The 288,358-nt window shown below is 36.7% G+C and overlaps 1 protein-coding gene and 1 long non-coding RNA gene across 2 annotated transcripts; one reads left to right on the top strand and one right to left on the bottom strand.

Moving 5' to 3' along the window:
* The first annotated feature begins 5,379 nt into the window (after positions 1-5,379).
* LOC134430481 (uncharacterized) lies at positions 5,380-18,270 on the top strand. The gene is made up of 4 exons (XR_010030836.1): positions 5,380-5,438; positions 13,253-13,360; positions 15,503-15,596; positions 18,206-18,270. It is a non-coding gene; the product is annotated as an uncharacterized LOC134430481 (long non-coding RNA).
* A 52,551-nt stretch (positions 18,271-70,821) lies between these two features.
* Positions 70,822-224,692, bottom strand: ANGPT1 (angiopoietin 1). The gene is made up of 9 exons (XM_063171028.1): positions 224,005-224,692; positions 155,516-155,671; positions 154,509-154,630; positions 146,098-146,330; positions 128,772-128,899; positions 123,340-123,441; positions 107,907-108,073; positions 82,058-82,188; positions 70,822-73,113 (listed from the first exon to the last, which is right to left on the bottom strand). The coding sequence occupies exons 1-9, from the start codon at positions 224,299-224,301 to the stop codon at positions 72,953-72,955; spliced, it is 1,497 nt and encodes a 498-aa protein (XP_063027098.1). The 5' UTR covers positions 224,302-224,692; the 3' UTR covers positions 70,822-72,952.
* Positions 224,693-288,358: the final 63,666 nt, after the last annotated feature.

Below are 288,358 nucleotides of genomic sequence, written 5' to 3'. Positions count from 1 at the left end.
GATCCAATTATCACTGGATTCTGTTGAAATAAAGCCAAACCGCTAGAAAGCACACTACACTGATGAGATTAGTCCAGTGTCAAGGTTTTTGCATAAAACTACACAAAATATCAGAACAGTGTGGTGCTGATGTGATAGTATTGCTATTATTGTTAGTGTCATATGGATGTTTTATAGCACCAATACTGTCATGGTCTTAAAATATGAAGGTTTCATTAACATGTTCCTTGAATCTGTAACTTTATCTTTTAGGGATTGTCTTTCACTCACTGGGAGACTTTTTCTTCCATATATGTCTGATTTCTTTCAATATTTATTTTAATTAAGATTGTCTTGAAAATGAAAATGAGAAAATATTTCTGTCCATAATTATAAGAAATGTTTACTTGACACTTTGTCGGAAGGGAAATATTTTATAGTAACATAGATTTTGTCACTATTGCTAAAAAATTAATTTTACAATGGCCATGTAGGTTTTCACCTTTTGTCTCTAAGTGGCAGTATGCTGGGTAATGCTCCTGTTTCTTATAAGTTGATCAAGGAAATTATGAACAGCTGGAGAAGTTGCTAAGACTTTCCATATTTCCAGATTAGCCACTATAAAAATTAAATCACACAGAATTATGGGAAGAGTTTTGAACTTGTATTTCTTGTGCTTTAGCAATATTGACACTGAGAAGATTTCACTTCCAAATTAGATTAAAAATAGAATTTATATTTGCTTTGTAAACTGCTGGAGATATGCATCACCCTGTAACACCCAGCACAACGATGCTCTTGTTCTTGTGGACTCCTATTTCACAAAACAAATAATCTCTATTGTATCAAATTCCTTAGGGCAACATATATTAGCACATATTAGCAAAACCTAGTGTTTTGATTGTTTCCTTCTTCCCTGTCCTCTTTGATTTGTTTTCTTCTTTTCCTTCTACAGAAATCCCACAGCCAGCCCAGATCTTCTAACAGAGAGTTAAGTATTTATTGTTCTTTGTCAGTTTACATTTCTATGTTTTGTGATTTCATTGCATAATATTTAAGGAACAAGATTGAAGACTTCTGCTAAAGTAGATGCACAAAAATAAAACATCACTATAATACTGTATTCTCTACATTAGCTTCTCCCAATCTGCCCCCCACAAATGGCACATACCTCTGATGTTGCAAGTCAGCCTTCATTTTGCTTTCCACTATATGCTTTCCCAAGTGGAATAGGAAAACAAAAAATTTTACTTTCTTCACAAAATTGCTGCCTGGAAATGGCAATGGTCCCTTGGTAAGTGGAAGTTTATTAATGGTTATAACATTTGAGGGGAAAAGAGAGGAGGATATGTCTGTGATGTAGAGAGGAAGGTATATTTGGGATTTGAATTTATTTTCATTTTTTCAGACTGATGATCTTCCTCTGCATTGCCCTTCAAATGAATTCTCATGGAACCACTACAGGGTGGAAAACCTCTAAAGAAACAGTTCAAAGAATTCTATAGATTTACATGTAACAGTCTACTATATTAATAGTATGATTTACATTGACCCAAATGGGCTAAATGACATCATTGTTTTACTGTGGGAGAAAGAAGTTAAGTTTAAGTTGGAAATAATATTGTTCAGAATCTTATCAGTAATATTTATGAAAGTATTAATATTACATCAGGGAAAAAATTGAGCTGAAATCCTGAAGAATGTGTTTTATATTATAAACTTCCATAAACCATTGACACAGAGCAGCTTTAGCATTTGGCACAACTGTTTTCTCTCTGAAATTCTATATATGGCAAAGGAACAAAAAATAATTTGTCATGTTTTCTTCTTGTTCTCAGATTTCTTTAGTATTGATTGATATATTTATGGCATATGAATACAGAATGTGCAGATGTATGTGTGAATAACTACAGAGAAAATTAGTTAATTCAATATTTTAATCTTTTAGATCATTGATGTTTGAGAAAAACAATCCAGATAGGAAAGGAAAAAGTTACTGTTGTACGATTTATTCTTTTTGGAAAAAAAAAGGGTATTGAAACAAAATGGGGATATTTTCAGCAATAACTTGTCTTCTGAAATATGTACAATTTTTCTTCAAGAATGAATATTATGTCCAATTATTGAGACACTAATGGCAGAATTATATATATTGAAAAAATATAAGAGCAAAATTACTTTGGATATTCATACCTATTTTTTCAATTATATTTGTCATTAGAAACAGATTGATGGTACATGCTAAGGTATTTAATTCTATTTTGGTCATATCTTTAATATGGAGGTGCACTTAAACTGCTGAAGATAAGTTTTGCTGTTCTTTTATGAACAGATGTCAAGATTTTATAATAAATTTGGGAAAAATAAACTTTCAATGAGGAAAAAGTAGAAAACACTCTTTTGAAGACAGCCATTGGAGAATAGATATAAAATTTTTAAATTGGAACAGTATAATGATGACAAAAAGCAACATAATGATATCTCTCTAGTGTTATACACTTCAAAATTTCCTAAATGATACATTTTTTCATAATATAAAATATTTTTAATATCATGAGTGGAAGTTGAATAACATAATTCCAGTAAACATAGTTTTATAGTAAAATTTTGTTATTCTTTTTGCCTAAGAATCTTCCTCGTTGTTTTGTTAAAATCCATTGCCCTTACTTTACCAGGTTTTCAATATCAAGCCTTAGCAAAACAAAAGGCAAAACTAAGAGAAAATATGGAAAAGAAACATAATTTATGGAAGATGTTCCTTTAAAAAAATAGACACCTTCAAATCAGCCAGGTGTATAACTGACAAAGCAGTGAGCTAGAAATGCAAAATTAGGTGATTTAGATGCAATTGATGGGAAATTATATTCCCCTCTCCATTTCAGGTACAAATGTGTGTGCACACTAAGAGTTCACATGTGTTCTGTGGCTTTGGTTATCTCTGTTCAGAACTGCAAATGGCTGTTGGCTTTTAGGTGACTGCCAGCTCCTGTGAGAAGATGCTTATCAGTTCCTAACTCAGTGCCGAAAAAAGTCCATGTGCACTGATACTGGGCTTTATACTGCCTTACTCTTCTGTGCCTTGCTCTTCTTGCTCAGAGCTTTTTATTTGCCTTAGCTTTTCATTCTATTTCCTGCAGTGGAAGTGTCTATTCATCTGCCCTTGAAATGGTATCTGATATGAGCAGACAATAATTCTTGGGCCAGTTTCTGAATATATTTCTGTTGGAGACAGTTATTACCCTCTAATGGAGAGATGTTTTCAGTGATGACAGAAGATCTTAGGCACAATTTGTTTCTATGAATTTTTCTTTCCTCTGAATTGAAAACTATCTATTAAGTCAATAAACTCATTAGTCCTCACATTACTGTAACAATGAAACGGAACACAGAAGTTCTGGGAATCAAGTTTAAAAGGAAATGTGAAAAATAAAAATCTTCACTGCTTTCTTACCAGCAGTTCAGATGGAATTATGAACTGCCATTTGTGATAACCATGGCACATTCTATGGAAAATAAAAAATGAGTTTGGATTTCTGTACAGTATATCTTGATATACACATTGAATGATTCAAAATTCAGAATAACTTCTGCAAAATTCTATACACAAGCTAGATGGAAAGTTAAAATGTGCTTCTCTCACCACACTACTTCAACAAGTTTACTAATGAAGTAAACAACTATACACAGAAGGCACATTGAACTTTTGTGCATCAAAACATCCAACTCTGAGCCCAGTACAACTAGGATATAATATACACACAATTCCTTCTGAAAGGGTTGCTAATGGCTCCAGTCATTGAAATATCTGTCAAATCAAGAGAGCCAGAGAGAGCAGAGGCTGTTCAGCCCTGACTTGGGGAGGCTCAGGGAGGAGTGAAGAAGAGGGAAGCAGACTCTTCTCAGTGGTGCCCAGTGACAGAACAGGAGGCAATGGGCAAAAATTGAAATACAGGAAATTCCATTTAAATGTTAGAGGAAGCTTTTGTGCTATGAGGGTCATCAAACATTGGAACAGGTTGCTGAGAGAGGTTGTGGAGTCTCCATCCTTGCAGATATTCAAAACATGACTGGACAGGAGCAGCCATATCTGGCTGACCCTGCTCAAGTGGAGTTGGACTGGACTGGACAAGCTCCAGAGGTTCTCTGAGGGGGATGAAGGTGCTCCAGCCTCAGCCACACTGCAGCTCCCTCTGTTGATACTGAAGAATCCTCATAATAACAACTTGCTAAAGTTTACCTGAGATTAAAATTGCATAACAAAAATTTTTCACCTTAAATTTTGGATTAAGAACACCTATTGCTGATGTAAAGGTTGTATGATCCCCTTGCTTAGTATATTTCTTATAAGTGCTTGACATATATCTCACAGTTCCTGCTTTACATTCTAAATGTAGCAGTAAGTGTTTAATATCTATTCTTAAAAATCTCTTTAAGTAACAATCTTGTTTGGTGTAAATTTAAAAAGGCTTTTTCTGACATGAATGAAGAACAGTAGCATGCTTCTTTTCCTAAGAACAGTGTAAGGATAGAACATAACTGGACTGAGGAATTAAAACCTTAAGAATTACTTGAAAATACGCACTTAATGTTTGTAAAACCATTACAAAATTTTACTTCATGGAAAAAAGTATGGTTTATAAAAATATGTAAGATTGGCAAGTGAACATAATGGAGATTGCGCTATACTTAGAAGTTCCTCCTAAAACTTCCCATCTTAAAAACTCATTTATCAAGCATGAATCAAATTAATATCTTATATTTAAAAGGTCAGAATGAACTTTCATATTTTGAGGGCTTGTTTCCATACCCAGATTAAAAATTAATGTATAAGAGAGGTTATGTAGCTTTTGGCTACAGTTCCCTTACAATATATTAATTTTAGATGTGCTAGAAGAGTGTTACAGAAGGATATTTCAAGATAATAGATTTACCAGATAATGAAAATAAAACTGCTGTTAGTTCATACCAGCATACAGAAAAAACAGAGCAGGCCAAATATATTCTAAAAGGAGATGGTAACTTCGTGCTTAAAATAGAAAATATTTTGATGATATGTTTGCCTTTTGATGAAAGTGTAAATGATGAAAAGTACTTTAACTTGCAATATTTGGTTCCTCTCCTCTCCTCTCCTCTCCTCTCCTCTCCTCTCCTCTCCTCTCCTCTCCTCTCCTCTCCTCTCCTCTCCTCTCCTCTCCTCTCCTCTCCTCTCCTCTCCTCTCCTCTCCTCTCCTCTCCTCTCCTCTCCTCTCCTCTCCTCTCCTCTCCTCTCCTCTCCTCTCCTCTCCTCTCCTCTCCTCTCCTCTCCTCTCCTCTCCCATTATTTATACCTCTCCAAAGAGCCTTGCAGGTCTCTCCCACATCACACCCTCCAGACCCAGAAAAGCTCTGTGTCTGCCCAACATTTTTATTATCCCTGGTCACTGACTTTGGACAGCTGCAAAGCATGTGCTGTGTGCAAGGTATTTCCTTCCCTACATCATTCTTTAACAAGATAGAGCCTTCAGAAGATGTTATTTTGAATGCTAAAAATTGGTTTGAGCTGTTGTAGAAACCTTCTGTTAAAACTATGCAGTACTGGGGAGTATTCCCTTCTTCCCATTTTTTAGGCCATATTAAAGTGTACAGGAAGTATAAAATTGCACCGAGGCCCTTGATTCTGGTGATCATCTATAAAGAAGTATTAGTAAGGAAAAGATCCTTAAGAGATCCACACGCAGACAGGCAGTCGCATATGCCTTTCATTGTTCCTCCATTTTATCTTATGAAAACTCTACTGGTGTTGGTCACAAATTTAATCGCAGAAGCCACATACATCATGACTGATCTCATTGATGGGAGATGTAGTCTCACATTTGAATTTACATTCTTACTACTGACCCTATTGTCAGCTGAGAATCCATTCTCTTGATTTGACTAATGTTTTCTTTAATTTTAGCTAATGTATGTCACAGCTTGCATATTGAGTTATATGCTGGCATGCTCTTGTAGGAGCCAGCACTGCTGTTACCCTGTCAACACCAGGTTTCAGAAGGAATTCCTTCAGTCAGTCTGCCTTCAGTGCTGTGCCCTTCAAATTTGAAGTTCGTCCCTGCAGAGGGTTGTCTTGCTGGTTCAATATCTTTTTCAGTTGTTTTCATAATGCCTTCCACTTACTGGATTACTGTTTTCTTTAGGGAGTGCCTTAAAAGGCCATTTAAAAATATGTATTTTAATAAATACATATGTGGGGGGAGCAAGAGAGAGGCAGAAACCCTCTACAGGTATCTAAACTATTTTTTCTTGTGCTACACTACCTTTGAAGATGAAAGACATTTTGTGAATTATTTCTCTATGTTGTATATTTCAAACTTAAACAACCAAGAAACAAGCATTTTAGGAAGACCAGTACTATCTCCTTAAATAATATTACAATATACTTGGAATTGTTCAAGCTATATTGAGCAAAAATACTTTCACTGCTCTAAATGAGCATTTATGGTATATTTTGGACCTGCTACAAGAACAGCTAAAGTGAGAAGATTTTGGGGTGACCTGAATAATTTGATTGAATTACTCTTGTGTAATCTCATTAACTCACACAAGTGCCAACACAGCCTTCACGTCAATCCTCAGCACACTATCAAGTAATTTTTCACTGCCTCATCTAACCCAGCTTTCAGCACCTATTCCAAAGCCAAGCTGCCACGATGAGAGTCTCAAGGCTGGAGAAAAAGGCATTGAAAGTCATTTAAGCCCGAGGGTATTTGGGCACAAAGGTGGTACCAGAGATCTTTGTGAGGAGTTAATTGACAGTGCAGGGCATATAGAAGGGACTGGAACAAATTCTTCCTCATGTAACAATGAATCCATGCTATAACTGGTAGGTTTCTTTGTGTAAATGAGAGGAGACTTTGGCTGAGCATTTATCTAATAGGTTGAACATAAATAGAGTCCAGAAGAGAACTGCATTTTCCACACTAGTCTGAGTTGCTGCTGGGAGTTAAACTATGTGTGTCCCTTTCTTATATTAAAGAAAATGAGTAGGAGAAATACAATCTAATCACTTGCTGATATTTCATAGGGACGGAGGTAGGAAGAGGCTTTAAGTTTCTTCAACTGTTTATTCTTCTTTACTTTATTTTTCTTCTGAACATGAATCTCTCTTCTCAGGAAAACTGCTGTTTCGGATGCAGTCTCACTGAACCTCTGCCCAGTGCTTAAACCAAACTGAATCTGAGCCTTTTCCAGGAAGACTGGGAGGAGATGTGAAAACTGTTTAGAGCTGATTAAAAAAATAAATGTGGTGTCTCAGCACTGCTGCTTTCACTTGGGATACAAACTCAGGTCAGATGGGCCATCCTTACCACAATTCCTGAGAGCACCCAGCCAGGAAAAGTTCATTCTTCTTAGGCTGTCAGAGGTGATGCAGGCATTTTACAAGTGACCCTGGTGCCAGATTTGTAGATCTTGTTTCCTTTAGAGACAGACTTGGAAGGAGCACTGAGTATGGTAAGAAAGGAGGAGGAGAACTCTGGCCAGGCAACTTCCTGCCCTGTAGGAGAAGCTGGACCCCTGGCTGGCGTTTCTAGCAAGAAGGGCTTTTTGATCAGCTCAAAGAGAACCCCAAAGCAGAAACATCTTTTTCACTTGCATGAGAGTTAGGAGGTATGTGAAGACTCACTAACAATTCATGTGTCAGGAAACAGATTCAACTAGAACGGACTAATGAAGTAGGTGTTGGAAAATTTCACAGAACTGACCTATAACTACAAACTCATTTTGCACAGTACCAGCTTGTGAAATTGCCACATTAGTGCATTTTTTTACTGCTTACTGGTTTATTTGATATTTCAGCTTTGATTTGCAGGGGTTAAATGAAACTAATCTGTGTTCTTTTTGTATATAACCATCAAAGAGATGGTTTGCTAATAACAGAAACTATTCACAAATCTTTACGAATAACACATTGATTGTCACCAAGAAAGAGCACTTCGAGCCTACCTTGTAAACTTTATTTTAATTTTCATTTACACTGCCTATATAAATATAGGAGGATTGAAGGCAGAGACACTACGGCAGGATTGGACCTATGAAATAAAGTTTATTTACAGTGAAATAGAATCATTTTGATATTCCTTGGTGTATCTTCAGTGCTGAATTTTTTCTGTACCTCCTCAGCCTCTAATGTTGGTGCATGTAATTTTTTAGTCCTGGTTGCTGTGACAAAAGAAAAATATCTCTCCAGCTACCACAAAGCCACATGGCTTCTCTCAAGGGACAAAGAAATGGTGAAAGGAGGAGGAAAGGGAATGGGAGGTGAATTTTCTGATGGTGTAATTCCATTACTATTTATTTGATAGAGTAAGCCCACAGGTGTTTGTTGGATGTTTCACAGGGGGAAGAATGTAAGCTCTCTTTCTGTTCTTTTAGAAATGCTTTCCAAAGCTCCCTAATCCATTAATCTATTTTTGTACTTTTTCTCAGTTTCTGAGGAAATAGACACAGAGCCCCTCTGAACAAGGTTGTACAGTTAGAAGTTTAAGAAACTTAGATCTGACTATGGATTGATAAGTCCGTTACAGATAGCAGGAGTGATTTATAAAACATTCTGGCTAATATCTAAAACTAACTAATGAACCTGAAGATACCATTAAAATGTTTAAGTGTAGCAGTTGTCTCTGCACTCCCTACTTGTTATCCTTTTAATGCCTTCCTACACTTCAGCTAAATTAGTGAGTTACAAGACATTGTCATTCATTTGTTAATTGTCAATGCAGAATGATACCTTTTTACTAGCTTATATGCCTCAGTGTGTCTGAGTCACATTTGAATCTGTTTAGTGTCTCAGTAAAGATCATGCTTATCCACAATTTTACTTGTTAACACAGACCACTAAATATGTTTTTGGTGTTTTCAGCAGTTTTAAAAGTCTGTTTAAGAAGAGTTTCCAGCTTCAGAAAGGAGATTTATGTTTCTAAAGAACCAGAACACAACCCCTTCTGATCCCAGCCTGATCCCTTTCTATCTTCTTCCCTGCCCATTTCTGCAGAGAAGAATCTGCAGGCGTTCAGAGGAATGTCTCTGCATTTCTGTACTGATTCCCTTTCTGGCTGCTTCTGCAGATTACATAAAGCAAATAATTAGAATTCAGGATAACTTCAACCATATTACCTCCTACCTCTACCTGATTTCCATATCTTGGACTAAGTCCTTAATGCAAGTGAGCTAATGCATTCAAGAAGAAAAACTTAACACCAATTGGTTTTAGTTTTTGTTTTGCAATTAAGGTACCTTTTAAATTGTCCCGTAAGTCAAAGTTCCTTTTTTTGACTGCAAATTATCAAAAAGACGAACAATACTACTAGATCTACTTTAACTACAAAAGGGTTATGGTATCAGAAAGTCACTGGAAACATTCAGATTTGGAGGACTTCGCACAAAAGTGGGTTAAACCATGTGAAAAACAGTTCTAGCGCCAAAGAGTTATCTCTTGACCTATGACTGTGAAAGTAACAACACTGCCAAAATAAAAAGCAGTACCTTAGCACTAGGTATTAGGGTACACTGTGGATTTCAGAGTTAACCTCAGCTGGAACTGGTTTATATAAAATGCACTAAAGAAGCTTAATATAGAAAGAAAATTATTATTTTCTTATATTTTCAGTGGCTTTTCACCAAAGGGAGATTGGTTTTAAATCTAAATGAAGGTTGCTCAAGGTTGCCCAAGTTCTTGGTGAATTTTCATGTTCATCAGTTGCCACACCAATGCAAATTCTTGGTACATTCATCTCTTCAAAGCAGTTCTGTCTCTTCCATGCTGTTGGCTAAAGTAATTTTCCACATTCACAAAAGAGTTTTCTTTACTTTATATCTGATTTTAATATGTACACTTAGAGTAATTTTAATATATAACTTCCTTAAAAGTCAGTATAAATATGTAACCTTCTTTTTGTCTTCATTTTTTTGATTGTAGATATCTGTAGACATTTCACTTCCTTCAGCTGAATAAACTATTGATCCCTGGTTTGGAACTTATGCTATCCAATAGGGGCTTGTAATTTTATCCATAATGGGCAAAAGAGAATGAAAAAAGGGTAATGTTTCTCATTTTCTATATATTAGGGTCTGGAAGTTCAAGTTGTATGAATATTGCTCATAACTGTAGATTCATACATATGGTACTATTCAAATTCTATTAATGATGAAGACTCTTTCAAATTTTATTGATTTTTTTTTAATGAGTTCTCCTCTATCTCTACATGATATTGAAATCTCTATAAGAACCAGACCAAGCTTCCCCTCTTTCCCAGATCTAGCTCACTTCAGATGAGATAACCAATTAATGCTTTCTTCTAGAAGGACAAAGTGTTCATATTACAATGTAGTTAATTATTTTTCATGCCATAATTTTATCTTGCTTTGAGTGAGGAGTGATTTTTCCTGATTTGCTATTAAAAAGCAGTAAGACTCTTAATTTCATATTCAATTAAAACAACACTTTTCTGTTTCATACCAATATATGGGGACCTATTATCATGTGCAGACTGCCAAGCAAAGCACAATATTTGGAAAAAAAGTTTTCAGAGGAAATACTTTACTTATGAATGGTCTGTTTCCAAAGTACAAAGGTGTAAAGTGAGACAGGCAGAAATACTTGTGTTCGGAGTATACGTTGAACAGGCAATGAACAGAGCATCAGTATGCCACTGTAAACTCTAGGAAGTGCAAGTGTCCTGCCTGCTCTGCACAGGCCTTGCCCCCCATCTCAGGAAAGATCCAAGACTGGAACAGGAAGAGAGGACATCTGAAAGGTGAAAGGCTTTCTGTACAAAGAACATCTTATGTGGGCTGTGACTTGGCAAGCTGAAAAAAGAATGTCTGAGGGGATCCAGCAGAAGCTTGTAAAAGTGTGAGAAGAAGAGACTGGAAGTCATCATTTTATCATTTATAGTGCAGAGCCAAATGAATGTAGCAATTAACAGGCTAAAACATCACAAAACTAGACATTTTGTATATCAAGTAGTCAAACTAAAAGCTACTCACCAAAAGTTATCACAGACATCCCACTAATGACTGAATCTCATATGGCAGGTGAGATATACATTGAGTGGTATAGAAGTTAGTTCCAATTTATTAAATTCTAGTTGTAGTGACACTGTTCCTGTGGAGATATTTGCCTGCACCTGGAAATCAGCACATGTTTAACATAATTGTCTGATACCAGGAACTTGGCTTAACTAGTTTCTGCCCATATGCTTATCTGGCTTTGATAGTGGTATTTAGTTCCTGAGAGCTCTGGATAATAAAATTAAAAATTGTCTAATTAAACACCTTTTTTTTCCCCTTCTACTTCTATTAATTATCTCATTTGATTAAAATATTGCATAAAATGAAGATTTGTAATAAAATCATTATTTAATCTTGTATATCAGCACAAAAATAGCAATGGTACAGAACCTATGTCCAATTCTTAATCAGAATATTTCTTTTAAAACTTTCATTCATCTTATGGCATTGCTTTATCAACTTATGTCTAAGAGTCACTACTTCTGCATAGATGTAAGAGAATCTCTCTTGCTGACACAAGACCTTCATTCCTTGCTGGTGAGATAAACTCCTCCCCGGAATGCAGTAAGGATGAAGGTGGCATATTATTCTTGGTGGTTTTTGTTTTGTTTTTCCCCACTGGAATTCTCTCTCCTTTACAATTGAGATAGTTCCCTTAAGGTCTTCCATTTAAATTGAAGGTAAGGATTTGCATACGCAGTAGTCAATGAAAACCACTGGAACAGATTTTATGATTCGTTACATTCATGCACAATAGCAATTTTACTAAATTAAACAGACTCAACTTTGCACCAATAGCACAAAACTGCCTTTTGCCTCTGCTCTCAATTTTACATATTTTGATATACTATCATATAATTATAGCAAACCAGACATTGTGGAAACCTTTCCACATCATTAAGTAGTCTTGGTATCCTAAAACCATACTTTGAAACTGTAGTTGCACTTGTAAATCCTTTTTTGTCTGTTAAAGGGCTTTGTAATCAAAAGACAAATACCAGATTCTCTATGGTAGAAGTTCCCTCCAGAGTTTTCAAGTTTTTGGATGAACTTGAATTTCTATGAGCAGCTCTTATTTCGTGTGAAAATGAGAGAAGAAGTGGGATTTTCTCTATTCAAACAAAATCTCCACCACACCAAAAATCAGTTAAAAATCCCTCCTGAGTGTTGCTTTCTGATGAACTTTATCAAAGCTTCACAGGAAAAATGGGTGCAAATACATGAGTTAGGATTTATAAATCTATGGCAATTATGAAAACATTGCTTCTAACATAGAGATTAAATACTGCCATTAGCAGACAGAATATTAAAGCAATGCTGCACATCTCCTTTTTGCACTGACATAAGTTTGAGAGAAGTTGCTTAGAGAGGCATGTGATGAACAAGCCAAGAATTCCCTCCTACTTCAGGATCTGTTTCTTCCCACTGAAAATTTGATTTCCTTGGTGCCTGCCATTCAGAAGCTAGAGCACCTCCCTAGGCCATTTCTCTTGCAACCTGAAGTTGTAGTTGCCAAATTGTATGTTCACAAAAGTATTTTTTTTGAAACATAATTAGAACACAAGGTAGGGCTTAGTTTGAAGTTAACTGCATTTAATTTTTATACTTTCTGAACTATTTAAAACTATTAATTGATGCTGTCAGTAATTCTAGTGGAGAGTAATGATGATTAGACTGTAACATTCCAAGCCTGTTTTCAGCTTTTAGGGTATTTTCCAGCTTGCAATGGTGTATTGCAAAGAAAAACAGTACAATAAAAATAGATAGTCATTGTAGCCAGCATCAACAAGTAAGCTTCCAATATTTCTGGATGTGTCTATTTAATTTTATCCTTGCCAAATTAATTGCTCCTTCAATCTCCAGATTCTGAGAAATACAAAGAACTACATGAGAATGAGCTCACACTGATAATGTACATTATCAGGAGAGCTGGCGTAGAGTGAGAAAAGTCTGAGCATATGAAAAAAACATAGCCCAAGTCCAGGACTGAAAGTCTTAGTAAGAAAACATTTTCATTAGAAATAAAAATATATTCTCATTATCTATTTCTCCACTGAAAAATCTGGCCGGTATCTAATTTTAGTGATATCAGTCCATCTTCTTATTGCTGTAAATTTGTTGGTATGTCTAAACATTAAATCCAGATCAGGATTTAGTTGCATACCCTGTTCTCTTCAAATGCTCAGAAATTACTTGTGTGTAATAATCCTCACTTCTTACATTTCAGAACTTCGGTGAATTTAGTGCTCAGAAAAGCAGAATCAAAACCAGCTCTGGCTCATATTTAAGGCTGGTGCAGGTGTCACGCAAACTTTACCTCTGAGCTGCCCCAACTGTGAGTTGCATTCATCTACTAGCTCAAAATAAATGCCAACAAATTAAAAGGATAATTTGAAATGCTGGCAGTAGCTAAAGACAATGATGATTCCATTGCATATTATGACATTATTTACTGCTTTTTGGTAGAAAGGTAAGATAAATGTTTCCAGCTAGATATAAAATGCTTACTGCTCAAGCTGTACCCTCCCTCAGAGAATGTCTCTTCTCCATTGCTGAGATTCGAGGTTGGGGCATAGTGCCAGTCATACCAAGGCTGTGGGTCCAATCTCCCCATAAGCCACTCACTTAAGAGGGGACTTGATGACCCTTGTGGGTCCCTTCCAACTCTAAATAAATATTGAATATAACAGACCCCCCACCCAAATTGGTTGATCCACTTGCTCCTAAGTAGCTCTTAGGAATATACAGGTTTCCTTAGTAAAAGTAAATTATTTTGAATTGTAAACAAGGCCTTCAAAAATAAATATCTGTTTCCAGAAAGATCATATCAAAATAGGAGTCTGTAAAACAATTTCTATTGACAGTAGCAGGCTTATACACTAATTTCGGAAAAACCTTATACTGTGAGTACTCTATTAAATCAGTTAAACTAAATGTATCATTGTTACTTCAATGTGTTTATCATATTACAATAAACAATAACAGTATGAGATCATGAACCATTAAAATTGCAACTCTAGAAGTCCAGAACATGTTTACATAGCTGTAGTTGTGAATTTGAGTTGAAAGCAATGAGGCAGCTTTCAGCTATGCAATATGATTTGTTAACATACTCTGGAATGTAGACAGGTAGCCCCACTGATGACTATAAAGAGAAAGCAGGAAATTTATTTTCCTTGTCAAGGAGTGTTTCAAAAGTACAGGGGCAAATGAGTGTTTCAGATGTTGCAGACATAAACCTTTTGCAAAAGAAAATATTTAGATACCACTCCCATATGCTCAGGAAAGCCAAGAGAGATAATGCACTTTTTTGACTGCCTCTAATACATATTTAATCTCTTTAATGACTACATATGACTATAGGATTTTTGAATATCTCCACCCCATGAGTTTATTAAGAAGCTGAATAATGAAATGACTGGAAGAGCTGCTCCTTGTAGTCAGAATTAAAACCAGACAGAAGGGGAGAGGTCTCATACAGGAGAAAGTTAATTCCAAAAAATTTGAGTCACTTGTCTGCAAATGAGGGTGATGATATAAAGTATAAATCTAATTTTAGTTTTCTGTGATTGCAACTCAGAAATAATGAGTACCTTCTAAGTAAGCTACAGACATTCTCAATTGTGAATTAGTAAAAGAACAACAGTTTGGATTTCCATTGAATTTTAATTTGCTGAGATTTTTCCTTACTGCTTTCAGCTGTTTTTTCCTAAATTTTTGTGCATCATATTGTTTTAATATATGTGTAAATTAGAAAACATCAGAAACCACAAATAGCTCCTTAAAACAAAGATATGCTAATAGGGAAAGGATCCAAAATTTCCTTCTGCAGTCAAACAGAACCGGTGCTGTTTATGTGGGTTTGGGAATATGCCTTCCCATTCCCTTGCTGGAGAGCCCATTACACTGTTTCCTTATGAAAATAAAAAAATTGATCACCTTTAAATCTAGTGCCATCCTGCTTCTTTGGCAGCCTTAATGGAGTGGCCAGAGAGTGGTCTTATCCCTCCCCACCCAAAAAAGCCAATTAGTTATTTCTCATCTCACCAGATCTGACTCTCTGGGTTAGGTCTGCACGTTTCCTGCTGCCATGGGTTGTACCAAGGGACTTTCCTTTAGACCAAGTGCCTGCGGGTTATCCCAGTCATCTAGCCCTTACTCCATCCAATTGAGGCCCAAGTCATTTCCACCTCAGTACTGAGCCTTAAGATTCCAGGAGCTCTGCTTGATTCCATCATCCCAAAGAGTAGCTTAGATTTCCTCTAAATGTAAATCAGAATAATGATGGAAACTTAGGTAAGCAGGTGCCATTATTGCAGGGAAAAGCTTTTTTTTTTTTTACCCTAAAGATAGGCAACTTTCTGGTAACACTACAGGTAGATTACAAAAACCTTAAGAAAATAAGGCTTTTACTTATTTTTAAGTCAAATGCAAAAAAGCAAAACACTTTCTTTTTTGGCTTTCATTGTTCTTTCAGCTCTCCCCTCAAGCTGTTTGATGGATGAGATTCTTCATCAGCAGTAATACCTGATCACTCAACTGAACTCTTTGACCACTTGTATCTGCCCCAGGTCAGAGATTCCATTTCTGATGTCCTAACACAGTTCATGCTGTCAAAACGGAAATCAACTGGCTATTACCTTTTTGATTTTGTTTTAAATAGAGGGAAGAGGATTTTTAGTTATCTTTCTGATAGTAAAGTTTAAGCCAGGGAAAATACATTGGATACTTTGTTACTTCTGAGAGAAATGTGTACTGGCTTGATGTCAAAATGAGATTCTCATTTCATTGAGTGCTTCTTTTAGTTTGGTTTCCTGGCTATGTTTTACTAGTAATACAAAATCAAGTGTTGTTTTTATTTTCAGTTGAACCAGTTTTACCTCAAGTACATATTACTGACACTAGGAAATTTTTGGAAGACTTTCATAGGTCTTCTGATGAGTATCACAAGCCTGGAGATTAGAAAACAAAATTAACAAAAAGAGAAATTGCTATTAGAACTTAAAATACTTGCTATGTCATGAAAATTAAGCAAATAATATAATTTTTTCCACTTTCTAGCAGGGTTTTCATAGGCTAGAACAAAAATAAATACAGGCTAACACTTTAACTCAGAGCTCAGTTGCTGCAGGATTTTCATTACAATCTTGAAATGCTTCAGTGTAGCAGAAGCAAAAATACTCTGAGCCTTTGAAAGCTGGGGGCCATTCCCTCAGATGAGGTGACAGTAATAAATCCATGTCTGGCTTTCAACCCTGCCTCAAATAATGAGCAAAATCGAGCAATATGTCTCCTCAAATGTTTTCCAGAACTAACCCGTGGAGATATGTTGTAAACTTGCAGCAAATGTAGAAAATTTTAGCTTTATTACTAATGACAGTTTATAAAATGGCATAGTATTGTTATAATAGTACAGTATAATAGTTCATGGTTGAAAGATTGAAAGCAATATCTTTTCCCCTCATTTTTACAGTATCACCTAATTCCATTAGAAGCAGATCTATGAGGTTATTTTTTTTTTTTGCTGATAACTGCAAAATCAGCTTTTTTTTTGTTGACAAGTCTTTTTGAAATTCATAATTAAAATAAAATGCTTTTGAATGACTTTTAAGTATGTGCATGCAGTTAAATTCACATTCAGATATTTTGGGGAGATTTACAGATTCAGATAGTTACTGTCAGAAATTTAGATTTTTAAGAATGTCTATAGTATATGTAAATGTATAATGTCCTCATGGTTTCACAGGCTTTCTCAAAGCCAGTCAAACAAAAAAAAAAAAAAAAGGCTACATCTTCCTAAAAATTGTCAGTTTTGCTTTTTATCATATGTTCAAGAAAGCTGTGCTGCTCATCGGAAACAATTCCATGCAGAAAACTGAAAATCTTATGGTATTTTCATTCAGTTTGAGTTAGATCTGTAAATACTGAAGATTGACAAGTAGCTGAATGCCATGGGTTCTTAAGCATCCATAATTTTCTGTGTAGTAAGGAACAATGAAAGCAATACCTGTTGATTTTGCTTAAGAAAACTCAGCTTGACTGCAATATCATTCTTGACTCAGTAACATTTTCCACAATTTTTGTGGTTTAGAAATTGTTTCCCTCAATTTAGTACTTCTACTAAAAAGGCCATCAGCTACTCCTCTCCCTCCTGAATGGAAGGCATAAAAGACAAAGATCACTTTGATCTTTGATTAAAGTTAAGATAAGAACCCCTTTCTGGAAAAAAGGACTGACTTGATGCCTTATGTTACAATGTAAGCTGTACCAAAAGTATGTATTCTATCATCATCTTCATAAGCTGTTCAATACTGCCCACGTGGGGCAGTGTTCTTTATCTCTTCCAAGACCCATCCTCCCTCCAGGGGGATATCCTCTGTTAATGGGACATTGAGCCTCACTGCATGGCTGAAAAAATCACTGCAATCTCACAAAGTGAGATGCTCTGCCCAGGGGGAGGAACCAAGCATTCCTACCTGGATAGAATCTGAGGCTTGGAACACTGCAGGCAGCCTTATCCACTGAATTCCCAGAGGACAAGAGCTACACAAACAGATCTTCAGAGGAAGACCAGACCCTTCTACAGGACCACTGCTTCAACAGAACCATATCTGTCACTCCAGGAGGACTGCAGCACCATGTAATCAAACTATACCAACACTCTGACCAACAGGGTCTCAGGCTGAATTCTGGCTCTGTCAGTGTTTCTGTATTATTGCATTTATTTTAATTTTCCTATTAAACTGTATTTCTGACTTGGGATCTCCCACTGGTTTGCTTTCAAACTAGTACACATAAGAAAAGAGTAAGAACAATATTAATAACAAAAGGCATAAGACAAAGAAATTATTTACATACAAAATGAAATAATACCAGACTGTTTTGCCTGACTCACTTTCTCTGCCCAGAAGGAAGGCCCTTCCCAACAGAAGAGGGGCTCTCTTTGCCCTGCCCCAACAATGACATGGGCTGGCATCAAATATCATTTGGGTCTTGGCCACAACCTCTCCCACTGACCTGGGTGCCAAAACCAGGGCAGTAACATTTTTTAATATACTAGTCAGATGGGAATTGTATGTAAAATATCCTTAGATATTTTAAAGTAAGGCAGAATATGTACTGCAAATTACTTACAGAAAAATACTTAAGATCTTGAACTCAATCCTTTTTTTCTTAACAGAAATATGTGTCTTCCAAAGTCTGGCAATGCTAGTGACATGAAGATGGGAAAGAGGCTGTCAAGCTCAGTGAGCAAAATGTAAATTTTGCTGCAACTATACCAGTGGCTTTTCACAGTCATTTGAAAAGCATATTCAAAGGTAACTATGGATTAAAAGGAGGGAAATACTGTGAGACAAAATAGTACGTAAGTAGTTTACATAAAAAATGTGCCTCATAAGAAAAAAACCCCAACAATTTGAAGGACTACCATTTTTTGTATGGTTTCAATACTATTTCCCACTGATCACTCTATGAAACACCCATAAAATCAAAACAGAAAACTGACCTAGCACTACTAAAAATAGTGCATAATGAGCTGTTAAACATCAAAGTAAAACTGGAGCTACACAGGAAGATAGCATGTTCTTTCTTATCTCCATTATTTTAACCTTATGTTTTGGAGAACTTTGGACAGTATTCAAGTGAGTAAATACTGAAATAAATTTTTATTTCTTATTCAATGCTTTTACAGTCCTGTTTTAAATGATGAACTGGTTGGGAAAATCTGTTTGGATTCTATTTTCTGTGGTATGTTTTTCAAGCATATTTTGACATTTTTACAGTTGCTGTCCTTATAAATTTTAGGACTGATCAATATACACTGTTGAACTGAAAGACAAAAACAAAAATAAAATAATTCTCAGTACATGAGTTTAAATGCTTGTGATGAAGAAATGTCTAAGATAGTACATACAAAGTATTTTACACAAGTGAAGATATTTGCCACAGAATTTTAAAATGGTGGACCAGTTCAAGATGTTTTATTTGAAAATTCAATTTCTATCCACTGTTTCAATCCATTTCAAAAACATGAAAGATGAATTGTAAAATATTAAAATATTAAACCATGCTTAAAAAACAAGGTTTGAGTGTAATTCTTTTGTGAAGGCTTTCTAAGGACTTGTTCACTAAAGAGTAAATGCCAACAAAAATGATTTCGCCTTATCTAGTTGAAAATAACTACTTAATATAGAGTATGCATTTTAGTCAGATAAAGCACAAGCAAGGGAATAGTATGAAATAATTCTTCTTCTTAAAAAAAACAACCCTTCAGTTAAGATTTTGGCCCTAATCCTAGCCTCATTAAAAGCAGTGGCAAATATCCTGTTGTTTTTAATATAAAAATACTAAGAGCTTTATGACATTCTGATGATACTGGAAAAAAAAATAGTTATCTCCTTAGAATCTCTCTGACTGATAGTATGGAAGACACAGGCATAGAACCTGTTTAAGGATGCTCAAAAATATTCTTGGTTCTCAGTGAAAAAAAATAAATTCATATCTGGTATGGGCTGAAAGCCCAGTATTTTTCCAGCAGTGGAATGAGGACCCAGAGAAGATGAGAGATTCTGGGGACCTTTTTATCCAAGTGAAATCAAACTAACTATCCAGTAACAAAAGTAACCTACATAATCAAAGACTGGGTGTCAATAAGGTGCTTTTGATGTCAAACAGCAGAAAATTTCTGGGTTTTTAACTTTCTTCTAAAATATCCTAAAATGTGTCAATATACCTAAAAATCCTGAAATTCAAAGACAGAAGGATGTAGGCCAAAGCACTGCTCTCTTTTATTTCCTGCTGAATGAGGATGAGCGTGGCTGAGCTTGTGCCCACCCTCTCTCTGCTAACCTGACCCAGGCCAGCCCTGCCCAGGAAGCCATCCAGCAGTGTCTGACTGTTCTGTTTCCAGTCTTTCAGCTGGAAAATCTGAATTGGATTTAACAGTCCATTTATGCGACCTCTGGGTTTTTAGCAGACAGCTGGGTCACATCTGGGTAATGCTGACCATGGTCACACTGACTGCTGCCCACCTGAGCAGGGCATGCCCTTTGCTTCCCATGTAGCTGGAACAAATTTAATAATTTTTAGATTTATGAATAAAACAAAAAAATGGAAAGAGTAAGAAAGGAAACAAACCATTGGCTTTTGGTTTTCCCTTGGACCATGGATGATCTTAGCCAAAAACCTTGACTCATATAACTAAGGTGTAATGTAAAGACATGGTTTTGGAACCATTTCTTGTGAAGATAAAGTATTTTAATTTCAATTTTTTGATGAGTTTACATTCAAAATATGCCATTAGGAATAGGAAACATTTCCTACTCTGTTTTGAAGTGTTAATGAGTTATTGCTTAGATACAGATGAGACAAAATCCTTCGGACTACTTTGAGGATAACTTTGGATCATATTTGGGATACTCTTGAAAACTGCTTTTATTATACAGCAAAACTTGTGAAAATATTTCACCTTGGCCACTTCTCCATGAAAATGAGAATGTCTAGCTAAATCTACACTTCTGGCCAAGGAAGAGGATGTTATAAATGAGCTCTGCCAATGTGAAAACTGAAATGTCCAGACATGAATCCGTACATGTTGTTTAATCTCTGAGTTTATAGCATTAGTCTTAGCTGGCAATAAAAAGTTGTCTAATGTCCTTCTTGACTGATGTAGTCCTTGTGGTAAATAACACAGATATGAGGTTATGCACAAAATCTTCTCAGAGTCATCATAAATCAACTACACTGAAATGGGTTGGGAAGTAGGTAACATGAGCCTTTTTACTGCCACTTAATTCTGATTATATTTAATTCAGAAGTCCTACATGTCTAGAACAGGCTTAATAAAAGATGCTGATCTCTGTGATAATTTGAGATAATTTTATTTTTATTGTGTATAGAGAACCTAATGAAACAAATAGAAAAGTAAATGGAAGGAGGGACTTTTACCGAGAAGCTTATTTAAGGAATTTATTTTAAATATTTAGCTGAAATAAATGTAATTCTAAAAAAACTGAGCTGTTTGTCAGAGCTGGATGACGTGATCCTGTCAGTTTAAAAAGTATACAGCTATTGTAAAGCTGTTGCTTACGAAATTCTAAAAAATGTAAACAGATGTTTCCTTTTAAATGAAAACAAACTTTTTTAGTGAAATATTTATCTTTTTTACATGGAATATTTTTAGATATTGAAACACATTTTTGCTGTTCTCTTGGTACTTTCTGGTTTGTATTCACAGTTTTGGGATATGGTGTTACACATAGGAAATTGTCAGCATGAGCCACCCATATCACAGTTGACAGAAACTCCCTAAAGCCCATTAATCCACTTTGATAACCACTGATGTTTAACTTACTACTATTATATCACATTCAGCTTGTTCACATGAGGAAATCAAGCAGGTTTTAATCACCCCATGGAAATTACTTGGTGTCTCTGACAGAATCACTTCTGTACAGTAAATGTTTTAGGGTAATTTTTTTCAGTGTGCCAGAGATTTCCAGTAAAGACAGAGGAAAAGAGGCCACTGAAGTCAATAAACCCTGAATTAGAGCCTTTGAATTTGGTTAATCTCTTATCCCAAGGGTAAAATAAGAGTACTTCAAAATAAATATGTGAAAGCCATCTTTTAAAATAGAATAAAGAGTCAGAACAAGTTATCTTTAGTTCTCCTGTAATGAGTATAAAGTTTGTTTGAAATTCTACCCTAGGAATAAAGATTAACAAGTAAAAATTCTGCCTTGCTTAATATACAAGTAAATGTGTGTAGCCATTGTGATCTCCATGCCAGCTCTTTCTGCCGAAGTAGTCCAAAATTTCTTGGTCTTACAACAGAACTTTTGAATCTATGCAGGCAAAAGAAAAAGGGACACCAAAAATGCAAATGCAAAATCTGGAATGACCTTATATTTTCTTAGTTCTGTTGCTGTCCAGAAAAATATTGCTCTTTTCTTAAGAAAATAATTAAAGCTCTAAGAGTGAGGGAAATAAGAAACAAACAAAAAAAAATATAATAATTTGCCTGCATATTAGTCATCTTCTCTTGTCTGCCACTATATACAAAGTATAATTCAAGTGTGCAAAGTGTGGTGAGAGCAGATCCAGCCTGGATGGTGAATGGGAGCATGTTCTCCTGCTCTCTCCTTCAGTGCAGGCAGGTCTGTGTACAGCTGCAAAAACTGCAGCAGGCTCTCCGTGCCAGCCTCCGCCTGGGGTACTGCAGAGGAAGGATGGTTCCTCAGACTTCCTTCCCCAGCGGTCCCCTTCAGCCTCTGGAGGATAAGGAAGCCCTTATGTCCACATCAACTCAGCACAAGCATTTCCAGGGTGTTTGGGCTGATTGTGGAGCTGAGATGTATGTGGAAGCACAAACGCCTTGCTCTGGGGAGGCGGATATCTCATACCAGAGATGTGGAAAATCAGCCTGGGCAGTGTTGTGAGCAGCAGAGGCAGTATCTCAAGGGTTTGGACGTGGGTTTGGAAAGGGGGATGCAGATCTGGGGCAGTGCAGACTCGGGGGACACTTTGTGCCTTGAAGAGCAAGACTTGAGCCTGACATGTAGTTGCACATGAGTATGCTGGTAGGGTCGAACTGTGGGAGGGGCACCTAAGTGGCAAACTCCATTTGCAGTGCCCTTCTGTACACAGAAATAGCTTGAGACAATTCTTGTAACTCAGCCTTTCTCATGCATTTTCTCTACTTTTGCCTGCACAGCTCAAAGCCTGACAGAAGTGACTGCCATACTGTCAGTAGCCTCAAATAGAAAAATTTAATTTATATGGACATCTTAAAACCATAGAAGGCTTTTAAATTAAAAAATTAAATCCAGCTGCATTAAGCATGCCAGGAAAAAATTGCATGGGGCTTAAGGTCAATGTGGATTTCTAGTATATGAGCAGTCTTAACGACAGAAAGAGTGACTTCAACAAGAGTTCAAAAAATCATGACTTCCTATTTATACAGGCATCCTCGTAATTAACATGAGAAGTAACTTGTGTAACTTCAGAGAATATTTGGAAACATATATTTGAAATTTTTCTCCCAAAAAATCTTTATGAGAGAGGGATTGAATCTTGAATGCTTTTTGCTATTCCTCTCAGAACACTTGATCTTCATTATCTTTTGAGGCCTTGGACTTTACATTAATTGTCTGATGCTTGTGTGTTTAACCAGAGAATTGAGAAATCTTAAACTGAATATTCAGATGGAAGAGAAAGGGGTCCATATGCTGCTTAAGACGCCAGTCCTGAATAACTTCTCTGTCTCTCATATCCTTTGTCCAATGCCATGATGACTGAGCTCTCATCCAATAGAAATGCCTTGTTTGGTCCTTAAATCAAGCACTCTAGAAGTGAAAATAAAAACCTAAATTCTTGTATTTTAGCAAATGGGGTTTATTCTATTCACATCAATTTTTGTGTGAAATATGTGTCCAGATACAACATTTCTCTTCTGGCTGAACATGATTTTCAGTATTCTGTATTAGACATACTCATTTGTTATGTCTTACATGTGTATACATATTTATGTATACTTCTGTATCTTTATTGATAAACTCTACTTGACTGTCACATGAATACGATTCCCTGATTCTGTTCTGTTGTCTGTGTAGTTTTTGATGAAAATGGTACCAGTTATTTTGCTCTCTGCAAATTTCCCATGTGATTTTTATACCAGCCTTGATTTCTTGGTTTCTAGATAGCCCATGTTGACCAATATGTATTTAACTTTATTAAAGCAGAACATGTAAGAAGACTCTGAGTCAGAACTGATCCAGATAACTAAGTTCACTCCTCAGCCCTAAAACTTCTGAGTCTCTAACTGCTCTGGGAAATGTCCTATAAATTCTTGTTTTTTCAATGGCTTTATTTTTTTCTGCACCCATACAGATTAGAAGCTCCTCTCTTGAAAATGGAAGATGGGATAATTATGTAAAAATGTAAAATAACTATAATGTTTTCAGCACTTTACTTGTGTTTACCCCAATTCTTGGACAACATTGCTTTACTCCCAGGGAACCAACAAAAAAGAGACTGTATAGTCATATATTGCAGCTTGTGTTTCCTGAAGGAGTTCAAGGGAACAGATTGAGGAGAAGGGCACTTGCTATGAACCACATTGCTAAAAGATATAGGAAGTTATATTAGATAATTGTAAGGCTCAATTAAAAGTGGATTTTTTTCTCCTATCTGGCTATAGTACAAGCATAGCAAGTTATGGAGAACAACCACAAACAAAACTCCTTGAATCCAAATAACCTCTTTAAATCCAGAACTTGTCTTGGCTGAAGATTAAAAATTACTGATGAATAGGTGTCACAAAATCAAATAATACCACTGCTTTAGTGAACAATATTGATGGGGGAAGAATTAGGATAACAGTTCCAGAAAATGGTAAAAAATGCTTCAGAAGCATAGAATTACATTCAAAGTAAAATAGTACATTTTGCTGTAGACACTTCTGTTAAAATTCAGAGGCTATGATGAGGATCTGGCTTCTGACCATCATCAGACAGCAGTACAAAAACTGTGTGTTTGAGAAGTGGTGTCTGGTCTCTCAACATCTGTGAAAAAAAAAAGCTTTTGGAAGTGTTAAAAATTTTAACCACTGATTTCTTCACAGGAGTGTTTTTCTCTATCTTTTTTTTTTCCTATTTAATGTCTTTTCTGAAAACATTCAATTTAATTACAATTTTTTCCTGGTGGTGGAGTGGACAAGCCACTCCATGATATTGGAAAAGTCATGGCAACCAGTGAAGTTCCAGGCGACTGAAAAATGGGAAACATTGTACCCATCTTTAAAAAAAAAAACATTAGAAAGAGTGACCCTGGGAACTACTGACCTGTCAACCTCACCTCTGTGCCTGGGAACATCATGGAACAGATCCTTCTAGAAGCTTTGCTAAGGCATATGGAGGACAGCGCTGTGATTCAAGGCAGCCCGCATGGCTTTGCCAAGATATTTGAGTTTGTTGGTCAGAGGGTGAAGAAGTTTCATTAGGTGAGAAAATTATGTGGTTCCATTTAATGTATCACATTTTTCCCCTTCATTTTCAATGTAATTAGAGGGCACTAAGGGGTCAGAAAACATGCACAATATGAGAAACACTTACTTTGTCTGGTAATTCATTAATTTGACAGGGTATTTTTTTTTCCTGCTTTTTCATTGCAATGATTCTTCTTCCTTGTTGATTAAAAAACCCCATAACTTTCTATTTTAGTGGTACTGAAGATGATTATACTCTAGCAGAAGGAGTGTTAGGAGTAAAAGCCTTTGGCTGATGTGGCAAATACGTCACTGGTAAAAAATTCTAAGCGGAGGTGCTGATACATATGTCAGTGTTTGGCCTTCTTTCCAACACCTGTCCAGAGATTAGGTAGAATGCAGTTTGTGCTTCGTCACTTACACTACAGATGACTTTGGCCTTCAAGTGTAACTCAATAACCTTAAAATACACAGTAGATAAACCCTAAATACCAGGCTATCAGCAATTTTATTCCTAAACGTATTACTAGATGACAGGATGCCAATATGATAATGAAGCCATCACTAAGGCTGGTTGTTTTATTTCCAAAGTAACAACTGGATGCAATTAAAAGCTATGATTTTCTCTTCTGTCATGTCTGTTCAATTTTTCAGGTCTCAGTTGAGTAATAGTGCTTCTCGCACCTCATCTCCTAGGTAGCTATTAGAAGTATGCCACTTCCAATTGCCAGATGTTCCTGTCATCAGCCTGACCCTTCAAGAAAATTTAAACCAAAAGCTGTCTCTTGTGATTTCTTCATTTTCCTGTACAGTAGAAATGAGAGAGGGAGTGATGAGTGGTTTATGGTCAGAACATATGAAGGATGTCAATTTACAACTACCACTTTCATTTGAAATTTGTAGCCTGTCCTGGAGTTGTTTGGTATGCCTTAATAATTTCCCAAACCTATGCACAGATAAATCTAATTCTGCTTCACCTCAGTCTCTGTTGGAAGGGTTTATGTTTTAGCACAGACATCCAGCCCAGGGTCCTTTGTTTGTGTTCAGGGCTCTTTATTCTGTCACAAAAGGAGGTAAGTGCAGTTTCAGAGCGCTCCAGTCAGCAGCCCAACATACTGCTCCTATTAAGAGCTGTTTTGGACCACCAACCTTTGCATTACAAACTTTTATCAGTGGACTAGGCTGCCCATGTGAGTGATAGAATCACAGTCCCTGGAAGTTTTCAAAAGGTGTTTGGAGGTAGCTGCTGGGTATATGGTTTAGTGGGAACACAGTGCTGAGTTAATGGGTGGATTAGATAATCTCAGGTGCCTTTTCCAACCTTAATAATGACCCCAGGAGTCTAAGATGTGTAGAATTGACTGAGGTTAAAATCTAGCCCAATTTTCTGTTTAGCTGATGTTAATAAGATAAAAAATAAAAAAACCCCAATCAGTGATAACCTTAAAATTCATTTATGTTGTCCATAGCCTCCCTGTTTCCCTCTCCCTTTTTCTAGCTACAATCTAATGTCCCTGCATGTGTAGGTAAATGCTTTATAAATCTATGTATGTATATTTGTGTGCATGCATGAATTGCTATTTCCATAGTTTTAGTAGCTGGTGTCCCTTCCCATGGCCAGGAGGTTGGAAATAGATATTTAAGGTCTTTCCAACCCAAGCCATCTCTGATTGTCATGAACAGTGTGTCTAGGCTCTTTGAAATCAGCAGCCAGCCTGTCCTTAACTGTGATATGTGTTTGGTCAGAATTCACTTGGAGCATTCTCATTGTTCTAAATAAGGAAATATTTCATTTCAGATATCCTGATTCAGTAATGGTTTCTAGGGTTGCTTGCACCAAACTGACACATTGCATTTCTTTCCAGAGGGATTTCTGTGAGGATGTTATGAGATTTGCAATACTTTTTCTTGTCTAACACTGAATAAATTAGCAGCTTTGGTTCACTAGACACTCTGGTGGTTCAGTTCTGCTTCCTTCATACTGACTGTAGCTTTCAGACATGTTAATACCTCACATGATTAAGGTAGTTACTTCACTGCAAATTACAGTTGATGGAGCTCTCACAGCAGAACATGTATTTTAAAATATAGGTATGAAAACAAGTATTTTAAAATATAATTATAAAAAAATCCCTTTAGCTGCTCAGAGGCATAAAATAAGTCTGAAAAAATATTTGGAAAAGAGGAATTTTAAAGGGTGACTTAATTTGTGACATTTATACTGGAGTCTAGTTTCAAGAAGTTAGCTTATCTCATGGAGTAGCATAGACCAGGGCTGGATATAGCCCAGAGGTCTGGCCAGCCTCCATAGCTGTCAGAAATCTTATGACATTTCTAGGGGAAGTTACAAGAAAAGAGATTATGCCTGCTTTTAGTTACATGGTTTCACTCTTTGCAATACAGCTGAATACATATACAGACACACATACAGACATTTTGATTTCAGAACATCTTAGCGATAGAAAAAGCACTTCCATCGAAATGTATTGCAAACCTTTAGACATAATATTGATTTTAAACATTTTATAGGCAAGAATAATTATGCTGGACTCAGAAACAAACCTTCATTGAAATATGGATCTTAATACAGATTTCATAATCACAAGATATACATGGTGCTCAAAATAGCAAACTATCCATTGTCTTTTACTTTTAATTTTCTGCTACAACAACAAACAATAATGAAAATATTTGTAATCCAGCATGTGATTTAGAAGAAGTCACATCAAAGATAATAGAAGTCCTCCAGGTAATATGTTTCAGTAGCCTCAGGATTCAACATGTGATTTTCTGTATTCTCAATTCTAAAATTAAGTACAGCCTAAAGAGAAGCTTTGTATGATAATTTTACTTGCAAAGAAATGCAGCTACATGGTTTGTTTAGCCCACTAAGTACAAAGTCACATAAAACTATTCCCTGTCTGGAAGAACTAAGTAATCTTAAGTGAGGAATTATGTTTTTAGGTTTGAAAATACTCCTGCTTGTTCTTGAAATGAAAATAAGAAAGGAAGGTTGTAGGTCTAATGCTGAAATGCTTGTGAGGGATGGATTCCAAGACATTTGGCTAGATCTACCACCACCACTTCTCTGTACCTACACTTATGATGGATTTGATAATGGTAAAATATGTATAGCAGCTGTAGGTTGCTTTGTGTGACATTCCTGCATCTAGGTATATAAAATTATAGACATATATACAAACCCTGAGTGTATTTTATGTCCTTGAATTAGAGGTCTGGAAGAATCAACAAACATTGAAACACCTTATAACAGGTATGCACTTGTGATGTAGAGATAAAGGCATGTTTTATATCCCAGCAGTTCAGGTTATCTTGGTTATTATGATTGTTTGCATGCTCAAAGTCTAGAAAGATTTTCAGCATAAAAGCTTGAAAAGTTTCCTATAAATGTCTAGAACTGTCACCAACATTGAACATGCACATTTAAAAATATTTGCTTATGTGTGTCAGTGCTTAAGAAATGAACAGAAATGAACAGACTATTTGTCAACTCATTGCAAGAGTTCCCGTATTTGTGTGAGAGTGCCTATATTCCTTCCATAAAGAGAGCAAAAAAGGCTTTTTGGGTATTTTTTAGCAATGGGCAAAGGGTGAATTGAGCAGGTGTTCAAACAGAGCAGTGGCGAGATTCAGAGTATTAACTCCTCAGGGAGCACAGTAGACACAAGAAAGGATTTGGGCTGTAGAAAGGATAGTGGATATTGTGTTGTGTGTAGGATTTTATTATTTTCTTTCCTCACTCTCGTATTTATTTACTATCTGATTATTGCCTGCAGGGCACCTAGCATATTGTGCATAAATAAGAGCATGTGGAATTTTTTGGAATTAATTTATATAAATATAAAAAGTGCTCAAGACTGCAAAATTGGGCATTTTTCTTGCCTCAGAAAGGGACCTCCATAAAACCTCACAAACCATAAAAAGCAGTCAGCTTTCCTGGCATCCACAGTCCTTTTCCCCAGACAAAGACACTTCTTTCTAGTATGTAAATCTTCAGCACAAAACTGGCTTAATATCTGCTAAATTTCTACCATCAAGTAACATATTGCTTTTCTTTTTGCAGTGGCTACTGCCAGATTGACAAGTAATTTCTTTTCTGCTGCAGATGTGCTGTTCTGGCTGGTTTCTACAATGATTTCCATTTGTTTTGGCACCTGCAAACTCATGACTCTCAATCTGGCCGTTTCTTAGCACATATGTTCTACAATTGAATAATGCATTAGTATAGATTTAGCTGACAATTACGTTTTTGCTTCCTTTCTAAATTTAAGTGCAACATTATCAGTTTGGGATTTTTATTCAAATGTTTTAAAGCATGTGACTGCAATTTATAATGTCCTCTGAACATCTTCAGTTCAGGTTATCATCTTCTTTTACTATGATTTTGTACAGATAAAACACAGATAAATATAGCTGATCATGCGATTAAGCATACAGATTTTATATATTGCCATCGTTGCTTTTGTAGCTATTTGATTTTAATCCTGCCCCTAATCCTCCATTTATCTGGCTTTTTATTATTACTATTTGATGTTTTCCATGCGTAACCACTTAAGGAAAGATTTTCTTTTAAAAACAGTACTTTCCACAAGTGTAAGAACATAAATATAAGTACTGCTACATTGTTGTAAAACTCAAGAAAATGTAAGAAATGCCTTTTCATACCCAGGTTTTCATTAGCAAAGAAATATGGTTGTGCCATCTACTACCAATGTGTATTACCAACTGGCTACAAACTACACAACACGCTAAAAAAAATTAGCCAGCTGAGGAAAAGGAGCTGAGTTACTTTCCTGCTCTCAGTTGCTGCAGAGGCTGATCCAGACAATAGTATGACTGCTTCTGTTGATGAAGTGCTGTGACTTCTGGCATTTGTGCTTTCTCTGAGCCGTGCATTCTTACCTTGGAGGGTGCACCTCCACGGCACTGGGAGAGCTCTCCCAGCCTGTGGCACGCCCGGCTCCTGGAGCAGGAGGCAGCTCTAACCCTGCTCTGTCCTGTGTGCACAGCATGCATCTGCCACCACACAAACCACCACGCAGGCAGAGCCTGAACACTCCACAGTGCAGGGTAAGGACGTGCCAGAGGTGTGATGGGGGCGCTTAGGGTGGTTATACAACTGCAAAGCATCTCCCTGACACACCCCTGCTCTCCTTTCCAGACTCCTTTTAAGTAGCAATTACACAACAGAGATCCTTTCAGGTATTTTAAAACCATTAAAACTGACAGAAAATGTATTTTCTGCACATTAAAACATGATGTTATATTCCAGAGTCACATTTTGAGTCAGCGTTTTATGGCAAAACTTCCATCACATAAATGACATTGTGTCCCTCTTTCTTGCACTGCGAGTCACTGCCTAGCAGAGGTTGAAATCTGCAGTGATTTTTGTAGTTATGAAACTGGTCACTACAGCTGGACATGTTTCTCCTAACACAATGCCTTACACTAAGACAATATTGAAGAACAGTTGTCACATGTGAAAGGAAGAGAGTGCTAGAAATTTCCACTGGCAAACAAGGTTTAGCCAGCCTATTTTAAAGGAGAGGGCCTCAGTATGACATAAAAAAAGCCCTGCATGGGTCTGTCATAGGAACTGTCACTCGCTGCCAGTTACAGTTATTTTCAGGGTTGTGCAAGTGTTGATCCTGAAAATACATCATGAGGAGTAAAGGTGTCAACAGCTTCTCATGTTTGGTCCTAGATATCCCATGGACTATCCCATGGATATTGCTTCTCTCCTTCAAGTACTGATGATTGCTTATATCTACATGCCCAGCAAGACAAGTCAGGTCCCAAAAAGGAAAGGACCATGACTGTATACTTCAGAAATACTTTAGCTGTTCAGAGATGCTAAGCAGTGATAGTGGCTGTATAATCCAAAATACAACAAAGTGATTCAATGGCTCTTGAGATTGCTCACACCCTAACTAGTGTAATCTGTCACATCCTTAAGGACTTTATCAGGATTTTTTGGCATTTGTCTCCTTATTTTTCCAATTATCTAGAATCATCCTAATGCCTAAAGACTCAGTCAGGATTAAGTCTGTAATGGGTTTTACATTCTGTACAGACACTGAACAATCTGTGTATCTGACAATTTACACAGTGTTAATGCTTCTTCATGAAGACTTCCCCAAATCCTGACATGGAGCACTTTCCTTATTTCCAAAGTAAATATGAAATCCTAAGTAAATGTAACATCCTAGGCCTTCTAATGTAAAACATTTACGTTTCAAAATTTTGAAATTGTAAGATTGTATTGTGTGTATTGTATTTTAAATCCTGGGAGTCTATTTTATATGCCCCACTTTGTATGTTTTCTCTTACCTACTTTGCTTCTAGAACAAAGATTTTAGGGTTATTTATGGTGGTTTTTTAACATTTCAGATCATGTAAAATCTTATTTTTATTTTGTCAACATAGTGACTGTTGAATGAAGATTAAAGACCTGTTTGTAGAATGTATATAATGTCCTCCTTTTCTCCTAGGCCAAGGAGAGGTATTCAAAGAAAAGGAAGTAGGCAGGAGGATGTCATCCTTGCTGCAGAGGGATCTATAGGCCTCATATCCTCTTAAGAAGTTGGCCAGGGTGAAGAATAAAAGCAACCTGATGTGTGGCTTCTGGGGGCTGTCATCTCAAATTAACATGGAGAGGTGGTATCTTAAAACTGTAAAGCATCAGAAAAGGCCATGCTGGCACTGAGGTGTAGCAGAGTAGGACAGAACCTGACAGAGAGCACCACAATCAAAGTTTGGCATCATGACTGGTAAAAGAAGCAAGGCATTTCCTACAGACACAAACTTCAATTTGAAATTCCATTTGTTACCTGCCTTCATGTGAAGTAATGCTGCAGGACCTGATTGCAGAGCATATCTCCATGCATGAGAGGGTGCAGATAGATGTTGCTGGAATCACAAGGGCTGGAGATGGTTCTTTATATGGATCAGCTGAGGCCCAGAATTTGACAAGCAGCATTGTCCCTTTCAGTGAGATGATCTTCAAGAGTTCCAATGGACTACATATGCCACCATGTTATTGAAAAATGGCAAACTAAATCACCAGCAAGTTCATTTATTTGCATTTTTTCCAAAACCAAATCAGGTTCATTTATTTATTTACAATTTCATTATATTTTTTCTTTGCCTTTCTTACATACACAGCTATTATTTATTGCCTTTCAACTTTAAAATAAAGAAGTATTTTCTTGATTACATTTAAGTCTCCATTTATCAATAAAGCATAAATATGTTCTTGACATTTTAATTTTATTTTTAGTGGGATATAGTTTATAGGTTTTAAAATTTATTCTTCTTGATCTTCATCCTTCAGCAACATGGTTTCAGAGTGAATTTCAGAGTCTCTATTGTGCATAGCTTTTAATGTGTTTGATTTTTCACATTTGTTATCTGTTATTTCTTTGCTTCTCAAATGTTTTATAGGCACTACACGAATGCTGATCCTCTGTTTGTGTTGGCTTAGAAGTTCCATGTAATTTAAAATCCCATTGGTAGATCTCTGGGAGAAGACTTGGACTTTCACATCCAAGAAATGTAATCCACGCTGTCTTTATGCAGGTCTGCTATCTCAATGATGTATGGCATCTGACAGATATTCTTTGAAGAGCTGCTGAGAAATTTCTTGGATTTGGATACATGATGTAATTATAGCTTTGATTCACACGTGTGTCAGCATTTTTTCTTTTCATTCTGCCTCCAGTAGCTCAGACATCTTACCTGAAGCCTCCATCCATTGCTTGATTTGGCGCCAGTCCATCGGTGTGCGGGGTCACTCGAAGGCCCAGACTCAGCCTGGGTTTTCCCAGAGCGCGAGTGAGCAAAGTGCACTGCTCAGAGAAGCTCACTGAAGCTGTGAATCTTTTATTTTCCCAGAATCCAGAAGTCTTGTCAAGTCTAGGAGTGTCTAGCTGTTTCTTTGCTTGATACATTATAGTTAAACAACAAAAAGGGAGCTGTTAATCACTGTTATGCTCCCGGCCTGCCTTGAGCCATTTTCCATTGAATGGCCTGAAATGCAAACATAACCTTTTTATAGAGCACTTGCAAATGTGCATTTCTGGGGTGTTCAGTGTTCCATCTTGTTGTCCATCCAGGACAGCAAAGTGCCTCTGCAAGTGCATGCATACAGATAAAATGCCTAAAACCTACTGCCAGTCTAAAACATTTGATTTTAAAATATTTTGGATATTTTATCTTCAGAAGTCTATGAGTAAAGCAGATGACCACTACCTCTGAAAACCAGCCATGTAATTTCAGATTTGTATCACTGATGTTTAGAAGACATTAAATCCTTAATTTTGCTAGAAATTTATATAAATATGTGTTGAATAATTAATACTTATTATATTTTTTGTCTGCTGGGCTCTCAGTTCACTCTGCTGGGATCTATTGTCTTACTTTTCTTGCAGAATAAGAGTTAAAATTGTTTGGGCTACAAAAAAAGACCTCTGTAAAAACCTAAATCAGCAAATTAGCAAATGCCTTTCTAGTTTGATTTTTTGAGAACAACAAAAATGTTGAGAACATTTTTTGTACTGTCTCACCACATTCTTCCTATTATTCCCCATTAACTGACATAAAAAATAGTTTTCTCATTTCTCTTTCTGTAAATAATTTTCACATAAATATGTGCTTGGTATACAAACCATGAAGAGGATATATCTTTCCTAGTTTTGATGGTGTTCTAGACATTGTTGCAGCCCAGGAGCAGTTCTTGGGACTACATCTTTCCCAGTGAAAAGAATGTTTCCAAACACTGCCCCCTGACCCTGAAACTCCATCATCCATACCAATAAATTGCTGGACTGGTCTCCAGAACAGTCACAGCCATGACCAACAAGTTCCAGGCATAAATAAGGACTCAGCACAGAACAGGAACTATTCTCAGTGGGCATTTTCAATATGGCCAACAATGTTTTGAAGGGAAACAGAATTAAGTATGGACAAGGGTTAATCCTTGCCAAGTACCAGGACATATTAGAGGTTATTTCTAATGAAAACCAGCCTTTTTCCCGAGATGTAATTTTTATTGCTATTTCAAGATATTAATATTTTGCAAATGCTTCTCCCTATTCTCTGATATCTGATCTATGATCTATGCTGTGTCATGATGGTGCAATTGTCTGCAAGTCAACAAATAAAGAGCACATATTCTTACATGCATGTCTCAGGTAACATATTTTGAATAGCATCATTGCAAATAATCCTTGAATGCAAACCAGCATGTGAACATGTTTGCTTCAGAAACATCTATTAAATGGGGAGCAGTATCTTTTGCAGAAGAAGGGGTATTTGTGTTGCATGAGGCATGAAATACAGATTCTCATCTGTAGCACAGGACTTAATCTGCATGCTCACCCTACATCTGTAATGGCTATTGAGAAAGCAGAGAACCCAAGGAAGAGCAAATAGTGGTGTCCTTCATGTTCTGTGATATCACTGCTATTTCTGTTCCATGAAAAATAAAAATATGGTGTCTGATTACTTGTCTTGATTTTCATTTATCTTAATCTGGCACCCAAATAAGGAGTGACTAATAAATAAATAAATACATATTTCATATAAATAAATACATATTTCATGGAAATTAAGGGGAAAATTGAAACATTGCATATGATGTGGCATGAAGGAATTGCTAGAACAAGGCATTAAATTTACAGCCCTAGCTAGGATTCATACCAAAGGTGAAACTTTTCTATATGTTATTTTCTACTCATCTTTTTGTATCAGTGATTTATGCATTGTCACCCCTCTCTTACTTTCATCAGTAGAGCTGCAGCTGATACCAGATCAAGCACAAGGGTCACCATTTTTGCCTGTTACAATGCCAGAATCCTGTGGTCAGGCATCAGAGATAACATTTACAGCAAAATCCATTTGTGCTGTGATAACTGCTCCTGCCAACAGTTCTCATCTGAAAAAGAAGTAAAAAAATATTATTTGACAACAGGTCACATTTCACCTTGTTAGAAAGGGAAATCTTTATGATAAAGAGAAACATGGTACAAGGGAGATTCCCCAGGATTTATCTTTGAGGTAATGAGGAAATTGAATTCTGAACAGACATTTAGAAGTTAGTTATAAATGGGTAAGCTGGGAGGTGAACAGTCAAAACTCTTTACTGCTCAGTTCCTCTAAATCTGCAGAGCTAATACCATAGACCAGTTCCAAAGCTGATTGCTGAATTACTGACCAGGAAAGGAAGAACAAAATAACTCTATGTGCTGGAATATAAATGCATACACTGCCAACACAACCTGGGCCAATACACGTGAATGCAAACCCAAGAGCCAAACACAAAATGGAAAAAAACCAAATAAAATAAAAACCTCACCCCAAACAGAAAATAATAAACAAAAGACCTCAGTGTTTAGAAATGTTAAGTGCGGCTCATCAGGAGAATCTAAAGACCTATAATTCTGCAGAAAGGGGAATCGGAGTTAAGTTTCAAGACAGGCAGTGAGAAGCTGCTGTACAGACTGGTTAAGTAATGATCTGGTTCACCAAACGTAGATTGGAATAATTTTGAGACACAACAATGAAAACATTTACCTCATCTTCTGTATTACAAGTCACCCAGAAGGAGATTTGGTTTAAAAGATCTGACAAAGTACCATGCAAGGGGATTGGCAGTTGTTTTACAGAACACAGGATATTCATCCTAAACATTTTAATCCTAGCCATAGTTGCCTGTCCCCTTATCACAGACAAGAGGTTTCATATTTCAAATCAGAAGAGTTTTGCTAACATGGGCAATGTGTATGAGTATTTGTGCTCAACAGTAGAGGACATTGATGATATTTCATTGCGTTTAACACTAAGGTTTCCTGCTTCTGGACGTATGAGGCATCTCAGTGAGTATTGTTGCCTGCTGTTGTACTGCCTTCTGTTACATTCCCTTATTTCTTTGCAGGATGGACTTGAATTTCATTTCTTAACTGCACAGGACCACACTTTCTCAGCTGTTCTAGCTTCATGTTTCTACTGGACATGATGGAGGGAAAGGGAATTTTCTGTTCTCTCCTACTCCCCAGCAGATATTTTGTTTTTGCTTCTCTTCCTGTGGTAGTAAAATGAGGAAAGAAGTCTGTGGCATTTTCTGGCTGTGCAATGCAAATATATCATGAAAGATCATTACTTCATTGCTCCTCGAGAGCTTTCTTTAGCCATAACTTTGTAATAAGCTCCCATATGTACACCTGCAAGTAAAATTAGTTTCATGTACTAGTTATTTCTGTTCTATTTCTATATTTCATCATTTCTAACACTCATATTGTAACAACAAGAGACCAATTTTAGGCAATGACATAAATACATCCTTAAATATTTTAATGGAATGAAAAAACAGACTTTTTAGTATGCCCAGCTGCATTATAAAGGAATTAGAAAGTTTTAAATAGTTACTTTATTGAAAACACACTTAAGAAGAGAAACCCCTTGGATTCTGACCATTGAAAGCTAAATGATTTAGAAATTTTACTTTAACACAAGAGTGTATTCAGAACCCAGAGTTTATCACCTAATACTGTTTCTCTGGAACATGTCAGGTTGAGGACAATTTTACCTTGTAATAACAAAATTTCTGAAATACTTATCTAGCTTTAACAACTAGAAAATAAAACCATGTTCAGCTCTGCTTGTGTACTAGGTAGCATTTTAGTTTTCGATTTCTTGTCTCTAAATTGTCTGGCACTTATCTGAATTCAACAACAAAAAAAGGATTCTTAATCCCAATGAAGACACCAGAATATATATCAGTAATTTTATTGCCATACAAAGATTAAAATAAAACAAGATGTCTTTTCCTAGTTTCCAGATTTCCTGTTGTGCCTTCTTATTTTATCCTCAGTAGAAATGGCAGGGTCTTTGCTAATGTATCATACAGACTCATTTAGTTTGATTCCTTCTCCAACAATTTTTGCCCATACAGCCTCTTCTCCACCTTCATTCTTTCTCCTATGCTGTATTAACCTTGTCCTTTTGACTTCTACACTAAAGCAATACATAACCTCGTATTTCAAAATGTTCTGAGATATCCTACCTCTGTTTGTACTTAACTTCAAGATTCTGCACACTTAATGCAATAATGGCCCAGCATGGATTCAAAGCTGCTCCCAAGTTCTTCAGTGCTCTGAACCTTTCCCATGTCTGAAATATTATTTTCAAATTCTGATTGACAAGAGATTCTTTTACATCCTGATAAACAGTAACTTGTATTTGAGTATATATACTTTGTTACTTCCACACTTGACCAACCAATACAACCCCAGTAATTCTACTACTTAAAAAGGCTTGGGGTGTAAAAGTATGCACAGGGGAGTAAGAGTTTCTCTCTTACATGCTGTAGAGGGGATGTAGGTGTAAACGATAACTGTGAGACTTTTTAAATAGGAAAGAGGTGGTTTGCAAAAGAGCCAAATACAATAAATGTTGAGGCACCAATGTTGAGGTACAAAATTAATGTAATAGAAAAAGGTATTTGGAAGTTATTGTGGTTGAAGACCTTTAGGGAAAGACAGACAGTTTTGTCCTCCAAGCTTCTCAGAGGAAATCCTGACAAATATTTCAAATGAAACTTTTAACATAGACTGCAGCTATTCCCCTAAGTCTTGTATAAGCCTTACTAGGTTAGGTAAAGAATTAAGACTTATTTAACTGTTGCCAGTTATCATCTTAGGATAATTAATTCAATGTGCAAAGTTCCTATCTCACCTTATCAATAGCTGAAGTTAATTCCAAGCTGTTTGGCCTTTCATGTGTCTCAAACACACAATCATTTATTAGCTCCTACAACAGTTATCCATTAGTGCACAACTGTTTTATCCTAAGTAACAGAGATTATGGAAAAGATGCTGTTCATGAGAAAGTGAATTTTTAAGGCACATCAGCTTTCAGCTTTTTGGAAAGAAGATGAGAATTGGTAAAGCAGCTGGAATTTTTTGTAAAGGTAGATCTCTTGCAAAATGTAAGAAAAACTATGTTCATGGATTTTTTTTTATTTACAAATAATTTAATATTGTAATATTAATTTAATCTCACAATATCCTTCACCTGCTGAAGTTGCTTACTATGAACAGTAATAGAGAAGAACACAATTTCAAAATGATAAATATTTAAAAAAGAAGTTGACTTACAAATGCATGTATTTATATTTGACATATAGTGGCTGTAAAATGTCACCTATATATATAAGAAAAAACAGACAGTAACAGACATTTCACATATTTTTTTTCCTAGTTTCATTATGTGTGATGTGGATAACGCTTGCTATTTTGGAAATAAATTTCATATCTCTTTTGAGATGAATCTGGAACAAGCTGCTAATTATTTTGAGATTTTAAAATCTGAAGTGGGCTTAAAAATATTTTCTCCTGCTGTATGACATTCTACATCTGTTTGTTTTTAGGTTTTTGTCCAAACTAATTTCAGGACTTCATGTTAGAAAAAATGCATTAGTAATAATGTGTCTATAACTAAATCTAGTGCTATTTATTTTTCTGGGTTTTGCTTTACTAATTTTTTTAATAACCCCCTCCACCCTCATTTGTGTAAAATCAGTATTCTGTCAGCTCTTATAATTCAGACCTGCAAATAGTTCTACACAGCAATAGATACCTATTCTGGTTAGCATGGACTTCAGATGACCACAAATATGATGGACTTCTAATATTCCATAAAACAGTGATAACACTCGTACTTACTTCAGAAGAACTAAACCTTAGGCAATAGTTACATTTTCTATATGTAATTGCATTTGGTCAGTTGATATCTGTGTCATGGTGCTTGCTCTAGAAAGCTGAAGATGCTCAAGAAGAATATATTTTGTGGTCAAGGAAACAGGTTGTTTCTATTTAAATCAAACAGTTCCTTTATAACTGAACCCTTTTAAGTGAATAGCACATCAGTGGCAAGACTTTGCATTTTAATCTGGAGTGGTTTCTGGAATCTAGATGTTTTCACTGTCATCTGGGATCCAGGTGATCTGGATCTGTCCCAGGATGCCACAAGCATCCTCTGTGACATCACGCGGTTCAATCTTTCTGTGGCTCACTTCTCAACCTATAAATGTAATCAATGAAGATATTTCCATCTATTTTCTCTGCTGTCTGTTAATTCTGAAAATCAAGGGTGAGGCCTGGGTGGGGAAGCTTGCTTTTTTTCCTTTTTCTTTTCATCTATTCCTCATTTTACTTAGGTACATTGTAAAGACTAATGTAGCACTATTGTAGATTGATGCCTTTATATACTGCTCTCCTCCATAATGCTAACATCAAAATGAATATTTTGCTAGGTTTTCTTTAGAATGCTGTTCTTCCTAAGGTATAAAAGTTAGTTTATTACTCAGACCAGGTGTGATTCAAAGATCTTCATGGTAAGGGCCCACAGGCTAGCAGAAAGATAGCTGTGACCAAGAAGAAAAAAAGGAACAAAAATCTCTTAGCCTGTGTTTTTAAGAAACCCCAGGAAAACATTTTTTTCCCCCTCAAAAAGGGTCACAATTGAGTTTTATTCTTTAGTTAAAAAAAATACAGCTCTGTAAAAAACATGCATTCTCATTTTACAAAACTCTCACAAACAGTGATTTTCACATAAGAACAATGGAATTCTCCACAGCATTCTATGCGTTAGTCTCTTTGGTTCTACGTACATAAAATTTCTGGAATGAAGCATATGTATATATATATAGCACGCTGGTTGACATTTTCCATCCTTTGGAAACGAATTGAACTCTGTGGAAGCATTCAGGAAGTCTATAAGTCAAATCCTGCTGATCTAAACACTGGACATCCTTGAAAATTTCAGACAGAATTCATAGAAGATAAGCAGCAAGGCAAGAAAGAAGAGAGAGAAAGGAACTAACATCTTTATGATAGAAATGCTGGATGCCTAACAAAGCGTCTCCTGATCACCAACTTTAGATGTAGACAAGTCAGTCCAAAGGATTAATGGTTTCCATATGGAATTTTCTGTCTTCCAGTGACTAGAATTTCCCATCTGTACTTAAATTTGGAAATAGTTATCTAGTAATTGTTCATGCTTTGCATGAAGACATTACTGGGTAGTAAAATCTTTATAAACATCACTTATTCAACCACAATAACTTCCAAATAACTTCTTCTATTACATTAATTTTGTAATTAAAACCCATAAAACAGAACAATGACCTAAGGCTGTAATTTACATTTTAAATCTAAAAATTTGAACAATAGATAGTTTTTTCTTTAGCACATGTTTTTCTTGGGTGGGCAGGTGGGGTCCAGTCTTATTAAACCAAAAATACTGTACCTTTGGGTTTACTCAATGAGCAAAGCAGAACAGAGTATTAAGGACTGATTGATGAAAGTATTTGACATGAGCTCATGCAGTATAACTACTGCTTTTATCTCAGGACTGTGCTCCTCTGCAAAGGAAAGGCATTATGTGAGTGAAGTTATAAATTGGGCACGAAATGATGCATTGGTTTTGCACTGGCTGCCTGCGCATGGGTGAATGTTTAACACACCCAAAGTGGGTTAAGCTTACTGCCCGCGTTGCATTTGGTGAGGGATGTAGGAGCTGATGCTGGAGAGCCATTTCCTTCTCAGTGCCTCACACTCTAGAGGAGCTCTTCTTGCTTCCCTTCCTCTCCCATCATCTCAACAAGAGGTTCCTGCCTCTAACTTTTGCCCCTCCTGTACGTACACAAAGAAAGACACTCTCATTATGATTAGGAAGAAGAATAGCAAACTATTCTAACATTCTATTTATACAGTGTTAATAGCAAACTATTAACACTCTACTGAAAGTTTCCTTTCAACCTTTCTGCATTCCTCTTTCCCAAAGATCCCCATCTCTTTCTCTTTTTAAAAATTAGTATTGTTACTACAGCTACTACTACTACTACTACTACTACTACTACTACTACTACTACTACTACTACTACTACTACTACTATATGGAGGGAGCGAAAGGAAGTGACTAATAAGGGAAATATTTGTTTTCCTAAATGTCAGATCACCTGAAACACTGACTGTAAGCAGGGGCAAGTTAAAGTGCCTCTCATATTTTCAGAGTTTTGATTCTGAAAGAAAGGACACATAATTCACCATTAAATGGGGAATTTCTCCAGCATCAAAATGTGTGTGTGTTAGGGAAGATGCAAGACCTGTTTAAGAACTTAAATTTCCCATGTGTTGAGGTTTTTTCATTGTCAAACCAAAGTGCTTTAGCAGGGAAGAGGTAGTTCTATGTATCCATGCACAATATAGATAGAGATGTAATGTTTCCTTTGGAAGAACATCTTAAAATATTTAATTTCAGAAAAATTGGGACTGAATTTTTCAAAACTATCTCACTGGAGATTAATAAACCCTCAAAGTGCAGAATTTCAACAGATAAAAGCAGCTTAGGGTATCTTAAGAACTTCAACCTTCAAAGTTGTGGGAAAAGCAGATGATTTTCAATTCTTCCTTCATAGTCCAGTGGAATTCATATATTCCTCTTCCAACATATTTTTTCACAGCAATGTCCTCAATTGTAAATGCAAGAATTTAGAGCAAGTGAAGTACACTCCAGTCATCTTTTTCATAGTCAGAATCCTCCCAGATTTTGATATTCTTAAAATAGATTTAACTCCACAAATAAATTCTCTTATGCCCACATCTTTGTCTTCTTCCCTTGTTTTTCTGTATATCAGAAAAAAACCTGGCATAAATTGACTCCTTGTGTATTTTAAATTAAAATTATTTGCTATCAGTTTAACAACAGTAAGAAAAACAATATCATTTAGAACCTATCACCCCCTAGCAGTTCAGTGCTGCATTTTTGTGTTGGAGTTCACAGTTTGAAAAAGCAGAATCTTATTGTGAAGTATTGGCTCAGTCTTTACACTTTTTTTAAAAAAATACTTAGTGCTTAATTAACTTATTCCTTTGCATGACAGTAGCATCTGGAGAGTTTTTTCTGTTTGTTAAGTACCAGGATGACTAGCTTTCCACTTCTGGAAAATGTTACTTTCAGGAGGGTAAAGAATTTACAATTAGGGAAAGAAAAAATCAAAAATTACAGTACTGTGAGCGTGACATCTCTGTCTGAGAGTCCTAATTTCCAGACAGAGAAATGCTGGTTTGCAGACCACATAAAAAAAAAAAAAAGGGAAAATATCATTAAATATAGGTTTGGAACCCTTGTTTTCCTCTTTAATGTTGCATATTTTTGCAAACCTCACAATGTTAGGATGTCACAGATTGTAAGCAGAAATTGCTAGAGGAGGAGCAGGTGGGTATAAATTCAAAAGAAAAACAAGAATTCCTTTGCCTAACTCAATCTGTATGAATTTAGCAAATGCTAAGGGAAAGAAGAAATAATGAGAAGAAAAATGCAATAAAATCTCGGTCTGCTGAATGTTTATTTTCTAGCCCTGGACCCAGGCCCACTAGGACATGATCTCTGCAGGCTGGGGCACACAGCTATAAGGTCCTTATCTCCTCTTTGGAATGTTTCTGGATTTTATCCAACCATTTTTAATACCAAATTTGTAAAAAAAAAATCAGGAAATTTTAGCCATGAATTTCTGAACAATATATATTGTCATTAAACATTAAGTGGCTGGCCCTGGGCAAATGGGAAGATAAATGTATGAATGAAATCCAATGATCTGGGCTGCAGCAACATGGCATACTGCAAGCCTGGCGTTTTTGCTGTACAAGATATTTAGGAATTGAAAGAAAAACAAAAAAAAAATTAGAAGCAAATGCTGAAGTTACTTTAGAGGCATAGAACCTAAAAAATAATAATAAAGTGATAAGAGGAATGTTACAGTGTAAATTTCTCCACTTTCCTGCAAAAAACAGGTCAACCTACTTCTACAGACATCCTCTGCCATGTAGAAACCTTTATAGAAATAAAATCCTGAAATAAATGTCTCCCCCTCCCCTAAGTGTGTGTGTGGAGGTGTTCTCTTGCTCTCTTAGGCTGTGGTTCTGTTACTCAGGTTACTCAGGTTGTTATCCATGCAACACACACATGGAGCTAAAAAACCTCACCTGCCTGAAGGAGAGAGCAGAGGCCCCTCAGATACAGACACATCAGATGTCATTCTGTCTCACACATCAGATGTCATTCTGTCCCTCTGTTTAGGCAACTAAGCTTCACAGAGGGAAGCAGATCTAGATGAATAACCTTGGGCATGCATGTGTGTGTTGTGCACTCAGATTTATGGTCTGTGGATGTCAAGTCAATAGATCAGCAGAGGGAGATGCTCTGCTGATCAGCCAGGGCTTTCTGACTCACAGTGCCTTGACTTGCTCAGGACTCTGCTTGTTCATCCTCTTTGCAATCACCTGTCTCTTGTGGAACTGCCTATATGTAAACACCTGAAGATGACATCCCTCAGTTTTGAACAGGAACTACCCTGCTTTTCAGACCCCATTGGATTCCTTATTTACTGTCTTTCATGCAAACTTTCAAGATTTGTGTGCAGTCATGTAGCTGGTGAGATTCTCAGCAATGGGCTGCTTTCAACTTTACCCTTGCCAAGACAGAATGAGCACAATGTTGCCAGAGTTGGAGGAAAAAGGATCTGACTGCTCAATAGTAAAACTCTTCTATTGTGCATATTGCTAAAGGGCCCTGCTGCTGTCATGCTGCAGACAGTGGATTAGCTATTGAGACTGCCTGTGAGAGCAAAGAGCTGGTTCTCAACACACAGCTAGTTTTATAGTCTGTGGACAATAAATGTTACACTTATTCTAGCATGGTTTCCCAGAAAACACAACCACAAATTACAAATGGGCTCTCTAATTTCATTACTTACTAATAAAATCTGGTAAAACAGTTCACCTCCTTTTCCTAGACAATGACTTTCAGTAGCTGAAAAGGCCCTGAAAAACCAAATTAGAGGTTGTATATGAATTATAAAGGTGAGATCAGGACTGAACAGTGTAATCTGAATCTCTTGCCAATGTCTTTTCACACACTTTTCGTTGAGAATGACCATCTTGTGGCTGCACAGGCTGGTTCAGTAATTCTGCTGTCCTGAGTACAATCCTAAAATAAACACAAGAGACTAAAGGAGTCAGTGAGAGGATGAAGTTGCCAGCTGGAAGCCTTAGCAAAATGATATTCAGTGACATTAAGAACCATTCAGTACAATTGAACCCTGTCTATACTTGGCAAAATATTCACAATAAATGTAATTGACTGCTCCTCTCTGAACTTTGGGACTATATGGAGCTGATCTGTCCATGAAGATTAGATGTTAAGTAATGTCTTTGCTTATGTGAGGTCTTCATTACTCTGTGGCTAGAGTGTAGGCTGCAGTATACTTTAGAAATATTTTGCATATTTTGTTATCAAGATTTTAGCTTGTATGGCTTGTGGTGACATTCTCTCTCTCTATCCCCTCTTTTTTTTCTCCTTGTTCTTCTAAATGGCTTTTTTATGCACATGCCTTTAATAGCAGATTTTTTCTTTGTGGTGTTTTAAGTCCTTGTCCTTTTTTTTTTTAATGTGTATGTTCTGAGGTAAATTGGATGTACTTTGCTGTTGTTGACTTTAAAATGCACAGTTCACTCCGTCTAGAAAAAAGGTTATTTTTCAAGTTTGCTTTGGAATAAGGCATTTTCAAAGGAGACATTAGGTGATAGACAAAAGGAACAAAAAATGTAAAGCTTTCTGCATATAATCCATTTCTACTTATTGCAAAATATACACAATAATATTCCACATAAGAATCCTAAAGATCAAACTAACAAAGTCCATTTTCCTTCAGGTCTTGGATACCTTCCTGTTAGCAAGCAGAGTAAACTGATAGCATGACTGATGGTTATGTCTACATAGAGAAAAAGTCTCTCAGCAAATTTTAGTGGAAAGTTTCCCTGTCCATGGCAGGAGGGGTAGCATTATCTGATCTTTAATGTTCATTATAACAAAAAAAAATTTATTATTCTAGGATATATTACTTTATAGTCGTGTTTGTACATAAACACAGGAAAAAGTGACAGTCTACGTCTAGCCTCTAGTCTTAGTATTATATGTGACAGTTCATCAATATATTCCTGAAGGTTTTCAACTAAAGTTCTATCAAACCCTGCATGGGGATGCAATTCTAATTTATAGTGTAACTCAGAATCTTAGTAACATCTAAAAGAAACTCTGGAGAATTATCAATAAGATAAGTTACAATAATTTTTAATGCATTAAAGATGGACACCTGATTATTTATATAAGCCAAAAAATTCAGTATCAGTACTTGCCTCCATACCCAGGAGCTCCCTCCATCCCATGAGCAGTGAAACAAATCTTACTATATTTAATTTTGATAAAAATCCATTTTTTTTTTTTTGGCTTTCCAAAGAGTAAAATGAACTTTAATACAGTAATTTTCTAGACAAGGAATAAAGTTCAGGAAAGTGACTGAGGTGTGCCTCCTAAGAAGCAAAATGGCACAGACACCACAGTCACACTTAGGCCTGAGCTCATCTCACCAACAGCATGGCCTCGACCCAGTGTCCCAAACAGGCATCACACAGACCCACAGGATTTTACTGAACTTATGAGAAGATGGAGTTCGTCTCTGGAGACTGCTCAGATGGTGTGTGGGCTGCAAGCACAAATCAAAGAGTTTGTGACTGATGAGAGTGAGGAGGAGAACTTCTCCTGCATCTGCACCCGCCGCAACTTTCCCAGGGCTGATGCTTCCCACTTTCCGTAAATTTCATTGCTGTAACCAAAATGGAACATGGTGAAGAAATGAGTTATCATTGTTGGCCTTGAATCAGAGAAGACCAGATGCTATCCTAAAGGCAGTGGAAGATAGTAGCAAGCATTTATTGCAAACTCTAAAACACAAGAACATTATCAGTCATAAATCATCAACACTACTTCTCAGCACTTTGTCAGCTAAATGTCTACAAAGTAGGTCACGCAAATCCAAAGAAAATTCAGATTAATCAATTATCTAGCTAGTATCTTATTGACTTGTTTCTAAAACTTGTTCCCAAGAGTTTACTGAAACTGAGATGTTTATATTCATTTTTTTTCAATTTAATAAGAGAATTTCCCAGAACTTTTATCTTCCATCTTTTTCATGAAAAAATTGCTCTAGTACCCCAAAATTATTTTTAACTTCAACTGAATATAAAGTACTAATGCTATGATGAGTTAGGGTCTTCATTTCAGAGCTAGAGATATCAAAATATATGTTCATTTTTTGAGCTTTTCCATACTCTGATGCCTTACTACTTATAAATGTGTTAGCATTCATCCTCCTTTCAGCTGCCTAAAAGGAGGAGGTAAATCACACACACAACCTAACTTCCAGCTCTTGCTCCACAGCAACACAGTTCATCTGGTAGGATGTTTCCTCTTTCCCCAGTGATACCTTGTCAGGTACCCTTGGACATTTCAACTGGCACCAGGAGCCTTTGTTTGGGGAACTGTATTGAGTCCTTCCTGATACACTCATAGTGCATCAGAAAGTAAGACATTTTTTAACTCTTGAAATAACTTTTGAAAATTAACATTTTTAGATGAGATTTCATTTTTCTCTGGTGATGTATCCTCTGGTAAGGCCATGCAACATTTGAGAATCACTGCCTTGATGAGAATTCATTTTCTACTTAAAAGCAAAAGGAAAATACTTGAAAGCAAAAAAAAAAATTGCTCGTATTTAATAACAACTGTATTGAAGTAGTAAAGAGAAGTCTCACATTCAGGCATGAGAAATGCTACTGATTATGTGGATGATTATGATTATATTTATTGCTAATACAGTATCTAAATATCATCAGTGCAGTATAGAATATAAGCAGGTCTAAAGTATTATGATAAGCAGGTCCAACTAGAGGCATACAGGTTTAAAGTCTTTGGCCTTACAGAGTGAACAATTGCAAAGCAACAAAACACCTATGTAGCTACTTCAGGGTTTTATCTCTGCATGTGACCAGATCTTAGCATTTTCACTCACCTCTCCAAAGGTGAGTGTTCCCTGTCTTTGTGCTGGATGTTCCCTGCAGACAGCCCTGCCAGGGCAAGGATCAACCCAGAAGCTTCCTACAACCTTAGGAGACCAGTTTGCCCAGCTGCCCCAGGCTCCAGCAGAATTTTATACCCCTTTTCAAGACTATTTGTATCAAATTTAATCCAATCATCACAACGCCCCTAATGCATTCATTATGGGAGAAATCCAGACACTTCCTCCTGAAATTCCTACCTGGTGTTCTGATCTTTGGACAGATCATATTGCCTGTCAGAGACAACAGCAAGCAATGATCTGATTTGCAAAGCACTAAGGACTAGGACAGTCTTTCAGAGAGATTTTTTAGTACTGATCTTCAATTGACCAACATATGACTTGTTTGAAAATGGCAGAACATGAGACTTGCTTTGTCTCAAGTAACCTGCATGAGGTTATATACAGCAGAGATATTGAAGCATGTTGGTATTGGGACTGACTCCAGTTGTTTTCACATTATTTAAAAGAGTGTAAAGTCTTTAAAGTAGACCCCAGATGTAAGCTGTCCTTTTAGGTTAGTGTAATTCCAATTATGTCAATGGAGCTGCCCCAACTCCTGCATTATGCACTCACTTCCCCCAAATGGGGTTGTTGGTGATTGTGTCTACATTCCAGATCATTTCCAGCTACTGTATTACATTTTTTCTAAACTCTTTTTTTTTTTATTTTAGGGCTTTTAAATTTAATGTATTTTACAAATCTTAAAAATCCCTTCAAAACTCTGAAGATTTCAAGAAAGCTTAGACAGGATAGCTAGTCAGAGTTGCTTCCTTGTTTGTGTTGAATTTGAAATGGCAGGTGTCTTACTGATTCCCTATTTACTCCATTACAGCCTTATTCCATTACAGGAGATCGGTACATGAAAAATCTGGAGATGATGCTCTAATATAACAAAGTAACAATGATGGTATAATTTAATTTAAAATATATGTGATTTTTTTTCTAGTTATTCTTTAAACTTTTTCTTGCTATATTCTGTCTGCATTTTTGGTAAAGATACAAATAGGTTCTTGTAAATCTATTCATATAATTTAATCTATCTGCACTTGAGAGTCCAAAAAATTATTTGGCTCTTGTATCAGTTGAACATCTTGGTCCTAATGATGAGGATATTCTCAGGACTCTTCAACTCTCCCAGCTGATGTCAGCCAACAGGCACATAGGTCAGCCAGAAAGCTGTTTGGGGGTGTACAAAAAAAAAAGCAAAAATGGGGAAAAAAGTAAACACAAAGAACACCATGGGTCATATGCCTTTCAGTTAAAGGAAGTTTTTTCCCCTATGAGGGAAAAAAAATTAAGTACTAAAATAATGGTACAGTCGCTTTAGAGACCTCTTTCATAGCAACAAATGTAACAAAGAGCTGTTGTGACATTGGATTAAAATGCTTTTTTTACCAAAGTAGTGGTTACCTCAACCAGTTCAAGCAATTATCCCAGTTTAGCCAGTGGAGACAAGAAAGAGATCATTTGAAATGCTTTTACTTACAGCAACCTGTTTACAACTCTTGCAGCTTCAGTACTGAGAAAGATTTAAAGAGAAGGAATATCAAGAGGCCTTCTTCAGTGTGTTGGTTATTGCCTTGCCAAATCAGCTGTCTGTGTACTGAGCCAGTCTCTGTCACTTGTGGCCTCTCCTTGGCTCCTGGTCAGAGAGCTTAGGAACTGTTTGTTGTTTAATAGAGCCCTCAGAGATTGTTCTTGGAGAGGGTTTTTCTGTAAACCAGAATACATTGACGGAAAATTCTTTTCCACAGCCTTGCAATAGGAGCAATTGGATGTACTCTTTCCCTACTAAATATTCACTGGGAAACAGAAGACAGAATTTGAGGTCCACACCCCCCATTTTTTGCTTCTTATTCATCAATTTTCCACACTCAGGGACAGTGTCTGGTGTCTATGCAAAGGCTTTTGAAGTGAATCAGTGCTGTCATCACAAAATGAAGGTTGCTCCCTGTTTTGCAGAATTAGGTCAATGCTAGGGAGTAAATTTCTGTGTCAAAAACAGTAGCACTGGCAACTTAACAAGAATTTGTTTGAGACACTACAAGAATATACATATAAACATAAGTATTTAAAATTGCCATATATTTGTCTGGAAGTCAAACATTAGATATTTTTTCTTTTCTGTCTATGTAAGAAAAAGATTTAGAGGAAATAACTTTAATAACCTTAAAATGTAGAGCAATTTTTTTTATTTGTTTCTTGCTTGAAAACCAAAAAAACCCTCAAAACCTGAAATAGGTTATTTAGAACAGGAAAAATAAACTATTTGAGCTGTTTGAACCAAACTTAAACACATTTGCTTTATCTTTGGGATACAATTTTTAAAGAATTACAATTTTCAAAATGAAAATTCTTAAAAAAATTAATGAATTAATGCCTTCCCAAATATCAATGTGAAATTTTCCAAAGTTTCCCCTTCTCTGACTGAATTTATTCTCCCAGAATTAAAGAATAATTTCCATCTTTTAAATGTCATCTTTATAAGAAGCAACTTTTGTGCTGAAGAAAATATTAAATGTCAGCATTGCTAATGTCAATCCACTGAATGAGTAGCAGAACTTTTTTTTTTTTACTCTCAAAGAATAAATGCAGGCAAACTATAGGTATGACATTAATATTCATATTTATATCAATAATTTCACTATTGAAATATTATTAATTCTTGGCTCTTTAGTGAGCTGACATCTTGAGAAAGAGCCACATCTCTGTGTCTCCAGCAGGACATAGCTCCAGAGCTGACCCTGAGAAAATCAGCCAGATATTGAAAATTGCTGCATTAATTATTTAGTCCTCCTCACCTCCAAGTGTCTGAGGTACTACTGCAGTACCACAGACACAACCAGCACCCAAAATAGAGTTTTTCAAAATGCTGGTCAATTATTTCTCACTGTGAAGATGTCAGAAAACTGCCTATAAGTCAAATGTTGCAGTCCTCAGCTTTACCTTTTGTGGATTCACCCACTAAGTTGTCACAATAATTTGTCTTATAGTTATGGCAAATTGTCCTAGTGAGTCCAGGGCAAGTTATGGTGGAGACAACTGAGTGTGTAAAATTATCAGAGCTCTTGTAAAGAATCAGAGCGATGGATAAAGGAGAGATTTTGTGTTCTTTATCCCAAGATGTTTGGATACACATGGATGAATGAAACATAACTTAGCAAAAGCATTGACAGCAGAATTAAAACTTCTAAAATTAGTCAAAAATTATGAATCAAAACATATTTCAGTAGATCAGTTTTGTATGAACTCACATACCAGGAAATATTTTTAAAATTTAGGTATAATTCAGGGGTTTTGATGATTTTAGCAGAAATTGAATAGTCACAGATAAAAATGAATATCAAGTATTCTTTTTAGAAAACATATTCATCAAATCCATGGTCCATAGATCTTTAATGGAACAATTTCCATCAATTGAATTTCAGCAATCAAATTTCAGAAGTTCAAAAGTACATCCTCTGTATCTAATGAGGTTGTATTTTCACCTCTTATTTACATTCTTAGACACTTACTGGTCACTCTCAAATATCCCCAAAACACACTTTGATCACAGCCTTCTCTTGTGAATGCAAATCCAAGATATACTGCAATATCGGGCAGGACTTTTTGAGTGTGCTTGATTCTCAACTTAATTAATAAAGCTTTAGAATTCTGCATGTCTTGCTGATTCATTCTATTTCTTTTTCTAAAATACATGGCAAGAAATATTAATTTTAATTATTTGACCCAGCCTGAATTTGTCTTGAGTCCTGGAAAATGTTCAGCTGAAGCTACCAGAAAGCCACAGAATGTACTGGAAAAAGAAAGTTTCCTTTCCCATAAATGTTAGCAAAGATGTTTCAGAATAACAAAAATAAAATTTGCACATTCTCGGTCTTGTGTCTTCATATCACTCAAAAGATGCTTTGGTTGCTTTGTTTATGAAAATATACTGAAACCACTGTGAAAATAGGCATAAATACCTTCACAGGGCATGGAACAGAGGGAGTGATCCTGGGTCAAAGGCATGTGAATATTTTCCTCAATTTCTCATCACCTGAGACTCTTTAATTTTCAAGGATACTTCCATTCTTTGGGCCTGGTATTGATTTCTTCTCCTTACTGTTTGGGGACACACAGGATGTATTTTTAATACTGTAGACGTTTTTAATACTGTAGACATAGCTGTAAAATCCAGGATTTAATATCATCTTGGTGGGGACTGGATCTGGCAGCAGCTGAAAAGCCAAACAATGTGAAGAAGAAGCCCGAGTGCTTAAAATGAGTGGTTAGGTCACTACAGCTAAAAATCCAACAGATCTTCTTTGGAAAGCAAAGGAACATGAAACCGCTGAGGGGTAAAAGAAGCTGGAGTACCTGGAGAGAGCTACACTTCTATTGCTTTGTCTCTTTTTGCCTCTGAATCTTGTGGCCTCTTTGGTCAAGACAGAGGGTATGAAAGTTGGAGAGGAACCTATCTGAGCTATGGGTTATCTGGCCAACAGACCTTTTCCATGCTCAAGCCTGAATCACTGAGAATTGCCTAATATGGCAATTGCCACCTGAAGTCTGCCATGTCCTCATCATTGCTGTCTACCATGTGTTCTACAGCGAGAAACACAGTAGCCTTGTTGGTGGCAAATGCTGAATAAACACAATCCTCTGCCAAGATATACATTCCAAGTTCTCTTACTTCATGGGACCCACCTTCTTTCAGCACCAGCAGTTCCTATTGCCTCACTGGTGCAAGAATGCTTTTTGTGCCATCTCAAACTAATTTTTCCCACAGGTCACTTAGGTGGAACTCCCAGAAGAGCTAAAACTAACACCTTGTTCACATAGATCGCAACATAAACCCTGAATTAGGCCGTACCTCCATGGCTACAGTGTAGTGTAAATACATTCTAATGATATATCATGTTGGACTTGATTATCCTTGTGGGTGCCTTCCAACTCGGCTCATTCTGTGACTCTCTGATTCTGTATTTGCTTTTCCATTTCATACAAATAAAGCTGAACATTTGGGAACCACACTCTGTCAATGTTAATATAAAATCCAGATGTCTGTTTTGTCAGCCTAGTGCCTTATACTGGATGTTTGAATGTTCTAGTTTTCTGCCCACTGGTGAGTTATTGAAAGGAACAATATGTGTGAGCATAAGAGTGTGTACAACACTGCAGCTGCTACAGCTGCTGCAGGTTCAAGATATGCACAGATGAATGATTCCAAGTCTCAAGAATAAAAGGTGACCAGCCATTGGCATTGGTATTTAACAGAACTGTGAACATATCAACTTATATGATGCAAACAGGTGATCATACATGAAATGCCACTGTTATTTGTTTTAGCACCCTGTATGGGGCTTTACCTTTACCTTGTTTCAGGAAGCGCTGCTGCACTGAGATAAAGAAGTGTAGTCTTTGCAAGCTTTGCCTTTTTGCCAGCCATCTCCAGGCCTTGGGGCACATGTTGGCAACAGGATTAAAGTTTCCTCAGATTTTCACATAACCTACATTAGACCATTTCAAGCAAGAATGGAATTTGGTCCAAGTGTCCTGTGTCAGTGCTAAGTTGTATATTTTGTGAGTAAATTGCTAATAACTTTTCATGCCATAGTCAAGTTCTGACAACATTTATTTGGAGAGGCTATCACTGTTGATGGTTCAAAAGACAATTTTTCCACTGAATAATTATGAACGATTCCTCCTCAAGAATGAGGAATTGCTCTCAAGGGTGATGCTTCATAGTAGGCACCAAGACCCATGTCAGTAAGCACAACATCTCTACTGACTTGAAGGACCCTGGCAAATTAAAATTAACTTTGCATTGCAGTTTATAAGGGGATTGTTCTGATATGCTGTTCTTGACACAAACATATGTCCTTCAAACAGAATGTGCTAAGGAAAAGCTGGATACTGCAGTCAAATATTCCTCCACTGCTATTTGGAAGGGATGTTGAAGGAACTTGATTTTGGTCTCAGAGAAAATATTTATTCAGCAGTACACCATACAAAGAAAGTTATGCAATATCTTATATCTTAGGATATATTTTCAACACTCTGCCAAATTCTGATCTTAGATATGTGTGGAAAAACTCATATTTCATCAACTGAATTAGTCAAAACTAATTAAGAGAAAAGACAGTAGGCTTTAGCCCATTAATGCCAAATAGATTTGCTCATATACATCTGAAGAGAGGAATGAATTTGCAAATACAAGGCCAGATTGAAGATTTCCCACTGATTTTTCTGGGCTTTGCTTCACACTTTAAATTAATTTTAGGAGAAAATGACAGGTACTCAGCAATGACTGTGCAGTGAAGAATATATTCACTGTTATGTGCCTTTTTTCAAAAGTAGTTAATATTATTTTTCCTCTTGTCACATTAAAATGTTTTCCTGAACTGACTTTGCCAAAGTGCTACATAAATCCAAAGTTATATCCATTCCCATTAAGCCAATAGTGTTATGCTGGATTTCAGTCAGTGCTAGTGAGTGCACATCATGCCTTAAAAAGGCTATTCACATGAGTAAAAGGAGTGGAAGTTTTCTTTTCTTTCGACATGGAATTGAAACTTTGATTTTAAGAAGAAAGTAGCTTTCAGTAAAATTTTAATTTAAAATATTCCATAATCCATCTAAAATAATCACAAGAAGAGATTATAAATTTTGTTTCTAATATAATAAAAATATTGCTACTGATTTTTTAATGGCTTTGCAAATGTGTACTTAATTTTCTGACAATCAGCATTTGAAAACATCTGCTCTGTGACTGGATCTGCTATTTTTTAGTGCATATGCAAGAGTGGGAGAGAGCTGCATTAGAGAGGCTTAGCATTTACCTTGTTATCTAATCAGCTCATTATTCAGCAGTAGTCAGAAAAGTAGCTCATATGTTGGAAAGGAGCAGAGAAGAAAACAAAATAGGAATTATAAAACTTCTGCCACTGTACAATGCTATGGAGCTCTTGGAACTTGAATTATTACTGCATTTATGATGCTTACATCAAAAAGAGAAAACAATAGCAGTGGAAAGAGGAGGAGGACAAGAAGAATGAATAAAGCTTTGGAATAGCTTCTATGAAAGAAATTAAGAAGGATCCTCTACTAAGCAAGACATGAAGCAAGGAATATATTAAAATAGTAGGTGTGTAGAGCAGAGAATGATTGTTCCTGTCTTTGTCTTTACTCCACAAGCAGATGTTTTCATTAGCCTGGAGCTCTGGAAATATTACAAATTGAAATGGCTTAAAATATGTAATCTGAAAAAAATATTGGGAAAAATCTACCCTCGTTAGATAATAACATTGTCTCTGAACAAAGAAGTTCCTGATCAATATTTATGGAAAATCTTCCCTACATTCTGAAACTGCATCTATCCTTTTTCTCAGACCTGTCATATATGGATTCTTCTATAGAAAAACAGAATATAGGAAAAATTTTGATTTTTGCCTGATACAAGATTTCCTATGTTCTAATTTGAAAACTGCTATCCAGTTGAAGCTGTGGCCTGCAAATATTAGTTGTCCAGAGGAGGCAGAAAGACTGCAGAGAAATGGCAAAGGGCTAGACCACCACTGCAGTGTCAGTTTAGTTTAAAATGAAAAGTTAAAAGCACAAAAGACAGACAAGAATAAAATAGCACAGAAGGCTTGATAAGACCAGAAGGCTTGATTTGACAAACAAATCTTTATTTAAAAACTAGTATTTTAAAGGATAAAACGTTATCGTGTTACTCCTCATTTTTCAGGCTCTGCAACAGGACTAAACAGTACATGTGGGATTATTGCATGTTTTACTCATAATTCATGAAGCAATAATGCTATGTCCCAAGATTGCAATGCTTGCTGATTTCAGGAAAGATTACTTGTTTTAAAGACTGTCTGTTCAATGTTTTGGTCAGTGTGCCTGGATGCCTTCTGTGCTGAGAGCACATAAACCACAAGCAAGGTACCACCCACAGCTGCTTATAAATGCTTTTTAGCGAACCTCATGGGCTGTAGGCCTTTGATTGAGCCCTCAGTGCCCTGAGCAGGACAGCTGCCAGCACTTGAGTGGAAATTCATGTGGGATTTAAACAGCCATGGTTTTCACAGCAGAGGCTTTAAGTGTCCATCCCTTGCTGGGATGGTCTCAGAGGCCTGGAGATTGCTCCAGCTCCTGCAGGAGTGTGTGCAGTGGTGCTGTGCATCATCTGGGGCGGTGTGTGTGAGCAATGCATCTAATGAAGCAGGATGGCTGCCAGTCTGCCAGGTCTGACCCTTCTAATATCTGGGTGCTCACACATCTCAGCAAAAAACATTGTAAAGCATTGGTTGAGATACATTTGCAAAAACAGTTATTCAGTTTTTCCAACTATAGAGGTTCAAAGTACCACGAGAAAAATTAAAGCATGATTTTTGAGACAATCAACAACTAATATTTTTTTAGATTATTCCTTAAGTTTCCAAGTTAAATAATTCCTTTCATATTCCGGTGTAACAGCTCTTGTGTCACTGTGATATCTACTAAGAAAAATTGTTCTCACAATTTTGATTAAAAAATAGTGGTTAGTGATTTTTTTCTCATCCCTTCATTGGTTATAAACTCAGTATAGATTTAACCTTTTGACTCCAATTAGAGCTTTGAGATTTCTTGGGAACAGATGACATATTTACTACTCAATATGTTATTTTCATCCATCTGTTCTCTTCTGGCAGGTTGTAAATTATTAGGACACATGCTGATTTGTGTATATCTTTCATGCACAGAAATGAGCTGTGTGGGTAGGGTTTCCTGCTCTAATTGGTATTTAGGTTATTCCATGGTGTGAAAGCTATACAGTAGTAATCTATGGATAGCTTTTTGATCTTCCCTAAACACACTAATTTCTGTCCTCACTGAGGGTCACCTCAGCAGTGGAGAGTCACAGTAAAAAGGAGACAAGCATGTCAGACTGGAGCAATGTCAGACAGTGTTGGACTCAGAAAATCAGCAGGTCCCAAACAGCTCTAAAAGTAGAAGAAAGTAAACAAGGAGCCTGTTTAGTCATTAAATGCATTTAGTGACAGTGATATCTTCAGTAAATGATTCAGTGAGAAAATTGAATTGTTTAGCTTGTTACAAGTATTTCCAATCACAAACTCATTCTCTATAGGAATAGCCATCAAGCCAAAAAATATATCTTTTTCATCAAACCAAAATTTGTTTCATTCCAACATGTGTCACTGAACAGTTGTAGTTTATGTGAACACACTGCTGGAATGAATTTTCTTTGAGAATTCTCCATTTATCAAGTTTCTTTTGCAAACTACAGTTACATGTCTGTCTCTGGTGGTGTGGACAGTCTGAATTTGAAAAGCAAACAATAGGGAATAGAAAAGGTGTAGAATGACTGTGCTGCAAATGCTGCTTCAACTGTGAAGTCTGAGAAGGCTAAATTAGCAATGCAGGTTTTCTGGAAATCAAACAAAAAGTTAAAGACTGTATTAACCGTACTAGAAAGATTATTAAGGAGTCAAGGGATGATATTGTTGACAAGGCATCAAGCCAAAAAATATTTGTCCATAGCTGATAAAGGAAGAGGGTTAGAAATTGGAGAAGCCTAAGCAGGTATTGACAAAATTTTTGCTCAGTACAAACAAGATGTCCAAGGACTGGGCCATGGTTATCATAACCCTATTATTAAAAAAATGATCTAACAATTTACTTAGAAAATGTATATCAATGCATTTAGCCTCATAAGGGACAGAAGTGTTTCATGAGATCAAAAAAATATACCCTTGGAAAAAATTGACAGCCTGAGAGCAGCCACATGTTCTCAGGAAGTGGAGATCATGCTTCAGCTGGTTGGAATTCCTGGAGGATACTATTACTACAGAGGTGCGGGTTGATTTGCTGAAGTAGCAAACAAAAAACTCAGAGTTTGCACTGTGGTTGTTCAGGTATTTCGATCATGTAAACATCCTAGAACTTAAAACTGGTGAGATTAATGTTCTCTGATTCAAGAACAAATGAAACTGATTAATGAAATCCAAGTTGTTTCTTAAATTCCTTTGGATTAATGTTTTAAAACCATTTTCAGACTTAAACTTCGCATTTAGAATTTCTCAGATGTTGTAGGATTGGACGCAATGAAAAAAATACTCCTGAATACTCCCATTTCTGTAGTATTAAGACTAAGAGAAATGCAAAAGAAACAGGAAGCAAAAGGAACTTAGAAACATTTTAGAGTTTCTCTAAACTGTATTCTGCCACCTGAGAGGCTCAGCAGAGCACTGTGTGTCTCAAATCCACTACAGAAATGGAACTTAAATTTGGTTTGGTTAGTTTGTGGACATGGACTGTGCTTAGTACAGGCTTAGCAATTCTTTGCAAAGCTCATGTATAAGTATGTTTAAAGTTAGAGTCACTTTAACATTAATGGTTTTGCTTTTGGTTTAGTGCACCAAATTACAGCAGATCTACCAGGATCGACTGATTTCTTTTTGACTGCCAGTGGTGAAATATATATTCAGGAGGGATTATCAGATGAGCACACTGAGAGAAGCCATCTTCAGAGAATACTGAAGTTACTGTTCCAAGAAGAATTACTTCAGGAACTGTAAACTTTGCAACTTGGATGACTGTTGAGATTTCATGATCACCATAAAATTCCCAGATTGCATGGATTAGACAGAAGAGTCAGTTAACAAAATGAACAGATGTCAAATGAAAGCTTTCCAACAGACCTTAAGGAAAGAACATTTACAATCAAATCAGATCAAGACTAAATTATTGTGAATGACATGGGATTATAATAAGTCAAAGTAATAGCTAAATTCTCAAAATAAATATATCCCAAGTTATTCATTAAACTTCAAGAGCCCTGTATGTGTTGAAAATACCAGAGATTGTTACTGTAGGAGTGACAAATATATGTGATAGGACATTAATATCTGATACAGATATTAATCTGTACACTTAAAAAACTTCAGGTTTGAAACTAAAAAGAAATAGAAAAGGACATCTACAAATAGTGGTTGCATATTCAGTATTTTTTAAATTTCTGCAATGAAACCTCTGCTCATAAGAGAAAATTAGGCCTACTGTTTCCACGTAAAGAAAATTGGGCAACACATAACAAAATCCCCCTTGCATTTACATAAAAAATGAAATTTGTGTTATAGCATAAAATCAAAGATTTAAGAAGAAGATGATGATTTCTTTTTCTCCTCCTTTAACTGCTGACAAGACATAACCATGAAAATTAATCCTAGATCTGTCTCACAGGCTTTTGGGCTTCTTTGCATAAAGTGTCTCCCAAGCGTCTCTGTCAAATGAGTACACATCTTACCAGGAGGAGCAGGTGAGAAGCAAAGGAGTATTTTTGCTCCCCGACGGCGCAGACTGGGTTTGGTGTGTGCCAGCAGGGCTGGATGGGAGCTGCACCATCCCCAAGGCTTCCCTGGGGGTCCCAGGTGAGCCCTGCAGCTGCTGTGCAAGTTGTCCTACTCAGCACCAATCTCACTCCCACAGATAAAGGCAAAAAATCGAGCAGTACATTCCCATGTTCAATGGCTGTTTTTTAAGTTTGAGTATTGACGTTGTGACTGCTAATCATTCTCATTTCCAACTGAGACATTGAAATGTTCCCCAGATTTTTGATTTATCACTAGACTTGTTTTTTTGGCTTTGGATATCTTGAAATATCTAAGCTTGTTAGAAGTAGATGTTAGTCCAGATGGAATTGAAACCAGATTTCTGAGGCAAGGAGTCTAAAGGAACAAATTATTGACACATTTTATTACTTCTACTGCAGTCTAAAGTACTGGAGAAATCACTAATAAAAATTCACAGTTTAGATAGCTTTTGGAATAAAGGCAGGCCATGAATTCTTTACAGTCAAACATGATATCTAATCACTCAAGTAACAGCACTTTGCTTAAAACTGCAGATGTCATTTTTGGATTAGATTTTATATTAGGGGATTTTTTGATGACCAAAATTTGGATTGTTCCTTTGTTATATGAATTATCCTGTGTTACAATCTGACATCTATTGCTGTGGGGTGGGAATCTACAGAAAACTTGGCTTCAGTCACACTGCTCTAATGGCTTAATTGTTATTTAGGGCAGAAGTTGTCAATGTTGACAGATCAAAGCCTTCTCAAAACTAAAATGAATTCCTTGGATACTCCAGAGGTTTGTATCCACATTGGATCATATTATCTACAAGTCTTGCAATAATCATTTTATGCCTGTCTATAAACACAGAGCAGATGCAGGTTTCTCCTTCTCTCAATGTCCTTGTGTATGCAGCATGGGGAGAGGCTGGCTTAGCTGTGCAGTCCATTCACATTACTCCCAATGCCCAGCAGATTTCACTGCTCTCCATTCACCCATCCAAAGGCTGACCTTATGTTTGACCAAAACTGGTAAGAATTTCAGAGAGCTATCTAGACCGCACAGAATTCCACAACTCTGTTTTGTGGAATGGATCTCCTTTTCTCATTGAATGAAGGAGCAGATTTTTGTGCGGCTATAGTGAAATTTGCGCTTTCCTAACAATGAAAACTTTTATTTTTATGTGGACTGCTTGATTGAAGGTGAGTTTGGAATCAAGACAGAGGAAAAAAAAAGGAGACATATGGAAAGAACAATTTCTTGTACCACCTGGAAGTGGAAAAGGATTCCTGCTACTACTTATATTTTGCCATGTCATTTTGAGAATTTCAGCATGATGAGAAGGAAGTTGACCGCCAGTTTATGGCTTACATAAATTTGGATGGCTTTCAAGTCCTGTGTTATCTTTGGAGGTCCTTAAGACAAACAGTGTTTTTCCTTTGGATGTTACTGGAAAACATTAATAATGAAAAAATACTCAATTTTTCCATTAAATTCTGTACAAGACACTTGGTCACACTTGAAGTAAGGGATACTTCCTATTTTGAACTTACCATTTATTTCCTTATACAATTGTGTTTCTAGAAGAGTTGAAATAGTCATGCTTGTACTACACAGGAAGTAATTAGGAAAATGCTTTCAGATGTTTAGTCATGCTTTTATACTACCTAAAATAGAGAGAGAAGGGGCAGAAATTTCAAATTTTCCCACAATTTCCTTCCCAGAAAACCAATAATTATTGTTTCTTATTTACATTTAACCGTTGATTTCCTTAGGGAGCTTTGGGGGTGGAAAGGGAGGAGTCTATAAAAAAGTAGAATTTTTCCACCATAATACCAAAATATGTGGATCTTTCATTGGAAACCCACACCCCTTATTTTGAGGTTTTCAGTGGAGCCACAAATATTTCTACGAAGAAATTCCCCTTCCCTGAATATTTCTTTTTAATAGTAAATCTTCTGTGAAAAAAACAAATTTTGTAGAAATAGGTCAGCATATTTTTGATATTTGGTTGTAGTGGAAAGCTTTTGGGGTTTAAATTTTTAAATTTTCATTTTAAAACATGTCAGTTAATGACATTGTTCACCTTTTTAGTCTTGGAAATCATACCAAAAAATCTAGAATAAGTGTCGAATACATCAAGCCTTTATAGGTTAATATACTTCATTGTATCATAGAAATTTTATGTATAATTAACCAAGCTCTGTAAAGTAAGAAAATATAAATTTCATCAAAAGGAATAACATTCACATTCCAGGTGTTAAAATCAACCAAACTGAACAACAATAAAGTTACCATATCAAGGAACAAAGGAGATATTTTTCAAAACTTCATACAAATCTCCATATGAACACAAAGAATAGCCATGGATTCTGCAGCCATACTATTCTTTTCACAGAAATTATTTGCACTACTATGTACTAGGAATGGAAAAAAATAACATAGAAGTTTCAACTGCAGGATATGAATTTCTGTTTTATGTCCAAGTGTATGTATATTTGCTGAGTATTGCCAAACCAATAAACTATCAGTTCATAGAAGATTAATTCCTGTATTTTTCTATAAGTAATATGCTGTGCAGGAAAAACATAAGAAAACACAGCTTTACAAAATTATTGAAATTCTGCTGATATGAGTTCTGACACTCAAGAGTTAAAGAAAGTTTATTGCTATTACTACATTTTATGCCGTTTAATAGAAAATAATTTTAGAGAAGTCACAACCAAAAAAATAAATTTATTCAGCTAAGAGATGAAGAAGTTAAGAAATAATGTAAGTTAGAAATATTTTGCACTGCCTTGAGAGAGAGTCTGTATATTCTGTCACATGTATTTTCTGTACAGAGACATGCACGGGAAATATTTTTGCATGTAGGAGAGTGCAGCCTGAGTATGGAATTACTTATTGTAGGCCACCCACAACACCATTGCACTGAAGTAACTCTTCTACCAGCAGTGATTCAGTTAACCTTTGATTAAACACAGGAATTTAAACTATGGAAAGGTCTGAAACCTGACACAGTCCTTTGACACCTCCATGTCTGTCATTAAAGATAATCCTGCGTTAGGTACTGATTTTTGAAAATAGAATTAAACTACTTCGGTTTTCAATCCTAACCCTTCCATATTGCAAATGTAACCCTGCTGTGTTAAGAGACTTTCTGAATTACTGCTTCTCCTTTCAAGTCTCTGTGTTTGTGAGGGAGATTTAAAGGGAGCACGGGGGCCAGGGAACACAAACTGGGCAGCTCCGTCACCAGCAAATGAAGTGCCTGTCCAGGCTGCAGTAATCAGTGGACCACAAAACTGACCAGGACTTCAGAGTCTGATCGTGCCCCATTCCTCCTTCACTTTTTCACACCTTAGTGAGACAGTTACCCTAAGATTAAGACAAACAACATGTTAGTAATTTTTTAATCTTTTCTTTGACTGAGCATCACCAATGCCATACCTCTATTTTTAACTTTGGGGTGATCTTACTCCATCTTTTCCCACTGTTTCTAGTAGGTTGTGTGATGGAAGCTCTGTGATGACCTGAGAGGCCTGCAATCTTGACATACTTTTATGCTTTTTTAATTGCTACATTTTCTCCTCTTCCTCTACTGTGTTTATCCAGGTTACTAAGAATATCCCAGTAGGAATCTCCCAATATTTCCTCAGCCTGCTGGGGTTTTTTTTCCTTTTTCCAACATTAGACACAGGCAGGTTCTCATTTTTCAGCTTTTGCGTCTCACCTGGATATAAAAGTAAAATAAAGAAGTCTAAAATAAAACTAGGATGGAGCACAATTCAGCAGAAAATGGTGTATGGTGTTCCAAAGTTGATAGGCTGTGAAATACAAGAAAGTCTTTGGATTTATACTGTTTTTGAGAAATTGCCCATCAGTTTTTTGGATAGGTCATGTACTGCAGCCAAAATGGAATAAGCAAGGTCCTGGCTGAGAATAGCCCAGGCACTGGCTGTTCTGCAAAGACAGCTCTTACACCTTTAGTCACCAGCAATGCTGTTGGTGACAGGACATCACCTCACGAAGGGCCTGATCTTGGAATTATGGCAGTAGTCCAACTTGAGCAAAGCAAAAACTGGCTGACACCAGAAGACTTCTCTTGAAGGTATGCAAGAATCCTGACCAGACTGCACAGGCAACAAATGCCCTCCTCAGCCATCCTCAAGCAACCCAGATGCCCCTGGATGCTGAAGTGTCCACCAGTCTCTCCAAATCACTGAAAACTAGTTACATGACTTTTAGAGAGAGAATGTTTAATTTCTTTCTTTTTCCCCAGAAGAAGCCTTTCAATCTGCTTTATCTGCCTATACCCTCTTGCCAGTGCACATAGGATGTTCCTAGAGCACAGCCACTCACAGCAAACTGAAAAAAGCAAAGAAGAGGCCTTGTTTTGTTTTCTTTTAGCTCAATGATATACAGGCATGATGCCTATACATCCTTGATCAGTTGTCAAGGACAATTCAGTCCTTGACAAGGCTTCGAGTGGCATCTACTTCACTGTCCCAGTAGTGCAACTGCAGTTTACATGGATCTAGCCAAATTTCTGGTCCCTCTTCATAGGTGTCGTATGAAGGAACAGTAAAAAGATTTCAAAATTATTAATTGCAACAGGGCTGTTGGAAGGTTCTGTATGAATGGAGGCATTTTAGAAACATGCCTATGTTAATACTTAAAAGCATTTCATCCGCACCTTATAGAAAGAAGGAAAAAAAAGAAAAAAGAAGGGCAACCTAGGGAAGCTTCAGTTCAAAGCTGAGCAATGCAGACAAGGAAAGACGACAAGAGTAGAAAAGACTCCTTTGGGGATTTGGCCTTTATGGAAGAAGGAAGGTGAAATCTTACCCTTGTCAGTGAAGCTCATTTTACAGTACCAAAGAGGGCATTTCATTTTGGCAGAGTCCTGCTGTCTGCTTATTGGAGCCACTTATTGTGCAATCATTTCTGATTACAATGTGCAGAGCACTGTCTGGAGACAAATACTTTGGGATGCACAGAGTAACCTGGTATTTCCTGGTGGAATACCAAGCTTATCGCTTCCATGACACTAATCTCATAATTCACTCACCGAGCAATAAAGATTTCTCTTACAAATTAAATCTGTTTGATAATCCATTCTGTGTTTTGACATGCTTGGTATGCTGCTACTCATGTTCTTTCCTGAATAGCAGTTTAATATGGTGATTTGTGATGCCAGCAGGAGGCTCAGACAGGTGCATGGATAGATAAAGTTTCTTCATGTTTCTATTGGCAATGAAGAAATCTCATGGACTGCAAAATCTCTGCCTTGCTATTTTGTGTAAATCCTTGTTGAGTGTTGTTTCTAAAAAAGTGAATACAGAAAGAAAGAATACTAGCTAGCATTTCCTGACTTCATTTTTGTGAAAAAAGAAGAATGTTTTATTCTGTTTCGGTTTTGTTTTATTTATATTATGTTCCAGACTAAAGGCCACAAATTCAGGCCTCACAAATTCATTTTGATAGGTCCTGAATCTGTCCCAAATTTCTAGAAGCTAAAGACATCAAGAGACACAGTACAAAATTCTGAAGAAAAGGTATGGCCAGGAGGCAGTTCTGAACCCATTAAAGTAGTTTGGTTGCGCATGCACTGCACAAGTGTTAGTACTTTAAAAAGTACAGTGACTTTATTTTCTAGCTTGCCTTTCATTTAGTAGGAATAGCACTACTTGTCATGAAAACGTTCATTTTCTCTTATTCACTAGGTGTGACATGCTCTGAAAGTCCTGGTTCCTGGACGTGCTCCCATTTAATAAATCTGTGGCATTAAGTAAAAATGGGCTCTCCACAACTGAGTATCAGTGAGGTTTGTTATGTGTCAACAAACTGATCTGTTAGAACCACATCTGCAAAACATTTCAGTGTCTAACTCATAAGTGAAAATGGCTGTCTAGAAGAATGTAAAATAATGATGCTGATTTGGGCCCCTTCAGAGTGTGTTATAGTGATAACGCTGGGAAAGGTTGTTTTTGTTAGCATGGGATGTGGTATCTGAGCTCCTTTGTGGCCAGCTTCATCTGACCCAAAAAAGATGGCAGGAAGGATATTGGACTCATCTTCCATGAGCCTCCAAGCTTCCAAGTCATCTGCAGAGCAGGTGAGAACTGAACCAGAGGCCCAAGCCCAGCTGCTGTGAAAAATGGCCTTTCAGCCACTAAACCACCATTCAAAATGCTGCTTTTCTAAGGGTATCTATTCCATAATCCTATGATTCTTAACAGCCAAGGTTGTGAGGTTGAAATTTCTCTGCTTGTGTAACACAGTGCCAGCTCCTTCATGCTGCTCCTCAGGCACCATCAAACCTGCCTGTGGAGCTGGAACACTTCTGGGACAGCCATGGAATGGTTGTCTGTCTGTCGTGCTTGAGTCCAGTGGGTAACCAAATTGCTTCTGCTTTTCTTTCATGTGCATTCATTTTTATTTGTTCAGAGATGCTAAATTGGTTGCCTTTGAAACTCAAAGAGGACAAGCGCACGCAAACAAATGGGTTTCTCCAGCTTTCTAAATATTGGTTTACTCATGGTTTCTGTAAGAAATGACATGAAATCCTGCTAATATCTAAGGTTATCTGTGGCCTTGTGACCTGTGAATCCTAACCTCAGTGTGACTCTGGTTGGAACACTAGAAAGTGAAAGGTCAGTGAAATGAGATAGTTTATGTATGGCAACAGGATGAGCAGTTTGGGCTGCTCTGAAGATATTAATTTGGACCATCCCGTGGTAAATATTACTCAGGTGCACTAAAGGGGAAAAAAGGAATTTTTGAACTCTTGAAAAGACAAAGTACCTTTTCCATTGCTGAATATGACTCCAGAGTAAATAAAGGCACTGAAATGAGCAGATTAGTTGGAGAATTAAAAATATACAATTATAAGTATATATTTTCATTTCCCAATTAATTAGTCTACATTAATCAAAAACTTTGTTGAAATGTGGTTCTTGAAGCATGATATAAAACTGTGAGAGAGCAATTAAAACATTCAGGATAACTCATCGTGCATAAATTCATTAAATTTAGATTCAAAGAAGAAATTGGATTTTTGCCTTTACAACTGCTGAGAATTAGTCTTGAATACTATTTTAATGTGTTTTTTTCAAATATAGTTCAGTTCCCATCTTGGAAACTACGGCTTTCTGTTCTTTGCTTCTTCCTTGCACACCTCTTGACGGGTTTCCTCTGTACACATAACTCTGGTCTAGTGAAAATGTAGAAACTGCAACACACATTTTTAGAATGGTTTTATGTTACTTCCCTTTCTCAATCACCCACGTCTTTTTGAGCAACTTTTTATACTGTACAAATTAAAATAGTTTTTTTCTTTAGGGAGGGTCTACACTGCTAAAAAGCCAGTGTATTTTTAATTCACTTGTAATAAACTGAAATCAGTGGGAGTTCAGTACTTTTAAAACTGAAAACATGTACCTAAATAGAAACTTCCTTTTGACATCTGTGCTGGACATCCTGACCATTTTTATTGGTCCCTTCTGTTTCCTTTTCTTAGCTCTCTCATTTCATGTTTAGTTGATTCTGGTGATGAATTCATCTTTGGAAAAACTTCTTTTCCAACCACAGGTGGCAGCAGACAGCAGAAGCTTAAGGGAAAAGTGCTTCTCTGGATCTGAGAGTGAGCTGAGATGACAGGTTAGCTTGCCTTGTTCCACAATCAATGTTCTCTATAATTTTCTCCACGCATCCAGTAGCTACTTAAACTATATGTTTTATATATTTATATGATATTTAAGTGCACTGAAAATATAAGCATTTTTGATTTTTTACTCTCTGAGTGCTCACATGAATAAATCTTAACCTGAACAGGTTAGTCACCCTATAAATCTTAGATTTCCAACATTTTATATATACTTGCACTTAATCTATTTTAGATTATATCACACTGAAGCAGTTTTTCTGATCTTTTCTCTGGTCTGTGAGGTAGCTCACACAGTCTGAAAAGGAGACTCAGGAGGTGCAGGTGCCAAGCGAATTTGCTCAAGTCATTCAATCAAAAAGAAGCTGTGAGAAGCTTTTCGCTCCTGCCTAAATCTTCATTCATAAACCCATATTCACAGTCACAGATGTAAATTTTCTATCTCTGCATTTCACATTTTTTTGGGTAAAACTGATCTGGCTAATGAACTTATTTTTCCCAGACAAAGTCTGGTATGTGTATTACTGTATGTGTATTACTTTTCCCAAAGCCTTGAATACTCCAAACTAATGCCAAAAATTTCATTACATGCTAAAACCGAGGGATATTGGACACATCTTCACCTATGTGTTTAAAAAACTGTCTGCTCCCGTAGCAAAAACTAGCCCAGGTTCCTTAATCTAATAAATAGAATAAATTAGTGGAAAAGCCTTTGGCAAATGCCATTGTACTACTAAAAAGTTATTGAGATGTATTTGGATCATTGTCTAGCGACCAGGCATTCTAAAGTCGTCCCAGAAGCGCTGCTTTAAAGTGTGCACAGCCTGCAGGTAAATGTGCAGAGATATCATTCCATGGGAAAAGCTGTCGTGGTGGCTGCTGGGCCATGGCTCTGCTCTGGGACAGAAAGGTATTCCAAGAGAAACAGGTGGGAGGCAAACAGGGATGTGGCAGGAGGAGAGCTTGAGAACACCCCCATTACCTGGATGAAGGTACAGATAGCCCTGGTGTGGCTGGCCAGTGGGAAGCTGCTGGTCACAGGGAACCAGGACCAGCATTTGTGGGCCTCAGGATCTGCACTGATGTTACTACCAGGAGCTCCAGATTTCCTGTAAGGACTGAATGAAACTGCTCAAAAAAGAAAGGGTTGTTTCCTGGCTGTGTGATTCTCCATGTGAAGGCAGAGCAGAAGATGGCGACAAGAACCATTGCATTAACTCAGGAAAAATTTGCCTGGGGGTTTTACAGAAGAAACAGCACTGAGTGAAGCTATCAAAGAGGTTAAATAAGCATCTCTGGTGGATGAAATCTGAACTCCAAACTAGAAGTGTTTAAATAAAAAAAAAAAAAAAAAGAAAAAACAGAAGAAAAAAACTTTCCTTCAAAGGAAGAGGAGTAAAACCATGCAGGAGTTCTGCTCTATTACTCAAAATAAGTCAGTGGTTTGACAATGCAGCTGAATGAGATCAGGTCAGAGATGTGTAGTTTTCTTTAGAGTAGACAATGATTCTAAATATAAGTGGGTTGCAAAAGGATGATGATTCACATCTTTTAGTGGAAGAGTAAATATTATCTAAAGTTGATTTCTCTACTGGTGGATTTGTGTCTCATGCTAAAAGCATGAACTGTTTTTCAAGCAGCACATTAGCAACAATTCATCTAAGAAGGAACTGGTTTTTAGTATTGCTTTAGATTTTACCAGGGTACCTCCGTTACACTGTAAATAATAAATAAAAGCAGAAAGTAAAAGGGTGATCATATTCTTTTTAGGCTTTGGAAAATTAATTGGAAACTAATCGTGCTCTAATAAATGTGTTAACAGATTCTTCTGCTGAATTTTTCTTCAGTTTTTCTTATCCAGTGCTTTCATCTTTGCCATTTTGCTGTACTCTTTTTGTCAGACTGACTGCCTTCTTTTGCTGACCTTGCCTTCAGCTTCCTAATATGATTCCTTTGCACTCTTATTTTTCTTATTCTGTGATACACATTTTTCTTACTCAACTCTTTCTTACCCACTTTAGTGTATCAAGATTCTCCAATTTTATTTTTTTTTCTTTACCTTGATTGAGATTTTTTTCCCCTCCATTTCCACTGTGTCTGAGAAGCTGCCTATAAATTACTCTTCTGGATTCCCTTTCAGGGCTGACCAGGCAAAGCATCTGCTTCCTGTTGAAGTGTAAAGAAGGACCTCTGTGTGCCTTATTTTTCACTTCACAACATTGCAGAGCAAACAATAAGCATCAAGAAATGCTTACCCGTGGTTTGGTGGGGAGTGACTCTGCTCTCCCCACAGGTGGTGGTGTGAACACGTGCATCTGCAGAGCTGTCAAACCTGGTACTTGCCTCCTGTGACCACTTCCACACAGCAAAAGGCAAACACTGCTGGAAGTTTAAAAGGAGCCATAAGGGAACTACTGAAGTGGGAGTAAGGTGAGAAGTGTAAGAAGAGAAGGAAAATTTACGGTAACATTTCAAGGCTCAAGATTCTTTCTATCAAAACACAGGACTGGTGTTTAGGCCTTGATGCACTTTAATATATCCTTTGGGGGTCATATTTACAGTATATACCCATTCTTTAATATTCTTTAATTGAACTCACTGGCTCAAAAAACTGTATTGGGCACTAAAAATTTTATGTAGTGGAAAAAAAAAGTCTCTAATTTCACCAGATTTTGGATGAGCATAGGTACTAGTTCATCATCAGCACTTAAAAGTTACACAGCAGGATGCAATATTCTCTAAAGAAAGTTTTTCATTTTTACAGCACTTGCTAAACAGCTAACTTGACATAACCATAAGCAGCATATCAAAAATCCATGCTAAATTGGTCCCTGTGCAAAGATTATAAAAACACACAGACAAACAAACCACTCAGAGCATATAAATAGAAATAATACATAGAAATAATACCCATAGATTTCTACTCATCTGAGCAAGAGCCAGGCAGAGGGGATTTGGACATTCCTAGAGGACAAGGGAGCTCCCACAATGTGTGATAGTCATGATAGTCATGACACAGTAAATATGAAGCTGCTGTGTCTCACAGGTAATCCCTTCCTTTCAACTCTTCTCTATCTGTCTGTCTTGTCCCTCTCTTCATTGCAGTCCCATACCCCTGTCTTTCTCCTTCCTGCTATTGCTGCTTGAGAAAGGCTCCTTCAGTTTTGTGGTTCTGTTTTGGTTTTTTTGGGTTTTTTTTTTGTTTGTTTGTTTGTTTGTTTGCTTTTTTGGGGGGGGGTTTGGTTTTTTTTGTGTGTGGTTTTTTGTGTCTTTTTTTTTTTTTTTTTTTTTTTTTTTTTTTTTTTTTTTTTTTTTTACCTTAAGAGATTAAAGCTCCTCTAGTTAAAATTTAAGCAAGATCATTTTGATTGTCTGTGTCAAGTTTTCTCTGGATGCTCTCTGACCACCACAGCTGAGTCAGAGAGCAGCAGCAAGCTGTATTCAGAGTTAGTGCCTCTCTCCTCTAGCTGTCCAGCCCATGTAAATGCTGGTAGGTAAGAATGCTTTAAATGCTTTTTGGCACAGCTGCAGCACAGTCTGGTTGTAAATTACGCTTGATCCTACCCAGAGAATTAAGCTCTTGTTGTGATTGCTATTTCAGTTTTGTTGTTCCCAGAGGAGAAGGGGAAACTGTGCCAATCCCAAACGAGATTATTTGAGGCATGGTCAGAGCTGTGGTTTGAGCTTTTAGTCTGCAGAGAAGAAAGTAGTTTTTATAGCTGGAAGGGTTTTTTAAGGAACTTTATCTTGGGACATAGTTGCACAAATGACTATAAATTATTTACCTACTTAGTAGGTCAGTACTGGATGTTAGGGCACTTAGGAAAGTGTGCATTTAAATAACATTTCCAGCCTCAAAAGATATTAAAAATTAAGGATCAATATGCTTTGAAAAACAAATCTATTAGTTTGTCAAAACTTTGTGTATTTTTGTTTTATAAATCAGGAAATTATCTGTGAAGAGTAAATAATAAAGTTATTATTACCACTGACCAATGACTATTTCTTTACTATCTGTCAAGTAGGATTTTAATATTAATCAACTCCAAGTCTAGAATTTTAGGAATTTCAACTCTTCAATTTATGCCAGTACATATTCATCCAACTTTAGGAGCAAAATGTACTTTTATTTCTATAGTTCCTTGCACCTTTAGTGTTGATTTAAAAAGCTGTGTTTCTCTGAAGGAACATAACAAGTTAATTAAGAAAAAATTCTTGAGAAAATTAGGATAAATTATTCTACATGACAAAGAGATGCTAAACCTGATCACTGTCATGTTAAAAGGCATACAAATGGAACAGAAGGAATTTCTGGGTAAGAGATCAGCGGAGATTTGTCACTGCCACACATGATTGAGTGATTGATAGAAGAACACATCATAAAGCAAGGAAAACATCACACTTCAGTTTGTATCTTTGCCTGTTGAATAAAAGAAATCTTGTATTTTAAAGATTAATAGAGAATTTTATGATTTGAACCAAAGATAAGAAATATAGTCCCAGGATTTTAATCAAGGAAATTCAGTAAAAAATATTGGAGTAGGGATATGAAAAGTTAGAAATAAGAATTACTGGATAAACTTGAATTAGATTTTCTCCCTTCCTACAGTCCATCTAAACTTATTACCCTTTCTTACATGGAGAGATAGTGGCTTTTGAAATGTTATCAGCCTGTCACAGAAAGGTATACTTAGAGCAAAGCAAAATCACATACTCCACAATTTTTTAAAACATTTTATTATAAAGGATAGGAAACCAAATCCAATTTTTTTTTCAAACACAGATAAATAAACAGTAAATATCATGCTTTTAATTTTAAATGTGTTTTGCCTTTTGCAATAGGATCTGCAAAAATGGCATTCTTAACTTGGAGACCTGCAAAACTCTATCTTTTGAGAATGTAGTGGAAGATGAACTGCATATTTTGGACATTAATGAAGACCATTAGAAAAACCTGCTGAAGCTAGGACAAAACATGTATGTGAAGAAAGTGCTATGAAAAGAGTAGTTTGGTAACTTATTCAGCAGAAAACTTCAAATTAACCCTTAGTCAAGATTATTTCAAATATATATATAAATATATACAACTACACAAAAAAAAATTCTTCCCACTTAAAATGAAACAAACATCAAAATGTAACAAAATCAGAGAACCCTTAGGGGCTGCAATAGCCCTCAGTGGTAGTATAGCCTTGTGATCTTTAGGAAGAGGTGTTTATAAATATCCAAGTATTTTTTCTCTATTCCATAGAAATAAACTGCTAAATGGAAAAAATAGGTAGAAAGTAAGGGGGGAAAAGAGTTATCATTATTCTTTTAAAAAAATCAGATAATTGTTGTGCCTCATCTCAGGAACAGTTTAATAAATGGAACCAAGCAACAAAGAGATGAGCAAACACCTCACCACATGCAGATTCTGTGTGCCGTGTTGGTCCCAATTTAATTGATGGGAGTATTGGTTTTGATTTCAGTGGGGTAAAATTTTTCATTTAATTTCTAGTAGAAATAGAATGACTGTGAACTACTTCCCCAAATAGACTTTATTCATACATCTTAATCAAAAGGGCTGTAAATGGAAAGAGTTATCTCTGTATCCTCATAGGCCACCCATTACTTTATTGCTTGTTTTTAGAAGACTTTTATCTTTTCCAATAATCCCACACTTTTGCAACATTTTAATAGAACAAAATTACTTGTTAGCACCCTGGAAGCAGTCATCTAAAGTTCTTTAACATTTATATCCCTTTGAGGCTTTTCACCCTTTGCATGGGTTCAGGGTTTCCTGTACAAAATAAATGACTGTTGCAGGAAATATATGATATTTACAAGTTCACAATTCTTTATTTTTTATACAGTTCTGATGAGTATTTCTTATAGTTGTAGCCTAAGCACTGTGTAAAACTGGCATGCTTCTGATATTCACAAAAATGTAATAAAAAAGTAAAATAATTCAGGATAAATTGCGCACATGCAAGGATACTGCAAAATTAATCCATTGCCTTAAGCTATGCATTTATGTAATTTTTTATACTCTAACAGTTTGCCTTCCTATGTATTTGATGGAAAAATTCCATGCAAAATCCTGCATTTTCTCTTGGATAATATTTCACATTCTTTAAACCTTCCATTAATTATTCTACATGACATTCAGACTGCTTTTAATGAAAGAAAGGAAAAACCTAAAAACACAGCTACTTTTGTTATCACACTATAAATCCTAGCTCAGGGATTATGCCAATTACCTGATTTACCTCTACAGAGCAACTGAGGAATTTATGCTTATTATCCTTACCATTATTCTTATGTTTGACTCAGTTTATTAGAAACCTGTCTTTAAAGTATTTAATGAAAAATTTTATTTGCACAAATAATTTGACTCTGGGATTCACATAAATCCATCCACTATTCAAATTCAGTTCATTAAGAAAAACAATATTTGGAGTGGTCACCTTGGATGCTTTAAGAAAAGTTTTAATAGAAGTGTCTCTGTAATCCTTTTTCATGGGTATAATGTTGTCATTTCACTGCTGAATAACATTCTACTCAATAGACCATGGTTGATATGTTCCAGTTCTTCAAATTCTGATCCTGTTGCTGAATTAAAAAAAAAGGAAAAAAAAAAAGACATCCACTGGCAAGCGCCAAGTTTGTGCAGAATAGCCAAATCCAGTTATTTGGAAAATCATTTCAGCCACCTTCTTCTAAACCAAGCTCTCCGCAGTAATCAGAGGGTGGGGTGGAAGTGTGTGCAGGTTAGGAGAGAGAGCGAAGCGACTTTGCATCATCCCAACACGCTGCTTTCAGAAGCCCTTCACCTTTTCCCTTCAGACTGTGCCAGTGCCGCTGCTGAGGGCGCTGCCGGCCTGGCTCCTGCCGGGATCCACCGCGGAATTCCTTCAGAAGTCCAAAGGCCGAATCATCATGGTGGTGGAGCGCAAGGAGTAGCTGGGGCCTTTGAAGTAATGCCACTTGATGCCATTGAGCTTCCCGTGGTTCTGTCCAGCTGTGTAGAACATCCCATTGAGGTTGGAGGGGCCACAGGCATCAAACCACCACCCTGAAACCAGTAAGACAAATACTTAAACTGCAAATGCACTAAATATTTTACATGGGTGTATTAGGTTTAGCTGATTAGGAAATTCTGGTAAATAGGTCATTAATAGTGCTGGTGTCATATTTTCATATTTTCCTTTTTTGCTCTTTTGTGCGATTCTTTAGTCAGGAGTGCTGGAGAACACACACATGTATTTATAGAATTGCAAAAGTAATTATGCCCTAACGCATTCTAGTTTTATTCTCAGTATGTGGAGTAAAAACAAGAACATGAGAGAAAAATTAAGCAGTTTTCATATTTAGACAGTATTGTATTTTTCATTTAAACCTCAGAAAAAGACCATCATTCAAAAGTATTTGGAATAATTTCACCTGTTATGTTGAGTATAAGCATGACTTGATTTTATTTACCAGCCCTTTTCTACTGCTTTAATTGTGGTTGTTCGCTGCTCAGTTACTTTTGTTTCCAGAATAGATGTTAAAGATTCTCATAACTGAATTATGAGAATTGTGGTGCTGCACTGCCCTACTTTAAATTGTTGCTTTAAGATGAAATTAATCAGTGAACTCTCTTGTTTATCTCTCCAAGACCTTTTCTTGTTAAGGTGAATTTTAGATTGCCATGGGACCTAGAGTTTTAAGAAAAATTCCAAATAACATGAAACTTGGCAATACTAGGACTACAGAACACAAACTGACGAGTATAAACTAGGTGATATGCTGACTCTACTGAAAGTAGTGGGAGTTTTTCTGGATACCTTGATGGGAATAGAATTTTCTCTCCAACACCTTGCAGAGTATCTATATATAGTATGAGAAAGATGCTTAGTTAAGATTGAGAAAGGCAGAATGAATTCCCAGACTGCAAAAAGCAAATATCCCAAATATCAAAACTGTATTAACTTCTGTGGCTAGGAGTTGTATTTGTCAGAAAGATTTCTGTTGGGACGTTTTTCATAGTGAGACCTATAATTTTGTAAATCTTTAGGACAGTATTTATGCATCTTTCCATGGAATATGGTTGTACTGAACATTAGTGTCATGAGGCAAATAAGATCATAAAGGTCAGGTTGTGACTTTTGCTTTTGTTATTTAAACACTACCTTAATTTAAAAAAAAAGTAATTTCAGCCTGCACATCATAGTATTGCCATCTTCCCAGGACCCCTTGTGAAGCATTTCCTAACAGTCCTGGTAGTGGCAAACAGATCATCCAGTGAGTGCATTCTGAATTCTGCTGGTGTCACTGTGAACTAGAATGCAGAATTTAAAATTTTCTGTGTGTTTTCCACTTTGACTTGTCAAAATTGTGACAAACTCCTTTTAGACAATGTTCACTGTCCCAAGGAATCCTTCAATTCCATCATATTTAGTGGTTAGACTTTTATCTACCTATAATGAATGCATTATATGAAACTATTTCAGTTTATGGTATACTGCCACTGCTATGGTAATGATTGTGTTTAGCCCTCAGAACCCTCAGAAGTGCTTACTCTGTTCTTCGTATTCAGATCCAAATAATTTATGTTTCTAGTCTTGTAATGCTTAAGATTTTGGAAAGTACTTAGTGTTTTGGTTTTTTTAAGAAGTAACACTTCATAATGAAATCTTGAGGGATGAATTTATGCCAGATAAATTCTGACAATTTTCTATTTTGGTACAGCTGTCTTCCCTTTGATTTCAATGTTATGCCTAAGGGGGCAATAACCAAAGAAAAGGAAAGCTGTACATCTGATGTTTTACTGTAACCAGAGTATAATCTTTTAGAAATTTAAGATGAAGTTAAACAGAGAAATCCTAATCCTCATTTTTCAAAGCTGGAACTCAGATGCAGCTGGGTTCTGTTTATGGTGTTAGGATGAAGATCTGGCAAGCTGACCTAGTTACCTTTTCATCTTAAAGGAACAGGAATAGATGCATAAATGGTCTTTTTTGGGGTGAAATGATGCCATACAAAATCAATGTCAAAACTGGAATAAGCCAAAGAAACCCATAATTTTATAAAACATTTGTTAGGACTTGCTCCAACCTCTCATCACAGAATTCTTCTAAATAAACACTTCTTTCAAAATGTGTTTTAATGATCTTAACTTTTTTCCTATTTTACTGTTCTTGTTAGTGAGAATGAATGGATGAATGTTTTAAAGATGTTTCCTAATATTGCATTAAAACTTTGGGTTTACTTTCTCACTGACTTTTTCTTTTTAAGTGAAGTGGGGTTTTTTGATTGTTTGGTTTTTTTTTTTTTTTGGGTTTTTTTTTTTTTTTTTCTGTTTTGAGGTTTTTTTTTATTTATGGTGTCTTTTTTTTCTCCAGATGGCTATTTCTGTCCATGCTCTCCTGCAGTCCTCTGAAAGGCCTTCACTCCCCTTAGGGCCTCAGATTATCACAAGACTTCCTACTGCATGTCTCAACACCAAAACTCACATCTTTGAATGGATGCAAAGGAAAAGTTTTTTACAGATGCTTTGTATGTTGAGGGAAAGAGGAATGCAAGCAGTGACTTTCTTGGTAGCTATGAAGGAGTGAGGGAACACAAACCAGAGATTTCTAAAAGATACACCTGCAGCACTGCCACTGCAGAAAACACCAAACTGAGCAGCTCTAGAGCTGTGAGACAGCCTGACCCAAGGAAAAACCTCAGTAGCCAGGTGTTGGCTTATTATGTGGAGTTCATGGGATTTTCTCATGAAAAATCTTGTTCATGTTTCTCTGCATGGTAATGGCTGTCCCAAATAATTATAAAGTCATCTTTGAACCGCAGTAAGATTTTAACTTTGGAGATAACTTTTGGCATCAATTTCCATGGGATTTTTGAATCAGGCATGAAAATGATGAAGAGTGGGCATTGTAAGAAGTAATAATAGAAGTAAGATTTTAAACTGAAGTGGTAGAAAGAGGGCTTTCATGAGAAGTTTAAGAGAGATTTTATTCAAAAAGAGAGGTAGTTTCTTCAAGCTGTTGTGACCACAGAATCACTAATTAATCATTTGAACTGAGGGCCAATTCAATTTTTTAGGTTAGCCCTCCTCTAATATTTTGTATAATACAAGCAGCACTATCATCTCTATTTGTAATAAAAATCCCTAGGTCATAAAATATATTTTCCAGACAAAATATAAATTAAATAATGCATAGATAAATTGTTTGAAAGTTCAGCTATACAAATAGAAATGAATCCTCACTGTAGATGGCTGTTTTTCTGGAACAGTTAAAGTAGGTTCACATATTGTGTATGGTTATGCTTTGGTCTTTAATTCATGTTACTATAACCAATGGGAAATTGTTAAATTTCATTTCAGCTCTTTTCATGAATAAATATATTTTTTATGCTTAAGCTACCTATCTCAGATAGTTGAGCTCCAGTCTACAATATACTGTATTAGATATTTGACTGAATATTAATGTATATTGAAATAATTCCACAAATTCTTGCAAAAATACCTAATAAAAGGGCATTGATCAAATGAGTAACAATATTAAAAGAAAAAAAACCAAAATACATGCATCTTTTATAATGGTTTTCTGAAGTGACAAGTACAATTTTTGCATGATTGAATCTTCTTTGTCAAAAGTAATATTAAAAAAGGGCTTTTGCATGCCAAAGCTAACAGAGTTGCTGTTTTGGCTTGTATAAACTGCAATTAAGCATGTATGTATGTAAAATTCTTTTTTAGTGACCTAATGCTCATCAGTTAATGAGTGCTCACTGGGAACAGCAATGATTGCTCAGGTTGTCTTTTACATTCTAAAATAATAATTGTCTAAACACTGCACATTTGATGGCAAATGCTTTCCTCTCACATTTCAGTTCTCCCTCCTGAGGACACTGAATGTCTCCAAATGCAGCAGGATCAGTGCAAGCCATTTAATAAGATCCAAAGTTTGTCTGAACGGTACATTTGTATGGATTAACAGAATAAATGGATCCTATGGAAAGCAAATATTTATTTCTAGCCCTCTGGGTTTGTCCATAAAATTTAATTTGGCAACAAAGCCAATAAGAAAAAAATTTGAATCCGAAAATATTGAAATAGCCCTCAATGTTCAAAAGAAAGAGAAATTTATTTTAGAAAAGATTTAAATGTTTCTGATGTTCTGTAGTTTAAAGAAGTTAGATGGCAATGCTTAGGATCTGGTGATTTTTCATTCGTAATTTCTCTGGATGAAGTTTCGGATGACACCTCAAGCTGGAGCCATGGGACAGAGTCCAAAAGAGTGAATGTAGCAGGGAAGACTTAGGATTGTTTAGTCAGAATTGGAGAGAAAAATTGCCAACAATTTAAAATTAACTAAAAACCTTTTAAAGAAATGTAAAGGAATGATGTCTATTCTTTCTAATGGTAGAGGTTATGACAGGATGGAACACTGTTAAATTATCATAGAATTAGCTAGTCAACATGCAAAGTGTTCTTATATTAAATGTAGACAAACTCAGTAACAGATTTTATCATGAGAATAGAAATCTTGAAATACATAGAAATCTTGAGAATTAATAGAAAGACAAAAACAAACAGATAGAGAAGAATCTGTCTTGTGAAGGGTCTAAACAACCTCTGGAAGAAATTTCTATGTTATTTTATTCCTTAGAATATTGGATTGACCAGACTACTTGACAATCTGAAGATTAAATTAGAATTTAGCTGTCAGGACATAAGATGAAAAGGCATCAGCTTTTCATATCAATTGGATAATGCAGTCCCTTTCATAGGGACCTTTTTATGAGGTAAAAATAACATGAAACTTGCAGACTGGTGGCTATGTTCTAGTATATCAAAAATTAGTCACTTCCTGAGATCTCCTAACACTGTATTACAGCTTATTACAGTTGCCCATATTTGACCTAGATAAACATACCAATGTAGTAATGTTTTTGTTAAAAGTTATGCATAATCATATGTCCAATTGAATATTTTGAATATTTCAAGCAAAAAATCAAATAATATTCTAACCATTTGATTATATTTTTTCATAAAAATATTTGGGAATATAAATGGTACTTCATTAATGGTGCATTCTCAGCAATTTCTTTATGAAAGCAGGAATATGAATAAAAATTAAAAACCTGTGTTTTTTTATATAATTAGGTGCATATCCAGGGCTTCAGGTTGGATAATCTCAAATGTCCTGCCATTGTTTCTTTCAAATATTCAGTTTCAAGGAGAATATAAGAAAAACTGTGGCTTTTCTAATTGGAGCGTATGGGCAGATTTCTATATTCAGCCAAGAATTTCCCTCTAAGTCATGACATGAATCCTCCAACCCCTTCTTGCAGAGATTCATAAAATTCACCACTTGGAGAAAAAAGCAGTGAAACAACATGCAGTGAATGCAACAAGGTTTTGGAGTCATTAAGCAGCCTCTAACTTAATAGATGAGAAATCTATTGAGGCTCAATAAGTATGTATTTAATAAATACATATTTCTCTGATTCAGGAAGGCCCTGAGATTCAAAAGATACTGAGAAAATACTCAAGGGAGAGATAATTTATTTGCATTGTTCTTATGCCTGTATTGTCAGAGACAGAAGACTACAGCTGGATGTACCTCTGCTCCCAGCAAAATAAAACAAACAATTTATTTCAGTTATCTCTGCTGCTTCAAACCTGGCAAGATATCTAGAAAGTCTCCCTGTCTTTGTAAAATGATTTTGGGGATCAGAATTTTAGCAGTATTCTCACTTCCCACTTGAAGCAAGATAAATTCTTTGTGAACACCTCAGACTGCAGCCAATTCTAGACAAAGAAAATCACCTTAAAACTCTTTCTTGGTGGGCCAAGATACCATAAGTCACTTTCCAGTGACTGAAAACAACTTCACAAACAATTTGGGGCTCAGCTGACAGGTGGTATCAGGCAGAACAGATGGGAATTTGGCCCAGGAATCTGATCCAAAGACGTTAAATGCTATGGGCTGTATTGGAAATCCAAGCATTTTGAACTTCTACTCACAGGCTTATTCTGGTGACTGTTGCATTTTTAGTGCTGTTTCTTGCAAAAAAGCTGTGTACATAACTCATTGGGGCACCCCTCAGACTAAAGCTTGAAGTAAGATGGGGATATACATATATATGACCCTTTTTTTTTATTTACTGGCCTGAGAAAAAAAGAAGAACTTATTTGAATGAATAATTTGTCTTCCTTTAAGGTAAAAATAACATACTTAGATTAAATTTTTCTGGTCACAAAAAAGCAGCTAAAACATCTAACTATGATGACAGTTCAGAGGGGTTAAGAATCCAGCTCATACACATAATTTTGAAGTCATTCCCTAAAATCCATGTGAAGATAGAGCCAAGCAGCATTGCATGGCTCTTTAAAATACAAGAAAGACATACAAAAAATACACTGTTGGTGCTTCTGTATTATTCTCTCAGTATTTAATTTCTCGTTCAAGGGAAGAGGGATGAGATACAGGAGGAGAGAGAATAATAGTTATGATATAGACCAAATAAAACTGACAACTAGCAAGATCACTGAGAGAAATGTGTGTTTTCCTTACATTTTTATTTTCAGCCTTGATTATAACCATATCACAGTCTTGAGCTTTGGCTTATCTCAGCCTTTATTCCCGACATAAATATATTCATTTCACCTCATAGAGATAACAGACTCACCCAAACTGTCAAGATAGCTAGAAACTTGCCTGTAGATTTCATACCATTCATCATTAAAGAGCTCTCTGTGATGGTGCCAAAACTAACATTCTAATATCTTTTCTTTTTTGGGGGGAAAGGAGGTTTTCCAAAACTTGTTATCATTGCTACTTTTCTAAATTAATCTTTGTCTGGTAGAAAACTGAAATACACTCCCTAAAAAGATGTTTTAGTATTTAATTAAATTCTGATATTTCTCAAGGAATGAGAACGTTATTTCAAGGAGAAAAGCATAGCAGAGTGTTTGGGAACTCTAGCATGATTAAAGCCTTTCTTGAGGAACTACAAATTACGGTGCTGTACAACCTGTCTCCAGAGGAACAATACTCAGAGTCTAGTCCAAAAGAGTAGATTAATCTATCTCCAAAGGCTAATTGCACCTCCTTTTACTGTGTGGTGATTTGCTAAACTCGTGGTTTCCTCAGCCTTTGGTAATTCACCCCTTCCTCCCTATTCATTTCATTTCATTTGGTACCAGTAAATTCCAATGTGTGGCTAAGCTGTTGATTTACAGGAATGCTGCAGCAATATATGTGAACCTTGTGGAATGGTTGTTCAACAGCAGACTGACCTTAGCAGGGTGTTGACCTGTCACAGCAGGAAAATAAACAAAGCCTCAGCTCCCAGAAGGAGCTGCCTGGGAGCAGGGGTATTTCCAGGCAGCTCGGATACTTGAATGAGTCTGCACTTCAGCACAGACACAACTCATGCTCAGGAGCTCCTCCTGACTCTGGCCTGGCCTGGAAGTAACACACTTTCATTTAGCATGTTCTCCAAAGGGAAAGGGCAACGGAGTTAATTAAAATAATCTACTGACTTCTTATCCACTATCTGTCTCCAGGTCTATCTGGTTAGCTTCTATTTTTTACAGAAATGGGAAGGTAGTGTCTTATCACCTGTCTACTGGAAGAAGCTTCCCATGATAACTTCTAATATGATATCCCTAGAAGAAGTTAGAAGAGCTTGAAAAATTGGCTTCTTAAAGACTTTCCCAACTGGGTCACTTCCAACTGGCAAAAGAGAATGCAGAGCTGGACTGAGCATGTGGTATAAATTCTCAGTGATGGGAAACCACCTTCTGTTAGCAGATGATTGCTTTAGAGGCTCATATGTGCCTGGATGTGGCCTGAGCTGAACTCAAAGTGCCAGTAACCACAAATAATACAGGTTTAACAGTCTGATCCAAAATAATTAAAACTGTACATGCGACAGGATTTTTTTTCCAGGAAAGTTAGAAATCACTGAGGAGAGTCTCTGAACAAGATCAGATGTGAAGATAAGAAAGGGGCTTTCTTGGTCATACAGTCAGTAAACCAAAGAATCTTTGGTTTTGGTTTAAACCTCAATTTAAGCTTTCTGCTATAATGTGGTGTTCTAGAGATAAAAATGAGCTTGACCACACAGGGACTGGGAATGATTATCATTTGCCAGAGAAAATTCTCACTCTTAGGAGCATTAGGAGTCTGAATGGAAAGATAATCTCAAATGTTCATTCTCTGTGCTGCAGGGGAAAAGTACCAATCTTACACACTATATTTGGAAAAAATGCCAATCATATACACTATACTTGCTGGAAGTCAGATCAACTTGAGACTTTAAGCTGTCCCAGCGTAACTTGTCTGTGCTTTTCCCCACCTCAACTCTTCTTTCTTTCCTTCTGTAGTTTGACTCAGCTACAAAGGAAATCAGCTTAAACCTTCCAGATTTAAACAGGTGGTTGCAGGTCTAGTCTTTCACAGGGGAGTGAATTGGTCATTTAGTGTCTTTATGCATTATGCTCACCTAACAGAGAAAGTTTAACCATTATAAATACCTTAATAACAGAATCACATCCCTAAGTGGAATAGATAATGTATTACAAGTCTAGACTAGGATTGTTTCTAAACTTTGCTATCTAATATCTAATACCTGGCCATTTCTTCTCTTTTTTTGCTGGTTGATTGTCCAACTTCTGACAAACTTCTTTTCACCCTTTTAATCTTTTATCTTTTTTAATTTTGCCTTTCTTGCCTAAACAATTACACTAACTTATACTTTCCTCTTAGACATTCTTGCAACAGCTTCAGTGCAGAAGTATACTGACTGCCTCTCTGGATAATGCTTTCTCTGCTGACAGGAATCTAGAGGTATTGGCATTTTGACAATATATGTACAGAAAAAAGTAGCAGTAGATATAATAGAAGAAGTTTTCACTCAGGACTTATACATCCATGATACAACTTCATCCATGGTTGCTTTAGGAAAACACAGTAGATTCCTATTAATGTACCATATTTTCAGTCAGTTGTACTCACCTCCAGTCAACATGAGAGCACATTTACACATGCAGTTGTCGTTGTCAGCATCTTTTGTACTGAATTCAGCACCATGCAAGATCAGACTACTCTGTTTTCCAGCAGTTCCACTGTGACCTTTTAAATAAAGCCTGAAACAACAAGGGAAAACAATCAGGGTCACCAAAATAGAAAAAAAAAAATAAGAGATACAGATTTTTTCCATATCAGGTTGGCATTGTATGAAGTGCACCCAGAAAACTCGTGAATCTCTTATGTTTTGTCTAAATCTCTCTCTTGTTTCAGTCGTGACATATAGGGGACATTTGGGGTTTTTCACTGTATCTGTAGTAGCACATAGTCCTTCCTCCAGAGCAAAATCAAGCTCAAGGAATCAGAACTGGAAAGACAAAAAAGCAGAGGCAGTGAGAGAGGAGGAGTGAGAAGAGGTGCCCAGATATCTGGAATACATTGACAGAATGACTGACTACTTGAGTAGCTGGTTTTTTTACTGTTTCTTTCCTGTGGCACAGAAACAGCAACCCCAGTTAACAGGAGTCATGTTATTAATGCCTGGGATTGAAAGAGGATTTTAGCAGCCTTAGAACTTTTAATTCCACAAGCCAAAAACTCAGTTCTGCCCAAAGCTGTCTCTGAGTGACAAATAGAGAATAACTTAGAGTTCAAGCCACAAAAGTCTTCATAATTTGCAATGCAAAGCAATTCTTTTTTTAAGGAGTCTTTCAACTAGCTGAAACCACAACCATGAGCTTAGGAGCTGGAGCTCAGCTGCAACAAAGGTTGCGGAGAGGAGAGGAGAGGAGAGGAGAGGAGAGGAGAGGAGAGGAGAGGAGAGGAGAGGAGAGGAGAGGAGAGGAGAGGAGAGGAGAGGAGAGGAGAGGAGAGGAGAGGAGAGGAGAGGAGAGGAGAGGAGAGGAGAGGAGAGGAGAGGAGAGGAGAGGAGAGGAGAGGAGAGGAGAGGAGAGGAGAGGAGAGGAGAGGAGAGGAGAGGAGAGGAGAGGAGAGGAGAGGAGAGGAGAGGAGAGGAGAGGAGAGGAGGTGTGATTGTCATAACAGCTTCATATGCAAGAAGGAAGAGAAAGATCTGAGTGTCACTGGAGAAGTTTGAATCCTTACACTCAGGAGTAAGCCCTAGACAATGGAGCAAATAAGAGAGGAAGACACATCCCTCCCCTCTCCTTGAATCTACAGGCTAGGAATAAATCAGCCACAGGGCTAACCAAGAAGATGATTTGCTAAGCAGTGGGATAGACTTCTCCACTGAAGTGAGAGACATCTGTTCTCTTTCCTCCAGGTTTATTGCAGAGGGGCAAATATGTCTTTTAAATATAATATTAAATATAAAATGCATAAGGAGCTACAAGAACAGAGTTAGGACACGAGCAGGAGAGATGTCTGCTACTCTGTGATTTACCTCAGAGTGCTATGCTAGAAAAAGTTTTCCCAACTTCTCCCACGGACAGAGAGAACAAAGAGAGCAGATGGCAGTCACTGACTGTGGTCGCTGTTTTTTTTTTTATCTAGTTACTTTGCATGAATAAAAGAGTAAATGCATTTACCAGAGTGACATTCATCCATTTGTTTACATGGAAGACATACTTTGCTGCAGTGTTCACAGTATTGACAGCAGCAGTAGAGAACATCCCTGACCTTTCTAGCCTACAATAGCAGCAGTAGTTAAACCATTGACATTTTTCTGAGATGTGGAGGGTCTGTCCCAAGACTGAAATTTAAATAAAACCCACTTCTCCCATAGAACTTTGGAGCTGAATTCTGCTTATGAGAGCAAGGGTACCATATGACAGCTTTCCTTAATCAAGTGCATGGCTGCTGGTTTTTTTTTGGTTTAGTTTTGGAGAGTTTTTTTTGTTTTGCATGCATCTGTGGGTGGATATTAGGTCCAAATAAAGCTAATTGGATTAAACTTGTCACAGAAACTCATTACAGAAAAGCCTTGTTAGGATAACTGATAAGATTACTTAAAATGTGAAGGCATAGAACCAGATCTTAGCAATCTACAGAGTTTCACACTTGTAGACTGAATCTGAGAATACCCTATAGTAGACTGATGTGAACTTCCCCTAATTTTCAGTGAATTTCTTCCTATGTGTCCTTTGTTCAACACTAGAAGTGGAGACAGTAGATGCTAAGCATGAATATTTAAAAATAAAAAAAAAAATAATTAAAAAAGGGATTGTCTGGTTTATTCTTTGAAACTAGTTACATTGCCTACTTTAATTTGATTTTAATTTTGATTGTTACATGGCTGAGGCTGATGATTAAATACTTTGGATTCAATCCTCAGAGCAAATATTGTATATATAGATAGAAAACTACACACACATAAACGTACAAAACTTTTTGGATTAATTACAAATATCATGCATAGTCAAATACCTTCTGATAGCACAAAAATAGTTAAAGCCAAGTGTAAGCCTAAATAGAAGACTGTGAAAATCCTTTGTAATTTAACAAAAAACAAGCCAGGAATCCAGGAATCCAGGAAGGTCATGGCATCATGTTATTGCCCAATCATGGTGGAAATTAGCCTGTAATGACCATGTTAATCTATCAAAGGATGTTTGTTTTAGACAAGATTAATCTAAGATCTGTCTTTGCACATGTCCATTTCTTTGTTTAATACAAATGAAAGGCTGGAATTGATCCCATCTTCATTCATTGGACTTTTGCCTTGTTTTTGGGCTGTGCCTAATATTTTGCAGAACAAAATAAACTTCCCTGAGGTTGTGTTGATAGAGAAATTATTTTGTCACATGATATCTATGATCTGAGATTAAATGGCTGTACATCCTCATTATATGAGCCACACCAAGGCTCACAGAAGCCTCATAAAGTTAGTATAAAAAGCAAATGCTGTTTACTCAAATAAGAAAGACAAGGTTAGCCAGATCTTTTATTAGCAATCAACTCTATAAAACCCACTTAGTCCAATAAAAAAGTACAATCTAAGAAAACGTAAAACATAAAGAAGAAAATATTACTTGGTATTCAATGTTTTCCCCAAAGGGTGAGGGTATTGGGATTGTTTACAAGCTCTTTCTTTTCCCTGATATTTTACAAACATTCCACTCATCACAGATTTAGATCTTGTCAGTTATGTTTGACTGTTCCTCAACAGAATTTGTCTAGTAGGTCTCCAGTGACTTTAAAAGAATAAAGCTTAACTTGGCTCTGAGCTCTAGTGCGCTTATCATACTGCAGCCTTGTGCAGATGAACCACAGTTGAAACAGTAATTCTGTTTCTTTGGGCTTTTTTTCCTGGATTGGCATCGCCCAGCAGTTAGAAAAAAAATGCCACTGCAAAGTTGGCACTACTTTGTGAATGTGAAACAATTCACACATGTGAAAAAAAGTGAAAAAATATAATGTGAAACAAAAGTAAGGTATATTGTATGCAAAGAGTAGATCTAAAAATATTGCATAAACAACTGCAGGGCAGCCTGAAAAGACATCTTAAATTTACATCAGAAATTTTTGCTTTTGTTGTGATTAGATGACCTCACATTCTTTCAAATATATATGGCTTAACTATCTTCATACCATGAGCCAAAATCAGATCTCAGTCAAAACCCAGAGCTGGTCCTGAAGCAATCAGGATCTTTAGCTCAAGGCCTACAAGTCCAAACTATTCGAGCTTGAGACAGCAAATCTGCCCAGCAGCAAGGCAACTGATGAGCTCCTTAGCTCCCAGGAGCAATAGGTATCTTACTACTTGGACTTAATTATTCAGTATTCTCAGATTCAGATTGGTAGGATTGAACCTTTAAAACAAACTTCAAATAACTACTAGGATACGATTTCCCTCCCTTTGAAAAAATGGCAATTCGGGGTATCTTTCCTCTTGGTTGTTCTTGGAGATAAAGGAAAGGAAGTTAAGAATAAAACCCACTCATTACTGATTAGAAGTCAAAGAACATTTTAAAGGGTACATTTCCAGTCTTCCCATTTGCTCACAGACAGGAAATTCTGACCAAGGAAAGAAGGTGAAATGCTGCTTTGATTTACACAATAGGCAGGAGATGTAAATTCGTGCTCGTATAAGCAAAAATAAATCTACTTTATCTGCATACAATGAAACTGAAAAAGCAAGAAATAAACAATAGCAGTTAAATAATGTATAAATAGGAATGAGAGAAATATTGCATTTTTATATGAAATTTTAAGGACTTCTGATGATTTTTTTATGAAATTTTAAATTCATTATGAGGAACAGAGCAGCCCTCATTTAGAAAGTAGAAACTTTCATAGCTGATGTACTTTAGAAGAAACAAAAAAAATTTTAAAATATTGCAACTGTTACATCTTATTTAGCATGGATGTTAGGATCATTCTGCATTTTTTCTTGTGATATAGCAATGGCAGCCTGGGATCTCGCTTCTCAGATGGTGAAGGAGAATTCTTAAGGATGTTTTGCTTTTCATCATTCTTACTGTGTGACACAACCTGACTATCTGCAGTCCATTGAAACAAAAGTAAGGTATATTGTATGCAAAGAGTAGATCTAAAAATATTGCATAAACAACTGCAGGGCAGCCTGAAAAGACATCTTAAATTTACATCAGAAATTTTTGCTTTTGTTGTGATTAGATGACCTCACATTCTTTCAAATATATATGGCTTAACTATCTTCATACCATGTTTAAAGACTTTCACAGATAAACTTGGGATGATTCTAAATAAATAACAAAAAATATTAAAATGTTATAGTTCTGCACATACAGCTGTGAAAATTGCAACGTACTGAATGAGATATAAAAAATTCTGAAAAATATAATGCAATCATAAATCCATGTAAAAAAGTTGTGTGCTAAAAGTATAAGAAATAGTTTCTGATGCAGTGCTTTACATATCAAACATTGAACCTTAAACTTAGTGGTTTTTTATTTATTTTTACTAGAATGAGTCAGAGTTCAGTAGAACTCCCAGAATTTAATAGTAGCTAGTTTTCTCTATTTTTTTTGTATTAGAGCTGCTAGAGATCACTCAGTCCTTTACTTCTATCAGTCTCTCAATGAAACAGCTAAGTCACATCTAGCTTTGTTGGTGAGAAATACTTTTCTGTAAACAAACAAACAAGATAATAGTTTATTACAAACATGACAACCATCATTAGGAGATGTAGAGAACCATCTCAACTACCTCAATGTGCAGTTCTTGAATATGATGAGTTAAGAGCAAATTTCACCATTGCCAAAGTGCTAAAAATATAAGCAGAGATCTCCATGAGTAATGGCCTAATATCCTTAACAGCTAAATAGAGAGAACCAAGAGTCTTGAAGTAGGATTTAAAAGATTCAGCATGATAAGTGGAGAGAAGCACATCAAAGCTTGCCTTTGGGAAATACTTTAAAGGGATGTCTTCAAATTCCCACTTCAGTTTTGTCTCTGAGGCCTAAAATGTCCTATCTCCAGCCTGCTCATTCCACATGGCAGGAGTGAATCCCAGATTCTGATCCCTTCTCAAAGGAGGAGTTGCTAATTTTGATGGAAATGGTCATGGGAAAAAAAATAGTTGTGTGGGGATCAGAATCCTCTAACCAGAGTTTCCTTTTCTGAGCTCTCTCTTCACTGGGTTTTATTTTTTCCTAACTTGGACAAGAGCAGAGGGCACCTACATCTCAATCCTTCTAACCTACTGGTTACTACTTAGGTATGTCCTGCATGTTAGGCATGCGAAAGACATCTTTGTTTTTAGAACCCATGTGACTGACATTACTTTGCCCTCTAGTTTAGAAATGTTTGAGGTTGAGGAGGGATTAAACTTGCATCTTCCATCTGGTTCACAGCTGCATCTAAATTTTAGATAGCTTAAGTTTCTGAAAATAAACCCACTTAAAAGATGCTGAAGTTGGTAGAGTTTCATGAAATGCTGTGTTAGTTAAACAATTCCATTCATAATGGGATTTAGGTGATTAAGTCCCTTTGTGAACCAAAGCTCACTGGACTGCAACCACTTAGGTGGACCCAGTATGAGATTATATTTAGGATACTCTTAAGTCTAGACTTTAATTGTAATAATTCTAAGAAATAAAAGAAAACAAAACCAGACAGCAACTTCATTTTAAGTACAGGTTTGGGGGTTGTTTTCCATCAAAAATGCTTTGATTAATTATTTGTGAATCAAACCCCCTTTTTAACCAATTAATAAGACATCATGTCTACATTAAATATTGTTTGTTAGAATTCTGGCCAATGCACCTTTTCCTGAACATATTGCAAAATCCCACCAAGCCTCCCAATGGTAACGGTTGTCCATGAATAGCAAAATCACCTCTGTAATAAAGATACCTTACAAATATTCAATGATAGATAACATGTTGTGAACAGGAGAAAAAGCAATCTAAATAATCACTCTAGAGAAATACTGTTGTCACTGAGGTTGAAACTAAAATGCCTGCCAAAATGGAACTAAATATAATGTGGGAACTAAATATAATGTGGGAACTATCTGGGAATCATAACCCTGGTATTTTACTGATAAACCCTAACTTTTTCATCGTTTAGTACTCACACTAAAGGATAAAGGGAAACATCTCTTGTGCCTGCTAGTTTTTAAAATCAGTGGAAAAATCATCTCCTGGCTGGAGACAGAGCATGAGCCATCTGTGGTGACCAGGGAGATAGATCCCTGTGAGTTTGAACTCTGTCAGAATGTAGAGTAAGAGGCATCTTAGTCAGTGTCCTTGTCCAAATTACAGACAGATTGCCAATCTATCTGTATAGGGCACCCATCCAATGGGCACCCATTTGGATCCTTTTTCTTCTTTTGGAAATAAAACTTCTTCTCAAACATAACCTTTATTTTTTCTTTGAAAGGAAGAGAAGGAAATATTTTGATTTCATTAGGACAGTGCATACTCTCCTTATGAAAACAAACTAAATTAAATCAACTCACAATTTTTTTAACCATGAATCAAGATTAACTAGCTAGCAAGAATGCAACACAAGATGAGGTAAATAATTATTAGAATTAAACTAAAAGCTACCCCAAAAGAAAGGAAAATACTTTGGAGAAATTGAAGAAACAAGATAGGAAGGAAGATGACAAAAGCACCACTACTTACAAAATTGTGAGCTCTTGCTAACTCATTTAATTGAGTTGCAAGAAATATTTACCACCTTGATCACTGCCTTTGAATGAATAACTGATGCAAAGGTGCCAAAAGAGAAGCAGAAAGGGAATCTCACATTTGGTGTCTGACTGGAGAAAATCAGAAATATCAACCATGAATCCTAAGAATACTGCATTTTTCCCACTCTTATCTTTAGTACAAACTTGAGAAATAGTGTACTTGGTAAATTCATGGACTTTTAATTTAACTTGTATTCCTAATGGAGTTTGTAATTGCGAACAGTAGGCATGATGGCTCTGTAAAATGTTGAAAACCTGAATAATGCAGTAAGAAACACTGACAACTTGAACAGATTTTCAATTTGGCTCTTAATATTCTTGCTGCCTGCACATGAAAATAATTTCTTTCTACATTTCCTTTAGAAAAGTGTAAGACAAAATAACCTCTGTATTTCTCCGAGGTTGCTCTTTAGCAACGACTCATTGATGTAATTATTGTTTGACATCACTGCAGCTCCTTACCCATTCTCTTGTAGAGACAAGTGAAATGTGCCAGCTAACAAAATATTAATTCAGTATATCCAAAGTAAGGACATATATCTGCCAATTTTAAAGATAAAATGTGAATATAAAATACAGCTATAAATGCATATGATCAGTTTGCCTTTGGAATTGTTTCAGTACAACCTGTCTAAGGGACAAGAAGTGATTTATAGTAGAGGGATCCTTCCCAGGAATTGCACACTGTTAACTGAAAAACTGAAAAACTGAAAAACTGAAAAACTTGTTTTCTATCTCTAAGAGCCCACGGCATGTTTAGCTTGTGTTTGAACTTCAGACCTGACAGGTCAAAGGAGAAAAATATGTTTATTCTGGACAGTGAACAAGCAAACAACCCAGCCGTGAGTAAGAAACACATCTACACGTTACAGAAAAATATAAAATAGTCTAGTAAGCCTGTATGTTGTACTGATTGTGAGTTTTCCCATAAGATGAACAAATTTGCTTTTCTATATTAAATTTTATTAATAGATTAATAATTGAGTAAAGCACTGCAGTTATTGAGTATTGGGTAAGGATAACTAAAAGACATCAGGATCATTTTTCCTAATGCACAGCACACGGCCTGTCATACTGCTGTCTGCAGGCAAATGGTGCTTTGTCATGGTTTGCAACAAGTGTTTAAAAATATGTTTATTCTGGACCATGAACAGGCAAACATATGCTTCTATTGCTTGAAATACATGCTGCAGAAGCCACAGAAAGTCCCTGGCAGTGTGAGCTGCTAGGTTTGCAGCTGATGTCAGTAGCATGGTGGTGATGGAGAGGAAACATACGGTAACGCCGGGTTTTGCTGCTAACAGAAACAGAAACATACTTTAGGCTACTATCACAATGATGTGTTGAACAGAAATAATTCCCTCTACTCTAATCTCTCACCAAATACAGCACAGAAGAGATACATTAATCTGCTACTACCATTTTCTGTTAAAACTATTTTTCAACACAATACTTATTAAAACAAAATCACCCACCAATGTTTTTTTCTCATGCAAATCTGAAATGAAACTTTTCAGTTATTAGATTTATTACTTTTTTTTTATTAAATGAAAGCTAAATTCTTGCTACAGAAAAAAATTTCACTCTCTCACTAGCTATATAAATGCTAAGATTTCCTGTTGCTGCAGAAACTACCACTTTTGTCCTGATTCATGGCTCTATAAAACACAATATTAATTTATAAAATGTAGAGGCTGAATTAATTTCAAGCTTGAAATAACTAGAGATGATCAATGTTTTAAATGGACATATAAACACTGAACTATGCTAAATGATAATGCAAATTATTTTTACATCTTTGAAGATTGATGAACATCTTAAAAAGTAAGAAATTAGAAGTTATCTGAACTTTTTCCCAACACATGGACAAAGCCAAGGTTAGAGAAATTTGCTTAATTCAAAATGTAACCTAAAATAAAAAAATCTTTTTCTCCCTACTCAAACAGACTTCCCAGGTTTGGCTGAAGCCAACAGCAGAAATGCCAAAACTGATTCTTAAGGGATTTTTTTCAGCACTGAAATACAGGGACTCTACAGAGAAAGTAATATTTTAAAAGTTTTTAAGGTTTATGGAAGTAATCAGACCCTCTGATGCTTATCTTTACTGAATTGCTGAAGCTTGTGGTGTTTGTATATCTTTATTTAAGGATCTGTTTTACAGACATTGAAGTTAGTGGAAAAGTTCAGTGAACATTTGTTGGAAATTTGATTTATCTTTAAATTGATTAATCATGTTTGAAAATCCAGTAAAGGAGACCCACACAACTACAGTAAAATTTAAACTTAGTACTTCTTCCAAAATATGCTTGGAAGTTCCAAAAGTCTCATAAATATAGTTTGTTGAAATCCATGCAGATATATTGTAAAAGTGGATTTCATAAATCTATGCTTTAGTTGTACTGAGGGTGACATTAATTATACACTGTCATCCACATAGGTTATACATTATCCTAATTAACTGTTTTAGATAAAATGGAAATAGAAAGCTTCATGTATCAGCATGCTGTTCATGCTTGCTTTTACCCTGATGGCTACTGTAGAGATACTGGGTTTTTCTTACCAAGCAGTGTCATTGAGAAATGTCATTTACAGGCCGCAGTAGAATATTTATCACACAGTTCACTTAATTGAAAGTCATTAATCATGAGTAACTACAAAAGTTACTAATATCAGAGATAGACTTATGTTAAAAACTTATATTAATCTTAATGAGATAAGTTGGTGTTTGGAAATTAATGTGTCTAAAGGGCATATAGTCCATGTAGGTTGGGGGGATGGGTGCTAGTGTTTTGATTTGGGTTTCTTGTGGGGTTTTTGGTTGCCAACAGAATTCCTGACTTAAATATGACTACTGAACTTACTTTTTCTAATCAAATTGGATGTTGAATAAGGCACAACATGTAATCACCATTAAGAAATTATTTAAATACTTAATTGGACACAACATCTAGGTTGAATAACATTTTTTCCTCATATTTCCACTGGCGCAACAGTAAACTGAAACTGTGGAAGGTATTTTTCAATTATCATAGAACGATAGAAAAAAAATTTGTTGGAAAAGACCTTTAAGGTCATCGAGTTCAGTCGTTAATCCAGCACTGCCAAGCCCACACTAAACCACATGCTGCTAAGCACCACATCTCCACAGGCTGTAATATCTCCAGGGATGCTGGCTCAACCACCTCCCTGGGCAGCCTGCTCTAATGCTTGACAATTATTTCTGGGAAATTTTTTTCTCCAAATATCCAATGTAAAGTCCTCTCATGTGGCTGTTTCTTCTTGTCACTTGTTACCTGGGAGAAGAGGCTGACCCCCCCAGCTACAACCTCTTCTCAGGCAGTTGTACAGAGGGATAAGGTCCCCCCAAGCCTTCTTTTCTCCAGACTGAACACCCCCAGCTCCCTCAGCTACTCCCCACAAGACTTGTGCTCCAGACACTTCCCCAGCTCCGTTGCCTTCACCAGGACATGCTTCAGAAATCTCTAGGCGGTTTGTTGAGGTTTTTTCCCTGTGTGAAGAGCTTGAATATAAGGAAATTAATCATTATTGATAAAGGTGGAAATAGTCTGCAATTAATTTTTTCATCAATTTATTTTGATTATTTATTCTTTATTCTGGACTAGCAGTGCAATCTTCTTTTACAATCGTGCCCCTTGCAGCATTTACATTTTCTGTTTTATAAATTTTTCAGTTGTTAATGACCTAGTAACCCTATCAAACCTTACTACAGCATTGGTTTAATATGGATGGAATGGAATGAGTTTGCAGCTGCCAACAGACTACAATGTAAAGAAATAACTTAATGAATAACACATTAAAATAAATATTTTGGGTTCTGCATGAGATTTTCAAGATTTATGCTGGGATTCGTGTCAAGAAATGTGTGCTTCCCACTGCGTGAATCCCAGAGGAAAATGCAAGGATGTTTTGGGGAATATTACTTTCAAAGCAAAAAGTTAATCAGAATTTTCTTTTTCTTACCTGTGTTTGAACTTGATCAGTCCTGATGGATAAGCCATTTCACTGTTTAAGAATTTCCTCTAATCAGAATAAAGGGCTTTATCTGGTGGCTATGTGCTCAGACTCATGACATCAGTAAACAGCAAGAAAAATTGAAAAAATCACTTTGTGGAGGTGACAGGAGAAGCAATAATTTCCAAATATGGAAACAATAGAAAATAGTATAAATGACAACATAATTGTCATGATCTCTTTCTGACCCTTATATTTTAATTTTTTTTATGGCTTTATGTCATCTTAAAGAGTGTGCAATCATAATGAAACAAGAGTGACTTGACCCTCAGTGAGAGCTCTGGTGGTCCTGCCTCAACGAAGTACTGACAATGTGCTTGAAAGAAAAAAAATTACTTGGGTACATTGCAAAATGAGTAAAAAAAGTCTGTGCAAAAAAAATTAAAATGGAGGATGGGAAGGAGAAGAAGAAAAAAGATGGGGATGAGAAAGCCAAGGCTTGTCTTATTCATATAGTATCCTTCACAACAGCATTATTCATTTTTTGATTAAAGATTTATCAAATTAGAAACTAGTTGTAGAATAAAAGTACTTATATACACAAGTGCATCCCACCTTCAGTCTGAATAGTGTGCAGCAGGCTTGCCTTGATCCCTTCACTCATTAGTGTCTGTATTGTACAATATGCAACACTTATCTTCTGGCTTTTATCTCCATTATCACACTAAGGGTAGGCTTTCAGTATAAGGGCAAGTATTTAGGAAAAGGCAACAAATTTTTTAAATGACTGATGCATAGAGAGTTTCTGTGAAATGTTTATAGTTATTTGAAAAATAAATATTGGCTTCACTGTTTCCTTGGTTTTCTTAATGCAAAATTAAGTTTAAAAAATGCCAAAATGAGTTATGTGGCACTAAGACCTTGGTAGAAAAATATAAACAGACTATTAAAACATATTTCAACTCCCTTGGCGTCATTTGTGGCCAACAAACAGTCATCTGTGAGTGAAAGGTTAACTGACTGTCACCCATTTATGATCCAAGTCCTTTCCTGGTGCCACACTGACCAGGCTAACAGTGTTCAGCATGTTTTACATGCCTTTTTCACCCTAAAAACCCAGGTCATGACCTAATAAGAGCTGTGATTCACAATAATGACTCCTTTGGTTCAAATGGCATTGAGGTAGGTGCAAAGAAGTTTTACTTCGGTGCAGCTGAATTATAATTCTAAATAAAAGAAAACCAAACATGAACAGTGCACATGCACTTGAGTCAAGAGTTTTGAGCTGTTCCAGCACTGATTTTAAATTGAAAACACTTCAGGCTCTAGGATCTGATGAAACAGAAGACTGGAGACCAAACTCAGTACAGTAGCAGGCCCTTTTCTTTCTTTTTCTAATTAGGCTTTGATTGTTTTTGAGCATCTCCTTGCAGATCTTTGCAGACCAACCAACCAATGAACACTTTGCTGTATTGGATATCACAATAAGTTTGTGTTCTGACATTCAAAGTTTTTATCTGTTGGAAGGTTTATGTAAATTAGCAGCTCTTCAGACATGGTGTACGCCTCTGCTTTGTGGTCTAACTCATCTGCTGCATTTCTGCTGTGGATCAAATAATGGATAATATCTCTTTTTATTACCATTACCTTAGAGATAGAGACAGCTAAATCAAGTACTCATTTGATAGGACAAAAATCCCAAATCTCAAATCCAAGAGAACAAGAAACCTAAAGATTGGTGCAATAAATGACTACTGAAAAATCTGGGATGATTGCTTTGCCAGATTCTCTTCAGGCCCCACAGGTACGCTTTAGTCTTTGACTCATGAAAGGAGGAAACTCACAAAAAATACCACACCACTTTGCTGGTATTTGGTGAAAATATAGTGAATCAGTGCAGAAAGTGTTCTCAGGATCAAGCTCTAGAAACCTTGCCAGTAGAGCTGTTAATGATAAAAGGATGGGGAAAAACCACTGGCATTGGTTGGCTGGGAAGCTGGTAACAGATTTCAGAGACTTTAACCATGTACATTCTAGATTAAATAGGGGTCACTCTAAGACTTTGTGCTTGTGTTTTTCCAGCAGATGAAAGCTTGCTCTGTCAGTTCTCTCTGAGCAGACATGAGCTCATCCTGCCCACACTCTACCCTGGCTGGAAGCTGAACTGTCACAATAAGCGCGACACTGAGCCTACTCACAGGCAGGGTATTTTAGCCTGGGCTCAAAGCCACATGGGCAGGTCCACCAGGCTTCTCCTTAGCTCAGAGAGTGGGCAGAGAGTCAGCAGCTATGGGGGCACACAGAGCCCACACTCTCTGAGGGGGCCTCAGGTCCCATTCTTGGCTTCTGCATTGTGGAGATCTAAGTTTGAATGCTTAGCTCATGGTGACAATTGTGGAAATTTCAGAAAACTTGGCAAGCAGCAGGTTTTTTTTTGGTTTTTTTTTTTTTTTTTTTTTGTTTTTTTTTGTTTTTTTTTTTTAATCTGGATATATTGTCACTAATACTAAATAAATTTGTCATAATCTTGTAAGCATTAAGCGGTCAACTTCACTTTGATGGAGATCTTGATCGTCCACAGGAAAAATATAATTTTTCTCATTGAAGTCAGAGACACATCCCATTTTTTGTACGCATATTTTCTACCTTTCAAGACTAGCATTTGGAAGAGTCATTTTTTTCAGTTTTGATCAAAGTTATGGGAAGAATAATGTCCAGGTTAAATATTTTGAGCTGGACCTGAATTTGATCCTGAAAATGCCCTGCACTTTACACTTGCACAGATAATAGTGAACAGAATTATGCAACCAGGGAATCTTCATTAAAGAAAATTTTTAATACAATGTTTTTTAATTGTGAAATATTTTCTAATTATGAATTTTACTGTGAGAGTTTTTCCTCAATCTGCATTTTAATTTTGCATTTGTTTTTCTGCTTGCACACTTAAAATAGATGCATTATGGTGCAATTCTAAATTTTCTGCCAATCAGTGATTAACAAACATTAATGAAACTAAATTTTCACACTGTGGTGTTGTATCTATCTGCAACATTTGACATGTCCTTACATATATCCATTAGACTTTGTACACAAATTTTTGCTAATTTACATTCTGAATATTATTATAAGTTGCAGAGGGTATTAACATATACAAGAATTACATTGTACAAGAATTTATTTAATTAAAGCAGTGAAAAAGTTACAAGAGCACACAACCTCCAATTAAGAAAATTATTGTACCAAAAAAATTATTATATTAGAAATTTTTTATAGACATTTAGGTAAATAGCACATCACTTAAGTCCATCTGATGGATAGTCTGAATTTAAAAACCACATGACCTTGCAGATGTCTGAATATTCTACAAAGAACAGTTTTGACATTAAAAAATTCTTCACGGGTGGCAAATATCCAGAAGAGCCTCAGCTACACAAGATCCTTTTATTCAGGAGCTGTTTCATGTCAAAACCCAGTGGAGATGAAGAAACAATGTTGCTGACTTCTATATCAAAATCTACACCAACAAAAATAGTACTTTTTAGCTCTTGGTAGATGCTTTGATGCAAGTAGTTTAAAGAAATGCAGTTATTTTTGGTGTTATTACTGATAGAAGTGGGAACTCTTACACTGGGGACAATCAAGTCCATTCAGCACAGGATTTGATAAATTTTGTTAAAATACTTGTTTTAAAATTCTTTCATAATGTAAATGTAGAGGTTGCATAAAGCAATAAAGGCTTAAAAGAGAGTAACACTTTGCAAGAAGACTGACATTGTAGATAGTGAAGATAATGAAAAAAAAAGGAAAATAGTCATTTTAAATTGGAGAAGCAAAAGAACAGGTCAATATTATGTTAAAGCCTGTGCTGCTTTCTGTTAGGTGCCACAAAACACTCTGTCTTCCCCTGTTAGCTGGGACAGACCTTGTGGAATCTGCACTGAACTACAATCTGTAAAAAGGAGATCACTACTGAGTTTCCTCTGATAATTTTTCTGCCAATACTTACATTCATTAAAGAGTTCTCTCAGACCTCAGACTCATGTACCTGTGCAGCAAGTACCTAGCCCTTATGTATCTGGCCCTCAGCAAGGATTTGATAACACTGTTCTGTCTAGAATTACATTGTTCTCACGTAAACCTACTTTTTTTTTTAAGTTTCTTCACTGAGTAGTAAGTGGTTGAGCTACTAGTTGCTGTTACTCTTAACTTTTCATGTAAAAATTTGCTGACCTGAGGGATTACTACCCACCACAGGAGTTAGGCTTTTATGGACTCAGCAAGAGAAAGATTTAAAACCACAAAACTTCCCTCAGCATGCCATAACCAGCAACATGTGTCCTGCTGCAAATAAATTACTCAAGATTCACTGAGCCTCAAAGAGAGTACAGATGTGTGTAGCAGAATAGTATCCACTGGTTCATAACATAATTACATAATTTAATAAAAATCTATTTAATTCAAAATAAGACATGGAGCAGAGAACATAATCTTAGAAATCCCTCTTGCACTTCATTGACAAGAGACCTGGTACCTATTCATTCACTGAGCAGTGAATTCATCCCTGCACAGTTTCAGGGATTCATGAGGAGCCTGTTCCCTGGCAGCAGGGATTGCTGCTTTCTCTTGGGAAGCAATAGCTAAAGTCTGGATACCCTCTGGCAAATGAATGCATTAACCCAAGGCCTTTCATTTCTTTCCTGAGTAAGACAAGACATTGTCTCCTACCTTCAGGCTGTGGGCTGTGAACTGTCAGGGGATATAAATGTAGGCCTTGCTATTTTCAGAATTTCCTAATGGTTAACTCTAGGCAGCTCTGTGCTTTGCATGTTGCCTGATTTGGCTTCTGTCTAAGCAGCTTATCTCTCCCCAGGCATGCACAGAGAATTGAGTGTCTCAGATAGGGTCCTGCAGTCTGCTCCTAGTGCTCGACAGCTTTAATGTTAGCACTGAAAATCTTTATCTCACCTACCTGTAGGAAAACATGTGAATAATCGCTTACATTCATTAAATCTAGGATGATGCCTAAGACTGAAAAATTGTTACAATTTTTTTTTTTTTTGCCTAAAGTTTGAATTGATGTTTTTCTTTTTTTGTAGATAAGCTTTATGGGAAAATAAGATACTTTTGTTCTTGCTCATATATTTTCCATTTCTTAAAAAAGTTTAGGAGTCTGGAGGAGGAGATAATGTCATGCCTACTGTGTTCCATAGTGATAGCTGTGGTGGAACATATTGGAAAACAAGCTCCTCTTTCAGTTAAGTGGCTGAAAAGCCCTAAAATGCCAAAGAAAGGAAAAGATTCTAGAATCACAAGAGCAAAATCAAACTTAATTACTGAAATTCTCATACTAATGTCCTATAAAAACTATTGGAAGGTGGGTTCTGCAGGCATGTGAAACTGAATATAAGGAGAATTATCCAGTATTGATGAAGGAAATATATCAATTTGGAGAGAAGGTAATTGAAAATTAACCTGTTAAGGGAAAAGGATAGAGAAAATCAAGACTGAAGACATCATCAATTTAGAGACAGCTTGGAAGACCTAATAATGAAAATAGATAACAGATATGTCCCTATTATTGATGAATAAATGGATAAACCAAAATATTTAGGCCATTGTCACATCAAATTCTGAATGTGACTTACACTGGAAGCATTGCCTTCCTCCTTGGAAACAAGGCTGCTGCACCACCAACAGTGTATATCTAGCAAAGCTTGCACATTGGTACTTTTCTGAAATCTTAAGGAAATAATTTTCTTGTGTTTATGGAACATCAATGTTGATTTCCCCCCAGTACAGGATACTGGATTGTTTAGAAGTTCCAGTGATAATGTCTGATAAATTGTATAATTTTTGAGGCCTTTGCATATATGAATCCTTTCAAGTATTTAGTAAATAATATAATAAAATAATAGAATCATAGAACACTGTGGGTTGGAAGGAACTTTGAAGGTCATCTAGTCAAAGCTTCCACTCCAGTGAGCAGGAACACCTTCAATTAAATCAGGTTGCTCAGAGCTCTGTCCCATCTCACCTGGAATTTTTCCAGAGGGCATCTATCACTAATTTGAGAAACCTGTTCCAGTATTTCACTATCTCATTGCAAAATATTTCTTCCTTAAGCCTAGTCTGAATTTATCCTCTTTCAATTTAAAACCATTATCCCTTGTCTTATGGCAACAGGCCCTATAACAACTGTCCCAGCCTTTCTTATGAGCCCCTTCTAATTACTGAAAAACTTCTCTAAGGTTCCCTGGAGCCTTCTCCAGGCTGAACAACCCCAAGTCTCTCAGACTTTCTTCACAGGAGAGGTGTTTAAGCCCTGTGATATTTTTCATGGCCCTCCTCTGGACCTGCTCCAGCAGGTCAATGTCTTGTGCTCTGAGGGATCCAGAGATTAATGAGGTATACCAGATGAGGTGTCACCAGAGCAGAGCAGAACAGAGCAGAATCCCCTCCCTTGCCCTACCACACCTCTCTGGCCACACTGCATTTGATGCGGCCCAGGACACATTTTGCTTTCTGGTCTGCAAGCACACATTGCTGGGCCATGTCCAGCCTCTCACCCCCCAGAACCCCCAGGGCCTTGTCTTGTGGTTGTTCCTGATCCGTTCATCCCCCAACCTGGGTTGATATTGGGTCTTGCCCTGATCCAGGTCCAGAACCTTCCTTCCAGATCGAGATCTTCACCTGACTGCCATGACTTTTCAAATATTACAGAGTGGCTTGGCAACTCTATCAGCCCATTCCCTCGGGACTCTGGGATGGATCTTGTCAGGTCTCATAGCCTCATGTATGTTCAGGTTCTTCTGATGGTCACAAAACTGTTCTTTTCTTACAGTAGGAAGGACTTTTCTTCCTCAGTCCCCTTTTTTGTGGTACATCTGCCCAAGAGCTGTGGGAACAGACATTGCCAGTGAAGACTGAGGCCAAAAAGATTTATTGAGTACCTCGGCCTTCTTTTCATCTCTTGTTACCAGTTTTGCCAGTGTTACACATGGGGGAGAGTATACTTTATTTGACTTTGTTTCTCTTGCTGACATACCTGTAAAAGCCCTTCTCATGATTCATTGCATCCCTTGCAATTTCATCCCTATATAACCAGGTAGCATACCTATACTTTTTCCAGGATATCTGGCTGTGCATCCACTGCCTGTGCATTTCCATCTTACCCTTTAGTTTGATCAGTAAGTCTCAACTTAGCCATGGGGCTCTCTTGCATTTCTTCACCTGTGGATTTTTTGCACCTGTGGATTACTAGATCTTGAATTTTATGTGAAGTGTCCTGAAAGATCTATCAGTCTGTTCTGCTCCCTTGTCCCTGAGGACACATTCCCAGGGGCTCCTATTAATTAACTATTTGACTGGAGGTTTCTTTCCTAACATTCAGGGTCTGACTTTACTCTTTGCCTGACCCATACCTCTCAGGATACAAACTCCACCAATGCATTAGCAACCTGGTCTAGAGGGAAGTCTCCCTGTCTTTGACAGTGGGTTGGAACTAGATGATCTTTAACGTTTCTTTCAACACAAACCATTCTATGATTCTGTGATTCTTTGACCACTGAAATGCAGGCTGCTTCCAATCTTGATGTCAGTGATTAGCTGGCTCACTTTTGATCGTGACCATCACCCATCCTCTCTGGTAGGGCTGCTTATTACCTGGCCTAAGAAGTTATCCCCCATGCACTTTAGAAGTCTCCTGGATCATCTACAGCTCACTATGATAATTTTTCAGGAGGCGTTGGAGTGACTGAAGTCTCCTGGCAGGACAAGAGCCTGTAAGTGCAATGCTTCCCATGGCTAGAGCAAGAAGACTTTGCCATTGAGTTTCTTTGATCAAGTGGCCTGGAGCAGACACCAACAACCAGCTCCCTTTGTTGCCTCAGTCTCCAATTCTTAACTGTAAGCTTTCAACCTGTCTGTGTCTGTCCCCTCTGAAAAAACTCTTTGCAGGGTATCCATTTATTGACATATAGGGCAATGCCTCCACGCCTCCTTCTCCCTAGCCTGTCCCTTCTGAGCAGCCTGTGGTCCCTGACAGCCACTCTCCAGTCACGGGATTCATCCCACCAAGTCTCAGTAGTGGCAAGTAGGTCTTGGTTTCCAAGTGGCACAGTGGCTTCCAGCTCCTGTCTGTTGCCCATGCTGTGTGCACCGGGCTGTCAGCTGTGCCACCTTCTTAGAGGAATAGCCCTTAAATCCTTTTGAGACATTTCAGTGGAGTTTCTCTCTTGGCTTCTGTCACCTCAGGAGCTCCTGGCTCAACTTCAGAAGATGCACTGCTCTGCAGAGTAGCCAGCATGTCTCAATGCATTCTCATTAGATTCCATACCAAAAAAAAGAGGGCAACCTCTGTTCCTGCTCCACAGTAGTCACAGCTATTGTATATTCAACTATAAATTACTTTAATGAACTTAGAAGTGGGAAATTATTAGCTGTGGATGGATAATGTATATTGGGATTTACATGGATTAAGATAATTTTTTTAATTAAGAAATTCCATGAGCATATTTACATCTACTCTCAGTCAGAGAAATTGTTATATTTAATTTCTGCTTACATTTGGAGATACTGCATGAACTGCCAGTGAATTTTAGTCACTGATATGATATAGGAACACTGGCATGTTTCCAGAAAGACCTCTGGTTAATGGGCATTGGATTGAATCCTTGCACTTCAGGCTTCATAGAATATTATTGGACTTACAGTATTGTTTAATAAAAACCAAATTATTTAAGCCAGATATTTATATATACACACATAAAAATGTTAAATATTTTTATCCATATTATTGATTTTAAACCACTGATTGGTAAAAATATTTTATGTCATAGAAATTATGCATACCACAGATACCACTCTGTCTGTTAATAGGATTTTACGTGGATATTCCCTCTGAAGTAGATTTGCAAATTGAATTTCATCTTCCAAAGAAAAGGGAATATGTACAGACTTTTTTCATTTTTGCAACATGACTGTTTTTTAAATTATTCTGTAATTTTCAAATTTGGCAAGAAAAGTACTGGGTTCTGGGCACAGAAGGTCCCAAGAGGTTTTGTGTTTATTTTTTCACTTTGCTACAGATTTCCTATATATCTTCCTCTGTACTTTCCCTTCCCCATTTGAGAAAAGACTGAATAGATCCTTCAAAGTTTTACTGTGATACAAATCACACTGAAGTTAATTAGACAGCTCAAAAATTTACAAGTCAGATTGATCCCCTATTTTACCTAAAAAATTCAAGGGCCACAAGAATAAAGTATTACTTATACAGTTTCATCACTAAAAAGCCTGGGTAATAACAAGAACCACACCAACATTTAAAAATGGGATTTTGTGCACCAAAATAGTGGCCTATTTTTGTCCTGTTTTCTGAAACAGCAATACTACTTGGAATATTTTTTTAAATTAAAGGTACATAAAACCATCTGTCCCCATAAAATTTTAATACTTATTTTACTATCTATTACAGAATTTTCAGCACTAAAATTTAAAGACTGTACAGATAAATATATTTTTCTCTATTTTACAGAAAGATAAGTGAGGATTTTTTAAAATTTTTAAATTCCATCATTAGTTCAACAATGATATAAATAGCCTCAACTTTAAAAAAAGAAAATTCCAAGATGAACATTATATCAAGGCTTCTGGCAGCAGACTACCTGACTTGTCTATGAAAACAGAGAGAAATAATATTATTGCTGTAACTAAAAGTACAAACTTTTAATCAAACAAAAGCTAAAAGTCCAATATTCTACTCAGTGAATTGAAAACTCTCTTCTACCCGGTCCCATAAATTTTACCAATTCTTAGTTTACTTTCAACAACTGATCTTGTTTCCTAAAGCAAATCCTGGAGAGACAGAGGGTATTGGAAAGCTTGGAAACTGTCACCTAGATTTACAGGGCTTGGAAGATCATGTCAGCAGTTTGAAGTGATTTTAATAATTTTAATAACTACCTCTCCTCTTTTCAACAAATTTCATCAACTTGTTCCTCTGAGGACCCACACACCTGACTCTTCCCTACGTGACTATCATTGCCCTGTCAACAAATCTCTTGTGCTCCTGATGGATCCATGCTCTCTCCATTTTCTCATGAGGTTTTGTAATCACTTTCTCATGCTCATTCCAATATAAAATCTCTTCTTCATTTTAGCTACCACTTAAGGTCAGACACCACCTTAAGTCCAAATTGACTCAGGGAAGTTCAGAGGTTCTCTGTCCACCATCAGTTTTCACCTACATCAATCCCAAAGTCTTGCTCATCTGAGCAGAGCTATCTGATCATTTAATAATATTTCTCCATGGACGGGACCAAAGTTTGTGAATCATTGCAGCAATAGCAAACTTTTCTAACTAAAAGAATGATCAACTACCAGAGTATATTGTCTTAGGGAGATGACTGTCTATTAAACTTCTCTAATGGTTCTGAAGTAAAAATAGCTCAGACAATTAAAAAGAGCAGTTCCCCCTTTCTTCACCCCTTGCTTTACTTGGAAGTGCTTCTCCTATATCATGAGTTGAAAAAAACCCAGATGTATCTACAGGCTGAAATTATTACTGTTCAAAATTCAGCATCAATATATCTGTTTTCATAAACTAATATGCAGGATTATGAATTTTGGTGCCTGAAATCCTAACACATGGTTACTTTTCCCATTCAGTTTTGGAGGATCTGAGGACATGGGTCAGAGCAGCAGCGTATCATAGCTGTACATCTCCAAAGAACATCAAACAATGTCAAGAGGGCTAGGCAGAGTCTACATAGGAAAAGAGGAGAGGTCGTGTGTCTTTCAGGATTCTCTTTCAACTCATATTTTTATAGTTCTATAAATAATTCCTAATTATATTAGAAAACACTGCACTAAATGGGAGATCTGCGAGATCTGGCTCTTCTTACTGCATGGAAATTTTACTTGCCACAGTCTAAGCTGCTAAGAGTCTGACAGAGATATTGTCATCATATTTACAGATAGTCTCTGTGTAATCATCTGGTGTAGATAAGAAACCTAAGGATGTTCTAAAAAACATAAATCATTTAGATACTTTTATTAAAGATTTCACATATGGTGCAACATTTGATTTTCTCTTTCAGTTATCATTTATCATTATACATTTACTAATTCAGTAACCATCTTGTCCTCTCAACCTTCTTCCCACTCATCATCTGGGATAAATAGATTTTATTCTGATTTCCCAGAAAACTTATTGTAGCTGTCTCATTTTGAAAGAGAAACAAGCATATTTGAACTTACATGTGTTCAGCATTACTCTCTTTAATAATAGATTCTTCAGACTAATAAAAAGTAGTAAAGAGAATACAAAAAGCCCAGAGACAAAACAGAACCCTTCTAAAATCACCAACTGGGAGTTATCCAGACTGAATTGAACTTTGCGCAATGTTGAGGCTGGATTTTGGAGGAAAAACATGAAAATGATTTTTGATATTTTCTCAAGCAGATTTTATCACTTCACGGTCTTTTTCTTTTCTTTTCTTTTCTTTTCTTTTCTTTTCTTTTCTTTTCTTTTCTTTTCTTTTCTTTTCTTTTCTTTTCTTTTCTTTTCTTTTCTTTTCTTTTCTTTTCCTTTTTCCTTTTTCCTTTTTCTATTTTTTTTTTTAATTTTTATTTTCTTTTTTAACTGTATTTGAGCATAAGACCTGGAACCTTTTTTTTTTTTTTTCACATCTTACAAATATAAAAGGTATTACTGTAACAAAATTAAAGATGTTCCACTTCTTGAGATTTTCATTTCAGTGCCCTTTTTCAATTTCAGATTTTCTTGATCCACTTACCAGACCAGCTTAGAAACTTGTCTCTTTACTGGTTACTATTAGTGAACTTTGGTGATTTGAAACTAATGTGAATCTAACCAGGGTACAATTACATATTTTTGCTAACAGAAACAACATTTAATGTGGGTTGTTACAAGAAACAAGCTCCCAAAATAAGACAGCATCTGTTTTGTTTGGCAAAACTACTTAAATAACAGTAACTAAAGTTTTGAAAAGGTATGCTGTTCTGTATTTGAGGTATTGAAAGCAAACATGGCAAATGCCTGAAAGCTGGGAAGGAAAGGCGCTGGGAGCAGGAGTTTGGGAATTGTGGTTTTCAGCTTCAGGGGAATCATTTAAATCCTTAATGGCAGCTTCTCAGATAAAGGAAAAACAGCATTCTCTGAAGGGTGGCCAGCTGTTTAGTACTTAATAATTAGGTTTTTATTCAGCCAGTCTTCTGGAATTGCTGCTATCACAGATAGTGATGCTGGCAAGCAAAATAAAGAGTTTTATGTTGTAGAATGCATTCCTGTAAAAAATTATAGAATAGCCAGACGTAATTTTGGTTTGAAAAATATCTGTTGGGCATATATTTGTCTGGACTAAGCACTAGTGCATTTGTCAAGCATGAAAAACAGTTTAGACTTGCATGTGGCTTACACATCATTATTTCCAGAACTATCACCATGTTACTCAGCTATTTTCTTTAAATATTCTGATATACCTGAATAAAAATAATAGAGGAATTAATCTGAAACCCAAAGGGCCAACAGAGATGGACTTTTTTACTTTATGTTTTCATCTCTGCTTATTTCAGAAAAATATGAATGAAACTGATTTCCCATTTCCTCAACAGTAGAGCTTCAGTTGCACCATAAGAAGTGTGAGCAAATCTCATTCTGGCCTTCGTTTACATTATAGAATAGGACAGGAGCCAAAAGTGAAGTCAACAGCCTCCAGTCAAATTCCCTTTGATTTTTGTGAAAAAGTGGCTTGGACATGGGCAGCAGAATTGAGCCTGTTACTCAACATTAAACTCTTTGAGGCCTGTATGCCCCCTCTGACTTAATTTCTGCAGGCTTGAATTATATCTCTTTTGGTTTTCTTGATCAGCACGACTAATTTACACGGGTCCTTTTTTACATGTTTTTCCGTGTTCAGAAAATGTTATTTATATTGCGAAAGGTCTCCCTTTTTATCATGAGAGTGGGTTCCCTTCCCTTCCCTTCCCTTCCCTTCCCTTCCCTTCCCTTCCCTTCCCTTCCCTTCCCTTCCCTTCCCTTCCCTTCCCTTCCCTTCCCTTCCCTTCCCTTCCCTTCCCTTCCCTTCCCTTCCCTTCCCTTCCCTTCCCTTCCCTTCCCTTCCCTTCCCTTCCCTTCCCTTCCCTTCCCTTCCCTTCATTTTGAAATATAACAACACAATTCTCTTGCTATTTTGCCATGAATGAACACTGAGGATTCCTGAAAAATAAATCCTCACGAAACACGAGCTTTAATATGGAAAATTTTCAACAGCCTTCCAACAACAATACATGTTGTCCTTAGTTCCGAATGAATACGAGCTAAAAAGACCCTGTTTTTTTAGCAGATTCAGTGATTTTAAATTCATCCCATGAACAGTACTTTCCTCGGATTCATCATAAATTTTTGAGCTATGTATAACTGCCCTTCAACATTTTTCTTCATTTGACAAGGAATTGTCTCATCTTTTCCTTTTGAACAACTTTTACTAATGTTTAAGACCCCACTTTTACGCTGCTCTTTTTACGCTTTGTATAAATCGTTCTAGCCTCTCTTTTGAGCAATTTCCTTTACTTATATCTGTTCTTTGACCAAAACTACCTCAGCATGGGTGCTCCACCTTTCCTGGTTTGGGGCAATGGCTTTCCATGGGCAGCGCTGGGCACAGCACGTTGGGGATAGAGCTGTCCATTGTGTGCAGAGGGACAGCCCTTGCTTTCTGCAGGAGCTGAGCTCCTACTGATTGCTTCTAAAGGTGTCCTCTGCTCTGGTACCCCACTCGCTGCTGTGCCCCAGAGGGCAGGGGCACTGCTCTGCGTCCCACCTGGGCACAGCCCTGTCAGCAGAAAGAGCAAATTGCTCTCGCCTCCTTTTCGCTGTGGACCCGGGGGGAAGGAGGCAGTCAGCATTTTTGAGAATCATATTACTTGAATTTGAAGGTCTGAATACCAACCGAGTTTCACGTTCCTTGAATGTTTGAGTTTGCAATGTATCTGTTTCTCTCCTGAGTCTTGTGCTAATTAGATGTGCTGCAATAAATAATTGGATATTTTTATGGGTTTCTTTTTTTTTTTCTAGCATTTTACTGTCTCCTCGGATGAAGCAATGATTTAAAAATTGTATAAATGACGACTTAGATTATCCACATTTCTTGTGTCTTCAAGTTGCTTCTTTTTTCTGTTTTAATAAACTTTTATCTTAAAACAAAGTATGGGAGAAAAATATTATTAAGAAAAGGCTTTGTGTTTAATTTCCTCAAAATAAGATCCACTATTCTCTTTTTCCTCCTAATTTACACTAATTTTTTAGCTTGAAAATATCAGATGGTTTAACAGCATTTTTGGTCTTTTATTCCCATGTCCATAGTTTCAGTCTCCTGCTTCTGAGGTAGATATCTTTCAGTTTTTAATGAAGACTCCCAATCTTTTTTCTATTCAATCAATTTTGAGTTCTGAATATACAGTTATACAGTTTTTAGCAGTTCTATCAAACAATACAATTAATAGGTCCCTTTTTTTCAAATAAGTTAGGTTTACTCTATCCTTCCATCACTGAGAAATCTGATTTCTGTTTTGTTTTTACAATATTTATCCACTTTTGATAAAAATCAGCATAATATTGTTGCCCTTTCTTATATTTTACAAGTTAGCAATGAACAATATTTATCACTCAGCAGAGTTAAAAGAATTTCAATAGATTCTTACCTGTAATTCTGTTTTTCATTTCCTATGTGAAATCTGTCATATTGTGAATATGCTCGGTTTCCTTCCCAGTCCGTTAATTCAATTCTTAGAGAATATTGCCTCTGACTTGTTATTGCAAAGATAAATTCATTTCCCAGCCAATGTTCGCCTGATGGGCTACCAAAACCCTAGAAAAAATTGGCAAAATAACTAGATGTAATTACTGGAATTGATAAAGCCTATATACAATAATAAACCCATCATTATATTTTACCTGTGCATTCTAATTACTGGTCAGAGCTTTCTTTGCTCCACTTTGGTGGTCTCTAAAATGATTCTACTAATATATTTGATGTAGGAATGTCATGCAGTTCAACTGGTGTTTGCAAGGGCAGCGGAGGTTATCAGCTGGAAATCATGTTACACATCCATGATATCAATAGCATGATGCTGTATTTGCACATGCTTCAGTGGGAATACTTGACATAACAATATTCTATAATGCATTCAATATGATGTTAAACCTTGTTATCTAGCTCTTCTCCACCTTGCTCTCCTCACGTTTCGTATGTTCAGGTGATCTTATTTCTGGTTACACAAAGGACATCATTTACAAACATGAAAAAATAATAATGAAAGAAAAAGTATAATTACTTTTCAAAACCAGACATATGTTTTCCTAGACATATGCTTTTATACATCTTCCAGGTTTTAATGTTGTTTTATTGTAGTGAATATTTTACTACATTAAATGTAAGGGTTTATTAAATGTCATTAACTTATTTATTATATATTAGAACAATTGTTCTTTTTAAACTGTTGGTTCGTACCTGAGAACTCTTCAGTCCATTTTAAATTTTTCTTTATTTTTCTCTTTAAAGAGTAAAAATTATTTTCACCTATAGTATTTAATTGTGAAGAACTGTTCCAACATGACTGTGCCTATTCATATTTCTTAAGACGGGAAAAATAGGAACCAGAAATCTCCTGATTTGCTTACAGTGGCATACTGGAAGTGTTTTAGAAGATCCTGTGAAAATTTCCTAGTCAAATTAAATGAAAGACTGGATTATTTCCAGAAAGCACATATTTTTTAAAGGGGTTAAAATCAAGAGACTTCCTTGGGACTAAAGGTTAGATAATGAGAAATGTGTCTGTGAGACACATGGGCAAGACATCGATCTTCTCTATATATAATGTTTCAGTCACTCCTTACATGAGATGAAAACATTGAAAGAGGAGCTCTCTCTCTTTTTTCTTTATTGTATTGCTGTGGCTCCAGCCCTGATTAGTTGTGTCTCTGGAGGATGAAATCCTGCCTTCCCAGTGGCCATGTGGTAGCACAGGTAATACTCAGGCAATGGATAGGTATATCAGCTGCAAACTTCTAAAGTAAATTAATGAAAAAAAATTAGAATCTTAAAAGTTTGACTGGTCCAAAAAATAAAAATGGAGGAAACTTTTGTTCCTAGAGAGAGAGAATTACCATAGAAAGTACTTTACTAAGGACATATTTTTGTTTACACGACCTCACCTAAGCATATATTTGGTGACTCACTGATAGTAGAGGCTGAGAAGACACACCAAGTTTGGGTATGCTGAACTGACTAACTGATATTTTGAATAAGCATCTCTGCCTTTTAACTCAGAGACCATCAAGAGATACCCATGGACAAAGTGTTTCATCTGCAAGACCTGAAATTCAGTAGTCTGTGGCAAGTCCCAAAGTCTCAGACTGAAATGTGGGAGCATACTATTAGTGGCCTTTTCCTTTCCTGCATGTTATTTCTTTATATCCTCTTTCTCCAACAGACTATTTCCTATAGAAATCCCTGTAAATACTGGTTGTAGGTAACAGTGGTGATATCCTGCTTTGAACCCATCTGTCTTCCAGTGTGAGCTGCTGCTCCTCAAGTTTTCCAATTATGATGCTTTCTGTTATTTCTCACTTGCTGCTTTGATGGCATTCACATTCATATTTGACTTCATACAGTGTTCCTAAAAGACAAAAAGACTTGTTCCTCACCTGTATAAACCCTATTTACAGCTGGCACACTTTTCTGTAGTTATCACTGTTTTCTGGCTTTGATTCTTTCCATCTTCTTGCCTTGTCCTTCTACCCTTGACTGTCCCACCTGGTGTCTCCTGTTCCAGTAGCCTGGGCAGTGTCACACCAGAGCAGTTAGTGGTTTGTCTCTGACATATGTCACCACTGGTCACTGTCACTCATCTCACAGTAAGATAAAATATGCTCTGCATAGACTACCTACCAGGAGGTTTGTCTCCCTAAAATCCAGAAAGTGGAGCATAGTTGTTTAGATATCAGTCACATTGGGTTTTCTTGGAGTTTACATGGCTTCTTATTCACAAAATTATTATTATTATTATTATTATTATTATTATTATTATTAGTAGTAGTAGTAGTAGTAGTAGTAGTAGTAGTAGTAGTAGTAGTAGTAGTAGTAGTAGTATATCTTTAAGTGAAGATACCAGAAAATTCTTTCTCCCTTTTTCTCAGTGCAGGAAAAATGAGGGGACTCCTCTTTGAACTGTTATCTATTGAATTATAAATATCTTATCTCATTTAGATTACAGCCTATTCAGGATGTAATATATGTAGTGTTTTAACATTATACGATCCCTTATGTGTTTTATAGAAATTCCAGGCACCATATATAATTTTTCTGAAATAATGATTTTTATCCTTCAAATTTTCACCTCCTTCTCCCTTTTTATATGTATTACTGCACTAAGATGAAAATCTATCACTAAGTGATTTGCTCTCTTGACCAGAGAAAAGGAAGATGCAGCAACAGGGAACAAAAGAAATATAAAAAGAATAATAAGAATTATGAGGAAATCCACCACACTAGTTATGAAAAAGGGAATCCTACTATCAAGGGCTACAATACTGAAACCTGAAACTCAGATTAGAAAATCCTAGAACAAGATTTTTTTTTCCTTGACAAAAGTAACTTCTTTTTAAACAAAATACTTGCTTTTATGAAAAGAAAACCAAGGAAGTAAGTGGGATATAAAACATTTCTCTGAAAGAAGGAATGTTCCAAAGGAGAAGCAATGTGCTTTATTAAACACCTAATATGGCTAGAAAGATATAAACAAACAAATAGGCACTCAAAGCTTTCATAGATGTAAACCAGAGAGAAGCAGTACACTTCTGTTAAGCACAGAGCTGGCAGCAATTTCTTCAAGTATAATTTTATTATGCCAAACTCAACTGTTTCCAACCTGTATTTAGTCTGCAGTTTACTGCCTCTACTTCGGAGCTGAACAAAGACTTGCATGCATCCTGTTTTTCCCAGATGCTTTGTTTGACTTAATAACTACACAGCTCTCCTTGTTTATATCTTACTTAGACTGTCTCTGCCACAAGAACACTACTACTTTGATGGATATGTAAACTTTTGTGCGCAGAAGAAAATGGCATAATATTAGCCAAAAAAAACCCTGAAAAACATGATTTAATTTTGTGTTTCCATTTCCAACCCTGAGGCTGGCAAAGAAAATGGTTGGGCCTGGTTCTTTTGATTTACCTTCAGAATCCTTAGCTTTCAAAGAACATTTCAGAATTTTGTCCTCAAATACAAATTATTCTTTTCTTGTCTCAGTTAAAAAACTTAGGAAAACAAACTTGTGTAATTGGTATGCCCACCTGTCCTACATATTTGTGAAATACTTTTGGAACACTTTTGAGGTTTGGTTAAAAATCACACAGACTTGAAGTTCAGCAAGGTTTCAGAGAAATGGTGTCTGTGATGAGTCGCTGCTGGCAGAAATGCTGAAGGAGAAGCTCAGCAGTTGCCTATTCCAATTGCTACAAGCGGACGCAGAGCAGCCAGCCAAGTGCAGATGCTGAGCAAATATTGCCTCAGAGGCTCTTACACATCTGGGAGAGTTTGAGGGACATAAAAGGGGAACTTGAGCCTTTACCATGGAGAATCCTAGAAAATAATAGCATTTCAGAAGATTATTAATAATAAGAATGGGACTTCTATGTGGGACACAGGACAAAATCTGCAGAAAATCAGACCTCATTAATTTTGATGTTCATGGGAGAATTCAGTAATTATTCGGTAATTAAAATTCAGTAATGAAAAATAAGCATTTTAGCTAGCAGACTATTTGGGTTTATGCTGCTGCTCAGATCTGTGGGGCCCCAAGTGATAAGGTGCCTAAAGCCTTGCCTAAGACCATGCTTGTCATTTATGGACTGATGCCTAAGATTTAGGACAAGAAATTTGGTTTTGAGAATGCCTTAGGGCACTGTTAAAAGTTAACATTAGGAGTGATCTATTTCAGGCCCATAGTTCTTATTAAAAATATTTGTTTCCCAGTACATACGGACATTTTCAACAAACATTTTGGGTTTTGCATTCAAATAGTTATAGCAAATGCTTCCAGAATTATTTGTGTTAAAGTTTAGTGCCTAAGCTCAAAGAATCACTTGAGTGATCCAAGTCATCCTCAGCTATCAATCCACTAGGAAAAGGAACATCTGTATTTCATGAATGTGTTTGCAGTTAACTACATTTTGAGACTCTCTGAAACCCAGCGGGTCTTAAACACTGTTCCAAAATTGCATTTTAAATGACCAAGAGACTATTTTGTCATTATCTTTCTATATTTTTTCATGATATGTTTCCAAATAAAGAGATTAATTCTTTAAACTCTACATTTTATTCCAAAAATACTCAATTTTTTTTTCCCTAGAAATTTGCATAATAATTTGGGATGGCTGGCAAATCAGTGGCTTTAAGTTCACAAAAGAGTGTTTAATGTAATAGGAAAAGATCAGTAATTTCCAAAAATTCTCATCATTCTCCTTCATTTTCCTCACTAGCACTCTATGGAAGCTGGGAGAATATAGCAGGGAAATATGCTTACATTTTCACAGTATGCTTTCTTATCTCTCCACTATTAGTCACAAAAAGGATACACAAATGTTTGCACTGATCCAGCACAGATTATTATAATGCTTCATTTTATTCTTCACAAACAGAAAAAAAAATACTTTTGCTGCTGAAAATTGCACTAAGACCATATTTTGGCAAAGGCTGATCTAAAATAAGACATAAAAATCACAAATAATAAGAAAATTCTTTTATCGAGGTTTTGTCATTGAGAAATAATAAAGTAATTTTTATACTACATTAGAGCAGATTGTTCTTGTTAATGTGATAGAATTTGTTTTCAGAGAAAAAAATAAAACAATACAGAACTTTACTGACAAATGTAAATCCATTTTTGTAGTTGGATGGAGCCAAGGGGTTTTCTGTTTCTATATAACTATATAATAAATTCTGTAAATTCTGACATAATACTCAACTGCTATCCAAAAAGAAAGGGTTTTTTTTTTTGTTTTTTATATGGATTAAAGTACTTAGAACTAGGAATTAAAAACAAAAGCACATGATTGTATAATATTTATTCTAGATGACATCTGACTTCTACATCATCTCATTTTCAACTTCAATTTGGTTATTAACAGAGTCTAAACTACTAAAGCAGTCATAAGTACAAAGAAACAGAATTAAGTACTGGTTTCAAAAATGCCCTTAAGAATTTAAAAAGTTGATACTTATTCAAAAATAATAAGTTGGGTGCAAAAGAATTTTATTAGCTTTGGCAAAATCTGTGAGGGTATTCTGCCTGAATCATGTTGCTCCAAGTTCATTAAACAATTATCTCTCTTACTTTATTTATTTTGTCTGATAATACTCACAGGAAGTTTTGACTTTTTATAGACAAAACAAATTGAAACCAGACACAGCCAATATATCCGATGGGTTCATCTTCTGTCAGACAATTCAGTGAATAAAGCAGATAATAATTCAGTGTTTTACAGCAGCAGTGACATCCCAGAAGCCACAAAGAATATTCAGCTCCTTTTGCCTTAGCTGAGATCATGGAATGGATATTGTTTACGATAATTTCCAAAAAACTTTTTGATACATTTTTGTAGATTTTCATTCCCTTCACATTATATTATTCATTCTTTTATTTTAAATAAAGATTTGGTTTATAGAAATTGCTTCCATTTCCTCAGACAACATATGTTTTAATTAATGTTACATACAAGAATATTGGAAAGCAATTATAAATATTCAGATTTTTTCTCCTAGGAAGTACCAACACATATTTGATGGCAAGTTTTAAAAATATATTTAGATTGAAGCCAGATACCTTCTCAAAAGATTAAAAAAAAAAAATGAAGCTATTGTCAGTTTAAACAAAGAACTAAATATCTGTATAATCTGCCTGAAAGTCTTGTTTGTAATCTGCAGCAATTCAGTCTGCTGCCCTTCATTCTAGACTCGGTATATTAGTAGAAATAGAGAAATTAGGTTCACTTTTTACTTTTTCCTTGTCAAACACACGCGGTATCAGTAGCAGCAAAGTTCCCAAAGAATTAAAACCACAGTGACAGAATGAAGTGCAAACCTTAGGCAAAGGTTACCTCTGGCTGGGCAAGGGGCCCAAAACAGCTCAGTTGTCTACAAATATTTCCTACAAATATCCAGGACATCTTCCTCTAATATCTGAGCTGGACTCTTAGGTATTAATCAGGAACACATTCGAGGCCTGGATTTCAATCTAACTTCCTTACTATGTAACTGAAAACAGGAGAATATTTCTTATTGAGCTAAATTACACTGAGAGCCTTTATCCCAAACCACCTTTTTCACTGTAGGACAAGTGGATCCTAGGAATACACAGACATTTAGTGTGGCTTCTAGTAAGAGCATCCCAGGGACATAGGTATGTATTAAAGAAAAGAAAACTCATTTTTTGTGGTCTAAGAAAAATGAATTTTGAGCTTTCTGATATCTGACTCATTATTTGCAAAGAAATAAATGGTAAGTTTTAGGGCTAAATATACAAAATGTAAGAAACTATCTAGGAAAGGTATTTTTATTCATTTCAGACAAAAGGAAAAACTTTTGGGATGTAGGACTTAATTCTCTTCTCCAAATACACTGATTAAGTAGCAAAACGAACATGGCTAGGAGAACAGATGCTACGGCAAAGACCAAAAGTTTGTGAGTTTGAGAAAGGACTTGAGTTTCAGCCACATAATCTGTCTAAATAGAGCATCAAATTTATGGATTGTTTTTGAATCTCATGCTTGGGCTCAGCTGGTAGTCTAAACAGAATAGAACAAGAATAGAAGCTGACTGACACAGAGTCAAAAAGTTATACTTCTAATTTGACATGAGTCCCAAAGCTAAGAGCTGCTCCACTAAATTCCAAATGGAGCAGATCATACAGGAGAAGAGAAATGCTGTTCCACAATGAGAGCACACAACTGTGATTTGGGAAGACCTCTGCTACAATTCTACTATATTTTCAAGTCACAGATTTTAAAACCAACCTCACTGAAACTCACCTGACTCTTCTAATACAGCATTTCCATCTTGTGGTTAGAACAGCTCTCTAATGACTTTAATCTTTCTCATGCTGCTCTACAAGAGGCTGTTAGCATAACTAAGCTAGATCTTGTTATCATTATATAAAATTTATTAATTAAATGTCTTTGGAATACCACATGAGTCTTATCAGTACAAATTAATGCTGTTAAATTGAAGCACTAGTGGCAAAGCAGCACAAGCATACATCCATGTGTCAACAGAGCTCTTGAAACTGATTTTATCCAGTAATGATTGCATAGGAAAGACTGTGCTGAGTAGAACACATTTAAAAAACACAACTGTGCTCCAACACAAAATTGTGTTTAATTTCACATCCAAAAATTTTCTCCAAAATAAAGAGGATGCTTCCTTTTGTAGTAACATCTCTGGTGCCCAGTATGGTGTTCCAACTCTCTCTGAGACAAATGTTGTTTCATTCTTGTTCCCTTACATAATTCTGTTGAAGCTTACACTGTAGATTAAGCCTTGGTCAGGACCAGAAGAGTTTAATGAGCATGTTTTCATAAAACAAAATATGGTCTCTCACCACTTCAATATCATGTCTATTTCTACTGGACATACTGGATTTAGGTCGCAGGAGAGCAGAGAAAATGTTGTGTCTTTTCATAGCACTGGTGAAAGTAACAATTATCTGACTAAGTGCTGCAGTCTGAACAGACTTTTCATTACACCAGCATGACATGCCATTCTTTATCACAGAAGGGTGGGTCTCTGTGAAAGGCGTTACTCACATAATATCTTAATACACATTCCACTCACCAAAAATCATTTCCTTATATCCTACTCACTTGGAAAATGTGTGAAAAAACAAATAAAACAAATTACTTCCATGTTATATACCCCAGTCCCTTGAAGAAAATTGTCTATTTTCAGATGTATGAAACATATGACTTTGAAGCATACTATCATAAGTAATGAATTTAGTGCTATATGTTAGAAAATTATTCACGTCTTGAGTGTACCTTGTAATCATAACTCAGTCTTATAAGCCATTCATTTAACACATTTATTCAAGACTACCACTACTCCCAATCTGTCTGGTTTGTTTACACTGCAGAACTATAACTTTCGTCTTTTCCAAGGTCACACATTCCCTAGTTTTTGCTTTTCTCACAGGTCCATCCTGTTCTCAAATCCTTCATTTTGCAGAGGGGACCATGCTGCTATTACAAGGCACTTCATTAACTGCATCATGCTACCGACAGGGAAAAAACACAAAGCCATCTCTGCTGAAGAAATTATGGGGATTATCTCCAGCTAGTAGCTAGATGGATAGATGTGGGATCTCAGCACCTCAGGACTGAGGTGCAGAGTGGCCAAGAACACCCTTGGGGGGCTCGGGGGTCCTGGAATGTTGCCAGAAGTGTCTGGTGGCAGGACTTTGATCCTACACAGGAGATGACACCTGTATGAGGACTGGGAGGATTTCACTGGGTGAATGGTGAAGGGATAAGTTAATTAAGGTGTAGAACACAGGGTTTAGGATTTCTGTACAGGGGGGTCTAAAGAAGTAAGATGGAGGAATTGGGGCGTGTCCTGTCCTTCTTCTTCTTCTTCTTGGCCTCCATCTTCTGTGGTGATGGTGGCACTTTGGGATTGGTCTTTACTAGAAGTGCACCGGTTAATAAGAGTAGAAGGTATTGGAGAAAAATCATAAATATTGTACACGTAACTTTAGGTATAAAGATAAGTGACCGCCCCGGAGGCTCGGGAGTGTGCCCATGGCTGACTTGCTGTGCAGACCTCTGTCGGGCTGAAAGAAAATCTTTTAGATAAACAATTAATAAACACCGAGACCGAAACAAGATCAGAAGTCTCTCCTCGTCCTTTGAAGCGCTGAGCTGTCCAAGGCCACTCTGGGGCTTTCCAAGTCTTTGAAACAGCCGAGAAACCGAGCAAGTGGCATCCCTGAGCTATCTCCGGACATAAATCAGCCAGCCGGGAGAAACCGACAACCAGCAAACATAAATCAACCATAAAACAGAGGAGAAAGAGAAAAATGGGATCCGACAGATAGATGTAGTACAGATAGCTTTATCAAGCCTCTTTTCCTTTCAGAAATTTGTTTGTATTCCTTTCCTACTCCAAGATAATCTACAAAATGCTTGCCGATGTTCTTTGAACCAGTAATTCTGTCCCTCACAAGTGTTTCACTAAGACACAGGGGGAAGAGGAATCTGTGAAAAGTGCTCTGAAAATTTCCTGTGCAAACAGTGAAACTGCCTCAGCTCTAACACCAAAGTAGCCCTATGCCAGCTGTCATTTGAGAACTGCCTATTACCTGGCACTGCTTGGGTATTTTCTGTGCATGTTACTTGAGTCAGACCAAAACTACTCTAAAATTCAGTTGTGATCTTTTGTCACAAGACATTTTTGAGTCCTCTTTTAAAGAACACGGGGGTACATCTATCAATGCAAGTGTGAAGATTTCATGATCGTAACAATGCAGAATATACCTTAAATAGTTTTAATCCTGGAAAAATATTAAAATTCATTCAGAATATCTAGCTTAAAAAAAAAAAAAAAAAAAAAAAAAAGTGAGAATTATGAAAGACATTGTTCCCACAGTATGGGCTTTCAAATTATGAGTAATTTTTTTTTCTGTCAAGAACATTCTCCTCAGCCAAGCCATATGGTTTTTGTAATTTTTGCTCAAAATCCCACCCACATCTGAAGTTACTTTGCACTAAGATAGTGGAACCAGAATCAATAAGCTTACACACACAATTCTAAAAGGTGCTTTATGGTGCTTTATGCATTTTTATGTAGTCATTGTCTCACTTGAAAAAGAAAGTGGTGAATATAATGTTCTAATTATTGCAAGAGGTTGGATCTCTGTCTGTAATTATTTGACTCATCAAGTTTTTGGGTATAAAATATAACCTGAACACTATTCGTAAATGGATACAACTACCACAGAGAATTATCCATCATCAGTTAATGCTTCAAGAGGAAACTGCATCAGCTTGAGTTTTTTGTCTTTTCATTTAAGACAAATATAATATAAATGGTGGTGAATACCTATTTTGAATGAGAAAAATGTGCAAGTTAACATTGCTACTGAAGCAATGTGGAAGAAAAAGAAATGTCAGAGTTTAAAAGCAAGAAAGGTGGGCAGGGAGAATTATAACAGAACTTGAAACTTGAACTAAAACTTTCACAAGAGAAATTAAAATTTTAAGCCTTAAAGTCTTATAACAGGTGGAGACCACAAAATTAATTAGGAGGCCATATTCTAAAACAGGAGCTGAACAGTTTGCAAATACAAATTGAACGTAAGTAACATCTGGAAGTTTTTAGAATGAACTGAACAAAGACACTGAAAAATAAAGTCTTTATTGGAATGGTAGCTCTTCTGTATAATTCAGGCTTGTAAGACTTACAAAGACTAGCGAGATGAAAACATGAGGTGACCAGCAACCTTACTGTCACAAACAAGAAGTCTTCCAGGAAATAGGTAGACCCTCTGTCCAAACTAAAGCTTAGTCACAGAGGTGGATTGTGGAAAGTATAAAAAAAGGTGTAAAATCCATCGTGTCTAGAATGAAATCAGAGACATAGAGTCCAAAAATGTGTTCAGCTGTCCTTTAAGTAAGCAGAAGACACAGACCACCAGACTTGTTATAATAGCTTAACTTTACTGAGGCTCAGAGGAAAGTCAGGCTATTCCAGACAACACAATGTAAATTCCCAATAGAATTGCATCCAAAAGCACTTCCTGAGAAAGTTCTGGTGACTACCTCCGTGGTCTGGCTCTCAGTGTGTGAAGAATTTAAGCCACAGAAGAACATAAATTATCCTGCTCTGGTGTCATACCATGTATACACTATGGAGATAGCCATCAATTTGACCCAACAGCTTTATGGAAAAAAGAAAAAAAAAGAAACTGCAACAGGAATGGAAGTGGTTTTGTAGATATGTTCTTCAGGCACACACAAATGCTACTGATGACTTCTGAAACAATTGGCAGCAGACTTGTTTTAAGCACTGAACTGTTGTTGGGCTCAGATATTAATCAGGAACATGAAATTAAAGGAATGTGGAATTTAGTGCTGAACATCATTCTTGCCTCAAAGAAACCAAAAGAAAAAACAGCTGCTTGTCAGGAAGGTAGGAAGTGGTTGCCATATAGCTTAGAAATTCATCTTTGTGCGTACTGTGTACAAGGGATCCTAATCTAGCTCATGACATGAATGATTAAAAGAAGTGACAGGTTTTTTTTTTCATCAGGGAGTGGAAAGTAGTAATTAAGGCATAGAGTACAATTAAATACTGAAACACAAGAAAAAAACTGGCTAGGAAGAAGGTTGCTGTGAGCTGGCTAAGGCACATAATTTCAAATACCTATTGAGAGTTTTTCTCAAATGAGAGAAAGCAGGAAAATTTACATGAGGAAACTCCCAACAGACTCAACCCCAAAGAAGGCCCCCTAGGAAACTCATAGTGAATGCTGGGCTATCAAGTGTGGAATAAATTTAGAGAATTTCATGGGAATTATTAAACTAGACATGCTAGAAGGCTAGAGAATAGGGAATTTAATACTCCATCACCTAATTTGGCAAAAATGGAGACAGTCACTGGGAAAGGTGCATTCATCCAAGAACTGAAAACTGGAAAATGATCAAGAAGTCTTGACAGCCAAGTTAGCACATGAGCTAACCATTTACTAAGATTTGATTATTGCTAATAACTGCGTAATAAATGCCAAAAACTGCATCTTGGACAGAAAGCTTGTAGAAAACACCCTTCTAAAGGGTCTTGGGTTTGCGGATGGCAAGCAATAATTTTTAAGCAATATTCCCCTCTAGAGATAAAAACTCTTAATAGTGTTTTACATTTACATTTACTCAGGCAAGAAAATAGGAAAAATGCTTGAAATTTGCTTCAGGGTGATCTCACCTGCCATTAAAGAAATTATTTGTTATTCCACTTCAATTTTTTCTGATAAGCAGCAAACAGTATAACAGAAAAGGCATTGCAAAATGCAAAAAAACAGATGTAGTAGATACTGATAAGCAAAGGATGGAAGAATGAACTTATGGGGTTTTCTCTAAATTTATTCCAATTAGTATTGAATGCACAAAACTCAAATGGCCCAAGAGAGTTCTCGGTCAGAAATGAATTCTTAGAAACAAAGGTAAAAATTACACTGCACACCCTAAGACTAACAAGAAAATTGGAGGATACTGGGAACATATGCCCCTAAGCAAGAAGATACATAACCAACCTTCCACAACAGTGAATTTGCAGAAAAGGTTATGCACTCATTAGCTGTTGTTTTAGATACAAAAGAAAGCGTTACTTTATTTTCCAGATTGGAGGCTGAATGCCAGTGGAAACAGAGAAAAAAAACAGGAGGAAAAATTAGTACCACTATTGCACTATCACCAACTGTATGGCAATTTATGTATAAATGGAGTTATATACTTCCTACTCAAAAGATTTATGGCTACCCAACCTCTCACTTAACCTGTTTACTGTACTGGTGTCCAGAACAGAACTGAAATGCTTCCATGTAAGCTGAAAACACCAGCATGAAACTGCATTAAAGACAAGGAGTGCCTCCCTGCTGTCAGTGACTCTGTAACCTGGCAGTGCTGTCACCCTTGCAGAGACTGCTCCCTTCCCAAGGAAGCTGCTGTAAGGATCTGTCTAGAGCCAGAGCATATGTGCAGTGGCCTCCTGACACTCTAACAGCCAAAATAACTTGTGGGGCCTTTAGCTGCAGTGCAGGCTGGTGGCCTGAATTCCTGTCCAGCTCAGAAGCTGGCAAGTACTTGCTTATAGCTTAAAAACTTCAACAGTGTTCCAGATTTCTTTCCAATAAGAACTAAATGCACTGAAAATAAATGAAGCCCAAGAGACCTATGGTTGCTGTTATTATATGATGATATTTTTTCTGTTAGCTTTAGGACCCCAGTGAGTTATAAGCTCAAGAAGAATATCTTAACAAAATTGGAAATCTCTATCTGGACTGAGATATGATGGGCTGAGAAAACATACATTAAGTTCAACTCCTCCAAGGAAGCCTAAGTGCCATCGTGGTGTTTCCCACACCAGACTACCCAGCTTCCACTAGAAGAAATTCCAGGCTTATGTGTTGGGAAGGAGAGGGGTTGTGGTCCAACAGATGCCACACACCCTCTCTGAACAACCAAAGAATTAAGTTAGTGGTGTTGCTGGCTTGAAGCTCAGATGCTTTCAGGTATCCCAGTAATACAAAGAGTCCACCAGCCTCTACCATTCTGCATTCAACACTTATCAATATATGATAACCACAGAGGGGAGCCTAAGATTGTTACTTTGGTGAAATTGTTCATAGGAGCAAAGCAAGCAAGCATGAACCCCATCTTGCTTCATGACATATAGGATAAACTGTCAATAAAAGTCCAAAAGAGGTCCTTTTTATTTGGTAGAAGAAGTGATCCCTTAGAACACTAAATCATTCCTAAAGAGAAGCAGAATTAATTCAGGCTGCTTGAACTAGACAAAACCAACAGAATGTAATCCTCTACAGATCTGCGCTATTGTGAAGGAAAAGTGGAGGAAAATGACTATGTGAAGGGATATGTATAAAAACAGGGCACATGGGAAAACTTTACAAAGGGCTGTATTTATTACACTGCCTAAGATAATCTCAGGAGATAAAAGCTGAGAAAATCATTAATGTGATATGTATACATTTTAAAAAGTCCATATGTAAGTTGCACATACAAATTCTGATTTCCTCACTAGTAAAACTTGAGGAATCTTCAAATTTTTTTTCCCCAAAGAAATTTGATAGTTTCTATTTTATTTGATTCTGAACCAAAATCAAGTAAAACAGTTTTCAAGTTTTCTGCTAAATTAAAATAATATCAATTTGAATATAAATTTCTAAATATTTAACTCTATATATTCTCTAACTAGAGGATGTAATCTATTTCATAATATATATTAATTAAAGTGATGTTAAAATGAAAAGAATATTTTAAATAGAGTTAAATAATTAGAAATTAGAAATCCATTACAGCAGTAGTCTGACCCAGGTAATTGTTTATATTTTCAAGAAATATTGAAAATAAAGCACCAATAGAATCCAAAATTAGATTTTGGTTCAATAGGTTCAATAATATGATATTTTGTTTATTTCTGAAATTGTAAGTTCTACTACAGAACTTTTTTCCATAGAAATTTTTACAGATTTTTAAATGCTTTTATTTTTAAATATTAAAAATTGTCTTTTCATTAGTGTTTTTGAAAACTGTAAAAAACTCCCATTTCTCTGCCAGGTTGATAACACAGTGCTGAAAACTTCACTAGGAGTGTCATTGAAATCCAAGCCAGCCCTCAGAGACTCAGAGAATGGAGCTCCATCAGAAAGTTTGATCAGGCAGAGAATGAAAAAAAGTAACAAGTTATTTAGATTGGAGTAAAATATTTTTGAGTTGGCAAAGGGAAAATAGCCTGCTTGAAGTCATGTCATCCTAAATTTGTTAAGTTACTTATTTTCTTGTAATGCTATTTGAAGTGTTAAGTTACTTATTTTCTTGTAATGCTATTTGAAGTATCAACATTTCCAATACATTAACTTGATTGGCAGAGGTGGTGTATGACTTGGGATAAACCCCAGTAAAAAGTTTTATTCCTGTCTGCTCCAAATTCTGAATGAGTTACTCTCAGCTGAAAAGATCCATGCCTTAGAAACATCATCACTTGCCTTTTACCTCTGAACACCACATCAAGTCAAAATTTCAGCGACAGACAGCAGTGTTCTGGCCTTATCTCATTTTAATCCCAGCAACTGATCTGAGAGAAATTCTAAATCAGGGGCAATAATACTCAACTAACTGAGTAAAACTTATTTTCGAAAGTAACAGACATGACGAAAGGTAGCTCATAAAAGACTGCAGGACCATACCACATCACTATAGGAGGAATTATCTGTTTAGGTCAATAAGAAGTAGTATTTGAAATCTGATACTTGTATGAATTGTACAGCTATTGCATGTTTTTCACCTTACCATTTTGTATTCTTTCCAGCTTTTCTGAAAATCCAGACTTCCATCTTCTCGGTGTTGTATAACTGTCCATCCTCCTCCAGCAATTTCCATATTACAAAAGACCTACAACATTAAATAAAAAAGAAAAATTTAAAAATCCAAGCAAAAAATAAAACAAGTTTGAGTTGAAATTCTGTCGTCTTGGGTGGGGGGAAGCATTTGTGAATAACAGTATTAAGTGAGTATGTTTTCCTGTGCACTCATGCCCTATTCCCTCAATGACATCATCAGTCATTTGGTAACAAGCAGTTCTCCCATTATGTTTAGTGTAATTCTCCCAGCAATGTCTCCTTTCAGTACATCACCAAGAATATCTCCCAGTCATCCCCTTCTACTTCTTCAGCTTTCCCCTTCACATTTCCTCCACGCTCTTTTTTCTATTTTCTCTGTTGTGCCCCTGGAACCACTCCCTTCCTTTTAATAAACAAGAGTAATTCTCTCAGTGATAATAATGCTTCATGTAGCTTTTAGCAGAGTGTCATTTGGTCTCAGAGAATATCTCAAAAATTCTTGCAGAAAACATTCATCCTAGGAGTCTGAAATGTATCACAAATGAAGTTATTTTGTTTTCCTTTGAACTGTAATATTACCTACAGTGTTCCAGGCAGTGTCCCAAAATGGGACAGGTGACCTCAGAGCAAGCTGCCTTATAAGACAGAATGTAGGTAGGAACAGGCTCAAGACATGAGGTCTGTGAGACAAGGTCAGAAGTTAAGATACATACTCAATATGTAAGATCATACCCTGTCACCACTGCACTAAGAAAATTACAACCTAGATACTAAAGATTCCATGTTCAAAGGATAATGAAACAATTTGGACAATTTTGTTGACCCTTGATATTAGAATATTGTGCAGAATGAAATCTGTTAACCATTTCAAACAATCCATATAATGATAAAAATTAATATTAATTTGTATTCACTTCACTTTTTCATTTTCCTTCAAAAATACAGAAGATGAACTATGAAAAAATTAAAATACTACTTGTGCATTTGCTTTCCTTAGTATATGACAAGCAGTAGTAATTTTTGTTCCTGTTTTTCTAGGACACTTGATTTTAAGATATAACTTTCTTAGGGCTACTCATTCAAGCAGATTTTCCTGATTTCATTGCCCTGGACTCATCCATGCCTTATTGATGCACCTATCCTAAATTTCATTTGTCTGTGCTTTTAAAAGCTGCATTCTGGCCTTTAAGTAAAAATTCAGTATGCAAGAGTGCTGAAGAGGTTTAGCTTTTGGCACTCACATTAGCAAGAGTCAACCCATTAAGCACTGGTTGGCAATTTAAAGCTTTATATTGCTTCAACAAATTGGAGGTTACTATCCAACACAGTTAAATAAAAATTTGTCCTGCAGTTGACTAGAGGACCATATTGTACCCTCAAGAAAAGCCATTCTAAATTTCTCCAACTCATAGGAGCTGTCATAGTAACAATATGCAAGTATTTTTGTTTTAATTTGCACCAGCCATGCCAAGTGAAGTCCCTGTGAAAGTGCAGGAAGGAAATAGAATACCAGGACAAACATGAACTTGATTCAGGATAACCACAAGAAAACCCACAATTTTCTAGACAAATATTTTGGCCCTATTCCTTCTTTAGTGAAGCCACTGTGAGTCAAAACATTTATCTACAGGATTTAATGTCTTTAGTCTGATTTACGGTGAGAACTTCTAAAAGATGGATTTACTTTCCTTGTAAGTCTTTTCAAGCTCCCATGAATCCACTGCCAATTTTTAAAGCAGTAAATCCTCAGCTATACTAAGACTACTAATTCTAAAGATGCATGCAAATGTTGGGATTTTCATAGTACAATATAATGAAATACCTATAAAAAGACTGAAGTGTTCTGAATAATAAATCAAATTGAAAGAGAAAATGGCACAGTGAAAAAAGATTTGCCAGCAGCACATTTTTCAGTTGCCATCATTGTATGGTCTGGCACTTTCCACCGTGGTAGACAGGAACACCTGCCCATATCAACAGGAGCTCCATGGTGATTGTAGATGTTACTGTGCATAGGTTTAGCCTTGTCTGTCCCAGAAAAGATCAAGGCACTCAGCCATTTAACACCATTTAATTTGTTCTGACTTAACCCTCTATTAGAAAAGAAAAGGATGAAAAAAAGTGACTGAATTTGTATGCATTATTGTTTCTGATTTTATAATTCATAAAATAACCTTTGAATAAAAGACCATCCAAAATATTTCACTCTTGCTCTTCCTTAAATGCATGGGTAAAAATTCTCAAGCTCCTAAAAGGCAAATATAGGATTATTTCTACTTATTTTACATTTATGGACTAAATTATTAACACTTTTATAATTATCATTCAGAGATAAGCTCAATTTTAAATTAAATGTGAAATTTCTACAAATTTCATTTTAAGTGCATGCACACCAAGACCCCACAAATCTACCTCACTGGCATGGAGCAACAAGTTCAAGACCAGACCTTTGAGATGCAGGGGATGTGTCTGTGCTATGCAGAAACAGTGTGATGACCACCATGTTGGAGGACAGCTTGCACAGTACAGGGGGATAACCTACATTAAATGGGTTAAAACTCTGCCAGATATGCTCAGAGAGAGCATCAGCACCAATTCAGTGGGAGTCCACTAGAAGAAAATAAAGGGGAGGAGGGAAGAGCACAGCTCCAGCAATTGCTTTGGCAGAACCATGAGGACACAGACCCAGGAGCCCAGCACAGGGGTGGATAACATTGCATTTTCAGTGTGGTGCACCCAGAGGATGGTGAGAGCCACGCTTGTGGGGGCATTAGGGGAGACAGGGGACAGCCAATGTATTGATCCAAGGGCACATAGAGATCCTACTTGCAGTCAGACCAATCACACCTGGCCTACTTTGGCTCCCAAAGGTGGCTTGGCTCTTTCAACTCCAAAACGGGAATGACTTTACTTTCACTGCTCCCTTGCTCACCAGAAGCCTTGCTTCCTCTCTAGCTCACCCCGACTTTGCTGGGGACTGAGAGGATTCTTCTTTCCTTTTCTTTCCCTCAGAGTAATCATTTGTCCACATTATCAGGCACTGCACATATACTCATCAGAGTAAGCCAATTAATTACCTTAATAATTTAATTCTTTTTCTCTTTCTATATAAAAATATGGAATATTATTAAGATCCTTTTAAACAGATATGAAACACTAAATTTGATCAAGGACTTGAAGGTTAGTGAATGAACTGTTGAAGCTAGGAACAAGAAACAAAAATTGCAGTCTAAAGCATGTGTGAGAATATAAAAATTAGATATGTAAATGGCATGAAGGATAATTTTTTGTGAATATATGGATGTGAAACCAACAAAACGCCAAAACTGAGAGTAACATTTGTATATATGACAAAGGTATTTTTGATTGAATATCAGGGTTCTAGTAAGTATCCCTTAGAAAACATAAAATTAAATGAAGGCATATTTTGTAGTCTGATGTATAAAATTGCTATGAATGAGATAGTTGAGTAATACAGAAGATAAAAATATATTAGAGCTCCTAAGACATGCCAGAACTGCGCATTGCATTGTGGTAATCCAGATAACTAAGCTGGCTTTAAACAAGCAAGTCTGTCTCCATGGAGTACCTATCAGGATATCAGAGCAGTCTGATTGTGTCTGCATGGTGCTACCTTGGGGCTAATTAGTGCTGGCACAGTGCTGCATTGAAGTGATTTTGAAGCTATCTCAGCTGGAGTTAGTTCAGCTCTCTGCACAGCACTACCTTGCAGCTTGTTTAAATGACCTTAATGTCTAAAAAAACACCTGTTAAAGCAATCACACTCCTCACTTGACTAACATGAAATTGTCTGGGCTCACCTCTTGCTGTGTTACTGCTAGGGCAAGACAGAAACAGGTGTATCAGAAATGCCCTCAGCACACAGAAACACACACTCCTGCCTTTTCTTGCTAAAACAGGAACCCTCCAGTAAAACAGCATCTGATAGCAGCATCTGTAACCAGGGATATAGTGGAAACATAGGATGGCTTCCATTGTGTCACTGTCCTTATACTGCCAGTGAAGTGAGTTTGAGGTAAATATACCAGAAGCATGAGTGTCAGGTACCCATTGTTTTTAATTGCAGTCCAGCTTCTGGTTATGGTTCATGAGCTTCAGTAAGGCTAAGAAAACTACTGCCAATTGGTACATGAGATTTGGATACAGATGTCACATCTCTTTTTGAGCAGAGCAGTGTCTACAGAATTTCTTTTATTATTCTTGTCCTGCTCAGTAATGCTTTCAGGGATATCTGCCTTTTCTGTCATGTCAATTATTTTCCTATTCACATTTTCCAGAATTATGTTGGTCTTGGCCCATAAAGCTCTCCCACCCCAATTCTACTCATGGCTTAATGAACTCTATTTCCTCACTAAACTAGGACATCTTGATGTTTACAGGCTTCCAAATGCCTTTTGTAATACCAAACTCCACTTAGGAGCAACGTTAGCATATCATAATATGATTATAATATTACTATAAACAATAATATTGGTAATATTTTTTACAGTATTTTTATATTTGCAGGGTCACCATTTTAGTGCAGTAAGAATAAATTCACCAGATAGAAGGGGTTCCCTCCCTCCTGTCTGGCCCACTTTATGGCTACCACTGAATTTCCCAGGTAATCAGCCTTCACCCTTGGTGGCTGCTCCAACAGTGCCCTGTCAGAGGGACAGCCAACATTCCCCCACAGACAAGTTGGGTTGAGGTCATCCTCTCATGTTCCTAACATCAGTTCCTGACTCAGATACCTTAGCAACAAAAGCCTTGCAAAAAAATAATCTCTTATACAGACCAATGTTTCATTTGCATAAAAGAAACCCCCTCCCAAGTCTCTTTTTTGAGAAGGATGGGATTATACACGCTTCATAATTTCAAGCAGTGCTGGCACTCAGCATGTTGTGTTCTTTACAGCCAAACCTGCTTTTCCCTGTCCCCTACATGAGAAGCAGAATTTTTTAAATCCTTATCTTTAAAAACTACTCATTCTGCTCCTTCTTTTCTTGTGCTACCAGATAATCCCCAAGATCAGCTTCCTAATTATCACTCTTTACAAATTCACTTCTAAATTTTATTGCAGATTTATTTGCCGTCATAGTCTGATTCAACTGGGCTTGCCAAGTGGGAGGAAGTGAGTCAACTATTGAGTGTATGTTGGAACTTTGGAAGGATTTTCTGTCAGCGGGAAAGAAGAATATCTGGAATAATACAGTTAATCATTTTCTCAGTCTATTATACTTTTTAAAGACTAAAGAGAAGACAAGCTTTTTATACCAGTACAATATTTTGTGGAATGATAACGTCAATAAAGACTCGAAACACTCCTTTCTGTTCAGAGCAATGTCGTATTAACAAACAAGAAAATAAACCCAGTCTTACCTTTTTAGGATCTGACACATTGTTAATATAAATAGTGTAGACCCCACTTTTGTTAACACCAGATTGGTATACATCTGCACAGTCTCTGAATGGCTTTTCTTCTTCCTTTTTTGCATTCTTTAGTAAAACTGCAAAACAAAAGACATGATAATATAAGTTACAACAACAGTCTTAAGCATTTCTGTATCTAGGAGGTCCACTTTTGCACACATCATCCCTTTTAAAAATGCACAGTAATAATTGTACTGTGTTTTCTGCACAGTTCACACATTCGGCAAATTCTAGTAAAGAGCTAGTACGAAGCTTTTGGACAGATGACAGAAGTAGGCACCAGAAGAAGTCATGATACAAATAGCTAAACAGAGCATCCTGTCTGCTGAGAGGTAACACAGCATATTCTTTCTGAGTGCAAAGCCCTGTGCCCCTGCAGGTGTTGCCTCTGACTAAAGATGTACCCTCAAGGCTGCCGAAGAATGCCCCAGAGACGGCAAATAAAGGTGGAAAAATGTGTTCAGTGTTGTGATCTGACACAGATGCTCACTTAAGACAGCAATGCTGGAAGGAGAGAGTTTGTGCTGTTCATGAGGTAATAACCTTTGAGCAGCATAGGAGCTTGGGGCAAGGCAGCTGCTTGCTTAAATTTATTTATTTTGTAGAGAAAAATTTAATTATTTTCCTACCTACATTCATAAAATTTGCTAAATAGAATAAAAGAAAAAAACAGTGCTACTGAGGTCAGGTGTCTAGAGGCAAGATTTATAGAACTCATTTTGGCTCAGCACAGGGAAACAGTTAATGTTATAACACCAGTGCAGATCTTGATCCTGCATATTACAGACAGACCATGTATATATGAGTCTGGGCTGAGAAATCAGGAGTATAAAGTGTTGAGAATCCCAGTCTTGAACAACCAGGAAATTCCCTGTAGAAGGAGTAACATCTGAGAGTGTTCTTCACTCTCACAAACAAAAGTAGCATGACCCCTCACAATAGTGAAGGATGTGATTCTATTCCAACAGCACATATTTTAAGCACGTCAGTATTCCCATGGAAATCCATCTGCCTACTCAGATTTTTAAAGTTAAACATGTCCTTAAGTGATGTGCAGGGTTCGGGCCAGCACTTCATTAATCCCTACAATAAGGATACAATATTTAAGTCTTCCAGACACACTCATCCTCTCGTGAAAGGTACTTCTTTTTCATTTTTGGCTTGAAAGTGTGAGTTATAGATACAAAAGGGACTACATCTCATTCACTCAGAGTGAAATGGCCTCTGGGCAAAGCTGATGCTGATGTGCAACGGGGCAATGGCCTGGCACAGTGTGTGGGACTACATGGGCCATTGGTGGTGAGAATAATGCCAAGGGCATGCAGTTGGAAGTACTATCTCCCCTTTGAACACCTCAAAGCAGTATTTTAGGATGGCAAATTCCTGCCAGAGCACTTGGTATTAATACCATTTCACAGATGGGGAAATTGAGGTAAAAAAATGTTAAACATTTTACCTCAGTCATTCCGTGAAAAGGTGAAAATAGAAAAATAGTGAGAAATCCAATCCTGACTGTAAGACTACATGGCTCTCTAGGTAGCCATTTTGAACAAAAATTATATTATTCTTTCTCATTTATGTGTGTTCATATTATTTTTATTTTAAGAAACAAAAATCCCTTACATCTCCCTTTCCATGTATTTACTTCATGTTTGTTATTTTTATTCAGCACTCTCAACAAAAATCAAACCTAATTTATATATTTGCATATGAAATTTGATTAGGAAGTCATTGGCTTTGAAACTTAGACATATTTGGAAAAGGTAGTGTTGGCAATGCTGTAGATTGCACACTTCCCTGTGAGATGGCAGAGAGTGAGATCCTTAGCAAGGTGCACATCAATTGTGCACTCTCTCAAAAGTGACATTTTTTGAGATAAGACATAGAACTGAGGCCCTCATGATTTGTGTTAATTAAAGACCTCATGGTACTTTTTGTAAGCAGATGGTGTCAGTATCTGTGGTCAAAGTCCAACCTGAATAATTACTTGGGGCTGGAGCCAAAACTTAGAGGAGTTACAGCAAAGCCTCTCATTGATTTCAGAGGGCCTTAGAATAGATCCATTCTTTCTGGCCTGAATTTCTCTAATGCTGTTGTTTCAACTGGAGACATCAGTCTCTCCTGTCTCAAAATTATATTTAGTGGTGCAGAGGCACTGCTCATTTTCTTCAGTCTTAAAACACTTATATTTTATTAGCTGTATGCAGCAAGATTATCTTACCTCTTATATGAGTGTTATACACACATTGAAAACCACTTGGAAATAACCATTAAGATTCAATAAAGGAAATTTGAATTTGGGTCCTTTCTAGCTGAAACTTAGACAAAAGAAATCATGAGTATGTCTTAAAGTTTATATCATTAAAATTTTAAACAAGGTAAGATTTTAATATCAGAGCAAATACCTTGGTAATTTTCCAAAGAGATGGATCTCTAGGAATTGTCCTTAGAAATAAATTATCATGCTTAAAACTAAAAGAAACACAGTAAAAAGGATGTTTGTGTGAGAGATGAAGTTGGAAAAGACAGATAAATGTGATAGACATGGCCATCTTTCCTCTTAGACAGCTGAAGTAGCTGAGATCATACAGAGTAAACGTATACTTTCCTAAAAACTAAGCAATCCAATACGCGTTTGGGGTTTTATTCCACTGTAGCCAGGAGAAGATGGCTTTCCTTGAGTGCCTCTCACTCCTTTCTCAGGAGCTGGTGCTCCCACTGGAAGAAAAGCCCAGCTCCTTCACAAGGACCTATACTATTACAGACTGCAGCACAGTATATTAAGCATGACTAGCTGAAGTTTAGGTTTTCTTAATACATTACACTGTAATTTGCAAAAACAGCCCAAACTTGACAGAAAATTAATACTCAGGAATGTCACTGCTAATGTGCTTTTAGCATAAAATATGTTTTCTCTAAGGTTTGCTGTTGTTTTTCTAACTTAATATTCCATAGAGTTTCCAAACTACTTCTACGTACTATAACTCCAGACTATTTTTCTCTACAACATTACATAGGCCTTGAATCCTTTATACATTAAGTCCCTGAATGATGTATAGGCTCACATATGGTAGATGTGTAAGTACATTTTTTTTTAAAGTAAGAAAGTTCAAGTAAGTTAGTTCTAAAACAAAATATGTAACCATTAAATTCCTTAATCAGCTTCAAGATATTGACTTTGCACAAACTTCTAATGTTTGTTTAGCTGTTTTCATATACAATTCTTATGACAGAGTTTTATGTACCTGAAGAAAAAGATAAGTCTATGTCAAGAAAAATAATATTATCATTTTTTAAACCTGAATGCTTAGCCAAGATTTGGAACCTGGGAGGGTTTTCTGATTGCCTTCTCTGGATGAATAAACTGGTCATGCTCCTTTAAAGCAATGTGTGGAAAGCCCTGTTTCCCTGAACAGAAGGAGAACCAACAATAATGTTTTCACAGCAGTTCCAAACGTCTTCTGGGTAATTTTTAGCACAATAACTTTCTCCTTGGGCTATGCTATCTGTTTTCCCCTACTTGATAACAATTATTTCTTTCCATTATCAGTCCTTCAGCTGTTCCTTTTCCTCAGTGCCCTGGGTGATGAGTGGAGTCCAGACAGTAGAGGAAGTGCCATCCATAACTGCCCAGGCCCTGTGGATTATGAACAGGAACCCAGATCAATGAGCTCTCTGCTAACCCACGGGCTGTGCAGCACTGTCAGAACCCAGGAAATTCCTCTGACTGCCCTGGAGGACTTCAGACCCCGGCAGGGGGAACAGAGACCTTGACATGGAGTCAAAGACACCTGTGCCTTCGATTTTAACCCATGGAAACAATTACCAACTTTGTGCGAAGAGTTACAGGCCACAAGTGTTTGAATAGAATGATAGTGAATTTGTCACAGGGTGAAAAAGTAGAATTTTGGGGTTTTTAGAATGGGGGTTCAGGAGGCAAGATGGAGGAATCTGGGCCTGTCCTGTCTTTCTCCTTCTTCTTCTTGTCCTCCATCTTCTGTTGTGATGGTGGCACTTTTGGACCGGTTTAGGGTAGAGACTGACTGTCTAACATAAGTGATAAGTATTGGAAAATTATTGTAAGTAAAGTACATGTAGTTTTTAGTATAAAAGATAACACCGTCCTGAGGGTGGTCAGTGTGCCCTCAGTAAGTACATTTTAAAAAATGTACTTACAACCCAACCTGCTGGACAGAACTCCACAGGTCCAAAAAGGAATGTGTTAGATAAGAAAAAATAAACAACCTTGAAAACCAGAGCTGAGGAATCTCGATTTCTTCCTCAAGCGTGGGGGTGGGGAAAAGGACTTTTTAGTACCTCGGGAGCCGTTATGGCAACAGCTCAGAACCCGACACAGCACCAGGGCTGAGCAGTGTTCTGCTGCACCTGCCCCCAGGATATTAACCCTCAGCAGAAAGCTGGGGTCAGCACCTGAGGCTGCAGCCCATCCAGTTTTGTTAGAATGGCTTACCTGTGCTTGCAAGTGAGAGAGCTGAGATATATAGGGCTTTTCCCCAAATCAATAGTCATGGAAATTTGACTGATTGATAGCTATGTGTGCCCAGTGTAGAGTGAGACTATTTTTCTGCTATCAGTTGTAAAATTAAATTAACAGTTAATTAGTTTATTTCCTAATCGCTATCACAAATAGAGAATGTTTTCTTTTTTTCCCAGGTGTAAGGAAATACCAACTGACTATTAAGAAAAAGTAGCTTCTGAAATATTTACTAATCTAGTATTCTCCTCTAGGAATATGAAATTGAAAGCATAAAATATCTGTTCTTTCTAGCTACATGTAAATTATCTAATTTCATCTCAACTAAGAAAAAATAAATTAATCTACTTGATTTTTGTAACTGATATTTCTGGTTCGTTTTGAAAAAGTTAAGTTGTCTCATTACTTTTCAGGTCTCCATCAGATACCTGGTGAATTGCACAGCCTGTCTATAAGCAATAAAGAATGCTAAAATGCAGTTCATTATGTTGATTCAATCAATAAATCGCAATCATAATTCCTAAATTTTTTGATATCTGAGCTGCTATTGTGAAATCAGTTGAGACTGAGTTAATCACTAGATTCTTATGTCCTTTAGTGACACTGACAACAAATGAAAAGCAGCTGTTTGTTTTCTGCATGATGGTGACTTATTTGGACAGATATGCAGAGATTTCTTTAGTGTCTGAATGAATTATTATATTTTCATTTTTTCAATGTTTTATTTACAGAAATATAATTTTCTTATAGACTAGAAGAAACAAAAAGGCACTTAAAAACCATTCAAGCTTTTGAATTCAGATAGGAAAAGTCTTCCTCCATATCTTATTGTCATATATAATTGACCTAAATTTTAGCTGCACTATCAAAACCATCTGAGGTAAAAATTATGGCCCATGTTGAGCAGCTCCTAAAAAATCAAAAAGGAGAAGGTTTTAAATTGGTGGTTTTTACCTAAAGCTGCTACATTCCAGGACAGGGTCATACAAGGACTACCAAATGATGGTTTCTGTCTAGATCCTGACTGCAAATAAAGTTTGCCTTGATCTTGTCATTGTTCCAGACATATTGTGGGGAATCCTGCATTTCTGTAGGTGACCCTCTGTCTCTGACCTCTTTCCCAGCCATTTGGGTGCAGCTGCTGTGGACCAACAAAATTCCAGTTACAATGGCAAATAATGCCTGGTTTGTAAAGAATCAAATCCAGGACAGTTTGTTATAGTCATGCAAAGGATGTTACTCAAACTGTTACCCAGTGAGGAGGCCTGGAACACTGCCCACACATGGATATATGTTCCCTGTCCCAGCAACAGCAACCACAAACAAATCTGACAGAATAAGGTGAAGATTTTTTTTTTGTTTTGAGGAGGAAAAATATCCAAAGACTTACAGTTTCTGCTGACTTACAGCCAGAGGACAGTGCTGTTTCAGTGTCCCTGTCTTGCATATACCAACCTCCACTTGAGAACAAATATTAAACTGCAACCTAATAGCTGGCTGTGACACCCAATGTTGCCTGCAATAGGGCAACCCTGAGACAGCACCATTGTGTTGCAAATGCTACACAAACCAGAAGAAAAAGCACAAACCTGAAGGCTGATTTCAGCTCAGGTATGCTCTCCAGATAACTACAAGGAACTGAAATGATAGCTATGCAAGAACACAATTGGGTCCCTCTTAAAATGGACTTAAAAAGATATTTTCATTCTATACCTATTACACTCTATCCTTTTTTCTTCCACAAAACATGTTTCTGGATTATTAAAGCTACCACTGTCACTCAGTATAACCATTGAAAAATAATTAGAAAATTAAAAATTAAAATTAAAATAAAAAATTGAGATGTAATAAAAAAGTATTGCAGCATTTATTCTTGATAAAATATCAGGAGCTTTTTATACATCTAGCTGGTCAACTAAAAGTTTTAAATGTGAATTTATACTTAGTTACCACCCAGTTCTAATTGTTATAAGACAAACTATCACCACCTGATTCTAAACTTTCTCCAATGTCAACTTTATTTCCTACTTTATTAATTCTATGTTTTATATTCATCCCCATAAAGTCTGAAAATCTTACAAAAACAAAAAAAAATGGGGGGATATTAGTATGAAAGCTGCTTCTGTATGTCTTGGAGTCCAGCAGTCTTCTCAGATACGTCATTGTGTATGATTGTGTGCTCATGTTTGTTTACTAGGGAGGTGAAAGGAAGTTTAGGACTAGAGTTTGGACAGGTACTTTCCTTTCAACAAAATATGTATTCACCAAAATGCTTTGAAAACTAATATTTCTTTGCAACATTGCTCTGAATATGACAGAAAGAGCTGGCCATTGGCAACTTGGGAAGTTCATTTTGACATACTGGAATAAAATATTTTTGTTCTGGGAACTGTTGCTCCATAATCATGTTTATAGATTATAAATTTGCAGATTCTAGTGTATAAAAATGTTTTATCAAGGCCCCCACTATTCCCAAATGAAGTTATAAGGCTAGATATCCCAGGTTACTTTGCTGCTCCAGCCTCTCCATCTCCCATCACCGGCATCAGGGCCCTGGAAGTCATGGGGCTTCCCCACTACTTTCAGCCATCATCCTCAGGTTTTTTTCTTCTTATACGCTCATAATTACTTATTTTCTTTTAATTTTCTTTTCCTTTAGGACTTTTCTCCTCAGGAGGGCCTTAGGGTTTTGCAAGAGCTTGGCTAACACCTGGTCTGAAAAAAAGTTTTCAATACGAACAGATGTTCAAAGCAGAGGATTGGATAGCAGCATAAGCGCAGGAGAGCATATCCAGGAATTTACAGTATAAGTTCTTCCTCCACCAGATGAAATATCTGCATCTTCAATAGGTTTTGAAAGAGATCTCTTCCATTAATTTCTCCAGTTAACATTTTTGAGGCCATGTTATTTTTCATCATTCAGCATCCCAAGGAACTCCATACACATACCGCAGGAAGGACAATTTCCCTTTGTTAGCTTTTAACAAGAGTGTTCCAGCTGGTGACCCTGCATTTTTACCTGAAAGTGTAAGTCTGCACCCATGCTCTACAAGCCACCTACAATTCCTACTGCAATCTTTCTATTATCTTTTGCACTGCCTCAGGTATCTCTCATAGGTTTAGTTAATGCTATTTCACTTACTCAGTCATCTGTCTTTCTAGATTTTTTTGTGTGCAATGTGGGTTCCAATATTTTATGCAGTATTTGAACATACCATATATTATGTGGTACAATTTTTTTTCCTGATTTCATGTCTATTCCTCTGTAGCAATTTAAAAAATAATATTTTCATTTAGGCCATTAACTGATGAGTAACAAACACCTCCTGCATCTTTCATTTAAGATGCAGGAGGGGTTTGTCACTTTTAATTGGGAGCTTACCTTCAATTGGGAGCTTACCTTCAGTTCATATGGGTATTTTAGAAGGTAAAAGAAAATAAAAATCTAGAATTTCTTTCTTAGGCACATTCATTTGCTGAATGGTGCTGAATGCTGACCTTCATTAAAATGTTCAGACTCTGTAACAATATAAGCATGTTTATAATACACATGCACATTTTGGATGTCTAAGGGAGCACTTTAGTCCTAACCCCAAATGTGGTGCAGTCACAGAATGTCACTTACAGGAGCAGTGCTGGTCTGGCTATATCTGTTGGCTCTGGACTGGTTCCATAGCCACAGAACAAATGGGAGATGGGAGATCTTGCAGAAAGCATTTGGATTTGTTGTGGGGGCAAAAGGGGGAGGCAAGGTTAGGGATTTTGTTTGGTTGCTTGGTTGTTTGGTTGTTTGGTTTGTTGGTTATACTAGTTGTTTATTCTGCTGTAGCAGCTCAATGATCTTGATTCACCCCATGACCCTACAGTCACCGGACTTGATGGAGAAGTGGAAGGATTTTGTTTCCAAGGAAAAATGACAAAAGCAAAAATAGTGCCTTTGCTCTCAAACTCTAGACCTCAATGGCCACATTCATCGTCCTCACTGCATGTGGGAGGCCCAAAGTGGTGTGTGAACCTTTCTTAAGTACAATCCAGAGTAACTACCAGGCCATGCTGAAATGCAATTAGCAGGGCTACAATGATTCTAGCAGCCTAGGCATTAGTCCAGTATCAGATTTGTTAGGAGCACTAAGGTTCATTACATAGAAGATTTTGAGATCAATACTTTTAACATAGGGAGGAAAGGGAAAAGTTGTACTCAATTAGATGTCTCGGGTTAACATTTATAGAAATGTTTTAGCAGCTAATAGAACATTACTTTGCCCTCCCACAAAGCCTCTAAGAGTCTGCAGTAAGAAAGGCAAACAACTGCATAGCAAGAGCACTCAAGCTATCCAACTACTTATTAAATAAATCATTTAAAGCAGAATTTCCCTCCTGTAGGGCTGCAGGAATTAACTTGGTCGTGGAAAACAACATTAACGTAGAGAGCTTTCACCCTCTCCAGGGCATAATTATTTAATACCTAATAAATTATCTACAGTTATCAAGTTTGTTTCCCAATAAATCCAGCCTTAGTGACTGGCAAGAACAATAATACTTCAAATCACTGTGCATTTGAAAGAAATCACTTAAGAATACCATAAAATGGTCCTCATTAGTGAGCTGCAATAGAATGCCTTATGGCCCACTTACAAAGAGATAAAGACACTTAATTATCCAGCTGCAATATAGTTCCTTAAGAGTTTCTGCTTGAGACAGCAATTTTGTGAGTAACTAGCGATTCACAGAGACGAGAACTAAATAAGTCTTTCACTAACTGTACAAGGAGATTAAGTTGCTGGCATTGTTTAATACTTCTAGTGCCCATATTTCTTTAATTGATTTATATTTTTCCACACAGATACCCTAATGTGCATTTGATGTTTCCATCTGAGCAATGGTATGCATACAAAGAAATTTTTTACTAACAAGCCATTTGGGTGACACTGACAATGCTGTTAGTTGGTTTATATATTCTGATATTCTCTGTAATATCTTTGGTGTGAGTGAATAATGCCAGTTTCACAAAACTGAGTGAAGAGGCATTGACCTATACTGTAGGAATGAGGGTGGGTAATTGATTTTAATATCAGCAATCAAGAATTTATATACACTTCCAGTTTAAAGTTTTCAGTACAAATAAATATTGATCTGCCATTATCATCAGCAAGTTAATAGGGATAAAAGATGAGAATCCACAATTCTGTTTTGAAGAATTTAAATATTTTTCCACTGACATTAATTTCAAATGCTGCACATTCAAATTTACTTATTTCAGAACTGAATCTCTATTAAATTACAGCCAAAGTTGCTACTACCTATTGTAATTTTTTGTACTTTATTATAAAGCATAACTTTGAAATTAAAGTATTTTTGCCTAAGCAAGGTATGAAAATATTTTATTTTTATTTTCAAAACATGATTATTTGGGGTTTTTTTTTGTTGTTGTTTTTTTTGTTTTAGAAAAAACCAACACAGGTAATGATTGTATAAATAAATAAACAACACTAACATCAACCCTAAATATAAGCTCTTAACATTGCTACTACCTTTTAACAGATAATATGGTGAAAAAGGGTACTTGTAGTTGCAAGTCACCTCATCATGGAAAAACTCACTTGGACAGAAGTTACTTCATTGATCTAAAAGAAGTCCAGACCCAAACTGTGAAAATGTTGAGTCAGATAAGAATGACCCCAAAAACTGTCCAATAGGACTTTCTGAGCATCTCTGAAAATTGCATACGACAAAGAGAGTCTTCAACAAAAGCAGGAATTGTATAGCACCTGAACAGAACCACAAAGGCTGGTGCTGATGTGTGTGTTCAGCTGAACATCTCCATGACAGCACAAAGTCAGAGCAGCCTCTGACTGCAGCCCTGCAGCACTTTCCAGATCATTTGCTCAAGAGGATCCAGCCGCAGTAAGAGTAAGGGGACCCCTCTTCCCTGACACTGAGTGCAAAAGAAAGATTCAGTTTTTCTCCAGCTTTGGAAATATAAATAGGAGCAGATCACACATTGGAATGCATCTTTGTAATAGTGAGTTTTGTGAAACGCCAGCAAACATTTTCTGATAGTGATCTTCTGATCTCTTTTTAAATGAAAAGTATTTCTGTTTTGCTTTAGAATATCTTAATAAAAATGAATACCTCATGCTCATAAAATCTCTAAAGATGGAGGAAGTAGAGAGAAACTGAGAAAATTGATTTTTTCCATAATCTTGAACCTTAGCTGAAGTTATCTGCATTGACATCTTTGGGAAAGTTAAAAAGTGTGTGGAACACCAGATGATTTCAGTGCATTAAACTGCATTTTGTTTAAAGCTTTGGTGCAGCCATTCTAACTTTTACAAGTCTAAGGTTTTTAATTAATTATTAAAAATAAATATTTTTAAATTAATTAGTATATCAAAAGCATCATGCTTTGTTCTTACACCACAGTATATTAGAATGCATTGTTAACTAAAATTCAATTTCTGGTATAAAAAAAAATCTGTCACTTTATACACGAATACATTTCTTAAGTGATGCTTCAAGCACAGCCCTGATCCACCTCAAACCTACAGCTTTCAGACAAAGTTGATAAGAACCTTCTGTGCACCTGAAACAAAAGATTCTTCTATGTTTTGAAAGAAAAATAATGAAGTAATTTATGTGACACACTCTAAGTTTCTGCCTCACCAGTTATGTCTCATCATGTTGGAAAAAAACCTTAATAATGTCAAGGATGAAGTACCAAGAGGAGGCATGGGCTTAAGGAATGAGATGTTTATAGAGAAATGGTGCAGAAAAAACAAGCTGTCACTTCAAAATATGTCTCAGATGAGTACCAATATTATTCTTTCCATGAACAGAAGTAAAACTATCAAGATCAAGACATGTATTATAAAACCTTGCTCTTCTACACTGCTAAAATCTAGTGGATTTAAATACCCTCATTATTGTATTCCAATTTATGGCTGAATCAATATAATATAGAAAATTTGTGTTATCAAACACAGTCAAAATACTAATATTTAAAACTACTGTTCTCTTTTTCTGCCCTGTGTTCCTACCAGGATTTTTTATTTGGTTTGGTTTTGGATTTTTGTGGTTCTGGTTGGTTTTTTGGTTTTTGGTTTGGTCTTTTTTTTTTTTTTTTTAATTTTTTTTTTTTTTTTTTAATACTAGCCTGTATTATAAAAGATATCTTTGAAGTCTGTCTGATGAGGAAGGCCAGCATCACTGCTGAGGCAATTCTGCTTCTGTCAATGGAGTTTCCCCTGAGCCTGTAACCTTCAGGTCATTTCTTTGAAGTTCTCAGTCTATTCTCACTCTTTTCACTTTGAAGTAAATTTTTACATCACATCAACTTTGGAATAAGAAGTGGAATAGATTGACTGTTGTTTAATTTTTAAAATAAATTAATTGCTATGCTTTTAAAAAGCATGAATTCCCTTCAAAAGAATTTTTGGACGTATTTTTTTTCCTATCCATAAACCAGGAGACTTGTAACTTTTCTGAAGTGCCAGACCCACTAACCATGTTATTTACTTTATGAAGTCAATAGGTACTTCCGGGGAGGTAAATTCTTAGCTTATACATGCATGATTTTGAGAATTAAGCTTAGCATCTTGTCAGTATTCAAGAGGAAGATAATTCTTCATTTCACTTTTACTAAGAGGCCACAAAATCAGACATTCATGATAAAACCTCCTCTTCTGTTCCATTAGTTTTCAGGGATAAGTAAGTTTAGGCCAAACATTTTAACAAGGTATATTATCACAGAGTCTGGAAAATAGCCAAAGAAAAAAACCAATAGGACAACAAAAATAAATTTATGGTTAAATATGCTTTCCCACTGAATTTTACATTCCTTTATCCTGTGGGTAGGACTACCTAGGCAGTTACCAAAAGTTATGCAAATTACTTTTAATACAATAGAAATTCAAGAAATTTTTTTATACTGGAATCAAAGACAACGTATTTTTGATTGGGCACCTTTTGTGACATTGGCTTGAACCATAATTTCCGAGTGGACCAATATCCTTTCTAAAGTAATTGAACTTGCATACACATCTTTGATTGTATTAGTTATTACTTAACATAATTTTTAGCATATACCTTGTTTTGGGGTTGAGGAGTTTTTTGAGTAGTATTCATGTCTACTCAAAAAAGTAGACAGTAGTATACTGTCTACTTTAGCACTACATATCTTCTCCATAAATAATTTTTCTCATGTGGCAATTTAGAAAGTACTTCACAATACTATTTATGTGTTACAGATGTGTTTGACAGTGATAGGAATGTGCTTTATAAATAATATTCAAGAAAAATAATACTCTAAGTAGTATGAGAAAAGACCAGTTTAAAGAAAACAATAAGCACAAAACCTTTTATTACCTTTTCTGAGAATAATTTTATTTCTATCCATCTATAATTTGATCTGTATTTGTTATTTTCTACAGGTGAAGCACTTTTGCAGTCTCAGAGATAATAATGCAATATCTCTGTGACCACTCAGGTCTTCACTTCTATATGTTTTTATTTCCTCATCTTTTGTTGGGGAAAAGTAAAAGTTTCATGCATTTATCTGCATTTTAATTTTGAGATTACTTCATCCTTAACGAGTTATTTTAATATTCAGCAGAGTGAAAAACCATTTCCTTCAAAGGCTAGTGTCTGAAGGTGATTCTATTTCAGAAATTCTTCTGTAGAAATTTACTGGCAGATGTTGCCAAGGTTTTTGCCCCTGCCTAAAATATACCAATATACCCAGACAATGTGACAAGTTTGTTTAGCCACAGACACAGGCCAAAATAGAGACATGTGAGTCCCCATGGTACCCTGCATTTATTTGACTCTCTGCAGGCTCTGTGACCTGTTAGAGTGTCTGTTTGAAGGATTACATGCAACTGAAACTCTAGAATCACTCACACTGGGAGAGAGGTGGGTGGCATTTTGGAAACTGAACTCGCAACAATTCCAAGTTTTGCAGGTGGCCCTCATCCCAAAACTGGTCTGTACCAAAACTGACACTGAAAATGGGAACTGGATTTTCTATTTAGGTCCTCCTATATTTAAAAGAAAAATTAATTTGTGTTGCTTTTACCTTTTCACTTGGTTTTTTGAAGTTTTTTTTTCTGGTTGATTTGGTCTGTTTGGTTTTGTTTATTTTTTCTCTTTCTCATTTGCCTTTATATGCCTCAGAAACTCTCCTATTATATGCCTGTCACAGTGGAAGCACCAAAGCAGATTTCTTAGGGTTGTCATCCAGTTCTCGGGACTTTGTTACCTCCTTAGACTGTTTTACTGAACAAAAACAGTTTCTGTTCAGCCCTGTATCTCTAGACTATCCAGCTATATTATTCATAGGCTCCTAACAGGAAAATTTTAGATAATGTCCCAATTTATTTAAAATTAATCTAAAAATAATTTTTCTGATATGATTATGTCACTACCGGAGTAAATGTATCTCATGTTCTGTAATAAAAAAAACAGTGATTATCACCAGATTTGTTTCAAATTTATTGGTTTAGTTATATTTATATATTTAGCTAGATTCCATTTTTCACTTTCACAAATGGAAAAATCCTCAATACTATGACTTACAAGAAAAAGAAAATAATTTTTCTATCTGAGACTTATATTGGGAGAGAATTTACACATGGATGGATGGAGGGATGGATGGATTAGATAGATAGATAGATACATAGATACATAGATACATAGACAATTTTTAAAATAACATGGCATAAATGTAAGATAAAATATAAAGACTTACATTATTAATTTAAGAAAATCTGACAGAGATACTTAAATCCATTCTCAAAATACCACAGGATTTAGACATTGAAATTTCTCTCGACTCCTTTTGTTCATAAAGTTCCTCACCTTAGACAGTCTGGCTTTCCAGACTTGATGCCTCACTTAGGTTGTGCTTTCTGTCAAAGATGAGTGTCCCTATTAAAGACACAAAGTTCTTAATAGGACCCATCCTTTTCTACCTCTGCAGCTTTCTAATAATAATAATAAAAAAACAATATCTATGATATCTAATAACCTTTACCTAAATTACTGAAGTCCTCTCTTTTATAAATGGAAAATACTTCCCAGTGTTACTGGCTCTTCCTTTCCTCCCTATCATTAATTATTTTGAGCATTTCCCTAACAGCATTCCACATATCTTCTTTCCCACCTAATAGATCTGTACCTTACAGCTCTCTCTCCTCATATTAAAATTGTTCCAGGACTCTAATTTTTTCATTGTCCTATTCTTTTCTGGACCATTTCCATTTTTGCTACATCCCTTATGAAATTAGATGACTGAGATTTACCGAAGTATAAGACAGAAGAGGTGTCACTGATTTATGTATCACTCTTTGTTATTCTCCATTTCCCAAGAAACACCAGTTCTCACAGAGCATTTTTTGTTTTGATCTTTAGTGCACATATCAAGATTTGTGTAAGACTACCCAAACTTCATATTTGGGTGTAAATTTAGAGTTGCTCCAGTGCTATTCTAAATTTGCATTTGCCAATGTGCATACATTTCCACCTTAAACATGTGTTTTCATAGACTGAAGTTGGCATTAATTTTTGGCACAACCTTCAGTACTTAGTCTTCATTAGAGTGGTCTTGTGCTCCAGGAAAATATTATTTTATCTTAAGCTATCTGGCTACTTCTTCAGCTGTGAATGTACCTACCAAAAACACTGGTCAGGTAGACTTAATCAGACAATAAGAAAGAAACATTTCTTCACTTGAGCATTTCTTTTTAAATTATTCTCTTCAAAGAACAAAGGCATCCAAAGAAAATTCTGAACATGATAATACACAAAAGGCAATGGAGTTCAAAATCAAGGGCTTAGTTAGGCTATTGAAGTTATATTTAGGAATTTAACTGCGCTAAGCATCATTTACTTCCACAGTTCCACAGAAGTTAAAAAGACTGTTGAAAACTCAGGTTTTCAGGCACCTGAATTTGTACCCAGGAGTCCAATTTGAAACATCCGCTTCTGTATTCCTCATTCAAAGTTTTTCTAAGAAGCAGCTGAGGAAACTAAGTTTAGGAAAAATGTTGGTTTGTTTGTTGGTTTTTTTTTTTTCTTTGAATCATATTCAAGACTGTTAGAAAATCTTTTTAAGCTTTAAAGAACTTGCTATATATCTCTGTATGAGAATAATATATCTTTCATTTTGATATTGATTTTAAAATACTCCTGAGCTTTATTAGAACACTCTGGACACAGCCTTGCCAGATTTCTTTGCCAAAAGGCCATAAAATATAATAAAGGATTTGCATTGCATCACAGTGTTTCTCTACTGATATGAGAACAGCCTTCTATGAAACATGTTATTTAATTCCAAATGCTAGGGAACTATATAACAGAATGAGCAGAAGGGAACATTTAGAATGAACATGAGAGGAGGAAAACATTTTTTTTTTAAGTAGTCTATCTACACTGGCCCAAGCATGCAACACTTCCAAAGTAAGAGATGTAATCCTCATGACTGGAGCAGCTTATGTTTAAGCCACTCAAGTTGCATGGGAATATATAGCAGAGAGAAAACCCACATTGCCTTGAGCTGAATAGTTTGCTTGATCTAGTATGTCTTCTGTTTCTTAGAGAGAGCACTGAATAATGATGCAGGTGACAAGTTGTTTGGGGTAGTTGTTGCTGGTTTAATTTTAGTATTTTGCCTTTTTTTTTTTTTTTTTGTTAGTTTGTGGCACTTAGAGCTCTAGAATGACAACAATCTATTATGCTGGGCTTTTCAGATTCTGATACCTCTCAGAGAACTCCTTGATCCATGCTTCCACAATTGCTAAAAGACTACACATGTCTACAGTTTCTCAATGTTTATCTTGTGCCTTTCTCAAAAGGATTTTTATTTTGTCATTTCTGTATAACTTTGCTTTTTTCCATAGATAATAATATATTCTTCCAAGTGTACCATTTCCATTTTGCACAGTGGCTTCCACCCCTCCCTCAACCACTTCAGGTGAAAGGAATTTCTTTCTTAAGATGTTCTGCAGTGTCCTTGGCATTTGAAAATTGAAATTCTATCTGACTTTCTGTCTCTGTTTCTGTAAAAAAACTGTTTACTAAGGAATACATACTTGAGGAAAATTGTCCTACAGAGTCCTTGCCGAGCCCTTCTTTCAATGTTATTTCTACCTTTTTCATTTGGAGCACCCAGAAACAAACAAAACGCAGCAAGACAGAAGAAAGAAAAATGATCCCTTATTATAAATAAAATCTAATTCAATAGAAGAGATTAATCTCTTGGATTTCTACCTATAGCACCATAAGAGCCTATAACCAAAATAATTAATATTATAAACCATACACATGCAAAAAACTCTGAATTACTTTCCTTTAGTTAGTAGCCTGTTCTCTCCATTGACTGAAAAGGTAGTCAAGAGTAGATGAGGTACTGTCAAGATCCATAGCTGGTTGGCTTACTTCCAGCAGAAGGAGACAGATATTCAGAGGAACATATCATTATTGTTAGTACAAAGACAATGTAATTATGGCCTATATCTGCTATGGTCAAGATATAAAAACTCAATGATAATAAATTTGAAAAATCAAATATGGCTGTTGGTACAAGGATCAGCCTCAGCATTGTCTGAACTTTATCTGATTTGTGGGTTCTCATCAGCTCTTTTCTTGTCAATTACAATGTCTTTTTCTTTCTTGTAATAAGATGATTAAGTTTTGATTTTCCAAAAATTGAGATCTCAATTCACAAGATATTTCCTAGTACTTCTAATATACTTTATAATGTACTTTATAATGCCACTTTCTTACCTCCTTCCTTGGAGCAGAGGGTGATCAGGGTGTGAACTGTATCCATCAATTCAAGCTGCTGTTTCTGCAGGACACTGTTATTGCTTGTTGCCTTGTTTAACTGCTTCTCCAGTTCCTGGATTATGGAGCTTTGTCGTGTGACTAAGCTTTGCAGGTTCTCTTTCTCCTCCTTCAAAGTGGCCAGCTCTTCTTTGTGCCTTTCTTCCATTTCTAGAATTCTGTGCTCAAGTAAACTAAAATGAAATAAAACAACTAGTAAATATGATTTCACGCCATCACAGTTAACAATAGAGAAACTGGAACATTTTTTTTTCAGTGTATAATTCACTACCTAAATCATTAATTCTAAAATATGTCACATCTAGTAATTCAGCCCACTGAGTCAACCATAAGTGATCTCTAAGGTTGAGATGTTTGCATGTTGTAGTGTGTAAAGGGCATGGAAATGTATATATAGGTATTAAGGTATTACTCTGATTTACAAATATGCACAAGCATAGGGCTAGTACAACGTTTGAATGTAAAAGCTAAAGCAGAAGAGCCTGAGGTAGGCAGAGGAGAGAGAAGAGCAGGGTCTTGAAGAGGACATGGTTGGTAACACAAATGGATGATGAGACAAAAAAATCAGGGCAAACTGCAGAAGAATTTATGAAGGGTCTTGTCACTGGGAGGAAAAGAAGCATTATAAGTTATGGAGGACCATCATGGTGTGTGGAACCCATAATAAATGTATACTTTTTAACATGGTCTGTAAAGCTGGGATAAGAATTTCCCATCAGATGAGCAGTACCTGCTTTCACATTAAGAATAGTACTGATTTCCCAAAAGGTAAATCAGCAACTAGCATTTTAATGTAGGATTCCCTTTTTCCTTGAGTCTACACTCATATCCCACTAACACTCCCCAGCCATGTTTGGTTGTTCCACAAAAGGCTCTTCAGGCAGAAAACTGTTGGGCATCATGCTATGTGATTTGCTTACATCAATTTTTATAAAGAATTTTGAACATGTAGAGAAACCCCACTTTTTCTGGATTAATATTCTTTTTATGTTGCCCTTTCTGTCCTGTGCTGGAAGTGTTCAATTTACCAAGATCAAAGGCATATCAGATTACATCTGGAAAAATAGCGCTGTTGTAGACTTAAAGGATAGCTAACATCTGCCAGCCACAAACAAGAAGCATTTCCAAGACAGTGCTTTGATGCTGTGGTGGGAATTTAACAGAAAGAATGTATTAGTATTAGATAAAGAAATTAATTCAATCTCGCTGCTACTTTCTCTTTGGGGTTTCTGTTGTATCCACCAAAGGTTGTGTTTCTCATGCCCAAAAAGTAAGTGGTGGTTAAAAACTTGCCAACAAACTGCTTCCTGCTCAAGTCAGTCTTAGGTTTTATTTATTTGCACTCTCCCTCTACCTTTGTTTTTACTTCTGGATAATAGATCAGTGGCAAAATGCCTGCATAATTTTAGGTCATTTAACCTAACAGAGGAATGTAATAAAATCCATATGGAGTTGCTTCTACTTTATATCATGGAGCCTTAATATGAGCTGTTGGAGATGATAACAATGCAAAGATTAAATTCAGGCACCAAAATTTGCTGTGCAAGCTAGAATGAGATAATTTTTTTTTAAGCATCATTTTTTTTTCTGAAATATTATAAATGTGGAATTTACAAAGATCCTGAAGAAAATATACTTTGAAATATCAATATGTCTAGTTCCGTGAAAATCAGAAGCATCTGAGTAAAGGGAGCAAAAGAGTAAAGATGTGAGGGAAAATACATTTTTGTAGGGTCCCAAACACAAAGGAGAATATATCTCATTTTAAAAGGCTCATTAATTAGAAACAAAATAACAAGACTTAGTGGACTGAAATAAGATGGTAGAAGGTTACACCCTGAAAAAAATATGGATTTTGAAGCCAAAGAATATAAATTATTTTAGCACCTTATCAGAGCTGTGGCTGATTTTTCATCACTTGAACATTAACATTAAACATCATGTTTAGATTCACACCATGGTCTAGATTCACATGGATTTTTTGAGAATGTATATGTGGTAGCCTTTGAACTTTCTTATGCAGAAAGTGAGATGTAGTTTAGTTTGGCAGAAGTGCTTGAAAATCTTCAGATAGATTTGGTTCTAGTCATAAAATATTTTCAAAGAAAAACACCTCCTTTTGAAATTTGTCAGTTCTATCCACAGAATAATTCTATTCACTGATAATTTTTCACAAAAATTATTGAAGTCCTGGTTGTCACTAGATCTTACCTTTTTTGATAGACTAATTACATCAATGCACTTGGGATAGGAGAAAGGTGGCCTGGTGCCAGTCTGTAATAGAATGGGTACTAGGTGGGGCCACATCCCTGTCTGACATCTTACAGTCTCCCAAATATTGTGTATTTTCAATGCAAGACAATGTCATTCAGGAAGATAGAATACAGATTTTTGGTTAAATAGTAAGTAAAGACAAAAAAGTTCCCTTTATCCTATCCATGCAGTACACTAAAATGTATTTCCTTAATTCCACAGTATCCTATCTGCATGTCCACAACTAAATAATTTCCATATCTGAATCATTTCATGTCAAAGAAAGAGCCTTTGACAGCCAAAGTTTATGCACTGCATTATTTGTTTCCCACTGTGGCCTTCCTAAAACCATAGCAAATGAATCCAGGGGGATGACAATATTATTTGTGGCAGCACTGGCCACGTCAAGCAAGAAAAGAGAAGCTGACAATGTTTAGAGCTCCACAGTTTGGCATCTACGCAGCCAGACAGGAAACAGATGCTTTATGGCTTTAATAATAATACAAACTAATATTTCTCAGTGGTGTGTCAACATGTGGTAGAAAGATGGAAGTGTCATAGCACTTGCTTCCTTTGTTTTCTATGTAGATTAAAAGTCCTGTAATTATAAATTGCAAAACTATGCTAACTTCAGGAATGCATATATATTTATGCAATTGGCTTTCTATATCCATAAATCTATATCAGATAAAAGTAAGTCCGGAGGATAGGACAACTCCCTGTATTTCTGGGAGAAGTCCAAAACATTCATTTTTGTTTTACTATGAAACAAAGAAAACTTTGGTCAAATCTCCAAATGAACAAAAGCAAAGTCTTCACACAGATTGGGGATTTCTGAACTGGACTGTTCCAAAAGGAAGAAATCCTTCAATAGCGTGAGAAAAGCTGCTCTTATGGCTTTTGACAACAATATGGCCAGAATTGTTCATTTGTATTGTTATATTTATATTTATTATAGATAATTTAAATTTAAAAAAAAAGTGCTTGGAAGTTCAAAAAATCTTGAAACTGATTGAAAGCAATTTAAAAGGTATTTAGGGTTTCTTTAAATGTAGCAAGACCACTCTGTTGCCTTTTTTTTGTAACATCAGACAAACTCTGACAGACAAAAACCATTAAGAAATAATTTTGCTGAGTGCTTGGTAAAGATATTTTTTCAAATTTTTAAAGAAGCATTATTTAGGAGAATATTAATTTAACACACACACAAACACACACGCAGACCCCAAACCCAGACAAATTTAATATTTCTGAGGGTTAGCTATGTCTTGATGTCTAATGTAGTGGTTTTGGTGGGGCTAGGAATCTATTTTCAATGGCACAAATGATATCATGACTTTGTCAGCCTGTGGAATGACTCGGTGCAATGCCTCAGTGCAACAGTGCTATGTCCAGCTGATTCAGAAAACAAAACTCTACTAATGCTGGAGAGGGTAGAATACCCATACAGAAGGCAAAGAATGACTTCCAGTGAAAGTTGTTGTCATTTTGAAAGGTGATGAAGTAGAACATGTAGGAAACACTCTGGTAGCTGTCCAAGGGAGAAGGAAAATATGGTTTAGACAATCTGCCTTATAAGGTAGTTCAATCACTAATCCATTCCAGACAACAGAAGTTTAAGAGATTTTTTTTTTAATCTTTGTTTTCAGAATCCTCAGTTTAGATTTGTGAGAACAGGATATAGACTAGACCTTGGAGATGGACATCCTTTGCATTAAAATAATCTTTTAAAAATTATTATTTAATAAATATACAGATAAAACATACACTTTGCTGAGGTATTCAATAATTAAAAACAAGTAATGTCACACTAGAAAAAATTGGTTTTGGCCATACACAAGTAGGTTTATTTTATTATATATGTATGGGAAGACAAGTGGGTAGAGGATTTCAGTGCTTATTTTTGAGTGCAAGAACATTATTTTACCAAAGAAAGCCTGAAACAGCTTCTTTGTACTTCCTTTTAGGTGACTGAAATTTTCGCTATGTTTTTTTAGGTGCTGACCACTCATACTACCTTGGGAGTCTGATACTGTCTGATCAGTTTAAGGAATTATGAAAATATGTGTCCTACTTCTCGGAGCCAGTAAAGTAACAAATCACTTAGCACCAGTAAGCCTACTTTTTATATCAATGACAAGATAATTCACACAAGTGAAGTGTAAAATTGGGATTTATCTTTGTAGTATATGTACAACCTTCAAATAAAACTTGACAGACATATTGTGTTTCCTCATCTTTCACTCAGTCAAACACATTCAAGAACCATTCTTGAATCCTTGTTTTTTATAGCATAGCATTCTTGTAATGAACGTGTTAATCCGGTACTATTTTCTGCAAATTCAAGCAAGATTTTATGTTTAAATTTCACTTCCACGATTTGTTGATGGAAGAATCAGAATTCCATTATATTTTTCCTCATTTGTTTCATTTCAGCAAATAGAAAGTTTTCTTACACTTGCTTATTGTAACAAATGGCACACTATAAATTAAATGCAGCTGGTACACTCTGGGGAGAAAAAAAAAAGGGTTCATAAGGCACTTAAGAAGGGAAATCTTTCAAGAATAAATCAAAATAGCATTTAGAAAGCTCTTGTGGGGAAAAAAAATGGCAATGGAAGAAACCACCATTTATATTATAGTGGGTGGGAACCCACAAAACCAAATTATTTATGGCACGAGAACAGAACACTCAATAGACACATGATTCTAAGGCAAATGTGACTCTACTTGTGCCATAGAATATCTTCCATTTCAGTGGAATAAAAAATAATTTGGCCCTTCTTCTGAGCAAAGACAGGCAGTAAAGAGAGAGGCCAAGAATAGACATATTTCTAGTCTAAAGAGCATGCACTGCTCCCTTGATGACACACAGTGTTAATTTTATTTAAGGATAATATCCAAGTTACTATAGTACATCAATGGTCAGTTACTGTTACAATGAGATTTTGCATTATTTTAATCCAAAATTCAGTTGTCTGAATGTGATTAATATCTTAATTCTTATTTTATACAGAGGAAATTTTAGCACAGAGTGAGAATTTATTAGTTCAAAGTACACTATCTCTTTTGATTGTTTCTGCAAAGACAATAGCTCCTACACTAGTTCCCACTGTGCTGCAAACCCTATTGCAAAAGAAAGATCCTTTCCAAAATAGCTTACAGTCCACCTTCATAATGTGGAAGAAGGGATTTGTCTCCATTTATTCGTGTGTAAGTGATATGCAGAGGGATTATGAGTACCTAACTGCAAATAGCTACTAAACACATCCTGATGAGTAATCTGCAAATATTGTTTAAATTTAAGCAAGCTAAAATTGTTGGCATGTCCAGAAGCCTTGTGTCTTCTGAGGTCAGTAAGATTTGTCCCACAGTCAACTTGACACACACATAATTGATTTCAAATTTAGAACCTGTAAGGCCAAGACTACACAGTTCTCTGTGAAGAGATGATGATGATACAAGAGTGGATGATCCATATTTTAGTGTAATTATAACACTGCCTTCTGCCTAATTTTATCAGTCCCAAGGAGACTTTAAAAGGACTCACACAATGCATGCCAGGTCCTTGCTTTGCTACAAGATAAAATTCTGTGTACTTTTTCATCTATCCACAAATACCGACACCTCTGAGAAAAACAACAAAAAATGTGCTTTTAAAAATAGCCCTCCTTTTCTTCTGACTTTTCAAAATCCATTTTATCATAATGTCAGCCAAGTCAAAGGTCAGTTCAAGTAGGGCTTATTTGTTTACTGCCATGAAGGTTTTTACTCTCATTCATTCCTAAGGTAAATAAATACATCCCAAATATACAAAACACAGTCTCTTAAGCAGCCAACAAAATTTTGTTGCTAATCATATTGCAGCAGATAAAAGTGCAAGTACTTATATACTTAACTAATGCTTGAATTAAGTCCATTTTGAAATAAATTTGTAAAATATGTAGAATGAACTGCCCTCTGCCAATCTGTCTGTGGATTACTGGGAGAGCACACACAAGCAGTTTGGGTGAATTACCTGAGATTGTGAGATTGCTGAAGACAAAGTTAATCCCACACTAATTTATTCATATTTCTATTTGGTTAAGGGACATCTCTGGAGTTTAAGAGTTTTTAGTGTAATTCAATTTCTTCAGAATAACATTTGCTGGAATTATTGGTTGCAAACAGTTTTTAGGTTAAATGCATTAAATTGGTTTTCATAATCAGTAGCAGTAATGATGTATTATTCAACCAGCTTTGCAACTAGACACATTTTACATTTACATTTCTTAATAACAATATTTTCTATTTTTCATCGCTACCTGTATTTTGCCTTCTTTACCCTGTAGCCTCTTGCCCACTATGCTAGTTTGCCTTATACATTGCCCTGGGCAAGGTTTTTCTGCCTCAGTTGCCAATTCCTGTCCAGCAGCATGGGGTCACACTGCTCTCTTTGGAAGACTGACTGATCTCAATTAAAACAGTCCTCAACAGCTTGTATCACATGCTTCAGTCTCTGCCTCATCTTAAAAGCTGTTTGCCTCATTTCAATATCAAAGGTAGAGAGAGGAAATAAAACCTTAGTCCTAGCCAGACTTCACAGTTGTTCGTTCCAGAAGAGTGAGGCTGAGGAGGCAGAGCGCTCCCTGTCCTCCCTGCTCACACCTGCCCACCACAGAGGCAGCAGTGAATTGGGCGTTTCAAGGAGCAGTCAGGAAGGGGAGCAGCTTTTCCCACTGTCCTGAGTGCCAGTGCCCAGGTGCAGCTGCTGTGAGGAAGGGCCAGAGCTGCCCTGTGCTGGGCACAGCTGGGCACAGCTGGTTCCAGTCATCAGCTGTACAGAGCGAGGAGTGAGGGAACAAGGGAGAGAAGCAATGCTGCAGACACCAAGGTCAGAGAAGGGGAAGGAAGGAGGCACTGGAGCAAACACAGCCCTGCAGCCTGTGGGAGAGGCCATGGTGGAGCAGATATTTCCTTGGAGGACCCTATAGTGGAGCAGATATGTCCAGAAGGAAGACGACACCTGTGCAGAGTCCATGTGCATTTTTACCCTGAAGTAAAAATGAGCCTGTGGGAAAGAACCATGCTGGAGAAGGGAAAAAACTTGAGGAAGAAGGCAAGAGAAAGCGTTGTGCTTTGTCTACTGTCTACAACCCCAATTCCTCACCCCCTTGTGCTGCTCAGGGGGCATATAGAAGAATCAGGAGTGAAGCTGACCCTGGGAAGAAGGGGAGGAAGAGGTGAAAGGTCTTTTTGGGTTTGTTTCTGTTTCTCACCATACTACACTGTTATTAATTGGTAGTAAATAAGGCTGGTTTGCCCATGACAGTTACTGATGAGTGATCTCCCTGTCTTTATCTCAACCATGAGTTTTTCATCATATTTTCTCCCTGTTCTGATGATGAGGGGGAGTGAAAGAGTGTCTGGGAGGGCGTCTGGCGTCCGAGACAAGGTCAGCTCACCAGCACACTCTCTGGCATACTGAACTGCTAAGCCCAGTGACTTCAGGTGCTGAATCTCTGTGTCACAGAAAGAGAACACTGGAGTTACTTCCCAGCTCTCTATTTACTGCTTAAAAAGTTGTGTTGGTAAATAGCTTTTTCATCAGCTTAAACATAAATACCAAATGTTTACCATTGACTTCTTAAAATGGAGCATGGCTACAAGTATGCTGTAGAGTACAAAAGGAGAGAGATCGTTCTACATGCCATATCTTTGAATCCATTAAAACTAGAAAGATGAACTAATGAAGATTTTCTGTTTCTGATGCACTTTAAGGTAGTTAAAAATCTCATAATTTAGTATTTTTCTACTTGAAAATGTTCTTAATGCCTATGCTTTTAGGTTGCTGGAACTGTGGTCATATAACTAAGTTGTAATGAAACAGAGTAAGATGTAAATTTACAGTTAATATGAAAAGCGGTAAAAATCAGTTTACATTTATCACACAGGACATAATATAGTGTAAGTTCACACCCCAGGTGTTTTAGTGAGTTCATAAATATTACCTATGCTGTCCACTTACCATATTTGCTCCTTTCATCATTTGCTTAAAACAAAGTATACACAGACCACTTTGTAATGAACAGAGAAAGAGACCAATTGCTCACTCTTACCTATTTTTCTCATGAATTTTCAGGATTTCGTGTGTCTGTTGTAGCAGCTGTTTTTCTAGCTTGTATGTTGACAGGGAATTTTCCAGTAGCTGAATTTCAAGTCTGGAGGTTTGATTTAGCACCTTAAGGATAAATTAAAAACATTAATGTTCATGTTGTCCGGGATATTTTGTTTTAGCAGCATAACATAATAATTTCATTCTGATTTTATGATTTGTCAAAAATTGTTTCTAAATCCTTTTTTAACCTCAGCTGCTCAGCTGGTGCAGCTGAACTCAATCAAACTGCACTGATATGTACCAGCTGATATTCTGGCACTCTAAAACTGTAGGATAGTAGCAGATCAGCAGAAAGAAGCAAGGTGACTGCCAAACAAGCTTCATTTCAATAGAAAAAACAAGATACGTGCCTCAGACATGCATTCCTACAAAGCATGCTTAAACCAGAAAAGTGCAAGAGTACTGGGAATGAAGTCAAAGTGCTGCATCTGCTATTTTGTAAATAGAGCTCCTACTTTAGCTTTCCCCTGCATTCTCTCTTTTGTGGTGTTGGCAGCTCAGTGCCTTATTTTTGTTTGAAATCATTGACATTCACAGAGCAATCTGAATTGTCCATTTTTGTTGTCCTACAGAGCTTGAAAAATTGGGAAATGATTGATATACAACAATGAAGATCAAAAGCTGTGATTTATCCTGTTACTCATTATTTAGCCTGACACTTATATCATTGACAATAGGGAGCTGTTAATTGAAAGTCAAATGCTGATCTAGTTTCCTGGGCAGTCCTACCTTTGTTGCCCACACAGAGCTGAATATACTAACCAAATGAAACCAAAAGAAAGACACATAACGAGGGTCAATCATCAGTACTGTTCTTACCAAGAAACAAAGTGTGTTTCCTGGACCCCTGTGTTGAAATGTTTTGTGTGGTAGTGGATTAGAAAGGAAAGGGTTTGGGAAATGTTCTCTGCAATTAACACCTTTTTGAAAACCATGCTGGGAACATACCTGAGTTTCAACATCTGTGAGTTTTCTTGTCTGCTCTGCTGTCTGGCTGAGGAGGCTGGTCCCTATCTCGAGCATGGTAGCAGTGTGGTTCTGCACAGCATTCTGCTGCAGCTGCACCATCTCTGATTTCATGTTTTCCACAATGTAGTTCTCAAGCTGTAAAACAGAAAAAAGTTGTAGCTGTAGTATTTTTACCTGTTTAGGCATTCTAGTGTCATAAAGGGTACATAGCTGGCATTCTTGTCAAAAGCAGAAATTTTAATATTTTCTGGGTGGATCTCAAGTCTCAGTTGACCATATGACTATTGGGTTAGGGATGTGACTATCTTTCCCCTTTCAGCTGGAGTCTCAAGATTTTTCCAAGTATCATGGTCTGTGTCAAGGTTGCAGTGAACATTTGTCATGGAGATAGCAGCTTCAAAATGAAACCCTAAAAGTGCAAAGCACACCAGAGGAAAAAACATAAAACCCTATTTGTACATCATAACTTACATGTGAGTCTTCCATGGAAGGGATCCTATCATATCCTACATCCCCTCATTTATGTCTGTCATTCAGGAATATGATTTTTTTTTATTCAGTTTAATTCCCCAAATGGTATTTTAGAAACTTAGCAATAAACACAGCTTAATTTAATTGAGATCAAAAATTTGTAAAGGAATGGTGACACTGTCATGCCAATAAAAGAAAACTTGTTGGCCAAAAAGCATAGAAAGCTGGTTTGTTCCTTTGCTTTTTTGGTCCTGATATTTGGTTTTACTTGACAAATTCTTGGACAGAATCTGCACAAGAATCCTCTAAATAAATTAAGTATCCCAGAAAGGGGTGCTTTTTGTTGCAGTGTGTTTTAGTTTGTGTAAGCAAAATCATTCCCTTCTAGCTGACAATGTCCTTGCCATGCCACAGCAGGCCCTAAATCCAGGGCTAGTCTACAGTATGATGAGATTTTTTTCCTTACTTATAGAAGCATTGTTCTGTCTTGATGTCCGGCCCAGAACAGAGTTTTCAATACCTTCCACTGAAATAACCAGTTGAAGTCCAGCTGGTTTAAACCCAGTGAAGATTTAGTCCTTAGTTAGTAGTTAGTCACTGTGACAGGTAAGTTGCACAACTAAATAGTAAGAACCAGATAGAGTTGATTTAAATACTGCAAAAAGGAGTGGTGGTCAGATATAGAGTGTCATTACTAAGAATGGCTGCTTTCAATTTTTCTGTAGATATATCTGTGCCTAGGGGCCATTACTGTTAGATATTCTAATGACTCACTTCAGTTGAGCTCACAATATATTTATTACAAGTTTGATCATTTATGTGCACCTACTAGTTTTATGAACATTATTACAGAAATAGGACACTGCCACAGTGTAAAATATTTTCTGCATAAGACAGTTGTTGATGTTTTATTTGTTTGTTTATCCCAGTATGAAGAAACAATAACTATCATGGTCAAAACTAAAGCGGATGTCTTATGGATCTTTTGATTTTCCCCCCAAACTATCTCTTGATTGCAAATAGTCCTTGTGAATGAGCCCCATAAACTGGGTGATTGTCCTTTTCCATATTCAGGTCCAGAATATGGAGACTGATTCTGGAACATCTGAACAAGAAGTTCAATTCCTCTGATGAATTTCGCTTCCTAATGAAACATGGAGTTCTCCAGTCATGGTACTGCTCATGACAGGTTACCAACACACACATTTCCTTACATCCAATGTATTTTGTTTGCAGACAGGAGTATAGCATGTCTGTATTGTAGCTGTACAGTGTATTTGCTGGCCTGGAGCTTTCTGAAACTGCCTTTCTGTACATGAGGAATGTGGTGCATATGTGCAATGCATGCCGCTGAAAACTGCTGCAAAAATGGTAACAGAATTTATTACACATCAGAAATTAGATATTTTCACATATAAATAAAATGCCCACAGATAGGGAAATGAATATTAAAAAAATGAATATTTTTAAGTAAATTTCTTTGCCTGTTACTTTATTCACATTACAGAGAGGATTGTGATTGTGACTGCATCTCTGTGGAGTTACAGCAGATTTGTGTAGCAAAAACACAACCACAGATTGAGACATATTGTATAACTCATACTTTTAATTAATCCAGTCTAACACTGTCCCCATGGTATTCAGTCTTTGGCAATTGCCCCCCATTACTCACCCATAAAACAGCCTTAAATTTAATCTAAGACTGACTCCTTATAACAACAAAGCTGACTTTCCTGTTTCAGAATTACTCATTAAATGCTTTTGTAAATATTTGTTGTTCAGAATACCACCACAATAGTTTCTGTGAGCACATCTCTGGAGTATCAAGAGCTATTCACTCAGGCAAAGGGGGGTTGAACAAAAACTGAAATAATATAGGGGTTTTGTTACATTAATTCCCCTTCCTTCCTCCCTTTGCCTACTTCTTTTAGTTTGCTCTGTAGATTTATTGGTTGCAATACTGGCCCTGCTAAAATCAATGCCAAAATTCCCACTGGCTTCCATAGGCCAAGATTTCACCTATTATTTTTATTGCAGGAAGCTAACAATTTACCAGGTTCATTATGACCAAGCATGGAATTTCATCTGAAGCCTTGCCTTCTCTGGAGGCCTTGTATTAAGCACATGAACTGAGCTTTCTTTGTGGTTAGCTAAGAGCAATAGCATCTATTTACTAGGTGATAAAAGGATCCTTGCAGGGTGGCCTCACCAAAGATTTGACACATGGAAACCTATTCACAGAAGCAAATTAAAGAACATTTAGGGGTTTAAGTAATTTTCTAGAATTCCTTCATCCTATAACTAAGTTAAATTCAATTCCTCCAGACACTCTGAATTAAACAAGTCCTTAAATTACTGTATCTACTTATTTCAGCTACTTTTTTTTTTCAAAAGTGAAACAGAATTATATTCTGCATTCTTTTCCCCTCATCCCACATCTCCAACTATATGGGTTTCCACAGTAAATTGATGTCCTTGTTATTAATTTGGCTGCATCTGCTTTCAGTAAGACTCATTACATTGCACAGGAGTTATGGGTAATGCTGAATTACTGGTGGGATACATAAGAATGTTGTAACATTCTCAGAAATAAAACTGTCAGAAGATTCAGTGTTATTGGTTAATAAACATTCCAGAGGATTATATAGTAAGAGTATGTAGCCTTTTCTGGACAATATATTTTGAATAAACTTCATAGAAACCACCAAAACACTAATAGAACTATTAAAATGGTAACTTAGGGTCTATGTAATGATAAGTGTTTGTGGCAGATGGCTTACAAATAAAATAAGAGTTTTTTCTTTTACTTTGATCAAATAATGCTGGTCCCAGGTAAGAGCTATATTTTAATAATTGGTATGATTCCCAGAAGACATTTTCATACAGTGTCTTGCAACAAGACTACAAGCTAAAGTAACCATAGACTGTCCTCCTACCATAGAGTGCACATCATTTGGAAATACAGAAGAACAATGTCCAGTGTTATTTTGTAAGAGTGGTTTTGTGTTGTCTTGCTTTGCACACATGAATAAGTATAAGTATAATGCTACACCACGACCCAACCAATGGAAGTTTAATTCTTTCGTTATTTTTCTATCTGAGAGTATGTCATACCTCCCCACAATGACAAACTGCCTCAGGGAGTGAGATAGAAAAATGACATTTTATGTGAATTATGATTTATTAATACACAAACAGCCTTAGTCGAATAAGCTGGAAGAAATAGAAATATATAGAATTCCTTAGAATTTCTTTGAGATTTGAAGAAGTAGAAAGGGGTTAGGAAAAACTTTATCACTGAGAAAAGTTATTTTATTCATGTATTGAAAAAGCCAATATTGCATTTATTTAAAAATATATTCTATAGGTTATTTGTAAATGAGGGAAAATTGATAAAATGGTTAATTTACAATGATTCAACCTTCATGTATTACAAATCAACTGAGTAGAGAACAACAATCCTTGCAAAATTTCTGTTGGTATATGATTACTGGGAATCAAGGAAAATGAACATGGATGGCACATAAAGGAAATGAATAATGCACAAATGCTAAAACTCTAATCTGTACTACTTTTGAAACAACCTTACTTGATTACCTACAGTAAGATGATACAGGATCATATGGATAACTTCAATAAAATTATGAAAACAACCTTGCAAGCTGAAGTGAAACCTTAAAGTGACTGCTGCAAAAATTGGACTCATAGAAAGGCATCTTGGGATATGTGGTATATGGGGCTTTCACAATATCATTGGTTATGAAATATACTGGTTATGAAATACATTGCTTATGAAATGTATTTTTGGGTTTCAATTCTAAGAGGAAGCAGAAAATTAATCCACCAAATCCATATGTAGTCAAACAAACACTTATAAGAAAATCTGGCTGTCAAAACATTTCCTTTTTTTTTAAAATTCAATGTACCCAGATTTCTAGCCTTAAAGCAACAAGAAAATAAGCCCGTTAGTTTTTCAGTTGCATGTTAATAAAAGTAAATATTAGCATGATACTTGCACAATTATTCTGTACTTGTTTTTGAATTTTCATAAGTTTCTGTAATATTGCAGCTCCTCATTTTGACTTCTTGCTCAGATATTTTTTGTATCTCAACCCTCAATCATAGTAGTGTGGTTTCCCAAATTCTGCTCCTGACAGAGAAACAAACAATGACTTGCAGGGAATGTGTGTTCATTTCTGAACTGAAACATTGGACTGTTTTTTCCAAACCAAATGTTCCAAACACATAAATGATACTTCTCCTTAAATCCTTGATTCCTTGAATGTCTGAATCTTTGGCATATCTTATGTTTACTGTCTGGCTATAAGGCATAATTCAATAGGTGCAATTCCACTGTGACCAGTGAAACCACAGCTGCATTCTCCTCACACAATGCCTAAACACTGTTTGATTCAGCCTCAGTTGAGTGATACTGAGATTTCTTGTCTGGTTGATTTCCAATGTACTAATGACACTTGTCCTCATGAAGGTTGAGCTTGGGTTTATATCAAATTTCAGTAAATAAAAGTGTGCTATGAATGTAGAAGAATCGTTCTGCAAGCTAAAAAACAAGCAAACCAAAGCTCCAAACGAAGCAGGTTTTCCTCTTCAGATAAGGACCAGACATCTTTTTGTCAGAAGAAATCAGGGATAGAACATGTATGAGATTATTCCAACACAGGTGAAGTAATCTTTCTGCTGCATTCAGCATCAGTTTAGTGTCTGCAGCAGTTTTGTCTTCAGTTCTGTATGTTGCAGTTCAAGAAAGATGTACGTTATCTGGAAAAGTGTACAGAAGGCCAAGACTTGTCATAAATTAAAAAATTGAAAGACTTAGAAATGTTTAGCGTGATAGGAAGGCTAACAAGAAAATAACTTACTGGACTAACACAAAAATGTTAAGGGAAAAGCGAATAACCTGTTTCCACATCCATGAAGCTTCAGCATTGGAAAGTTAATTTTTACACATTCGATGAAAAGTCTTCTAACAGTACAGGTGAAAAAAATATTGGTAGGGATTCTTTTGTGAGCAAACTGTGAAAACTCCATTGCTGTGGAGAATATTTCAGGTACAGATCAGATAAATTATGTAATTGTATAGTTCTTTCTAGTTATCTTGATTTCGTTAATCAAGGTCTTTCTATTACTATGCTTCAGACCTAAGGTTGCAGGCTCAATATTTGGAATAAACTTTATAGTAAAATCTCCATTGAACTGAGAAAAAGTTTGGAAGACCCATCTCCTAATGAGATTTTTGAAGGAAGTCCAGAAAACAGAGGAGTTATGAATTTAAATGACAAAAATTAAAAAAACCCCAACCAAACAAACAAAAAACCAAACCAAGAAAAGCAAGCCACACACAATGATATAAATAAGAGGAATTGTTCTGAATTGACCAAAGTAATCAAATTGGGACATTCATTGAAGAAATTTCTGAATGTATGAATATTCCTTCATATGGTGGCACTCTGCAGAACCACCTGAGAAATTATTTCATGAACTACCTCTGCAATTATAACCTGGCAGAAATTTCCTAAATTCAAGTTACTTTTATTATGCTGTTTTCGAAGCTGCAATCTCTAAAAAATCAATTTCCAGATATCCAATCTTATGTCAATGGTGTCTTGGCATCTTTGTACAATTCAGTAAAGTACATAAAATGTAAGAGATAGTAATTGATAATGATGGTGGAAGAATATGCTGTGTGGCATCCCACTAAAATCTTAGGAAACTGGAAAGGGAAGTATTTTTTAATTAATAAATTATCAATAGACATACAAGATATGGGCAACACATAGTTTTTTGTTTCAAGATATTTAAGGATATCCCCAGCTAGGTTTACCCAATAGTGTAATATTCAAATATGAATTTCAGTTCCTCATTATGTGGCAAGAAATACTTCCTTTTTTTAAAAGTTTTGTCATTCTAAAAGCTTAGCCATTTCTAGGCCTAAAACCCAAAAATCATTATGAAGGAAATTTGTCACTTGAAATGCCATTGATTACCTCTTCTACAAAAGAATGCAAAACATTTAGGAATAAATTTCAATTACTTTAGTATGAATATTAGTTAATACAACTAATTTTTTTTACCTTAAGTCTTAATAAAGTCAGTGAGCAGCACAACTGAGAATCACATCAAACATGATTAAATGGGTCCCACAAGGAAGCTTCTGATAACATTTAATCATAGCAATATGTTTTAATTTTCTACTGACCAGTAATTTTTCTGGTTCAAAGAATTATCTTGTTGAATGTTAACATTTATAGATTTTGTAACTGTGCGGATGATATTTTTCTTACTTTATAATTTTCTAAACCACTTAATTTTATAAACTAAATTAATTTGGTTTTACAGATGACTGAAAATCTGAACCATCCTCAATATACACTGGGAAGGGGAAGACATAGTTGTGAAAATGCAACATCTGTCATATCACCCTAAGCACATTAGCATCTGTGGGGATTTTTTTTAAAAAATCATTTTCTATTAAAATGTGGAACTAATTATTTTCTTCAGAAAATATACTTTTGGTGAGGTCTAATTTTCAGAAACACTAATTTTGGAACAACTTCTAGGAAGAAGAATATTTAAACACTTTTTAGCTCATTCCTAGCTTATGCACATATGACATAATCAAAATTACTTCCACTGAAATATCTCCTTACTGCATTGAATATGGTTCTTCAAAAATCTGATCTTAAGCTGCATAAATAGTTCTGCTTGCTGTATTCTCTGCCAGTTTAGATTTAACTTAAATCTAAACTTCCAATGAACCTGGGAGGCTGGAATATAATTTGGAATCTATATGTGTTATAGGAGAGAGTATAATGATTTAATATTGTACTACTTAATCTGTTTTTAATTCTGCTTGGTTTCTGATACTTACCACTATGACATATGGGCACACTTTTCCAAGAAAGATTGTGAAATTAAGACTCAATGATTTTATGCTCTAGTCTTTCAACAATGATCTTTTTTGGTTTTTTGTATTTTATGTATCTGTATAGATGTATATCTCAGAGAAGCTGAATCTCTGAATCTCTTTGTTCATTGTCATGTGCTCTACCTTCAGCTCTTCAGTTCTGTCTTAGGATCTTCCTGATGAAAAGATCACAAATTCTTTTTTATGATCATTTTTCTCTCTTTCCTGTGGAGGTTGCAGATTACCATTCTGCCTTTCATTAACCTGATATAAGTCTCAAAGTCAACTAAAGATGCAGTACATTTCACCAAATGCCAATCAAGTCTCCATTTTTAATCCTTTTTGAAAGCTTAAATTGGAAGTTTAGATGGCATAAACCACAAGTTTCATACGCTGAAATCACTGAAAATGCTGCAATTTCAGTACACTTGGGCCTACAGGAATTAAAGGGTATCCCCTGGTCCAAAAACCAACTTCCTCACTCTTCCAGACAAATACTTATTTTTACCTTCATCCCAGAGAAATCAACAAAACATCCACTCTAGGCTTCCCATCAATCTTATAACACGAACCAGAACTCATGATCTACAGGCTACATGTTCACATCCTCTGTGTGTGTGCTTCCATCACAAATCACCCACTGGTGAGGAGAACTGAAACCTACCTCAGATCTTTTCCTAGGTGATAGGGAGCGATGAAAGCTTCCCCAAGTTTGTCTGTTACAGGAAATGTAAATCTTAGTGTGCACTCCCTGTCCTATGATGTCTCATTGGCACCTGGTAAGGACTGAACCATGGTAGGGTTTTGCTTTGTTCAAAAAAACTGATAAAGTGCAGGAACACTCTGTGTCCACAATCAGTATTTATGCAGCTAACTGTACTTCCAAACACATGGAGAAATAGAAACAGAACAAATCTGCATGGACAAAATGGCTCATGTTTCAGGATTCATGCTTGACAGCAGAGGATCCTGCTACCGACTTCTGACTCGATAAAACCTCTGACAAGCTGGAGCAGCTGTGTGGACAATGTATTTGTAAGCAAATGAGATTCCTCAAATCAACACATCTGATTTAACAAAAAACGTTTATAAAAATCCCATCTAGACGACAAAGAATAATAATATTTTAATCAAGAACACTGTCCTTTTCTTCTCCTTTCCTTGCCTAAAAATGGCAAATCTTATTTTGTTTTGCTATGTGTCTTGCATTCAGCATTTGGCCCCAACAACGTGATTTTAGTCAATATTGAAGAAAGATGTCATTGTCCATTGGTACCTAATATAGCAAAGAGCAAAACCTCTATGTGTTGTGAAATCCATTCCCCTGCAGAGCCCAGGGAGGTTGAAGCCTGAAAGCTGTTGAACTTTTTCAGTCAATATGGGATTAATATCTAGACAAGAGCTTACATATTCTCACACACAGTATTTATGTGCATAGATTTACATGAGCATATATGTAATATCTCTTAAAATATGGGGTTTAATCTCTGTAGGCAGCAATGTTCATTTGTGTCCTATAAATTTTGGCTATATTTATGGTTCTCAATTTGTTTGCAATAATCTGGGCACAAGCACTTTAATGATAGGTGTTCTGGATAAGTGGCAATGTTTACCTTAGTTTTGATACAGACATTAAAAAATTGATACATTTCACTGGAATCACTTCATAATTTTAAAAATTCATATAAGAAATATAAATAAATGAAATTTCTATAAATATCTGTAGTAGTAAACTAAGAGCTTCAATTTCCCACAGCACTATAAAAAAAGTTAACTGCTAGTAAAAACTCCAACACCTTTTCTTCCCATTCTTGAAATTCTATATATACACGCATTAATCTGTAAGTGCCCCCAGACATACCTATAATTCTCAGCATTATAATGAATGTGTAACTGCATACCAGGAAGATGGTCCTGCCAAAATATGTGCAGCTCACAAAAATCGCCTTCATGCATGACAAAGAGTGTATTAAAATACATAAATAAAATCTTGCCAAATACTTCCTTCCAATAACTATTAAAATCAGAAAAATGCAGAAAAATGCATAAAAATCTCAGAGTGAAACTATCACATATTCAGTACATATGTGCATACATTTACATATGCACATACAGGTATGTATACTTAAAATAAGGATGAGTTAATTCCACCAAATTGATTATGAAAACTGTTCTACAACTAGGGTTGGAAAATCTAAAAGTCACTAAACAATAAAATGAAATATCATGTATTAGAATTAGCCTGTAGAAAAGACTAGGAAACTTAATAAGATAAAAGTGCCCTGGATAATCTGAAATTATATAGTTTGAGATATAAATCCATTTATGGCTTTATTAATCATATAGAAAAATAAGACCTTTTTTATAGGAAATATGAGAGCAGCCAAAGCATATAAAGACAATTCTGGTCCCTCTTTTTATTATATTCTTCTTGAGATTTTGAAAGAGAGCAATCACATTTTCTTTTTGTAAACATGTGCTAATACAATCTCCTTCATCCCCAGTTGCTGGAGTGAGATTCAAGGTATGATTACAGGGATCAAATCCTTGCCCTGAGTTTACTTCTTGAATGCCACAATCTCTACGTGAAAAATGTAGAACTGTGGGTTTCTCTAGAGAGTTCATGTAGTGGAAATAAGCATTTTTCTTTCCATCAAGTGCTAAAGGAATAACCATACTGGAATTGCAATGAGGAGCAGAATTGGGCTGTTCTATGCTTAGCATTGAGCACAAGCTCTGCAGTAATAACAAGATAACTGGATTGAAAAAATCTCTTTTTTAATGTAGCTCTGAAGATTAAAAGCCATTTCAAATATTTAAATTTAGGGAAAATCTGAAAATAAAAATCTTTTGGAGATATTCCTGCACTTAAGTCACTGCAAAGAGAAGACAAATGAAAAGGAATGATGAAAGAGTCTCTGTCCTAAAACCTTACTTTAGGAGAAGTGGTTTTGCCCCTTTTTTTTTTTTTTTTCCTAGTATCTGGCAAGAATATTCCCTCCTACTTTGGTTTATCATAATCACAGCTTTTCCTGGAAGACAATGCTATTGTGATGCATTCTTTTGTAAGTCATGAAATCATAAGCTGAAGTGGGGAAGATTTCAGCCTTCAATTACATGTCTGGTAACTCATTGTCATTCTCTTTTTATGGCTGATGTAGAGTTTCTATTGTTGCTCTTAACAAAGATAGGACAAATTTATTCATAGATGAACTACTAAGTCTGTCCATGAGCACTCATGCAGTACAGACATAACAAATTATAGAACAGTAACATATATTAGAAATGGATTGGTAGACAAAGAGATGGGCAGTTTGGATGCAGAAATTTGGTTTTACAAGGAAAGACAAAAGCCACCAAGCATATATTTGCAAATATTATACTTAATGGCCACAATTAGACATTAAGTGTTTAAGACTCATGCCAGTTCAATACAAATTCAAATCATTACACTAATAGTGAAGAGGAATGGTTGTAATTATTTTTCAGTAGCAAGAAGCTGTTCACATGTCTTTGATGTGTCCTTTGGACAATCTAAATATGAATATATTTCTGGTGATCCAGGAGTCCTGGCACCCACGCTGCTCCCGCATTCCCAGTGAAGTGGCAGGGTAGCTGGCAGGCTCACTCTGTCACTGATTAAGTTGCTACTTTTGTTTGCAAATTTCACTTTGGGCAGTGTCCCTGTGCCCAAAGTGATAACGATCACAGTCATTTCCGATTTGCAGTCCAGGAACACGTACAGGACCTGGCCCTGACGGACCTTCACAGCTCACAAATATGAAGTGACAACTCTTCTGGCATGATTAATGTAGTGAAAACACAGAGCCATGAGTTATAGATGAGACACACCAGTTATTACAAGTCTGAATTTCTTTCAGATCTTACATGGATTCTTAGCATTCATCACTGGTTTTGCTCTCTTGTTCTTCCATCTACAATACTTTTAATTTCACAATAAATCCCAAGTAGGTCATGCATAACAATAAGAATAATTGTTTCTTGCCAAGTAAAACCACAGTCAGAAGGGTGGTTTAGTAATAACTCAGAAGCATTTACAGTGTCATAAAAAATACATTGAATAAACCAACATATCAGAATAATAGGACTATTAAATAAAAGGAAAATATCCTAGGCCTTTCAAATATGCTGTAATTCTTCAAAACCAGAGATGACCAGGGCTCAAAATCAAATATAGATATTCTTAAACTTTCAAGTATTCCAAGTCAGGATTCTACTTCAATCTCATTTTTATAATGATAGCCATGTGGTACTGTTCTTCTCCCTCATGGGTAAGGAAAAATATCTGTTCTACTGACTTTGTAGTTGCTGCATATAAAAGCAGACTTTCAAGTCATTAGTTTTTTAACCACATGTGCAGAACATATAGGAATTAGGATAACATTTCCCATGACTACAGCTGTTTGATCTAAAGAAGAATTGACATCAATAATGCTCATATCTATCACACTTTGTAGTATATTAGTAGAGAACAAAGTGTTCATGAATCCCAAGGAAAGTTTGGCAGCTGTTTCAGTGAGCTGTAGATTGCAATCATGTTAACAGTTATACATTCTGCCCAATAGCTGGCAATAAAATTTGTGCCCTGTAGTCAAAGCTTTACAGCACAGCAAATCCTTCAGTACTGGAAGGAGAGAAAAAATCCTGTCTGGTAGTAAAGAAATGCTGTAACTATGACTCTGGCAAAGTCATATCTGCTGCTCCTGGAGGACCCATGGAAACTGTATTGGTTACTGAACCCCAATGTCACCTGCAAACTCCTGTGCCCAGAGCACAGAAAATCTAAATATAGGCCATAAAAACATTGAAAAATTAATGTTCTGAAACAGGAATTCTCTTTTTAAGGACAGAGGTTTTCCATGCCTGGTATTGATGCTGATAGAAACAGGTTAACTCTGTATCATGCCTGAGGGTTTGAACTGATGGGGGGGGCAAGAGTGCCAAAGCCAACTGAGCCATACAAGAGACCTGGGAGCAACAGGGCAGGAAACTCCTGATTCCCCAACACATCCCTGTCTTGTCTGCATCCAATTAATTGCACTCAGGTGACATTGTGTTTTCAATTTCCATTAGGTCAAATAATATGGGCTTAGGACACAGATTTTTTTAGGATGGCACAGTAAGCCTTTTTGAGGGGAAGGGGATGGCGCTGGAAGTATGGAATTCTGACATATTAAAATCAAGGAGGTTTTGTGGAAGGTACCCACAATCTGGCCAGGATTTCATTCCTGAGGCTTTCCTTTTTGACTTTCAGCTCCAGAACAGGTAAAAATGTCTTCCCAAAGCCATAGAAATATTTTTATTTTATTTTTTATTTTTCTGGCTACAATTCTAATCTGCTCTAAAACCAAAGATTGGAGCTTTTCCTTACTGTAATCCTATTAACATGATATTCAAGATTATTTTCTTGTGAAAAGTATACTGCTGACATTAGTGCAAGTGTGGACATAGGGATTTATTTAACCATTATTACATTTGGACTAAACTTCTAACTTCTAGACATGAAAAGAAAACTAAAACAGAAATGCTTCTGTTCCACTTGAAATAAATTACCATGTTACCACAAATTCCCAGCAGGAAAAGGGAAAGGGAGGTGTAAATTTCTTCACAACATGTAGAACGTTTAATGGATTTCTGTGTGATAACAGTGGAAATAGTGTCACTGCTCTTTTTGTCAGTGTAAAGACAAATAGAAGAAAACAGGACTTCATTTCTTTCTTTGCAAGTGGACTGCGAGGCCACCACAAAGATGTTTTCCTTAGAAGGAAGAATTCAGAAAGGGTGATGTAAAATGAGCTGCAGAGTTCCAGTTGAGAACTGAACTTCCTGAAAGGTCAGGTGTTGGGGGTTTGTTTGAAGCTTATCTTTTTGACTCTTTGCCATTCAAGAGCAGATCTTTCACAGCTGGGAAGAAGTAAGAGCTCTGCTTTCATGGCATCCCAAAAAAGGAGATAGTCAAGCAGACCTGCAGTCCACTGTTGCACATGAGAGAAGGTCATGGCATAAAAGCATCTTCCTCATTGTCATCCCCAAATCTGTGGCAATTGTGAGTAGAGGCTCAGCTGGAACTCTGCAACAGCTTGAGTGATCTGAATGACTTTTCCAGGTAGGACTTCTACTTGCCAAAAAGAAATAGATAAAAAAAATCTCAAAACTCTGCTATAGATGAAAAATCCCGTATCCAAACATGCAGCTGAGTGTTTAGAGAATGTGATTCTATTTCCTTTCCTTCACACTCTCGTTAAAACCTGTGTTAGTCTTTGTTACTGCAAGGTCCCCCTTTACACAAGATGGTTGCACAGCTTTTCACTGGTGAACAACCTGCCTTGGTGAGTGGAAGCAGATTTTTGCAGAAAGAAATCTCTCTAACTGGACTGCCAAAATTCACAAAATATATACTTTTCAATATTTAAAAACTGTAAGAGAAAAGTAGACTAACTTTTTAGTCTTGTATGAACTCCCAGAGACTCAGGGCAGATCAGGGACTGACTTGGTTACATGTGAATATGATGCATTCATAATCCTGCTTCTATTTATGTTATGCAGAAGGGATGTAGACTCAGGATTACTGGTGGTTGGGACTGACTGTTCCTGAGACAGCTCAAAACAAGGCTTTAATCCATTCCCCACTTTCCTGGTGGTGACAGTATCATCATGTATGTGGCAGTTAACTCTGCAATATCTAAGAAGTAGCTTCTGTTTCCATCCTGCCAGAAAAGATTGTGTTCCACAGATTGGTCCATGAATTTATCAGGTAAAAAGAGGCTCACACTGATAACTCATCCACTGCTAAAATTAAGAGTGTGAGTCCCTGTTTAGCACCTAACTGTAAAGCATATTGAAATACAAGAAGTGGCTAAAAACGAGTGATGTTTGAACTTACAGCTTCCTGGCTTCTGTGAGCTTTCCACAAGGCTGTTAACTTGTCTGTCAAGAAGTTTCTGATACACCTGTAAAATAATAACCTAAAACATGGGCTGTCCCAGTAATTTTCATTGATAAGGCAGCTCTAATTTATTTTTGAAAATTATGTATTAACACCCCATTTCTGGAGGTAGCACCATGTGAATTATCCAAATCAGAAAGCTGCAGCTATATGTCACACAATTGCTGAAAAAAATAAGTTTTCTATCAGTTGTTTTTTACTTCAGTGCTGTTTCATATTGGTTAATAAAAAAATATTGTCATAAATGTGGACAGAGCTCTTCCATGTCTGCTTAAAGCATTATGCCAGCCTCATTTGCCCTTTCATTATCAATATGCTTCAGACAAATTATTAGTGACGTGTAAAAGACTGAAATGACCAGTGACAAACATGAATAACAGCTCTAGTGGTGGATATGTTTCATTGGCATGTTTAAGAATGGCAGAGAGTCTTGGCACACACTGCGCTGTACATCAGCCGAACCAGCTGAAGAATGTTTGAAGCCTTTGCTGCAATGGATCTTCATAATCCCCATCTTTTAGCACATGGCTCACAAAGCCAGTGTGGTAAGAAGGATTTTTAATATAAGCTGGCTTTCTGAGACCTGAAAAGTTAATCAGATTGGTATTTAATTTTATTTCTTTTATGCTTAAAGTCTATTCTACTTGTGCATGAACTGCAAAGCTTTTATTGAAAAGAGTGAGCTGAATGCTAAAAATGGAACATACAGTATATAATTAGTTATGGAAGACTAAGTTGTTGGAGGGATATACTTTAGGAAATAATCCTGAGCTTTCAAGGAAGGAAATAGATGACCACAATAGTTTTATTCAATTTATAAATCCTGGGATGCTGTGAATAGTTGCCCTTTGGTAACTCAGCAAAAGGATTGCTTAATAACAAATCATAGAAACATAGAATTTGTTGGGTTTGAAGGGACTTTAAAGACCATCTAGTTTCACTCCTGCTGCCATGGGCAGGGACACCTCCCAGTAGGCCAGGTTGCTCAGAGCTCCATCCATCCTTGGCCTTGAACACTTAGATGGGGCATGCACAGCTTCTCTGGGAAACCTGTCCCTGTGCTTCACCACCCTCACAATGAAGAATTTCTTCCTAATATCCAATCTAATCCATCCCCTTTTCCCATTTAAAGCCATTCCTTGCTCCATCACTACAGTTTCTGATGAAGAGCCCCTCTCTAGCTCCCTTGTAGAGCACCTTCAGGTACTGGAAGGATTTATTATTTAATTATGATAATTTAATAAAAACTTGAGTAAATTTTAATTGCTATAAATAACTTTCCAGAATAGTTTTATGCAAAATAAGATAAACACAAAAAGATGTTTTATTTCTCTTGAATGATTTAAAATTATTCTGAATTTTTTTATTTAAAAATAAAACAGTATGGTTTCTACTCAGAAAATTGCGTGAGATAAATACATTGAATTTCAAACTGCAGGCCAGCCGTTCTGCTAGAAATAGGCCATTTCACTTGAAAAGGAAGAACTTGTGACAGAATCTCAGAACTGATGATACAACATGACAGCTATACTTTTTAATGCTAACTTCCAAAATCAGATTAAAATAAATATTTTTAATATCCTCCTAATTTTATTTAAAAGTGCATTTGCTTCTCCGATTTAATGAAACTTTAGTACCATTAAAGGACAAGTTAGTTAGCTCATGAAATTAAATTTAAATTCATACAGTTTTTCCAACATAAATAAATAATCACTCAAATACTTTTATCCAGACAAATCTAATGTGATGTTCAGTTAAGAGAACAGAACATTCTGTAATAATCTAAATCCACGCAGTGACTAGAAATATTTTTATAAGACAATGCCAACTTAAAGTCAACCTTCTCCTTAGACCTTTTTTGCCTTATTTACACTCTTTCCAAGTATTACCAACAGTTATATGTAAATGAGTCCTGAGAGAAATAAAATATTTCTGGTAAGTTTGGTTTTCACAGTTAATGGCATTTTGTCTCTGTTCAATTTCCACTCACTTAACTGCACCCAAGAAGGGCTATAAATAATGTCAAGATGACAATGTCAGTCTATGCATAAACCCAACACTTAAACGATAGCCAGGCAACTTCAGACAGAGATAAATTGATATAATTTATGGCTTCTGTTCTTTGGAGAAGAGGAAGGACTTCTCAGTTTGCAAACATGTATGGACCAATATTATCAAGTGTCTATATGACTGCACTGGTATGTTTTTATAATGGTTGAAATTGCGAATGGTTGAAATTGCGAGAATTTGTTATTACATGGTCTGCTCTCACAGAGATCTCAGTACAGGATCAGGCCATAGGAACTGAAGTCAGTTAATTATTTCACCAAAATCTCCAAAATCTGATAAATGGAAATGCCTTTGACTGCGCTGACCTGTATGGTATTTTACAAGTGAACCAATTATGACGGGATGTCCTGACCATTAATATTTTTCTAAGTTGTGCAGTAAAACCATGGGAGTCTCTCTTCTTTTTCATTCTTAGCTATCTGCATGAAAGGCCTGATCATGATCTCATTAATGACAGTGAGGTCACCTCAACCTCAAGTTGAGGTTTTGTCCTGGTTTTCTGCCTGTTGGAAATCTGCTCTTTTCCAAGGTAGTTAGTAGTTCTTTCTTTGACTTTAAGAAAGCACATCAATTATCTCTTCAGAGACCCTCAACTTACTTAAAATCAGCTACTCAAAGTTTATATTTACTTCTAAAATCTTATCATCTCCTCAGAAAGAATCCTCGATGCAGTTTAGTTTCCACTGCTGGGTTTTCACTGGATTTATTTCTGCAACTCAGTACTAACTTTGTTAGGTTCAGCCACAGAAGTGCTTTATCACCATGGCTACACAGAATTAAGCACACAGGACATTAAGCACACTGGTGCTGCAAAGGCTGGACATTCAGCAAAGCCTGAGGCCAATCCAGCCTCAGTTTAAACATGGAGTGTTTCCACAATCTCTGGGATGATTCACAAGCACACACACAATGTGTACTTCATCTGGGGAATGAGGAGCAGAGTGTTCAGAAGGCTGGTGGATCCAACCTCTGGGCTTCATCCCACATATCCCCTTCGTTTCAAAACTCTCTGCAGTGTTTTTAATAGTTCATTGCCTTTCCCCCCTCACATCTTCAGCTTTATTTCCAGTTTCATTATCCACTTTCAAAACAGAAAGTTAAAGTTTAAAGCCTAACTTTGATCTCAGATGTCATAACATAAACAACAGATGCAAATACTTCTTTGGTGACCACTAATCTCTCTGTAAATCTTCTGTTGAATCAGAGCTAAAAATAATGACATTCTGTATGATTTGGCATAATTCAGCTCTTTACTTTTATACTCTGGGAAAACAGAAAAATACTGCTAACTTGAAGGAATTTCTGATTTTAAGATATCTCATAGATGGTTCATTATATACCTTAGTGCCATGGGAGATACGGAGGAGCAGCTCTTAACTCTGTTTTGCTGCATTTATAAAAGGTAGAATTTTTTTTTTGTCTTTGTTTGCTTTTCTTAGCAAGGAAACAGTGTGAGTCACTCAAATAAATTCCCAGAATTAGCCCTTTCAGTTCACCTCTTTTACAAGCATATTCCTTTAGGTTTACAAGTTGTGGGTACAATTTTACTACTGTGGTTTACTATTTCCTTTACCCTGGGCAGTAGAACAATTCTGCATTAATGGCATTAATACTGTCATTTCACTAATACTTCCCAATAGGCCATGGCAGTAGCTGTTACATGATTAATGATTTTAGAGATGATTGTTGAAATCCTAACTACTGTTAAAGTAGCCAAAAAAATAGAAGTACTTTTCAGCCAAATATTGCCAATTGCACAGAGAACTAACAGTGCCAAACTAAACTGTATACATAACACTGGCTACAGAACATTCACCTTGCCTTCCTATAGATTGTATTTGTCAAGCTACAAAAGGCTCACTGTCTTATTCCTACAAGATACTCCTCTACAGTATAAAAGCTATTCGTTATGTCCCCAGATTGAATCTCTTATACAAATAAAGAAGTATAGGAACATTTTTAAGTCTTTTGGGACAAAAACCTCAAAGATGCCAAAGATTATATCGGTAGAAAGAAGTTTGGAACAAAGATAAATACCTGAATTTCTCATACAAAAAACAGATTAAGGAACATGATTCATGGGCACAAACACAGTAAGCAGTTCAGGTGTGTCTCACTCTGTTAGATATTTCCTCAAGAATTAGCTGACACTTACTCAGTTACAGCAAACTGATTTATCTGGGTTTAATTTTCTTTGGAACACCATCACATGAGAGACTAAAAAATAGGGTTTCTATTCCCTCCTCGGTCTGTGGGATTACAGGCCAACAAATCCTCTTCAAAATAAGACTTTAGTTCACAGAAATATTGGCTAGGATGGGTCAAGCGTGTTTTCTATTCCTCGATTCTCCATAATGGCTAAAGCGGGACCATTATGCCATGAAGAGCACAAGACTCATAATGCTAAAGAAGAAGTGCTCAAGTGCAACTATGCTCTGACAGCCCATCATTACATCTGTCAGGTCTAAGAACTTGTCTCTTTTCTGAATATTGCTTATGACTTTTGCAGGGATCATTAAATAAATATACAGTTTAACTTCTAATAATTAAGCGGTTAAAGTATAGAAAGGATGGAATGGTACTTCACGGTGACTTTAAGATTTCAGATATGCAATAGGTATGCACCTATTAGTTTATGATGACATTGTGAAAACATACTGGCTTGAGGGTTCTCATTTTGGGTGATCACAGCCAAATCCATTGTAAATTAGTAAAATGCTTAAATTTATGTGCCTCCATATCATTTAAATGTCACTATAGGCACCAGATTTTTTTCGTCATTGGCTTAGGCCCATATTGTATTTCTGTACTTAATTCCCACTGATTTCTTATTTGAAAAGTAGAAAAATATTCAGACAATTGCTCTACAAATTTTCTGCATAAACAAACCTTTGCCTTGAAATGTTTTGATTCCAGGAGTTGTCACACCCCACAGGCACAACAGTTGCACTGCATTCAATTCTGACAGGACTCTTCCAAAGAAATCAGAATAGTTAGCTATACACACACACTGGACATCCAGCCCGTGATGTTTTTTAGAGACAGAACCAGTTATCCTTACAAAAATTAAGGGTTTACTGGACTTAGACCCCATAAGATTTCTTTGAAACTGTTTATCTGTTATGTGGATGTCTACACACAACAACCCTAAAATGCTCATCAAAACCATTCCATTTGGTGATTTGGACAGGTTTAATATTACAAGACATCCAAAGGCTATGTTTGAGAAAATATTTTTTCAGATGAAAGTGGCATTGAAAGAAATAGCAGGACATAGCCAATAAAAACAGGTTTCAAATGAACTGCTTTTTATCAATCATCACTTAAATGAAATAGAGCTTCTGGGACTCTTTTTTCCCAAATAATGTGGTCTTTGATATTATGTCCACTTGAAAGTACTATTATCAGTTTGTGACTACCTACATGGGTTATGACTGTGGAAGCCAAACTGATGAGAGTCTACCTTTCACATGCAACACATTATATTTTTTTCCCAGAGCATCCATTTAGTTCTTTCTAATGGTTCCTGTTCATTGTGTAACAGGAGATTTGTTTCCTGTGATTCAGATAAGGAACAAGGGATATAGGAAAATCAAACTATTGCATTTCAAGAATGCAATTAAAGACCTCACCTTCAGCTTGATTACCTCTGAATATGCTCATCTAGGCTTTAATGCATGGCTGTTAGGATTTGGTGATAGAGGACCACATCCTCAAGTATTATATAGCATCACAAATCTCTGTGAATTTGCTGTCAAGGATCAGGGGAATTATTAATAAGTTGGGGATCTCCATGTTTCAAAAGAACCCATAAATATATAATCAGCTTCTTCTAAAATATACATAGTTTTCATAGATGAGGTAATTTATAAATGTCAGTAATCACCTGGCATCAAAGCAACTGTAGAAATTTTCATTCATCTCTCCACTCCCTTTAATTTTCCCCTTTCCCCTCCCCTCCTCTTATTCTTTTCTGGCTTTCTCCTTCCCTTCATTATATTAGATAGGACTGGACATTTCTTCTGTCTTTCATGCCAAGTGAAAAGGAACTCTCAGGACTATCATCTTCTTCCAGCTATCAGAGCAGTAAGTAAACATATTAATTGGTCTCTTTCTTTAGTGCAAGCACAATTTGAAAAATCAAAAGGCACTGGCAAAATATTTCTTAGTCTACAGAAAAAAATATTAAAAATTCAGTGCTGGCACAATCATATCAGATACCTCAAACTGACAACAACTGAATTGTTGCAAGAATAACTCAGGAACTGAAATGTGTCATTCATTCCCTGTGACTTTACTGTCTTCATATTTAACATCAAAGTTTTATTTACTGGCTTCATTATCTGTTTTTTATTGTGGAATTTATAATATTCATCTTATGAGCTTATTCATTCCTTTTCTTTCTTTTATGAAGACATGATCCCAAATACACTAAATTTCTGACTTCACTTACCAAAATTTCAAGTTTTCCAGAAGTTTAAAGGATATCGGTTGCTGTACAGTGATAGTACTTAGCCTTTTAGCCGGTACTTAGCTGGTAGTTAGCTTCTTAGGGGATTTAGGAGCATTTACAGCCCTGCCCTTCAGGCTGTGACTGCAAATATACCTTCCTGGTTTTAGCTGCAGGAGGATTTAGAGAGCTCAAACACTTAAATGAATTGGCTGACTTTGGCTTGAGGTAGTGTGGTTCAACTCAAGACAGTCAAGATATCTTCAACAGCTTATTATTTGAAAGAGGTGGTAGGCATTGATAAGTTGTTTCTCCTCTGCTGTTGGCTGCCAAGACATTTTGTTAACAAGTGATGATGAAATTTTACAGGTTTATGGTGATTTGCCCAAAAAATACACCCACCCTCATTGATTCCAGTTCTATTTTGCAATTTCTCTGAATAAACTAGTCCTGCATAGTTTGCATTCCCTTATTTACATCACAGAATTTTCTTTCCTTCTCACACTTTTTTTACAGCTTTCCTTTTCTCTGTGGCCATCTGACTATGTAACTTATGTCTACGTGTTTGAGCAAAATCATTCAGCACAATCTTTCAGCACATCATTATCTTTTTACATAGAAATCTCTTAGCTCTGTTTTAGCAAAACACTAACTTATTTCCTTCAAAAGCAGTTTACATTAATGCTGTGAAATTGAGACAGATTGTATTTAATGGAAGAATGACTTTAAGTTGAGAAGCTTTTATTGAAATGCAGAGTCACAGAGTAGATAGTATTTACTGTATGTGCCTCCTGTGGTGATTTGGATTAGGTGTTTTCTAACTGAATTAACTAGCTAACAAAAGAACTATTTTCCCATTTGTGAATACAGCTCTACTGTGCAAATACCATTACTGCCAGTTGAAATTACATAGTTAACTTCCATAGGTCACATGCACAATTTTTACTGATGTTAGAGGGAACAGTATATTTGTATGGAAAAAGGCTAGTGCGTGGTGCTTAAAGAGAGAGCGGGAAGAAATAAAATATTCAAATACAACACGAGAATGAAGCTACAGGCCTGATTCTGCTTTCATTTCAATCATTTGGATTGTATGACTGCATTCCAGCTTACTTCACAAGCAGTTAACTTACAGAGAATTTTTCAAGATCAAGAGCAGTAGTTTATTTAAGAGGGAAAAATACGACCTTTGAAAGCAAGCAACTTACAAAGAAGAAACTTTTTTAAATACATGTGATAGATGAGCAATGTGATGATTGACTCTCACAATTAACACACAAATATCATGTATATAGGTTAAGAAAAGTTTTATAGATTTACAGTTTTATATGTTTTACCTCCTTGCATTGTTATCAAGGGACAGCTGGGTTGGGATGTTTGGGATGGTTGGCTTGTCACTGTGGCAACAGCTGACCTCCAAGCAGGATTTGATCTTCACCACTGGACAGAACTTTGGGAGGGGTTAAAGGGTTAAAAGGCAAAAGCTCCACTTTGTGGGGAAGCACATGGTGGGGAAAATCCTTTGCTCCCAGCACTGCAACATTATCTCTATTCTAACTTCTGTTGTATTTTTGATAAGATTTAATAAACCTCTCTAAAATTATAAAAAGTGAGTAACCATTTCTCACATATATGACTTCAATGTCTCTGTTTCCATTGAAAGTTCAGACCTCTTCTTCAACCATCTACCCAGCTGGAGATAGTGAAGTTGATTAGTGCTGAATAAGGATCTACACCTTTAACAACAGTTCATAATCATAAGTTTTTAGCCAATTGCACTATGGACAACCTCCTCTGGGCAGTCTGTGCAAACACTCCCAAATCAGTCCCTGTAGAGTCTTGATGGGATGTGGTGGTGTAAGTGTAAACTAGTTCAATATTTAGCAGTTTTAAAAAGCAATGATTTTTCCTAATGAGCAATGAAGTATTTATTTTGGTTAAAATGTGTTGCAAGCTGTGCTCTTGTTACACACTCTGTGAAACTGCTCTGGTTCAGCAAAATGGCTTCCATCTTCTGTTAGACTAAAAATATCCACTGTGGTAATCTGAGAACAATTTTATGAAACAAGTTGATATTTTAGTAACATTTTCTATTGCTTCATTACCTTGGGAAATAAGTTTGTGGGTTAAAGGAGAAGGTAAATAAGAAACATAATGAGATACTGTACATAAACACTAGCACTAAGTATTTTCTTAAGACATTAAAAATGACAAAAGCAGAAAGACATAAATGACTATACAGATTTATGCCAAAGGTTTATCTTCTTCAGAATCATGTTTCTGACAACGATCAATAATGAAGCCCAGGGAAGTATATTCTCCAAGATACCTGCAGTTTAGGAACTTTGTGAAGGAAATTCTTATGCACACAATTGTACTTTATAGTCACTTCTGGACTCTATCTTCATGCATTTATCTAATATAATAAAAAAAAAAAATTTCTATTTTGGGTCTCCACAACATCCTGTCGCAAAGTTCCATAACTTTATTATGCATCATGAGAAAAAGTACTCTTCTTTTTGTTTGTTTGTCCCTAAGGGAACCAGGGACAAATGAAAAGGAGCTGTATTTACCCAGTAACCAGTAACACTAGGAGACATTTGCAGAGCTGCACAAGAGCGTGCTGATTATGACCAGGGCTCTGCAGGCAGGAGAGCAAGGGGCAGTCACAGCACAGTCCAAAGACTGAGCTGAAATTCTGCAGCAGGGGAAAGCAGAGAAGTCCTTACTTGTAGTGTGTCATTGGAGTTTGTCATTTTGTCAATGCTCCTTTGAGTCCTGGATATCTGTGTGCCACAAACCAATGCCAGATGTTTACCTGCACATATGTAGTGTGAAATGCAAGTGACTGGAAATAAGGTTTTATCTCCTGAACGCTTCCCTGAACGGCCCCAGCCTGCTATAGAAATACATGAACAGGAAATTGTATGGATCCCAAGGGCAGCCCTGAGCACAGCCTGCGGTGTGGCGGGTTGCATGTTTTCATTTTCTGTGGTTTGTCCTTTTCAAAGTGGTCTTGTAACGAGCTGAAAATATCCACGTTTAGATGGTAAACATGCCTGTAAGTCTGCTGGTAGTGAATTCCCACTTTGCAGAGTGTGACTTTCTTCATGGACAGTTATAGCCTCTGACACCCTCACCCTTGTCCGTTTCTAGAGACAGAAAGCAAAAACCCAACACTTCTCAGCTTATTCCCACATTTCTTCTGTTTATCAAATGCAAAGCAAATATATTGTACTTTTTCAATGCACAAATGACTAAAATGTCACACTACAAAACTGTTAACCACAGACTTTGAAAATTATTATTGCTTAACTGGAAAGTATTCTGCGTTTTTCGACAGAAAGTACGGCTTCACAGCTAAGGGCTTCACAACTAAGGGCTGAATGCAATGGCAGCACCTTTCAAATATAAGCTGTAACCTACAAACACTATTTTTCTTTGAAAGTAAATGGTGTTTGCTAAATTACCTAGTGAGGCTTGGGCTGAGATTCTTGAGGCTTTTCTCAGGCTTGGGAAGGAGGACTATGATATGTGGTACGAGGTGAAAAATACTGGCTTTGCAGGTTTTGGCTGCATGTCAAGCTTCAAGTAAAAAATAGATATGGGTACTGCTATTAATTGCTTGTGCAAGGAAGTTTCCAATGAATGGCTACTGCTTTGAGCAATTTTAGGAAACTGAGCACCTGGAAAGCATGAAATAGTTATGTAAATAAGTGCAGCTGAAGATCTTTGGTATTTAGCAATATGCATTAGCCAGTTGCATTTTGTCATTCTTTTATTTTTTACAGTATGTCAAAGAGTTCAGACCACCTTTGGATTCCAGTGTCTTACCCTAAATTAAAAAAAATATTACCAGGCATTTCCTGAACAAAATAGTTAGTTGTGGTAAAAAGGAGAAGAAAGTAACAAACAAAGGTGTTTACATAGTGTTGGTATCATATCTGTCTTTACTTATTAATGTTTTATGAACTAGAATATAATAATGACAGCAACATTTCTCATAAATTGCTTGTCAAATCAGAGTGAGTTCTTCTTGACAGTAGAAAGGAATCCAGAGAAATATATGGAAGAATCTGAAGTACACTAAATTGCAATGTATTATTCCCCAAGAAAGTAAGAAATTATAAAAGCTACTTAAAAGAATTTTTTTACTCCTTATTCTATTAGTCTCTATAGTCTTTAAATAGATTATTATTATGCTATGTATCTATGTATATATAGATACCAAAACTTGTTCAGTGACAATGCTTACTGAATTAATTATTATGCATGAAAGTGAAGAGAAAATTTTCATGTCACCTAATTCAAAAAGAAAATTCACTAGTGCAGCTAAGCAAATACAAAGTCCAATGAAAGACAAAACTTTCTAATTAAAATATACCAAAAAATGCCAACATGCTGGTGTGGAGAAAAAAAGAGAAGGTTTATTCCTCTTACATGCAAGGAGAAATTTATTACTTAACCTAGACCAATTAATAACAGCTAATCAAACACAAAAGACACCCTCAGCAAAGTGAAGGTATCCTTATTTCAGCTGGGAGCATAGTGAGGGTAATTTTTTTGTTAGAAAGGCAAGAGGTTAGTCTGAAGATGAGGTTTCAAAATCTGGACTTCAAAGAAGACTTCAAGGGGCCAATGGTGCAAAGTTGACTTCCATCACCAATGCACAGTCAATATTCGAAGGACATACTCCTGAAAGGCCCCTCTGATGAGAAGTTCTCAGGGTTTTCCAACAGAGCCCTCCAACTGACATTGCTCCAGGTTATGTCTCCTGCTTAAAAAATTGTGCCATGATTACCACCTTCCTGGAAGCACGTTGGCTGGTCACAGGGAAGAAGCACCAACCAGTACAGCCTCACAGAACACAGTTTACTGTCCTTTCTTTTCAATTCACTTATGTATTCAACAAGCTCCTATAAATGTGTTATCTATTTTGAACACAATGACTTTATTTAAATATCACCTTAAGCTGACTTAAAGTAAGTATTATTTTAAGGTAACTGGATAACAGAAATCTCTTTAGGTGGTATGGAAAAATGTATAAATGTAGGAAGTGGGACATTTTTTAACTTCCCTACCTCTGCAGTTTTTCTTCTAATGTATTTGAAGAATAATAAATGGCCTCTCAGCTTCAGTTTCAAGTTTTTAGCATGCAGTAGGATATTGGTAAATGTGTGTGAACATTAAGGCCAAAAGGGGCACATGGCATATGTGACGGGCTCAAAGAGCACAAATCTAGCTATTATTCAGACCACCTGCCTTAGGCAGAGCACACTGGTGTCTGTAAAGGCTGACTCACAGTATTGCTGATCTGCCCTCCTTTCTTCACTGCTTATGCGAATTTCCTATACTCCTCAAATATCCAATCAGCTCAAGTGCCTGGAGCTGAACAGTAAACAGAGTATGGCTCCCTTTCCTATTCTCTATGCCCCACCAAATAACAACAGAGTTGAGGTAATAACTGAGTTGGTAATATTGAACTGGTAATAACAGAGTTGCAGCTTTTTTTTGGCTTGCTTTGCTAGCCCTTTCTCATTTTAAATAGACATGATTTTAACTAGCTTCTAATTGAAGCTGTTAGAAAATGTGATCCCGCAGTGTTAACTTGGACGTGGGGCTGCCCATGTCAATAGCAATCACTGCATGACACTCAGATCCTTGAAAGGAAGCTGAAAAATAGCATGTGATTTTCTGAGATCAACAGGCATAGTGGTAATGTTCATTTTATACTGCCAAGCTGAATAGACACAGTACAATTTAGAAACTCCTGTGGTCTGGATCTCACTGTGCCACTATCTTCATTTGCCATCCCCGTGCTCTAGTTTTCTTTGCAAAAAAAAGGGATTATCTCACATTTACTTGTGAATAAAAAAAATCCTGAGCTTTAAGTGTTCTCAATAGGGTGGGTTTTTTTTTTTATTTAGCTCTCTTAATAAAACATTTCTAACAACCAAGGACAATGAAGTAAGCATCTAGTAGAACAAGTCTGTAAAAATAATCATTGTTACAGAACAAGCTCTCAAAAACTCAATAGATCTAGAAAACAAAAAAAGACTTATAAATGAGTCATCAGTTCTCATAAAAAGCTCAAAATACAGCTGTGGTCATTCATAAAAATGTTCTAAAACCAATGGGGTGTGTTTCAAAGCAATAACATTTTTCTAACTAGTGAAGGCTGGCAAGATCAACTTTAACTCACTTTTTATTTCAGATCTTTCAGTGCCCTTCTTCCTGTATTTTCTAAAACATTTAGATTTAGTCTATTAATAGCACAAATTAGAAAACAAAATCAATCAGAAGATGTGCCAATGGTCCAGAGACACTTAGGTGTTACAGCCATGAAAGAAGCAGAGGTGCTCAAAGGAGCTATATCTCTGCTTTATGTACAGAAAATTATTTTTATTTCCTTATTCAGAGGGGAACAATTTAATATCTAAATTACAGTCCTTGTGAGCTGACAGTCCAGGTTCTTTTTTGGAAAGTTAAAGCAAATTGAATTGCTTTAAAAAAGTTTCAGTCAAACTCTACTGTACTATTTAAATTAAAATGTATTCAAACTGCCTCATGTTTATTTAGAGCCAAATGGATCTCCTAGGTCTATTCCTATGATGCCTTATCAAGGCTGACCAAGAACAGAGGCCAGACAGAGTTAAAGAATAAAGCAGGTATTTACTAAAAGGCCTCAATGGATCCACCTTGGGCAGCACAAGAGCCCAGCCAGGGCTACACCCAAGATGAAACCAAAATGGTCACAAAATAGACAACCGGTCACAGGGTCTCACATTCTTATAAGTTCTGGTCCATTAGCATATTTGAGTTAATTGTCCAGTTATAGCTTTAGGTTATGAAGTCTTGTTTTTCTCTCTTCTTGTTTTTCTCTCTTCAGTCCACTGCTGTTTATGCTCTCGGGCCTGAAATTTGGATCATTTGTCCTTGGTCCCCAGGTAGAGAAGGAATGGTTTTGTCCACCTTCTCTGTGAAGAGAGCTCACTATCCCCCAATATGAAGCTCAGAACTACACAATAAAGCAGCGCAGAATCTGAAAAATATAAAAGCTAAAAACTGAGGCATCACCTATGTAATCACTTTATCCCTTTCTAATTATGGCTGCATTATTTTCTTATCTCTCATTCTGGAATTTATTTACCCATGCAACATCATTCAGAAGCAAAAAAAAAATGTAATTATTCTCATTCTCAAGAGGAGAAACCTGAATCATGATGTCTGAAGTTCATACAGGACCCTATCTGACTCATCACATGCAGCTCAGAGAGGTCCATCCTGCAGAGATGACAGCAGAAAGTTAATGGTTCCATAGTGATGAGAGTGCACTAATAATGTGCCAATACAAATATGACTTCTCAACAGAAAATATGGAATATTAACACAACACCTGGCAGGGAAATCTGACTCTTGCACTGAGTTCATTAAATGTATTCTTTCAACACATTTCAGTTTTATTAAAAAATATATTCTGGATGCATTGCTTGCTCTGTTTACAAAGCAAATATCAGAGGATCAAAGCACTGGATTCCAGACTCTCTGATGGCAAATCTTATCTCACATTCTGCCAAGCGTTCAAACTACCTGGACAGCTACAACTAAGTGTTGTCAAAAGAGTATTCACTTTAAAATAGGAGAAAACATGGACATGCAGAAAGTGAGTACCCAAGGGACTGTCATAGCTTAATACTACAAATATGCTGCAGAGAGCTGGATAGTCAGAAGCAAAAAAGAGGTGACAAACCAAGACATTTCTAATCCCCAGAGGAGGCCACTATGCTCGGGAGAGTTTTGCTTCTCACTTCCACAGTGTACTGGAACTCCTGGAGTGTTGAAACATCTTGAGGTAGACACAGAGGGGCTCCTGAACTTGGTAAGTCAATCCATTTAAGAAAATTTTAACAATGTTTCTGTAACATTTTAGATGTTGTAACAATATCAACATTAAGACAATGATACACAAAATAGCTTTCATTTTCATTTGATACTAGTTTCATAATTTACACACTAGTTTTGGATAAATTTGTATGAAAACTTAGATTTAAAAATTAATGTAATTTATGTAATTATGCTCTTAATTTTTAATGTAAAAATTATTTTACAGACCTATTTTACATGATCTATTGTGCTAAAATAATATGTTCAGTAATATTTATCTCTTAAAAAATCGTCAATTTGAGCATTTAAAAATGCACATATTAGCTGCTGACACTGAGCAAAAAACATGATTAACTGAAAAAATCAAGACCTTCTAAAAGCATTTAAATGAAACATGGAATAACAAGGTTTTGTTATTAAATTATAATATTTCTGAAGCACAGGAAATGTGAAACATATATAAGAATATAGAGAAGAATGTTAATACTTATAAGAGCCACCAGCGAAGTCTGTATTTGGACCCTTGGAAACTTTGAATGTGCCCCAACTTTACTCTTTCAGTGCCTGAGGAAGGCAGAGCACTCTCTCCTATTGAGACACTGGGGCTCAGTGCTGCAGGCAGAGGTGCAGGGCAGCATTTCCAGCAGCAGCACCCATGCATGGCAGGCTGAACCTGTCAGAGTTTGCTCAGACAAACTTCCCAGCCTGTGCTCATGGGGCTGGTCTGAGGGCAGATTGGTACACAGAAATCTGGGCAGGAGTTCATCAAGCAGTGAGCTACCCAGGAATCTGAGCAGGGGCTGATGCTTAGCACTGCACAGTGATAATGAAAAGCAGCAGACCTGTCCTAAGGCCCTGGACATGGATGTTCATTTAGCATGCAACCCTGAGCTGACAGGATTGGCTGACTCACAAAGGAGACTGGACTCTTGTCTCAGAGCAGAAGGAAGATCCTTCCCCTTGCTACCAATGTGCTCCTAAGGAACAGATATGATGTCCTGGGGCTGGAAGGAGAAAACTCTATGTATGGTGATTAAGACCAAGAAAAGAACAATGGTACAAAGTTGGTTGAATCAATCATCCATGTTGGAACAATGCCACAAATCACACCTCAGAAAGATGTTGAAGGTGTAGGGAGCACATGCTATCCTATTTCCAGTTGAGGGATAGCGTAGAACATCTTTGAGAATTGTAGAAATCTTCACTGAAAAAAACCTTTCTGAAGATGAAAGTAAGTGATACAAAGTTCTGCTTCCTGTGGAAATGACCTTGAGTGGTGGAGACAGATCACTGAAGAGGGTGGCAAAAGGAACAGGGGCCACCAACCCACAGAAGCTCCAGAACATACAGAGAAAGTCTGCCTGTAATGGCATGAGTTGACATGTGCCACACGATCCTTTCAAGTAACAACATCCAAATGAGAACAAAATTGTTGGGCCACATTACAGATACTTGAAGGGACTATAAATGCTGAATTTCTGCTACTGTGGTAGGGAAACAATGGGAAGGGAAAGCCTTCTGACCCTCCATTTTCCATGCATATTCAGCAATTGCTAGGGTCAAATCCCTACAATCATTCTACTCTCACTGGAACGTAAATAAAGAATATCACACTCTCTCTGCCCTGCTTCATCTCATGAATAATGCATCTGGTCCCCTAAAGACGCACATAGAAAAAACACAATTCATTTCAAGATAAGCAAAATGTACATCCCAGCTAGTCCAGCTGAGGGGTAAGCCAGAGTATCCCATCCTGCAGAGTAGGATCATTACATTGCTATTACCAAAGTGAGGGACAGTCTGAGGATGGGTGTGAGATGCATGGAGATAAACAAGAAGTTCTTGCTCTCTGCACCTCTCCTAAGGAGAGTTCCAGGCAAAAAAACCTCAAAGCATAAATAAGGATCCCAGTATCCTGAAAATCCCCCCCTCTTCCTTTGTGTGAAAGGGACAAAGTATCCTCCCAGCAGGGCTATCTTGGGATCAGGGAGCTGGGGTTTCCCACCCAGATACCTCTGTCTGACATTCAAGCCAGTTGCGAAGATCAGGCATTGAGCAGATGACTGGCTCCAGGCAACACCATCTCTCATTCTGCACACATCCAAAAGGCTCTTTTGGTTCCACTGGCAATTCTGTCTATGTACATAGATAAGGTCAGTCCTAAAAGCAATGAATAGCCAGGCACTCAAGGCTCTCTGAATCCCTTTGGCATTCACTTAGGTGCATCCAGATGACATAGCAACTTTTCAAGTAGTAGCCAAAGGGTGACTGGCTAACATGCTAATAGCCATCTTAAAGTGATCTTTACTTGTTTCCATGGTGAAATGCCACCAAAAAAAAGGTGTACTGACAAGAATAAAAATGCAAATTTTTTACTTTTCAGTCCATGCTTGCCATTTTGCATATTCTTTTATTCTAGCAATTAAAAGTCTGTGTTGCCTCTATGTAGTCATTGGGCTGAGTGGAAAGGGAAACACTGGAAGTCTATTCTTCTGGTAGTTGACAGCTTCTCTCCTTGGAGAATAAAAAATTGTCTATTTTTACTCTTGTCAAAAAACAATAGAGGTTGCATTAGTCACAGAGAATATGGAAATCTGCCAGGAAAAGAATATTAGCTGTACCTCTATAGAAACCTAATAAAAATGTCTATTGGACTTTTGGAAATGTCCCTTAACTACCAGCCAAAGCATAATGAAATTGGCAAAACACAAAAAGCAAAGTCTCACTTTGCTTTTCAGCTTTCAAGTGACCCACAAACCTCATTAAAAGGGATCAGCAGTGGCAAATGTAGACTCTGCCAAAATTCTTTGGCAACATGTCCCAAAAAACTGAAAGAGAACAGGTTTACATAGAAGCAACAAGCTTGCCTGTAAGGTTAGCTGCTGTCAACATCTCTCACACCACAGAGAAAAAAATCCCCTTTGACTTGTTTTCTTAATGAGTTAGCCTGTTGAATTTATTTCACCCACAGTCCACAGGAGCAGATAGGGCTGCTCTTTACTCAGATAAAATCCAGATGAAGTTAAGGAAGGGGGTTGCTGCCTGAAAAAGGAGGACAGCAGGACAGCAGAAGGGAGGACAGCACTGGACTTTCTGGAGTAACTGTTTTATGTTAATAGTAAGGAAGTATAATTTTTTCTCAAGAACAGGGTTACAGAGCGTTCAGTATTTTACTGTGCACATTCATGCTCATAAACTAGGATGGATGTTGCACTGAATTAAAGAAAATCAAACTAATAATTATGGAACTCAGTTCTCCCTCCCTGCTAGCTGTTCATGTCTATGAGAAGGCAGAATCAAGTTTCACCTTTGATTATCATCTAGAAAATATGGTCCAGATCAAGTGCCGACTATGAGTTTATAGATGACCTATTTATGTTATGAAAGTGGTCTGGCTAGCTGTCCCTCTCAAATCTTAAAATCTGTTAGCTTTTGAAAAATTCAGTGCTCTACTGTCAAGTTATGAGTAGAAAAAAATCCTCCCTTTTTCTTTACAGAAAAATCACAAATATTACCATGTGCAATTGGCCTCACATGCCCTTTCATGTAAAAAAGAAGAGAGCAATATGCATGCTTAGCCGTACTGAGGCAGTCGGGTGGACAAGAATAGCTGGAATTGTGAGGTTTTTGACGAGTCTGCAGAATTGACTCATCTTTAGACAGTCCTGAGGCTTCCATTGTGCTATTGAAGCTCACAGGAATACTACCAAGACTATGGTTTTCAACACTGAACCATCAGATTATAACAAAGCAACCTGTTTTTCCCTGAAACTCCATGTCTGTAGAGATCTTTATTCAATGTGTGTCTTGCTCTGTTTGCAGACTGTAATTTTAATGAGCCACATGCAGAGCTCTTCTAAGAGCCAGCTTTGCAAAGAGAAATGTCACACTGAGACATTCCTTGTTTGGCACTGTTTCATTGCTTTGCGGACAAGTCTACCCTTGATTTCACTCCACACATTTTCGTCTTCCTACAACACAGAGCTGGTAAGTTGTACCCCCCAGCCCACCCCCCCAAAATTCAACTTCACTGTTGTTCATTCTCACTCACGCTCCCTGTTTTCCTTCACGCTGAGGCAGGAAAACAGCCTGAAAAATCTGTCAACCTACACAATTCAAAGGCAACAGTGGAGTTTGAATGATTTTGTCCTTAAGACTGAAGTTAAAAAACACAAAATATTTAGTTAGAAAATTAAATTTGAGGTCAGCCAAAAGGTAATGGAATGGTCTTTCTAAGGAAAAATAATAAAAAGTCCAACAAACCAGTGCTCTTAGACATTGACTACTGTAGAGACAAAAGAGGGATGCTATGCACCTTCATAGTTTCACTGCTTGTGTTTTTCTTTAGATATTTTATGGTCATACATAGCTGAATATGGGGTAATATGGTGTTGAAAAATAATTGTGACACACAAAGTGCCTTTCTGCCTCTGTATTTCACAGCTAGCAAAATCCATCTCTCCACATGACTAAAAGCAGCAGGACTGGGGACAAGAGACCAGGATGGGCCCAGAAGGAGGAGAAGCTGACCTGGCTCAGTGTGTGTGCTGTGCCTTGGGTGGCTAATCCAGCACACTGGGGAGTTCAGACACTGGCTGTGCCTCCCAGACCCAGCTTCTCGGTGGTCTTCTCAGGGTGCAATAAATCCACACAGCATTTCTGTGCTGCGCAGAACATAAAGACAGAAAAGATTAAGAGTCATGTTCTCATTACAGAGGAGGTCTTTGTGGAAACCTTAAGATGTGACCAAAGCACAGGGATAAAATCATCTGCTCATGAGCATTACACGCCTAATTAAAAAAAGAAAAAGAAGACAGCATACAATTGATTTCACTCCAGATTCTGTCTTAACTTTGCAAAAATATTTTGGTATTATTCTAGCTTTCTTGTTCCCCTGAACTTCCTGCTCAGGCTGGAAATGGAAGGGCCAGACAGTTCTTCTCTTCTCAAGGGATTTTCAGAGCAATTCTGAAGAAAAAAACATTCCTGTTTTCAAAGTTGGTGCTGACATTCAACTATAAATCACAGATCATAGGTGATTCTTAACAGTGAGGTGTGCTGGCCAAAATCCCTAAGAATCAAAGGCACCAAAGCAAAAGGATCTTTGTAAGGAACAGAGGGAAAATTGGGATCAGGAGGCCTGCTTAAGATTTGTATAAGAAATTTCACAAACTTCCATTATTCTTTCGAACAAGAACATTTGTTTTTAGGAGTGGCTTACTTTATCATTAATAAAATAAGTGAAACTCAAAAGTGCATGGACGAGCACAGGGGAAACTTAGAAAGCAAATTTACCAAAGTACAGCTTGATTCTTTTTCTCTCTGCTCTATTTCTGTCTTTTACAAGATTGAGCTGCCATTTTTTCTGTACTGAACACACTTTTGGTTCAGAGTACACTTATGGCACTATTTTTAAGGTATATTCAACTGATTTTTTAGTTCATAGCCTTTCTCTAAGGATTGGTGAAAAATGTCAAAGAAAAGTAAGTTTGCTTTATATCCAAAAGGCCCTCCTATCACACTGGAAAACTGTGGTATGCAAACTCCAAAAGTTTAAGATCCTGTTAGGTAAGCAAAAGAAAAGGAAGGATTTATAAATGCTTACTCAATTATAAAGTTGCTCGGATCAGCTCATTACCAGTTAATTATTAAATATACATTGCAATCATTCTTTAGATGAGATATTTTGGAAGCAGATGGCTTCTATCAACGGAGTTAAAAATAAATAACACAGTCTTCAGGAACATCTGGGGCTGGTGACTGTCAGAAACCATGCCAAGCTTAAAAATTCAAATAAATCCATGGAGTTTGAGAACTTTTTTCCCTACATTTAGGACCAAAAGGACCAAAGAGAAGATCTAATGATGAAATTTGATTTGGAATCAGATGCAAAACTCTTTCTTCAAGGTACTTGTCCACGTTGAGACCAAAGCATTTTTCCCCCTTGGCTTTTACCTACCACAGTAAACACTGAAGCACAGGTAAATCTTTTACTTCATATTGTCTCTTGTGACTGAAACTGAAATGAGTAATTTTGGGATTTTATTCTATTAAATAACAGTTGCACTTCACAAATGTTGTCTAATTTTCCAGGTGACAGTGTTGCAGGAGTGAATGAATTTCAGCAAACCTTTTGACCCTATCTCTCACTGTGACTTCATCAAACTTTTTTGCTGAGAAAGAGATAGTATTATTTAGCTTGCTGATATTTGGATTAGTCTCTAATTCATTTCCTTGTAAGGGAGTAAAAACACTGTCAAAATGAAATTTAAGTGTTTCAGCATTGTCTTATTCTTTTATCTATATTTCCAAAAGGACTGTTGAATTTCACCCTAAGCTTCAGCTTGACCACCCATGGCTATAATCCTCTCTTTCCAAAGAGTAGGTCTAATTTAACCACTCATAGTCCTGCTGAATCAGAGTGTCCACTTTGGAAGGTTATTTTCAAAGAAAACAGAATGGGGGCAGAGCTGGAGTATTGTGTATGTGTGTGTGAGTGTGTGTGAGTGTGTGTGTGTGTGTGTATGTGTGTGTGTGTGTGTGTGTGTGTGTGTAGTGCATGGGGTTGTGAAATCCTGATCAGGGTCCATCTGGAAATGTTCTTGCACTGAAAAATCAGTTAGACAAATGAATTCCAGCATGGTGCTGCATATACAGGGGACAAGTCTTCCAGGAGAGAAGAAACTGGAGCACTGATGAGAGCACATTTTCCCAATTCCTGTTATGACTTTTCCCAAAATCCACATTCAATACATGACTGGTCAAAAATAATCTTGCCCAACCAAACTTTGGACAGCCTCTTGTTGTTTCTCACTTGTCCTGTATCAACTTAGTGGGTCTCAACAACCTCGATGTTTTTGTTTCCACCTTATCCTGACTTCAGGGTACTAACCAAGATAACTTGGGCTTTGGCATCCTGCCCAGGCATGCAGTGTGATGGGAGAGTGGGAGGTGTGATGTGCAGGCACAGCCCCTGGTTGGTGCTGGGTGACTCCGTGACTGCCTCTCTTGTCACTGCTGGAAGCTGCACACGAGTCCAGGTGTCTCCTCTGCCACCTGCTCCACAGCCACAGACCACACAGGATATTAAATAATGCCATCTTAGACTTCCAGGTTCATTTTTTGTCTTTGTTTCCCCTGGTGTGATCTGCCAGTGTGAAGTGCAAGCCCAATTAGAGGGGTTTGCAGCTGGTTTGTTTTGGTTTTTTATGGTTCCTCACTGACACAGTGTGCTGAGAACACGCATGAAAACTGGCACACCGGGCAGTGCTGTCCACCAAGTCCTCTCCTTGCTGTCCCCTGTAACACCCCTCACTGTGTGTCTTTTAGAGCTTTTGTGTTTTGCAGTTACAATTTGGTTTTGCAGACAATTCACAAGGTCTCATGCAGCTCTGCTGGAAAGTAAAGGAAGGGATTGGAAGTCCCATCAGTTTCTGTTTGAAGCATTTCGTTTGACTTTTTTCCCCTCAGCAGAGTGTGCCTCAGGCCTGAGCTTTGGTGGTCTGGTGATTAACGCTGCTGTCTAGAGTTTCATGATACTGGGATTCCTTTTTCTGCTTTACCACAGATTTCCTGTGTCCTTGAGAAAGTCACTTAATCTGCTATTCCCTCAATACCACAGAGAAAATGATGTGTTCTTCCTGAGCAAGGGTGTTGGGAGGACAATTCTGCTCCCTCTCAGAGGAGAATGCACAGTACTGTAGCATTTTGATAGGCAGAAAGATGGAACCTTTTCAACTCAGTGATAAAGTTGGCTCATTCATTGTAATATAAAGTCATCTGTGATGGACAGAAAAGACCATTTTGTCTGCTCATGGAGGAGATGAAATGACTTTAGAAGTCATTTTTATGTGGATTTAATTTCATGTTAGCTTTATATGTAAAATTCATTACAAGTCCTGAATATTTCCTTCAACACAGAATAAATCCCTTATAAAAATACAACAAAGTTGCAACTGTATGCGTGCAATTATCTCTGGTAAGTTAAAAGAAATCTGTAAATACCCTTCAGCCATTAACTCAATTACTTTAGTTTTGAAAGTGGTTTTTAAGGTAGCTTTGCCTCGCCCTACTTTATCATAATCTGTCATATTTTGTACCTAAAAAGCATCCTGGCACTGAGAAAGATCTCAGATAGCAGGACATACAAGTTCTGGCCTGATACCCTTTGAAAGTTACATTCCTGTCTCCCCAGATTCCTCTGATTATTGGCAGTTTCACTTAAATAAAAAAGAAGTGCTCATTTCTATTCATCCCCTGATTTTAATGCATCAGATCTTTAGACAAACAAATAAAGCAGAACTGAGTTTAGATTTGGTATCAAGAAGAGTTATTGGACTTTCAAAATTAGAGACTGAAGTGACCTAAAAGTTGGGAGATTTTGACCATGAGCTTTATGAAACTCCAAGGAACTGTTTGAATGAAGCAAAATAATATCAGTGGCATATTGTAGATGGGTGGTGTGCAACCCACTAGCTCCTAAATGTGAGTATTGGCAAAGCGTGCAGCAGATAACATCCAAACATTTCAATTAGCAAATACCCAGATGACCCCAAACTTCAGGGAGCTGTGGGTGTGTGAGAGAGGGCAGGGCTGCTGCTGAGAGTGACTCCAGCAGCTCCGAGAAATGGGCTGGCAGAAACCCGACAAAGGGCAGCCCTGGGGGGACAGACTCATTCACCCTGAGGGGACAGCCCAGGGGTCAGTGCGGAGTGGGGACGAGTGGCCCTGGAGCTGCTCTGCAGAGCACACCCCCAGATCCCTGGGGATCCCAGAGCAGCCACATGAGAGGGTGTCCTTGCAGTAGTAAAGGCCAACCACAAACACAAGAAAGGATCACAGGCTGAGAGGCTCCCTCCCTGCTTGGCACTTTGTTGAAAACAGCCCTGAACTATTTAAAACTCACAAGACCATACCTGGAACCCTCATCCCAGTTTAGGTTTCCCAGTACAAGAAAGCCATAGGCAGACTAGAGCAATTATCTTCTAGAAGAGACATGGTGGCAGAAAAAATACCATGTAATCTGGGCATCTACAAAAAGTAATTGAAATTCCTATAATGATCTACCTTTGAATTGAAGATGTCTTCAATGTTGTAATCTAAATTTTCCTGTTTCTACAGCTTAGCCACATTCTCCATTTTGGATCCATACATTATGGTACAATTTCTAAAACACCTTTAGGTGCCTATTAAATATTCCACAACATATATTCATACATGGTTTGGAATGAAAGGAGATGAGAAATAAAAGGAATACTAAACAAAGCAACAACAACAACAACAAAAACACAGAGAGAAAAAATCCGCTGATTGCTTTCTTAACTTGGATAAGTCTATCTTTTCCAGAGTCCTTTTTAAAACAAAACGTTTTTCAATAAATCCTCTCACAGAAGGATAACATTTTCTTCAAAAATCTCCCCTTCTTGAATGATCAGATATTCATTCTCATGTTCCTGAACTATAAATGGCATGTAATTTAATATACTTTTCAATCTCCTATTAAAGTAAGTTGATTAACTGAACTGTTAACTGATGCAAACCTGCTAGTTTTCTTTCTCTGTAATGCTTCAGTTTCTCCTGTTGGATGAGCAGTGTAGTGTGTTGGGATACTCATTTTTGGGGTAGTTTTAGTGCTGTGGTGTCCTAAAGCAAATGCATTGTATCAGTGCACAGCTATGAAATTGCAACATCTAATGTGTTTTCTTAATTGAAGTAGTCAATTAAAAGATCAGTTTTTTCTTAGCAGTACAAACTTCCGTTTACTTACGCAATTAAAATTGTAAGAATTCCCTGGAAATGTTGTGAAACTATTTCAACCAAATGCATAAGGACTCATGGAATATGAAAACTTTTTCTGACCTAGTTTTAAGTTTAGTGAATGGTTATTGAATGCTTGAACAAATCTAAAATTTAGTTTTTCGGGTATATTAAAGAACATCTCCTTTTATAGCGAACTTTTTGTTTGGATTTCAAATTAAAGCACAGTTTGCCAGTGATTTGGTCAAACATGGCATGAATATAATCAGTAGAAATTCTAAAAATCATTTGTGCTTTAAATAGTTGATTTCTCAGTCATACATGTAGACTATCTTATGTTTTGAATTCCAGTGTAAAGCACTTATTCAATAAATTTATATGGTCAAAATTCATGGTCCCAAAGGAGTGCTGAAGGGATAATGAAAGAAACGTGGAAGGTAGAACAGTCTGTAGATGGAAAAACTGGAATTTAATCTCAAGCTAAATTTAGAAGGGAAGTACTTCAACTGTTTTCTTCAGAACTTCTTACTTTCTTTACCAAATTCATCAGCAATTGCATAAAAAAAATACATCCTCACTAGTCTTGTCACTAGAAAAATTGTGTCTCACTAGAGATTGAAAATGAGGTTTTCAGCAGTGATCGAAAAGACATTAGGTGAAAAAGTTTTAAGGAAAAATAAGCTAGTGACAGATGAAAGATAAATGTTGCACCATCCTGACATATTCCAGAAACATGTAAACACAGCTATTTAATTTCTATATGCCTATTTCCAACATCAAATTTCCTGGAGGTTTAGAGGTCCTGTAGTTTTGGACCTAATGAAATTTAACTAGATACCATTGATGCATAAAATATAATCCAACTTGTCAATCACATATACTAGAAAAGTTAAGTTATTAAGGATATGAACTAGAGACTACATTTTAGGACTACATATGTAAGATTCACTTCATGACCAGCACCAAGTTTACCTTGGATTCCTGTAGAGGCTCATGTAATGTCCGTCTGAGTTTATCTTTCCTGTTAAGGCTTGATTATCTGGAAAACTTGAGTATCTCTGCTCTGAAAACCTGCTCTCCTTAACACGCCTGAATTAATCATTATCAGCAGTAGATACAAACAAAACATTAATGGCTTTTCAAAATCTTGACAATCATTTCCTCTTAGAGTCAGCAGTTAGTAGAAAACAGGACTTGTAATTTTTAATATTTTACACATTATTATTTTTTTCTAGCACTGTGTTAATTAAATAAGTCACATTTAAATCCTGTTCTCTTAATATTTTTGAAAGCTTATTATTAACTTCTTTTACAGAAATTATATTTCCTATATGTATGTTTGCCACAAAGATTTTATGCATCACCTGAGCAGTTTAAAACACCCTAAATTTGGAAGAAACTACATGTAAAGTTAACAGTTCATATATTTTTCTAGTACAAATATTTTGTTTTGGTTTGCTTTTGGTTTTAAATTTACTTTGATTGTAATGCATAAATTGTTCTGCATAATCCAGTTGTTAAGGTCAGTTTGTGTGGCTGTAACAGGTATCTGTCACCCAATTATAATAGGTGTCTTTATCTGTCTTGCAGTAAAAGTAATAAATGAAAGTTTGCCTTTCCAATAAAGTGATTGACAGTAGGAGTTACAGAAGCATAGGATCATTTCATGTTCTATCCTTTATTATTATTTATTCAAATTTATCTTGTTGACGGAAAGAAATTAGTACAAAAACACTTATATGGCTAGTTTGTTGAATAAAGCTGACCACCTCTCACCTTCAGGTCCAGTTTTTTGTTCTTTGAAACAAGTTCTGTATAAAAAATAATCTGGAAAACCAGGTATTTCAAAAATGTAAGTACCTCACAGTATTTAAATGGCTACAGTTTCATGACAACTGCAGTAAGTACACAAAGCTTTTTCCTTTTTTTATGGCTATGATTAGGATATGGTAAAGTGCTAAATGTGCAAGCAATTATGAACTTGGCACAGTAGCAATATTTATTTTAAGCTCTACTTGTGCTGCTTTGGTGGAGGATGTTTACTTAACCAGACTCTATTAAACATGCTGAAGACTTTGTACTCTAAAACATTTTTAATTGATGAAACACAGAAGCAATCAATCAACACAAATGGTAAAGAAAGGCAGACAGGACCAGGCAAACAGAATAAGATCTGTAGGTGTCTTTTTATCTCTTAAGGGGAAAAAAAAAAAGAAAAAGTCTATTTGTGCTGCTGAATTAAGTGTTTGTGAAAAGAGAAGACTTGATAGTGGTGGAGACTGAAGTCTTCTATTTATTTACAAGTCGGGCATGGTGGTGGGAACCCTTGCATGGTCTCTTGCCTTTCCTATTCAACCTCTGACCTAATGGACCTGATGAGCTTATCCTCTCTTGTGACAGGAAAAATCCATGCTGAGCATACAACCTGTGGGTCTGACTTCCCCAAACAATGCTGCACGGTGATGCTTGTCATGCACCATTTGTAAACATATGAAAGCCATTGCACTGCCTCACATTCCTGCTCCAGGAAGCAAAGTCCATATAACCCTGAGCACCAGTAGATGGGAAGCATTTTTGCAGCTACCTTATTGTCTAATTGCATCTGTTCTGAGCTTCCAGATGTTAATTCTAAATCATGTGCTCATAAATGTTTTTTAAATGTAAGTTTAAAAAAACATTATCAGAATACAATTCTGTCAGAGCAGAGATGTTCTTTGAAATGGGGTTTGTTGGCAGCTATGTCTTGATAAAGAGCTTAAACTAAAACACTTGCTCAGACTAAACTCCTCATTTCAGTGGGAACTTTGCCTGAAAGAGGATGGCAGGATTATCTCCATAGAAGAAAAAGTTTAGACACTTAGCAAGTCATTCAGGGAGGTATTTCAAAATGGTGTAGCCACTTGCACATCTCAAAACTATGAAGTTTATATTTATATTAACTGATATATTTCCTTTCAACCTCACATGAATAGATTTGTGTTAACCATAACAAGTGCTTCAAATTTTTATCTGTACAAACAATGGATTGAAACATAGAAGAAACATATATATATATAAACACATGCATGAATGCATACATACATTCAGCCATGTCCACGTGAACAAATACTTGGACCCTAAAAAAATGAAATATTAGTGGGTATCCCTTAACTCCAAAATACATAATACAGTCAAGAAAATCGTCTTAAAATGTATGCAGGACCCAGTGTTTCACGGTGAGATTTTCCCTTGTATTTATATTTTTCTTATTGTTTTATATGCTGCATATATACTTTCACAATACTTATATAAATTAAAATGTCCTATTACTACTGTCCCAGACAATTAGAATGCCCTCTGCTGTTAAAGACTCCTAAATTGTTGTAAAACTCTCTGAATTTGCATATGCAAATTTAATTTTTTTATAGTTTTGCACTCCTTTATTTTGGAAAATTAATATAATGAAATAATTTGAGATAATGAATACAGTTTGTAATTTCTGCTAAAACAATTTTAAGTACTGATTCATACTTCTATTTTCAAAGAATGAAATGAACAATTAAATATGACATCCTATGGATGACATCCTGTGGAAGTTTGCAAGTGGATGTGTCCTTGATATTTTCAAGGGCAATAGATTTTGGGTTAATGGCCAAAATTAAGGATTTAATATAATATTTAATATAATTGGAGATAAGTGATTCAACCATTGGTTACATGTTAATATATTAACATTTTTTTCTCTTAAGCTGATAGAATGTTCAGTCCCTATTCTAAGCAGGCAGCATAAGTGGTACAGAATGAATTATTACTTCCAGATCTCATTAAATTCACATGAATTTGAATCTTAGGTAGCAGTGAGAAGAATTTGTGTTATTTCTGTGTTATTCAAAGCATATGTAAAAGCCTGTGGTACCCCTTAGGTGAGAAGAAAAATCAGTCCAAGCCTAAGTTTTAAAATTTCATAGGTGAAATACAAGTATTAGTCTCACAAGTTTTCATGGTTTTATTATTTTATAACTAGATTTTTCCACTTTTGGCCTAAACTAACAATTGCCTTCTGGCTGCAAAAAGAGGAAGTGTGCTCTGACCCGAATCAAGTGGTGTATACAACAACATGACATGAAAGGAATTAGTATTTCATACATCCTTGATATTTTTGAGACTTGGAGAGATCTATAATTTTACAGAGATTAATTAATTTCATTTCACTTTTTTCCTTTATTTTCTGGACATGAGTCACATGACTGTCTATACCACTGGTATTAACAAAGCAAGGAATATTGACTTTTAAATCTCTGTTGTCAGGGTAAAATTACCTCCTTCCATTATTTTCTCCAAGTCAGTGTTAAACAAACATCTCCAAAACTCACCATCTTTTATACATTAGCAATGCAAGGTGAATTCCCAGTCAGTGAATCTAGTTTTTGAATTTGCAAGTGACAGCATAACAGTTTACAACTCCATTATAATATTCTTTATATTTATTTTCTTATTTTCACAGAAACAAGCAAACAAAGCCAACTCCTTCAGGGCCTCTATAATGGTTTATTGACTTTAAGTCTTTTTAGAAAACAACTTCTTTACAATTTTAACTCAATTAGCCTGCCAGAGCAAGTCAATTGTTGGAAAAATTTTATTTCTTGAACTAACTCATTGTCTGGGTTTTGTGCCTGTCACTTCTGTTGTGTCCCAGCAGCAACAAATGAGGAGCCAGAAGCCACACAAAAACTGTACAAGAAGCTGTATCTTGTGAGCACAGGTCACCCTGCCCGGGGATAGCACCCTTCACACTGCCACCCTGTGCCCAACCTGCTCCCCACTGCGGATTTAGTGTCATCTAAAATAAATCATATGTCTTAAAAATGTGCGTAAAAATGTAGAAACATCTGTGATACATGTGAATTGTCTTGTGAATTGCAAAAAAGGAAAAAGAAACTTCAAGGGAGGTTTACAATGGAAAATATTGTGAGTTCTTAAGTGACAGGTCATGACTAGCACCCTGTAAATTAATATCAGCCAATAAGTGTGACCTATTCTTCCACTATATCATTTAACATGTGATTTCTGTGCTCAAATCCCTGAAGAGTGATACAAAATAAATTTTAAAAGATGAAGTTTTTTATAAGAATGTGTCATTTTATGTTTAAAAATAGTCCATTTATTAAAAACGTGTACATCTATTAGCTTCTAAGAGAGATTTAGCTGGTGTCTATTTCTTTGTAATCCATTACTTCCCACTGATTAAAAAGGAAATATTTTTATGTAAGTCATTCTGAAGAACATATGTTTGTTATTGCTGTTTATTTATATACAACCCTACAAACAGCTTTACCCAATTCCCTGCGTTTATTTTCCTTAGCAACCCTATCATGTTCATGGCAACTCATGTCCTTATTTGACTTACTTGTTTATGTCATCTATATCAAATAATCTCAATTCCCATTTGTATCAGCATGATATAAAAATTAAACTTCTTAGAGAATTCTTATTTACTAATAAAATCAGAATAAAAAATCAGATTTAACTGACTTCAGTGACTTACTGACCAAAGTTTACAAAGGAATCACTTCAAATTAATGATCACCCTTTAATCTTTAGCGTAATACAGAGAATGGCTGCAGAGAAATACATTTTCTAGCTGTTTATTTCAATTGACAGAAAGCAGAATACAAACTTTGTCAATAATGTGAACAATTCCTATCCAGGTTCTCTGAAATTGTAAACTTTTCTAAAATCCATTTAATGATAACCAAATTGTTTGACATCTATTAATGCAGGCATTCAGCACAAAGTAAACTTTTAGGAATATTTGAATTGTTATTTGGTTTGCATAACTTTTTCTGATTACATGTTCTATAAAGCAGGGAGAAGTGAGATCTGAATTGAATAAAATAACATTTTTATAATGGGGAACAAAAGAACAGAGCTTTCAAAAATATTTAAAAAGTGTTAACATTAATATTTTTTTCAAGTTTTTACCTGATGCTGCCTATCATTTCCTTTTTTTTTTGTTTTCCACTCATTATTTGTTTCTTTCTTCTCTAACTTCCCAATTAATACATAAACATGAAGCATGCTGTTAATTTAGATTAATGTCTAAGACACAGGCATCTGCATCCTGTGTAGTGAAGGAATAAAGACATAATCTTGTAAATAATATTTAAACTCAGAGTCTGAGCCTGTGTTCTAGCTCTTGAGACATGTTACTCATTGTTTATCAGGAAATGGTATAAGACAGCGTTTCTCTCTTTTGGGGCATTTACATAGTCTGAATCACAATTTGAAAAGATGCAATTTTATATTCTCTGTGTTAAGAGACCAAATATATTTTCACAAAGACATACAGAAATATCCTTAAAAAGCTGTGATAAGGCTTTATATATCCTATTATAGACAAAAGTCTTGTTGACACCTTCCTGCTCTGTAGAAATTAAAAATTAGCCTAATGAATACAGCATTCTAGGGTAATATGAGTACTTTATCAGCAGGAGAGCATTTAGTCCCCCATCTTCGACCTCTCACCTTATCAGCATAGTGTCAGACAGAGCAAAGTTCTTGAATAGATCTTATTAAATCATTATAAAGATTGCTAGGTATTATGTCTTTGGTAACTAAATCCTGAAATATGTTACCTCTGTTAAGGAGTTGTTTGTTTTTTTTTTTAATTAGAAGAATGTAGTTCCCAATTAAAGAGAAACACAGTCAGAACATTAAGAGTCATTAAAAGGAGGAGGACCTTCATATCATCACTAGTCCTTCCTTTTACTCTTGTTATTCTGAATCCACTACAACCACTGTAGGCATAGTTGCTGGTTTCATGTAACCAGCCCTATATGTTAATCTGTTGTTTAAGATGTCCTATAATCACAAGTGATTTTATAGCTAATAACTAACTTCCACAGACACTTTTGTTTAAGAGATAACCACAATGAGTCTCAAGCATATTTTTAGCATTAAACTTTAAAGTTGCTGAACAGAATCTTGACTGAGGAAAAAATGTTATAAATGTAATAGTCTCTGCTTTTTCTAAGGCACTTCATTTGACTGTTCATAATACTCTCTCTTTTGCAAAAAATATTATTTTTCTGTTTTCTTCTCATAGTCATCTTAGTAATTACATCCTCTGACTTTCAGTTCTGGAGATCTATATTAAGCAGTAAATATACCTCTATCCTTGGTATAACAAACATGGACTGTATTCTTTGTTTGGCCAGCTAAAAAAATTTGCATTAGAAACTCAAGGTATTCTTCTGCCTTTGTATTAAAGCATCATGTAGTGTTCTTGAGTAGATTTTCATGGTTCACACAATTTTTAACTGCTTCTCTGCTCACTGAATTTTAATAATATGTTGTCCTGGTTCCAGCCAGGACAGGCTTAAATGTTGCAGCACCTGGGAGGGAACATGGCTGGAACCTGGAGGTTGCTCTGTACCACCTCACATCATTGCCAGGGGAATGGGAAGGGAGTCTCTTCCAGGGAAGAAGGTTTCCAGTCTGGAGGGAGCCATCTGATATCACCTGCTGTTGGGGAGGGGGGCATGGGTGAGAGTGGGGTTGTCCCTTTTCTTGTGCCCTCTGTCATTAGTATTGTCACTGTTACTGTTCAGTTTCTTATCTCATTGGTGTTACCAGTAAATTGTTCTTATCTCAACTTGTGATCTTTGCCTTTCCTGCCTCCAATTCCCCTTCCATCCTGACACAAGGGATGCAAGCAGTTTTAGTGGGAGTACAAATTGGAAAATACCACTCCTAAAGCAAAGCATATGCCTGAAAATAAATATTGCAATTCTATACCTTTGTTTCAAAGGCTGTTTTCCACTGCACTGTCCTGTCCAAAGGCATTAGTTCAGTTAACAAGAGCTAACTGACACAGTCACACAAAGCAGAGCCCAGTCCAACTGCAGCAGTTGATGCTTTTGAAGAGCAGGCCCCTCTGCCTTCCTCTCCAAGAGCTTTTTCTACTTCACAGAAGATGGTTTGAGGAACCAAGGCTGTAGCCTTTCTCCCATTTTAGGACTGGGAGAGCAAACAGAAGAATGAGATGATGAGTAAGTTCTTCCTAGATAATGGACAGCAGTGTCAAAACTTTCTGGGAGACCTCTGTGTACTAGAACAGCCATACACGTAAAGATATGTGGTTTTAGGCAAAGAAACCACTACTAGTCAGAAAACCCAAGAGTCCAAACAGATTGGACTAAGCAGGACAATATCCAGCCTTTTTTATCCCCTCATATTAGATCATGCACTGGACATTTCAGAAAATTCAGAGCCTGATAAAATAAAACTAGTCTAAGATAAAGACTGCTTCAGAAACTTTGTCGTTTCTCAGCAAAAAAGTATTAGAAATCTTTAAAACTATTTTTTCTGTGGAATTCTTAGCCCAGGTTTTCTGTCATAAAGAAGTTGATACATTTTTTAACCGATAGGCATTGAAATATTAAGATACAATAAGCATCTGAATATTTGGAGGTTCATCCAAAGTGATTTGTGAATTCTGATCTTGTAACTAAAAATGACTTTGACCCACACAAAGTTCTGGTAATCCAAAGTACTAGGGAAGTGTACTTTGCACTTATATTCTGCACTTCTAGCCAGAAACTAAAGATGTATTTCTTTTGGGAAATGTATGTCCTTTAGAAAAAAGATAATTAACTAAAACCAGTAAATATTCACATTATTGGAATCTGAACAACCTTCTCACTCTCTGTGGAATTCTTTTTTATTTCAGTTTCCATCCATAAATTACACAAGCCCCATTCCAATTTTTAAAAGCAAAAAGTCTCATAACCATTATGAAAAGACACAAATTCAACATACCAAAAGAGTCTGTTTATTTCTAAATGAACATCTAATTTGTTTTTACTGAAATTCGTTGCCAAACTTCAGATGATTTCAGGGTAAGTAGAATTATGATCAACGTGGAATTTCAATATAAAAACATACTATGCACCCCCTTATGTGAAATGCATATACCCTTATGTGAAATAAACTTGAGGTCATCAGTAATGTAGGACACATCTTCCTATCTATGAGAAATCTGGAGCAAGAAATCAGTTCTGGAGCCATTGCAAGATATCTCAGATGCTCTTGTTCCAAATATCAGTGTTTCCAAGAGCAAAACATTAAGAAACAGAAGCTCTCCAAGCTAACATGTTTAACATTGCTCCAAAACTGTTTCCCCTTTAAGTAATTCCAAATTATTGCTGCAAGAATATTTAATGAAAAGAGTTCGAATACAAAAATTGCAGTGGAAACCTGCTTTTTAGGCAGGATTTGTCACTGTCACTACCAGGCTCCTGTGTGGCCCAGCACAAAGTGATTTCCAGGCTCCCAGCTCTGCAAAGAGCCACTGAACAGATTTGCAGGGACCTGTGACACAGAAAGTTCTGGGATTTCCAGCTGCAAAGGCCCAGACTCCCAGGTCCTCCAGGGTTAGAAAGCTCTTGGCTGAATTTCATCCTGGACAGCCGTAAAGCCAGGAGTTTCAAAGCTCGTGGGAGCCATAACATCCAGATGCCAAGGTTTCTGGGTCAGCTTTGATTCCTAGGCACTCCAGTTCCTCCACACCCTGGGGTCTCAGGGAATCCAAGACCTGCAGCAAAAAGCCAGCTCATCAGACTGGCTGTTTATGAGCCAGGATTGCATTTCCTTTCACAGATAACTAATAATAATAGATCCTGATAAAACTGAAACATGATTTTAAAATTTTGCAGCATTCCTGAAACTACCTGAATAATTGAGCAATAACTGGAAAACTACATACAATGAATGATGAAAGGAAATACATATTTACGAAGAAATAAAATTATGAAATAACTGAGACAATTAAATAGAGAGATCATAGAATATCAATTTATAATAAATAAAAAGAGTATAAAAAAAGAAAGAAACAAGACAATTAGGTGGTGATGTAAATGTTGAAAATCAAAGGTAATCCATGTATGGCCCAAAAAATGAATGAATTTTCTGCAGTTTTTCATAACTATTTTGTATGAAGATTGTGGAGGCAGATGGCTATTTAGCATCTACTAATGGAAGTTCCTGTCATAAAACATCATATTTATTAGTTGAGGTTTAAAAATATTTTAAAATTAGAGACAGGACTTTGTACAGTTCTTTTATTCCATATGAACAACTCCAGAAAGTGCTGCTGTGATGATTGAAAGTACAGAGTCCTAAACTGACAACAAACTAAAATCAACCAGCCTATTTTACTTTGAAAATAGAAAAAGGCAAAAAAAAAAAAAAAAAAGACAAGATTTTACAATAGTAAATGACCTCCCTTCCTATCTTTAAAATCTAGTTTCCTCTTCATCTACCAAATTTCAGAATATTAAGCAGAGGTGTTTAGGGTCAGTGTGTATTCATTTCTTGCTGCTATAAAACTTTTTGATATGTTAATTAGGAAATTCAATATTTAAATCACTCTATTAATTCCATCAAATCTGGTAGACTGAGAATAGTAGTTAATGACAAAAGAAAATCCTGTTAAATTAAAGTTTTGTAACTAGGAGTTATACTTTGTCCTCAAAACAAAAGAAGTTAGTATTAGTAAGATGAATTAATGTAAATTGTCACTGCTTTCATCAGATTTATTGTTATATCTCAATTTTCTCTATCACTAGGTAAAAAATAAAGATACATGTTTTCTAACAGGATAGTTGAACAGCATGCTGACATGCTATTTGTAATTACCTTAACATCATACCCACTTTCAACCAAGCCAACCTTGTTGAAGACAGATTTTTTTCACATTTGTAATGCAGTTAGCTAATGTTCTTTCTGAAGTCACTATAAGGAGATTCTGTGACAATAAATAATGAACCAAATGTGATAAAAATATTCTTCCAAAATGTATTTTAAGTCTGTCAAAATTGCAGATGTTTTCAGTTTTATTCAATATCCTTCATTTACAAAACATGTGAATTCCTAGATGGGACATAATCCTTTTTACATCATGTTCCTCAAGACAGTGTGCTCAAGTAATGCTAATTATTTAATGATGCCAAACTTTCTTTGGATCATGTGTTGAAATAAGAGTAAATGTAAATTTTTCAGCCTCTCCCAAGTATGGTGAATGTCTGAAAGGAAAAGTGACATCACCAGAAGCCACTGAAGCTTTATCTCCAGATGAAAGCTGACCTTTAGTAACTCTCAAAATCTCCTTTGCTAGTAGCAATCACCAATTTGAAGTGTATTTACCTCTCCAAGGTCCACTTATCAGCATAGCTCTTTGTACCAAGGAACTTAATCATGTTTGGAAGCCCTCATTTCTAGCTGCTATTTTTTACATCCTTTAGGGTGTTGCCCAAAGAAGGGATCTTGCAGCTGTCTATGAATCTCTTGGGCAACAAATGCAAAACATAAAAGTAGGAAAAAAAATAAAAACAAGCATTCATTGAAGTTAGTGACAATTTAATTCAAAAATATGCTTGGAACCATATGTTCAAAATTATGTGTAAATATGCAAAAGAAAATAATGCCTGTTCTGCTTCTAGTTACATTTTGTTGAACTCAGGCATGCTGTACAAATCTACAATAAACAGAAACAGAAACAGAACAAGAGCAGTGGATATTCCAGTAATCAGAACTGGAAAAAATGAAATTAATAAAAATAAAACAAATATTAATATTCCATAGCCATGATTACATAAAGAATGCTATAAAAATATAGATAATCCCTCAAGTCTACACAAAAGCTGTCTTTTCTGTTGCAAGAAATATTTGAGATATTGGTAGTAGACCTGATAATTTTTTTTAGTTGAAATGTAGTCTACAATTTTTCAGACATAATAACATTGTTCCTTGAAAATTTTTTATCATTCTTTCTTCCCACCAAAAATTTGATATGTTTTCTAGTCAACAGTTCAATAATGTCTTCACTGCTGACATTCCTTACATTTTTACCAAACCTGCTTGTTCTTATGCAATTTTATGTATTTTAATAAATTGTTCCCTTACATGCTATGCAAGAGAGATGACAATGGCTTGACCTAACGGGCTAAAACTTCTAACTTAGAAGACATTTGAAAAACTGTAAATCAAGCCAAAGTATGCTATTTTAAATATTTACATGAACACAGCTTTTCTAAGACCTTCAGTAGAAGACATGTGAAATATAGAAAGAATCAGGTAAAATAGTACACAGAATAATAAGTTTGGAAATATGCACATAACAACAACATATAAAAACACAGTGCTTTGCTTGGTGTGTCTGATAATTCACACCATGTGGGCTTAGGCAAATAAGTGGCAACATGGAGTCATATAAAAAAACAATTAAATATCTATATTTCCATAATTATTTGTTCTGCAATTAATAATATTTTGCCTCTGATAAAAAATATTTATCATAAAACATTAGAAGAGTGTTGAAAAATTTGATCCAAAATTTTGTGTAGAGAGTAACCCCTTTAAAAATGTTCATACTGTGTAAACATTTTGTAACAAACTCATCTCTCTTATTCATAGTAACAGAATCATTTAGGCTGGGAAAAACCTTTAAGACCATCAAGTCCAATGATTAACCTAGCACTGCCAAATCCAGCAATAAACCATGTCCCTAAGCACCACATCTACAGTTTTAAAGACCTTCAGGGATGGTGACTCAACCACTTCCCAAAACCAACTGTTCTAACTACAAAAGTGGCAATATAATAATATTTTTATTGTCTTCTACAGCAGTAGCCAGATTAAGTTCTAGCTGTGCTTTGGCCCCTCTAGTTTTCACCCTACAGAACCTTATGACATCATTGTAGAGCTTCTGAGTGGCCTGGCCCTTCTTCCATAGGCCAGAATCTCTCCTTCCTTAGTTCCAGCCAAACCTCTCTGTTCAGCCACTGCCTCATCTTTCTGCATGTGTCACTTGGCAAACAGAAATAGATGTGAAATGGTTTGGTATTTCCATGCGTGGGCGTTGCTGAGGATTTGCTGCTGTGCCACAGCATTGCTCCTTTGCACATCAGGGCTGGTCTCTTCAGAAATACAAAAATGGCCATTTTAGAAATTGAGTGAGACAAGGAAATAGCATGGATGTGTGCAGGAGGTCTGACCAGTTTAATTTTCATTCCAATAAAGTAGTCCAATTCATCAAGGAGGCATCAATATGCATTGAAAATGAGGTTTTAGAGTAAGCATGAACATCCAGAAGCCTACCTGATTTAAAAACCATTCCACTAACCTTGGTTGAGCAGCATAGACTTAAACCTATTTCACGCTATGAAATTAGCCTACAGAACCCAAATTTTAGACAGCAGTGGGAGGAGTAACATGAGAGAAGTTGGATATTTACCTATCTGTATTAGTGTGGAGTATTAAAATAGCTATCATATAAAAACTGGAGCTACCACAGGTCTTAGTTTATTGTTGGCTGTACTTAGGTTTCTGAAGTGCCTAAAGGCACATTAGCTTGTAGCTTGTGTACCTTGGATGGCCCAATGGGTAATAATAAGAAAACTACTGCCACCTCCAAGCTTTCTGGGTATTATGAAGCTTTATTCTAACACTTCTAAACATTTCTAAAATGTGTTGGGATCCTGACCACAGAAGGTTGCAGAAGTATGATCAGTTGTTGCCATTCTCTAAATAAGGAATGCAAGACTGTAAAGCAACCATGGAACCTCTGTCAATATTGAGAGAGCTATAACAGGTTTATACATGGAGCTTACAGCAATAACACTACTTCTTTCATAGGGCCAGAAATTTAACCAGCAGAGTTAGATATTCACTCTTGATGGCACTGAAATTGCTTGAGTTCTGCCTTTGATATCATTACAGCTGATATTTCTAGCTAGAATCTTTATTTATATCAGAATATTTAAGTAAACCATTTCCAATAATCTGAAATGTAAACATTACAATATTTTTATCAAGTTTTTTATTCATTTTGTAAATGTTGTTTAAAGCTAAAAATCCTGTGAATGTTTACTGCAATGAAATTTCATTTCTGCTAGAAAAAAGAAGTGTTTCTTCTCCACTATGTTGCATTTAATGCATAATATTCAGTTGTCATAAATTGTGAAGGACAAGTGATTTTTACTGCATTACTTGCTTCCATGCAATAATACCACAGAATAATTTCTGGATTTAAGAACTAGGCAAACTATTTTATTCCATGCACAAATGGTATCCCAAACAATGGCAATAACAGTTAAATTTTGTTTGGAAACTGTAGCTTTAATAAACAATTTTTCAAAAAGCACCTCAAAAAGGAATCATAGACATTAATTTTCTTAGTTGTTATCAAAGACATACAAACTTAAAATATGAGCTGGTTAAAAATTCAAGCAGAGAGGTCATTTATGGGGAGGGACACTCAAGCAGCCCTTATGATTTCTTTAAATTTTATCTTGTGACCTTCACAGTAAGATTTTTTTTTTCTCACTATGCTGCAGTGTAGAAGCACAAAACTAAAGTGTATGTGGGCTTGATGACTGGTATATGGAATTAAAAGACATCTTTCTCATAAGAAGCCAGAGGGATGACATAAAACCTTGCCAAATCAGACATGGAGGCTCCAGCAAGTTCGGGAGGAAAAGCACTCCTGTTTCTCAGGGCATCTCTGCCCAGGGCAATTGTGGCTGCCCCATCCCTGGAAGTTTTGAAGGCCAGGTTGGGTGGGGCTTTGTGCAAACTGGTCTAGCGGAAAACGCACCTGACTGTGGCTGTGGGGCTGCAAATAGATGGTCTTTAAGATCCTTACCAACATCAAAGTTTCTATGACTCTAACATCCAGACATGCATTTCCAGTATATCACTAAACAAAACACTGGACTGTTATCATGTGTTCAATTGATAAAATCAGCAGGCTTCTACAAAGTGATTGCCTTAGGGCTAACTTGAGTGAGAGTAGAATCAGGTTCTGGTACTATCTTGGTGTATGAAGGAGAAGCCTAAATGTAATATTTGTGTACAGCCACAGCATACGGATGTATTTTCTAGCAAGAAAAAGGACGCACTGTTTTGGTGACCTCCTGTTTATCTGGAAACAGTTGCTTCTGCTGTTCCTTTTCTTGCTTGAAGATAGAAAGAATATGCATGTGGAATGTTGTTGATGTAGAAAAGAGCATGCAAACTGTCCCCACTGAACTAGAGGCATCTGAGTTCAAAGAGAACTATTTGTAACTTTTCTTCCAATGCCCTGGGTTTTGGTTTAATTAAGAAAAATAACTTTTAGCTGGCTAATTTAGCTCATGTGGAAGGGGGGAAAAAAATCAATCTGCTGATTTTATCAGCAGGAAAATGTTTTCCAGTGACACTTCTTTCAGTTCTTGAAAAAAATTCAAATTTTTAAAAGAAAATGAAGATTACTTTATAAACAAATAGATAAAAAAGAGAGAAATTACATTATTTAAGTAAGAATTTTACCCTCTTGGCTGAAAACCACAGCATTCTGGTTTACAGTTGCTCTGTACCATGAGGCTGTTGTTACCTGAGGTCTCAAGACCTAAGATTGGAGAGTCTCTATTTTAGGAGTTTGGAGAGTTTTCTATTTTAAGATATTTTGGAAAAAAAGCCCAACCCACCCTAAGCCATTTCTGGATTGGCTTCAGCAAAAGAAACACAAAAAATGACTCAAATGTCCATTAGATGCCAGATAGAATCCAAGACTAGGTTTAAATTAAGATAATCTGCCTACTTGAGTGCTCCTGTCTCAACAAGTATCTCGATTCTTCTTTGGCATTTTAAAGGACTGAAAGGAAGAATAGCGAAAAAAAGATAAGAAAAGTCATTTTTATGTTCTTTTTGACATGAAATAAAAAGGAAACACTAAAAATATCTCTATAAAATTATTCTTATGAGATGTACCTCATGATCCCCCTTTCAGGCCTGGAGAGTGCTTGGATGCCTACTAAAAGCTGTACACTAAATCCTATCCTCAAATGAACAAAAATATCTGAGCTTGTCTGCTTGTCACAGGCTGGACTTGAGTCCTCTTCTTTAAGCTACAGAGGTTTGATATTGGATTGTTCCACTGATGCCAGTGATTACATTATTTCTAATTTATGTTGTTGTTCCAGGGTTTTCTAAAGGCGTTTGTTTGTTTGTTTGATCATTATAAAACTGCCCCTGCTCACAAATTTACTTGGTATCTTTCTAGGCGTGTGGAGGAAAGAACTGGCGGGGGATAGAGACCATGCTATCATTTCGTATCTTGCTGCGGTACCCCACAAATTCATGTTGACACAATGCAAAGATTGTAGAGCATATTGTGAGGAAGCACGTCATCCATTTTTTTGCCTCTGATTTTCTATAAATAACAGACTTCAGTCTCCGTGAGTGCCAGGCTAGTGTTTTGCAACATACCACTCCAACCCTTTAAAATTCCTCCTGACCATCTGGGAATTTCCTGTTCTGCCAAATAGATTTGCCTGGATAGTACTGGGGTTTGTCTGTCTCTTACTAGAGAGAAATCCCCTTATGTTAGGGCAGAAACCTTTTGATGTTTGTGAACCCAGATAGCTGGTACCAAAAGGTAAACCTGGAACTTCTGAAAGTGACAGGAAAAGGAGAAAAGATAGAGTCAGGTTAAGTTGGGTGGGCCTGAGGTTGGGAAAACCCCTTTTGGGAAGAGAAATTGAGCTTAGTTTTTTCCTGCCGATTCACTGTGAGCAGCATCAGGCCAAGCTCCATACGGATACATTAACATCACACTCCAAGCGAGAGTCAAGACCTTTTTCCCAGTTTCTAATCCTCTGGAGAGTCTTTAATGATAATAGTTTGGGTTTGCAGACTGTGTTGAAAACCTCCTCTGAGTTTATGTTCCCATAGAAAATTACTAGTTTTTCTAATTGAATTTTTTTGGTAAGATCTTATGATAACAACACCTGGAAAATATAATAGCAATGCCAAGCCTAAGAGAAGCAAAACCAAAATTAATATCCATTGTGATAGAAAAAACACTGAGCAACTCTGACTTAGGTTGTCTCAAAATATAATATCTCTCTATTCCATTATGAGTAGTATTCTAAAAATAGTCTTGCTTCAGCTTTCTTATATACTTTCTGAATGATTGTACTATGGAAGTGAAAGCATGACAGCATTCAAAACCATGCTGATAGAAGTAACACTCAGCTGTCATCTTGAAACTTACGAATAATGAAAATGGGAAATATACACTAAAACACATTTTCAGTGTCCCATCATGGTGAGTAATAGCCCAGAAAAAAATTAAAAACAAAGACAAAACCAAACAGGATTAATTCTAGTGATGAACAACCAGAGTTTTGATCATGATTTCAGGAGCTTTGTATGATTTTGTCAGAAAAATAATGAATAAAAATGTTGAAGTAGTCTTTAAAAGCTCACATGAAAAAAGATGTCACACTTGGTACATATTTTATGGATCAAGAATTCATGTCTTAACTTCATGCCCATAACAGTGCAACAAAAACATTTTCAGTCTTGCTCAATTCTGCTTCCAGGAAATACCCCAGGGGGTGAGTGGCCAAATTACTAGATGTTTCCAAGATGCGTTGGAGTACTAAATCCTGGCTCAAGGAAACTTCTTTCTTTTTCATTTTTTCCCTCTTACTTCTAGGGTTTGTAAGGCAGTTTTTTTGTGGGAGCTATTAAGGTAATACACAACAAATGCTCTTACTGGTTTAGCACTAAAAAATACAATCCCTAATCCTAGCTTTAAAACTGAATTCTTGACAAGTTCTTTTATTTCAGTCCATATTTAATTTTATAAATATTTTTTATCGTTGGTACATCCATTTTACTTTAAAAGTCAATATATAAATATTTTGAATAAACAATTACATACTAAATTTATTCCTGTTTGTATAGTGGCTTGTTCAGCATGTGACATAATGGTTATCATGCATTAGCCAAAAAAAAAAAAAAAAAAGTTATTTAATGATAAATGTTTATTTAGGTAAGCTGTACAAGGAATTATAATTCTCCTTTTATTGAACTTTGTGTCAATGTTCTCTATAAAAGTCTCTGGACTTCTCATTCTCACCCACTTATCCAAAAGAATAAAATATACATGTGCTTGTTCAGTGCAACAGAGGAATTCCAACTCAGTTCTACCTCCAGCTGAAGTCTGTGAAAAGTAGCTATGTCCTTGTCCTAACACTCCAATTGTGAAATTAAAACAATTTATTTTACTGGGTTAAAGCTTGCCTCATGAATATTTGAGGCATATATTCATATGCCTCATTCATAGTCCACATTTGAGGACCCTTGGAGCACTTGAGGTCAAGTTCTTAGATCTTGCAAAATTTAAAGTTGGCAAATGTGGGCACATGCCTTTCCAGTATTCCTGACCTCTAGCTCATCATCATAAACTGTCCAGGGTGCTTGCTGGATGCAATTAAATTGTTTCTTCACTTAATGGTATAAGCAGCAACCACAAACACTGCTTATGAGTTCATCATAGATAGCTGCAAGGGCATTCCTGGTGACACATTAGCTACAACCTGTAATGCCCCACATGGCATTTGAGTTCCATTCAGCATTTCAGCCTGGGATGCATTTTAGATATACCTTGATAACTAGCAAAATTTGGAGACTTTCTGGTTTCCTCATTAAAACATGATGCTGAGCATCTTCTCTTACTTGCTTTTATATTCTTAAGTTTTGAAAAAGAATTTTCTTGTTCTTTTTAATAAAAAGAAATCTTATTTTGATTATGATGAGTTTTTCTTCAGCAAGCTTTACTACTGCTGAAATACACAGTATTATGACATTTGTAGGGCCACACACCTGTAAACAGTTTACATCTGCATTGTTTCAGGACATTTTACTGAACACAGTGCTGAATACCAAAGTAATTTCTCAGTCTTTTCTGTCACATCAGGACAAGGTACCTGGTTGTGTGTACTTTAGTGATAGGTTGGTACCTTGGCAGTCACAAATTTGTGGATTGTATCATTTACCCTCCTAGGAATTTTTAATCAAATCTTCTATCAACCTCAAATGGACAGACTTCTTGCTCTGAAGCACCACCCTCACCTCCCACCTTATATTTAGCCATTTCTATATCTCTCTGGGTCCCTTACACTTTCCCTGACCTGACCCTCCCTAGACTGATGATCCACAGTTAGAAACTGAGTCATCAACACCAAGACATTTTGTTTCCAATTATTATTGAATTAATTCTGCTGTAATCATCTTTTACTTTTAACAATAATCTTATGCTACGTGGCAAACGACTCTTCCCTTGTGTCCTCTGCAAATACAGTTGTCTTGTTTATGCTTCCCTGCATAAAACTTTGGTATTGTAACAGGTAAAAACAGTTCTTTTAACAATGGACACAAAGGCAGAGGCTCTAATGGTTAAGCTGTGGGATGTCATGGAGGTCAATGATGTCAGAGGAGTATACAAAAGAATATTTATTGCATCAACCACAATTCCTAGAAAAGCCAAGAGATCCATCTGGATCATTCAAGAAAAATGTGAAGACAAACAACCTTAATCATCGCCTCTGTATTTCACAGGCTAAAGTGATAAAGAATTCTGCAGTCCATATCTCCTCCACACAAAAATAGCAACACAGAAAAACCTTCAAGCAGAGCATTGATGGCCTTTCCCATTGACAGAAGTGACGCAGGAAAGATAGGTGGCCCTTGACCATTTATCTCTACTGTGGTAAGTCACACACAGAGTGAAGTATGAAGTTTTAGCCAAGGAACAAAAGGGAATAGTTCATTCAGGAAGAGATTAGATCATCTCTTTGAGCAATTTTCCTTCTAAGCAGATCCTCAAAATTCCAGGCACGGCACCAAAGGCTTCATGGTTTGGGGGTTTCCCATTACTGTGTTGATTTGCTGATGTGGCCTAGAAGGCTACTGGAATTTCCTGATGAGTTAAGACTGGGAAGGGTAAATATTTAACTATAATACAAATAAATATACTTAATACTTAAATGATAAAGGCAGTGATCTAAATCCTCATTTCTGTTACTTTTATCTGCATATGAATGCCCAATTTATGAAAGGCTGCAGCAGTCTTTGAGTTCTTTGGTGTTGCAGGAGACTTCAAGGAAACAGATTTTATATGAAGCATTTCTCTGAGATTTCAGAAATATTGAATAATTTCTGCACAGGACTTTCAATTTAAAAAAAACCCCACATTTTTTAGGAATCGTACTCTGATAGTGGTAGTGACATAATTATTTGAAGATCCTTCCTTCCTGAGACACAAATGCATGACTCATAAGTGAGAAGAGAAAGATGTGTAACTGACCCTATGATTCACCCTCACTGTTACCCACACACTGAACTGATGGCAGAGTTCTAAAGAAATTATTTAATACAGTTTTCTTTCCTTCAAAATACTTCTGCATGAGAACTAAAATTCCCAGAAAATAAATACTGCTAAAGCAACTCAAAGCTGAATATATGAAAGTGAAAATCAGCACTGTTAAACAGAACCATGGGTGTTGTAATGCAAATTCAAACATTCATTCAATACATTGCCTAGAAAAAGAAAACAAAAATATATATCAGTTAACAACAAATAAGTTATTTTTTCCTAAATCTGCACTGTGCAACACCATATTTGCAGGCAAGAGATTCCAAAAGAAAAATACGCTTTTATAAACATAGGCTGACAACTTTAAAACATTCATAAATAATATGATCCAGAGGGCAGGCAAGTCCACAGCAATCTTGAAGATAAATGAAATGCATCTCTAGAGATTGTACTAGGACTTCTCCTTTGATTTTTGCAGGTATTTAAAATATGTTCTGCGCGTTTGGAGTGTATAAAGGAGAAATATTAAAATACATGTCAAAATATTGAATGTACATATCAAGAATCTGATTGTTTTTCACCTACAATCAGGACATAAGAATCCCACTTTAAAGAATTAATGGCCTTTGGTAATGACTCAAAGTTTGCTGCAACATTTAAAATAGTGGGCAGGACCACTCACCTGCCTCAAACTCAGTGCTTTTCTCTGAAACCTTGCAAGTTACATCTGCAGTTTTAGGTTGGTGTATCACAGATCGGGAAGCTAAAAGAATGACTGCTAACAGTATTATCCCTAAGACTTAAATTTTGTAACTTAAATATTTTAAAAAAAATGTCTTGCATATAGAAAGACTTTAAGGGAAGTTCAGATGTGAAAAGGGAAGGATCAGTCTATAAATGGCGCATCAGCCTGCAGTAGAAATCATTTTTAGATTCAAAACTGATTAGCACCAATCTGATCATCTGTGTTCTAGTGTGAAAGAAGCCATGCTGTCAAAACCAGACAAATTACCTTCTAAGGTTCTACTCATACTCCAAATTTTCTCCCATAGTTCTCTAGTCTTGCCTAATTTCATCCTAGGAGGAATGCCCAGAGTTTATCTTATCTCTACTGTGATCTCTCAAGCCTCTTTGGTATAAGAGGAGGAGAAAGAATACCAGTACCCAAATTCTCAGGCAGAACAGACTCAGAAGAAAATTCAGCTAACTGGACCAAGTTAATTTTTGTTGTTTCCATACATTCCTGTGTCAGAAGGAATGCCTGGTACCTCTGTCTGCAACAAGACAACTAGAGACAACATGACAGACAAATGGCAAGAATTTAAAAATAAAAATCCCCAGAAGAAAGGAAGAAAAATTATAGCTATATACCTCTGCCATTTTTCTATTGAAGAAGCAGATGTCATGCATGCATGGAGCACAGTCAGGTTTGTCTTGCAACACAGACACATGTAAGGACAGAAATGTGCCTGGGATGGGGAGAACAAAAGTCCAATACTTTTTCCAGGATACATGAAAATTCCTGCTTCATATACATTCTGGAAGGAACAAAAGCAAATGTGCTTTTGTAAAATGTATTTTCAGCAATGCAGCTGGGGAATTGTTCACACAGAATTAATGCATGTACAACAAACAAGATTTCATCTTGCTACCAGTTTGGTTTTTTTTAAGCCAACAGGTCATTTTGAGGAGAACAACAGATTGATAGCATGTACATTGGTATAAAACATGAAAATGGATTTAAGACACAACATTTAAAAACAGATTTCCAAGTGTCTTAAAACTAAACACTCCAAAGACCAAAATGCATATATGTGTGCAGACACTCATGCTCCAGACTCATTTGTTGAAGGGAAAGAAATTTTACAGACTTCTTAGAGAGCTTTTCATCATCCACTTTTTACTTACAGATCTTCTTCACAGATTTTCCAACTGCAACATTTTATATGGACTTTCAGCCTATTTCTCTCTCCTTTAAGAAAAGATTAGTAACACAGATCATATGATTCATCACATACTATCATATAACAGACCTTTAAAGTACCTCTCCTAAAGACACACCTATTCCACCATGAAACTAGCATACTTCTATTACTCTTACCCTTTTTCTTATTATTTCTTTTTCTTTTTTTTTTTTTCATTTCTCCTCCTAGAAGCTAGTCAAGAAAGTTTAAGAAATTTCCTTCAAGGTAGCTCCATGGCCTTGAATACATATTTTCTATATGACTTCCTCTAAGCAATTACTGCATTATCTTAAACAATATTTTGGTGGGTTTGTTCCATTTAAATCGGAAAGCAAATAATTTATATAGTGTAACTTGGGCATCTTTCTAGCTGACCCTGTACCTGTCTTGCATTGACCATCTGCATCATATACATGTTCAGTGCTGAGTGTAATTCACTGTTAGGTCTTGTTTAGACAGGAAAGTTATGCTAGTTTGATTTGTATCAGTTTTAAACAGGGATAATTAAACTGGTGCAAGTCCCTGATTAGAATTCTTATCCCAGTTGAGTAGTGACTTACACTGTCTTAGATTAACCTGATTCCTAACTAAGACAATGAAAAGTGAATCTTGATCTTTGTGCAGAAATATTAATGAGAATGTAGTGCAAATGTGTAACAATTTATGGCATTTCTAAGTTATCCTTCCAAGTGAATATTCACCACCCCGGCATTTCATAACACTGTCTAAAGTATGCACATGTGGTTGCAGAAAAATAATCTTGTGTTAAGTACAGCTTGTTTCATAAGAAAAAGTTTTTTCTAAGAAATATGAAACTACTTCAATTTCCTTTTCCTGATCAAACTTCAACCCCTTAACAAGAGAGGAAATTCTTATGCTACTGGGAAGATTTTTACACCCGGGCTGTTTATTCAAGACACTTGAGCTGCTGGTGTTAAAGATGAGTTCACAGCAAACTTAAACCATGATGCTGGTTTTAGAAGGTCCTCATTTACTAGCTCTTCCTTATCTGCAATTGTTGTAAATACAGGCAATAAGACTGAACTAAGCTAAACTGTAAATTGAGATGAATAACAGTACACCGTTAAGTTCAGATTTCATTTGCAACAGGTCATGCAAACAACCCCAGTTTTGATAAAAACAAGTTTATCCAAAATTTTTTTTAATTTTTGCAAATTAACAAAATTAATTTTTATTAATAAACATTTAATTTTGTTAATTGACAAAAATAAACATTAGCACTGAATGACGAGGTATTCCTCACTGGTCATGTACAGATGGATACAGGTTGGAGCAGCAGCTTGATGAGTTTACAATTTCCTAGCAGTCACAAGTGAAGTGCATACTGCAGGCCTGGACAGAAGTAAAGCTTAAATCCATCACACTTAACTGGGGTGTTTAAATCAGTAAGCAAGCTGCTCAGGATTTTCCTGGGGTCAGTGAAGAGAAACAGGGACTTCCACAGAACTGTTCAGACGCCTGAGTCTTCCTCTGGGCTTGCTACTGTCTCTTGACACAGCACTAAGAGATTCCCCACAGCAAAGAAAAAACTATATGGGTAACTGGCATTCTCCTGAAGAAGCTGGCAGCCAGTGACTTGGAGAGGGGCACTCTGAGTTAAAAACTGGCTCTAAGACTGGGCCCAGAGTGTGATAGTGAATTCTATTTCCAGCTGGTGGCCAGTCACTCATGCCATCTCCAAGATTCAGTATTGGGGCCAGCTCTATTTAGTAACTTTTTTAATTAACTGGATGAGGGGATCGAGTGCTTCCTCAGCAAGTTCACAGACTGCACTAAGTGGAGTGAGAGTGTGGATCTGCTGGAGGGTAGGAAGTTTCTGCAGAGGGATCTGGACAGGCCGGATCTGTGGACCAAGGCCAACTGTACGAAGTTAAACAAGGCCAAGTGCTGGGTCCTGCCCTTGGGTCACAACAACCCCCTTCAGTGGGAACAGTGCCTGGAAAGCTGCCCAGTGGAAAAGGACCTGGGGGTGCTGGTTGACAGCTGCTGAATGTGAGCCAGTGCATGCCCAGGTGGCCAAGAAGGCCAATGGCATCCTGGCCTGGATCAGAAATAGGGTGGCCAGCAGAATTAGTAAAGTGATTGTCCTGAACTGGGCACTAGTGAAACCACTCCTTGAAAGCTGTGTCCAGTTTCAGGCCACTCAATTCAAGAAGGACAGTGAGTGGCTGGAGCAGGTCCAGAGAAGGGCAACAAAGCTGGTTTAAAGACCAGTTTAAAAGTGTTTAAAGGTAAGTTGTATGAGAAGCAGCTGAAGGAGCTGAGGCTGTTTAGCCTGAAGAAAAGGAGGCTAAAAAGGGACTTTATCATTCTCTACAATTACGTGAAAGGAGGTTGTAGTGAGGTGGGGTTGGCCTCTTCTTCTGAGCAGCAAGTGACAGGACAAGAGGAAATGGCCTCAAGCTGTGCCAGGGGAGGTTCAGGTTGATGTCAGGAAAAAAGTTCTTAATTGAAAGGGTGGTTAAGCATGGGAACTGGCTGCCCAGGGAGCTAGCTAGTGGAGTCACTGTCCAGGAAGGTTGTTCAAGAAATGACTGGATGTAGCACTTAGTGCAATGATTTAGTTGACATGGTGATGTTTGGTTCAGAGGTTGAACTTGATCTTGGAAGTCTTTTTCAACCTTAATGATCCTATGATTCTATAACTCTAAGTTAGGGTGGGATGATGCAGACCTGACATACCCAACCTCATTACTTTTCCCCCAGTGGTGTTTTTTTTCTCCCCAGGACACACAGCACTGTAGGAGTAGGTTGCTTGGTTGAATGGGAACAATGAGTTCTCAGCACTCTGAAAATTACGTAGCATTTACTGTATATCAGTTTCATTTAGAAAAGCTCTCAGTGCTCCAAATGAGATCTCCCACGGGGCATCTCGGTTGGACAATTCTGATGACTAATAAATGTAATATTTTATTGTTACCAGAAATTTCCTAATTATGGCTGTCATCACTGTAAATAAACACATTCAGTTCCTACTGAACATTATGATAAAGCCTTCCCTCCAAGCATGGGAAATATTTTTTTAAGTAATTTGCTACCAAATGTGGCAACATGTGAAACTGTCCTTGAGTCTAATTCCCTGATTCCTCTGCTTCTAAAAAAAAGCTTAATTGTCAAATAAATTATTCTCCAATAATGTAAAGCTTTCAGGCATTTCCACATTTGAAGTATTGCCTCTTTCTTGTGGGTATATCAGAATATTCCAAGGACTTGAGCAATTTGACTAATAAAGTTTTGAAAAGCAGGCATGTTCTTGGCCAATAGATTTTTGGGGGAATATAAGCAATTTTGGATTTACACTCAAACATTAATTTTCTTGGAGCAAGTTTATTTCCATCAAGTTATTTTTACTCCTTAAATTTGGATTTTTTACAGATATACTTGCTCATTGAGAAGTACACTAAGAAATCCCACTAATTTGTATTCCACCCTTTGTTTCACAACATTTGTGGGAACTGCACTTCAAATATCACTAGAATGAGGCTCTCCTTTGGATATGAGAATTCATTGACTCCAAAGCAAACGGGAGAACCCAGATTAATAAGTAACCTCTGTGTCTAAAAAATAAATACAGATTTGAGCTGGACACCAAATAATGCCCAGTTTTGGATGCAACTTTCTCACTGTTTTCTTTTAGCTCTGGTCCACCTTGAAAAAGGAAAGATTTGCTGGAAAGCCATTCTTTACACAGTTCTGTTAGGAATGCTCCTACATGCAGAATAGCAGATTCCAAATCCATTGACCACCTTGTGTTTGTGGGAGTTTCCAGGAGTTCATCATGCATCTCCTGGTTGCATTTGACATCCAAATATCATGTGAACTTTTAGGTCACATGTTACATTGCAAAATGCCCAATGAAAGATAATTATAAATAAAATGGAATTTTTAACATTTCTTGTGATAGTTCAACCCATGAAAATTGGTTTCTTAATATGAAAAAATTTTCTGTCACATTTTCACTCAGCTTGCTGGGTCGTATTTCCTCTCTGCTTCACAGCAAGAGTGACAGACAAGGGATTTTCCCATCTTCAGCAAAGTCCAAGTCAAAAAAAAATAAAATCCAAGTCAAAAATCAGCCATTCCACACATATAAGCATATTATACTTCATTGCAGAAAACAACAGTTAAGCCCTGATGGTAAAGACAGCACAAAGGGACAGACTTTCAGCGGAGTCACAACACACAGTGACAGACACTGGCCTTTCCAAAAGCCATGTGTTTCTACATAATGTCTGGACCTCTCAAAACCTAGATCCCTTACCTGCTTAAAACCTAGGCGAGCACTTCTGCTGTTACTGTTGCAAAATAAGGAAGTCAACAAAGACCACAAAAATAATTTTGTCGATTTATTCTGAGAATGAATCTTAGACTATCAAATGGTTACAGATATCCCAGAAAAACTGCTCATAATTTGTTTCTTTAATGACTGAATAAAGATAATAATTTCATACTTCCTTGGTTGTAGATGGTGAATAACAGCACTTTGAAGGGAAAGAAACTGAGTTATGGCTGCTTTTTTTTGCTTTTTTTTTTTTTTTTTTTTTTTTTTTTTGGTTTATCTACCTTCTTGTAATACTTGTATGTGTTAGCTTCTATTAGTATACTATCATTAAGCAATATTTTTAAGCTTTTATAGTACTCTGCTTAAATAATGAGCTAGAAGAAAAGAAGAAGTGGATCATATAAAACTCACTCATTACTGTTATAACAATTGTTTCTGCCATTTAGATGTCAGGAAAAGTATATGAAACACTCATCTATAGAGCTGTCCTGAATGTACACTGAGTCCATCAATACTGTAAGTTCAGCAAGCCAACAGCAACTTCCTAAGCAAGACATGATGATAACATTTCATGTAACTCCTCTTTGGCAATCCTTAGACACTGCAACTAAATACCAAAGAGTGTCACGTGAGCCAGCCAGTTACTGCAAGAAAGAAAATGTGATGAACTGTTTGTTTTGAACTATCAGTGTAAACATATTGCAGAAATGAAACCCAAGCTTAAACAATGGGGAAAGTTATCCGGTATTAAAATAAACAGTTCTAGGAAAATCTCTAAAAATGTTTACCAAGTCATCTTCTTCTGCAGAGTTCCTGTGCAGAGCATTTTGTCATCTCCCTGGTTTTTTAACCAACCCCAGTTACACTGATTATAGATATGCAAATTATAATGGACAAGGCTGGGACTTAATTGCCTATAATTGGGTCCCCAAGCAAGGGCATTTTTATCCACAATCAAGCTTGTAGATCATCAAAGAAGCAATTGTGCATTAAGAAAATAATTTTTTTAACAGAAAAGTGTACTTCTTTTGCTTCTAAAAATCCGATAGTTTGGATATTAAATAACAATTTTAAATTAAAATTTAGGGAAGCCATGATTCTTACAAAACTTCACAGTAAGTATTTTTCAAATATCACAGAAAGTATTTTTCAAACATCACAGAATGAAAGTGTAGGTGCACTGCCCGTGCTGAGTGTGCTCAGAAAATAATTCCCTTTGCCAAACATTGGCTATGTAAATTTTTATTGGAAGTTATATATATTACCTGAAATAAGAAATAAAACTCCTTTATGTAAATGAGACTATTTCTAAAATTCTTAAACATTCTTTTTGATTATAAGTATTCTCTTCCACTAAAAGACCTGCAACTGTTAATTATTCTTTAGTTCAATCACAGCAGGTGCATTGTAAAAGTGTAGAAATTTGAGGGGGAAAAATGAATGCAGAGTATAAAAATGAGATGGGAGATACCTACGTAATATATTCATTACACTTGAGCATTATGCAGGTTTTGAAAGGAAATGAGTTATGGCTGAGATGCTTTGTAGTGGCAACAGCAACAAAGCAAATTCAGTATTCAGAGATGCTATAAAGGAGCTGCATCAGCCTCATTTGTTCAGAGTGAGACATGGTCCTTCACACAGAGAAACAGGTCCTTTCATTCTAAGGAAAACTGACACATGGGGATACATGCATAATCCCAGTTTTATGCTAACCCCTGGGAGCAGGACATTGGGGGCTGGGAGGGAAAGGAGGAGGGGAATAGTTCTGCCCTCAGCCAGTTTTACAATCATTGCAGAAGAAAACAGTCCTAGTATAAACCCCTTTCGCTGGGCTTCCTACCTGTTTAATCACTTGGCTCCAAAGTGTGAGAGGACTAACCCTCAGACATTCACACTCCAGAGACTCATATTTCCTCATGATCACTGTGAAACAGTGATCTTAGTTCAGTCTCTAGTGGACAAACACAGAATAAGTTGAGTCTTAGAAGCATGATTCAGCAGGCAATTTCCTCAAGTAAAATCATATGTGTATAAAAACAGAAAACAACTTTCCCCTTTTTAGTGCTTGTCTCAGCCTGCCAAGGCACAGTAAAATAATTTATTTTCCTCTACATAAAACATCCGCTTATTTCCAGCCCTATATTCCCCAAGGCAAATCAAGACATTAAAAAATGAGAGAAGTAGTCTGAAAATTAAATGCTTGGTTATATTTTCTGCACAGAATATTTTCTCTCTTGCTATGGCCAGATATGCAAGGGAACAAACATAATTTACCAAAAACTTATGAAATCCTCTCTAAAAATTCTAGTAGAGTTAGGGGGGTGGGGGACCTGTATGTGCTTTTTTAACATATTTATGTCTTATGTACTGTCTGGATGAAACAAAAGTTGTAAATGAGATAGGTTAGCAGCAACTGCACTAATATAAAGTTTCAGCCCAGCTAGTAGAGTCATTAGAATTTTATTCATGTTCATTGTTAGTAAGAACTTGTGTTGGAGTTAAATCCTGTATCTCTCGAGTGGGTACATACAGAAGTTTTCTTGTACCAGATTACATGACTAGCTGCATCACTCAATTGTGTAATTTTCTAAGTTTTTCCAGGCTAAAATGGCAGCATGTGAATGGGAATATCACAAATAGCTGTACACAGACTGTTTATTTATTTTAACTGGTCAGCTACCCCAAAGCATTTTCCTTAGCAAGGTATGGATAATATCTGTGCAAGACATGTAATTTTACACATGTGAGTAATCATGCTGACTGGGACTGTTCATATGAGTGAAATTATTCACATATTTAAGCCTTTCAGACTCAAATTTCATAAAAATAATTACTTCTATTAAGTTACTGCAACACCTTGAAACACATTTTCCCCTTTCTAGGAAAGAATACACATATATAAACACAAATTGAAGCAGGATGTCAAGACCAGTGTATTCAACATGGTTAAAAACGTTTACTGAGAAGTTTTGGAAGGGTGAATGCCTATATATGTTCCTGTTTCTTTCCAGCAATCAGCTGGGTAGAATAATATTACAGGATCTGTTTATGGAGGAACAATGATATTCTTAACCCAGTGCCCTTTAATGCTGATTTTTTTAAATGCTCTCTTTTGCTGTCACAGTAGCAGGTATCCTGCATGACATCTGAGCTGAATCTGTGAACTATAAGTAGAGCTTATCAGAACTTAGTAAGTTCTGTCCGTAGAGTCCCTGGAGGATTTTTGTGTCCTCCAACTCACATGCATGCATATTTTCTTGAAAAAAAGCCTTAAGAAGTCACATCTTTCAGTAAAGTCAAGAAAATTCAGCTCCCAAAAGCAATGTCACTAGGAAGGGTGCACTCTGGCTAAAACATTTTTCTCCTACACAGCCAAGAACTCTATCAATCCTTATTAGCTCTGTTCTCCTAGAAACTAATGAAAACTTTAAACAGCATAAACATCCCCCAAAGAAATCATTTAGTGAGAAACAAAAAAAGCAGCACTTACTTTTTGCAGCCACTGAGTGTAATTTTCCATCACATGTTCCAGATGTTGCAGTTTCTGGGAAGAGAAATCCTGTTCCACGTGAGGAGCATCTCTCTGAAGAGCATTTGTGCTGTACTGGTCTGTTGTGCTTTCACGACAGTTCCCGTCCTGTTCTGGCAGAATGAAAGTGTAGGTGCACTGCCCGTGCTGAACCCGGTTAAATCTTCTCCCACTGCCTTCTGGACCCCGACGCTGGTTAGTACAGCCTACAAGAGCAAGAATCACTGCCAGGAAAGCAAAGGAAAAGAAAACTGACATGTTATTATTACTTTCCTTTCCTGCTTTAAGAAAAACTTTTTCTTCCTCTTTCTTGAAATTTGTTCTTAATTCCCCTCAAAGTCTTTGAAAAAGGCGCGGAGCAGCACACTTTAAGAATCAAGCTTGGATAAACTGGTTGTCTTGTTTTTTGTTTTTTTTTTTTAGAATTTCACTGTGAGGATAGCTTCCTTAGTTAAAATTGGGAATATTTATTGCATAGTAGCTAAGATTTATTGTTTCCTCTCTGTTACAGTCCAGCATGTAGCCTGCTTTAGTCAGCTGCATATGCATATCCCAGTCTCTTTCCCCTACACTATCTGCTGCAGAACTGCTATTTTCTCTCAGGCTTCAGTGAGTTTTATTAAGGTTGCACTTTCAAGCCAAGCTGGAAGCAAGCAGCCTTTCACAAGATGACTTGACAGGAATGCGTGTGTGAGTGCGCCCCTATGCTAAGGATGGCTGATGGCTCAGTACAGAGGGATCATCTTACAAACTGGCTGGATGCATGACCTCAATCTTGCATGTCTGCCCAGCCCCTGCTGCACACAACTGCTGGGGGCTTTGGGTGAATTCACGTCAGTTTAATAAGTCAGTCAGTCCACCTTAATACACTTCATATGTTCGCACTGACCTATTAAAATGTAGATAAAGTGTAGAAGTTTGTTGTAATCCCTGTGTAAATATACAAAGCAGTGAAATTAAAAATACTTTCAGTTCTGCTCTGCACTGTATCTATTAAAGAATTCTAGGTCGGGCTTATGACACTTACAGGAAGAAAAAGTTAAGTTTAACCCTCACTAGGTTTATCTAATTTTCTAAGACAGTTGTGTTTCTTTAACAGTTTTCAGAGAGCTGTTTTACATCTTATATTGAAATTAGAGTTGACAAATAGTAATTGCAAAAGGCAGTTCAGAAGGATAATAATTTTCTGTGTTTGGTATCTAAACTAAGGTAACTAATTAAAAACCAGTGAGAGATGGTTACTGAACTATTCCAGATTATCTTCTGTACCACTGCACAGTTATCATGTGCATAACACCAATTTGCAAGTCTGTTTGGGCTGTACATGCACCCTATGTTACATGTGGAAACTTCCTGTGGGGCAACTTTCTCAGAATAAGGCTGTGGTAATTGCTTAAAAAGCCATCATAAATAATGCTTTTGGTATTTTCTAGAGACAAATAAAAAATGTACAGATTACAAACAGGACTGGAATATTTATGAAATTCAGAGGAATTTGGATCTGAGTTCCTGCACTAATTGTTGTTAAATAAATATCAGCCAAAAGTAATGTGGAGCACTTTGCACAATATTTCCCATGAAAGTAAGTAGTCTTCTAAATAGCAATAGTGCATCACTAAAAAAAAATCAAGGAGACCTATTTGCACAAATACTGAGTGCAAACAACTTCAGTGCTCATGTAATTGTGAACTGTATCACAACTACCATGTCATTCTAAAAGAACTGACTGGAATATTTAGCCAGGCATCTGTCCTGTTCCTGTGAAAGCTATTCCTATTCAAACTGCAAAACATCTTGCATCTGGAAAGAAATCACTGCATTTGAACCAATAAGTAATATTCCCTACAATAAAACAGAAAAAATGAGAAATTCATATGTTGCTCTAAATTTTTTATATATCAAATATATATACAGAAAGAAAAAAAGGAAGAATGCAAAGCAAAAAGCAAAGCATCAATGCTACTGTTGCTTTGAGCAAAATCAGAATATCCTTCCACCTCTGAACTGTTCAGGCCAACCTAGCACTTGTTTTTCTGCTTCTGAAAACCAAACTCTTTGTTTTCTTCCTTGCACACAGGATTTCTCATAACTCACCATCACCACCAGAACTAATGCTGCTGTGGTTTTTTACACTGTCTTTGCAATTATTGTGAAATACATTTCGGAGGTATTTGCTCATCTAAGACCAGAGATGAAAAAGGAAGAAAACAGTAGGATCAGACACTGAACTGAAGGGTTAGCAAAAAAGCAGCTATTCTCTCTGAGGCAAAGCAAAAATACCAGAGCACAAACACAGCAACAATACATGCTTTTCTTGTAAGTAAAAAAGAGTACTTTATGAAAGGGCCTCAGAGCAGCTGAAAGAGGGATAGCAAAGGTGGGTGTACAAAGGCTTCCTAGATTTTTAGTTGATATTTTCAAATATGAACACACATTTACACAAATGCCTCATTCATTTTCTGCAGAGCATTTAAGCATCAGATTTATTCACATGCAAATGTGGAAAAACGAGATTGCAAATTTACAATTGATGTTTTTCAGATGAGGATTTCACAGAAGAGCTGGCTCACTTTGCTGCTGTTACATGGCCCCTTCCTGCTGACTTGAGGTAACTTCTTCCCCTTCTGTCCCCTTCCTGAGGGACAACAGCCATCAAGACCTTCAAGAACCATGCAGAATGACAAGGAGTCTTTGAGATTTGCTTGTTTGTCTCTGGCTTAGTTCCCCACCACAGCACTGCCCCTCAGACCCCCTGCCCCAGGCCCCCAATGGATGGATCAGGGGCAACGTGCAATTGTCAGGTGTCACAGCAGGGAGATGTGGCAGAGCCACGCAGCAGCCAGAGCATCTCCTACCACCACACTGCACTAAGGCTTCCTTTCTGAAGGGAATCCAGTGCCCCCAGCCATGCACTGTACACGTCTGAACTGTAGGAGTAGTGCCTCTGAGACATCTTGTGAGTCCAAACACGCGGGGTCCCACACAGAGGCAGGGAGGGGATGGCAGGAGTCTGCTGGAAGCCCAGGAACCATTCTGTCACTCCTAGTTTGCAGCCATTCTAGCCCACTGGGAGGCACAGAAAGGGATGCACGAATTGTGATGGGATGCACTTTAATATTTTCAAGGGCTCCTTGAAATGACAGCACCTCTGTTGGCTACGTAGAAACTCAGCAAGCTTTAGGGCTGCTCTGGCTGACCCCAGAGTTGGAGCTATTCACCAGGGTCCCTAGCTAGATTCACAGACATTCCCAGTGCTGTAACACAGGGACCAGCAAGGTCAGCTTGCTGTTTCCCCAAGCACACAGAGAAATTATGTTGATAAACACACTGCACCAAGCAGGCCAGGTTCAGTTTACACTCCTCCCTGACACACTCATGGCTCCTTTCATACACAGGCAGAACTGTAACAACCAACACTGAAAAAAATCTTTTCTCCAGATCTACACATTATTCCATTTAATTCCACATTGCAATTTTATAAGGAATTCCATTTTATCTAAGGAAAACAGATTCAGAAATAAGATAAGCTTTTGTTTTCTAAAATTCCCTATTCTTATTAAAGTGTTTTATTTTTCTTGTGATAAGTCTTGCTTTTCTTTTTGCTCTTCTTTTCTTTTAAAAATAATGCTCAAGAATTTCAGTGGTTTGATGTCTTTTACCTGATTTGATAAATGTACAGTTTATTATTCCAGTACCATGTGGTCTATGTGACATGTCCCAGCTTTGTAAGAGCTGAAAAATTCAGTGAGATGAGGAAAAAAATAGTTCTCACAGTTCAGTCAAAGTCACGGTGGGTATTTCTGCAGAATCTTGTATTATATCCTACAGATAAAATCTAAATTATTTGCCCAGGATTGCACAGTTGCTCAACCAGAAACCGAGTAGGGATGTGTTTAAAATGTTCTTTATTTTCCTAAGACCACTTCCTCCATCACAATTATTAGTTTTGTATTCCTTGAACTTTTCCTTCTGTGTAAGAGGGAAGGGATGGATCCAGAGGCTTCCTTCCCACACCATGCAAAGTCTCAAACCCATTGTTTATTTAGTAGCTATGCAAAATACTACTGATGAAAAGACCATTGATCACTATGTAATCAATGCTACAAGGCAAAATAAATGAGAATTCAACATCCAGATAAAGGTCACATTCACATGATATTGTTCCTACATATCTAGAATTAATGTAATTTAGTGGCTTTTACCAATACATACGCATGATCATAGTTCAAATATAAATTCTGGGAAAACAAAACCTACTTCTCTCTCTTTGCATTTCTGCTGAAATATGTGTTATTGCTGCAGATGCTGCAGATTGCTGCACTAAGGTTGCATCATGTCACACACAGTACTTGGAATTACTCCAACTCAGCTTCCTTGGTGTGTATGGGAAACCAGTGCAGAGTGCCTTCTGAGTATAGCTATAATGAGCAAGATTTTCTCTCTCAGTAAACCAATAATAGAGCATGAAAATACTTATTCTTAGTGTAGCACATTCCAAAGAACCTCATTCTACATATATAAATTCTAGCAAATAAAATGGGATTTTAAGTCTCACAACCCTGACTTGTTATGTGCTAATACTTCTCCAGTTACTTCAGAGGAGTGGTCCCACTTGTTCATAGCACACAATACCCGCATGCTTTCTTTCCTTGCTCTCCAGGGAACAAACAAGTAATCATCTCAGATAAATTTCTCCTCAGGACTGAAGCTTATATACTCACACGAGCACGCTTAAGGCATGATCCCACATCATGCTGCTTGCCAGATTCTTCCTTCAAAGGAACACGGTGATGGGTGCTCAGTCATGCCACACCCAGCCCAGCGCTCCCAACATTTGATTTCACACCTGAGAACAAGTAAACAGCTGTGAGCATTAACAGAGTGGCAAAAAGCAGCTTTTAGAAGAGGGTGGTTTACAGAAACATCTGAGCTACAGTTTATGCTGTACAGCCTGACTGAATTTTGTCACACACAGAAGGTTTATTGAATTCTTTCCAGTATGATGGCAGATAAGAGAGGTAAATATTTCCCAAAAACTTATTTTCATGATGTGGGAAAATCAAGTTGTCCTTATATTCATAAGCAATCTCTGAGCTTATGCATGTAAAGACAAAGCACAGAAGATTACTTCTGTTGCATTTGCTCTCACTCTCTGGGGAGGGAGGGAAAGTTACAAGCATCCTCTTGTTATCTGTTTAGAGTAAGTTTTGTCCCTTATTTTCAAAATTTCTGTACACTTGAGTTATTTTCAAAGACCAACCTCAACACTATCAGAGAGTATACAGTATACATCACACAGTAATGGAACACAATAGGTATGATATCTCTGTTTCAAAAAGATAAAAATACATGACCTAATCAAAATGTCTGATGAAAAGTCCAACAAGTGATCTTACCCTGTAAAGCCTAGAAAAAAACCAAAAAATTTGCCTAGTTTTAAAAGAAAGGTATTTTGTATGCCTACAGGCATTTCTGCCCGATCATCTGAATGTGCCTTCTGTTGCAAATTAATTGAAAGTGCAGTTTGGTGGAAATTATTTATCAGCAGTGTTATTTAGGTTGAATGATTTACTTATTCTGTGAATTCTCTGTGTCTTAATGCTCTCCAGGGAAAATATGTGGGACAAACAGCAATCCATTGATGTGTTACCTTCAGCTCCTGACTCAATTTAACATGTAGTCTCAAGTGCAGTGCTACATGTATATCTGTTCTCGAGGTCACAAAGCAGGAACCACAATAGTTTGGTTTGCCTAAGAAAGAAATAATTGCAGTCCCCTAGTGAAGTGTAAATGAGAATTATTCCAAAAGATGCACACTTAATAACAAAAATGCCACTGAGGTTTCTTCTGACTCTATGGATTAGCAAATTAACATCTTTACTTTGGAGTTTTAACTCAAATTCTTAAGATTACAGCCTTCTTCCCTAATGGAAACCAATATTCTAATTCAGGTGCTTAAAAAAACTTGTTTCTGAGGAGAATTAAATATATAATTGTTAAGAGACACATGACAAAATATTCGTTGCAAAATCTCTTACATTTTCCATGGGAGAAGTAGGAGATCTACCCACCCTTCCTGAGCAGGATGCTCCTGCAAGCTCAATCTTTCTGTCCTATCAAAAAGTCTATTCCTCACAGGCCTCTTTATAGCTCAGATCTTTCACCTCAGCAACTGCAGCAAAGAGGGAGATGATGCCACTGACAAGGATGGTCAGAGCATTTGGAGGTGAGCCCCAAATATAAATCTTTCTACTGCCTGATATAGAGAGAGGCAGGAATCGGGCTCTGGTTCTTTTGGGTTTGTATTTTCATAGCAAAACATGAGTTCATATTCTGATTTCTTCTGCTGGTAGAGACACATCAGCCAAACTCCCTATCAACTTTAATGACACCCTGAGCCACCAACTGCAAAATTCAGTCTTTGCTGTTCTACAACATATTTTAGTACTACAAGAATTTAACTATTTGGCTAAAGTACATTTAGAAAAAAATATAGACCTACTACTTCAAACATAGATAGATTTTTCTGATTAAGACTGATTTTCCTTAATTTTTTACCTAGAACTGACTTACATAAAATAATCCACAGGAATAGAATTTTATTGGATATAATGCTGTGGTAGAAGTTATGAACATCAACTTTTTCTCTTGGGATTTGGTGAAGCTCTGATTAATTTCTACACACTTTTTAAAAAGAGCCTGCAAATCTAAGGGACTAGAAAAAATGGCCTGAAAGAGATGTAATCTATACACCACGAGGCAAAGACAAAAAAGTTGTAGATAATGCACCAAGTCTTCCTTTTACAAGTTTCTGTGAAAAGTCCGGTATTATCACTTTCCTAGAACAATCATAACACATCTTCTGCATTCAGTCAAAAGGATGCAACTCATCCTTCAAAAAGCTAATAGTTAATTATGTTGGTGAAATACCTATCTTTTGATTTAGCTGTAAACTGGGAAAACAGGTTTAAGAGTTTGAATTGCTATTCTTGTTTGAGTCCAACTTTAAAACAGTTGTTTTAGATGTCTATTTAAAAGGAGAATGTGACAAATGCACTGACGTTTCCAAAACATATTTCATTTTAAATGAGAAATTGAGTCCCAAGAGTGAGCAATCTCAATTTTGCAGCTTTTTGGATTCATGTCTTATTTTTCATGAATGGCAACATTCAACTCCATGTGTTCTTTCAGCATTCATCCAACTTAGCTTAACTTTCTGGCCAGAGTTTGACTCTAACAGGAGGAGAGGCCAATAGTAATGATATTACCCAATGCAAGCAGCCCAGTTTTCCAGCATCCAGAAACACCTCACTGGTGCTCGTTCTGGAGAGGATAAAAAGGAAGCAGAGAGTAGAACATGAACAGTATAGATGTTTTTGACACAAACAATAGCAAGATTTATAGCATAGGCAACCTAACTTAGAAGCAACAGAATTATCTGCTGTGAGGAGACACTTTAAATGCAGTAAATGGAACAAACCCAAAAAAGCTGCCAACATTCTTCTAAAACCTGGTGAAAGACAACATAAAGTTGCATTTCAGTTGAAACTGTAGAAAATATAAACTCATCATGGCTATGTCAACCTATCACAGGTCTGACAAGCTCAGATTTTGCAAAAAATAAATCCTTAAAATCTTACTGTTTTCTCTGAAAGAGAGACAGAATGTCCAGTTCTTTCTCCTACAGGACCACTAGATTATATATCGGTATTACTACATGCATTTTCAGGAATTAAGTCAAATACTGATGGAATACTTTGATAGCAAGACTGCCATATTGGACTTCCACCTATCTAGGTCCTTGCAGTCCCTAAAACCATGGCAGCTTCTGTCTACATTCAGTCTATTTATTCACTCACTCCCAGCAGCTAAGAGTTTAGGCACTGGATGACAGATATAGCAGAGAAAAAGGCAGGAATAAGCCACCAGGAATCTGAGGTATAAGAAGTAAATAAACAGCAGTGCAGCCATGGAAAGGGAGAGGCACAGAGAGACAGTTTGGAATTAGGAATTGCAAGCATTTCTTATTTAAGAAGGTGATATATAAATAAAATATATCTTATATTTTATAGTGTACTTTCCTCCCCATACCTATTATTTATTTTTGCAAACAGCTTCTGGTTTCACATTCCATATGTGTATATGAGGCAGAGACTTGGCTTTCTGTACATTCTGGCAGCATCCCCACAGTACCAAAATTCATCATTAACTAACTAGAAACCTCAATCAACTGGCCAAAATTATTTTAAGACACCAATGAGCTTCTTCCCAACTGTACATGTCATTTTTAATTAGGAAAAAAGAAGCCAGACAAGACAAATAAATAGCAGTGAGGCAAGAGGCTAGCTATGGTTTGTGAGCAGCTTTCCGCGGAATCGCAGCAGCGAGGCGCGCCAGCTGCACCGCGCTAAATAGCCTCCCTGCATCCACGTGTCACACGTCTTGCATGAAATATAGGATGCACTCATCCTATACTTAGACAGCAAGCTGTCATAATTTTATGTGGGACAAACATTTAGCAAAAATTGGCTCTGATTAATTGGCCAGTTAGACTCAAGGCATTAATAGAAGTCAGAGACTATTTTTGAACAGAGTTGGAAAACAGAGCTAGGAATCCATGGGGATTAGGGTATTCCTAGTACCTAGGCACAGGCATTGTACTGCACATCTCTAACCAGCCCCATGGTGCAGACGTCCCCATGTCACACTGCAGGCACAGGGAAGGAGTGCTACCTTCCCTTCAGAGATTCTTTCTAGCTCTTCTGTAAACCTGCTCTGGCACATATGCCCAATGTTGGGTGTAAAACTCACTCTGCAGGATGATGAAGGGTCGTGGTTCCCTGCAGAAAACAGGCAGAGCCACACTGTTTGAGATTGGCACCTATAGCACGTGGCCAAAATATCAGATCTCAAAATGCTTAATCACTATAGACATGAAGATGAAGATAATGGAGCTACAAATATCTTTGGTTTCCTCTAATGCCACTCATCATATAAATGCTGCAGCAACTGTATTGAATCCAAACATGTTCATAAGTATAATGAGATTTGCAGCCACTTCTTCAGCCACCTCTGTGAACACAGTACAGTGTAGGACCTGTGACACCCCAGCAATACTTCTTCCACTGTTGCATCCCTTGGAGAACCAGCTCTGAAAAATGAGCACCAGAGCCTGGACTGTGTCCCCAGGAACATATGTGCTTAGGCACCATGTCACTGGAGCACCAGTAGCCTGAGAGCTTAATTTCAGCTCATATTATATTAATAGAACACAGAATGGTTCTAAGTATAATATTTAAAAATGAACATTTTTTTCTCTGTGTACAATACTTACTGTACATCTCACATACATTAACCCATGGTACTCAAATGACCCACTGCCTCCAAGAGCATGTAACTCAAAGATGAACTCTTAATTCACTTTGGTCATCATAAACCCATCAGCACACTACTAGGCATTAACTACTGTATGCCAATAAAAATGTTGTTTAAACTGTTAACTGCCTGTTTAAAGCAGTAATTAATCCCTAAGATCAACACCTTCAAAATTATTGCCACAGGGCAATAGATAAATATTAACCTTGGCTCTTAGGGAGTGTTGGGCTCATGACCTGGAAAGGGATCACTCCTGGTACTTTAGGGTTTTCTCCCCTGGTTTGCCATTGAGATGTATAATTCTTAGAAGAAAAAAAAAAAAAAGTCAAAACCACTATTCTATTTTTAGCATCCTTGATGCAACCTTCTTACTCAGAATGTGGAGTTTTCTAACTGCAACTATCTCTGCATATTTCCTGTGAAATAATTAAAACCCATCCTTTGGATTAGGCAAAAATTATCTTGGTGAAATGATGGAGAATGCGTGGGACATGACATGAGGAAATTCACATTTTTCCTTCTAAAAGGATGACCATGCCTCTCCTGCTGGGAGACTGTGCTCAGCAGCTGCCCACTGAACATTTATCAGCCATGCATGACCAGGTAGGTCCCAGAGCAAGACCCAGGTTTGTGGCACTGATTTGAGTTATAACTGCTGGGACAAGAGAGCAGGAGGCAAAGAAGAAACACAGTAAGCAGGAGAGCAGATAGATGTGTATCCATGTGTTACTCTTGGTAAAGTACTTTACATCCCTTGCATAAAAGGTAAGAAAAAATTAGGTGTTTATATAATGTCATGTATTCAGTAACATCATTTCAGTAATTTATACAACACTGTTATTGTACTTTATAAAAAGTATCTGGCCAATAATTTTTTTTATATAGAAAATCATTATTTTAAAACAAGTGGCTAAATGAGGACAAATTTAGCCATCAAAATTTTAAGTACAGCTTTGAAGATGGAAACCAGAGCAAAGCAAGCCAGGCTCTGCAGAATTTTTTTGCATGATACAATCTTGCTCTCTAGATTCTGAAGTGTATAAAAGAAATACCCTGTACACGGATTTTTCATCTGTCCTAGCTACACACACATCCATGTCTGTAGTGCCATGAACTCAGGTTCCCTTAATTCCCTCCCCTATATGACACCCTATAAGTGGCTGGGACCACTAATAAGGGATGAAGAGCAGAGTGCAGTGACATCTGATGTGGCTCTGCCTACTCCGCCCTTGATTTATCTCCTCCTGCAAGCTTTCTATTGCTCATTTGCTATTTTTAAGTAATTTTTTTTTTTTTTTAATATGGAACCATCACTCTCAATGCTGCCATGGGCAATAAGCAAGTATAAACTCACCATTCCTAAAATAAGGTAGTTGGATATGCAAAACAAGGCTGTGCATCTGAAGCAGGGTGCTGCTGTGTGCCCCTCTGGAGGCAGAGAGGCTGTCAGGCTTTGTCCAGTACAGTAGAAGCAGACAGAAAGGTCTATGGGAACTGAAGAATGCTGGGGAAGTTGTAATGTCAAAATTATGTTGCCACCATACAGTTTTTCTTGCTTTTTTGAAATAAATTGCATATACCATTTATGTTCTACTGGGGCTTGTCAGGGTGTGAGGTATAAGCATCAGGAGGTACCACTTTCTCTACCCTGTGCTGTTCATGAGAGAAAGAAAACCCTCTTCCAAAATTTCTGTAGCAGACACTATCAACAATTTATATTTTGAAAGTTGTTTTGTGCTTTCCATTTTCATCCTACCAAGGCGAGATTTTCTATTTTCAACAGCATAAGGAAGGTCCTGAAGAGTTGAATGGGAACATAAGCAAATATAACTCAGAGCAGAAGAGATATTAAATACTCTAAAGCAAGTCAATTTCTCAATTAATAAAATGGGAAGGAAATAAGGCATCATCATAGTTACTATTTTCATTAAATTGTTACCTAAGATTATCCCATTCTCTCTGTTTTCTTCAACACTTTCAAAGTTTATCTTCTTTTCCTCAGCCTTTCTTCATGTATATTTCTGCCAGAGCATTTACCAGAATTTGGTCCTACAAAGTATAGCATTCCTAAAAGCACAGGACCTCAGAAGAAAGGGGGAATCTAAAACCTGCAACACAGTAATATTTGCCTATAAACTTTTAACAGAGCCTAAAAATAAACTCTTCCTCTAATACTTTTCATCATGTTTTTTCAATTAGTACATGATTAAAACATTTAGCTGAGGACATCATGCAAAGATGAGAAGTGGGTTCACTGTTGCATCAGAGATTAGACAAAACAAAGAATATTTGAACTCAATAGACTGATCAGTACTGATGAGAAGATTTCAGCCTCACAGTGCAGTCTTCTTTATAGACACAATGTAAAAGACTCAGTTCAGACTGTGATCCACATAATTTACAGAAAGCCAACCATATGGTATCCAGACAGCTATCAATCTTCTCTGAGGCACTTTTCAGTCAAACCATAGTGATGCAAGGTGCTTGAGCAGCAAGTTTGAAGCTGCCTCCACTAAATGGTTTAAAATGCCTTGGCAACACAGGCTGCTGCAAATATCTGAATCTTCCTCTGCACACTGACAAAATTTCATGACAAGATCTTATCCATTTGACTAATGTGTTGTATGAACATTGCCCAAGATATCTAATTGATCTACTAAAGATCTTGGGTGATAAACATCTTCAAGTGTAATGGAGCTCAAAAGAAAAAGAACATCTTTTCAGGGAAAGAAGCTGGTTGCTTGTGTTTAAATGGAAAGTACCTTGCAGGTTTCTAATTCCAGATGGAAAGCGTATTTCTCTACAAAGTAGTGAAGCAACATAAATACATGGCATTTTTCTTTGGTTTTTTTGTTTTTATTTTTATTGGGTTGTGGATTTTTTGTTTGTTGTTTTGTCACATTTTTTTGTTTGTTTGTTACACTTAAAAACCTACTTATTTATCAAAAGCCCTGTGCAAAGGCTACTTATATGTCACAAACGCAGGAGACAAGTATTTTGATTCCCCAGTCTAAACAACACTCTGATGATGTGGAACATGCCTTAAGAAAGGAGGAAAAAACAACCAGAAGAAAGGAAATATAACTAGGCTGTGATCTTGCGATAGGTTCTGTTATAATCAACTAGTATATTTTCATATACATAAATATTTCCTCAGATGAGCAAAAAATAGAAATGTTATATGAAATTGGAAGTCAGGAAGCTACTGGAATTTGGGATGAGATTAATGTTAAATCTCCCATTGGTGGGAGACTTCCACTGGTGGGGGTTTATAACAGGAGAGGGTTTTTGGAAGTATGTTGCCTGTGCGTATCAGCACCTTTATATGCGGATGAATCTTACAACAAAGTAGTTCTCATTAATGTTAAATCACTACCACCTTTTTTTCTTTCAAAAGGGTAAAAGGAAACTGAAGTGAGAAAATGCTGCTTGCAGGTAGTTCAGCCTAGAAAAAAAAAGTGCTTTGTCAGAGTCTACCTTAACTCTTTTCTAAGCAATAAATATAGAAGTTTTGAGGTAAATTGATTATGATGGGAAAACCATTATTAGAATCCAAACAAAAAGAGAAATCCAATGACAGAAGGCTGCAGTCCATTTTTTATCTCTTCAGCTTTATGCTACTGCTCTATATTTAGGCACTGCTCTGGTTTAATAAGAGTGATTTTGCTGTACTACTAACCAAAGAAAAGGACAAAGATCACTCATGATGGGAACTCTTACACAGATTCTACTACTAGTAAAAAAAGTCATTACATAGTTACAAAAAGATAAAGGTAGATAAGCTGCATTTAAGCAGATACAAAATTGAACAAGATACTCATGCAATATCTTTCATGTTCATGTAAGATTTAAGTGATGCAGTGGAGGCATATTTATGATTTTACTTTTGAAAAAAAACCCTCAAAATTAGATCCCCTCTAGGATATCCATCCTTGTGAGAGAAGCTACTTCAAAAAACATTCGTTTCAGTTCACATGCACTTATCTATACAAGCTTTTGGCATATGTTTCAAACCAAAGGAAATCCCAGTCACTGGAGCATAGCAAAATCTAGATTGTCAGAAGTTAGTTTGATCTCTATAGCACTGTCACTAGTATATTTTTGCTACCTAATTGAATCATCTAATTGTTTAGGTAAGAAAAAACTCTCTAGGAGCACAAAGTTACCCCCACACTGTCAAGTCCACCACTAAACCGGGTCCCTGAGTGCCCTGTCCACACGTCTTTTGTACACATTCAGGGACAGCCTGGATGTTCTGAGGCTTGACAGCACTTTCAGCGAAGTTTACCCAACATCCAATCTAAACCTCCACTGGTGCAACATGAAAACATTTCCTCTCATCCTATTTCTCGTTACCTGGGAGAAGAAACTGAGCCCTACCTCTCTACAACCTCAGTTGAGGTGGTTAAAGACAGCAACAATCTGCTTTTCTCCAGACTAAACACCCCCAGCTCCCTCAGCCATTGCCATGAGGTCTGAAACAGATGTGTGAAATTCCTGTAATACCCTCACCCAAGCAGCTGGGGGTGTTTGCTGGTTTATTCAGACAAGTTAGGACAGTGACAAAGCGATTCCTTCCCGCGGTGTGAGCCGCTCCCAGGGCTGATTAGCCGCTGATAAGGCTCGCTCGCTGCGGCCCGCGCGCTCCCGGAGCCGCCCGCTCCCCGCCCCCTCAGCGCCTTCCCGGGCGGAGCGCGGGCCCCCCCTGCCGGCCGCGCCCCGCACTGCGGCCGGGGAAGGCGGGGCCGTGCCGGGCCGTGCGAGCGGGCCCAGCGCGGAGCCCTCGCCGCCGCTGCGGCAGAGCCCCGCGTCTGAGCACACAGGGCTTGCTGGCCGTGGTCTGAGATGCTCCACAGAACGCGCAGTTTCTGTACTCCAGCGAACAACATCCGCCGCCTGCAAACGCAGCTGCAGCGGCAAAGGAGCGGGAGCGCGGGGCACAGGCCAGGCTGGGCACGGGGCAAGGAGGCAGAGCTCCCTTCCTTTAGTAAATGTGGTGAGTGTACCCTGGGGTCCACGGGGCCAGTTTCTGACCAGCTGCAAGTATCACTATAGATCACTATATATATCCTTTTAACGACCTGCAGCGTGCACAGGAAATGAATCCTTTCTTTTGCTGCATATTTTCCCTGATTTTCTCTCATTTTCTAAACAAAGCTTAAAAAAGGAATAGAGAATCAAGTTGCCACTGAAACCTGAATGTTGGCTTGCAGCTCACTGAAGTTTTCTACATGTAACTGAGAGAAGTAAGAGAGACTACTGATTGAAGTGGTTGTGCACAGAGACGCTGCAGATGCCCCAAGCCTGAAATTGTTCAGGATCAGGCTGGATGGGGCTTTCAGCAACCTGGTCTAGTGGAAGGTGTCATTGACAATGCAAGACAGGTTGGAACTCGAAAATCTTTAAGGTCCCTTCTTCTCAACACATTCTGTGATTCTGTGAAATTCTGTAAAAGTTTCCCATTTCAATTTTTTTCATGCTACTACATATTTCTTTATTAAAAGTATTTCAACTATTGTTTCCTCCACAATATTCAGGGCTGAAAAATTTCTAAAAGTTGAAATTAATCATTATACCAGAATGTGATTTCATGATTAGAGGCTGTCTTAACAGACATATTCTTCATAAATGAAGAAAAAAACCAAATAACTAAGCCTCTCAGTCCAGGCAATGTCATATTTCTGGCATTAGCAAAGGCTTTTTTGTTAAAAATGCCCTGTACAAATGATAAATCAGCTTCACAGCAGGGGGGAAATCTTGAAGTCATTAAAGTTAATGAAAATTTTTCCATGGAATGAGGATTTTGCCTAAAAATATTTATGCTACTTTTCCAGTAACTCTCTGACTGCACAATCTCAACAACTGACTCTACTGCAGCCTTGGTAAAAGGATCTGGGCTTGGACCCAAGCCTCAATCCCTTATCAGACTAATTCTACTTGTTTCAGTCAACTGTAAACAATTGATAGCATCACTGAAAAGTGCAAGAAATCTGTTATAAATAATATTATCTGTCCTTGGAGAAATGTCATTCTCCCCTTTACACATAACGCTGACCTATATGTAATCTTAAACTCCGTGTAGCGACATTAGCATTTCAGAGTGCTCAAAACTCAGAGCCCGCAGTGCTGTGTGTGGTGTGTGATGAACACATCAGTCCTTCCTAAAGAGAGAAAGGTCTCAAGCTCCAGTTTTGTGGCACCAGACGCCTACACAGGTCCTCAGTGAAGGCAGACAAGGTGCAGGGTGTCTGTGAACAAGAACTGAACCAAACATACAGATTGCTTCAGACTGAGCAGCAGCAGAGAACTCTGAATGTCCTCACAGTTTTACAATGGCAGCATTCATGCACATTTGTGCAGGATTCTGCTGTGGCTTCTTTATTCTTGTAACTTGCATAAAGATTCAAAAATCTTTTAACTACTGTGATTTATATTTTCTGTCAGCTGCAAAATGAAACAAAATTAGTCACTGAGAGCAAAAGCAGAAACAAGGTAAATTCTATTTAGATGTTTATGAGCAGGTAGCTTTAATACTAACTGAAATGCTCAGGTAAGCAATGGTGTTGGTGCCAATGTAAATTTACACCACCAAAAGCTTCACAAATACGAGTGAGAGAGGAAGTGTGTGTCTGAAGGGCATGGGTAGGAATTAGTCTATGCCAGAATGATTTGCTATGTCAAGCATACTAAATACCAAAATAGCTATTTCCTAATAGTGTAATAAGGAACCACATGCAAGGTCCACTTGCATGGTAAGTGATTTCCAATCTTTCATAGTAATTCAGAAGAGAAAGTAAACAGCAATTGTCTTGTATCAAGGACTCATAAGGAAGACTGAAGCTCTACTTCCACAGTGTAGATTAAAGCTGTTCTGACACTTAGTTCTGTGCATTCATCATAGAATCATAGAAGATGCTGAGCCTCCTGCCACTTCCTTGGGTCTTGTCACTGGTCTCAAGAATCAAGAGATTGGTGCCTGCCCCTCCTATTCCTCTCATGAGGAAGTTGTAACTGCAATGATCTCTACTCTCAGTCTTCTCCAGGCTGAACAGACCAAGTGACCTCAGCTGCTCCTCACTGAGCTTCCTCTCACTGCCCTTCATCACCTTTGTTGCTCTCCTTTGGATGCTCTGTAATGGTTTAATGGCTTTCTTGTAGTGTGCTGCCCAAAAGTGCACACAGGATGCAAGGTGAAGCCACCCCAGGGCATTTACTCAACTTTAGTGATATGATCAGCATATAGAGAGTTTAAAAAGCAGGACCAGAAGATAATCATAATTTAAAGGTGTGTTTACTTGCAGTCTAAAATAGCACAGTCCCCCATATGTGACAAACATGAACAAATCTATTTCTTAGAAGTTCAAGAAATAATGGAAGCTATTAAAAAGCCCTAAACCATAAGTATGAAATAGAAAAAGAAAAAGTACAAAGGAGACGAGGAATTATTTATAAAATTCTTGAATCCTCAATATTATCATGTTGAAGTTATGTCAAGTATATCTATTGTATATGACAATGCAAGAATGGATTCCTTCATGGTCGTTGTGTGTGTAGGACACAGCTGTTGCACCAAAAGAAATTATACAGTAGCTTTAAAAATGCAGCTTCTTCTCATTAAAGGTAAGCTTTGAAAATCACAAATATATATATTTACTACTTTCACTACATATTAAATCTTACTATCTATATTTTTATGAAGGCCAGACTACATTATATATTGTTCAACATACTAGCGTACAACATTTGACATAGTAGCATACTTAAAAAGTTGATTCTTTAATAGTGCTATCTGAAAAATATTTATAGGAAACCAGAATTTTGAGTACCTAACTTGTCTATAAGCCTGGGTTTTCTAAAAAAGAAAGAAATATGATATAAAGTCTTTAAATATTTAAATTGTAAACTTTCAATTTTTATGTTTTTCTAACACAGTGTTTGATTGCAACACTGGCAGAAGACCACAGACAAATAGAATTCTGTAAAATAACTCTATTAATATATAGAGTAGCCCAGAGAAATTACTTGAACAAAACAAAAAAGGTCAATGATAATTCCACTTTCATTTTCACCCCTATGTTAAATTTAGGGATATTTTATAAAATGAATGATTGAATTACTAAAGAAAAAGTTTTGATTAATTGCATGTAACTGTAGTTACTTTGTTTCTTGGTTTCTCTATTAGGAAGGTAGAAATGAGTACCTGGATCATCACAGAAATTTCTTTATTTGAAAGAAGGGAGGCAAGTACCATATGTACCATATATTTTAGGACATCCAAAAACAAACACTAAAATTGTCTTCTCTAATTACATACTTCCAAACACATTTGGTCTGAGAAGTAGCTAGTATACAGTCTGGTTATACATATTATATGTACATGTGTCTATCATTTATGGAAACATAAATATATTCAAAAATATTCAGAAACATATGCAAACATATGTATCTAAATAAAATAGGGTATGATATATAATGCCTGTATATATATATATATATATATATATATATATAGTTACAAATCTATGTACAGTGGAGGTATAGTTATAAATGCTTTGGCTTTGCATCTCTGTTGGCATCTCTGTGGCTTTGCATAGCCTGTTGCTTGTGATTTCTTCAGCTGCTTATTGAACACCTCTCTCTCACATGCATTTCAAAAGCAGCCTTCAGTGAAGACCAAATCTGAGGTGGAGCTGCAGAACCCTTGTGTCCCCCCAGCCCCTCAGTTTGCCTGGTAACACCTGCAGGCTGTGCATCCTCAATGAGCACCCACTTCAGAGCATGCAATTACTTCATTTTGGAACAATCTGCAAACACTGTTTTTTATGCTTGTAGTTACATTAAAAGCCAACAGTTCAGCTTTCTCTCGTTTTCTGTCTTTATTGAGGCTCTTGGTAAAAGAATGATAATACTTTGTGCTGGTGTTGGAATTCCAGAACTAATATTTAACACACTGAAGGCAGAAACATTTTTTTCACATAAAGAACAATTTATTTTACTGCTTAAATTTGTTGATATTGCTATTGATCGATTGTATCCATAGTCAATGAAGACATACCTGGTTTCCCATTGCTAACAGGAGCAGTTATAATGACATCTCAATATATAATATCAAAGATCTATAGCATTATCTCAAATAATTACATTAAAAATTGAACTTTTTCTACACAATTAACAATGCATTATTTTAGTGAACAGCACAGTGTACAATAAATAGATTTTTCAATAATGGTATAGTATTGTGTATGTGCATTACATTTTAAAGTAACACAATAAGTGTTAAATGCATACTAGATTAGTTATATATATATATATATATATATATATATATATAAATGTATAAATTGATGTGTGAATTATTTTAAAGGGCTGATACATAGCAGTTTGAAAGTCTTCCTTAAAGAGATACTGTAAAATTTCTGTAAAATTCAGAGTGACTGAATCGTTTGAGAGAGTTAAAGTCTGCCCACAAATACTTTGGAGCTAAGTGAGGCCATAATGGTTAGCTAAGATATCTGCTGCAAATTGGTTAAGCATCCAGTGATTAAAAGCTCTTTGAGGTCTGCATGTAAGTGCTCAGTGTGAGTATTGCTCTTCTGAGTTACAGAGCCTTGGTGCATTTGTGATAACCCCTTACCAGGGAGATTTTCGCTTTACTAAACCTGAAGAAAATTAATTGAGAACTTTCAAGGCCTGACACATAGTTTAGAAATATACCAGACCCCAACCTCATGTCTCACTGAAAACATTTACTTGTGAATCATTATTATGATCTTCTGGCCATTCTTTGATTATAGCAGCAATAAGGACTCTGTGCCTATTCCACCAGGGCATCAAGGAAGTAAATAATCAGGAGGCTTTTTCTTCATGTTTCTTCAATGTTACTTATTAGAAGAAAACAATAAACTCTACTAAACCAAGGAGAACTGTTTAGAATAGATAACATACATACTTTCAGAAACAAACTTGTCTATTACTGTGCAGCTAATGGGATAATATAAGCCTTAGCAGGAACTTGAGCAGGACACAAAAGCCACATGCAGTTTCTCTCTCCACACCATTAAGTGCTTAAAGGCTTTTGGTCTTGTAAGAAAGACATGAAATTTTGAAGTTTATTTTTAAACTTGTTCATAGGAACACAATGTTTCAGTGTCTGTCCTTCTCAAATCAAGTGCTTCTCCAGGACTCCAGAAAGGAGGATTTAGGGGGCTGTACTGAGTAGAGAAATTTTTCTGTGCAGCAGTTCCAGACAATATAAAATGCTTTAAGGACTAGAAGTACTGTATCAGCACAAATAAAGAAAAGACTTCTCACATTCTGGATATCACAAGAAATTTAAAGTCAAATGTGGATTTACCAGGATGAGGAGCCTGCCCTTCAAACACTGGTAAACCAGGAAAGATAGTAATAAAAAGTGCATGTTGTTTACATATTTACTTCTGCTAAGCAAGTAACACAAAGGGACAAAAACCCTACAATGTGATAATTATCAAAGTCCACATTACTCCTCTTTATCCTCATGCTTTCAAGTTCTCATTCCCAATCACTCTCAGGAGGTCTCTCACACTGAGAGATAAATCATCCTGGATCAGTTCTCACATGTACACAGCCAAAGACATTTGGGAAATTGCTATTCCCCCTTACACCCACACCCACACACAAATCCTATCTACCCCTTATTTGGTCTCTACTATAGGGAAAGAAGAACTATCCTCTATGAGAAGAGCACAATTGCCCACCCCTGTCCTGTAGCTTTCCCCAGCTTCTGAGGTTATCGTAAGTGGGACCCGGAGCAGAGGAGTGAGGGAGCAGAGGGAACCAGCACAGCGACGCCATAGCACGACCTCTCTCTAATCCCATAATGGATACATTTTCCTCTGGTCCAATTACAAGTTGAATCCTTTCCAGTTGGTTTTTTCCTTATGAATTTAGTTCACAAACTCCCTCAGCGGGGATAAGTTCCCTCTCATTCCCTATCATGGCTGAAGTTTACCACCTTACCCTCTGCTGCCTGTGGCTCTCCTTTCAGTGCTAATATTACAGTTTCTGGTGTAATACTGTCTTGCACAACTATATCCAACTTTAGTTTTAGCTTTCCCTGTGCTTTCAGACTGACAGCCCATTCATTTTACCCTCTAAAATTTCTGGGTTTTCATCATAAAATTAATTTAGAGTGCAACATCTTCAGCATTTTTGTAAAGCAATTTTACAGCCTGACTTCTCTGACTACAGCAGCTGAAAACAATCAAGTGTATGAGAACAAAGCATTTTCTAGAGAAAACCCTTTTGTGTCTAACATGTCTGCAATATTGATTTTGTCCACAGAATAAAGCATTGTTTTCTCCAATCATTGCATTTGTAGAATTTTTGGATGAATCATTAGTATAAGCTGAAGACCTCATTTTTCTTAGATGATTTATTGAGCATCAGTTATTGCTCAGTAAGTACTTAAAAGCATGGAAACTAATAAATACTTGCTTCAATCAGTGTCAGAATTTTAACTGACCATTACCACACAGAGATTTCAAGTATAAAATATAACACCTTGTCTCATTTCAACCAGTCTTTGATACTTCCTTCTGCAGCCCTCCTAGGCTCTTCAAGTCAGTTCTTTACTGGTCGAGTCAGTCCCTTGGATCTTTCTGCTGTCTTTCAAAAGAACTTCACGAAAACAGAAAAATCACTGCTGTCTGAATTCATATTATTCCAGAAATCCAGAAAGCAGTGTTCCTGTGTTCTATCACAAAACATGCCAATCTTCCAGGGTTGCTTCTTTGAAAAATGCCAGCTATTAAAAAATCAAAATAAGAAGAAAATAATTTAAAAAAAAAGAATTACACCTGAATTCAGTGTGAGCCAACTGCTTGCAGGTGCACATGGATAACTCTCCATCTTCTGTAAGCTTTGTGAGGATGACTGCACACTTTTGAGTGCTGCACAGCTGTTCCCTATAGGAAACTTTAAATAAGTCCTTTAAATAAATAAATAAAAAAAAAAATTTCCATTTCTATTTGCCTACAGCATAGGAAGAATGAGAAATCACTTGTAATGCGAGGTGTTCTTTCAGAACCTGGCAAGGCTGACCGAGGCCACAGGCTGATTGAGGATGCACAGCCTGCAGGTGTTACCAGGCAAACTGAGGGGCTGGGGGGACACAAGGGTTCTGCAGCTCCACCTGAGATTTGGTCTTCACTGAAGGTCTTCACTGACCCCAGCCTCTTTTGCCCTGGCCAAACACTGCTCAGGAAACACACAGCTGCACCTCAAGGTTTGAGAAGGTCTGCTTCCTAACGTTCTGACTGCAGCTATTACATGTAACACTGTGTTATTTCATAAGTTTAGAACTCTAGTATAATCAGAAAACCACATGAGGATATTTAAAATTATTACTTTATATATTCTGCATTGTGATAATGCAAAAATATTTCAATCCTGTTCAAACTCTGTTCTGACATACAATGTAGGAACTACACAGAGTGGACCTTTCCTAATGGAAAACCTTTTTCTTCAACAGATGTATGGCTTTAGTTTCCACATGGTCCTGGGAAATCTGTTAAGTACATAAGTATTTTCTAAACTCTGATACTAAGTACAATTTATAGCTGTCTGTCTCTGGAGTAGGGGTCACTAATGGCATTCTCCAGTCCTCTACATTACCAGAGCAGAGTCAGATGTGGTGGGGTCTAGGCAACAGGATCCAAAAGAGGCTAGTTACAACTCTAACTCTGTGCCAGATGTAAATATAAATCTCTATAATTATAAGTGTTTGAAATACAGACAGATCAAATGGCTTTATGGTAATTTAAAGCTTAGAAATTGGAACTGGTTAGAAATTTGCGTATTATCTATGGCTTTGTGCCTTCTTTTCTTTTAGAAAAGTCAAATGAACAAAGAATTAATTTCCTGGTGGAAAAGTAGCTATTATAAAGACTTTAGAATGAAGAAATTTTTCCATTATTTTGTAGAATGAGGAAAATACACTATCTACAATATTTCTGTAAAAATTTTTTTTCAAATGTTTAAATAACATCTATCTAATAAAACAATATAAATATAAATATAAATATAAATATAAATATAAATATTACCTCAAAATATAAATATACCTATAAATATATATAAAAAAGACTATATCCCTTCTCTCCTGAAGGGATACATCAAGTTTGGATTGTACTAGAGGAGGCAGTTATGATTTCAGGTTAATTCAGTTACAGCGGAAAATTTATACAGTGAACCATGGGTTTGTGTATGAATTCGAATTATGAATGCATAAATGTACAACTGTGTGCATATATCTGCCATAATATTAGCAGTTATATACTACCTGAATTCTGAAGACAAAGGGCCTCCACTTCCCTATATGACCTCAGTTTAGGGATATAACTCAGCTGAGGTCAGTGTATGCCTAAAATTAATGCATTGGCTAGTCAGGATGCAAAATAACAACAACAGCCACAATAATAATAATAACTACAATAATAATAATATCTGTAATTATTCTGTGATAATATGGTCTGGTTTAGGTAATAATTTTTCTATTTCTTTCAAGAGTGTATTCATGGCTGTTGTTTTTACCTTAATAAACACCAAGCAAGTTGGGGATCAAATAATAATTTCAGGATCTTGAGAAGATGGGTGTTTCTCACAAATCAGTAAATTATACTGGTTTTAAATAGTTTCATAGATGCTATGATTTGCACCTCACCTACATAGTTCTGTAACAGGTCAGTACAGAAATAATGCAAAATCTACCTCCAGCTTTTGCCCTAAGGAACAATTCCCAAGACTGTCCCCATGTAACATGACCAACGAAAATTTGGCCTCCAAGGATGAGGGCATTTAGTAAGTTACACAAAAGGTGGTGGCTCTCATTCAGCCCTGGACATTGCTGGAGTTTTTTCCCCGTCTTTCTCGCACCTCAACATTGAAATTTCTGGAGTCATCGCACAGCTCAAGTCTATTTCACACAGTTTTAACTTCACTGTACATCTACAGGTAGTTTAAGCCACAAGCATTAATTAGTTACATTATGATAAAGTTTTTTATATGTATTTATCAGTCTGGAAGCAGTTGGGGTATTGGTGGACAGGTGTATAGACGACGTCCAGCCTGTCAAACAGTCATGAGTGGTGATCAGCTCTTCCCTTCCTTCCTCCCAGTATATCCACTCGTGATTTTAAAATATGTGGCAGCAACAAGCAAGCACTGTTAACCTTCCCAGTATTAACTGGTGATCTGCAAGTCAGTGCAGCACAGCACGCTTGCCCTGCGTGCTGCAGTCCTGCTGGAGCACCTGCGTCAGCTGCTGGCCTCCATGCCCATGGCCTTCACAGCCAGGAGCTGGGAACAAGCTCAACCACTGCCATCATACATTTGCCATCTGCATATTATTGTAACCCAGCTCCTGTCACTTTTATCCAACACTGTAGAGGTTAGACACGAGATAAATTGTGTTTGAGTTTCACTCAGGGAAACAGACATGTTGGGAATGTTTGGACCAGCCAATAATTCATGTGGACAAAGTCATTTGATGCTTGTGTCAATAAACATGCCAATAACTCAATTAAATTTACTATTGTTTGTGAGGCAATTTCATCAGGAAAACATCAGTACTCCTGAGAATTGACATCACAACTGAAAATAATTGTGAAAAAGTTCATCTATTAGCTCATTGAGTCCTGCAACAGCAGGTGACTTTCATGGCTGTTTCCATGACAGGAAAAAGTAAATATTGTTTTTCCAGGGCCTAGTTTTACCCCTTTAGTATTTTACCTTCATGTTATGAAATCTGAATCAAATTTCTGTAATGAACTTAATGACTCTTCACTCCCTTTCCTAATCTGAAACACTTTTGTCTTCAAATAATTATTTAAAATATTTTGTATAAGTCACATTATACATCAATGTGATTTAGTATGGAAATGCTCACATGGAATATCATGAAAGTAAGCCATTAAAAATGCTTGTTTATATTTCACACTTATAATCCCCCCTTAAATAAAGCACCATAAAAAGTACATGATTTGTACAAGGATTCTTTATTTTTTATCTCAGTTTTTTTCTCTTTCTTTCCATATATTCATCAGTTTATCTGGTACCCCATGCTTGGTCTTCTATTTTGGTTTATTTATCGGTCATTTAACTATATGCCTTTAAACAAACTTAAAATAGCATAGGAAATTCACAGTTTTTTAGGCAAAAAAACATTTCTTATGACTGAAGTAAAGTCGATTCAAAGATTTACTTTTTTTCCCCAGTTCTGCTAGTTGATCTGGCAGCTGATATTACATTTCTCTCCAAACTTTGCATTACTTGTCTTTATAAATCATGACATCTATAAAACTAGTTAGTATCTGTCTTCATTAGAATATCCAAAATGGTACTATTTCAGATAACATTATATCCTAGGGGAAAAAAAAAAAAAGATAAAATAAACCACAACAAAATATTTAAACAATCTAAAAACTTAAATTAGTTATCATCTAACAACTAGACAGCTGGATTAATACTGCATAGCCTTTTGCACAGCCATATCGTATTTTTTAAGAGGAGTCTTAACTGATTTTTTCAGGATAAAATTAAAATTAGTCACATCATTGAAACTTTGTCTTCAACCTTTGCTAAATTGTTGTTGATTTTTGAACATTATGTTATGGCTTTTTATACAATTCCTGTACTCTGGTTCTTGAGATCACATTACTTTTCCTCTACTATTCACTTCTCTATGCTCATTGACTTAGTGCTGTCAGCACTTTCAGTCCTTGGTGAAAGCATTCTCAAGGCAACTGTGTCATCTGCAGCATGACCAAGTTTGAGACTACAGCTTGGAACAAAACTTCTGAGTCCAGAAAGTTTTCCAGAGAAATTTATTGTTTAATTTTTTTCAGATGATTTGAAATTTTTATGACAGCTGGACTGCTTGTAGGAGAATCGTCTAAGATAGGAAGAAAGTTCAGTCAGTACAAAAGGATTGTGGAGATTATAAATTTCTAGTTCTTTCTTTGATGAAAAAGTGTAGGATGATATGCTTTGTAGCTACTTTGTTTTCTTCCATTTTACGTAAGTACAATTTCCCTTGCAAGACAATACCTGCCAAAATGTGCTTACATTAATTAGATATTTATTGTATGTATTCTTTCTAAACACAGAAATTGATATAGAAGATCCAGTATAAGGCCCTTTTAACAATGAAACCTGTCAGAGAGCCACCAAGCAAGGACAAGTTGTACCAGGATAAAAGTTTGGACTACTTTATTTTCCAGATTAACTAATAGTCTAATAGTCCAAGAATATGAAACAATACTCTATTTAACAAACAGTACAATAAAAATACCTCACAATAAAGAAAGGAACAGAACAAATATTAGGATGAAATACTTGTCTGAGTCCCTCCAGGAATTTAAAGGGAGTTTGTCTGCTAGCATTCTCCACAAATCAAAAATCATGGTGTAGTCAGTGATTTATCTGAAGATAAGTCCTGCAGGATGGGCCTGAGGGGATGGATGTTTCTGTGGGGAACCTCCTGAAATTGCCTCTCCAAGTCATGTGTAACAGGTACCCGAGGGCTGGAACTTTTTCAGAGATGGGAGTCACCTGTATAAGGCAGAGACCTTCCTGACATAAATGTAGTAACAGTAAATGAAGTACGTTTTTTTCCTTTTTCTCTTTTTTTTTTTTTTTTCACATTAAACTTCATAAACACCAGCAACTGTATTGTCTATCTGGGATGCTATGAATACTGGCCATTTCTACTTGGCTTCGTCTGTTTTTATTTCAGTGTGGTCTAAGACATCGGAATAACAATAAAATTTTTCTTACCTACAGGAAAAATTGAATCTATAAACTGGGGAATGGGACAATTTTTCATGCACTTTAGTCTCCAGAATGCCTTTGAGAAGATTCAGATGGCACCAAAGTAGGTCCTCCACTTAGCTGCATGGCCCAGCAGTAATAAAAAGAAGCAACAGTAAAAGAAAGCAGGAGAGAATTCCAGTAAAATTAGAAACATTGAAATTTCTCTGGTCTGCAGGAAATTGTTTGTGTGATACATGAACATTAAGAATCGCAGGGAGCATATCACAGACTCATTCACTGTGTTTTCCACTTGTCCTTCCTACTGTGAAGGCTGTAAATTTCAACTTCCACCAGGCCATTTGCAAAACATTTGTCACAGCATGCTCTGCACTTGATATCCATAGGACTGCATATAGCATCATGACTCTATAATCACTTGATATTTTGGATACTTTTCATTTCTCTTCTCATCACTTATATTTGCCACTTCGCTCCCCCATGTTGTAATGACTTTTTTCCCTCAATTTTTACCATTAGAACATGTATCCATTTACTTGTTCTGCTACAGCTCTCGCTGGCTATGTCTATGGTTTGGCTGTAGATTAAATCCAGACTCCACTGAATAAGAACACTCCCCCTTCATGATGCAGAGTGCTGATAAACTTACACTTGAGCCAGCGGAGCAAGTTTATAGTACTTCAAAAATGTTGATGAGATGACTTTGTGCCAGGGAACTTAATGCTAAGTCAGGACTGTCTGACCATGCCAGATCTCCCACAGCTAGTGAACCCCCTACAGATAGGCTGTGAGCCTTCTCACAGCCCCTTCTTGCCTTGTTTCTCCCTACTTGCCCACAGTCATTGTCCTTGGAAGCAGCCTTGCATCTTTTATATTCGGGCATGGGGCCCTTTATTTCTCTTTGTCTTTGGTTTCCATCTCTAGTCATGGCCCTCACTGCAGATCTGCTGTGCATTGCTGATCTCTGCTGGCCCACTGCCTCAGACTTTGCCACTGCCACATGGCTGAATGTTAGCTACAACACCGTGGTTATCATCACAGAGACAGGGATAGGATTTATGCCAGATCAACGCCATGTGTGCCTCATTACACTAACCCAAATCCCACCATTATGTTGATCCCAATCCAGAATGAAGTTGGGTAGATCTAAAACAGCTGCTAGGACTCTAGAAGGAGACTCTTCTCAGGTCTGTTCTTGCCAGCACATGCAAAGGACCAATGCGTTGTGCTTTGGGTGTGCATTGTTTACTTGGCCATTCCACTGAGTCCTGCCCTGCTGTTCAACAGTTCACACTCTCCTTGACGTAGATTTGGCCTGAGCCAGCTGAATTTCTTCCACTGGTGAGAATATTGTTGGCCAGGGACTGGTCCAGAACTGCACTCGAGGCCATCCGTTTTTTCCTGTAGAGAAGGGAAAATTTTAGCCATCCAAACCTCCTGTGTTCTGGGCCATGAGAGAGGCCCTGGCTTTGTTTTGTTTATTGGTATAGGACTAAACAATGAACAGTATTTGATTAAGCCAAAGGTTCTGAAGAAGGACAAATATGGGCTGAGGATAATAATGGCTGCATGGATGATGGAAAGACATTCTGCAAATATGAAAAGCTTGGCAACTGCAATGTACTCAGATGCAGAGGTTTGAGATTTCAAGCCTCCTGTGTGTTGCCCTCTTTGAGGAAACAAGGGAGCATCTGAGGACAAACTCTGGATCATTTTTGAAAGCCTTTGAGGCCACTGTCTTTTTTCCTATCATTTTCTAAGCATATAGTCAGCTCCTAGGTATTTTGCCAATAGAACGGTCTAGTGTTGCTGGCAGTTCTGTCCCCGCTCTTCTATCGGTGACAGGGAACTGTCCTCATGCTACCTAAAACCTTCCAATCTCCAGGACATAGTGTCTGTCACATTTGGAGGCTTTGACTACTGTCTATATTTTTTTCGCCCTGGGAAAATGAGAATTGTAGCCTCACACCTGTTTCTTTCCACAAAAAGCCCTCACTGGTTTATTTTACTGGAGCTGCATAGGAAGACATATTGCATTCAAACCATGCATACATACATACATACATACATACATACATACATGAAAAGCAAGAATGATTATTTGTCCTGCTCATCAGGAGTAACTGGAGAAGGGAAAAGAGATTGGACAGATGTCACTTCTGCCCATCATCATCATCATCATCATCATCATCATCATCACTTATGGTTCTCCTTGCAGCTAATGTGTCAGCAGTTATAGAGCTATACTTCAGCCTGAGATAGGAGTAAGTATAGTCAGATGTTTCCTGGGATAATAGGCTTCTTCATGGACCACATGTTTTCTCCACAGTGCTTTCTGTACTTTGGAGCATTTTGTACTATATAGGAAGGTTGCATGCTGTTGAAAAAATATTTGCATACCCCTGCAGTCACATGGGTGATTACCATAATGAAGCAGGGAGGATTGTCTGCCAGAGGTAACATCTGCATGTGATGGTCCCCATGATTCACCATGGATCTGGTGAAGCCTTTGTCTTCCATGTACTGGACCAAGTCATGGAAGGGTCTGGAGAGAGCATGCAGCAGTTTCTAGCTCTTCCCACCTCTATTCTCACTGGGACACCAGAGCCAGGCACAGGATCACGCTGACACAACCTATCATTACCAGGGCTGATGCAGACAGAGAATATGTCAGCTGGGATCCTCAACAGCCTAGGGCAAAGGTTGCTCATTTAGCTGGGATATCTATAATGACCATTTCTATTTTCTGTTTGAACAGTTTGGGCATCTGCAGTCAAACTCAGCTGCCTGGGCATATGAGCCTGATCTTTGGCCAAGTGGATGGGTAATCTATGAAATTAAAAGTATGGGAGCTGTGAAGAGAGTACTCAAGCGAACATGGTTTGGCTCAGAGGAGGTGCACTGCTCTGCTATTGTCCTGGGCCAGAGCCAAGTAACAGCTGCAGCTGTACTCAGCTATTCTTTCATACTAGCTCTGAGCAGGACAGAAGACTGAAGATAGCAGAGGCAGGCTATGAGACCTAGCACACTGTGTGGGAGATCTTGACTGGTACCTGGTTCTTACTGAAACATGTCACACACTCAGAATACTCAGTCAGCTACTTCATGAGCAGAGTTCCTCCAGTCCACGCCTAATACACTTTCCTAAGCACACAGTCACTTAACTTCCATTAGCTTCCAGAGACCAAAACCCAGTAGGAAAAAAGCAGGTTGTAAGCAATGCTTACTGGGATCAAGTGTGGTTTTGTGATCCGGGAGCTAAATATGCTCCAGATTTGTATGGTTCCTGTTACATTTCTACAATCTGTTTTCCAAAATCCTTTGTTTTAAAAATTTTCTGCTGTTTCCCCTGACAAACCCTAAACTGTATTGTTATTTCTATAGTCACCATCCCAGAGCCTTTCCAGGGCTGGGATGGAGAAGCCCATTTATTTGAGATTAAAAAGATGGTAGTGACAACTATACTGGTAGAATCTGAAGGACAAAGGGGACCGTAGGGAAAAGGAAAAAAGAAAAAAAAAGGGAATAGGAAGTTGTATCATTGTGTCTCATTATTGACAGACAGCTGTTTCCATGTCATGAAACTGAGCTGCTACACAAGAGCATGTAGATGCGTGAACAAAAATCTTGCAATGATAAGGCTGAAGGGGTGTATAAAGAAGCAAACCTGATATACTACCTAACATACTGCCTGTTGGGATGAGTTTCTGAAGGGATTTCTCCTCACAGTCAAACCACAGAGGGCCTAGCTAGTTCATATCAAAAGCCCAGCCAGAATGCATTGGTGTGTACACAGGATGGGGGATCATCACATATCCAATGGAAAGTGCACTGAAAGGATCTAAGTCTGCAAGACCAGGACTGAGGCATGTGTTCAGCACACAAAATTTCAACTGCTTTACCAGTTGCCTTGGAAGATGACTAAGATGTTACCTCAGTCATGCAAGGACAGGTGTAAGTGCAGCCTGGTTCAGCAAGACTCTCAAGTAAGATCATCCCAAGAAATGGTGGCCATTTTTGAAAAAAAAAAAAAAAAAAACAAAGAAAAGTGGAGTTACCCCAGAGAACTGTCCATGAACTTACTACATTGTACTAAGATTCACATTCCATAGCTCAGGAAATCCAACACATGGATGCACCATGTGTTGTGATTCTCAGACATAAAACCCTAATCTCTTATTGGTACAAAATCACTGTCATGTGAGCTCCCTAAATGATATGTGCATTTCTGTGCCTTTGGATCATATCTGTGTTCCAAAACATACTGTGGTACATGAAAACTACATGCTTTCAGAAAATGCAATAGCCTCTTGGAGTGAAATTTTATTATGCAACCCCACACATACCATGGCAATTTTTTAAACAAGGGAAAAAATAGTTACACATTTTTGATTTTCAAAATCCATCTACAAGAATATAAACTCTACTTACACTTTTTTTTTTCTGTGCTGCTTTTTCAGCCTTGTCTTCTTTGCTTTTCCCCTCATCTTTAATACAGATAGGACAATGCTCTTCCAGTGCAAGTCACTCCTCGTTGCTACTAGTTCTGGCTTCTGGAACATCTACTTTAGTCAACCTTACCCTGTCACAGAGCTTTGGCAGCTAACAAAATATTAACACTGTTGGCAGTGATTAGAAGCAGAAGGGCTTTTTCACCCTTCAAGCTTCAAGATGGTTTTCCTACTCTCAACAGACAGCCCCAAACAGACTCTGCAAACCCAAAACTGCAGCCAAACCACAAATCTGACAAACTGCAATCAAACAAACCATTACTCAACAGATAAGCAAACAAATTACTTTACTTCCAGGGAACAAGGACTTATTCCTTCCACACTAGCAGTCACACAGGGAGCTTAGTCTTTCATACACTCTGCAATCTGACTTTGCTGAGAAAGAGGAAATGTGGGTTAAGAAAGCCCTGAAGATATGTACATTTTTTTCTGCCCCATCCTGATGAGGACTTAATTACTCCCAGAAAGAGAAATAGCTTCAATAGATATCTTGTCTGCTCACAAATGTCCTGAACAGTAGAAAGTTGAAAACTGGGAGCTTTTTGGTGAAAAACTTTTATATAATTGGCATCTAGATTTTTGCTTTCAACTTGCATCAGCTACAATGAATGGGCCAAGTATTGGTATTTATAAGTCCTGGCAAGGCATGAACAGTCCCTGAGCAGTCCCATGTCCCTTCTAGCTATAGGACAAAGACTCTCTCCCATGAAGCAGGTGATGTGGGTTTAAATCAATTTAGGGAGAATATGAACCTGTAGCCAAGTCTCCTGATGGTAAGTGAATGTTATAATACAGGCTACATGGAAACAGCCAGCTACAACTGCACTCCTCCTTTGACCTTGATTCTCCACTCATTTCTTAAGCAAAGGGTCTCAATAGCAGGAATGTCCATGAATCATCTATGAAGTAAAATCTCTCACTGTTGCAAAGCCAAAATGTCTAAATCTTAGCAGGGGATTCTGTGTAATATTTCCTGTTGACTGGCCTAGTGTATTTATTTTCTGCGTAGAGTGCTGGCACTCCTCTCTTTCCATATGCTCCATTGACAGTCTGTATCTAATTCATGTCTTGTGATGTCCCAAGAGATGTCAGGAGCCTAAAACCTGTGCCCTGCAGTGCCAGGGAACATAAACCCTGCACCTCACGCTGCAGTGTGTCACAGATTGTCAGGCACATGATAGCTGCATCAGTGGCATGTCCCACACAGGCTCATTTGCCCAACTCCTCAGCAGCTGGATTGCTTGTGGCAGCCAAATTGCAATGTGCAGGACAGATGTATCCTGATCACAAGGTAGCAGAGTTCTGTGAATTTGGCCCAACAGCATGGAGTTTCCATTGAACTGAAATATATGTTGGCAATATCTTTGATAGACAAGTTGCATTTTATATTTTAAATATGAGCGTGTACATGTATTATCCTAAAATAAATCTGGTAAATTTACTGTTGTTAACTAAAAATTGAATAATCCAGATTATTCTGGAATCCAAGCTTTTTGATATCTCCTTCTGCTTTATCACTTTTTTGTTTTAGCTGATATCAGCCATCAGTAGGCACACAGCCATGGCCATGGTCAAACCTATTTAATAACAATTGAACCAAAAGAGCCATCTCTTTCTGAAGTCAAAAAGGAAAAAGCAGACTTTGGCATAGTTTCTGTGTCATGAAGGGTGTTGGATAAAACATTATCCATGGAAATGAAGAACAAGCACAAAGATTTTTTTATTTCAATTTCATATTGCAGCAATTCAGCATAAGTTGTTTCTATGGACATCTGCAACTGAAATGTAAAACTTTGCCTCCCAGTATTAAAAAACAAATAATGGATGCTGACAACAGAACTTAATGTCATAAGATGTGGCATAGAGAAGATCAGTAGTTTGTTGGCTTTAACACGTTTGGAGAACCTATAAATATCTTTCTTATAGATGTCAATTCAAATTTTATTAAACAGACTCTTTTGTAGATGAAAAAAGATATATAAAACACCAAAAATATCACAAAATGTCTTGCATTTTGATATCTGGAACTAAGACTTCTTAGATATCTGGAACTAAGATTAAGATATCTGGAAACAAGATTTCTTTTTATCAGTGTATTAATTAAAACACTAAAAATTCACTGTAAATTATTCTCTGTAAGTTTAAGTATTTTATTGAAATGGAACAGACATTCTGCAGACATTCTTGGGTCCATCAGAGGAATTACCGACATCTTTACACTCTCTTCTTGCCACAGAAACCTCAAAACTTTCATTTTGTAATTTATTCTTTAGTCCAGAAACTGTATCTGTTATTTCTTTCTATACAATTCCTAGCTTTAAGTAAGTTTTATTTGTAGAAATAATTAATAAATAAATAACAATAAATTATTAATAGCTGAAGTGTTACACATCCAGTAATGGCTATTCAATATTTAGGACTCCTGAAAAACATTCCCTATTCAATCTGTCAAAAATGATTCCCTACTGTTGAAATAATAATTTTTTTTTCTACAACATTCCTGCTGCTGCTTCCTGTATTTCTTTCCACATTTCTAAAAGTAGACTTTTACTATGATTGCTTATTTTACACTCAAAGTGTTACACAGGCATAGTCCTCAGATAAAGGGACTATAGTCTGGAAAGACAGGCAAGAAATCTAAGCATAGAGAAGACATCTAAACTAAAGTCATTTTACACTAAATATATGCAGCCACATGTTAAAATGCTGTGGGGGGAGATAATTAAACTGAGACCAAGCAAAAATCTTGACTCTCCTTGGATCTTAATCATGCTTTGTGAATGAGCACATTGCCATGTACAGCAATTCAGTGCTGGCAGGTGCAACAATGCAAACTGAAGGAAAATTACTTGCAGCACATATTACTGAATTTATGTCAATTCAGGAGATGAATGTTGGTCTTCAGGAGATACCTCTCAGTAGAAAAGAAGTTATACAGACTGAGATGATAAAATCTTAAAAAGGCAAGGTTGGGGAGCGCTAAAGAAAAGTTGTTCTAACTTTCAGAAGTTGGCTGGTTTACCTTGCCAATGAGGTGTGCTGTACTGCTCATACCCTCACCACCAACATATTGCAGAAGTGCACTCTGCTGAGAAAGACTGGGGCCATGAAAAACTTCTGTGAAGAGAGACTGGAAAGTTTGGAGTTGTTTAGAAAAGAGGTAGATAAGAGAAGTTATGATAAAAACATGAAATGGAATTACTGTAATATAATCAGTCTCTTAACAAAAAGCAAAATATATCTCTGGAAAAAGTCAGCTTTTTGTCACAACCTAAAACTCAGAGAGCTATCAGCTGAGAAAAAAGAAGAATTGGGGGTTGTCAACAAAGGTTTTGAGGTAGAAGCTTCAGCAGAAGGTCAGGTTTTCCACTGAAAACAGACAATTGTAGTATGTAAATGTTTCCTATAAAATTCAAATTTCTGCTAAACCTAAATTTGATAGAATATATTTGATCATCCCTGGTTTGGTTACATAAACTCCAAATAGGATGAAGCATGTATTTGACAAAGCTACTCAAGTAAGGTTGGCAATTTCATGCAAATTATGAAGCATTTCACTAAGACTCAGGAAATATTCTGCTGCCAACATTTTGTTTGCAAAGATGCCTCCTTTTTTAGTCTGACTCATTCAAACTGCAGCTAACTCAGTTATCTTGACATGCGAGGAACGTCTTCAAGAACTCAATGTTCTTTTTGCAATTATTGAGTGAAAATTTTCAATCAACTCTGATTTTACAAATTACTGAATGTTTTATTCAGACAAATTGCTGTTTGTTCTGTCTTTTGTCAAAAAATAGAGCTGCAAGAGGTCCCCTGTTTTGTTTTAAAGGAGGGAAAAAACTTGCAATTTCTAAATTTCAGCATAGAAAATTAAGATATGCAGCCATATCCATGGCTGTTTCTAGTTTAAAAGTTGTAAAAAATGCCTGCAGCAAAGTATGGGTGCCCTTATTTTTATATACACAAATCAACTGATAATGAATTTGCCTTTAATGTGATTTGTAATGCTAAATTTGCAGTCAGCCAAAACAGCAATCTGTTCCTCTGCAAGATAAAGCACGCCAGTTTTCACATGCTCTTTTTTTTTTAATGTGAAAATGCATATTTAGATAATAGAATATGTACTTTGCACTACAGCCACTGCATAATCATTTTCACCAAGAAACAAATACTCCATCATTTTTTGCAGAATCTTGGCTGGCTGGGGGTGTCTGCTACTAGTGTTTCCTCGCTTTCTTGGGCATTGTGAAAAAGATCTTATAGATCAGCTCCGAGTCCAGATGTTTCCTTTCCCTGATGTGTTGACGTACTCGGCCGGATTCTCATCTCACATCTGCTCGGTGTAAATCTGGAATATTGCTACAGAAGTCAAAGAAGAAACTGAATATAATTTTTGCACAGAAATGTTCCAAGAATACAGATGAAACTTTTATTATGAATGCCTCTCTTATTCTTCATTATGGCTAGCTTCAAAATGAGTGCAGTTTTACAGCTCATTGTTAGGCACAGTTTTACCATCTTATACTTCTGTCTGAAATGGAATGAAAGAAGGTAAATGCCTGCCTCCCCTTCCTTTTAGCATCCTGAGTAGTTTTGACAACAAAAACATAGAAACACAGGGAGTGTCTAGGAAAATTCAGAGAGGCTAGGCCAGAATATTTGTTAATCAAGAATAAAAAACTCTTACAAATTAGTTTTCCCAGAATTCAGAGAAGTCTTGCTGTCATTATTTTTTCATCAAAGATCCCTTCTTTTTTTGACCAGCTTTTCTCTTAGTCCTATCTAATTAAATCCATATCACTCTCCTTTACATTAATGAGCTAATGCAGATGAAAATAAATCTGTAATTTATTTCACTCTTACAGTTCCTTATAGTTGACACCCAGATGAGTTCTGCTTCATGACAGATGCAGTTAGATGGGAAACAGTTTTTGAAATTTGCTTTTTAAGCCTGATATATCCCAGGATTCAGCAAATGGCCCTATTGTAGAACTGGATTCTAATTTATCATCTTACAAACCTCTTGTGAAAATGACAGTGCAGTGTCTGAGCAAAACAATTTGCAAATGTTTAAGCCAGATTTAACCACATAAATAAAAAAGCATCTGTCTTTTGAACTGCTATCCAATCAATTAGAAATAGCTGGCCAATTTTGTCTGTGGCTTCCATAGTTTTGATACTCCACTTTTAATTGCATTTAGGAAATTGTGTTGATTCCTGTAGGGTGCAGCCCCAAGCTATAATTATATCTCACAGGGCAAATCCAGCCCACAAGAAGATTCACACGTGGCCATTCCCCCACCACGGTGCTGTTGTGCATGGTGACTCTGCCAGCAAGGAGCCTGACAAGGCAGCTCCCAGGCTGCCAGCTTGGACCTGCACAAGCCTGGTCAAAGAGAGGCAGGAGAGTGAGGATGAGCCCCACCCGGGCTTCAGGTCACCACCCTCCCAAGTTCCCCCCAAAAGCTCCTCTCCTCTTGTTCTTGTTCTTGTTCTTGTTCTTCTTCTTCTTCTTCTTCTTCTTCTTCTTCTTCTTCTTCTTCTTCTTCTTCTTCTTCTTCTTCTCCTTGTTCTTCTCGTTCTTCTTGTTCTTGTTCTTGTTCTTCTTCTTCTTCTTCTTCTTCTTGTTCTTCTTGTTCTTGTTCTTCTTCTTCTTCTTCTTCTTCTTCTTCTTTTTCTTTTTCTTTTTCCAGCAAGCACTTATGCTCAGGATTCTAGGTTCTGGATCACAAGTGAAACTAGGTTATAACATTTTAGGAACTGTTTAGTATTTCCCGTTGCCTAGCTTTAAGATTTGCTGGTTTTTGCCAGCTGAGTGCCTTAAGCAGATGTTATGAATTGTAAATCCCCCAGGCACGTTGTTAGTTCTGCAGACTCACACAATCCGTACTCCACCTTCACCCCTGCACACTGCCTTGGTGTGTGGCAATACTTCAGCTCATGGAAATGAAATGTAAAGGAACTAGAAGAGCAGGCTAACAGAGAGTTGAAGATGACAAAAATTAAGTCATCCAAGTTTCTTCTAGCTCTGAAGTGTTTTAGTCAATCAAGTCAATTGCTCAAATATCACCATAATTTTCTTCCCCTCCCTGAGATCATCAATATTTTTATTCATTTTTATTCTGTGAAATGCCCCGAAAAGAACAATCACAAAAAGCAGAGTAAGGGATTCTGTAATTTTTTTCTCCCTCAGAGATGATATTTCTTATCATGACTGTGAAAGACCTACCTTTTTCACCACAACTGTACTGCACAAATACTGAGGGAAGATATGGTATAATTGAGGCAATGTTTATATTACTGTGCCATGACATATACATATAAGTAAAAAAAAATTGGAAATAATATCACTTTTATCTGTGTTGCAAGTTATATCATCTACTTCAATGCTCAAAAAACAATCTGAGTTTCAGTTGTGACTTGTTTATGGACCACACTACTCAGGATAATTGACAGGTTTGCTGTGTCTGATGCAACATGACAGGAATTCAGCAAGCCTGACAGGCAGATACTGTCTTGAAAAACTTCATAATCAAAATACCAAATAGACATGGTTTTTAAAGTATGTTTAGCTCTGTGGGGCTCTGACTGCTCCCCAGTGAAGTAAAATTGTCCATGTAGAGATAAACAAAATAGAAAACAAAAAATTCCCTGAAGTGGAAGTAGGAAGAGGCTGAAAAAAATTTGAGAGGGAAATACTATACAAAAAGCTTGTTTGCATCTTCTTTTTCCCAGGTGTTCACTTATGGGCAGAATGGTGGCCTACATGGAGCTTTAATGAGAACCAGTATGGCCATTCTTGTATTCTTAGGCAGTTTTGAGGCCTAGTGAAGTGAAAATGTGTTCTGCTGACAGCAGATAAGAAATTATCTGTGGTGCTATTTTTCAAATAAAGAGATTATCTGCAGGCTTAAAGACCACGTTGGGGGCGTGCCTAGTTTTGAAAGCACAAGATATGATTTGATGTACAAAAAATATAAAGATGGAAGTGGGACAAAACAGCAGTGCTTAAGAAACTGCAAACTCTATTTATAAAATCAAGTAAAAATCACACTTTTAAATTTTATAATATTAATGAACAATAAATCAAAGCATTTAAGATAGCCTTATAACATTATTTATATTATATACATTGCATTTTAGGATATATAGCACTATTTTTATGTGAGTTAAAACAGTGTTTTCATCTAAAGTTTCACAAAACTCTTACTGAGTTTTCTACCTTTAATTTTTTCAGTCTGGTTCTATTTCTCTATGTTTTTAATTAGGCACATCATATGTTTTACATTACTTGGCTTGTAAGAATAATAGTTGATTCCATATTCTCATTAAGCTCTAAAAGATTATCTAACTAGTTTACTTACAGAGTTATTTCATTCTATGCCCCTATATAGAAGAAGAGCTGTTTATCTATTTCTCTTTTAAAAGGTTCCTTTTTCCCATAAAAGGAAAACAAGAAGACATTTCAAGCTGGATATTTAAGATAGTTCCAATTATCTCTGCTTGTCACAGTGAAAAACATTACTGTTAAAATGTAATAATGTCAAATGATCCCTATCAACTATGACGTAATGCTTTGCTTTTTAAAATAAACAAATTATAACTGTGGAGATTCCTTTAAAATTATTCTGTCTCTCCTGCAGCCATAATCTTTGCTGGTGTAATTTGGCACAGGTTCACCAAACTAAAGGGAGCTTCACACATTTCACTGCAACTGATCATTTGCTGCTATCTGCACACACAAAAAAGGTCACTTTTAATTTGGAAAAAATCCCAATACAATCCTGAAAGTTTGAGTTTCTCCTTTAACATCTGGAAGTTAACTGCCCTCATGTGGATGGCAATTTGATCCTGCAATGGCTGTGATGTGTGATAAGATATGTCGGACTATTTACAGCCTTCCATCAAGTTGGCAGTAATTAAAAATTATTCAGTCAATCTGTTCTTGAATGTGTAGAAGAATAGCAAACTTTTGCTGCTCTCTGGATGAACTGTCCAGTTTGGACAGCAGAGGAGCATGGCTGATTGTGTTGGGCTGCAGACAAATAGGCTCCAGGAGGAATGTAAAAAGCCCTTGCTGGTCATATTTCTCTGGTTTGTGGTATAAGTGGAGTGCCCAAATGTGTTCTCAGTGTCGGGGACTGGCATGCTATGAGGGGCCAGTGACCTTCAATATGGACATCAATGCATCTCTAAAAAGAATCTTCATGGTGGAGATTTCTCTAATAAACCTACTTTGGATAAAATCATTATGAAAAATCATACGCTAGTAGAAAGACTCAGCTAAGACCCCAAGGCCATCTAGCATGGCATTTTATATACTTAGAGCCAAACTCTCATAGCCCTAAAAACACAGTGGTTGCATCCAAATTTCCCCTAGAAGAGTTTCTGTCCAGTCTCAGAGGTCAAAGTCGAGGGTTTTTAAGAGATTTTTACCAGGCCCAAGGCCAGTCCAGACAATTGCTAACTGCCAACAACTAAACAGCGTGAGCAGCCCCAGGCCTCTGCCTAAGCCCAGACATTGGCCACCTTTGTTTCACTAACGGAGAAGTTTCTCAGGCAGCTAGCACAGGAAGAATACCCCTACGAAGAGGAACCTTTAAACTTTTAGAATTCTGTATTATTATAATCCTGACTGCTAGGATAGGAAGCTCCAAGGTTACAGCTCATACTCACTAGCACCCAGCAGCCTGTGGCCCCATGGCCAATGATACCAAGTCTATCCACTCTGAACCTTTGCAGAACCCAACTTTGCATTTAATATTTTAATTATTACAGTGTCCCTTGGCAACATATCACATTGTTATATGGATTCCTGCAGAACTGAGAACCTCAGTGTAAGATTTGCTAACAGTTGCAGATTAATGAGGAAAATTGTATTCTAGGAACATTGGCAGACATGGATTTCAGTGTCTCAAGGAAAAAAGTTGCATAAGACATAAAATCAATTATTTTTTCTATCAAAAGAACATTTCACAAGTATTTGGCTAAAGGATAAGGATTGTGCAAGGCCTGATTTAAATTTATTTGTGGCATGAGAAACAAGGATTACCTTTTCTCTTTTTTTTTTTCTTGCTGAAGAAACTCTTTTTAAACATTCCTTTGTGCCTCATGTAACTATGAAAGGAAAGAAGCAGCAGTTATGTCTTTGCAAAACCAGGAGAATAATATTAAGGAACACTTTTGAAAGATTAGAACTTTAACAAAACCAGAATTTCAAAAAAATCAGCCAGCTTCTCTTCAATTAAACCCTTAGTATGTAATTGATAGAACAATGGGAAGTCACAGCTTTTAAAGTGGACTTTGCTCAATCAAATTTCTAATAAAGACAGGAATTTGATCATCATATTTAGGAATTTTAATGTCTTAGAATAAATTAGCATTTGCGAATCCTAGCAATGGGAACTTAATGGTCTTCTGAAAACCAATCTTGTTTTTTCTTCCAAGGCTACGGTGTTTTAAAAAAGGCATCTCTTATATTACAAAAATCTCAACTGCTCTAGAGACTTTGTTACTTCAACAAATGAAATTTCAGAGGAAGGAATATATATAATATATATATGTAAATAGTAAACAACAAGGAGAATCCTATTGAAAATATTGAAACAAAACTACTGTCAGAATGTCATTTTAGTTCAAGAATAAAAAAAATGCCTAGTGGCCTCAGTGACCTTCAAATAAAACTCAATGAAGCCTAGATGTCTCTCCAAATAATGAGGACAGGTTCCATTCAAAATGAAATCCTTCAGTGCTCTGGCTTGGCTGATACCAAACTCTGAGACTCAAAGGTTTTAATAATAATGGCATATGGATACAGTTTGGATACAGTCAGCCCAAAATGAGTAGGATTCACCCAGATGTTGAATTGGTTTGCTGATGGGATTTTTAATCTGTTCTGAATCATTGATGAAATTCATGATGCATGGTAAAATTATTAATAACTGGGTAAAAGTTACCCCTAAAAAGGGTAGTGTTACTCCTGTCTTAGGACAGGAGAGAGAATTTGGGATGAATGTATCTGTTCCTGGAGAGATTATAGAACAAGCCCCTGGTAATTCAATGTCAACATGGGTGAGTAAGTGTAAAGGACAAGTTATTGTCAATCCACCAGAGATAAATCATATTTGATCAGCTTGATAACCTCCTGTGATGAAGTGACCATATGTGAAAACAGATGGAAAACATCTGTTTGTGGCAGGTACACAGATGTATCATAACTTTACTTCAATATGGCCTTTGACACCACCTCCCATAGCATTCTCATATGGAAGTTAAATAGTTAAGGGATGGATGGGTACCCTGTTGGAGGTGTTGAAAAGTGGCTGAAGCTATTGTGCTGAGAAGACAGCCATTTGACATCCATGTTGTGGCTAGTCAGGAGTGCTGCATCCCAGAAGTCGATGATGATCCCAAAACCTAATGCTGTTCAGTACCTTCATATTTGGGATGAGGAGTCCGAGTACATCCTCAGCAATGTTGTGGATTTTACTGAAATAAGGAGATAAAACAATATGCCAATCAATATAGCTTCAATTCAGACTCCATTGAGAACTTGAGGACCATGACAACAGAAAATACAAGAAGTTCAAGTCAGAAAAAGACAAGGTTTTCATACTGACCTGTAAAAGTGGGCTGCTGTTCTGTCCCAGCTTTCACCTCTCGCTGTTGCCAGAGAGGTTCCCAGAGAGGTACCTGACTGTCAGGGCTGGGGGTGGGACAGTCCTAGGCTGCCAGATCCTGTCCCTGCAGTCCCCAGCCCCCTTGCTGCCCCCAGCCCATGCTGTAGCCTGACTTTTGCACCCCAGATGGGGTAAGACCACACAGCAGCCCAGGGGTGCAAATCATGGAGGGGCAGCTGGAAACCAGCCCTGACTGAGGTGCTGGTATGTAACCTGCCTGTGCAGGACACTGCAACTGGTTTCTCTACTGCTGCTACGTTTGTCACAGAATTTCTAATCATGCTCCTACCAAAATTATATATCAAAACTCAGCCAAATTAATGACAGACTTAGTGTATTGGTTTAAAAACTATTTCAGAAAAAAAATTTCCAGGAGGCTACCATGGAAAGTCAATTCATTATTACTTCTTTGTATTTATTCATCTTTTCTTGTCATAACTTGATTTTCATGGACTTGACTTCCCTTTCACATTTTATACCCTCTCATGCACTTTTTTCCTGATGATGCCCCAAAGTCTGAGATTGTTTTTGAGGTGATGCACAGTCTTGCCTGCCTATATCTAAATCTGTTATATAATAAATATTTAGGGTCTCTGTAAGTTTATAACAAGTTCTAAAATTCACAACTCTCATATTCTTCATATATATCTCTATCTATATCTATCCACTTATATATGTGTTTATATTTATATATCTACTTATATATAGAAAGGTCTGCTGGAATCACCATGCTGGTGAGTGAAACAAAATCATCTACCTAACAGATCTGTGTGCCAAGGCAAGTCACTCAGCCACAGACAAAAGGTGATGGGCAGAAGTTTCCCATGTGCTGCTCAAAAAAGAGCCCTTTTTTTTTTCATTATTATTGTGGAAAGCAATTGAGAATTCCCAGCCAGCAGGCAGTGCGGCTGGCCCAGCCCTGGCAGCAGCTGCTTGTCTGCAGGCTGTGGCAGAGCCCAGGTGAGGTTTGGGGTGTGAGCTGCTGCATTGTGAGCGTGGACGTGGTGCTGCCTTGCAGGGCAGTGGCCACAGTCAGGGTGGGCCAGCTGAGAGCCCCCAGAGACAGGAGCACCGAGGGCAGACTGCGTCACCAAATGGGCACGGAGAGACAAATATTCTGCTTTTATTACTCTAAGATGAAAGTTTTGCCTACCTGCAAGAGGTGAAAGACTCTTGTTTTCACACATGTACTGGTATTACAGGCTGTTAGGGGTTTCTTTCATGATTTATGAGTAACAGATGTTACTAAATGGAAACACTACAAGACAAGCTAGAAAATTCTTAGAATGCCCCTTTTCTCGTTTCACTTTCATTTCAGTGACTGGTTCTTAAAAGCTAACCACAGCATATGCAGTGGCTTTGCTGTTCTGGGACATGATGAGAAGAAAGTGATGTTGAAGGGAACAGTTAAAGCATTTTGAAAGTCATTTACTTCCACAAAACTGTGGGAGAATTTTGATTTTTGGCAACTGATGCAAAGAATTCTGTTACTTTTATGTATTTTATTTCAGGATTAGATTTCTCTGATTTTTCACATGCTGCTAAGAGATTTTTACATAGAAAGGAGAGGGGCAAGCCAGCCTATGACTGTGAAACAAATACTTCTTAGTATTTGGAGGAGCGATTGCCAGAGTCAGGACATTTTAAACTTTTATCATTCTGCTTATTAAAGACTGCAGACTAGCTAGATTATTAATTGCCAGGTGCTACTCATCTCTAGTCTTGGTTCTCCTGTTATCAAATCTGAGAGCAGGAGATACTTGCAGCTTACAAACCTAAAATAGCTCAAAAGTGTTGGTAAAGATACACTTGCTCTGAGGTACATAAAGTGCTCTTTGTCAATTTTACTCTGCAGTGTTAACTGACATACTGCATGTGCTGCTTGACAGTCCTGTTAAAACTTGGTTTAAAAGTAACTAAAAGACTGAGAATTTGGCTGTGTTTTATATGGGCCACTTCAGCTTTCACAACATAAAAAAGGAGGCTTCCAGAGGTGCCAGATCAGACCTCTTCACAAAAGAGGCAAAGCTGATAAATGCATCGTTCCCAGTTTAATTTAATATTCCTTTACTCTCTTTACTGGTGACAGGCCTGGAATGCTGAGGACTGGAAGAACAAATAAGTTTGGATCAGAGCAGTGGAAATAAATATGTTCACAGGGTAATATCTGAGCTGCCAATCAGTCCAGTATGAATGGGAATAACTGTAAACAAGTCTGAATTATTGTATATTTTCTGTACTGCTCTTGAGGGAATTGTTGTTCCGTTATACTCATCTTGTGTTCTGCAGTTGTCTTTATTGTGAATAAGCCTAAGCACTTTGCATCTATTTTTATATTTCACAGTAACAGCTAAATACAGATTTTGTACTGAAATATTTAAATCTTAATCTCATTGACATCAAGGGAGAAATTTCATCGATCATGATGGGGCCATGGCTTCACCCAACTCACTCTGATCTCTTGCTGATCTCTTCTCCCTCATATCCCATGACAGAATGCATTGAAATGGTTCAAAACGCACAAGGAGGGTTTCAGACTGGACATTAGGACACATTTCTTTACCATGAGGGTGATCAAACACTGGGACAGGTTCCACAGAGAGGTAGTTGATGCCCCAAGCCTCTCAGTATTTAAGAGGTATTTGGACAATGTCCTTACTAACATGCTTTAACATTGGTCAGCCCTGAATTGTTCAGGCAGTTGGACTAGATGATCACTGTAAGTCACTTCCAAGTAGTCTGCTCTATAACAGGAAATATCCAAAAAGTTCCCTGTGGATTACATAAATTTGGATTGTTCACTTTACCACATTTTGTTTGCCACCAGTCCTCACTGACTCTCAGATACACAGCTGAATGTTTCACAATCTGGGAATGGGTGAACTGGGACATACATCATGGGCATATGATTTATTATGAAGAGCAGCAGTACACTGTCATGTACTGCAAGCTTACTCAAAACAGCATGTTTCTGGTAATTTATTTTATCTTTTAATCAGTTGAACTATCTTATGCTAAAGATGAAAGCACAAAGTTCTCTTATTGTTTGAGTTGCATTACTGCAGGTAACATGAATCAGATACTGCATGATGTGGCCTGAAATGATATAATGCAGCATTCCCAAGCACAGGAAAAGCTGAATGTTTTTTCAGGTGCCAGGCATATTTTCAGACAGCAAGTTTTACAGCCAGTGTTTGTCAGAACAAATAGAAAACACAAGACAGCTCCTTGTGGGTTGTGAAATGTTATCAGTTTCAGAAAGAGGCTGTGGATATTTATGCTGTACTGCAATCTGAAGCACATACACATTTTGAAATACCTGTACTATCTATGGTTGCTGAAAAGAAAATGCTTCCCTGTTCAAAAAAAAAAAAAAATAAAGACAGTAGTATAAGACCATATGAAAAGACCCCTATGTAAATAGCTGGGAAAAGTAAAGAAGGAGGTGGGAAGTAATAGACCTCATTGTCTGCAAGAAGTGAAAAAGGCAGGAGTCAAAGATGACATGATTATTTTGTGTGGTCAAAGAGGTTACCCTTAGACTGAGTTCAGGGAGTATCTAGTAGCTCTCTGGATATGCTTCCTAAAGCAAGGCCTATTAACTGGTAAATACTCCTGAGAAAAGATGGAGATGCCCCTTAATACTCAGGTCATTTAAAACTAGATTGCAAGCTGCAGGGAAAAAATTTAAACTGGCAGGGGAGAGTAACATGCAACCTAATACTCAACTTTTCATCTCTATTTACTCTGATTCTGTGACTTCACATTTCAGGGGACTCGAAACAAAATACCAGTCTCTCACATTGAAGGCACTGGAGATTTCTGTGTGCCTTGTTTGCCATTGTTCTGACTGTGTTGTTTCATTAGAGGTGTACTGACTCTGTGACCAGATGTGAATTCAGGTTAAAACACCACAAAAATATTTTTAAAAGGTTGGCAAAGGGGAAAGAAACATCACCTACACACATCAGAATCCTCTTTTAAGTACTAGCTAAAGTTTGGAGCATGGGGTGGGGCTGGGGAGTTCTCAGACTGATTGTGCATTATAGCCCACTTCCTGTTTCCATTGAAGTCAAAGGCAAAACTCTCATTGATCCCATAGGAACACATACTACACTTTCCCACTCCATAGCTCTAATATTTTAATGGATTTAAACATTTTTGCTTTAAAAAAAATCACACTTATGCTGACAGTTTAGACACCAAATTTCTTGAAGCTTGATGTAATTTGAAATAAGCCAGATGTGAAAACCTCTACAAACAAGATTTATAATGGAAACAAAATTTTGACCTTAATGTTGACAACTCTTGCGATATCACTAATATCAATAAAGGGAAGAAAAGGGATTTTTTGTCACTCTGTGGAGACAAACCCATACAGCTACTCCCATCTGAAAAACAACTCCCACTGGGACTTCAAAAAATACTGGTCACAGCCTCTGATACATGAGGATTCATTATGTTTCTTGTGGTTCTCCCAAAGTTATTTCTATAGAAGTTTGTGGGTTCAGAGGTCACACTGTACATCATGCACAGCATATGGGGGAGCTTTCAGAAGCACAGGTACAGTTTGAAGGATTATGTCCTGTTGTGTTATGTGACTCTGACTGAATGTAAGGAAAGCCATGTGAACCTCCCTATAAAGCAGCCTTACAAAGACCAAAGACATTTGTGTTTCAAGTAACTCACAAAAAGCACAAGTTTTCTTCCAAATTTCATTTCATGAAATTCCTGGCCCAAGACAAACCTCTCTCTGGACAAGAAGAGATGAATACAGCTCTTTCTTATTCTTAAGAAAGCTACTAGACAGACCAGAGACCAAAGTCAGTTAGACTTGTCACCCTTGGGATAAGAGTCCCATCCTGTGCTCCTCCTATTTAATGGGCCAAGTTTTTACCACTGGTGTTCAAATGTTACTCTTGACAATCCTAATAAAGTGCAGACCTTTTAGAGACTTTGAGCAAATGTTCCCACATCTCAGAAGCGACCTTTCTTTCCTGTTGTCTTTCCTTAATTCAGAAAGTACCTGAGTGAAGGTAAATAGCGCCAAATAAATGTATTGCTCTTGTAAGAAGCATGCTCATTGGATTATTCTTTTATATTTTACTCTCCTTTTGCTCCTGTGATGTCAATAGCCCTCTTGTTTCAGAAAATACAGCTTTCTGTAATACGTTCCTTTGCAACATAAACCATTTAGGGAAGTGGAATGGGAGGTGCTGATTTCTTCTCCATGGGATTCAGTGACAGGATGCATCAGAGTTATTCAACACTGCATCAGAGGAGATTCAAACTGGACATTAGGAAGCATTTCTTTACCTAAAGGTGGCAAAACACTGGAACAGGCTTCCTAGAGTGATGGGTGATGCCCCAAGCCTGTCAGTGATTAAAAGGTACTTGAACAACACCTTCCTAATAGTCTTTAACTTTTGGTCAACCCTGCATTGGTCAGGCAGTTGGACTAGATTATCATGGCAGTTCCCTTCCAACTGAAGTATTCTACTGTGTTCTAGTCTGCTTTATGCTGTGCTGTTCTGTTCTGCTTTGTGCAGTTCTGTTCTGGTCTGCTGCACACAGATGATTATAGCAGTAAGTATGCACAAGAACAAAGAGCAGTACTCATCAGGAGTTGGCGAAATTACACAGCATTCTAAAATCAAGACTTTCTTTCTCTGGGCACAGCTTTGCCTGAAGAAATTAGGCTCTATCAATTAATTCCTTATGTGCATAATAATTCAATAATAATAGTATGATTATGACATGTTTATACACAAGATAAACACGTAGGCAAATAGCAGGAAACTGTCAGTCAGAGGACACTCTAAAAACTCCATTGATAAAGAAAGGATATCTGACATTATCAAAGCTCTGAAAGGGTTAGATAATTAGCTCCTATGGCATTGTAATGACATTTGAACAATTAAGTCCTTGCATCTTCTTGTAGATGACAGATGGACTGAGTAGTAGAATAATTAAAGCTGAACAAATGTTTTTGAAGTGAAATTTTGTTGCAGCAAATGTCTTCCAGAATTTATCTGTTTTAACAACACTTTTGAACATTCAAGTCCTTCTGAGTATTCCAGGCAGCAAAGAGGAGAAATATTAAGATTAATCCTCACATTGCATTAGTTCAGATGCCAAAGAGAGAGCTTCAAATTCTTGGTCCAACTCAGACAGTAAAATATTTATCCCAGATCACAGGAGAGAGTAAAACACATGCATAGGGAAGTCCAAAGAACCCTCTCATATAACACCATTTCTGGTTTTGACTCAAAAACTGATATTTCTCCACAATTTTATTTGAAAGATTTTCCAAAGTCTTGGGTAATTTTTTTTCCAAAATAGAATCAAAATGTTAAACTTTGAATTACTGGAAAACTGTGCTTCCTCCAGATATCTTTGCATGCAATGTATCTTGACTATTTTTTTACTATGGTGTTATTCATGTCCCCCATTATCCAGTGTAAAATTCTATTGCTTTAATTTCATTATCCAAGTTTGATTCCAGTCTAGAAGGAGACTGGAGATGTGAAACAGTCATCATTGCAACTTTCGACTAACTCCTACAAAGATATGGTAAGCAGGACTCCCCGTGTTAAAAGGTACACATAGATTTGCAGGCCCTTAAATGGCCATTGTTTCCCATCATTATCTCCTCTCATGAAGGCATGTGTTCTTCACACAGACTGTCTCTGAAATGCTGAACTGATTGGAGATGGCTGCATTGGCAGTGTTTGCTTGCAGGGATTCATTCATTGTCCCTGCAGGCAGCCTAATGCACTTTGCTGTGGCAGCTCTAAGTGGCAGCAACTGGGAATCTGCCACAGCCAATTCCTAGCCCAGGTCTGATTTAAAAAAACTTAGAGCAGAAGATTCTCCAATATGTTCCATTCTCTTTTCCCTCCTATCCTTCAGTTGGTTTTGGATTTTTTTTTTTTTTTGTATTAAAGTATTAAACACTTTCATGAGTGAATATAATGAGATCTTGTGTTTCCAAAATGGGCAGTTCTGTCAAGTGTGTCTCAATCTGTTAAAAACTTAAAGGATCATTTTTTTTTTTTCTAGTAGGAACCAGAAATTGATTAAATTTAATTGACTAAATTAAATTAACAACTACACTCCTGAACAATACTATGTTTTTCGTGTGCTCTTTTCTTTTCCTCACTTTCTTGTCTTCATGCCTTTCTAAATATTTCTAAATCTTTGCAGAGAACTGTAATGAAAGCAGCATATTTTGGACATGCTGGCACCATTTAATCAATCACATTGCAAAGACCCTGAAACATAGACCCAACATCTGTTCTAAGAACACAAGATCCATGGATGCCTTAATCTGTCACTACATCATAGCTCAGAGATCACTGACTTTGGCTACAGTGCTCTGAAAATAATGTGCATCTCAGCATGGTCTGGATGGAGCAAATGGGATAATTACAAGCTCATGATCTTGTCTCCATTGCGTCACCAGGCACAGCCACTCTATCCTCCCCTTCTTCCTCACATCTGCAAGGGCCCCTCTTTTGATAAAGTATTGCTGAGTATGAATATATACAACTCTCATATAATTTTGTAAGATCATTTATTACTGATTTATTTTCTATGTTATTTAAAAGGCAAATGATAAACAAACAAACTGAGCTATCAGCTCCATTTTCAAGTAATACTGCAATTTATGTAGATTGCAAAAATACTGAGAAAGGTAAGTATACTGATTTAGAACAGGAAAGAATAGCAGTTTTTATCAACTAATAAATTAAAAAGGAATGAAATAATGCATGCTTCAGAGAGAAAAAAGTATAAAAGAGAATGGACAAGAAATAATCAGCTATGAAGAAAAAGGACCCTTTTCCCATAAACTGATTGTCAGATCTTAAAAGTCCACAGAATGATATGTAATGTTTTAGAATTATGTTTTAATAAAACATTTAATATTCTATGTCAAAAAATCTAGCTTGGCATATTTATCCACACCAATATGAATTAATACAGATATAAACTTAGATTTAGAACCAGCTAAAGGAGGAAATAAAGGATTTTAAAACAGTAGTAATACCACATTGGAAGAGACAGCACATAAGATGATTGGCAATTGGCCCTAAGGGATGTCTTCGTCTGGAAGTTGTAGTATAGGGAGTGTGGATGAAATTCTGAGACAGCACTGAATTGGAAGGCATCAGTACTAGATGGAAAGTGAAGGAGTAGGAGCAGGATTATTTTTCTTTGAAGAACTGTAAATCCCAGGGGAAAATTTATTCATTTCATGCTATGTAGAAAAAATAAGAAATCCAGGAAAATTATTGCAGCATATTAGTATTTTGACAGCAACAAAGACATGATCCTACAAAATACTATGCAGTCTTTCTGAAGCTGAATGAATGACTAAAAGAAAAATCAGTTTTTGTATAGTAGTTGTGAAGAGGTACCAAAGATGGGGTAGACCTTCTTTACACTGCTAGGATGCAGCAAATCATCTGGAACTTAATGGCAACTAAAGGCTGCTGAAAAGAAAAATAGACATGACTTGCATCTACATTAAAATACTAGGTCTAAATTGATTTATCTTGGAGAGGGAACAAATAGGGATGAGGTCTAGTACCAGTCCACATGCAGTTGACAAGTAAGGGCATGGACAGTAAGAAAGGAACTGATTAGGGAGACAGAAAATGAAATGAAGAATGGATGATTTAAGCTCAAAATTTTCTCACAGGGAAGCATGTTATTCTGAAAAGGAGTCAAAGACATAGCAAATTGAAGGCTTTAAACATGACTGGGTAGAACACTAAGACTGTGACTTTATGCTTTAACTCAGGCCTCCACATGCATATTTAGCTGAAAAAAAAACATTTTCACATTTTTGTGCCTGTTAAAGGCTGCTTGGGCTTCAGTCCAGCCCTGGAAACCTCACTGTGGTCTCCCACCTACAGCTGATTCTTCCCTTCTCCCTTCCACCTTTATCCTTAAGGAAAGGACATCAGTATTTCTACACCAGAAAATGCTGTTATTGTCCTCTGGTCTCAACTCTTGAATCTCTGTGACTTGGGCAGCAGAAGATGTGTCTGGACAAAATCCTTCCCGGTGATTGTTCCATGCAGCCAAGTCTGCCTCAACTAAACACACACAGCCACAGCCTCATCATTCTCCATTCTCTAGATTGTTTTAAATGTTACACTTATTTGTGCAACATTAAAAACATTTGTGCAACCATTTTTATGTCAGAGTTGTTTTTATGGGTTATAAGTAAAATTTATCTGCTCATTCATTGCATGTTTTTCATGTAACAAAGTGAACTAAATTATAAGCAAGTCCATCATTTCCACAAAGGTTCTCCAAAGTACTTTATCGTATTGAAGTTTGAAGAGGGGTTTAAAAGCTGAACAAAGTTTGGTGGGTTTTATCTCTGTCAATTGATGTTGGTATCCCATTTACCATATCATTTTATACCCATCACCGATGACATTATTTCTGCCTTAAGCAATACACATCAGCCGCTACCTTTTCATAAAAAGTTCATGCTTACAAAAACTTCCTAGATGATCTTTCAGCATCTTATGTAAAAGCATCAAATATTTGTTTTTAAATATTCAAGTTATTAATTTGGATTACAATTATGTGTTTTAAAATACATACATTTCAGGTACTCTTTACTTAGATTTTGTTGATTTCTGACTTATTTCTTGTAGGCAAACATAATCAATCATCCACACTGTGCATAGCCAAAAATGACTGAGGTTTGCAATGAGATATTGGAAATTTTTACGTTTTCTAAAGTAATATTTATTTTTAATATCCTGAACAACATGTCTTTCAAGTGTTAGAAATAAAGTGCCTGGGATATATATAGTAGAAAGAGTTGAATTTCAGGCAAAGGTGACTGGAACAGATGAGTGAAAATAGTGTAGAGGAATTAAGTGCTGAGAGCTGCAGTAATGTGATGCTTCAGGTTTTTCTTCTGTACACATGTCTTGTAAAGTCCACAAAGCCTGTGCTGGGCTAGAGCAGTCTTGTTTTCAGGCCCATGCTCTCAGGCCCTTGTTCTAACCCCAGGTAAAGGGGAAGTCAGGACTGGTTTTCTTGGTTCCTTGTGCTCAAGCATGCATATGCATACACACAAAATGGAGTCAGATTCAGGATTAAGATGAGATCAAAAAGCAATTAAAATGACTGATGGATTAGCAGAGAAAGAATTTTAACAGATTTAACTTTGTCTCACCAATGACAAAAAGCATGAAAAAACCTAAAAGGGAAAAAAATAAAGTTATTTGCCTATAAAAGACTAATGTTGCATTCTTTGATTTTTTTGTCAAAAAACACATTTTGGGATCACACTTCACCTGTTGCTTTTTTTAGTCTCCTCCTTGCTGAGCTTGAAGAGGCACAGCCTGGCTTTGGAAGGCATCCTGTGTCCTGATTGAACAGCATCTGCTTTTCTATTGCACTTTCTGGAGACCCTCTTCACTACTTACTGACAAGATTTAATCCACCTTGAATATGATTTGTGTCCTCTAAGTGGTTATTGTTGTTGTTCTAACCTTTTCCTGAAACAGCAAAGCTCATCTGCTGCTTGAAGTTTTTCTTTTTCCTTTTCCTACATAATGCTTATAAAGATGCTGCAGATTGACAGTGTCCAATTCCAAGCCTCCTGTTTCTCCCCAGTATGGATAAATCACACTGAAATGCCATATGTCTGGGAAATACCTTACTACAGGAATATATTTACTTCAGAGTAAGTCTAGAAGTACTTGACAAGTGCTAAAAATAATGTGAGCTATGGAATATTGTGGACTCACCTTTGCTATTAAATCCTGCACAACCTACAGTCAACAAAATGTGTCCTGCCTATGTAAGCCTTGCCAGGAGTGAACAGCTCTTACTAGAGGAGTAATTATAGACAGAAGTGTGGGTATGCCTCAGTTCATGGGCAATGGAAAATAATCAAAGATCTCCTCTCACAAAAAGCCATGTGCATTGCAAACTACACAAAACTTCTGAAGTGCTGAAGACATTAATGTCACCACCAGCAGGGTGTGTATGTTAGCCCGATAAAGAGCGCACGATTGCCTGCAGCCCATGGAGTGAACAGTGCTGTGAATTTGGCAGGTCCCTCTGTGCTGCTGACAAGGATCACAGCCACTGTCTCCCACAGCAGCTCCCACTGAGCAGTGACATCCTGAAGGGGATTTGAGCCCAGCCCACCCAGCTCTGCACAGCTGGAGGCTGAGGGCTTTGCTCACCCATCCGGGTGCCCAAGTGTCCAATAGATCCACGGTCTCTCAGTAATCTAGCATAGGTCTGACTGTCCTCCAACAACTCTGCCATGAACCATTTATTCCTAAAAACATCCACTTTCAACCTTAGCCAGAAATCCAGAGTTGGCACCTTAGTTCATTTTCTTCAGTCAATCTTAGAGAGTTATGTGCTACTTTAAATCACAGGCCTCAAAGAAACCTCTTTCCACCAAATGGCTGAAGAAGCAGTGTCTTCCTTTGCAAGAGGATGCTTGGATCAAGATAAGAGGAGGACTAAAACAGCGATCATCTAGCACTGTGAAAAGAACACTTTGTAGAAAACAACACCTTAACCTTCCAGAAATAAATATTAATTTTTATAAGCTTGGTTTGCTGAAAACAAAATATTTGAACACTGAAATTCTAGATAAATCACCAATAAAACCCACATCAATTTTCCCTTCAAGTAGAAAATAACTGAATTTAATCTATAAAATCATAGACTTAGTGCCCAATTTAACATAAATCTATAATAAAAAGCATATTCTCATATACTTGTTCTCAGTGTCTATGGCTTTCAAATAGCTCCACTGTTTCATGTTTCCATGAAAGTGATAAAAGTAATTGCTGTTTTTCTTCCTTATTAGAGATGAGACTCAGAGTCTTCAAGAACAGGTCATGTCTATACAGCCCAGCCTTAAAGTATTTAACCTTTTTCTTGGAGATAAAAGATAATGCAGCTTTTTTTTAAAATCTTACATTTTATTTCCAGTGGGCCTGTAAGGATGCCATATGATAGCCCAAGATTAATAATATAATTCCTTACCTTTTGTACCTTGCCTCTACAGAAGACTTGAATCTTCCTGGTCATCTCTTGAAAGTGACCAAGTATATACTGAAGAGCTTTTCCTAAGGAAACATCTGTTGTACATGGACTAATGAGGTGCGAAATCACTTTATATGCAGAAACTTTTTTCCCTGATGGCCCTGAGTGATTTAAGTTTACAGGATTTTTATAAGGAGAAGAACTGTTATTCACAAGCATCTCAACATGTGTGTTTCAAGAAACTGGAAAACAGTAGCTTTTTAACTTTCTCATTAACAAAATATTTATTATAGATACCTTTTTAATTCCTGCACAGTTGTGGATTTGGAAGACTTGGATATGAAATGTTGAGTGTATATTCCTGTACGGCATTCACTGAAGCATGAAATTCATCAAGTAGATTTTTTTCCCTTGTAGAGGGAGTACAGCTTTAAAAACTTCTTTTTATTTTCAGACACAAGTTTTGAGTTTTGTACATCTAACAGAGCATTTATGTCATATCATATATTCATACAGAAAATATATATCACATGGGAAAATAAAACTGTTTGTCTTCAAGAACCTTCTATTTATTGTTTATACCTAAATGGTTTTTGAACTACCATTTAACATTTTGTTACATTGTCATACACTCCACAATGACCAAAATACTGAAAAGAGACCTGAGGCACCAGTTGCCTGAAACAATACATGCATGGCTTCAAACCCAGCCTCTAAGTATACAGTTTCTCAAAATGTACTTTAGAAAGTAACATGAAGACCTTCAGCCTGCAACTGCAAGAGGAAATACTTTTCTCATCCCAGAAACACTGAGGTTTCATAAATGCTTTTCACTTTCCACTGGGAAGAGCGCAAGAAACTTGCAATAGCATCAGAGAAAAAGACAAAAAGCCACTTATCCCAGTGTTCTTTTCCTTTGCCTGTGAAGGGGTGGTGGCTTCAGACACAGGGTCCAGACTGTGATAGTTTGGTGCAGGGCGAATCTGCACAGGGGAAAACCCCAACCTCATCCTGAGCTCTTGCTGTCACAGCCAGTGTTTTTTCCCAGAAAATTCACTGGTATCTCTGCATCAAGATCTTGAAGGAAAAAGAGTTTGCTTCAAACTCTTCAAACAAAATCCAGCTGTACTCCCACTCCCTCTTCACAAAGTAATCAATATCAAGTGCTGTAGTCACAGCATTACTGGGGCTAAGGGTCAGCAAGACAATTCAGACACTGCTGAGCCCTCTGTGGGACCCAGGGCCTGCATGAGAAGAGGCAGTGCAGCAGTCTGTACACATCTTTGCACCCTTCAAAGAAAAATAAAGCCCAGCTGACTATTCTGGCTTATATCCCTGGCTGCCAGTGTTTCAAAAGTGTTTTCCTCAAGGGTTTTTTGAGTTTTCCCACACTGAGAGAAAAGGATAAAATTTTCTATCTGGATAACTTATTTCTCTAAAAAGTACAACTAACAGGCAAATAAAGTACATATTTGTGTATTTGTGCTGTGCTTGTGTGAATGTGCCCAAGAGAAACAAAATGGATACTTGGCTCGTTTGAATTGGAATTAGCAAGCCGGGCAGCAGGTAGGATCATTTGCATTTCCTGTGTGCTCACAGTAACTGCCTAGAGAAAGATAAACTGATGGATTGTTTTCATTTGTTTTATCTTCTGCCCTGTAAGAACTACTGTAGGGACAACAATTTATATAAATTAAATACCTGAATTTTTCTAGGTGGCTGACACTTCCAGTAGGAGGTACTCTTCTCAATGGAGAGCATTTTCTGTATTTTTTCTTGTATATCTTCATGTTCATTTTCTGCATTAGGCAGAAGATAAAAGAAGTTACAATGTTCCTGGCTCACCAGTCATATTTAAAATTTACATCCTCATCTGTTTAAGGCATTTTAAACCATACCAGAACATTTTCTAACAAGGAAAATGAACTCAGGAATAATATGAAATAAGATGTGGCAAAGAGAATGTTCTTCCTACCTTCCTCTCATTCCTGAAATTTTATCCTGTTCCTTAATCTTCACAATCTTTTCCAGCTTATATTAACATACTTACATTTTAGAAAGGTATTATATGACAATGACATTCCTAGAAAAGTTTTCTGGCTTCCTACAGAATAGATTATTGTTGTAAACTTGTATTTTTAAACCAGGATAACAAAGGAGTACAGTACCAAAAAAAAAAAAAAAAAAGAAAATCCCCTCTTGAAAACAATTTTTAAAAACTAAGCTGATATTGCTCACACAGTGAAATTTGCATAAGAGCAATTATCATGTTTTTAGAGCTTGCATTGAAGTAAGAGAAGCAACTAAAGGTTTTAGGTAATTATGAATCTTCATACAAACAGCCTGAAATACTTTTAACTTCAAAGCTTGAAGAAACTCTGGAGTGTAGACTTTAAGGTGTGGATGAGTCAGCTCTGATGCCAGCTGAAAACCAGAATTTCCAAAGGCATTTCAAGCTCAGAGCCAAGCAGAAAAGAGGCAAGCGTGATCTGGAAATTGAGATTTTATTTGATCTGCATGATTAAAAATCTAGTTTGAGCAAAGTCATTTTGCATTGCTTTGGATGCTGATGCAGAGTCCGTCTTTGAGCAGGGATGATTCTGATTCCTAGTCTGGCTGCTGGAAGAGTGTTCTTTTCATATGAAAATGTGTCATTTCACAATGCAATGAGGAACCTGCATGCTTGTTTGTAGAGGCACTGCCACTGTAGTTAAGGGAATTGGCTCACCAGATCCAGAGTTTGGAATAGCAGTGAAGAAGGTTGCAATCCAAGTATCTTATTGTTATCGTGTCCAATGTCACCTGAAAACTGTTGCAGAAAATTCCCAAATATCTGAAAGATCAGAGATTATCAGCCAAAAGCCCCAGACCGGGACTCTGCAGGCTGCAGAGCAAACAGAGGATGTGATGGGTCTTACCTGAGCAGGAGGCCTGACCTGGCACAGGTAGACTCTGCTAAGTCTTAGCAGGATCTAATTCATCTTACAGAGATCAATTCAGGGCTAACCCATGACAAAAATGTTTTTCAGTTGACTTTTTCATTTTCAACCACAAACAACTTTTTATTTTTTCCCTGTTTTATACAAAGTTGAATGCCCTGTGGACACAGCAATTTCATTAACTCTTAATAAATAGAACTGAGTATTTTCCAAAAAGCTCTAGCCAATGAATTTATGTCCATTTGATGTAACTTGTTCAAGATGGAATTTTTTCCTTTCCACTTCATCAACAGACACATACTCATCCTTTTTTTTTTTTTTAAGCACTTGCCATCTGCTTTTAATTAACAAAAGCAAATAGTGGTTGATAGACAGATACTATATCTGGTAGTAGTACCAAAAAGTCAGTTTACAGGTGTTTTGAAAACTAAAAATGCAGGAAAAAAATTCTCCAACTGGGAGAAAGTCCTTTGTAACACAATTTGTGTGACTTTAGACTTCCAATGGACCTATAGGTTTCTTTTCATTTTTAAATCTGAAAACAGGATTCTACTTCTCCCCTTGAAGTAAACAGACTACTTGGACCAAAAATAAATACAAAACCCCTAAACTAAGATTAAAACTATTAAAAGAAAATGCTGAATGGAGACAGGGAGCTATGGAAAAGAGCCATGACCCACAATGCAACACATCAAGGAATTTTACAGGAAAAGTAGCAGAATAGCAAAGCAGCATAAGTTTTACAATTTTCTCAGTGATATGAAAAACTGTTAACTGGAATTTACCTGTCAGTGCAGAATACATATAATCTTAAAAATATATGTATACTGCAGTTCTCAAAGGAAAAATAAATTCTAATTGGTTAATCAGCAAAGAAATTCAAAAAGCTATAGAAAACCCTCCTTGTATGTTATGCACAAGAGAGGGATTTACCATAGCAGTATAATTACAGTGCATATCTTAGCACCACATAATTACAGCATGTATGGGAGAACTGTATCCATATATGTTGGCTGTACACTTTTTGGGGGGAAATTAGAGAAAAATGTGTCAGTGCTCTTTAGCAACAGAGCAGCTGTGGGCTTTGAACAACACTCTTTTTCTTCATGCCAATTTCTACCCATCTGATCAATTATTCTCTACAGAGAGATACAAGTCTTTAATTTTTTTCTACATTGCTAATAAGAGATTTACTAAAAAGTTAAGAAGTTCCAGTATGTTGAAGGAAAAGGTAAGGAATTTTGGAATTTGGAGACTATCCTCTTTGCAGAGTTTTCCTTCACAGATGGACAAAATATTAAGCCTTTCATGATAAACTTCCAGACTGTGAAATATGGTTTTGGTTTGCACTTGCATAAAACAAAGCCTGTAAGACACATTTGCAGGCAGTGCCTTTGTATATAAATTAGCATTTTAAAACTTTTATCTTTCCAGAAAAAAAAAAGTTGGATTAAAGATCTACCAATGTTGAAATTCTTTTAAACTGATACATTATTCAATGTGTTTTGGATTCAATAGCAGAGCTTTTTTAAATTAAAAAAAAAAAAACAACATTCTAACTATGTTCTGATAAACTCATCCTTCCCAAGACTTTTCCATCAATAATTAGGCTAAAGTAAAGAGACACAGCCTCTCCTCTGTACAGAGATTTGGGTTTTGGTTCATTGGAACAAGACATGGTATTTTACTGTAAGACATTTTTGCTTTGATGAACATTTTGTCATGACATGCCAACAGAGGGGAAAGGTCTGTTTTGAGAGGGGCAAGATAAGAAATCTTACTGTGTAAATTATATGAAAATGTACCTTTGAATAATTGGACTACCTCCATGATTTTCATTTGTAAAGAATAAATTCTGGTCTGTTCCACCTAAAAAAATGTTAGTCCAAATACAACCTTAATAAATTCAATGGCAACATGTAAGTGTAACTGAAAAGCTCTATTAAAAAGTGATTTGTACTGACAATTAAAATTAATTACATAAAACCTTGTTAACATTCCTGTCAAAACTACTTCTTTAGTCTACAGATAATCAATAAGCTGTTTTATACAGATTTAGGTGTTAAAATATCAAAAGCATTTCTAAAACTTCCAGAAAATAATTCCGTCAGAATTCAGAAGGATTCTAAAAATCTTCAAATTATATTATCTTAAGGTTTCAAAAGTTTCTATGAATCCAACCCCATCTCTGCAGAACTTCAGTGTATATGGCTAATTTAAGAAATCAATATAAAGACGGATCTGCAAATAAAACTGTTGTTAGCTGGCACTCTCCCAACATAATTTTTTTCCTTATACCTCTAGTTCACTAAAATTAAGACAAAATGATTCCTGCTAAATATTAGACAAGTGAAAAACAGCCCCAGATTCAGTGGGATGAAATACGTCAGTAAAATTCACCATGTATACAGTTCATAAAAAAATTATGTCTCAGGGACTAATCTTAAAAGCTGAAGCAAAATCTTTTGAACATATGCAATAGCTGTGGGTGGTGAAATACAGTGGTCCTGAATTATGCAAATTTGTCTTGAAAGGTCTGGGGGGATAATGCAATAATTCAAGGCATCTGTTACTTCTGTTCACCTCCAATTAATGACACTTTTTTGCAGCTCTCATCCAAATTTCGATCTGTTTCCTGCTGGCAAGCCAAACCCATTTCCTTGCCAACAGTGCAAATACCCTCAACCCCTGTGCTGGGAATGGAAGTGCCATGTGCTCTTCATTTTGTCCTGGGCTGCAATAACCCAAGGGTCATATTAAATCTAGATAATTCTGACTCCTTGAGGACATACATTATTCATCCTGACTCCTACCCAGCATGACATTGAAGTATCCTTGACTTTTATGACTTTAGAGTATCCTTTACTTTTTCATCTCAGTACTTCTTGTAGGATGGAGGTCTGTGAGGGTTTAGGACTAAATCAGCTGCTGAAACCACAAGGAGGAAGTTTTACCCAGATCAAACTGGGTTTTTTCCACCTCTTTCCAAAGCTGATCAAGATCAGACAATAGATTTCCTGCATTTTGGTTCATTCTATGATGATGTGGATCACTGTGACAGTTCCCACTATAAATCCCATAGACATTTCCCCTCCTATACCCAACACAAGAAAGAGCAGAGTTGAAGATATGCTCTGAATAATCCAGTTCCAGTTCTCACACTTCTATATGATATACCAGTAGCAGTAAGAGCAGAAAAATATGCATGTTCTATCTATGAACACCATGACATCATGGTGAAATAACAAAGCAAGCAGGAAGGTTAAAATAAACTATTCTTTAGTAAGCTTGAGTTCATTCAAAAACTTATTATATTCACTGTAGTGTACAAAAGTCTCCTCTGTGGACATTTATATAGTTGTATTTCAAAAACAGCATATTCCCTAAATTGGCCAGTCACATAGAAATGCAATGCAGTTTCGTTTAAATCCCAACAGTCTTAAATACATTCATATGATGCCTGTGAAGCATCATTGCAACTTGCCAGTTCAGAGCAAATCCCTCTCTTTGAACACCTTGTTGTGATGAGAGCTGCCTGCCAAGAAAGCTCTCAACATATGGATTGAAGCTCTGAAGAATGTCTTTCCTGACTTAGAGATGTCTTTGACACCACTTTCACAGTAAGACTTGTAAATCCTTCTGTAATTTTGGGGAAGGATAAGAGATGTGTCTGCAAATGCACCTGATCAAAATATAAGCCATTCCAGAGGTATTTCCTAATCACCCCTTCACATTTCCCAAAAGATAAAGAAAGTGTATTTCACTGATGCCTACTTTCTGCCTTAAAGGGTCAGCCAGGCTGCCCTAAAGTATGCTACATTAAAAAAAGCAGTATCTGCATAAATAGCAGGTTATATCAGGCGTTGTACAGATACTTCTGAAAGCAAATTAACAGCTAGGCTTTTGTAATGACTGATTTTCTTTATCTACCATATGGCAGCAAGTCTTAGCCCCTTTCTGTTCTGTAGGGTCTTTCAAATGGGTACTTTAATTCTAGGGTAGAGACTGTGTACAGTCACGGTAAAAATGTTATTACAATTCTTTTTATTTTTAATCTTTGAGCACTCTAGTTAAGTCTCTGTGTGGAAGATAAGATTGCAGAAGTACAACAATAATTGCTCATGTAACAGAAGTTTTCTCCTGAACTCTTAAGTGACCCAAGGCTGGCTTTGGGCAAACCTTAAATGGTGTATCTAAACAATGAGTTTCCCCCTTGGGCTTGCAAATCAAGCTTGAAATCTTGAGAATTGTCTATCTCACAATAATTCCAGCACTTCCTGCTCCAAGACTGATATACCACAAAAAGGGCCTTCTTTGTAGCCTATTTATTTCTATATCATATTAGCTGCAAATGGAAATGCAGTGCACAGAAAACTGAAAAAGAATCTCAAGCCCTTTGAAAGGATATAATATTTCCAGAAATCATTTTTAAACAGATGTTTTTCACCAGTAAAGTTGGTGGGTGAACATGTCAAAATGTGTTTTCCTAAAATATGATGTTTTGCCAAAACTGAAATATTTTGTTAAATTGCATCACTTTTGATAGTATTTGATAGAATCTTGTCTGAAGTCCAGATTACATTGTTTTTCCAAGAACAATTAAAGAGATAACAAAAATTGTGCATTTCATGAAAAAGTTTATATTCTGTGTAAATTCATATTTTTTTCACTAACCATTGAAAGAATTTTAATTCAGGTGTTGAATGCAGAAAAAACTAAAAATACAAATATCCTTGGGGGGCAGAAAATGTTTATCTTCCAATCCATTCTGTTTTAGGTTGTAAGGGAGTAGCCAGAATGAAATATTATATTGTATCATCTTGAGATTAATTTTATGCAACTTTCTGATACATAAGATTGTCATTAGCACAGAAACAAAAAACCTTTTTCTTGGTATGTCCAAGTGCAATTTTGGGTTTGTTGCTTCTTTTTCTTGTAAAATTGAAATATTTTGTAGAACCACTAAAGCTGTATATAAAATGCTTAAGGCCACAAAGTTGTAATTACTCCAGGTTAAGAGGCAATATTGTAGCCAGCAAGTTATGACACTAATTCATTGTGAGTAAGCAAAAATGCATTAATTTAACCACATGTTTAAAACTTTCCTGGTTGTTGTCTGAGAGAGTGTGCTGTGATACCAAGGAAGGAATCTTCCTGTACAAAAATATAAACATCAATTTAATGTAAGTATTGTATATCTGGCAAAAATGCAACAAAAGATTGCCAAGGGATTCTACATTCTCATCTTCCATAATGTAAAGCCCATATGGAGAAGACATTTTTCTGACAGCCTCAAAAGTGAACTCTATTCACTTGGGTTCTGTCAGTTACCAAAACTACATTCCATAGTCTCATGGACAGGTTATTCACAATTGAAATGCAAAAAGAGGTAAAGAGTTTGTATTTGTAAGGCTCATCTTGTTTAAAAGTGACCCTTAAAACACTGATGAAGGCAAGATGGTTTTTCTTTTGAGTTTTCTGGTACCTGCTCAGTATCAGCAAGTATTAAACTTTTCAGATAACCTTAGAATATTCCATCTTCCTACCAACTGTGTCATACAGACAAAGCCATATACAGAGAGAAAAGGAGTAAAAGGAGACCCATGTACATTTTACTGAGATTGTACCATTTGTTGCTGAAAAACAAAACCAGCTCTAATTTTAAACAAATATTCAAATCTGCATGGTGGTTCACCCATTCCTAACTCAGATAAAAAATATTGGTATTTCTTCCAAATTAGTTAAAAATTAATAGGGGGACTATCAACAATTACACTAATAGCAATAGGAGCAATAAAAAATTAAGATTGAAAAAAATAATTTAATCAAAGTATTTCTCCAAACAGAATATTTTTTGGCATTTAGCCTATAAATGAAATTCTTATTCGAGGTACCAGTTCTTGGTCTTAGTGACTCTAAACTAAGCTGCATTATTTAAAAAAAATATATTTATCATTAATTTGTGATAAAGTAACATTTGCTTTCTATCAGAAATTTTGCATTAGAACTTATATACTATTTTGTCTCTAATGAATATTTACTATTTTCAGTGTTCATCTGTACATGAATAACTACTTTTATGAATCAATTAAAATGTTAAACAAATATCACTCTGTAGTTCTCATAAAAAAAAAAAAATTAAAGCTTTGAACTTAACCACATATATTTCTTGTTGTGGAGAGGGGTGCAGTCAAAATTTAGGTAATGTCATGTGTATCAGCAAAGTGTCTGTCACATAATACTCAGTTATATTTTAACATAAATGATCATTCTTGAGCTATGTAAAAAAACTATATTCTGCAAATAATCAGGAAAATATTTCAATTTGTCTTTTTAAATATAAATTTTCTTCTTCAATAGCACTTTTTCTATCTTATTTTCCATTCTGCATACTATTCCAACTCACTGAAAGATAATTCCATGAAGCGCAAGATAAATATAAATAAGCAATATTCTATTAGATTAATTTTTCTTACCTCAGGCTTTATCTCACCTTCTCTAAAATACACTATCATTATCTCAACCAAAATTGTCTCTAGTAATGCAGACACTTAAGGTCAAAATCTAAGAAACCTTGACATTTGAGACCACCTAAACATTGTTGAGGCAATGCACAAAATCCAAAATAAATGAAAGAAAGAGATGCTATTTTTAAAGTGTTATTTTCAAGAACCCAGCATCTGTACAGGTACAATTTGCTCCTGCCACAAAGACATCCTGCTTCCCATCTAAGAACATGAGGAGTGATGAATTTATCAAAATGATACCATAAACAAATAAAGATGGGTATAATTATCTGAATCTGCCTTAAGAATTACAGTAATCTTTGATACCATAAGGTTATAACATCCACAGACAATATGTATCATTTTTCCTTTGAAAGAGCCCTAGTGTATCAAATTCAGAGAGTGTTGTGAAGCTGTGCATTTTTATCCAAGGCAAAGTAACATGTGCAGGAAAAAAGAGACTGTTCCACCTTTTATCGCAAATCAGTGTTTTCTTGGTGGATGTTGCTGATTCAAAGCAGTAAAAATTGAAAATAAATGAATTCTCTACTGTTTTCCCTACTGTATCTTCTTTTTACTGATAGTGCTAATTAACACAGGAAGAATTTTAGTGCTTTTCATAACTGTTGGCTCCTTATGTTTTTCTTCAAACAGGTAGCAACACTATAAATAACATCATGTTTGATTAGCATGCCTTTAAAAAATAGTTTTTTCAGATAGCAAAGAGAGAAAATTTAGCATCAAATAACAGACACAAATATTCACCTAAAGAATAGTTGTCCTACCAGAAACTGACAATGCTTTGAACTGTCTTTCATGCCAATCCTCAGATCCTATGTTGAGAAGTCAGTTCTGGAAAATATATCTATCTAGGGGGAGAAAAATTCAAAAAAAAAAAAGATCACAACTTGAATTTCCCCATGCCAGGGAAATGTATAGGCCTAATGCAAAAGCTTTGTTCCAGACTCAGTGTGGTTTCTGGGGATAAATTAATATTTTGAAAATTGAATTAAAATGCTATCCTAGATTATGTCTCATATGTTCTGTATTTCTTAGGGCTGGAGCTCTGAGGAGGCAAATCAAATCCCAAAAGACGTCTGAAAAATTTTAGCAATTGTCAAATGAGAAAAGCAGAGGATATGTAGGCTGAGGGAGATTATATTTCTATATTATTTCATTATTAATGAATTTTCAGTGCAGTGACACATTACAGCAAATGTCAGCAACATTTTCTTTCCTTGTTAAGACAAACATCAGGGAGACAGGGTCAGTGTGTTTAATTATTTGTCTAATTGTCTACTTTTAATGCTCCACTATATCCAAACAAACAACAGTTTTCAAATATTAAAACATATGTGAGTGTTATATGAATTAACAGGAATTTTAAAAAAAATTGAAAGTTACTCTATTTTCTGGATCATTTATTCCTGTTTGCAATGACAAGTAAT

The sequence above is a fragment of the Melospiza melodia genome, chromosome 1, assembly GCF_035770615.1.
Source record: "Melospiza melodia melodia isolate bMelMel2 chromosome 1, bMelMel2.pri, whole genome shotgun sequence".
NCBI lineage: Eukaryota > Metazoa > Chordata > Aves > Passeriformes > Passerellidae > Melospiza > Melospiza melodia.
Note: the sequence above shows the minus strand (reverse complement) of the source record. Positions and strands in the feature narration are given on the sequence as shown.

Excerpts from the sequence above, each read along its gene's own strand:
- ANGPT1 (XM_063171028.1), bottom strand. The coding sequence starts at position 224,301 with ATGTCAGTTTTCTTTTCCTTTGCTTTCCTGGCAGTGATTCTTGCTCTT. Across the intron at positions 123,442-128,771 it reads ATGTGTCAGATCCTAAAAAG|GTCTTTTGTAATATGGAAAT; the intron begins GTAAGACTGGGT and ends TTAATGTTGTAG. Across the intron at positions 82,189-107,906 it reads AATGAAAAACAGAATTACAG|GCTTTATTTAAAAGGTCACA; the intron begins GTAAGAATCTAT and ends TTGTTGTTTCAG.